The sequence below is a fragment of the Macrotis lagotis genome, chromosome 2, assembly GCF_037893015.1.
Source record: "Macrotis lagotis isolate mMagLag1 chromosome 2, bilby.v1.9.chrom.fasta, whole genome shotgun sequence".
In the NCBI taxonomy this organism is placed as follows: Eukaryota; Metazoa; Chordata; class Mammalia; order Peramelemorphia; family Peramelidae; genus Macrotis; species Macrotis lagotis.
Genome location: NC_133659.1, coordinates 112,942,561 through 113,230,537, shown reverse-complemented (window position 1 = coordinate 113,230,537; position 287,977 = coordinate 112,942,561). Strand labels below are relative to the sequence as shown.

At 37.2% G+C, this 287,977-nt stretch overlaps 3 protein-coding genes and 1 long non-coding RNA gene across 15 annotated transcripts; 1 reads left to right on the top strand and 3 right to left on the bottom strand.

Moving 5' to 3' along the window:
• The first annotated feature begins 69,284 nt into the window (after positions 1-69,284).
• On the top strand, positions 69,285-123,495 carry RD3 (RD3 regulator of GUCY2D). 2 transcript variants are annotated; one of them, XM_074222607.1, is made up of 3 exons: positions 69,285-69,344; positions 116,726-117,034; positions 121,821-123,495. In XM_074222607.1, exons 2-3 carry the CDS (start codon positions 116,739-116,741, stop codon positions 122,116-122,118), a joined length of 594 nt encoding a protein of 197 aa, XP_074078708.1. In that variant the 5' UTR covers positions 69,285-69,344; positions 116,726-116,738; the 3' UTR covers positions 122,119-123,495. The 2 variants fall into 2 exon arrangements, with proteins under 2 accessions (XP_074078708.1, XP_074078709.1); XM_074222608.1 differs by lacking the exon at positions 69,285-69,344 and adding an exon at positions 100,589-100,958.
• Positions 123,496-151,374: 27,879 nt separating this feature from the next.
• LOC141513101 (uncharacterized) lies at positions 151,375-164,450 on the bottom strand. Of its 2 annotated transcripts, none has more exons than XR_012475706.1 (2): positions 164,298-164,450; positions 151,375-164,055 (listed from the first exon to the last, which is right to left on the bottom strand). It is a non-coding gene; the product is annotated as an uncharacterized LOC141513101 (long non-coding RNA). The 2 variants fall into 2 exon arrangements; XR_012475705.1 differs by having other exon boundaries at positions 164,303-164,450.
• Positions 164,451-170,675: 6,225 nt separating this feature from the next.
• Positions 170,676-221,788, bottom strand: TRAF5 (TNF receptor associated factor 5). 7 transcript variants are annotated; one of them, XM_074222602.1, is made up of 12 exons: positions 221,149-221,470; positions 206,473-206,578; positions 189,604-189,828; positions 188,950-189,007; positions 186,262-186,363; positions 184,000-184,164; positions 183,093-183,170; positions 181,167-181,241; positions 177,484-177,576; positions 176,209-176,349; positions 174,682-174,850; positions 170,676-173,823 (listed from the first exon to the last, which is right to left on the bottom strand). In XM_074222602.1, exons 3-12 carry the CDS (start codon positions 189,825-189,827, stop codon positions 173,246-173,248), a joined length of 1,683 nt encoding a protein of 560 aa, XP_074078703.1. In that variant the 5' UTR covers position 189,828; positions 206,473-206,578; positions 221,149-221,470; the 3' UTR covers positions 170,676-173,245. The 7 variants fall into 7 exon arrangements, with proteins under 7 accessions (XP_074078703.1, XP_074078702.1, XP_074078706.1 ...); XM_074222601.1 differs by lacking the exon at positions 221,149-221,470 and adding an exon at positions 207,624-208,248; XM_074222605.1 differs by lacking the exons at positions 206,473-206,578; positions 221,149-221,470 and adding an exon at positions 221,477-221,788.
• Positions 221,789-233,532: 11,744 nt separating this feature from the next.
• Positions 233,533-286,397, bottom strand: RCOR3 (REST corepressor 3). Of its 4 annotated transcripts, none has more exons than XM_074222596.1 (12): positions 286,027-286,397; positions 285,614-285,670; positions 278,156-278,233; positions 272,308-272,360; positions 269,804-269,965; positions 267,870-267,994; positions 264,647-264,725; positions 260,668-260,886; positions 258,934-259,011; positions 253,361-253,418; positions 239,302-239,543; positions 233,533-238,840 (listed from the first exon to the last, which is right to left on the bottom strand). In XM_074222596.1, exons 1-12 carry the CDS (start codon positions 286,217-286,219, stop codon positions 238,496-238,498), a joined length of 1,689 nt encoding a protein of 562 aa, XP_074078697.1. In that variant the 5' UTR covers positions 286,220-286,397; the 3' UTR covers positions 233,533-238,495. The 4 variants fall into 4 exon arrangements, with proteins under 4 accessions (XP_074078697.1, XP_074078698.1, XP_074078699.1 ...); XM_074222597.1 differs by having other exon boundaries at positions 286,030-286,396; XM_074222598.1 differs by lacking the exon at positions 239,302-239,543 and having other exon boundaries at positions 238,516-238,840.
• Between the last annotated feature and the right edge of the window lie 1,580 nt (positions 286,398-287,977).

The window sequence follows — 287,977 nt, the reverse complement described above, 5'->3', positions numbered from 1 at the left end:
GGATGTAGTATTTGAGCCTTAGAAGAGGTAACCATTTGCTAAGGGCATGAAAGATATTCTAAGATTTTCAAGGGAGAGGGTTTTTTTTAGTGATTTAAAGAGGTAGAAATTCCTGAGTGAAAGGGCTTTTCAAACACAACAAGATGAGTATGGAGGCACAAAAATAGAAAAGGAATGGTAGGTAGCATGGTTTACACTCAACAGATTTCAGAAGAACAGGTAGAATCTCCCAAGACTGAAATTCTATAGGGGGAAAAGTCCACCCGAGAAGGCTGATCAGCTCTAAAACCGGGGTTCTTAAACTTGTGTGTGTGTGTGTGTGTGTGTGTGTGTGTTATGCATTCTTTTTCAAAAGGATGCTTTTAAATGCATAAGAAGAAATACATAGAATTTACAAAGAAAACCAGTTTTTAATTGAAATGTAATGTTCAAAATAACATCTTCACTAGACCTCAGTTAAGAATCCCAGCTCTCAAGAATGAAATTCTGGAAAAATCATTTGAAGAGGCATGGAGGCAGAGAGCACACATGAATTCTTTTGCAGTTGATTGCCCCTTCATTAGCTACACTCCTCCCTTCTCCATCTTAATCCCCTGGTGAACCAGTTCAGCTCTATACTGAGTCCCTTCCTCCTTTATCATCTTGACCCACCAAGCCTCAGCCTTGGATTCCTCCCAACATCCACCTCCTACACTACTTCTATACATGTGCTACTTGCCTGGGACCACCACATAATCCCAACTGGGCCCTCGCTGCTGCAAGGCAACTTTACATCTCTTTTATTAATTTGCTGACCCACTTCTACAGTGACTCAAACCTTTTCATCCCTGCTCAAACCTCTGATGGCTCCCCTCCCCCATTTTTTTTTCAGCTGAGAACTTTGCCTGATACTTTAAAGGAAAAAAAAAATGAAACATTCACCTAGACCTCCCTCTTCTTCCCTTCTCCCCGCTCCTCATCCCATATCACCCAGATGCCTTCTGCCACTATCTCCTCCTTCACTCATTCTCACATGAGTGGCCTTTTTCCTTAACCAAGGCAAACGCTTCTACATATACAGGGAATCTCAGATTACCTCCTCACTTATCTTCAGTTTTTCCTTGTCTATTGACATCTTTCCTACTACTTATAAACATACTCAGATTCTCAAAAACCCTCATTTCCATCTTTACTAATCTCCCTTTTATGGCTAAATTCCTTGACAAGACCTCTGCAATAGGTGCTCCTCTTCCTTTGCACTCTTAACAGGTCTGACCTCATTATTCTGCTCCCTCCAAAGTTACCAGTGATTCTTAATTGCCAAATCAAATGACCTTTTGTCAATCCTCATTCTTAACCTCTGCTGCCTTTGACTTTGTAGATCCTCTCTTCTCTCTAGGTTTCCATGATACTTCTCTATCCTGGTTCTCCTGTCTGTCTGACTACTCTTCAATCTCCTTCCCTGGCTCTCCTAATCTTCACACAACTGTCTACCATACATCTCAAACTGGATGTCCTATAGATATCTTAAACTCTGATTGTCTAAAGCTAAACTCACTCACTGTCTCTACCAAACCCTCCCTCCTTCCAAACTTCCCTATTACTGTCAAAGGAACCACTATTCTGCTCACCAAGACTCACAATCTCTAGGTGACATCCACAACTCTCTCTCCCTTTACCCTCATATCCATTCTTTTTTTTTTTTATAAAGATATTCATTTGACCCTCAAAATACACTGGCATACCTGAAATGCTCTCCTTCCCCAACTTTGTTTTCAGACCTTTTTGGCTTCCTTCAGTTCTCAGCTAAAATCTCACCTTCTACAATTCATTTTAATTTTAATGCCTTCTTTCTCTCTCTCTCTGTTGATCATTTCCAATATATCCTGTAACTAGCTTGTTTATACCTATTTCTTTGCTTTTTATCTTCTCATTAGGGTTCCTTGAAAACATAGTCTCACATTTCTTTGTATCTCTAGTACTTATCACATAATAGGTGGTTAATAATAAATGCTTACTGTCTGAGTTATGTGTCAGACATTTGGAGGTAGATAAATTCCAAACATTCCTGCTTCAAAGAAGCTAATATTCTATTTTCTGAATTGATTTTGGAGAACTGTATATAGTTTTAGTCAGATTTTTGTTTATTGTTTTGCAATTGTATTTATTATTTTTTGTGACTTGGTTTCCCTATCTTATTCAGACTGGAAGTACAATTGCACAAAGAAAATATGGGATTTTTGAGTTGTGGATGAAGGGAGATAAGGGGTCTCAATTTTTTCCTTAGGGAGAGTTCATCTAGTGAAGGAGAGAAATGGGTAGCTATCTAATTTTTTTTAAATCAGGGAAGGAGGAAGAGATGGCCTATTATTCACAAGGTCATAACTTGCACTTTGGCGGGGGGGTAGAGGGGAGAGGTGGCTTAAAAATCGTAAGAGAATATCAGAAGTCGACTAGCTTTGGAACCCTCTCTAGTGGGCTAACATTATGGGAGTGTGATGAACGTTGACCCTGAAGCCCGGCAGTTGGTCATCAGTAGATTTTAATGCCTATTACACATGGAGTGGGGAATCAAATCTGGTATGGGTCATTTAATATTTTTAAAAATTGGCCACAGGCTTTTGAGGTTGGCTTTCCTTACAGGTGCTCAAATCAATACAAGTCTACTCAAATGCCATTATTCCACTATTAGAAAACCCAGTATTAGAAGTTTGAGGAGAACACAGCAGCAGGTATATGGACATGGGTCTCCCCTCATTTATCCAAAGTTTTGCATTGCTCTCCAGTTTGGATTTGAATTCAGAGTGTGATCCAACCCTAACTGGATATTCATGTTGGCTTGAAGGAACGAGGCCTGGACAGGACTTGGAAATAGTTGAGAGCATTTCTTCATCCATTATTTCTCAGTGAGCCCACCCTGGTCAGGATTTAATCACAAAGATATTTAAACCAATCCCAGTTCTCTTGTACTTCCACTTCTCAAATCACTAGGTCATGAGAAGCCTCGAATTTGCTCAAAGTCTATGGACTATTGGTTTCTTCATCATCCTAAACATCTGTATGAGAAGATGGAAAAATCGAGTCAAGCCTCTAAATGTTTTGCTCACATGCTACCAAAGCCAAAACTATTTGCATATGACTGAATGAGGAATTAGTGTTGTTGTTTTTTTGTTTTTTTTTTTTGCTTTATTACCTTGGCTGAAATGGATGAGGGCATTGAATAATAAAAAAAAAAAAAACCAAAACTCTTGTTTTTTGCTTGTGGTTATGTGGGCTTAGTGGCATAGGTTTCAGATAGGAACTCACCTTTTTTTCTTTTAACTTTCTTTTCAGGACTGTCTTTCAGAAGATAAAACAGACATTCTCTTCCTTATAGTGCTTCCTGTATCCTCTCCTTCCCCCTTCTAATCCTGTTCACATGAAATTCTTTTTCCCCTCTGCATTGGCTCTTCCCTTATCACCGAGGGCTTGTCCGAACCATATTTCATTACTCATCCATAATATTTATCTGTCCTATATCTCATCCCTTTTAGGTTATCCCTAGCCACATTTTTTCAAGGTATTAGCTAGTGAATCCAATAAATTAGTCTGTGTTAATGAAAGAAAGATGAAAGATATCTCTTAGCTAATGTTGATTTGAGTAGGAGACAACTTCTAAAGGGCAAAGTTCTCTATTTTGTTGATTGATTGGAAATTAAGATGAAAATATCAGGCAAGGGAGAGAATCATCTTTATGTGAAGGTAATTGCTTTTTATCATGGGGAAAAAGTGGATTTGGAGTCAGAAGACCTAGGTTAGAAGTTCCAGCTTCTATCCTGTAGCTTTGGAATCTTGAAAAATTCATTTAATCTGCCTGAGCCTTAGCTTACTTATCTGTAAAATGAGTATAATAATAATAATTGCACCCCTTTACTTACTTGTAAACATATCTCATGACAATGGAAAAAATTTAAAGATTTAACTGTGTATATACACATTTATACCTCCAATAATAATAATAATAATTATACTACCTATCCCCTTAGATGTTATATCAAATGAGATCATGTATGTGAAATCACTTTGTAAAATACAATATACAGGTCAACTTTTTCTAAGATCACTTTTGTGCTGATAACTTTAAGAAGTTGACCCTGAAAAAAATTGATTTATTCTGGTCCCATGGCATCCTTAAAGTAGTCTCCCCTGATTAGTGACTAATCCATCATATCTCTTTGTCATAATGACTAAAGATGGAAGAGACCTTGGAGGCTATCAGGTCTGATCCTCTCATGTGACAAGAGGAAATAGTATGAGAGAAGAGGAGAATCTTAGAATCTCATACATGATGAGTTGCACAGCTAGAATTTCAGTCCAGATTTTAATTCTAAACTCAATTGAGATTAAACTCCACCATTCAGTCTCTCCTCCATAATTCCATAACCTTTGATTTTTGAACAAGATCTTCTCTTCATTTTTTCCCTTCAAGATCCAGCATAAGAATAAAAAAAAATCAGTGAAGAATAAAAAACTTAGAGAGTTGGAAGAAACCTCAGTAGCCCTCTAGTCTAACCTTTTACATTAAATTATAACATATCTGACAAATGGAAAACTTCCAGCAAAGAGAAATCCACTACTGAGAAACTCATTCCACTTTTGCATAGCTTTAATTATTAGAAATATTTTCCTGACACTTCTCTCTTTCATCCATTTCTTCTAATTTCTGGCCTCAGAAGTCAAATCTTTCCAAATGAAAGCTCCTCAAACACTTAACCACAGTTTTTCACATTACTTCTGAGTCTTCTCTTCCTCTGGCTAAATTGGCTCAGTTTGTTCAACATTGGTTGTTCCCATGATATGAACTCAAGGTCCCTCACTATTCTGTATTTCCTTCTTTGAATTTTCTTCAGCTTATCAATATCATCTTAAACTGTGACACGAAGAACTGACATGAACGTAATACTCTAGATGAAGTCCAACAAGGTCAGAGTACAATAGGACTATCACTTCCCTATTCTTGGAAGCTAAGTCTCTAAGTCCAGTCCATGATTGCACTAACTTTTTGACTTCCACATTATATCGCTGACATGTTAAATTGGTAGTACACTAAAATCTCTGAAACTTCTGTCTAACCATGTCTTCTCCTTTTACACTTCTGAGTTATTTTTTTTTAACTCAAATGTAATATTTTGACATTTATTCCTATTGAATTTCACCTTTTGTAGACAGATCTTTCATCTAGAGTAGAGATGCCAAACAATCCACATCTGTCCTGAGTGTGGCCCAAACTAGATTACAATGTAGTTCCTATCTGATGTCAAATAGTGATGTATCAATAAAAAATATATGATCATATATGGTTTTCTAAGTCAATATGCATCTCTCAGGCATCCTTATGTCTGATTTAGCAGCCCTTGTTAACTATTTCAGTTTGACACCACTGAGCTTAGAAGGGCTCTTTAGCAGTTTCCTAGTCCAACTGTTTTAATTTGCAAATTAGGAAATAGGTGCAGAGAGGTTCAAAGACCTGCTCAAAGTCACCACAGAGCAATAATAATTATTATGATGGTAATTTATGTGGAATTAAATCTATTCATAAAGCATTTGTTAAGTGCTTACTTTGTCCCAGATATTGGTCGAAAAGCAGAGAATTAAAAATGCAAACAAGCAGATCAGTCCTTGTCCTATTATAGCCTAAAATGGTACCTGGGGCAGAGTCTAATGTTCTGATAGAGTTGAAGGTCAGAGTGGAAGTGGTTTGTTCTGGAGTTAGTGGCCAAAAGTTCACCAAGATATAGAGATTTATGTTTACAAAGAATTTTTATACAATATATTGTGTTTTACTCATAACTACTCTGTAAAGTAAATAGTATAAATTTAACCACCCTCATATTAAAATTAGGAGACTGAGGTTTAAAGTAGCTAAATGATTTGGTTCCCAACTAGCAAATGGTAGCTATGACTTGAGTCTTCTGACCTCACATCAGTTGTTCTCTCCATGGGAGCACATAATATGGGATGAGAGAAGAGTCTTCATTTGAATCTAAAGAGGTAGTTGGAATGAAGGGAAGGACCCACTATGTTCTATGCACTGTGCTTCAAAAACATCTCATTTGATATTTATATATTTTTTTTGTTTTTGCATGGCAAGGGAGTTAAATGACTTGTCCAAGGTGACACAGCTAGATCATTATTGTCTGAGGCCAGATTTGAACTCAGGTCCTCCTGACTCCAGGACCAGTGCTCTATCTACTGCACCAGCTAGTTCCCCCTATTTATATATTTATTATTATTATTATTATTATGTTAGGTTATTGGAAGGCAAATGGGGTTAAGTGGTTTGCCCAAAGCCACACAGCTAGGTAATTATTAAGTGTCTAAGGTTGGATTTGAACCCAGGTACTCCTGACTCCAAGGCTGGTGCTCTATCCACTGCGCCACCTAGCCACCCCTATATATTATTTGATACAACAATCCTGGGGGGTTGGTGGTTTCATCACCTCCATTTTATAGTTAAGGAAACTGAGTCAGAAAGAAGCTGAGACACTTTTTCAGGGTCACATGGGATCTGGTCTTCCTGACTCCAGGTCCAGTGCTTCATCTTCACCCTGCTGAGTGATTACCCAGCTGATGACCTTTCTAGGTCCTGTTGCTGTCACTGCTTCTTATTCTCTTCTTCCGCAACTTGGGAGTAATTCTCCCTAAATTCCATCTTTTTTATTCTCTTTGGCCCTCAACTATATCAGCCAATGAAGTTTGAACTCCTTTGTTTGATGCCATCTGCTACCATCCTACTTTTATCTCATCTTGTTTCTTTCCATTTACTTTATATTCCAGACAAATGAGATTTCCCTCCATCTCCCTTATAAATAACTTGTACTTCTACTCTGCAGGGCTTTATTTTAATTTTATTTTTTTAGGTTTTTGCAAGGCAAACGGGGTTAAGTGGCTTGCCCAAGGCCACACAGCTAGGCAATTATTAAGTGTCTGAGGTCAGATTTGAACTCAGGTACTCCTGACTCCAGGACTGGTGCTCTAGCCACTGTGCCACCTAGCCGCCCCTCTGCAGGGCTTTATTGCACTGTTCTCTATGATTGAAATGTCCTCCCTTTCTTTGTCTGTTCAACACATCCCCAGCCTTTAAAAACAAGGTCAATCACTTGTACAAAAATATTCATAGCAGCCCTGTTTTGTGGTGGCAAAGAATTAGAAATCAAGTAAATGTCCTTCAATTGGGGAATGGCTTAGCAAACTGTGTATATGTATGTCATGGAACACTATCGTTCTATTAGAAACCAGGAGGGATGAGAATTCAGGGAAGCCTGGAGGGATTTGCATGAACTGATGCTGAGTGAGATGAGCAGAACCAGAAAAACACTGTACACCCTAACAGCAACATGGGAGTGATGTTCAACCTTGAAGGACTCGCTCATTCCATCAGTGCAACAATCAGGAACAATTTTGGGCTGTCTGCAAAGGAGAGTGCCATCTATATCCAGATAAAGAGCCCTAGAGTTTGAACAAAGTTCAAGGACTACTCCCTTTAATTAATTTAGAAAAAACCCCCCAGCTATCTTATGGTCTGATCTTGTTATCTCTTAGACTTTTTGTCTCTTCCTTAAGGATATGATTTCTCTCTCATCACACTCAATTTGGATCAATGTACAACATGAAAACAAAGTAAAGACTGACAGAGTGCTTTCCGTGGGGGTGGGGTGGGGGGAGGGAAGTAAGATTGGGGGGAAATTGTAAAACTCAAATAATATCTTTAATAAAAAAATAATGAAAATGAATCTTCCTGACTCCAGGCCAGGTACTCTTGTCTGTATCACCTAGCTACCTGGAATTTGTTAACACCACTTTTATTTCACACACACACACACACACACACACACACACACTCACTCTCTCTCTCTCTCTCTCTCTCTCTCTCTCTCTCTCAGAAATGCTTAACATAAAATATTCTCTCAAATGCAAATAGACAATTAAACTTAAATGAAATAAGCAGCAGTACTAACTACTGTTATACCCAGCTGGGAGGTTGATATTTTAAAATAGCTAAGCATAAAACTGAAGGGCTGCTAAGTATGCATTTTACATTTCATTTCTATTCTGTACTATCTAAACAACTCCCATTCCAGTCCTGCTGGTAAAATGGGTCAGACTTAGAACTCTTGTTGGTTATCATCTTCTCTAAACATTTACTCTTCCCCTTGCCATCCTTCAAGACCTCAAAGCCTGGACATAACCATCTCAGGACAGATACTTATTTTCCTAAGTTCAGGAAATAATTAAAAGAAAAAAAAGGTGAGCCTAACCTGGGAATTAGGTTTATATAAGCAAGACGTGTGCCTTAGATGGCATCTGTTTGTGGCTACATGGATGCCAGGTGGGAAATAGGGCACTCTACTTCCCAAGTTTCAGGAAATGGCTCAAAATAATCTTAATAGGATTCAAAGCAGGAAAGGATAAGAGATCTCTTTTAAAGTCTCCACCGAGTTATAATCCCTTCTAGGTCCACAGCCAGTAAGGGGGAACCTTGTCATTTCAAAGGATAAGCTTTTAGCCCTGAGTCACACATGGCAAGAAGAAGGTTCCTACACAATCAATCAGAACTAGGAAGAATCACTGAGCCTGGTCCATGGGATAGCCCTCTTGACTGTGTGTATTATTATTATTAGTGCATTACAGTTCAGTGTTTAGGTACCTCTTACTAGGTTTTTTTCCAAATTTGTATCTTCTCTCCTATTTATGGGAATAGACAACTGGTGGATCTGCCTGCCTTGTCTTTCCCCACTCCAATTCATCCACCATTTAGCCATCAAAGTGATTTTCCTAAAGTACAGGTCCTTCCATGTTACCCTCTTACTCAGTAGATTCAGGGGTTCTCTATCACCTCTAGGGGCAAAAACAAAATCTTCTGTCTGGCATATCCTCCCCCATCCTCCCCACCTTTCCAGTCTTCTTCCATTTTGCTCCCACTGTATACTCTTCAATCCAACAACACTGACATGCTTGTTGTTCAAGCAACAAGACAGTATATCTCTTGGCTCCAGGAATTCTCTCTGGTTCTCCCTCATTCCTAGAATATTCCTCCTTATTTCTGACTTCCTAGTTTCTTTCAAGCTCCAATGAAAATCCCATCTTCCAAAAATTGTATGTATTTATTTACCAGTTTGGATTGTGTGCTCCTTGAGGACAAAGAATGTCTTTTGCCTCTTTTTGTAATTCCACAGTACCTGGTATATATTAGGCAATTAATCAATACTCATTTGATTGATAAATTAATAAGTTTATAAAGATTAAAAATATTAACTGACCTAGCACAGAGTTCTGCACTTACAGTAAGCATAAAATAAATGTTTGTTGAACTGATATGGGTAGATAGGAGCTACACAACCTTTTGGGAGAGTTTTTATATACTTGAAAAACAATTGATTCATCCGTAATCAAGCCCAGATAGCTGAGAAGCATCTTCTCCCCAAAATAGCACTTCTCTAATGTTTGGATTTCTTTGAAATCAATATAAATTCTCAGGTCACTATTGGCTAGAAATGAAGCAATCCTAAATAAAAAGAACTTGAGCTTTGTGGGAAAAAAACTTTTTTAGTATTCTGATTAAGTTGTGCACAACCAATGATCTCTTTATACCATAGAGTTCTTAGGATGCAGGACTCCTGAGATGGATGGATTTCCCGAGACTCATTCACTCCAGCTCTTAATCGGCCTTGGCAGCTTCAACTTTGCCATTCAACAAATGAATTTGCTGCAGTCAATGAAAATATTGTTGCCTCAACTCATAGAGCTAGAAACAAACACTTTCAGCATCTGGCACAGGGATTTTCCCAGTGAAATTACCTTTTACAAGCTAAAGTCTTAAGAAAACAAAAAGTAATACACTGGAATCTACCCCTAGCTACTCCCTGCTGAGTTGGCTTTGCCATTGACTGTTCTTGTAATCCAAAAAGCTTTTGCTGGAAAAATTGTGGTCCCTCAACATCAGAAACTTGCGGTTGGACATGATCGCTGGAATGACAAATAAAAGGATGCAATGAGAGGAGAAAAGGCTAAGTAAAGAAGGTGGGGGCCTGACTGTCTTAAGTGAGCAAATAAAAATTAGCCAATTTTTGGATAATCTTCACTGAGAGAGAAAGAAGTAACAATAGATGCTGTGCAAAAAACATAAGCTTTGGAAAACCAGAAAGAGTGATAGAGAAAAAATAATTAAGTCACTTATGTATGATGGTAGGTGAAAGAATGGGGAAAAGAAAGATCTTTCTGCTGGAGCTTAGACTTTCCAAATAAAGCCAATGCCCACAAACAGCCCTGTGTTCCGTTGAAGCTCTGGCCCATGGCCGGATTTAAAGTCAGAGGACTTGGGTTAAAAATCAATGAAATATGGGACAGTGAGGTGGTACAGTGGATAGAGTACCACCTCTAGAGTCCCAAAGACCTGAGTTCAAATCTCAGTCTCAGACCTTAAGAGATGTAACCTTGAGCAAGTTATTCAATCCTAATTGCCTATTAAAAAATAGGAGTATACTAGAGTCCACACAGATAGACTATTGTTAAACTTTCAAAAACATTTATTATTTTATTGATCATTTATATTTAAGAAAGTGTTGGAGGAAATATTAAACTCTAATCTTAAATGTGTATCACACATTAATCCCCAGAGAGATGATAATGAGATGGTGAAATTAGAAAATAATGAAATTCTTTAGCAGCATATCCTTAGTTAAAATTCTAGCTCTCAAGCCCCAGATGTGAGTGCCTTCCCTCTCCAAACTAACATGTTCATTTGAATATATTCTGTATAAACTTCCATACATGTGAAATAGGAGTTGAACAAGGCATATAGAGTTACTTTCTGGTACCCACATATATCTGACCTAGCCTTGTTTCAGAGGTTTTTGGTGCTTTGAGTTGGCTAGGACAGTCTTCATCTTGTCCAATGAGCAGGAGGAGTGATAACTCAGTGGATATGATTGAATTGATATGGTAGATAGAAGCTTTTGGGAGGGGTTTACATACTCAAAAAAACAACTGCTTCATCCTTATTCAGGTTGAGATAACTGAGAAGCATCATTCATCCTCCCAAAGTAGCATTTGTCAAATATTTAGATTTCTTTTAAATCCGTATAAACTCTCTGGGCCACTACTGCCTGGATATATTTTCACTGAATTTACTAGTGGACATTTAAAAGGGAGTAAACCCACCTTCTGTTCTCTCTTCCCTTCCAGCCTGAACTCCTAGGACTGATGCAAACCACTTCCCCCCAAGATATGGAAAATGGGCAGTTTTTATCTTTTCCCTCAGTTGCCATTTAGTAGTTGCCATAGCCTCTAATATGTGTCTTGTCTAAATAAGCCTAAGCCTGGGTTTGGGGCTGCCTCTTTTGTGTTTGTTTTTTCCTGATCTTAGTTGAATGAGTAACTATCCTGAGATGGATATGATCCGTTTTGGAGGTGACCTTGTAAAGTTGTGATGTTCAAAGACCCTAAATTCTTTTGTTCAGATCTTTCTGGTAACAAAGGGAATTGCCTTTGGCAACTACTCTTGGAGGAGATGACCACCATTAAGAGGTTTGCCTCAAACTTGGACACATCCATTTTAGGTTAGGTACTTACAGTAAATTTTGATTAGGCATGAATTTGACCCATATTTTGAGATGACCTCATGAATCCCACTATATCCCACTTCTATTCTACCAACATGCCCCTTCACCCCACAATGGGAACTATTGTAAAAAAAAAACTTGGAGATTTTCTAGAATTTATATGTTCAGAAATGGAAAAATGAAGCTATAATAGACTTCTCTCTTCATTCCCACTAAACCCCTACTATTAAATATAAGTTCTTTGAGGGCAAAGATTATATCTTTCCATTTTTGCAGCCTTCACACCCAGTACTAAGCCTTTTACAAACTAGTCACTCAATAAATATTTGCAGACTAGAAATCAAAGACACATTAAAGATCTGTCTTCCCTTATAGATCTGCAGCTTCCAAAGTATTTCTACACCCTTAACATATGAAACCAAAGAATTTCATTCTTTTCTAATTTCACCATGTCATCATCAATCATATTTCCACCATCAATTCCATTATCATCACTGAGAAGAGAACTATCTTCAAATATTTGAAGGACCACTACATAAAAAGGGATTACATTTGTTTTGCTTGACCTGAGATCATACTATTATTAATAAATATAAATAGGCAGACTTAGATTCTGTGTAAGAAAAATATTCAAATGTAGAAGTAGATGTAGAAGGATGGTTTGGGTGGTTTCCCCTTACTCAAGATTTTTCAGGCAGAGGCAGGTTAACAGCTTAGGCCTATAGCAAAGAAATTCTTGTTCAAATTTTGGGTTATTATTAAATACTAATATGACAATGACTATAGCAGCTACTATGACTAGTTGGGATTTAGATAGGAATTTTTTTTCCTTTTATAGCATGGTGACCTTAAAGTTGGCATCCCTCTGTAAACCTACCAAGAAGTTCTCTTACTCCCCAGATGAAGTACCATCCTTATCACCTTTTGGTCATCATGAGGAGAAAGAAGAGAAAGAAAAGAAAAGCTATAACAGTGCAGAAATTTCAATGACCCTAAGCGGCATCCTGTACCAAAAGCTCATCTTTTCAACTCTCAGAATTCTCCTGAATGAAAGACAGCAGGTCATAGTGGATTTAGAACTAAACTTAGTTAAACCTAGTTCAAGACCTGCCTATGATATAAACTAGCTGAGTGACTGAGCAGACTATCTAACCTCTTCATGTGCCAAGTCAAGTTTTTCTAAGACTATAAGTTGAAATGCACTGGTGAAGGAAGTTTCACAATAGGAGTTTCCTTTGCTGACGAAATCACAGTTGGTTTAAAATTTTTTTTCCCCTGGTTATATAGTATGGTCATTATCTTTCAATAGACTGTAGAATCTCTAAAGGTAGAGATTATTGTGGTTTTGGGCTTTGAATTCCCAGTACTTAGCACATTTTGTCATTGCAGTTGCTTGGACTTTTCAGTTATGTCCAACTCTTTATGAACCTATTTGAGGTTTTCTTGGCAACCACTATAGTGGTTGCCATTTCTATCTCCTGTTCATTTTGCACTTGAGAAAACTGAGGCAAACAGGTTTAAGTGACTTAGCCAGGGTCACATGGATAGTAAGGATCTGAGGCCAGATTTGAACTCAGGAAGAAGAATCTTCTGACTCCAGGCCAGATCCACTGTACTACTTAGGACCTTAATAAAATTTGTTAAATGTAATCAATTTAAAAGTCATGGAATACTGTGGTCTCAGAATAACCATAATTCTAAGTGACCCAAAAGGCAACATAAAAACAAAGAAATAGCCTAAGTAGTGTATAGCATTTTATGCATGAAAAGTTGTATAAAAGACATCTATGACAGTGATTCCTAATTTTTTGTGTGTGTCGTGGACTACCTTAGCAATTAAGTAAAGGATTATTTCTCAGAATCATGTTTTTAAATGAATTAAGTAAAAGACAAGAAAAAGAAACCAAAGGTTTGTGAAAATAAAGATATATATATATATATATTTCCTCATTCAACTTTATGGAACCCCTGAAATCTATACATTTTATCTATCTAACATTTTGTTGGTCTGTAGTTCCCAGGTTAAGAATCCATGACCTGGGGGCAGCTAGGTGCCCCAGTGGATAGAGCACCGACCCTGGAGTCAGGAGTACCTGAGTTCAAATCCGACCTCAGACACTTAATAATTACCTAGCTGTGTGGCCTTGGGCAAGCCAGTTAACCCCATTGCCTTGCAAAAATAAAAATGAAAAAAAAGAATCCATGACCTAGGATGAATATTTTGGAAGGGGAGCTATAGATTATATAACAAGAGGGAGGGTTAACAGGACGGCTGCCATGCAACAGTGTCATTCAAAAAATATTCAAAAAAACTAGAGTTTATTATATTGATCACATGGGTATATACTCTTTGGAGGATTTAAATAAAGATACCAGCAAGCAGTATACAAGATAAAGGAACATGCATATTTTATCAGCTGTACTAATGAAAGAAATATCAAAGCTTGAATATTAAAATGGTGGGTCAAAATTAGGGAAAGGATAACTCCCTATGGACAACTGAGAGAGGAACACAAAGTTAATGGAAAGGAAAATGTGGAAACATTGGAAGGACAATTGTTCTTGATGAAAATAGAAAGAAATGAGAAAGAGATGCTCCTTCTAACACATAATTATTGCATGTACTTTAAGTTGTCTTACCATTGGGAGAATTCCCTTCTGACCTAATTCCTTTGTGACCCATAGCACACATCTGTTTGATTTCTGCCTAAGGTGAAGCTTATGGGTGGCAATAACTGTTCCAAATGGATGTCAAAGCCTTTAAATGACCTCATTGGGCCTATACTGCATTAAACTGAACTAATTAATAATGTTCTAAAACAAAGGTGTTGAAAGAAATCAGAATTGGGAATATTGACTCTTGACTGGACCATATCTAGGGACAGCCACTGGGGTTAACTAATTTGGGATATTAATAGCTTAAAAAGTTCAAACAAGTTTGAATGAATGAGGTGGAAGGGAAAAATCCAACCCCAATACAACTGGGGAAAGAACAATTCACTTTGCTGGGTTAGCAGTTTGGTTTATGGGGCTTTTATCCCCCTCCTCCTCTTGGCAAGGCTAAATCATTAGACTGCATCCAGGCAGCAAAACCAAACACGATTAATTTTTCTTTCCTCTGGAATGAAAATCCAGCTGAGATGGGGGAGGAGAGGAAAGTCTTGAAAGGTGTTTTCACCTTAGCCTGATTCTTATTAGATTGATAGGAATGGATTTGTGCCTCTACCAGCTAGTTATTAAAATCCTCAAGGAATGCAAGGAGAGCAATTTCAGCTGAGGGACCCAGCAGGTGAGGGGGACGATTCATAAATAGATTCTTGTTTGAATTATTCTCACCCGGGTGGAAGGGCAGAGGAAGAGGGGTGCCTGGCTTCCAGCTGTCCCAAGATCACAGCCTAGGCTGCTGAAGAGGGTGGTGGATGGCTAGGAGGACATGTGAGATGGGGTCTTCAGCATGATATAAGGAATTTGGGAAGTCTTGTTGTTATATATATAGGGCACTGGAAAAGAGGCCAGCTGTCAGGGGAAGGGGACAAGGGCATTCCCCTCACAGTGTAAGTTTTTTAAATGCCTGGCTGTATGATCTCTTTTCTGGCTATGCAATAAGCTTCTTGAAGTCAACAGGCTGTTTCACCTTTGCCTTTCTATCTTCAGTATCTAGACTGGTATCTAGCAGGTCCTTAATAAGTAGTTACTGATTGAAGACACTTGTGAGCATTTATATGTTATATGGGTGTGTGTGTGTATGTGTGTGTGATGTTCTTTTTATGTCTCTCATTTCTAATTAACTGGAGTTTTCTGAGGGCAGGGTCCATTGCTCTTTCCTCCGTATCTCTTATTACACATGACCAGGTTAATTCCACCTTGAGGAACCAGGTATCTTAAGTCTTTGGAATTGTCAGATGGAACCACATTAAAGATAGAAATGATTTTATCAATGGGCATAATAGTATATGAATATATATTTATATACATATGTTATATATAAATTACATAAAATATATTATTATGTAATAATATATAATACTACAAGCTTGTTAAACCCTCCTGGCCTTTCTACTCGACTTGCAACTGAAACCTCTATATATTGTCTCCCTTGGCTAGAATGTGAGCTTCTGGAGAGTCTTCAGAATATTTTGCCTTTCTATTTGCTTTGCACAAGGTGAGAACCTTAAAACAATGCTATTTTTTTTGTAAGCAATATGCCCTTATCCTTCAGTGTTTTCACACTTGTGAAATCACAATTCAAATGAACTGCAAGGGTACAAAAGGGCAGTCTGAGATTGAATGGTGTGGAAGGGGGATAAGCAGTCATATTACTTTGCCTGACAAGTGGTAAGACCTTAGAAGCCAATGCTAGGTAGGTATGGCTCAGTCTCAGGTCTCTCTTTTTTTTTTTTTAAAGCAGAATCATAACTAGAAATCCTGGTGCCTACATTGAATTCAATGGGGGAGTAGGGGAGAAGAGAGAAAAAAGATAGCTTTACTGAAGGCTCAGGTAGACCCTAAGAGAAATAATCTGTGGGAGCAATCTTGCTCCTAGAAAAAGTTGGCCTGTCCCTTTATTCTTTTCCCAGTGATCTATGCTAGCTTGTTTTCCTATTCCCTTGTTCTTCCTACCTCCACCTCTCTAAGCTTAACAAGAGTTTGAGCTGGCAACTGATTTCCAGGTACAGAGATGGTCATCTCCAGATCATTTCTGGAGAAGAGGTGGTCCTGGAAGTTGTTGGCATCTTAGGCAAAGCTCTGATCACTCTCCCTAGTTACAGTTTTTTTTAAATAATAATTGGAAGAGATTCCTTCTCTCCAGTCACTGCGGGACTGAAGACTCTATAGGGAGTCCCCATCTTCTAGGTATGAGCTTCTTTTAATTACTTCCACTAATGTCATTGCATCTCAAATCTGGGTTCCTGATCACAGGCTCTAAAGACCTTTGCCAACTACCCACTCTTCATCTACCAGACCTTTTAAAACTCTCCTCAACTTCTTTGTTTTCTATACAACGGATTCCTGTTCCTGATCTCTGCAGATATTATTTCCTAGACTCACACCAATAAGTATTATGCCTGGGGTAAATAGCCTTCACTTTACCTGGAAGTGAGAAGTGACAGACACCTGAGACTACTGTGGGAGGATGGTAGTGTAAAAAAAAGGGTCAGGTAGTAGCAGAGCTCACCTGGCATGTGGCCACTGTGGGTAGGAAGGCACCATCTGTAGCTTTATATTTTAATTGATTATTCTACTAATTAAGTGCTAAGTTCAATTGTTTCTGTGGTGCTAAAAGATTTAAAGTGCTGTTCTCTGCAGACTCCATCACCTGGGGCAAAGCTCCAGCCACCCTATCCTAGTTACACATAAATTATATCGCCATCTGCCCCCACCCCATTATTTATTTATTAATGCCCACTCCCTACTCTCCAAATTTATTAATTTCCTTCCGTGGACAAGGCATTGTCACCCCTAGTATTTATTTATCATACCCACTCCTTACTTTCCAACTGTAAAAAGCATTTATTAATTTCCTTCTGTGTGCAAAGCACTATACTTAGGAGGTTCTGTGGCAAGGAAAATATAATCAAAGATTCAAATTAGATTTTTGAATCAGAAGACCTAGCTGACTGCTGACTCCAATGCAATCTTGCAATCTTGGGTGAGTTTCTCCCTCCTCCTTCCTCCCTTTTGAGTTTTCTTTATCAATAAAATGAGAAAATGGGAGCAGAAGATCTCTGTGATTTCTGTGGTCCTGCCAGCTCTAAGTACAGGTAACATGTCCATCCAAAGATAACTATGAAAGGTTCTCTAAAGAACAACTCTATGATTCTGCAGTTTTTTTATTCTGAATCCTTAAAAGAGAGCATCATATCCTTTGACCACAACTATCTGAAATGTAAAAGATAGTTATCATTCTAGCCCAATATGCCTCTGGTAGATAAAAAAGTGAAGGAGGGGGTAAAAAAAAAAAGAAAGTAAAGGAGTGATCACCTAGCCACATCCTGCCTGCCCCTCCTTCTTCCTCTTTTCTCTCTACACAGTGGATATTGAAATCTCTTTAGACATCATGGACCAGATCCCAGATCAGATGTCTATTTATCTAAACCATGTCCTAGATCAGATGCCTATTTATTCAAACCTAATTTTATTTTCCTCCCCAGAGACTGAGATGGAGATTGGGGACCAAAGGGATTATTGCTCTTCTGTGTGGTGGAAGTTAGTTTATTTGTGATTATACCTTTTGAGGTAATTCTTTTTGTGAAAAGCTAAATGGAACTGGGGTGCAAGGGGTCACCCACTACATTTGTGTGAAACATCATCAGGGGAAGCTGGAACCTGAGAACCTAGATACCCCCTGATCTCCTTAAAGGGTCCTGAAGAACCTTGGGAATACAATGAAATATGATATACCTGGTCTTCAGGTAGTAAGTTTTAGGGGGTGTTAGTCAGGGCAGTCACTGTGTTACATATCCATATTTGACTCAGCCATTCTATGTTGGATGAGTTACCCCATTTATATTACATAAGAAATAGAAGGTACAAATATTGCCCTTAAAGAGCTCTTGGTTCCCTTGGGTCTATACATATAGACAAATACAAAGCATCAATAAAGGCAAATTAATATTCAAATTGAAATACACAAAGTCCCTTCCATGCTAACTCACAAAAACTTTTTAACCCTAGACTCAGAGTCAGACAACCTGAGTTTTAGTACTGCCCTATGACCTTGGGTGGATATCTTAACTTTGCTCAACCTCATTGCCCTTCTTTGTATAATGAGGATGACAGTCTTACAACTACTTCAGCTGGTCATTTTGAGGTTAAGATGAGGTAACAAATAACTACATTCTCTGAAAACTATAGAAATCTAAAAAAAAGTACAAACTCTCAGTATTACTATCCTCATTGTTACTAACAGTACTAATAACATTGGAAATGTATAGGAAAATTTATTTGGAATTGAAACAGAATTCTTAAGCACATGGATTATACAATACATGGAAAGAAATCCAGAGATCAATAAATCATGAATTCTTTCCTCAAAGATTTTTTCAGTCTGGAGAGAAAGTATAGTTTAGAGAGAAAAATACTAGACTTATACACACGTGAAACCAGGGTTCAAATTCCATCTCTGGTGAGTTCTAGCTATGCAACCAACTCTTGGTAAATCATTTAACCTGAATCTCAGTTTCCTTTTGTGCAAAATGTGGTAGGATTGAGCTAACAGGTTTTTTTGAAGATCAAATGAATAATTCAGGGTGTCCAAAAAGTTTTAGTGAGTTTAAAGCTTTTAAGATCAATTAGTTCCACACAGACTTCAGTCCATGTTTCAGGAGGAATATTTTCTGAAATGTGGACCCCAAATGACTTGGGCCCCCAACTCCAAAATAAAACTGGATCACCCAAAGTCAATTTGAGTCTAGATACTCAATGATTAATACGTTAACTTAGGTAAATCCTGAAATAGAATTTTTTAAAACACAAACTATTTAATTAAAACTGAAAAAGAAATAAAAATAAATAGGTAGCTCTAAGATGCAATAGATAGAGCACTGGGCTGAGACAGGAAGACCTAAATTCAAATAATTCAAATTTACTCTCAGAAATTTTCTAGCTGTGTGACTCTGGGGAAATCACTTAACTACTGTCTGCCTCAATTTTCTTGACTGTAATATGTGGATGATAATGACACCAATATCCCAGGATTGTATTGAGACTCAAAGGAGATAATATTTGTAAAAGTGCTTTACACAGTGCATAGAACAGTGTAGGTACTTAATAAATCCTTGGTCCTTCCTTCTTTTCTATTTGCTAAAGAATCAGGATACCAATACTGATGCAGTCAATACTGACAGTATTCCCCTGGTCATGTCACTTAACCTTTCTTTGCCTCAATTTCTTCATATGTAAAATGAAGAGGTCAGACTGGATGGACTCTAAGGCCCATTTCAGCTCTAAATCTGTGAAACTTTGAATAAAAATATTCTCAGAAACCATTCCCCAAACACTCTAAATGGAGTACACTGCTATTCTTCAATTCACCATCAGTTTCTGCTAGCTCACTTCCTCCTAACTTGCTCACCAGATCTGGTACCTTGTCTGATCAGCTTCAGTAATCAGAAGCTCTTGTTTTCCTCTTCATCCCTCCCCTTCACTTTTCTTCTCTCTGAAAACAGAGGGCCATCACCAATTGACCTGACCTATGTCTTGGCCCTGGACTCTGATAACTCTGAAGAAGAGAGTGAGGCTTATGACTTGGCACAGTTCTGCTTCACTCAAATCTGATTCACTTGCAAGTCATCACCCGATGTCATTGTTCCCCTTTGAAAATGAAGAATGAACAACAATTCTTTTGTTTTTGTTTTTTTAGTTTTTTTTTGCAAGGCAATGGGGTTAAGTGGCTTGCCCAAGGCCACACAGCTAGGTAATTATTAAGTGTCTGAGGCCGGATTTGAATTCAAGTACTCCTGATTCCAGGGCCCTGAACAATTCTTAAACCATCTTCTTGCCATGAAGGTATCCCATTGCCACCACTACAGTATCTCATAGGAGCTTGGAATCTGCCTCAACGACTGAGGGCTGGGACCTCTAGGAATCTTATAGAATGAAAATAAGCCTTGTGTTTGGAGTCAGAAGACCCAAGTTTAGATCTGGGCTCTGACACTTTATACCTGTATGACTATGAGCTAGCCTTTTACCTCTCTGGATCTTGGTTTTCTTGTCTCTGAAATAAAGGTTGGAACAGAATATCTCTAAGTTCCCCTTTAGCTTTAAAATCTATGATCCTACGAAATGTAGTTTTTTGGTTGAGCAACATACCGGAAAGTCCAGGCTTCTCCCCATCTGATCCCTGTTACAGTTCCATAAATAATCAGCTATTATTATAGAAGAGATAAGACTGGTATATAAATAAAGTCTTTTTACATAAGAATTTCTTTCCTGGTGGAAACTAATCATTCAAAGGCTAGAATTGATGAGAGCTTGGGAGAGGACAGATCCTCAGGCTTCAGGAGAGAAAATATGCAGTTACACATTCTCTTCGAGTTCCCAAGGGAGAGAAAGACTGTGAAAAAACCAACATGTAGAGGAACCAGGACTTTGATCATATCCCTATCCCTATCCCTATCTTACTGCACTAGAGATTTCTGGGAATTTCCCCTTTGGATGAGAGCTCTCTCTTGAATGAACAGTTTTCTTACTTCCAGTGGGAGAGATCATTCACTCTATAGATTTTTGGTGTCTCATCTATATTCCTTCTCTGGTATCTGTTTATTATTGATTTTTATTAATAGCTTTATTTGTTTTTCAATGTGTGTGTTCTTTTTTTTAGTTGTTTTTTTTTTGCAAGGCAAATGGGATTAAGTGGCTTGCCCAAGGCCACACAGCTAGGTAATTATTAAGTGTCTGAGACCAGATTTGAACCCAGGTACTCCTGACTCCAGGGCCGGTGCTTTATCCACTGCTCCACCTAGCCTCCCCAATATATGTGTTCTTTAACTGACATTAGGGCATTCCTTCCGTATTATGTGATCAGTTTGAACCTAAAATTTATTTTCTCTAGTCTAACAAGTGATCCCCTTTATCCCATGTCCCCCAACAGACTGATCCCACTAACATTTCCATTCCATCAATTACTTTTAATCTCTCTCCATCTATTGACTTCTTCCCTGGCACTTACAAATATGCCCATATTTTCCCCATCTTGAAAAAAATTCTTTCTCGGGTTCTTCCATCCTTGCTATATTCCTATAAGACTTTTCTTCCCTTTGTGGATAATCTTCTTGAAAAGGTCATCTACAATAGGTGCCTCTACTTTCTCTCCTTTCATTCTTTTCTTAAACACTTATAATCTTGTTTCTGACCTGACTATTACCCCTAAGATACTCTTTCCAAAGTTACTTAGTGATCTTAGTTACAAATGCAATGGTCTTTTCTTAACTTTCATCTTCCTTGATCTCTCTGCAATTCTCTTCTCTCAAGGTTTTCAAGACATCCTTCTCTTGATTCTCCTCTGGTCTGATTGCTCTTCTCAGTCTCCTTTGCCAGATCCTCATCTAGCTCACACCCTCTAACTATAAGCGTCACACAGATTGCTGTCTTCGGTTCTCTTCTCTTCTCGGTCTCTACTCCTTCACTAGATGATCTCATCAGCTCCCATCTCCATACTAATGATTCTCTCTGCTGACTTCCAATTTCATACTTTCAACGTGTCCCATAGATATTTTGAACTGGATATATTCAATAAACCATTTTTCAAATTGAACTCATTATTTTCTTCCCCGCCTCCTACCTTTACTGTAATTGTATAAGGCTTCGCACCTCTCAAATCCAATCTGTTGCCAAAGCCTGTTGATTTTACCTTTGTAATACTTCTCAATTATGCCACCTTCTCTCCCCGACTCTGCCACTACCTGGTGCAGGTTCTAATCTCCTCAGATTTGGACTACTGCAATAGCCCATTGAGAGGTCTACCTATCACTTAATCTTTTCCTACCCCAATCTTCAATCGTCACTCAATAAATATTTATAAGTGTCTACTATGTGTCAGACACTACAATAAGCATAGGATTAAAAATACAAGTGAAACCAAAAATAGTACCTGCCTTCAAGAAGCTTACAATCTAATGAAGGAAGGTACACACAAAAAGAAACTGAAGAGGTAAGGGGTGAAAAAAAGTGGGCAGAGGAAAAGTTAACTCTGCCCAGAGTCATAGAGAAGCTCCCTAAAGTCCTAAAACAGTGGAGATTATGGGAAATGGGAATAAGACCTTAAAAGGCCCTGGAGCCCATGGCCTTGTCTTCCAGTCAAGTGGGCCTCCAAAGTGATTCTCCTAAAGATCAAGACCCTTTCACCCCCTAACCCCCTCAATACCAAGGCAGGTCAGCCAGGCTAGGTAGTTAGCCCAAAGGCTATCAAATGGTCACAAGATCCTTTATCCTCATTTTAAAATGTCTCTCAGGGAAGGGACTGCTTCATCCCCTTCCTCTCTGTTCATTCCACCACCACCTAAATCCTGGTTGTATCAACTCATATAATCAGCTCCTTCCCTTGACCCTATTCTCTCCTCTTTATCCCTATTGCCAGATTACTCATCCTAAAACAATTCTTTTATCGTAAGCATGGACAAGGAAGTTTCCTCATCTGCATTATCTCTAAGATCTCTTCAAATATGAACATCCTGTTAGTGTTCTACTCTATTACTCCCTGCTCAAAAGTCTTCAATGGTTCCCTGAGTTTTATCCTATCAAATCAGAAATCCTCTTCTGACTAACAAATCCTATCATCTGCTTATTTAACCTCTTTTACCTTTACTTTTCAGTATGATACTATATTTCCCAAACTTTGATCATCTTTTCCCCAAAACCTCCCCACCTCCAAACTTCCCTATTGTTATCAAGGATACCACCAGTCTCCCAGTCACCTATATGTTTTCTTTACCTTCTCACTATCTCTTACTCCCCATATTTAGTCTATTGTCAATGTCTGTCAATTTTTTTTACGTCTCTCTTATATGCCCTCTTCTATCTTCTGACAGTGTCACCATCATGGTGCAAGCCTTCATCATCACATATCTGGACTACTGCAATAGCCTGCTGATGGATCTATCTGCCTCTCCCCCCCCCCTTTCCCCCATTCCAATTCATCTTCAATTCAGTCACCAAAATGATTTTCTGAAAGTGCAGGTCCTATTTTGTCACTCTTCTCAATAAATTCCCCCTCAGTAAACACTAATGGCTCCCTATCACCTTCAGGATCAAATCTTCTTTTTGGTATTCTAAACCTTTTATAACCTAGCCCTCCCCTGCCACTTTTCATCTTATTACACTTTCCTCCCCAGCAAGTACGCTTCAATCCAGTTACACTAGCCTCCTGGTCGTTCAAGAAACAAGACTCTCCATCTCTCAGCATCTGCCATTTTTCTCTGGCTGTCAATGCCTAGAATGTTCTCCATTCTCTTCTCCACCTACTGACTTCAAGTCCCAACTGAAATTCCATCTTTTTTATAGGAAGCCTTTCCCAATCTCACTTAATTCTAGGGTTTTCCCTTGCTTAATTATTTTTTTAAATTAATTGATTGCTGTTTTTCCAACTGCATGCAAAGATAGTTTTCAACATTCATTTTTTTGGTAAGATTTTTGAGTTCCACATTTTTCTCCCTCTCTTCCTTCCTTCCCCCTTCCCTCAACAATGAATAATCTGATATAAGTTATACATAAATAACTATGTTAAACATTTTCCCATATTAGTCACATTGTGAAATAAGAATCAGAACAAAAGGGAAAGAAAACCATGAGAGGAAAAAACATAAAGCATGAAACATTAAAAAAACTGAAAATAATATGCTTTGGTCTACATTCAGACTCCATGGTTCTTTCTCTGGAATGACATCTTCTATCACAATTCCTTTAGACCTTGTTTTATTATTTCTAATTTACTCTATATATTTCTTTCCCTCCATATTTATTTGCTTGTCATCTCCATTAGATTGCGAGCTCCTTCAAGTCCAGGACTGATTGTTTTAGGTAAATTATCTTTCCAAAGGAAGTGAAAGCTTCTAGAATGACTGGGACCTTACTTTTTCCTTCTGTTTACTTCTTGCCTAGAGTCATCAAGGTTTACTCTGATTTCTTACTATATATGTTATAAAAGTGACTGGGTTTTTGAAGGCTTTGCCTATAACCGGTGCATATTGGAGACCAGATTTGAATGCAGGTTCAACACTGTATCTCTAGAAAAACTCAAAGAAAGATGAATCCTGCTATTACCGTTCCTCAATAACCTAAATTTATGCTTGTATATACAGGTTTTTGCATGTTGTCTCTTCATTTAGAAAGTGAGGAAGCTCCAGTTTCCAAAGTACTAAACAGTAGAGATTGGTGTTGATGAGTAAATAAGTCTCATCTGAAGAAGTTTGGTGCTATTTTCCCACCCAGAATTTCTTTGGATATATTTGGCTCTCTGAACTTTATCCATATATTCTACTGGACTGAAAAGTATGTGCCTAGACCCTGGGAGAAGACAGACATCAAATCAAAGTAAAGCAGATTTCTGAGATATCCCAGAACACAGGCTTTTCCTAGGTCCTTGGGGTGGGATGTGGCTTCTAAGAAACTGGAGTTGTATCTGCAATGTTGATGGGTAGGGGAAACTGAGTCTCTGACTTGAGAGAAAAAGAAAGTAAGAGAAAAGGGGGGTGAATATGGAGGAATTATGGTGGCCCAATGCTGATTTCAAAGTTGGCAAAACTATTTCTGGGCCTACAGAGAGCTTTTAAAAGATCCTCTTCAGAAGATACCTTGACCTTCATTCTAAGAGCCACTAAAAGATAACAAATGGAAGTTAGCCAATCTCAATTAATTGCATTAAGAATGGCAGGTGTTATTAATGGCAACCTTGTGTAATGATCAGCTATGATAGACTTATTCATCTCAGCAGGAGAATAATCAAAGACAATTCTAAAAGGACTTGTGATGGAAAATCCACATCCAGAGGGAACTATGAAGTCTGAATGTAGATCATAGCTTACTATTTTCAGTTTTTAAAATTTGTTTTATATTTTATGGCTTTTTTCCTTTCTATTCTTTTACAACATGATAAATATGGAAATATGTTTAACAGAGTTTTATATATAATCTAAATAGATTGGTTTCTGTCATGGGGAGGGGAGAAAGAAGGGAATCAGGGAGAAAAATGTGAAACTCAAAACTTTACAAAAAAGTGATTGTTGAAAACTATCTTTGCATGTAGTTGGAAAATAAATAGATTTATAAAATAAAAAAAAATAAGGGCAGGTGTTGCATAAAAGTAGAGGGAGATCTGGGTTCAAGTTCTAGCTGTGATACACTCTCCATGTTTCTTTCTTAGTCTCTCTTTTTTTTCTGGTTTCTCTGTGTATCTGTCTTTTATCTCTTCTTAAAGTTTCCATTTCCTTACTCTGAAAAATGGGGAAAGTACTATCTTCCTCATTAATTATTATGTACAAAATGTTTTTATAAATTTTAAAAGGCCACCTAGGGGCAGCTAGGTGGTGCAGTGGATGGAGCACCTGCCCTGGAGTCAGGAGGATCTGAGTTCAAATCCCATCTCAGACCCTTAATAATAATTACCTAGCTGAATGACCTTGGGCAAGTCACTTAACCCCATTACCTTATCAAAAAAAAGGCAATTTATAGAAATGTGCACCATTATTTAAGGCCACTGATGCTTGGTTAGATCATAGCACTTGGATCATCTGCCACCCCCCCTAGTTTTTACACTTGAGGAAACTGAGGCCCCCTAGAAAGGGGGCCTGTTACTACTGTTACTACAGTTCATACCCATAGTAGAAAAAATAGCCCAGTTGGACCTATTATTGAAGACATTTACTTATAAATCAATTGCTCTGACTACCACCCAGTATTTTAAACTGATCTGATGATTGTGGGCTTCCCTGGGAGAACAGGGAGCTGGAAAAGGAAATAAGTGGGCATGGAAGTGTGTTTCCTGGGTGAGTAAAGCCCATGGGTGTCCCCTGAGTGCCTTCCAAAAGAAAACAAAGCAATTATAGATTATCCATTGTTTTATCATCCATTCTATTAATTATTATTTGTGGATAGGAGGAGAAGCTTGGGAGTGTAGAAGAGCTCAGTCATTTATTAATTTTGTAATTCTGGGCAAGTCATTTAATCTCCTCTAGATCCTGTTTCTTCATCTTTAATATGAAGTTAATAGCATCGCCTACTCACAGAAGTGATGCGAGATCAACTGAGTTAAGGTATGTAAAGCATTGCAAACCTTAAAGCCTTATGGAAATATGTCAGCACCACCACCAACAGCAGCATCTTTTGGGTGAGTGGGTGGGTGTCAACTGCGTAGTTTCTGAAAAGATGGAGTTTGTCCCTTTCTTCCCAAAATGGCTGAGTCGACATTGTCAGACACCCGTCTCCCATTCCTGGGACGTTTCCAGCGCTCTTCACTGGTGCCCCTAGCTGGCACTGCCCCTTCAGTCGGCATCCAGGGCATTGCCAGAGCGGACTGGATCCGACCTGCTCTCAGGGGCTCCGTCTGGTCCCACATCTCAGAGGAACCCGGCATCCATAGGGAGCAGGGCAGGTTAGAGGGGAGGGGGCGGGAGAGGATAACAGAGGGGCCAGGACCCCCAGCGGAAAGCCCAGGGGAAGGCGAAGAAGGAGCTGTGGGGGGTGAGGGGAGTTAGTGGTAAGGGAAGGGGAACGGGGTTAGGGTGGAGTGGCCGCCTCGGAAATCCAATGAGAGGGTTGATTCTCAGCTCGCTGCCATGGGGCGAGAGATGCTTGGGGCGAGAGATGCTTGGGGCCAGAGATGCTTGGGGCGAGAGATGCTTGGGGCGAGAGATGCTTGGGGCGAGAGATGCTTGGGGCGAGAGATGCTTGGGGCGAGAGATGCTTGGGGCGAGAGATGCTTGGGGAGAGAGATGCTTGGGGAGAGAGATGCTTGGGGCCAGAGATGCTTGGGGCCAGAGATGCTTGGGGCCAGAGATGCTTGGGGCCAGAGATGCTTGGGGCCAGAGATGCTTGGGGCGAGAGATGCTTGGGGAGAGAGATGCTTGGGGCCAGAGATGCTTGGGGCTCCCCGGGTGGGACCAGCAGGAAGCCAGGGAGGGCGGCCAGGCCACCTGCCAGCCTAACTTCTGCCTTCCTTCCAGGAAGAGGATTCCGGGCACGACTGCCCTTTAAATCAGTGATATCAAGTTGGCCCCAGGGGGAGAGTTAGGTGTGAGGGGCGAGGCATCCCCAACCTGCTGGGAGTGGCTCCCAGGTGCATCTTCGTGCAAAGCCGAGGATTTCTGTTTTCTGACTGCTGTCCGCCCAGTGGGGTGCTGCTGGCAGGGGTGATGAGAAGGGAGGGATCTGAGGCAAAGAGAACGCATTTCCTCTGCGAGTGCAAGTTGGGGAAATGGGGGTTCGGACAGACTGGGACAGAAAGAGTCAGAGGAGAGGGGGGGGAAGGGGGCGAGAGGGACAGAGACAGAGAGACAGAAAGAAACAGGCAGAGAGACAGAGAGGACTTCTCTTCAGTCAGAAGACACAAGATTAGATCTGGATAAGTGATATCTTCAGGTTCCCAGTGTGAAGCCATCTGGGCCATGGACATTTTGTGTGTGTGGGTTTCTTTACTTGCCTTTTTGTCAGATACTATGGCTGAAAATGGAAGGGGAATTGATAAGGCTCTGGGAGGAGTTGTCTCTCTCTCTCTCTCTCTCTCTCTCTCTCTCTCTCTCTCTCTCTCTCTCTCTCTCCCCAAGATCAGAGGAGACATATAATTAGTAATTAGCTGAGCAGAGGACCAGATATCTGTAAGGAGGAAGTGATGGAAGCTATTGGAATAATTGGAGGTGGGGGAGATTAGTCTGCTCAGATGCCTGGAGGTGAAGCGATCTTGTCTGGCAGAGAAAAGTTGGGGCAGGAATTTAAGTTTGGGGAATGGCATAAAAATTCAGGAAGTGGCAGGCTAACCGGCTTAGTTTGCTTACTCTTTCATGGGTATTGATCTTAACCCTTCAACTGAAATATAAACTTTTAGAGGGCAGAACTATATTCTTTATGGCCATTACGTGGGGTATACCTGCAGTTCTGAGTACTTGGTAAGAGCTCAGTAAATACTTTCGCACTTGACCTGGTGCAGGTAGAGGAGCTTCCCAGAAGGCAATGGAACAGGTGTCCCACTTGCTCTTTTGCATAAGGAAAAGGAGTGGCCATGGTCCTAGGTACTGGTCATTTCCTTAGAGACTTGGAAGTGTACATAGGCAGACATCCATTTCTATCATGGTCAGCAGTTCCTCAGCTGAAGCCTTGGAATTTATATTTTTTTAAGAAGGTCATTCCACCCTGATTAGCATTTCCAGACAAACAATTACCAATCCTTGGTTAGTAAAATAATCATGGTAAGCAGACTCCATCTCTCACCTTTCCAATAAAATTATGAGCTGCTCAGTAATTTTTTTTAATCTGGAAAACTGAAGCTCAGATAAGTGCATTGTAATGCCCAAGGGCGCATATTAGATCAGGGCTGGCTATTCAATTCTGGCAATTGTTGCTTTTATATGAGGTTTGATAGATTATTTCTGGATAAGCTATTGCCCTGGGTCCTTTGGGAATGGGGAGAATTCTATTTTAGGGCCCTACCATACCCTTAGGTCTTCCAGGCTTTGAGGAGAAGTAGAGCTACCACTCACCCTTGGAGACCCAGTAGGAGAAATGGATGGTCAGAGGAATTTAGCTTAAACCTAAGTTACCCAATGTTCTCAGTTGTGAAGTTTGTAGTGCCCAAAGGGGGCAGTTTGAAGAGCTTCATTCCTGAAAGGCTTTCGGAGTGGAGAAAAGGATACCTCAACTCAAATTCCCCACTCCCAATCCTGAGTGCCCTCCAGAAGCAATTTGGGCAATGATCAGATAATATCATATGCGTTCAAAATAGGAATGGTGGTGCAAGGGAAAAAGTGCTGAATTTCCAGTCAAAAGTTCTAGGTTCGAGTCATAACTTACTTGGTTCAATTGCTTCATTTTGCAAAGGAGGAATCTGAGGCCAAGAGAAGTAAAGGAGCATGTGGTAGGATGGTCTTACAGGTTCAAAAGTGCCATGGACCTTCAAAAAATATCTAGTCTAACCCCATTTGTTTTACAGATGAGGAAACCAAGGCAAAGAGAACATAAGTGCCTTGCCAAGGTGGCACATAGAGGCAGGGTTTAGATGGAGGTCCTCTGACTATAGAGACAGTACCTCCATTAGTCAATAACTAAGTCCAGCACCTAACCTCATGGCCCTAGAAGTTGTCATGACTATTCAGCAAACTTGAACATCAACATACATTCAGGAAGCATCTCCTAAGGGCAGAACACTAGGAGAGTTGCAGATTCTAAAAGGTCAACTGTTCTGGTGGAATGCATCATTTAATTTAAGCCAATATCCCCTAGAACACCCTTCTTAGGGGCACATTGCATGGCCTTTGAATTTCTTAAGCTTTTACTTCCATCCTTGTAATATAAATTCCCACCCTCAATGCTGATCAGCAAATTCAAGTCTTAAAGAGTTGCCTTGACTTACCCCAGGTTGGTTGTCAGAGGCAGGATTTGAACTGGAGTCCTCCTGACTCCAAGAGAGCCCTTTATGTACATAACTACACTGCTTCTCTGCTTCATCTGTTTCAAATTAAGCTCAAAGTTTTTCCAGGTTTTGCTGCCAGCTTACAGCTCCATAGGAAAGGCTAGGAATGGAGTTGGGCAAAATAATTGCGAATTATTACTTTAATTACCTCCTCATTGGTGGAGGAAAGGCTAGGAATGGGACTAGACAGGTAGAAGAGACAAGTACTAATGAGTTTTAACTTCTCCATATGCCACTCATCTCTGTGGGAGATCAGATGAGGCTTGGAACTGAAAAACTCTATATTCCTGAACTCCAGAGGGACTTGATAGTTATGGGGTATATTATCTTATATGGGAAATGAATGACCAATCATTAGTTAGTCTTCAAAGATTAAAAATCACGAAGTATACATAAGGAGTACCATGAATGAGAGTGAAGTCTCAAGCTCAATGACTGGAAAGTTCCAAAGATTATAAAGTGTTGAGTTTTAGGACACTAGAACTAGTTAGGAGTATCAAGAACTTGGCATCAGGGGTCAGAAATTTCTTGTTGGAGATGAGAAGTTTCACAGGCAAGACTTTGGGGAATAAGACATACCACTATCCAGACTGTTCCACCTCTTCCATCTCTCCCCACCCCAGATGTCTCAGCCCTACAGCCCAATCTCTTAATTTTAAGTGCTGGTAGGGATGACTCTCCACCCTTCTTTCCCAGGTTCCTTGTTCTGTCCTTTTTCCTCACCCCAGCTTTCAAGTTCCTCTTTATTTTTTGAATTCCCTTATTAGAATGTTCTTTAAGAAAAAAGAGTGACTTGCCTAGGGTCACATAGATAGTATATGGCTCCAGGTCATATCTATCCACTGTGCCACCTATCTGACCATACTCAAACTCAATTTATCCAAGACAGAATTCATAATTTTTCTTCCTACATCCATTTCTTCTCCTAATTTCCCTATTTCTATCATTCTTCTACTCATTGGGTTGGAAACTTAGGAATCATCCTCAGTTTTTCCCTCTTAGATCTTAATACCTTTACCCAGTTGCTAGGTGTTGTTGATATCTTTAATACCTGTCTCCCCTCCTCTCATACCGCGACCACCCTAGTCTAGGTCCTTATCACCTAAAGTCTGAAATATTGTCATAGCTTAACTGGTTTTCTTTTATACAATTTCTTCTCTTTCCCTTAATCACTAAAACCAGTAGTCTCCAAACCTTTTTGATTATCATATGTATCAGTAAAACCACAAACCCCTATATATGAGTATACACAATTTAAATGTCAGTAAAGTTGAAGGTTGAAACGGAAATTTACAGTGAAATATTGAGGAAATCTTTTGAGTTATAAATAAAGACATTACATACCTTGGAAATGATTCTGAGTCTTCCAGAAACTCAGTTTTATATGAAAAAGTCAGTAAAGACAATGATCTTGTCCTCAAAATATAGACTGCCTCACTACCTTTGTCTCCAGCTGAAGTAGGGGAAATATTGAACAGAGTTTTGTTTTATAGTTATTAAGCTTTATCCTTTGCACTAACCATGTGTCTCCCCCCCACTCCCTCCATCATGTCCAAGCTATGACATGAGATCAATGAACGTAAAATTTCTTTACCCATCCCTGGCAAGGACTCAGTAAATCCCTGCTCCAGGCTCAAATCAAGCCCCTTTCAACAAAACAACAGATCCCTGTCTTAGCCTGAAATGACCAAGTTTTTGACCTCCTACCCCTCAACCACATACCTCTCATTACTTCATGTCTGCTCTCTCCGCTACCCACCCTCTCTACCTCTCCCTAGATCCTCAGCTCACTCCTCAGTGAACAGTTCCTCTCTCTGCCTTTGGAAGGCAGTCCTTTCCCGGGAGTGTGATTCCTCCACAACTTTGCTCTCTTATCTTGCTGTGATAGTAGCCCACTCTGGAAGAGTGTGACCCCACAAATAACCTTTCAGATTCTTTCCTTCCTCTTTCTTATCAGCCCAGCTTGTGGCTGTTTCTTTATAGTTTACTACTTCTACTGGAACTCACTCTATTGCTGCTTCTCTATAGAACTTAACCTCTGTACTTTTGTAGTTACCATAGAACTTTATGTAGAAACTTGTGAACTTTTGTAGTAAATTATGAACTTTTTTGGTAACCTGTGAATTAAAATTTCTTACCCTCCTGTGTCTAAGAGTTGATGATTTCTTCACTCATAAATGAACTCATATAGATCCTTAAGTCTCCCCCTCCCCGAACCCCTGCTTCCAGCTTCATAAAATTCATTTTTTATAAGAACTTTGGTGAAAGGACTAGGGTGGGCACCATAAGTTAGTATAGAATCCCTCACTGCAGGAAATTATCTCTGAATCAAGAATAACTAAATAGGAGAAGTTTTACCATTCTCACCCTCTGCCAAGGTAAAGTAGAGAACCTAAATGCTGAGTCCTGAGAGTATAACCACAAAGGCTCCTGTCATTCTTAGGTTATTGGGTCTCACCTTTTATGAGATCAGAATATTAGGATTGCTATAACTTTCTAGATGAAAGTTGTTACAATAATCAGCTTTAGGTTCTGCTTGTTGTTACTATTTTCTTTCAGCTAGATTTTATAATGTTTTTCTAGAGAAGAAGCATTCTAGGAATGCGGAATAGATTATGCAGGTGGGGAACTGTTCCTGAGAGAAAGTAATAAAATTACCGTTGAAAATTAACTGTATTGGACTTTGATTTTTGTTGTCCTTCAAGATGCAGAGGTCAGTGCAAACCTTGTAGGGATATGGCTGATCAGACCAAATAGTAGCCTCTACCACAAGTTGGACACAATTGGAGTAGGAGATGTCTCTAAATTTGCACATCTCAAGTTTCTTTGGAACAATTCTGCTTTGCTCAAAGAGCATGGGCCTTCTTTGGGGCAGCTAGGTGGTGCAATGGATAAGAGCACCGGCCCTGGAGTCAGGAGTACCTGAGTTCAAATCCAGCCTCAGACACTTAATAATTGCCTGTGTGACCTTGGGCAAGCCACTTAATCCCATTGGACTAAAAAAAAAGAGCATGGGCCTTCTTTTGATGAGAGCATGCTGGGCAGCCCTGTATCAGTGTCTCCCATATTTCAGAGTTCATCCAAGAGACCTTGAGAGTGTTTTTGAATAGCTTCTATCATGTGAGCACCTGCCTTGTGTTAGTTCTCCATAAAATTGTGAGGGTTTTTTCGGCAAGGCCATGGGGTTAAGTGATTTGCCCAAGATCACACAGCTAAGTAAATATGAAGTGTCTGAGGCTGGATTTGAACTCAGGTCTTTCTGACTCCTGGACCAGTGCTCTATCCATTGCACCACCTAACAGTAGAATTGTTTTTTTAGGTAAGTGTGCATTTGGCACTCAAACAATAGTTTGAATGCTGGCAGTTTGGCTAGAGAAAGGACCTCAGTGTCCCACACCTTATCTTGCCAAGTAATCTTCAGAATCATCCTAAAATAACTCAAGGGGAAGCAATTCAGTTTCCTGGTGTGATATTGGTAGACTATCCAAATTTGACAGAAATTCATTAATGAGGTTAGCACAAAGGCTCTGTAGACCTTCAGTTTGGTAAGCAGCCTATTATCTCTTCTTTCCCACATTTTTCTTCAGAGCCTTCCAAACACTGAGCCAGTTCTAGCATCAAACTCATCATCCATATGTGCAACCCTGGAAAGTAAGGTAAGTGAACTTATTCAAATGTCTCCATTTGCCACAACCAATGGTTTCCTGTATGGATGGTTCAGTATCTGCTGGTGGAGAGTCTTTGCTTTCTTGGTGTTGTTATTTGAAAATTAGCACCAGCAGTGAATAATCAATCCAGAGTTTGCTGCATCTCAGCCTCAGAGGAGAATTAAGTATGAAATCACCTGTGAATAAAAAGTGCTTTAAATACCATCAGAAAAGACTGGTGGTAAAGTTGGGTCAGTGAGAAGTCAACCCATTAGCCCAACAACTTGCATGGCCCCACCAGCAATGTACTGACCATCCGGCAGAGACTGCCTGATCTGGGAGGAGCAAGATCCATGAAACCACCCATCTAGCTAAGATATTGAGGTAGCCAATCCAACCTGATTTCAAGTGACTTGTCTAGCACCAACAATGAACTTCATGAAATAGTTTTGTCCTTTTTTTTTAGGTTTTTGCAAGGCAATGGGTTTAAGTGACTTGCCCAAGGCTACACAGCTAGATAATTATTAAGTGTCGGAGGTTGGATTTGAATTTAGGTACTCCTGACTCCAGGGCCGGTGCTCTATCCACTGCACCACCTAGCCACCCATCTCCTTCATTCTTTTTTTTTTTAAGGTTTTTTTTTTTGCAAGGCAAACGGGGTTAACTGGCTTGCCCAAGGCCACACAGCTAGGTAATTATTAAGTGTCTGAGACCAGATTTGAACCTAGGTACTCCTGACTCCAGGGCTGGTGTTTTATCCACTGAGCCACCTAGCTGCCCCTCCTCTCCTTCATTCTTGAAGAAGACCATGCTGCCAGTCTTCAAACTCTACTGTAAGAATGAAACTCCATTGGACTGTCATTTGGGTGCCAAATGTATACTTACCTAAAAACAATTTTATGGGGAGCAGTTAGGTGTCACATGATAAGCATGTGAATTAAATTTGAGTGAGGGGTGGGCTGTGCTAAGTCACCAGTCTCACTTTCTCCTCCAGAGTCATCTGAGTCCACTGGCCAGATATGGACCAGGATGACTGGAGATGGCCCTGGATGCGAGGCAGTCAGGGTTAAGTCACTTGTCCAGGGACAGTTAATAGGTATCAAGTATCTGAGGTCAGATTCAAACTCCCCTCTTCCTGACTCCAAGGACAGTGCTCTATCTACTGGACCGCCTAGCTGCCCTTATTTCATGAGATAGTTTAAATGGAAAGGCAAGTTAGAGATTAGATGATAGGATTATACAATATTTCCATCATGTTTTTGCAACTCTAAGATAAAATTTCAGTTTTTTGTGGTTTATACTGAAAGAATAAAATCCAGTTCAGACTTTAATGCAAACAATAACTTTGTTCTTTGATAATAAATATGACCTTCCTGTCATCTTCTCTAGCTCATATCTCTATTACCTCTACTCTCCATCTTAGAAGGTCAGCAGCCTTGACTTCAAGAAAACATGATAATAGTTTTTTTTAAAAAGAAAGAAGAGGATTCTAAAATAATTTAGATTATCCACAAGATTTTTTGAATTCATCAAGATCAGGTTACTGTAAGACATTCTAGACAATGCATCTATTTTTGTTAGGCTTATTGTTAGTTGGAAAATGTAAGAGTAGAGCAGATAAACAGATTGTATTGTAGTTCGCAAAAGAGATCTCAAATCCTTGCTTGAAATAGGCAAGTCATTGAATTTGTTTCTACCTCAGATTCTTCAACTATAAAATAAAGCATCTTTATTAGATGACCTCAAAGGTCCCTTCTGAATGTAGCTAGGTGGCTCAGTGGATATTGTACTGAGCCTGGAGTCAGGGAAGACCAAAGTTCAAATCCAGTTTCAGACACTAGCTCTATGACCCTAGATAAGTCACTTAATCCTGTTTGCTTTAATCCATTGGAAAAGAAAATGGCAAATGACTCCAGTATCTTTGTCAAGAAAACCCTATGGACCATATTGTTGTGCTATGGTCCATGGGAGCATGAAGAGTCAGATATGACTGAACAGGATCCTTTCTGGTTCTAAATCCTATGATAATCATAGTTTTTGTGTTAGAAGAGTTAATAACAAGTCTAGAAATAGAATTCAGCTCCTGGTGCTCAGTCTATATTTCTATCACCATCTATCACTAATCCTGGGGTCTTGTCCCTAAAACTACAAGCAGGCACAAGATGAGAACTGACTTCTAGATTTAGGTCAATGATGCTCAGGTAAGAGATTCAAGATATGGAGGCACTAAAAATTCCCCTAGGATTTATATCTGGACCTGTTTAGTGGCAGATTGCCTTTTTTCAGAGTTCCTCAAAATCTAGAATTCCTGTCATTTCATTCTATTCACTAAGGAATTTAGATTATTTCAAGAAAGTCTGAAGTCGGATAACAGGAAGAATTTCCTCAAAATAAAGGTGCCTTGTCATTGAAATGGGTGACCAAGGGATGTTACATTTTTCTTAAAAATCTTTGGAGATAAAAAAAAAGGAAAAAATCTTTAGAGATGGATGTATAATATGAGGTGAGAGAGATTCTGGTATACAGAAGATATGGGAAATATAGCTGTGGATAAAATGGACTTCTTCCCATGTATAGCTAGAATCATTGGACACAATTATGTTATTAACTTCCATTTTCTCCTCCGTAAAATGAGAATATTGAACCAAGAGATCCCTTAAATTTTCTTTTTTCTTTCAGTGAGTAACAGAGTTAAGCCCCTCTTCCCTTCTCAACTTTTTCTCCACCTGTCTCTTGCAAAAGCCTCTAGGAACTTGGCTGTTCCTCATGACTAGAAAGCTTTCCCTCCCCTCATCTCCCTCCTTCTGCATCTTCTACAAGAAACCTTTCTCTGGACTTTACCCGCCCCCCCCCCCACTAGTTTCTTGCCTCTGAGATCACCTCTCAATGACATCTTGTATTTTATATGAATAGAGTTGCTTCCATATTATTTCTCTCATTAGAATCTAAGCTCCTGGAGGACAGAGAGACTATATTTCACTTTCTTTGTTACTCAAGGATTTAGCCTAAGGCAAATAGTGAGCCTTAGGCAAATGCATTGTGGTGATGATGATGATACCTCACTCCTCTCCAAGGGAATATAAATAAAATCCAGGGCAGTATAAATAAAAATTAATGATTAATACTTATATTTAGAATATTATATATCACATTTATGTATTATCATATCAATATTTATGCTATTGTAAATAAATGTTAAATTCAATATGGGACTCTTGACAAATTTTTGTTGAGCAAGGCAGACAAGAAGAGGTAAAAGGTTGATCATCTGCTCCATTCCTTTCATTGCTCCCTCCCCTCTCTCCTCACCTTATTCTCATAGTCTGACTTTCACACTCACTCACATTCATTCTGCCCTGGCCTCCCTCCTAATTCCCACCCCCCACTAGCTCTGCTCTCTGAACCCCATATGACTTTCTTTCCTCTCACAATGCTTTGGAAATACAAAGGCATTTCCTGTCCCTGGGAGAATCTAGGGTTTGGTTCTACTAGCTTCCTCTCCTCAGGGAGGAGAGATCTAGGCCTACTTTGAGACCCAGTTGGAAACCTGTAAAATGTATTCTTTTAATATTCAATAAATACTTAGCTCCTCCTATTTGCAGAACACAGTTCTAAGCATTGGAGAAGAGACAACATTTAAGGTGGAAAAACACAAAGACAGATCAGTATTGTTATAATATAAACACAATTGTACTGTATAATATACAACATTGCACAATAAATGTATGAAGGAGTTGCAAAATAAGATGTGGTACAAGGTCTAAGGGGAAAGAACATTACTTCCCGGAGATAGAGGAGGCTTCATCAAAGAGCTGCCCTTCTAATTGTGTTTTAAAGAATGGGAAAGAATGCAATAGGTGAAGAAAAGGCAAGGAGGATGCTCTGGGACGTGTAGTATTTTTTGTGATGGGGTGTGTGTGTGTGTGTGTGTGTGTGTGTGTGTGTAGAATGGGGGGGAATATAATAGTGAATACCCAAAGTCTTTGTAAAGCTGAAAGCTTTAATAGCCCCTTAGTAAACTTAAATAACATTAAGCTATTAACGCTTTAAACTGTACTCGGGACCCCCTGAAGAAGTTACACGAGATTCTGGAAGGCTTTGAATATCAGTATCTGCAGGATGAGCTTTACTCAGTAAACAAAAGGTTTGTATTACTGAACAGTTTTGAACAGAACTATGACGTGATGGGATTTAAGCAACAGGAAGATTATGCTGAGACTAGTTAGAAAGTTAGATTGGAAGGGGAAGGAAACCAAAGTTGGGAAAACTTTGGGGGGAGGTTGATGCAATATAGTTGAGGTAGATGTCCATGACAACCTTCACCAGGTTGGGTACAATGGAAATAAAGGATAAAGGAGCAGATGTGAGACATATTGTTGAACTGGAATCATGAAGACATGAGGACTTGATATGAGAGTCAAGGTAAGGAAAGAGAAATAATACCAAAGTTTTGAATATGGAAAACTAGGTGAATGGTGTTGGTACCACAACCAGAAATAATGACATCTGCAAAAGATTAGCAGAAAGGTGAATAAGTTGGTTTTGGTCATAGTGAATTGGAGATGCTTAAGGAACATTAGGTGAAAAGATCCAGATGCATAGACAATTGAAAATGCAAGTCTGGAGTTTGAAAGTGAAGTCACAGCTGGACATGCAAATCTGGGAATCACATTTGTAGGGATTAAAACCCCGCATTGTCAAGGGTTAACGTGTTAAGGATTACATAAATCTTGGAGGCATTCAGGTTATGGGGACAGGAACCAAAGAGAAGTCTGTGAAGGAGAACCAGGAGGTGCTCTGAATTCGAAACAAAAAGAGGAAAGGTCTCAAAGACTGATAGGGTCAATTGTGTTAGAGAAAGCAAAGAAGGCAAAGACTAAAAGGCAGCTGAATTTAGCAATAAGGTGACCTTAGAGAGAATAGTTTTCTTTAGGATTTACAAAGCACTTTACAAATATTATTTCAGTGGACTCTTACAACTTCTTACAATCCCTTGGTCTGTTATTTTCATGTTACACTAGCTATGACCCTTGAATTCATTGCTACCTATCCTACATTTTTCCTTTTGCCTTCCAAGACCTGGTGGTCCTTACCTCTGAGGCAGAGGAAAGAGTGAGTATTGAGGAGGGAAGGCATAAGGTATAGACAGTTGTTTCCAAGCAATGTATTAGTGAAAGGGAAGAAAGAGATGGGATGGTAGTTGGATAGGAAAAGAATCAAGTTTAGAAAGGCCTTTTATAATTCTGAGGTTTTAGATCTGAGAATATTAATAATATGAGTAGGAAGGTACCAGCAGAGAAGGAAGGAGAATAATTAAAGAATAGAAGTGGTATCTCTTTTGTGGTATGAGAGAGGAAGCAGAGGACAATGATAATGAAAAATTTTGCATAATGGAGAAGAGAGCTGAGAGAGCTTACACTTAGATGTTCTAAACTAATACTAAGACATCAGCCATAAGAGTGGGGTGGAGATGCTGGTTTGACATAAAAAGAGAGAAAAGAGTTTCGAATAGTCATTGCAGGGAATGAGTTAGGGAGAAGAATAAGCAGGAAAATTGTTTTATTCAATCCACAATAGTGAAAGACCAACTGGAGTTATATAACATAAACGTGGAGCAGGTGAAGTCAATTCAATTTTGTGACTCTTTCTTTTGATGATCAGGAACCTGGGAACAGGACAAAGAAATTAGAGTGGAGGCATCATTCTGAGGTTAGGACCTAGGAAGCAATAAATTCAAGGGTTATAGTTAGAGAAATATGAAAATGGCAGACCATGAGGTCAAGGTTGTGAGAATCATATGAGTAAATATTTGGAAAGTGCTTTTCAAATCCTAAAATGCTTTATAAATACTTGCTATCATCTTTATCATAATCACCATCACCATCATCAATAACTAGCCCACCTACCCCTCCCTGTTTAATTCATGAAAATAGCTTGAGGACCTTTTTCAAATGCTTTGCTAAAATTTGCTAAAACTGAGAGATGGAGGTGATAATCCTGATATAGATACACACACATATATATATTATAATATATTATATATTATTTATATATGTTTATATATTTATATATGGATGTTTATACATATATGTGTATATGAGATATATTTGTATCTATATATATACATCATGCTTTTATTGGATCACATGTGGAATACCAAATTTATTCAATTCTGAATAAATCATTTTAGGAAGTATATTGACAAGCACTTATAGAAGAAGGGAATTAGAGCACTTGAGATGTTATTCAAGAAATGGCACATAGTACAAGATTAACAAATATTTATTGCATTGAATAGATTGAAGGAACTGTGGTTATTTAGCTTGGAGAGGAGATTTAGAGATAGCTATCTTCAAGGATTTGAAAGGTTGCCATCTGGATTAGTAATTACATTCAGTTCCTGCAAGAAAAACTAGAAGCCACATATTAGATTTGTGAAGAGGTATATTGAAGCCTATATAAGGAAAAACTTTATGGTGATTAAGATGGTTAGGGGAAGGTTTAAACTAGAGTATCCACCTTTGATAGGCTGTGATAAAGTGTAGAATAGGATCATGAGACAGGTAGTAAAGTTGTGAAGCAACTCGAAAGAATACCTGGAGAACGACAGATTACTGACAACATGCAAGAAAAGACAGAATTAATAAATTGCAAACTTCAACATAGAAAAGGTCACTGGAAATTTTTGATGGAGTCTGTTCACAGCCCTTTCTGGTTCTATGGATCAGGAGAAGTGGGAAGAGTGATCTAAGTTTGAAAGCAATATGGGGAAATTATGAGAGTCTGGTTTTAGCTGAAATAAGATGAATGGGTGCAGACTTTTTCTGTGGAACTGGTCAGAGAAATGGGTTGGGCCAAATTAAGGGTGAGGCATACATAGTCATAGCCATGAACTGAGTGCGAAGGAGGATTCCTAGGGGAAGGGACCAGTACTAAGGCTTTGTTCAAAGTAATGCTTCACATGGAAGGATTTGCATGAACTGATGCTGAGCGAGATGAGCAGAACCAGAAAAACACCGCACACCCTAACAACAATATGGGAGTGATGATCAAACTTGATGGACTTGCTCATTCTATCAGGAACAACTCTGGGCTATCTGCGATGGAGAATAGCATCTATATCCAGAGAAAGAATTGTAGAGTTTGAACAAAGACCAAAGTCTATTACCTTCAATTTAGGGGGAAAAACCCATTATCTTATTATGTATTTTTTTTTTTCCTTTAAGGATATGATTTTTCTCTCATCACATTCAACTTAGATCAATGTTATAGCGTGGAAACAATGTAAAGACTAACAGAATGCCTTCTGTGATGGGGGAGGGAAGCAAGAATGGGGGGAGGAATTATAAAACTCAAAATAAATAAAATCTTTTTTTAAGAAAAAAAAAAAACAAAGTAATGCTTCAGACCTGGACCCTCAGGTAGCTCTAGGAATCTGGAGACAAACTGCTTCTGGAGACTAAACACTAAAGATGATTGGTCAAACACTAAAGAGATCATAGTCATTCCACTGTGTGTTTGTTTCTGTATAACATGTACCAGGTCTCTTCCATTGATCAACCTTTCTATTGTTTTTACTCAATATTAAGTTATTTTTCATGATTATGACCTTGTAGCCATTACCAGATCGAGATCTGGTATTGCTAGTCCTCCTTCCTTGCAGTTTGGTTTTTTTAATTATTTTCTTTCATAATCTCTATTTTTTGTTTCTTCAGATTAGTCTTGTTATTTTTTTTCCTAGCTCTCTAAAGTAATACTTTCTTAGTTAGATTGGTTTAGTACTGAATTAGTAAGCTAATTTAGTAAATTAATTGTCATTTTAAAAAGTATTGACATGTCCTACTTATAAGCAATTATTACTTTTCTATTTATTTAGATCAATCTATGTAAAGATTATTTTGTAATTCTGATTATATTATTACTCTATTTCTTGACAGGTAGATTCTCAGTTAATTTAGCCATTTCTAGGTATTTTAAATTTTCTAGCTTTTCTGGTGGTTTTTGTTGATATATATATATATATATATATATACATATATATACATATACTGGTAATTTGTATAAGGTCTATTTCATATTCTGCAACTTTACTGAAGTTGTTAATTGATTTGGGGTTTTCTTTTTAGAATATGTATAAGAGGTTTTTCTTGATCGCTGGGAAAGCCTAAGGTTCTTACTCTACCAGCTTCTTTTATTTTTTTAGAAGTGACCATTCTTGGTCTCTTGTCATTTCTTTCTCATCTAAACTTAATGACTAAATGGGCATTGCCTCAGTCAAATTGTGATCTAGCAAGGTCTCCCACTGCATCCAGGGTCATCTCCAGTCGTCCTAATCTATATCTGACCAATCCAGATGACTCCAGAAAAGAGAGTGAGCCTGGTGACTTTGCAGCAACCCTTCACTCAAATCCAATTGACTGGCATGCCATGGTATCATCTTGTTGATGTCATGTCTTCTTTGAGAACAAAGGACAAACATCAGCCAATTCACCATAGTTAATCAATGCCTGGAAATTCATTTGTTGAGCATGAACTGAAACCAGTATTAATTCAGACTTCCTGAACACAGATTACACTCTAGTATCAAGGGAGGTTCTCAGAAAGGAATGTATTATCAGAAGAATGACTAAGATGAGGAAAATTCAGTGCAAACCCTTCTCCACTTTGAGGAAAACTGCTCTATATACATCATTTTCATATAAGAATTTATCATGTGCCTACTATGCGGCACACATATTTCTGGGAGCTGGGGATATATGGAAGACCCAATATCTTTGTTATTTCTGAGACAGTTGCTCCAGTCCTTTATACCCAAATCATGGTAAAGTACATTCTCTACTCATCCTTTATTGCTCAGGAGAGTAAATTTCCTTTGTACCTTCAATTATTTGTAAAGTAAGTTTTTGGGGAAGGGATAATTAAAATATATTGTTAAATTTAATAAACTCTTTTTGTCCTTTTCCACTTTTCCTTCCTCCCACAGTGGGGGTGGGGAGAAAAACAAAGCCCTTTTAACTAATAAGCATAATCAATCAAAAAAATTTCCATATTGGCCTTGTCCTTAAAAGTGACTCATTCTGCATATTGAGTCTCTCACCTCTTTATCTTGAGGTGGGTAACACGTTGGTGGTTTGCTCCTCCAACTTCTAAAAATTGCATATTACATAGGACTCAAAAGACAAAGAAACAGTAGCAAATTGGTTAACATAATAATACATTTTCCAAATAAGGCACATAGATAAATTAAAATGTACTTCTTAAGATACCAGAAACTAATTGGAACTTTCAAATATCAAGGAAGTTTCCTGGGGTTTCCCAAGGTTAATAAAGTAGTCTGATCCCTGAACAATACTTATCCAGTTTCTTGTCATGAAAGACCAGAATTCAAACTATTAAATAATTAATAATCTTTCTTACAATTCAGTACTTAATAATTTTACCTAAAAATAGTCATTGATAATTTTACCTCTACATTTTTGTCATAGGACCTCTGGCATCATGTTTGATCAATGCATTGATTAGACTTCTTAAATCTTTCAAAATTGTTCATTATTACCATATTGCTATTATGGCATAAATTGTTTTTTTCTGGTTCCACTCACTTCATTCTGTATCAGCACACACTGGTCTTCCCAGGTTTCTCTGAAAGTTTTATAATCCTTATAGGACAATAGAATTCCATTGCAATGGAATTCCATGCATAGAGCCTTGAACCAAAAGTCAGGAAACCAGGAGTTGAAATCTGGCCTCAATCACTTAGTAATTATTTGACAAAGCACTTAATTTATGTTTACCTCAGTTTTTTTAATTTGTAAACTGGGTCTTCTAATGATTTTTGAGGTTTGTTATACAGATTCAATGAGTTGATAGTTATCTATTTAGCCTAGTGCCTTAATAAATGCTTGTTTTCCCTTCTTTCAAATAGCATAATTTTCCCTGATGGTTGGCACCATCTTTACAGCTACCAAGAAAGCTACTATAAATGTTGTGTATAGATGGGTCCTTCTCTTTTCTTTGATCGCTAAGGCTAGTAATGGTATTGTTGGGACAGTGGTTAAAAACAGTTTAGTGACTTTGGAGGCTTGGTTCTAAATTACTTTCCAGAATGGTTGGACCATTTCATAGCTTCCTCAAAAGTGCATTAGTATGTTTGTTTTCTCAAAGCCCCATGGAAAACATTTTTATTTTTTATTTTTTTATTGATCTTTTATTGTTCCAATTATATGAGAGCTTTTCAACATTCATCCACGTGCATATTTATAAGTTACATATTTTTTCTACCACTCTCCCTTCCCATTCCCCTTTCTTCAGTGGTGAATAATCTAGCAAAAGTTGTACATGTACATTTGTGCTTAATATGTTTATATATTAATTATTCTGTGTATGAGGAATTAGGACTAAGGGAAAAGAAAGAAAACTATGGGATGTGAAGGAAAAACATAAGAGAAGTTTTAAAAAAATGAACATAGTATCCATTCAGATTCTATATTTTGGGTTTTTTTTTTTAACCTCTGGATGTGGATGACATTGTCCACAATAGATCTCCCAGGATTGTCCTAGAACTCTGAACCTTGAGAGGTTGGTCAACTCATAATGTTGTTATTAATATGTACAATATACTCTTTGTTCTGCTCCCTTTGCTCAGCATCATTTTGTATGATTCTTTCCATGCTTCTCTAGCGTGCCACCAATCATGGGTTTTTTTTTGTTTGTTTGTTTGTTTGCTTTTAGCGTTTTGCAAGGCAGTGGGGTTAAGTGGCTTGCCCAAGGCCACACAGCTAGGTAATTATTAAGTGTCTGAGGCTGGATTTGAACTCAGGTACTCCTAACTCCAGGGCCAGTGCTGTATTCACTGCACCACCTAGCTGCCCCCATTCATGGTTTCTTATACAACAATAGTATTCCATAACGTTTATATGCTATAACTTGTTCAGCTATTCCCCAATTAATGAACATCCCCTCAATTTCCAATTCTTTACTACTACTGAAAGAACTGCTATAAATATTTTGGGACATGTGGGACTGTTCCCATTTTTTATGATTTCTTTGGATGTAGGTCTAGTCTTGGTATTGCTAGGTCAAAGGATATAATCAATTTTATTGCTTTTTGAGCATAGTTCCATATTGCTTTCCAGAATGGTTGGATCAGTTCACAACTCCACCGACAATGCATTTTGTTCCAATCCTCTCACAACCTCTCCAACATTGATCATTTTCACTTTTAGTTATCTTAGCCAATCTGATAGGTGTGAGCTAATAGTTATTTTAATCTGCTTTTCTATAATCACTAATTATTTGGAGCATTTTTTAATATGATTATATATAGTTTTAATTTCTTCATTTGAAAACTGCCTATTCATATCCTTTGACCATTTTTCAATTGAAGAATGATTTCTAAGCTTATAAATGTCATTCAATTCTCCATATATTTTAGAAATGAGACATTTAACAGAATTCCTAGCTGTGAAAATAGTTTCCCAGCTTTTTTGTTTTCCTTCTAATCTTGGCTGCATTAATTTTTTTAGTGCAAAACCTTTTTTCAGTTTAATATAGTCAAAGTCATCCATTTTGCAATTTATAACATAATCTATTACTTATTTGGTCATAATTTCTCCCCTTTCTATAAATCCGACAGACAAGAGTGCTTCTTGATCTATTATTTGGTCTATGGTCTATATCCTATTCCCATTTTTACCTTATTTTGTATAGAGTGTGAGATGTAGGCTTCTATACTTCCATACTATTTTCTAGTTTTCCTAGCAGTTTTTGTTGAACAGTGAGTTCCTATCCCAGAAGCTAATGTCTTTGTGTTTGTCAAACAACAGATTACTTTAGACATTTACTACTTTCTTTTGCACCTATCCTAATCCACTGATCCATCACTCTGCTTCTTAACCAGTACCAAGCAGTTTAGATGACTGTCACTTTATAGTATAGTTTAGATCTGGTAGAGCTCAACCACCTTCCTTTGTATTTTTTTTCCCTTGATATTTTTGACCTTGTTGCTCCAGATGAATTTTATTATAATTTTTCCTAGCTCTGTAAAATAGGGTTTTGGTACTTTGATATAGCACTGAATAAATAATTTAATTGGTTAGATTTGTCATTTTTATTATATTAACTTGGCCTAACCATGAGCAATTGATGCTTTTCCAATAGTTTAGAGCTGACTATTTTTTGTGAAAAGTATTTTGTAATTGTGTTCATGCAGTTTATGGGTTTGTCTTGGGGGGGGGGTTTGTCTACACTTACTTTAAATGGAATTTCTCTTTCTATCTGTTGCCCTTGGGCTTTGTTGTTTATATGTAGAAATGCCAATGGAAATATGTGGGTTTATTTTATATCCTGCTACTTTGTTGAAGTTATTGTTTCAGGTAGCTTTTTCAGTCGATGGAAAACATTTTTAATAGGTCCTCATACCCCTAGGGTGGTAGTAAGTATTGTAAATGAGAAAAACTTCAGAGGGAGAGCTGAAGGCTGAGGGCTCTGAGCATCCATGTTGCTAGTTTTGTCCACATTGGCACTCATGAATATGCTTCCTCTCACATCTGTCCCCCATGTTTGGTTCAAATTTGTGACATCTCAGTTTGATAAAGAAACCACCCCAAGGAGGCAGTCAACCAGTACTGATGGCTTCCATACTGACCACCATCTTGCTGAAAATATCTAAGCCCTGAATGGAGTTTCTCCAACCAGCAGTTGGGTTTTGAGGGACAGTCAGAATGGGTAGAAAGAAGGAGGGCTTCATACAAACCAGATTTGTAAAACTCCCAACAGCTGTTTAGTGGTTGGTGGTTAAGTTTTAAAGACAATTTTGTGGGAGTTGTGGGCAGTGATAAAAGTATGATAAAGGTCTGTAGATATTTTTGAGTGAAGGACAAGAATAAACAAGAGATGTAGAAGTTTTAAAAACCAAATACAACAAAAATACATAAATGTTCATATTGAATAAGTTATCTCGCTTTAGCAAAAATATTATTAATTCTTTGAAAAAGTGAAAAATTGAATACCACTATTGAGATTTGTATTTGATGCAATTAGAGAGGACCCTAACTCTCTTTTATTTCTTTTATCTCTAGAGGTTAATAAAAGTGTCTGGCACATAGTAGGTATTTAATATTATTGTGACCGACTAAATAAATGACCTGTAACAATGATTATGCATTTATTTACTGTGTTAGCACTTTGGTTTTTTGTCTTTTTGTTTTTTGCAAGGCAATGGGGTTAATTGACTTGCCCAAGGTCACACAGCTAAGTAAGTATTATGTGTTTGAGGTCAGATTTGAAGTCAAGTCCTCCTGACTCCAGGGCCGGTGCTCTATCCACTGGGCCACCTCACTGCCTCAGCACTTTGTAACAATATATCTAATTTACAATCCATAGCTATAAACATTTCCCACCATTAAAATTCTCACATGCAAATAAACTTAAATGCTAATGTTGTGCTATTTGCAGCTCATTTGTATCCTTTAAATTGAACACTGAATGGGACCTTGAAGAACATACTTTCTAATATTATTATCTTGGGTGAGAAACTGAAAACCAGAGAAGAAAAGAAGCTCCTTGAATAATGACTGCATGGAAAATGCGTATGATTTCTCTCGTGTCTCTCTGCTCTCGTCTTCCATCTCCTTCTTTCCAGCCACCCACCTCCTTCTCCTACCCCTGTGGTGTTGAGGTGGCAAAGTCCAGTCTGGGAAAACAACCTGGTGCTGGTCTGCTGGGGTGGAGGGCGGGCAGTGGGATCTCTGAATCAGGGCAGGATTGGAACTAGCTCTGGTCATGAGCTCTTGGGGGAAGGGGGGAAAAAGAAAGGGGAAGGGGAGAGGGGAGGAGCTCCCAGACCCCTTGGCCTATGATTTGGACCCCAGCAAGGAAGGAAGTTGGTGAGACGTGGTTCCTCTGATTTAATGAATCCTTGTGAAGTTTTGTTTCCTGCTCAACTCTGGATTTTGACATCAAAAGCTTTTCCTTTCCAGCTGCTCTGCTCTTGTCCTTCCCCACCCCAATCCTCTTCTTTCCTCTTCTGTCTCTATTTATGTTGGGGACATTCAGCAGGAGGGAGAGGCTGAATGATGCTCCACCTTCCCTACAGCCTTTTAAAGACTTAAATTTGTTTTGACCAGGGGGAGGAGGAGGGGGTTGGGAGATTATACCTGCCCTAGTCACAATTCTCCATTCTAAAGTTTCCTTATAAATTAGATTGGTCCTCAGTTTTGCCACAGAACAGATTTGGGGAGATAAGAACCCGTTTCCTGGCTGGCCTTCAGTTCTGCTACAGGATTGATTAGGGAGACAAGATCCACACCTAAGCCCTGGTCAGCCGGAAGGGAAAGGCAACCCCAGAAGAGAGTGGAGGGACAGCAACTTGAGGCAAGGGAGGACCAGGAGTCATGTGTCCATCCTGGGCTTTTAAAAAAGTGATATGGTGAAGTGCATCTCTATGCTGGGCCTGGACTCAGGAAGACCCGAGTTCAATTTTGACTTCTCATTAGCTGTGGGAATCTTAGCAGTCACTTCAGCTCTTTCTGATTCAATTTCCTCAACTGTAAAAAGGGATAATCACACCTACCTCCCAGAGTTATATTGATGTTGAAAAAAGTAAATATTTAGGCGCTTTTAAAAAAATGTTTATTTCTTTCTTACTACCTCAATGAAGCCAAGTCAAGAACTCATGTCTCTAGATTTCCAGTCCAAGCTTTTTTTTTTTGACCTTGACATTGGAATGGGGAATTCTTCTAGCAAAGAAAACCAGCAATTGTTTTGCAATTTATAGTCTTAGAAAATTGCCTCAGGTATTCAGAGAATAAATGATTAGCCCAGAGTTGCTTTGCCACTTTGTGGCAATCAGGCCTTGAACTCAGGACCCTCTGATTCCCTCACTGACTTTCTCTACACTATTCTCCACTGCTTCTCTCCATCTACTGTATAATCTTGGTTCCTATTTTCCTCTTAGCAATCACTATTAAGTACTATTACTGTTAATCTATTACTATATAAACTAGCAATAACAATCTTGATAGTACCTTATATTTGTATTGCTTGTTTCATTTTCAGTTTTTGTATCTATTACCCAGGATCCCTCTCTCCTCTCTTCCAGCCTGTCTGCCCCCTCTTGGCACTTACCCTATGGTTCACCCTCCTGTGGGTGGGGAATATACACTCCCCTTCCTATACCTGGAAACACCTGCCTTCCCCACCCCTAGGAAAGGACCCAGCACCACCTGGGTGGAGAATGAATGAGGAATGACTCATGGTTTCCTGATGTCACCCACACTCTTAAGGAGGGATAGTACAACCTTCTAGACAAGTTCAGGGCCGGCAGAGAGAATAGGACAAGGAGTGGCCTGCACTTGCCAGTAGACTCCTTCCAAAGGTGAAGAGTCATATGTGTACAGTTCACAGAGGCAGGGGAAAAGGCTACAGGCCTCCCTCTAGCCTAAGATTTCTTTTCTTTTCTTTCTTTTTTTTTTTTTTTAGATTTTGCAAGGCAATGGGGTTAAGTGGCTTGCCCAAGGCCACACAGCTGGTCATTATTAAGTGTCTGAGGCTGGATTTGAACTCAGGTACTCCTGACTCCAGGGCTGGTGCTTTATCCACTGCACCACCTAGCTGCCCCTAGCCTAAGATTTCTTAACTTCAGATACATTACATATGTGAATGGATTACTGAAGTTCTTTGGACCTGAATAGAAAAAAAACGCATTTTTATTTCAATATAATTGCTTTCTTTTGTCATTCTATGCAGTTTATTTTCTACATTCAAAATTATTATTTTGAATAGTCCACAGATTTCACAAGGAATGAAGATTTCCTAGTGCTCAGTATATGGAGAAAGAGAGAGAGAGAGAGAGAGAGAGAGAGAGAGAGAGAGAGAGAGAGAGAGAGAGATTTCAAAAAAAGATTCAGAACCCTTATTTTAGTTCAAATCTCAGCCTTGCCCCTACTCCTGTCTAAAGTCAGAGGAAAGGAGCTCATGGAGGGAGAAATTCATCAGGCCAAGGAGCTCAGGTAAAGGAGTGTGGATCAGGAGCTAGGGAAGGTTGCCCTGACATGGCAAATAGAGAAATGTTTTACATGACTTCACATGTATAATTGATAACATATCACTTGCCTTTTCAGTCAAGAGACAATTTGACTGAATTTTTTAAATGCATATTTAAAATACCATTTAAAAATTAAAAATAAAAAATTAAATTGTCTTGAGCTTATCCATCCTCCAGCAGAGGCTGGGCCAGGAGATGGTGATTAGACCCTAGACCCTAAAAACCAGTATTTCCTATACTCAGGAGTGGCTGGGTATACCCTTAGAGGCTAGACACCCTAACAGGAGCTAAGCACAAGGAGAGAAGCAAGGCACAAGGACTGGGGCTAGGGACACCCCTATCCTATGGACAAGAAGTTCTCCTGGGGTTGAATACATTGATTAAGCCTGAATACAGACAAAGGCTGAATAAGGGAATATATTTGGGCAGCCACATAACCCTGTCTTCTCCACAACTAGATACACAAAAGTTTTTCTAAAAAACATATTCCAGGGATGTTTCCCCATAGGACAAAGTGCCATCCTAATATGTTTTCTAATTTTGGAATGTGGAAAACAATATTAAAAAGCTTCTGCTTTGTAAAGCTCTGAAAAACTGGAGAGAACAATTCAGACTGGTTTAAAAGACTTGGGCTGACATTTACTATCCCATCCTTCTGAAAATAGGGGCAAGCCAACCTGGGGTGAGGCTGTCTCAAATGTCCTCTGAAAATAAAGAACAACCAGCAAATTAATGAATTTTCAAGTTTTCTCCTTTCTTTCAAAAGATTTCTCTATTGAACAAAAGTCTTTTGGCCAGATTAGATATTATTTGTAACTGAAAATGTTAACTGGTAACTTTGCTTCAGGACACTCTTGGGAAAAGCAAGCATTGTTTCATTTTCTAATAATCTGTAATTCAGGTAAAAAGTTTAAGTGGACTAACAAATAGCAATTATCCTGGTAACTCTTTGAGGGTCATCTAGTTGAAGCATTGGCTATTGCAGTCCTTTTATTGAACACTTGATACTTGCCAGATCCTGCTCTAAAAGTTGGGGGTGCTCACAGTCTAATGGAAGAGAAAACATGATAACTGATTTATGCTCAAGATAAAGGAAGGATAAATTTGAAATAACCAATGAGGGAAAGGCATTACATTAAGGGAAGGTCTTATATGGTTAAATATCATTACTAGCATAATCTTTTACAGCTTAATTTTTGATCTGAGATCTGTTAATTTTCTATTTCTTACATCACCATAGTATTCCATGTATCACCACCTCAATCCTCTGTTTCCCAAACGCCATCTCTTATGATAAATAGTATTTTTAAGAGAGAAAATTTTGGGGGTGGCTAGGCGTCACAGTGGATAGAGCACCGGCCCTGGAGTCAGGATTCCCTGAGTTCAAATATGGCCTCAGACACTTAATAGTTACCTAGCTGTATGGCCTTGGGCAAGTCACTTAACTCCATTGCCTTGCAAAAAACTGAGAGAGAGAGAGAGAGAGAGAGAGAGAGAGAGAGAGAGAGAGAGAGAGAGAGAGAGAGAGAGAATTCTTTTAGCACAATTGATACTTTTAAAAAGTTTGAAATGATGCAACCTGTAACACTTGCAGAACTCTCATTTCTATCAAGAAGTAGGTTGGGAGTATCTTCCCTCTCTTCATTCGAGTCCCATGTGATCTTTATAGTTTTCTTTCATTTAATTTTGATTTTTTGGTGTCATGTCTATTTACATGATTGTAGGTACTAAGTATATTGCTATCTTGGCTCTACTTACTTCTCTCTGCATCAGTTCATATAAAGCTTTCCAAGGTTTTTTGTATTCCTCATATGCATCGTTTTTCACAGGAGAGTACTATTCCATTACATTCAAGTACACAATTTGTTTAGCCATTTCCCAAAAGAAGGGGATCTACTTTGTTTCTAGTTCTTTGCTATTACAAAAACGTTGCCATAAATATTTTGGAGTGTACTTTTTTCTTATTGATGGTTTCCTTGGGGTATAGAGTTAATTTTTTAAAATGAAATTTTATGAATATATATCTTGTTTTTACATCCTCTCTCTATTCCTCCCTCTCCTCTCCAGAAAGTTTAACAAAGTGAGTTTTATTTAAAATTTTGTCCTATCTACCTTCTGCTCCCAACCATACAGAAACACCAATATGCCTGTGTCCCAGGGTGAAAACTTTTTTTGGGATAAGCTAATGTGAAGAAATTTCAGAAAGATTTCATGAAACAGAAGGAAAAATGGACTTCTAATGAATGCTCTCTATTTCTGTGAAAAGACCAGAGGAGAAGAATAGAAACACAAGAGCCAAAAGAAATCTAGAAATCATAAATTTATTTGAGTAAGCTGTATGATGATATATTTTCTAATTATGGTGACAGTAAAGAAGTGTTCTTTAGAACTTTACAATCTACAAAGGGTATGAAGTGTAATTAAATAAGAATAACACAGGATGGGGGGGGTGATTCTGCTCCAAAGGTTTATAAAGGGAAAAGAGAAAGGAGTGTAAAAAAGGTAGACTAAGAGGATGGGAGGGTGGTTAAAAAAAATGTGGAGCTCATAAATTTGCAAATGGAAAAAAAAAGAATAGACTAATATAGAAAGAAGGAAGAAGGGAATGGAACTTGCTCTTTCTCATCACTGGGGGGAAATGAGAATAAGAGCATACAAACATTGAGAAAAGAGTAGGGGAATATCAAATTAATCTCACTTCTATATGAAATGAATAAAAGAGATCTGTGACACATAATTTGGGGTAGATATATATCAAATTCAACACAGGAAAGATTTCCTCTAGTAGAATGGGCAAATGAGAACAATTTGTTCCAAAAATATTGTTCCATTGGCCATGAAAGTGGCTGAAGCTGGGTCCTATGGAGTACTTTGAATTTGGTCAGATATGAAAGAAAAAGGTCATCCACTGCATCCTGGATCATCTCTAATCTTCTTCTTCTTCTTCTTCTTCTTCTTTTCTCTCTCTCTCTCTCTCTCTCTCTCTCTCTCTCTCTCTCTCTCTCTCTCTCTCTCTCTCTCTCTCTCCTCTTTTATTTTTTTTGGAGGCAATCAGAAATAAGTGAGTGCCCAGCATCATGTAGGTGGTAATTATCTAAGGTAAGCATCAGGTCCTTCTTACTTCAAGGCTATGCTCTATCCACTGTGCCACCTAAGCATCAGTCTTCTTGACTTTTGTCTTGCCACTGGACAGTGATGACTCTGGAAGAGGGATAGAGGATGGTGGCTTTAAACAACTCTGTCTCACTTAAATCCAATTCAACCATGAGTCAAGACATCACCTGGGATGTCATTGGTCCTCTTTTCAAAGGATGAACCAACAATAATGTTTCTTACTATCTCAAGGAGTTATTGATTTCTGTTAGCTCTAGTTTAATTTTCAGGAAGTCCCTTTTGGGGCAAAGTTTACCATTTTTTCTTTTAAACTATCTATCCTCCATCAAATTCTTTCCTTTAGAACTTTTTATTTCACTTTTTATCTTCTGTTTCATCTTTTCTGGATATTCACATAGTCTTTAGAAACCTTTTTTTCCCCTGAGTTACTACTTGCAATTATTATAGAATGACTGTCTCCTTTTTTGGGTAGAGATATCTAGATTTATAATACAGAATGAAGCTTCCTTCCTTCTTTCTTCCCTTCCATCCTGCTTTCCAGTCTTCTTGTACAAACTGACTAATATGGAAATATTTTACATGATTGCACATGTATAGCCTATATTGGATTATTTACCATCTCAGGGAGGAGGAGAGGGAAGGAAAAAAGAGAAACCTGAAAAAAGTGTTAAAAATTATTTTAACATGTAAATGGGGGAACATAAATATTATTTTTAAAAAATTCATTTAAAAGAATTCTACCTCCTGAGACTAAAATAGAACAAATCACTTAACCTCAGTTTCTTCATCTATAAAATGAGGAGAAGGAAATGGCAAATCGCTCTAGTACCTTTGCCAAGAAAACCCCAAATGGGGTCACAAAGAGTCAGACATAACTGAAAGCATATTCTAAAGTCCCTAAAGTCCTCTTAATCTAGAGGAATCTACTAAGAGTTCCTTTCTATGATTGGCTTCCTTTTGTATCTTGCCCTGATCATATTGGTCATACCTTTTACATAGTCTTCATTATACTATCAGAAAAGCTTGTATCTTAATCACCCTAGGTCCTTATAGGAGGCCCAAATCTCTGTCTCTACCCTGTTGGGAGAATTTCTTGATTCAGAGATCCTCCCATCCTTGTGGAAAGTATTTCCTCTTATGGATCTGTCTGACCAGAGGTCAATAAATCAAGAGGCAAAAGTAGAAGATAAAAAGTTTAATTACCTTCAGCAGGTGGATCAGTTGCTGGGTGGCTTCAAATCAGAGGTTGATATGCACATTGATAAGGTTTAAACACTTTGTCAGGCAGCAAAAGGAACCTCTTAGGCATGGCTGCTCAATTCCTTTCTTGATTTGGGAGATGGACTAATAGGTATAGAATGTCAGGTGATTTGGAGAGGAGAATGCTATGTCCTTGGTGCATGACAAGATCAGAATTGTTTTTCTGATGAGGATTTTCCTGTTAATTTTATCATATCACCTTAACAGGAAACTTTAACTAAATTTCATTAAAATGCCTAAGGATACAACCCTGGAGGTTACATTTTTTTGACCACTAAAGTCAAAGTGGGGAGAAAAGATGGTTCCCTTACATTCTCCACTTACAGGTTTTATCCATTTCTTCCACAGGTCCAAATATAACTGTCTCCTTAGGCTGGAAGACATGGTCAAGTGAGAATGGAATCTACTGTGGCTGACTCACAATGAGGGGAAAAATAGCTCAATGTGAAGTCAAAGGTTATAGTGAGTAACAGTAATAATATAATAACAATACAGTTCACAAAACAGTCTCTTCTTAGCATCTTGTGAAATTGTGCAACCACGATGATCCCTATTTTGGAGTCTAATTGGTTTGTCTACCATCTTCCAGTAAGGGAGTTGAAGTGTGAGACAGAGGAGATAAAGAGCTGATCTTAGAACTAAAAGTTGTTGTTTGGTCATTTTAGTCATATCCAACTCTCTTCTGTGTCCCAATTTGGGGTTTTCTTGGCAAAGATACCAGAAAGGCTTGACATTTCCTTCTTCAGTTCATTTTCTAGTTGAGGAAACTAAAGCAAAAAGGATTAAATGACTTATCCAGGACCCCAAAGTAGTAAGAGTTTGAGGCCAAATTTGAACTCAGGAAAATGAGGCCTGACACTGACCACTCTACCATATGGTTGCCCCTTAGAACCAGAAGACCAGGGTTCAAATTCTGCCAATGATGCATACTGACAGTACGACTCTGGTTAAATTATTTTACCTATCTGTCCTTTAAGTAACTCTCCAAAGTTTAAAAGAAGGTTCCAGACTTCATTGGTAAATGGAGTTCCCTATCTCAGTAAATTCATAGGTTCTCTGTTGCCATAACAATCAAAGGACATTTATTAAGTACCTAATCGATGGCAGGCATGATGTAAATACTGAGAATAACTATAGAAGCAGAAAAAAAGAGTACTTGCTCTCAAAGAGTTTAGGGTTAAGTAACTTTCCCAGGGTCACACAGCTAGTGTGTCCAAGTTCAAATTTGAACTCAGTTCCTCCTGACTCCAAGGTCTGTGCTCTATAGACTGTGCCACCAACTATCCTGAGTTTCTATGCTAATGGGAAAAGCCATATAAAATCATGTCCTGCTCCAAAATTCCCCATAAATCTTGGTAAAATATAATTTTATTTTCCTCTAGCTTAAGTTAGATACATAAATACTAGTATGGTTCAAACTCTAGGTTTCATCCCCCAAATATAATTAGTTTTGTTCTTCACTTTGATGGAAAGAACACTGATCTGAAAACCAGGAAACCTGGAGGTAAGTCCTGGATTGACTACTTATTTTCTGAGCCACTGTGGTCAAGTCCCTTAACTTGTAGTCTCAGTTTCCTCACCTGTAAAATGGGAGTAACAGGAAGAGAGACAGAGGATGATGACAATATTTGAAATTGCTTATTATGTGTATATGCTGTGATAAACAATGCAGATACAAAACTAAGAGGGTGCCTACTCTCAAGGTGCTTATGTGCTATCAGAGCAGGGGTGAGAGACCTTTTTTTGGCCAAGGGTCATTTGGATATTTAAAACATTATTTGTGGGCTATATTTGGTTAAATATTTAATTAATTTACCCCTGCAAAAGGCTCTTAGATTTATTGAATTTTGAGTCCTATCTGCAGCTGCCTTGGCAACCCCAGACCAATAGGATTGAGGCCAGAGGTTCTCTGCCCCTGAACTAGAGGAAGACTATATATAAAGGGGAGGCAGGGGAGGTAGAAGGGAAAGATAGTAACTCCACAGGGGACAGGTAGCTGGTATGGGGACAGGGCAAGCCCGAGGATGAACTGGAAGGCATAGCTGAGCCCTCTCTAGATTGATGTGGAGTGAGCAGTATGTGCCCCCCCTTGTAAGGCAATGGGGTTAAGTGACTTGTCCAAGGTCACACAGCTAAGTAAATATCAAGTGTCTGAGACTGGATTTGAACTCAGGTCCTCCTGTCTCCAGACCAGTGCTTTATCCTAGCTTTCTCCTGGGCTGGGTCTTCTCAAGGTAGACATGCAGTGAGTGGTATGGCTGGGCCTTCTCAAGATATGGTGGTTCCATATAAATGAGAATACTATTCGCTAGCTGCACAACTCTCAGTAAATTGCTTAACCCCTCCAAATCTGTTTTCTGATTTGTAAAATGAGAATATTCTTCCCCACTGACCCCGCTGGACTGTTGTAAAGAAAAGTGTTATAGACACAGAAACAGCTATCAATATTTCCTGGCCATTGATTAAACAATTGATATCAAACCAGCTATCGAGGCAGCATAGGATGGCAGAACAAATGTTGAATTTGCGATCCAGTTACTCTGGGCTTTCCCAGCCCTGACAATCATCACCTGTGTGATTACAGGTCAGTCCCTTAATCTCTTAAATCTGTTTTCTTAACTGTATATGGGGAGACTATCTATGCCACAAGATTATTTCTAGAAAAGTACTTTCTACATCTTAAAGTACCATAGAAAATAGAGCTAATATTATAATTTAGAGCATAATTGGGGGGGGTCAGAGATAAAGGATGAATGACTTAGTCCCAAATCTCTGACTATGCTAGGGAATACAAAAAGTCAGTTATTCAGTCAATAAACATTTTAAAGTGCCTACTATGTGTAACCATTCTGCTAAGCAAAAGACAATAATTATTCTTGGGGGCCTTACTTTATGACTAGGGAGGCAACAGACAACAACAATGTACAAACAAGTGATATCCAGGATCCAGTGGAGTCTAAATTTAAATTCTAAGAGGGAAACAGCACATAAATGACTAGGTTCATAATATAATATATTATCAAGTAGGTAATTTTAGAGGGGAAGGAAGTGGTAGCTGGAAGGATCAAGGAAAGTCTCCTGCAGGTAGAATTTAAGCTGAGCCTTAGAAGAAGCCAGGGAAACTGAGGCAGAGTATTCAGGGTATAGGGGCAAGTACAAAGATATGGAGGGTGGAGTTTGAGGAGTAGAGGGGGTTGGACCACCACTTAAATGGAGAAGAATAAAGTATAAGATTGGAAAGGTAGGAAGGGTCAGGATATGAAGAGGCTGAAATGTCAAATAGAACTATTCATATCTATTCCAGAGGACACTGAAATATATTAGGGTCATAGAGAAAGAGGATGGAAACATGTTCAGACCCACGATTTAGGGGAAAAATGTCATTTGAATGGAGGACAGACTTGAGTGGGGAGAGAATTACAGCAAGGAGACTAATTAGAAGCCTATTAAAAGAATCCAGGTGAGAGGTGATTTGGATCTAAATCACAATGGTGTTTATTGTGAAGGTAGAAATAAGATTTAACAACTAATGGATTATGTGAAGTGAATGAAAGTGTGCAGAGGTTGAAGCCTAGTGACTAAGGAGGATGGTGGTGCCCTTTACAAAAATAGAGAAGTTAGAAAGAGAAAGCGGGTTTGGAAGGGGAAAGGTAATGAATTCTATTTTTCATTCAAGATGCCTATGGGGCATCCAAAAAGCAATTGTCTGTGGGACAAATGGAAAGAGACTAAGGACAGATATCCAGATCTGGGATCTATCTGCAAAGAGACGATAACAGAATCTATAGAATCAATGGGATAACTAAATGAGAGCATATTAAAGAAAGGAAAAAGCTGATAGTATATATATATATATATATATATATATATATATATATATATGTAAAATCTTTTTATAGGGAGCTGGAGCATCTTTTTATTATTGCTGTCTTTTCTTACAAAGAAGGGATAGTATCTAGTTTTGACGGATATCTGTAGTCCTGTCTTCTGGGCTCCCCATTTCTGCAGATTCAGATTATCTTTCCTTCACTTTCATTAAGTATTTTATAAAATTTGAAATTCTAAATGAATGTGAATTGCTTTTCTCTGTTCACCTGTAGCTTGGAAAGCAGGGGTGCAGTTACTGAAGAGCTCAAGGGACAAGAGTCACTTCCCCCCTTCCACCGCATTTTCAATTTCTTCCATCCTTTCAGCTCCTCCTGCCCTCGGGATCCTTTTCTCTCCATCCTTCCCCCAACTCCTGGTTCCTCTTTCCTGTCACCCTCTGCTTTAGATATTCCAGTAGGGAAATTTGGAATTTCCTGAAATCTATGCTCTATCTAAAATGAACCCTTTGCCAGTCCCTATACACTACCTGAATATTCCTGTCCTTCCCTGCACCATTGCTTTTCTTTCCTGGAATGACTCTTCCTCATCTGTCTAATGAAATTCTACCCATTCTTGAAAAATTAACTCTACACTGTCTTTCACTTATGATTTCATTTGTCCCTTATTTTTAAAAAATGTTATTTTATTTTTTCCAAGTACGTGCAAAGATAGTTTTCAACATTCATCTTGTTCTAAGTTTCTGAGTTCCACTTTTGACTACCTCCTTCCCTTCCCTTCCCTTCCCTTCCCTTCCCTTCCCTTCCCTTCCCTTCCCTTCCCTTCCCTTCCCTTCCCTTCCCTTCCCTTCCCTTCCCTCCCCCTCCCCACAGCAGCCAGTCATCTCATAAAGCTTATACATGTATAATCATGTTTAACAATTTCCATATTATCATTTGATCCTTATAACTTTTGGAAGGAGACTGAATGAGTATCATCGCCATCCCCTTACCACCTTCAAGTTTTTTCTAAGGCACAAAGTTGCCTGAAGGACTTGTCCAGTCCCAGTCTAGACGAGAACTCAGGTCTCTTAATTTGTTACAATCTCCCATTCTTTCCATTATGCCACACCATCATCATTCTTATCTTTAGGATGGCAATTAGATGGCTCACTAGACTTGGAGACTTCTGTGGGACTGATTGTCCAGTGTTTTGCAGTGGGGTTTTGAAGAGCTTGCTGTCACCCAAGGAAGAATTAAGTAAAATCATCTCTGTCTTCAAATCCTGAAGCTAGGTAGCATAAGAGATGTCCAGCCTAGACAGTGAACTAGATGTGTGATCCTGGGTGAGTCATTTAACCTCCATTTGCCTCAGTTTCTTCATCTATAAAAAGGGGATAACAATAGTCTCCAACTTCCAGAGTTGTGAGGGCAAAAACGAGATAATATTTGTAAATCAACTTGGAAATATCATAGAGCTTTAGATCCAGAAGGCATGGGGATCCTGAGACTCAGACAGGTAAAAATCACTTTTCCCAAGTCACACAGGCAGTTAAGGGACAAAACAGGGATTTGAAACTAGATCCCTGACTCTATTTATGATGCTTGAGGGTCCAGGGGTTACAATATGACAGGGGAGGAAGAAAAGTAGAAAAAGAAATTACAGGTGAAACTTTCCACCTCATTGGCTCCCAGACTGTAGAGGCATGTGTTGAGGGCTGGTATCATCCAATGGAAGCAAAGGTTAATGGGTTTCCTTTATCATTTGGGCAGCAGCCACGGCAGCAGCCACAGCAGCATCACGTGGCACCTCTCCAGCCAGACACCAGCCTCCTCTTTTCCATCCCCCCCAGCACCAGCCAGTGGTTTCTGTGCCAACCAGAGGTGACGTTAAAATGAAACTGCAAAGACACAGCATGTAGAGCTATGATCTTTGACCCATGGACAGATTGGCTATGGCTCTGGGGTGAAGGCTGGGTTAATGTTGACTAAAATAAGGGCAAAAGGAAGGGGAAAGGAAGGGAGAAATCAAGGGAAAAGAGACAAAGTTACTGGGGGTTGGAGAAAGGGCTGCTTCTTCCACCACAGGTATGAAGGTGAAAGATTATTCAGGGAAATTTCATGGCATTCCCAGAGACATCCCAATACAGCCACTTGTTCTGTTCTCATCTAAAAGACCCAGGAATGATTAGATCCTCTATCCAACTACATTATATGACTTTAGTGGTGCTTAAGTGTCCTGCTTCTTGAGATGCCTGAATTTGGCCATTAGAGAGCCATTCCTTTGCTTAATCTTTATTACCATTAAAAATAATTACAAATACTGAAGGGAAGGGACAGGAGGACTTGATACCCATCCTTTATGATGTATTGTACTCATCCCCAGGAACTCTTACTAATTTCTTGATGCTGATTTTGGTCATCCTGTTTGGGGACTGAAGGTGGGAAGGAGATGGTGGTAATGATGATTTCAAAACTGGGAATTTCTTGCACAAGAGTATTTAAGGTTAGTGACCATAATGTGGGTTATGAACCCAAAGGGCCAGAGGGACATCTGGAGTGGAAACTGAACTGGGATCAAAATCAAATCCAAGGGGCCTATCTAGGCTGTAGAAGTTAGACTAAGGTCATCAGCAGGAGATTGCATTTAACAAAGAGTCCTTTCAATCTGCCCTCATCCAGCTTCCTAAGGTTTATGCACCATTTTATGCTGGGTTTGCACACCTGCCCAGCCTTCCTGCCCCTTTCTGAATTCATCCCAGCTGGATAGCCCCACCCTGCGCAGGGGAATTCATTGCCTCCCTTAGTATTGTAGAAGAAATGAAGACAAGCTCCTTAAAGTGACAGATGGGGAGGGAGGGGAAGAATATGAGGATATGGGAATCTGGCAGGGTGGAAGAGAAAGGGAGGCCGCTGAAGTGGGGGTATAAGGGGGATAGCTGAAAATGAAATTTGTCTGGGTAAAGAATTGTAAGAACTGGAAGAGATTGTAAAGAAAGTCCCCACTCGGTGGATCCAGTTTCTTGTAGGGAATCAGATTATCTGCCAATTTTACTCAAGGGAACATAGTTGCTTAATTTCTTTATCTGAGAACCTAAAAAATATCATCCCTTCCCAAATCTGATTCATGTCTTAAGCCATGTGATTGCTAGCTGAGTTCCCTAGACAAAGATCCACTCTACCCTTATTCCAAATTTCCTGTCCTGCCTTCTACAGCTTCTGCCAACATATTTGGGGATTCTAGCACCATCACTCTCCACCCTTTTAATATACTTTTTAACCACCACACCTTTTCCACCCCACCCCCCCCAAACGGGAAGACTAAAATAAGCAACAAGAAATTAGTTAAGAGATCCCAGGGTAGGGGCAGCTAGGTGGTGAAGTGGATAAAAGCACCGGCCCTGGAATCAGGAGTACCTGGGTTCAAATCCGGTCTCAGACACTTATTAATTACCTAGTTGTGTGGCCTTGGGCAAGCCACTTAACCCCATTTGCCTTGCAAAAAACCTAAAAAAAAAAAAGAGGTCCCAGGGCTAAATACAATAAATCATAAAGGATGAATAACAAGCTCTCCTGTCCCTTCCTTTTAATATGCTTTTCTAGAGTTTGTTCAAGAAGGAAAAGGGTAAATTAAATTAGGAACTGTTACAAGAGGGGGAACAGGTCATAAAGAAAATAAATTTTCCTAGGATAAACAGCGTAATGACAATTTTCAGCCCAATCAAGATTCTCCAATTGTCTGGCAACACACCCAAGTGAACAATTTACCAGAGATCTCCACTCCCCCACCCCATCCCCAAAACAAAAACAAAAGACAAATTTGGGATTGGCCCAGATGGACTAAACTTATTTGTAGGTTTGCATTATCTAAAAATAATTCTCAGCCAATCAGTCCATTTCCTGCTGATTTTGGGAGCTGTTCTTAGTTCAGATAAACTTTCCTTTTAACATTCTTCATGACCAGTCTGTGTTAGTAGCTTCACCCTTGGCATGGCCTGGCCCTCTCACTGGCGACTAGTAATTTAGTCATTTTTAATCCTCTGGATCTCCTAGGCTTCCTCTTCAGTCTCAGGTTAGTCACAAAACTCTTATTTTCTTCTGTCTTTACTCTCAAGTGGGAATTGCTAGGTGGTCATGTGAAGATGGTGAATGAGAGCTAGGTTCAAAAGCCAATATAGATGAATTTAGCCTAGGTGGCCATGGATAAATCATTTGATTCTCTAAGTTTCAATCCTCTATCATCTGTAAAAAGAATACTTATCCCATTTTTTAGGAGTGTTAAGGAAAGTGCTATACAAGTTCTAAAATATAATATGAGCTTTTGTTGTTAAGATGGTGATTTAGGAAGAGGAGGATAAGATCATGGAAAGAATAATGAATTTGGAGTTAGAGAATTTGGATTCAAATTCCATCTTTGTTACTTACTCTGTGACTTGGGACACAGTGCTCCACTGGTGCTCAGTTTCTCATCTATGAAAGAAGAGGATTGGACTAGATAGCTGATGGATTGGTTTTTTTCCCAACTCTAAATCTGTGATCCTGTCACTAAACCTAGATCTAAAGTATCTCTTCAAACCTAAATCTAGGAACTAATGATGATGTTACTGATATTAATAATAATTGGGCAGTTAGGTGGCACTCTGGATAGAGCATGGGATCAGAAGGATTCATCTTCCTGAATTCAAATCTAGGCTGTAGAAGTTAGACTAAGGTCATCAGCAGGAGATTGCATTTAACAAAGAGTCCTTTCAATCTGCCCTCATCCAGCTTCTTAAGGTTTATGCACCATTTTATGCTGGGTTTGCACACCTGCCCAGCCTTCCTGCCCCTTTCTGAATAGGTACTTATTATTCGTGGTGTCCTGGGCAAGTCACTTTACCCTCTTTGCCTCAGTTTCCTCATCTGTAAAATGAGCTGGAGAAGGAAACCACAAATCTCTCCAGTATCTTTACCAAGAAACCCTCAAAATGAGGTAAAAAAGAGTCAAACACAACTGAAAGAACTGAACAACCCTCTCTATTTCAGTTTGACCGTGCACTGGGTCAAGCCTGGGATGCTGTGCCACTAGGGTCAAGAAAAGGGAGGGTGGAAGAGGGTGGTGTACAGTCCAGAACTGGTATGAACCTGGTCAACCTACTTTGCTCTATGGGAGGATCAGGGTAAAGGAACCTGCCTAAGAATAGGGGTGACTCAGCACACAGTTCAGAATAACAAAAGTTGGGCTTTGGAAAGTGAAGTGGACTTCCTGATTCTTGTCCCTGATGCCCTCCCATAACCTTGAGGAGTTCTCCTTGCATAGGGGCCACAGGAAAGGGATGGAATGGGACCCAGCCTCTCAGAGGCATTCTACCCTCCCCAACTACCAGTTCACCTTGTTCTGTGACTGATGAATCATTAATAGGTCCTCTACTAGAGGAGGAAATCTAAGCAATGAAGAAGGCTTCCCTCCCAGCCTCTCTTAGGAATTAAAATTCCTTTCAGGTTTGGGGAGAATTCTTGTCCCCCCCCCCAACTCCCTAAACTTCATAAAACTGCTACAGACTCCAAAATATGCATACTTTGTTCCTTAGAACATCGATGCTGTTAAATAGGGGCTCTTGAGGGATAACATAGAAACAGCTAAATTAGCATTACCATTATCTTTATCCAAAAGTATTTATGGAGTTTCATCTTATATGGGGTACAGGGCTTGACCCCTATTCAGAGAAACTACATTAACCTGACACCTAACAATACCACTCCTATCCATCATCCCTTCAAGGTCTAGATCTATGATTTTTTTGATGATATGCCTAGAGGTATGAACTTCATATCAGAAAGACCAGACCTAAAGTGGGGATGATAATAGTACCTACCTCCAAGGTTATTGTGAAGATAACAATCATAAAGTGCTTTGCAAACATTAAAGTGCTAGGAAATTCTAATTATTATTATTTGCTGTTCTTTAGTCATTTCAGCCATGTTCAACTCTTTGTGACCCCATTTGGGGGTTTTCTTGGCAATGGTGTTGGCATGCTTTGCCATTTCCTTCTTTGGTTCATTTTACATATGAGAAAACTGAGACAAACAGTTGTGACTTGCCCATGATCACCCAGATAATATGAGTCTAAGACCAGATTTGAATTCGGGCAGATGAAACTTTCTGATTCCATGCTCTATCCAGAGTGCCACATAGCTGCCCAATTATTATTATTATTATCATTAATCATTAGTTCATATATTTAAAGCTGGAAGAGAGCCTACCAATCTAGGAGATCTAGTAATAGGATCATAGACTTAAAGCTAAAAAAAACCCAACTAACCCATAAACCATAAACCATCTAGTCTAACCTTCTTGTTTCATACATGAGGAACTGAGGACCAGTGGAGGTGACTTTGCCCCAAGTCAGATAGATAGTAAGTAACAAAGATGGGATTTGAATTCAGATTCTCTAACTCCCAAGCCAGTATTCTTTTCATGATTTCATGTTCCTCCTTTTCATCACCACCCTAACAACAGCAACTCATATTTATATGTTTTAGGACTTACAAAGCACTTTCCTCAACAATTCTGCAAGATTGAGATAAGTATTTTTTTTAACAGATGAGAAAGGACTAAAACTCAGAAAGCTTAATAATTTGTTCATAGTCACATAGGCTAAACTTGTCTATATTGGCTTTTAAATCCAGGTCTCATTCACCATCTTCATCAGCACCATCATCATCATGCTATCTTTTTCTTCCTCTGTTATCATTAACAAATACTGATTAGAATTTGCACAGTCCACACCAAGACTTAGAAGTATGTTGAGATTAGACCAGTTAACCTCATAACTTGTTATAATTGTGGGTGATCTCTACTCTTCTTTATCACAATACCCTCTCTTTTTCCTCTCCTTACATTCCTACTTCTGCAAGTGTGTGTGTGTGTGTGTGTGTGTGTGTGTGTGTGTGCGCAGTCAGGTCCTGATTAGTGTGAATAATGAATCCTTTGAAGTGGCTCCATGCATTTGAATTCATACTATTCCAAGTTATGATTATGGTAAAATATGGTAATTGGGTCTAGCCCAACTGAAATATGCAGTGTGAATTCAAATACTGGTACTACTTCAGAGGATTCATTATTCACATTCATAGGGATCTAGGTTTAATACATGGACATGTAATAAATATACATACATATATTTGTACAGATATGTATGTACAATATACATGTGATGTCTATATGTATTATATATAATTTTACCCTCCAAGATTCTTTGGTACTCTGAAACATTGGGAGTCTCTTTTGTTTGCCATTGGTTCAAGCCTTAACTGGCTATTTTCCTCATTTTGGGGGGCCCAATCATTAGTAGCCCAGTTTCATTTAGCATTAGAGTAACTTTTACAAAGAAATATTTACTTCAAAGATATTTAAATATGCATGATTATACACATCTAGATATATATGTGCAAATATGAATGTATGTTATATAAATATATATGTAACCATGAATATATAAATATAAGCATATATATATATATATACACACACTCTGGAGTACTGTGTCCTATTAATGACATAAGAAATGAATGCAAAGTCAATTCTAGGGCCACATGGCTTTTTTAGGGAAAGCCTTTTGGAGGAAGTAGTTAAGAGGGATGGATGATTATTGATGCCATTTTCCTTCAAAGCAAGTGGTTTGGTTTGGCATTGTAGTACTTCGAGTCTTCAGCAGAGGGCATTGTCACTACTACTACTACGACGACTACTCAGAATAAAGGCACTGGACATTCTTCATTCTCTGGGACCCTGTAAAACAGAGAGAATGACTTCTAGCATACCCATTCCATTCCCTTTCCACAGGGGGTAGTTTTGAAAAGCAAATACAATGAAAGAAGAGAGAGATTCATTAGGGCTTGAATTTATTAAGAGATTTGTGAAATGTAAGTAGTGAGCAGATAGAATGAAGAAGAGGAGAAACTTTAGTTAAAGCCTAATATGTGCTAGACCTTTTACAAATATCTCATTTGATAGATAGGACAAGTATTATCCTCATTTTACAGATGAGGAAACAGGATGATGGCTTGCCCAAAGTAACAATTATAAGTAAATGGAAGAGAATCCAGGTCTTCTAATTCCACATTCAAAATCTTGAGTTTCTTCTGAGGTCAGACATATGGAGCTATGCAAATCCCACTTGATCTCATAAAACTTATCCTAAAATCCTTTCAAATAATAATGACTAGCATTTATATAAAGTTTTCAAATTTAGCAAGGTCTTTTACAGCTCTTACTTATTCTTAAAACAACCTGTAAAGGCAAGAACTATTTACTATTATATTGTAGCTAGTTGACCCAGTGGATAGAATCCTGGATCTAGAATAGACCTGAATTTAAAACCAGCCTCTGACATAGCTGAGTCACCTTGGGCAAATCTAAAATTTTAACCTCTTTCACCTCAGTTTCCTTATCTGTAAAATGGGATGATAACAGTACCTATCTCCCTGAGTTGTTATGAGGATTTAGTGAGATAATTGTAAGCACTTAGCATAGTAATGTTAGCTATGATTATTATAATGATTATCCTTATTTTGCAGATAAGGAAACTGAGACAGAGATTGACTTGCCAAGGTCATACAACCAGCAAATGTGGGAGGTGAAATTTGAAAGAACTCTTAAGCTCAGTTCTATTTCTGTTACTCTATTTTGTTTCCCTCCTAATGAGAAAATTCATCTCATCATTAGAAATGTACTTAGGGGTAGCTAGGTGGCACAGTGGATAGAGTGCAGGCCCTGGAGTCAGGAGTACCTGAGTTCAAATCTGGCCTCGGACACTTAATAATTACCTAGCTGTGTGGCCTTGGACAAGCCACTTAACTCCATTGCCTTGCAAAACCTAAAAAAAAAAAATGTATTTAATACAACAAGTTTGCCTCCTGACCACTGATATGTCCATGGTGTTTCACTTGTGTGGGTTTCCATGACATCACAATGCCCATATACCTATATACTCATTCACTCCATAAAGAACTTCTTCTAGAGGGCAGAGGCCAGGAGAATTGTGAAAGGTTTCTTTGATTCCATTTGTCCTTGGATCAAATTTTCAAGAAGTCCTGGGTAAGGCTTCAGAGTTTGGAGGTGAAAAGTATTTAGAAAACATAAAATCATAAATATAGGACTGTATTTTTGACTCTGAAGCTTTGTGAGACATTACTAAAGGACTTGGGGGGAGCACACTATGAAAGAGGACAAAAGGAAAGGCAGTGGAAAGATGTATTCTTCAGACCTCCAATCCTGCTCCCTTGGTGATTTTCCTGACCTCTTAAATCTACCACCCCTCTTGCAGCCCCCCAGGAAAATTGCCATAGGTCTCCAAGCCAAAGGAACTGTGGCATTGGTGGGAAGGAGAGAACCCTGCTCCAGCAGAAAGAGATAATTCACAACTCCGGTTTATAGAGAGTATTTGTTGTTGAGTTATCCATCATGTAAGACTCATTGTGACTCCCTTTAGAGTTTTTTCAGCTATAGTGGTTTGCCATTTCCTTCTCTGGCTCATTCTGAAGATGAGAAAATGGAGGTAAACAGGATTAAGTGACTTGTCCTGGGTCATACAGCTATTTAAGGCTGTATTTGACCTCAAACTTTCCTTACTCTAAGCCTAATGCTTTATCCAAAAGAACCACCTCACAGCCTCCAATTTTTTCTTTTTTTAAAATTTTCTTTCTTTGCTTTATTTCCCTCTGCTCTCTTGAACCTTGTACATAGTCACTCTCTTCCTCTGGTACCAGCTTTTGTCTTTTTTCTTGGTTCTTTGACTTGTCTCATCAACCACTTTATTTCTGGCTTGCTCCTTCTGACATTTGGATGAATGGCTTAGTCTTTTCAATATTGTGTTCTTGGGTACTACATCAGCTTTGGCCTCCTCCACGTATGCTCCTTTTCATGTCTTAGGAAAGGGCATTTTTTTTTTTGCCACATCATTGTTCCTGAGATACAAACTTTTTTCCTAGTACCTTGATTACCAGGTCCTGCCCATTTTATTTTTTAAGTCTAGTTGCTGAAGTCTTCCCTTAATTTGACTTTCAACTACTTTCATTAATGGACCATGACTTCTCACAAGGACTCAGTTATAATGAAACTCTAACAAACCGTGAACAATTAAGCAAAGGAATGGTTAAAATATTTTCCAAAAAGCTGGAAAGTCTTTGGAGAATGATATACACATTGGTCAAAATAATCTTAGGGAGATTTAACATTGTAAGACTTATAAATTCCGTTTAACATGATGACCCTCTATGACCAGAAGAGAGATACAGTCTCCAGTTTTCAAAGAAAATTAACACCACATTATTAGGAACTTCCACCTAATTTAAGGAAAACAAAATGAAGACAATGAGGGAGACTGGAAACTAAGAAGATGGTTTGATGGTATCAGGAACATTTAGCCAGGAAAAGGGAAAACATAAAGATGTCATAATGGCCTGATCTAAAGGGGTTGTCATGAAAGAAGAGGGAAGGGGTTGAATTTGAGAGATGTGGAGGTAGAAATGACAAGATTTTTCAATAAAGTGAATATGTGGGGTGAGAGAGATCATGCCAAGGTTTCAAACCTGGGAGCCTGGAAGGATAGTGCTAGCACCCATGTCAAAAATGGGGTTGTCCTATGGAAGAGGAAATAAACTTAGTTTACTTATTAGAAGTCAGAACCCAAAACAATGGGGATAAATTGTAGAGAAAAAAGATAAAGGATGAGTATAAGGAAAAACTTTCTAGAATTTAGAGCCACCTTGGAAGGTAGTGAGTTCCTCTTCCCTGGAAGCTTTCATGTCAATGAAGAATGGCCAATAATCCAAATTTCTATTTTAACTAGGTGACTCTGTAGAGGTCATCTATAGCTATGGTGGTTTTCCATTTCCTTTTTTAGCTCATTTTGAAGATGAGAAAATAGAGGCAAAAAGGACTGAGTGATTTTCCCTGGCTGTATTTGACTACAGAGGGAATTTTTTTAAAAATGGGTAGGATTATAGAATCTTTGAGGAACTAGAAATGTAATCTTCTGAATGAGGCTTGAAGTACCTGAGTACTGAACTTGAGGTCAACAAGGATTGAATTTGAATCCTGCTTCAAATACTTAACTGAGTGATGTTGGACAGGTTTCCCTTTCAATTAATCTCTCTAGGTCTCAGTTGCCTCAACTGTGAAATGGGAATAGCAGTAGCACCTAATTAATATAGTTGTGTTGCTTATCAAATGTGATACTACACAAAGCACTTTGCAAACCTTAAAATTCCATATATTAACTGTCATATATCTTTATCATCATCATCATTATCATCTATGCCGATTCTGATATCTTTGATTTGCTGTGTCTATACTTCTATACTTCAACAAGAGTTTGGAAACCAGCTATATAAGAGACTTTTTTGGGGGGAGAGGGCAGGAATTAGGGATTGGGAAGAAATGACTACAGGGTGGAGGTAGATTCCATCATATAGACTTCTTTCCCAGTTTAAACTTTTGGTTCCACAACTGGACACTAGATGTCGCTGCTGCTCCCATTTAAAAATGGCATCTGGACCAAATCTCTGGATCCCCCTAGGACTGAGAGTAGAAATAAAAATGCTCCTTCCAGTCTCATCAGTCCTTCTTGGCCTCTGCCAACCACCCAGTTATCTTAGAGTTGGAAACAACACCAGCTTGACATCATAGACCTGTGATGTCTGACTTGGGGAGTGGGGAGTGGGGAGAAATAAATTTGGGCAGAATATTCCAGCATCTCCCAGAGCATTGGATCCCACCTAAGTTTGGAATGGGAAAAGGTGAGAAATAAACAATTGGTTCTTGGAAGTTTCTAAATACCAGTTTTCCTTTAAAATGTCTAAAAAATAACAAGTCTAGGATCTCCCTGTCATGGACAAAATGTCCAGACTTGGATTATTTGTGATTTCCTTTCTTTTTCATTCTTCTTCATTCCCTGAAAAAGATGAGTGATGCAGTCTATCCCAGAATTGTCTCTTTCCATTTTTTCAAGTTTAGAAAATAAGCATTTGTTGGGATCATCAAGATTTGGAATGAAAGATTTTTTTTTAAATGACCTTCCACTAGGATTAATGTGACAGGAAAAGTAAGGTCAACTTTTTAAACTTTCTTTGGACATGTATGCAAATATCTGCCCTTCTGTCAATATTGCTTGTGAAAAGTTTGTTATGAAATAATAATGTTATGAAATTGTTATGAAATTTTCAGATTTTATAACAATGGAAAAATGCACAAAAAGTGGAAAATGAATATTATGTAATTATAATAATTAGGCTTGGACCTAACAACATGCACAAGTGGGAAACTGTCAGGCTTAAATGAAATGCAGCTTAGTTTTGCCACGCTTCTACCCTCCCCCACACACACCTTTTTTTTTTTTTCATTCTTTGTTATAAGGAGTAAAGAAGGTAAGAAAGGATATATTCAGGCAAGTGCTGGAACCATGTTGAACCAGCCCATGAGAGCCAATTGTTAAATTTTCAGTGTTAACATTTAATCTTTGGAAATTGGTAAACACTATGCAATAGGGCTTAATTTATTTTTTCCATTGCTCTAGAATTAAAGTCTAGAATAAAGTAGTTTAAATGTAAAAGTGAACATTTTTTTCCTGAATAGCTGGTTATACATTTACCAACACCATCCTAATATATTGTGAATGAAAATGATAGAAAAACAATTATCAATAAAAATCTTTTTAAAAATTAAACATTCTTGGGGCAGCTAGGTGGCGCAGTGGATAGAGCACCAGCCCTGGAGTCAAGAGTACCTGAGTTCAAATGTGGCCTCAGACACTTAATAATTACCTAGCTGTGTGGCCTTGGGCAAGCCACTTAACCCCATTGCCTTGCAAAAACCTAAATAAATAAACAAAAAAACAAATAGATGGATAGATAAATAAATAAATAAATAAATGGATAGATAAGTAAATAAATAAATGAATAAATGAACAGACAAACAAACGAATGAATGAATCAATGACTAACTAAATAAATAAATGAAACATTCTCTAGGGCATGTTCAGGGAGGTCTAGTACCCCTATTTGAGGGCTTGCCGAGCCTTTTTCAATGCTACTCATCCATCTTTGGTGTCTTCCTTTCATTTAACTCTCACATGTGGCTCCAAGAAGTTGGAGCATGTACAGAGTTCTCACTTTGGTAAAAGCATCTCTACAAGCAGTTAAACCAAGTTGAGGGTATCTGATAGATGTCAGACCCTTCAGTGAGTTAGGGGGGTGACTATCCTAAGCATGTGAAGACTTCCCTTGATAGAATGGGCAATGGAGACCGATTTGTTCCAATGGCCCTGCAAGTAGCTGAAGCAGGTGTATAAGGGCTTAGAGCTTGGTCAGATATCGCAGAAGCCAAGGCCATCACAGTTGTCTTGACTTTGGATCTACCACTGGACTTGGATGACTCGGAAGAGAGATTGAGGCTGACAGCTTTGTGCAGCTCTGCCTCTCAAATCCATTTCATGTTCAAGTCAAGACATCACCCAAGATATTATTGGTCCTCTTGAAAAACAAAGGATGAACAACAACATGTGCTGCTACCCAGGAGACAAAGACTTGAATGGAGTATCATATTAGTTCATACTTGTTCCAACTTAATAATTTGGCATGTAATTCTTTGAATTCATTCATATTGAATAATAAATAATACAGATTGTGGCCCTTGTTGTTCCCTTGTGCACTTCAGTTAAATTAAGGAGCAATAGAAGTAAGAAAAAAAACAAGCAGATACTCAGATTATTTGGTAAATACACTATAATTTAAGAATCTAATCATATTTTGGTTTCAGAAAAGGATGAGGAGGTAGAGAGGGAAAAGAAGGAGGTTTGTTCCATCTACAAGTTAACCAGAAAATTCACAATTCTTTTCTCCCATCATCCTCTGAGTATTAGAAACAAAAGGACCAAGTGGGCCCCTAGTCCTGAAGTGACTCAGCTACAAAATCTCTATTTACTATCTCCACTTCTGCTCCCTGTTCCTTCCTCCTAATGGGGTATTAAGCCTGTTTTCTGAAACCCCAAGAGAGCTGCATTCATCCCAATGACATATGGTATCCCACAAAACAAATTTTCTTAATCCCTGATCAAGCTGAAGAGATTCTAGGAATCAGCATAATGAAAAGTTCAATGAGATTGGGGAATGCGTATGTATTTGGGATTTGGAGGGGAGAAGGAGGAATGAGGAAGATCCAGGGATAGTTGCAAGCTTATTTCAAGGTTTCAGAATCATAGAATCAGAGTACTGAAAGACTACTCATTTAGAAAATCACACATACACACAAACACACAAATTTTGGGGATTAAAAGAAACTCTATCAGCCACCTACTTCAACCACACACCCAGTGCCAGAATCCATTCTATAATATTTTCTGCTAAGCCAACACTTTCATAAATTAGGAAACTGAGACCCATGAATACAGTCTTATTAGAACTGAAAAACAATTTTATTTTTATCTAATCCAATCTCCTACTCAATCTTACTATAGATCCACTCCCTTCATTTTTTAAAAAAATAGATGATGCAACTGAATGAAGTGAGGAAATTTCAAGTCTGTTGACCCATGGTGGGGCTGTATAACCCCATCAGTATTAACCTCTATTACTCATGACAAGGGTGATAGATATCTAGGTGTGTTGCTATCCTAGATCATTGCATGACTCAAAGTGCTGTCCTTCATCATGGCTCTAATACTGTCAACATGTCAGTATGGTTTGTGACTTTAGATAGCCCTTCACTGTTTTGTATCCAAAAGCTTTGCTCACCCACAGCCTCCTGCCTACCCCACATTGTGACTCCCAAGATGGGAGTTTTTCATTGCTTGTCTATCTGCAATTTAATGATATTGTTCAACAACTCCTTAAATATATCTTTTCAGCACTTCATTTTGGGTCACTATATTTCAACTCCCCCCCCTTTGGCTCCTTCCACCTTAGTTGGTAGTGCTATGGATAGAGCAAGATTCAGGATTCAGGAAGACTTGAATTCCAAGTTGACTTCTGACCCCTTCTAGCCATGTTACCTTGTACAAATCACTTAATCTCAGTTTCCTCAACTGTTAAAAATTAATAGCTAGATGGTGCAATAGATGAAGGACTAGCTTTGGAATCAGAAAGATTCATCTTCATGATTGTGACCCTGAACAGGTCTTAACCTCAGTTTCCTCATCTGTCAAATGAGTTGGAGAAGGAAATGACAAACCTACTCCAGTATCTTTGCTAAGATCAGAAAGTCTCAAAAACTAGAACAAAAAGGTGCCAAATAAATACCTCAGAGGATTGTTGTGAGGAATACATGAGATAATATTTGTAAAAGGGGCTTAATGCCTAACTCATAGTAGAAGACATCCAAATCCTTTTTCCTTTCTTTCCAGCTCCCCTTCTATATTTGAATTCTTCAGTTCTCTATCATCTTATTCTCATCTATTTTTCATATCTGTCTCAGTAGAAACATGAGTTAAACATGTATCTTTCGAATGCTTTTTTTCCCCCGTTTGTTCAATAATATCCAATTCTTTGTGCCCTTATTTAGGGTTTTCTAGGTGAAGATAGTGAAGTGGTTTGCCATTTCCTTCTCCAACTTATTTTACAGATGAAAAGGCAAGCAAGGTTAAATGACTTAACCAGAGTCACATGGCTAATAAGTGTCTGAGGCTGGATTTGAACTCAGGAAGAGGAGTCTTCCTGACTTCAGGTCTAGCAGTTCCTCCACTGGGTCACCTAGCTGCCTGGAAGAACAGTATAGTGAAAAGACACTGAACAGATTATTTAGCTGTCTAAGCCTCAGTTTGCTCATCTATAAAATGATGCTCTCTAAGATCCCTTCCAACACCATGAAGAGTGAAATCATGTGTAAGGACCAGTTCCCAGGCACATTGTATTGTCTGGAGCAGAGCACATGGAGATAAGGGGAGGGCACTAAAGTTCTTGAAAGGATGGCAGCAATATCAGGAAAGGTCTTTTAAATTTTATTAATTATTTTAGTTAATTTTATCAAAATTTTCTTTTTGAAATTTATTTTCTTAATTTATCAGGTATTTATTTTTTCTTCTTCCTACATATCTTTAACATTCTATGCTAACCTCCCCACTGGGGGAAAAATATAATGAACAATGGAAACCATTGTAAAAATAGGCATACTTGAGAAAAACAAATTCTCACACTTGTTCAGTTGTGTCTGACTCTTCATGATCCTATGGACCATAGCTTAACAATGCTTGTCCATGGAGTTTTGTTGGCAAAGATTCTGGAGTTGCTTGGTTAACCATTTCCTTTTCCAGTAGATTAAGGTAAATAGAAGTTAAGTGACTTGCTCAGGATAACAGAGCTGGTAAGTGTATTAGGCTGGATCTGAACTCAGCTCTTCCTGACTCTGGACCCAGTGCTCTATTCAATGAACCACTTAACTGCATCTTATTCTGCATCTTGTATCCATCACTACTCTGTCTGAGTCAGATAGTATGCATCTTCCTCATGAGTCCTCTGGAATCCTGGCTGGTCACTGTATTGATCAGGGTTCTTAAATCTTCAGATTCTTACATCTTTTCTTGTCCTTTGAAGGAGGTAACACTTGAATTAATCCTTGAAAGTGAGCCAGAAATTCCAAGAGATGGTAGAGGATAAGGTCTGAGAACATTCCAGGCTGGGAAATAGCCTAGACAAAGGTATAGTAGATATTGCAAATGTTACTTTTCCCATTTTACAGATGAGGCTGCTGTTCAGAGAAGTGACTTGTTCAGGGTCATACAGCTAGTATTAGCAAAGCCAGAAATCAAATCAAGGTCTTCTGTCTCCAAGACCAAGTGCTCTTTCTACTATCTCTTGCCAAACCTATGTCCTTCATTCTCCAAGAAGGACATGATATGAAGCAAATTGGATTTAAGTGGGGTTACTTAAGTGGGGGCTGTGCAAAGAAACCAGCCTTACTTCTCAAGAGAAATTTCTCTCTCTCTCTCTCTCTCTCTCTCTCTCTCTCTCTCTCTCTCCATTTATTCTTTTTCTTTCCCCTCTTCTTCCCACCACTTAAATCCAGTTCACTTGCATGTCATGCATCATCTCCCTGATGTTACAGTCTTCTTCAAGAATGAAGAACAAGTACTAACCACAACTATTATAACAAGCCTAGGGGTGACTAGGTGGCTAGTGGATAGAGCACTGGCCCTGGATTCAGGAGGACTTGAGTTAAAATTCGACCTCAGGCATTTAATAATTACCTAGCTATGTGCCCTTGGGCAAGTCACTTAACCCCATTTGCGAAAAGCAAAAAAACAAAAACAAAAAAACAAGCCTATTCTCCCAACCTTTACCTTTCAATCCCAAAAGGTTAAATGATTTTCTGAAGCACCACTTACTCTTTCTCTGCTCACAAAATAGATGCCAACGTTCTATCCTTTCAATTATGTGTACTTTTAAAACTTGTATCAATAGATGGGTCTTTTGATGCCACCTTCTTGTGGCATCTGCTCACCCTTCTTATTTCACTTGCTTGACCCTGGTCCTGCCCTCATCCATTGCTGTTCCACATTGCCAGCAAATTGAAACAGTGAGTGAGTCTTCTTCAGGGGGTCTACATACAACCTGAACAGCTGGGAGGAGTCTGGGGGGGGTGATTCCTAGAGAGGGGAAAGAACAGGGGCAAGAGGCCTGGTGGGCATGGATGAGAGAATTCCAATTGATCAGAGGCCAGGGTACATAATATGCCCCACCATGCCAACATCAGAGGCCACCTTGAGGGTGGTACCTCAGAAAAAGGAGGTTAGGCTGATCTTACTCTTCATATCAAATGGATCTCCCTGGCTTCAGGGCTGATTTCACCATGACTTCCTCCCACCAGCTGGTGACCTGAATTCTTTTACTACTTCAGGGGTTTTAACCTCTTTGTGTGTCATGGACTCCTTTAGTAAAATGGAGAAATTTATGGATCCCTTCTCAGAATAATGTAAAATAAATATAGGACCTTGTTACTTCATGGATGGATTATCACAATAACCTCCTCATTGTCTCTAGTTTCACCTCTCCTCCAAACTATTCCACACATTGCTACTAAATTAATCTTCCTAGAACAGCTTACATTTTTGTCCTTTATTCTTCTATCTTCTGATAATGTCCCCTTTCCTAAAGAAAAATTCTATATTCTTTAGCCTGGCATCCAAAGTTCTCCATGATCTCTCCTAATTAGTTCTCAATGAAATGAGATGAGCAACTACCAATGAATGAGCAACTATCATGTACCAGACTTTGTCCCAGATCCTGAGTTTACAAGTACAAAGAATAAAGTAATACCTATTTGCAATGACTTTATATGTTAATGGAGAAGACAAGTATATTTTAAAGTATGTGCATTATAAATATAAAGTTAACAAATCCAAGTATCATAGTAATTATATTTGTTAGTTTATGTGGGAGGATATTATTAACTGGGGAAATCAGAAAAGACTGTAAGTGGAAGACAGAGTTTGAACCCAAAGAAGAGAAGATTCTATGAAGTGGAAGTTAGGAGGGTTTGCATCAAGCCAGGCAAAGTGGGATGGCCAGTGCCAAGTCGCGTAAATGGCAGATGGAGGGTTGTTAGTGAGGAACAGAGAGGATAGGTTGGCAAGACTGTCGAATTTAAGAGGAGGGATGGGATCCCATTAATCCAATTAGATGTGAAAGATAAATTGGATCCAGGTTAAGAAAGGTTTTTAAAAGTTAAATAGAGAGGGGTTATAGTGTTTATACTAGAGGCAATAGGAAACCAGTGGAGTTGAATGAGTAGGGGAGAAACATGACTGGATCTGTGTTTAAGAAAAATAGATTCGATCATGTCACACTATAACCCTCTACAAACTATCCCAACTGGTCAGATGAGTACTTGTGTACAGAACACAGCAAAATGTGTTCCTGCCTATCTTTGTCTCTATCTGGAATGTCAGGGAGGCTTCAAGAAGCATCATCATTTCTTATAATGGGAATAGAGGTTCTATGAGAAAAATTTGATGCTTACAATCCTCAAGCTTTCTTGATCTTAGGGTCTCTTTCTACTATTAAAAATTATTAGGGGGAGGCTAGGTTGTGCAGTGGATAGAGCACTGGCCCTGGAGTCAGGAGTACCTGAGTTCAAATCCGGTCTCAGACACATAATAATTACCTAGCTGTGTGACCTTGGGAAAGTCACTTAACCCCATTGCCTTGCAAAAAAAATTATTGAGGATCCCAGAGAGCTTTTGCTTATGTGGCTTTTATCTATTGATATTTATCATATTGAAATTAAAATAACAATAAGACCATTACACATCAACAAAATTTTCTTTTTAAAATTTAATTTATTTTATTCTTTATTTAAGAAATAAAATAAACATTTCATAATATAGTGGAATAGAAAAAAAAGATAATTGCTTAGGAAACTACAAATACATCATGTACAACTTGGCTTTTCCTTTTAAATATATAATAAAGTTGTCATGTAATTTTATTTTTAAATAATTTTTTTATTTTAAACTTAAATACAAAATGAAAAAAGAAAAAAAAGACAAAAGACATTGCTATGCACATTAGTACATAGCAGACCATAAGAGAGTTCAATATAATATATTCAATATAAAACAATAAATTTCCATTTCAAGAAAACCTATATAATAAGTACTATACCTACATAACATATTTTCATGAAAAAATAACTATTTTCCAAAATTAAAAAAATGGTGAGAAAATATTTTTCTTTGCCTTTATAGATCTTTTTAGTATTTGCCTTAATAGAAGTCAGCTCTAAGTTCTTATAGCTAATTTTACATTCATTATTTTGAAATGTGTTCTTTTGGTTTACATAAAAAATGACCTCACATAGGTAGTTTGGAAAAGAGAGAAGTATTATAATAAGCAAATAACGTTTTAGAATTATTATGGAAATAATTTTGAGGTTATAGACCCCCTGAATGGGACTTAGAGAGGTCTAAAGTCCATACTTGGGGAACTGCTGCTCTAAGAGGTTAAATATGATATGATATATATCAATAATGTTTATTAAAAACAGTAATTTTTAATAAATAAACTGAATTGCTCTAAGTTTATTTCTAAATTCCCCAACCTTTATTTTTTCCAAAAGTATTATTGTTGTTGCTCAGTCCATCAGCTGAGTTTGACTCTTTATGACCCCAAGGACCATGATACACCAGTACTATCCATGGGGTTTCTTGCAAAGATACTGGAGTAGTATACCATTTCCTTCTCCAGTTGATTACAGGGTTCAAGGATATTACATAGACATAAACCCTGAGTCTGGGATGATTTTAATCCCCCAAATATTCTTCTATCAAATTTCTTTGAGCAATGCTGGTCTAAGTTGTTGAAGAGTCTTGACCTCTTTCTTGCTCCCAAGATGAATCAGAAACTGTTGGAGGTCTGTTTGTAGTGGATAGAGTACTGGGTCTGGAGTTAGGAATATCCATTTCCTTAGTTCAAATTTATCCTCAGACACTTACTAGCTTGTGTGAGCCTGGGCAAGTCACTCCACTCTGTTTGCCTCACTTTCCTCATCTGTAAAAGGAGATGGAGAGGGAATTGACAAATCACTTAAGTATTTTTGCCAAGAAAACCTCAAATAGGGTTACAAAGAGTTGGACATGACTGAAAAATCACAACAACAAAAGCACTTGCTATATTTCAGATGTGCTAAGTGCTGGTGATTTAAAATGAGGCAAAGAATATTTCCTGTCTTCAAGGAGTTCACAATCTAATGGAGGAGATAAAAAATGAATAAGTACAAAGGAGCTACATATAAGATTAATAAGAAATAATAAAAGGAGGGCACGAGAGGTAAGAGGGGTTAGGAAAGGGCATTTTAGGTGAGAGATGAAGGGAGCCAGGGCAACTACAGGTAAAGATGAGGAGAGAGAATATTCCATGCATGAAGGACAGCCAGAGAAAATTCCAGAGCTGTGAGATGGAGTATCTTTTTGGTAGAATGGCAAGGAGGTCAGTTCAGTGGATTGAATAGCACATGGCTGAATTTTTTAGCTCTTTATAAACCCAGATCCCAGTACAGCGGCTTATCCATAGTAGTTCATTTCTGCTTGACTCCACTCCACCTCTCCAGGATTATCTAACACCAGTCCTTCAGAGTTTATGCTTTAGCCCCTCTAGATTACATTCTATCTCCATAGAATGATAGATCTAGAGTTAGAAGAGACCTCAGAGTCTGTTTTATCTCCCTCATTTTATAGAAAAAGAAACTGAGATCCATAGAGATTAAGTGACTTGCCCAATATCTCTTGGTAGTAAATATCTGAAAGAGAATTTGAACCCAGATCCTACAACTCCAGAGCCTTTTCCACTGTACCACAGACTCCCTACCCATCATCCTACTCTCATCAGACTTTTATTTCTACTGGTATTTGGAATAGATTCTCCCTTCTTCAAGGACCAATTGAGATACCATCACAAAGCTTTTACTAAATCCCACCTATCTAGGATTTCTCCTTCAACTTTCTCATAGCATTCTGCCCTTGTCAAAATCTACCTTATATTAATATATACTTGTGTCCATGCTGTAATCCTCTCCCACTAGACTATAAGCTCCTTGAGGGCAGCTTTGAATCTCTTTAGGGCAGGAATAGAAATTCTGGTTTTTTGTCTCTGTAACCCCATCACTTGATATAGGAACCTTGCATTTGGTAAATGTTTATGCAGAGTTTATCAAAGTTACTTGAATTGAATTGGCATAAAATTAATATGTTCTATGGTTACTACTGCTGATGACAGATGAGATGACTCAACATTCACAAAACAGCATGTTACCAAGTGCAAAAGCATTTAGGGCAAACTATGTAAATGCCGAGGAAGATATAAGCCAGGGAGCAGCCATTGTCAGAGGATATCAAATAATCCAGAAGAATCTGATGAGCTCCTACATTGTGCTAAGCTCTGAGGATACAAAGGAAGGCAAAAAAAAAAAATAGCCCCTACTCTCCTAAATTTGTACCTTCTTATTGTGCCAGTGATGCTGGTCTTCTGATTGTTTCACAAGTAAGACAATTCATCTCTTGACTTTGGATACTGCCCCTGGCTGTCCCCTATACCTGGAATGTTCTCCCTCCTCCATAGCTCTGATTATTGACCTCCCCAGCTTCCTCTTTAAATTTTTTTTTTTTTTTTGCTGGAGGCAATCAGAACTAAATGACTTAACCTGGTCACACAGGTAGTAAAAATGTCTGAGACTGGATTTGACTCCAGGGTCAGTCTTCTATCCATTGCACCACTCCCAGCTTCCTTTAAATCCCAACTGGAATCCCATATTTTACTGGAAACCTTCCCAATGCCTCAATTCTAATGCCTTTCCTCTATTAATGATTTCTTATTTATGCTGGATATATTTGTATATATTTGCTTGCAAATTACATTGTAAGCTCCTTGAGGGCAGAGGCTCTTTTGCCTCATTTTGTACCCCTAGTGACAAGCACAGTAAATGTTGGTCCTTAAAAAAATGTTTGTTTGATTGATTAATGTTTCCACTAATCCAAAATTCCATGTTTGGTTCTGGAGAGTACAGAGATTGAGAAGAAAGTGGAGAGAGATTCAGGAGAACTTCAGGGAGAAGATAATACCTGAACTGAGTCTTGAAGGAAGATGAGTTTAGGAAAAGCTAGCAATCCAATTTGCCTGAAACATTCACAAGATTAGACTGTGGTCCTTGTGGCCAGGACTGTCTGATGCCTTGTTGGGTTTCCCTAGAACTTAGCACAGTGCTTTCCATAGAGCAGCTGCTTAATTAGTGTTTATTGATTGGCTGACTGAAAGAAGGGAAGGATAGATTTATAGATCACTCAATATGACACCAAAATTAGTTCTCTAATAAAAGTAGCTCGATAATGATGAAAAACAGAAAGAATAAAAGACCCTAAGAGGTCATTCTTTGTGCAGTGGATCATACCTCACCATTTTCCCAGCCTCCTTCCTCTCTATTTTCTCCAGTTTATAATGCCTCATCTAATGACAAAACCCTTGAGATAGCAGTGGGTTGCACACTAAATTTGGAGTCAGGATTTGAATCCTAGATTTTGCCACATGCATGACCCTGGTCACATTGTTGAACTTCTCTGTGCCCCAGTCTATGCCTCAGTTTCCTTTTCTGTAAAAGGAGGAGGTGGGTGGGACTCATGGACTTCAAACTCCCTTCTAGTACACATCTTTTATGGTTGTATCAGTTAAGTTGGTGACAGAGAACTAATTCCTTGGCACACTGGAAGAGGGAATTTCTAGGAGACTACATTAGTTAATATTTTACATTCCCCCTACCTCTAGGATTCATATGATTAAGAGCCCCTATCCCAATCAATGACCAAATCCTTCTTCCATCTCTTTGAAGAAATCACCCAAAAGAGGGAGAAGGAGAAGAGGTCACTGTCAAGTTCCTTCTCTTAGCTAATGTTCCTCCCTTTCCCCCTTTTTATTGGGGTTATTAGAAAACCTTATCCTGGAGAGAAGCTGTTTGGCTAAATCCATTTGATGATTAGATGAACCTGATCAATGATGTAGAGGTCTTTAAAACTGGCAGAGGTCAGAATAACCAAAACTGCTCTATCAACAAATATTTTTGTTCTAGGGAAGGTGATCAGGTTAATAGGAATGTCAAGGACAGCCTTGAAAAAGAAAGGACAAAGAAGCTTCAGGGGAGGGTCTTGATGAGTTGCTTGGGTTAGCTGTTGTTTTTATTTAGAGTTGTGATTTTATTGGTAAGGCAACAATCAGTGAGAGAATTCCTACCAATGCAGACTTGTACATGTTCTGTGATTTATAGTCTTAGAAAACACCTAGAGGGCACTGAAAGGCTTTGACTTGTCTGGGTTCACACAGCCAATATATTTCCAATGTAGGACTTGAATTTAGGCCTTCCTGACTCCAAGATTTGTGCTCTTTTTTCAGGGTGGAAATGATAGTTCATAGAAAAATTTTTAAAGACTATGTTTTCTAAATTAATTCTTTTAATTAACAAAATTTGATTTTCTCTATCCATGGAAAATGAAAAACAAAACTCATAACAAATTATTGTTGCTGTTTAGTCATTTCAGTCATATATGACTCTTCATGATACCTTTTGGGGTTTCCTTGGCAAAGATACTGAAATGGTTTGGGCAAGTCATTGAATCCTGATTGCCTTGTATCCAGGGCCATCTCCAGTCATCCTGATCCATATATGGCCATTGGACCAGATGACTCTGGAAGAGAAAGTGAGGTTGGTGACAGCACAGTCTTTCTCACTCAAATCTAATTCATGTGCTTGTCATGGCATCAACTCCATGATGTTGTGATTTCTTTGAAGATGAAGAACAAATATTATTCATTGTAATAGATATGCATAAACAAAGTAAAATCTTGCATTAGCCATTTCCAAAAATATATCTTTCATTCTGCATCTTGAGTCCATCTCTTCTGTCAGGAAATGGATGGCATGACTTATCTAGATTTGTATTTGGTCATTGCATTGATCTGAATTCTTTGTCTTTCAGAACTATTTGACTTTATAATGTTATCTTCTAAATTATTCTCTTAGTTCTGCTCACTTCATTCTCCATTATTTTATATGACTTCCCAGGTTTCTTTGAAACCAAGCTCTTCATTACTTGTAGTGCAATAGAATCCATTACCTCCCTATGCCATAATTTGATAGGCACCTCCTTATTTTCCACTTCTTTGCCACTACCAAAAGACCAGCTCCCTCTCCACTCAATCACAACGACTCTCAAGAGGGAAGGAGGGAGGGTGGTTATTGTTACTCCCATTTTTTTTCAAGCCAGACACAAAGAGGTTAATTGACTTTCTCAAGACCACATAGCTCATAAGTAACAGGAGACAGAGATTCAACCCTAGTCTTCTGACACTGAGTCCAGTGCTTCTCCCTCCACCCAGACTATACCACATTGTTTATGGTCATGTTATAGAAACTTAATAAAAACTCACTGATTTCCCATTCTTTCTAATGGGGTACAGCCAACTCAATAGATTGGCCTAATCTGCTATCCAGGAGTTGTGGGCATGGTTGTTTAGTTGGTGACAGAGAGAGCCCTAGCAGGAAGATGATCCTAGCTAATGAGGTTGCCTGAGGGATGCCTCCTACTACCTGTTTCCCTGCTTAGACTAGAACTCAAGGGAATTGGGGAGGGCACTCAGATGCGCTTACTGAGCAATTCAAGTAGAATGACTTTTCCTTAGATTTGCCCAGAAATTGTGAATCCTGCAAAAACACTTGCTGGTTGCAGGTGTCCTGGTGATAAGAACAAGAATTAAATTAGCCTTACAGACTATTAAAGCTATCTATCTAAGGTCTCCCTTCCTTATCCCCTTGGGGAGGGAATGTGTGTGGGGGGGGGGGGAAGTGATGTGAGATCTAAGTGATGGGGTTGGCAAGGTTTGGGGCAAACTAACAAAGTTTCCTGTCATGGAATTAAATCCCAATGTGAAAAATCTTTGACTCTAGGTGATCCTTTCTGTAGCCTTCAGGATAAGGCTTCTTTTGGGCCAAGAAAGGCTATGAGTATGAGAATGAGGGGTGGAATATTTCAGGTCCCTCTATTCTCAATTTTTCCTAGGACACAGTGTCTGGATTTCTCTCCTTTCTCTATTTTATATTATACCTATTAGTGCACTTTCATGATCTCATCCCTACAGTTAATTTCTTAGCAATCCTTGTAATCTACCAGCCAAAGAAAACAGGGGAAACTAGTCAGGATAATCATGGCCTTCTCTTTTTTTTTTTTTAAGGTTTCTTGCAAGGCAAATGGGGTTAAGTGGTTTGCCCAAGGCCACGCAGCTAGGTAATTATTAAGTGTCTGAAACGGGATTTGAACCCAGGTACTCCTGACTCCAGGGCCAGTGCTTTATCCACTGCACCACCTAGCTGCCCCCAGATTCATTTTATTTTTTTTTAGATTTTTTTTCTTCTTCAAGACAATGGGGTTAAGTGGCTTGCCCAAGGCCACATGGCTAGGTAATTATTAAGTGTTTGAGGTCGGATTTGAACCCAGGTACTCCTGACTCCAAGGCCAGTGCTCTATCCACTGCGCCACCTAGCCGCCCCATGGCCTTCTCTAAAATAGAAGCAAGGCTGTGATAATAGTCAAAAGCAAAATCAGCCAGGGCATAAGTAGAATGTGATGTTCAAACCTCAAGAGTCCAGGACTTGAAGAAGAGACATAATTGAGGGCCAAACTAATATAATGGAAAGTGACGATATTTTTGACAATGTATTTGTCTGGATCTCTTATTCTTTGTAAATAAGATGGGGGAGATGAGGACTGAATGCTCATCTACTCAGTGGGGTTTTAATTGTTTAACCAAGAAGGTTAATTAATGGTTAGCGACCTAAAAAGAGACTTTTAGATTAGGCCCTGTTTCTGTTCAATAGTTTTTATGAACAACTTATTTTTTTAAAAAGAATATTTTTTAATTTCATGAAAAATAATTTTTAATATTTGTTTTAAAATTTTTGAGTTCTAAATTCTCTCTCTCCCCATTCCCTAGGAGAGCAAGCAATTTGATATAAAGTATAATGTGTACTCTTGAAAAGTACATTTCTATATTAGTCATGTTGTGAAAGAAAACAAAACAACACAAAAAAAGTAAAAAGTAGTATACTTCAATTTGTTTTCAGACTCCATTAATTCATTCTAGGAAGTTGGATAACATTTTTCATCACATTGTTGTTGTTCAGTCATTTTCAGTTATGTCCAACTCTTTGAGATTCCTTTTGGAGTTTTCTTGATGAAGACACTGGAGTGGTTTGCCATTTCCTTCTCCAGTTCATTTTGAGGCGAAAAAGGGTTAAATGAATTGTTTACTAGCTCACCATAGTTAGTAAGTGTCAATTTAAACTCATGAAGATAAGTCTTCCTGATTTCAGTCCCAGCAGTGTCTCCACTACACCTCCTGGATACCTATTTTTTATCATAAATTCTTTGGATCATTGTATTGCTGAGAATAGCTAAGTCATTCACAATCCATCCTTATGCAATGTTGCTATTACTGTGTTCAATGTTCTCCTGGTTCTGCTCACTTCATTTTGTATCAATTCATATAAAACTTCCCAAGTTTTTATGAAAATATCCTGAGCAATTTATTCTTAAGGCCATAAGATTGTAGAGTTAGAGCTAGAAGGGACCTCAGAAGCCTTAAAGTTCAACTGGTTCATTTTATAGATGAAGAAACTAAAATTGAGAAAGGTTAAATGACTTGTCCATGATCAAATAGCTAGTATGAGGCAAAATTTAACCTCAATTCTTCTTTTTCCAAAACCAGGACTCGATCACTGTATTATCCAATTACCTCTAAAACTTATTCATATACATGGCATGTCATTTATTATCCAGGGGATACAGTGCTGGGAGGGATCATTAATATGTTAAATGATATCAGGATCAAAAATGATTTCCACAAGTTGTGATGGTGGACTGAATGTAATCATGGAAAAATTAAAAGTGATAAACACTAAGCCAAGTACTTAAGCTCAAAATACCAAATCCACCAGTACAGGATGGAGGAAAATATGACTTGCTAACCACTGATGTAAATGAAGACCTTGTGAGTCTAGTTGGCTACAGGCTTGCTATGAGTCAAATATGTTTCCAGTGTTATGTGGCAATGAGAGAGAGAGACAGAGAGACAGAGAGACAGTAAGAGACAGAGACAGAGAGGGAATGAGGGACAGAAAAGAGGGGGGAAAGAGGGAAGAGATCATCTCAGATTCCTGGCAATTTCCCTTCTTCTTCCTCCATATCTAGATTGGGAGAACAACAGCAGTGTAAAACCACAAACCCCTTAGGGATTATAAAAGATGTAGACCCAACTTGAGGTGAGGCTGGTAACTAATGGAACTTATAATCTTGGATGACTTGAATAGTCCCACTTAACTTAAAGGGCACAAAATGGGGGAACATCAGTCACTAGCTGATATGGGAAATATTTCTCTGATTGGGAAATAGATCCCCTAACCACATTTGAATTTTTGTTGTTTTTGTCATGAATCATGTTTAGATGTGGAAAGGACTTCAGATGTCATCTCTTCCAACCCCCTCATTTTACAACTAAGGAAACCCTGCCCTAAAGCAACCAAGTCCTCCCTTTATCATGGAGTCTTTGATGAGTACTTTCTTTCATGTGGCTGGATGGGGTCAGAAAAAAGGTTCAAGGGAAGAACTAATACTCCTCAGAGGTAGCACCATGACCTTCCTACAGGTTAGGAATGATCTTAAGTTCTGTTGTTAGGATTGTTAACTCTGCTGGGAAGAGTTTAATTCAATTTAATTCAAATTAAAAAGGAATTTCTTGGACTTCTTCTTGGGCAAAAACAGTGATGAGCTTCCCTAGCGATCTCCAGAGGACATCTTCAAGTTGAGACTAGTGAATGTCTCATAGAAGAATTCTGTAAAACACTACAAGAGGGTATTGGAGGAGAGTGCCATTTAAATTGGACTGTGGCTGTAGTCATCAAGGACATGAGAGTGGCAATGCAAGGACAGGCAGTGAGGAGGTGGCACTAAGCAAGCCTTAGTGCTTAACCCTTCATGATCAGAGATGAGGTTCATCTCTGCCTCACCTGCTACCTCCCATTCCACATCCCTGCTTGCCGAGATCCAAGTATAAAGAGAAATCTTCCTGCTGGTCAGGGACTCAAGAGTATAAGACTAAATATGGGAATTTGTAGGACTTGGGGGTACTTGGAAATTGCTTTCATGTTCTTTAAATGTTTCTTTCCCACAAATAAATCTTCACTTTTATTTATTGTTGGGAACCATTGTAAATTATTATTATTATTATCATTGCCTGGTGCCTTTGAGCATCAGAAGGTTGTTTGGCTAAGTACCATTGGAGTGGGAGTGGGTTAGAGATTGGAAAGGCACTGTTGCTTTGGTGAATAAATGGAGCACTTGGAGATCTTGATGGAGTACTTGTCTCCTGCCCCTCCAAGGCTCACCTGGGAAAGACTGAGAGAGTACAGAAGTGGGACTCTACATATTGGTGCCCAAATAGGGACTAAACATATGCCTGTTATCTGAGTAAAGTCCGGAAGAAGGACAGCAGATACAACAAAAGAACCAGGGCAACATCCCAGAGCGGAGGACTCTGGAGAAAGTAATAAGTTGATTTGTTACTTAGGGGGCTGATTTTAAACAAAGAGGAACCAGAGAAAGTGAGAAAACAATTAAAGTATTTAACATCAAGGAGTCAGCAGAAAGTAGAGTCTCCAAGGCAGTGCCCCAAGGGATGAAGCTTCTTGCTCAGCAGGAGTCAGCACCAGAGCCGTGAACAGGTTGCAGAGGGCCTGCTCGCTGTTCGTTTTGGCCCTGGCTGCCTGCCTGATCATGCTGCGTGCTCTGGGTGTGACCTGGGCCCCTGGACCTGCCACCGGCTGCAGAAACCTCTCTTCGCTGATGCCTAGGACAAATACAATGAGTTTCATTTGCCAGCCTGCAGCGGGCTGCGACTCAACCCTTGCTCAGGCAGCAGAGGCCTGTGAATGGAACACTAGTTGTGCTTCCTGTGTTGAGAGCAAAAGTGTCACCTGCTGTTGGACAGTTTGTTATGGTGATGGCCACTGTTCACAAGGGCAGCGACTCCAGGGTGTACAGGTGTTAACCTTAGGTGATCTCAAATGCTCTCTCTCATTCTCTGCCTTCCCACCCTCTGCAGAGGGAGGGGGGAGGGAGAAGGGAAATCCTCCTTTTTGGAACTTCAAAACTCAAGCTTATGTCTCAAATGGAATGCAAGCTTCACTACAAGGACAAGACCCCTCCAAAAAACTTATTTTATTATTTTTTTTGCAAGGCAAATGGGGTTAAGTGGCTTGCCCAAGGCCACACAGCTAGGTAATTATTAAGTGTCTGAGACCGGATTTGAACCCAGGTACTCCTGACTCCAGGGCCGGTACTTTATCCACTGTGCCACCTAGCCGCCCCACTAAAAAACTTATTTTAGAAATCAAGGGACCCCCATGACTTTTTCCTGGTTCGGGGGTGGGTGGGCAAGGACTATGTTTTTCTTAGGCTATTGATTGGAAAGCTTTGTGGTTCAATTAGTTAAGAGAAAAGGGGAAGAAAATTTTTTTTTTCTAGGATTGGGAAATTCGGATTTTGTCTTTCAAATGAAGTCTGTGCCTATGGTTTATATTTCTGTTAGCCAGTCTTGATTGGTTATGTGTGTATGTGTGTATTTGAACATCTATAGGGCATTTTACATATCTCCACTGTCTTGGAGAGGTGGGAGAATGTTTCTGTATTCTGAGATCTGGTACCAGCCAAGGGTATCAACCTCAACTTGGTAAATATGATACAAGAGAATTGTTTTCTGTGTTTGTGTTAGTGTCTAAACTCCTGTGTGTGTGTATGTGTAATTCAGATCTGGAATAGTTAAATGTTGCCTGAGTTAAAAGTTACTCCTTTTAGTTTGAATTTTGAATTTGATTGCTTTGAAAGATTTTTTTGTTGGCAAAAGAAAAACTTTGTAATTTTGTCTGTTTTTAAGTTGGGGATAAAATGTATTTCAAGGAATTATGGGAATATTGGTTTTACTATTGTTTAATTGACATTTGTTTGTACTATTTTTGAACTTTTGTTTACAGTATATGTGGCATTCATTATGTAATAATTTTAATTTAATATTTATTCTCATTTTGTACAAATAATGTTTTTTTACATTAATAAAATATTCTTGTTTAAGAGTAAACAAAATACCCCTCCCCCCATAAATATGGACTTGCTTGAGCAATAAAGTAAAGGGGAGAGGGAAAAAATTAAAATTAAAAAAATAATAGTAATAATTGTAGGTATGGTCAGGTGGCACAATGGACGGAGCACCAGCCCTGGAGCCACGAGCACCTGAGCCCACATCTGGCCCCGTACACCCAACAATCACCCAGCCATGTGACATGCAAACCACCCAAACCCCACTGCCCTGCAAAAACCAAAAAAAAAAAAAAAAGGAAAAAAAAGACCCAAAATAAAATAAAATAGTAATAATAGTAGGGGTGGCTGGGTGGCAGACAGAGCATTGGCCCTTGAGCCAGGAGCACCCGGGTCCAAATCCAGCCTCAGACACCCAACAATCACCCTGCTATGTGGCCCCAGGCAGGCCACCCAGCCCCATTTGCCCTGCACCCCCACCAAATAATAATAAAAAATGTGCTTGAGTCTTTGTTCCAACACCAACAACTCTGTCGCGGGTGGATCACATTCTTTATGATAAGCCCATGGCAAAAGTTAGTTCCATATTTTTCCACCATTGCCATTGCTGATCACAACTCCCTCCTTTCTTATTTCTCCACTACCATGTACTATATTTTCTCTCTCCTTTCACTCTGACTCTGCTGTACGGTAGCTGAGTGGTGCAGCAGACAGATCCCTGGTTCTACCCCCATACCACCCCTTAGGCCCAGCATCCACCTGGCCCTATGGTCTCGGAGAGGCTTTCCAGTCTCAGTCCCTTGCAAAAAGTAAAAAAGAAAATGTGTTATATCTGACCACTCCCCCCATCCTCTCCTCCATCGCTCACATCCCCCCTTCCCCCTGGTCCCCTCCTTCTTCTTACTCCAGATGTCTATACCCCATTGAGTATATATGCTGTTTCCTCTCCTAACTGCCTCTGATGAAAGCAAAGATTCCCTCATTCCTCCTTCCCTTCCCCCTTCCATATCATTGCAATAGATCACTGTAATAAAGAAAAATCTTATTATATGAAATATCTTGGCCTATTCCCCCCTCTCCTTTTTCTTTCTCCCATTACATTTCCCTTTTTTCTATTGACTTCATTTTTACACCATATTTCATTTTCAAATTCAGCTTTCTCCTGTGCTTCAACTATAAAAGCTCCTTCTACCTGCTCTATTGACTGAGAAGGTTCATATGAGTATTATCAGTGTCATTTTTCTATGCAGGAATACATGCAGTTCATCATCATTAAGTCCCTCATATTATCCTCTTCCAATCCCTATGCTTCACTCGAGTCCTGTATCTGAAGATCAAACCTTCTGTTCAACTCTGGGCATTCCAACAGGAACATTTGAAATTCCCCTGGTTCATTGAAAGTCCATCTTTTTATGTAATAATTTTATTTCAAAAACAAGAAGGGGGATATGTTGGGAACCATTGTAAATTATTATTATTATCATCACCTGGTGCCTTTGAGCATCAGAAGGTTGTTTGGATAAGTACCACCGGAGTGGAAGTGGATTAGAGACTGGAAAGGTATTTAGGCATTGTTGCTTTGGTGAATAAATGGAGACCTTGGAGATCTTGATGGAGTACTTGTCTCCTCTATAATCCTTGTGTTCTGCCCCTCTAAGGCTCACCTGGGGAAGATAGAGAGAGTCCAGGACTCAACAATATATGATGGACTTAGTTCTTCCAAATCGAAAGCCTTGCTACACACACACACACACACACACACACACACTCTCTTAACATTTTTGCCAATGACTTTGTATAAACTCTTATCATTCAATGAACATCTAGTAAGCATCTGTTCTATACAGAGTACTGTGCTGGGTTAATGATGGTAACAAAATTTAGATTAAAATTGACTCCTTTCATGGAATCTGCAGTTTGGAAAGGCTGTAAGATTAAATATACAACTATAATACACAAAGACTACAGCAAATAGGTAGTGTGGAGGAGTGGTTAGGAAGCCGACCTTGAAACCTAGAAAATCTCATTTCAAGTGTCTCTTCTAAAACATATTGGCTATGCAATCTTGAACAAGTAACTCCCCCTCCTGGTGCTCTAGGCAAGTCTTTAAAATTATAAATTGCAGAGAAAGTACTTTTCTTCATTGGTAGAGAACATTTCATCAACTGGGTATTCCTTATAACAATCAAATCATAAGCTCAGTCCCTATTCTCATGAGTGTTACTTATGTTGATATTTCCATTGCTCTATGATTCCACTGATTTGAAGTATTTTTTAATAATGGAGATGGAAACCCATCTGTGCCTATTTACCCTCTCTGACTTCCATTCATTTCTCCCACAAATCCATAAAAATAGAGAGTGGTCCATAAAATACCCTGTGGGCCTTCATCTTATTATCCTGACATTGTATAGATGCCAGTCAAAGATACAGGCTGTCTATTGGTTTTTCGGCTCCTGCTACTTTACTAACCCATCATTTTTAGCAGAACTATACTTCTTTAGTGGCATCCTTTACCCATATATTCTGTATACAGCGTAGTCTGCATGATAGGCAGTTTTCAGTTATTTTTTACTTCCTTTGTTATGGGTAGAACAAACTCTTTTGAGCAATTATCTTTCTCATTTAGAAAAATGACATTCTAGGGCTTGATGCAATTAGCACAATGTCATCTGAAAACAGAAACATCTGGAGTTTAAGAGCATTAGTGAGTTGCAAAATTATGTACTTGCAGAAGAAAGTCAGAAATAATTCCTTTAAAATATTGTACTGATGAGAGGGAGGAGTGGTTTGTAGGGTTTATGGAGTGTTCTATTTAGATAGCATATTTTAAATGACTTACATTCATTAAAATGAAAGATGAACATAAGATATTATGATTTTATTCCAAGTAAGATAAAAGATAGTCTTCAAGAAGGTTCCACAAGAAAATGGGGATGGGAGAGAATGTTCATTTGAAAAAAAATTGGGAGAGAGTGATTGAGGTCCAGGAATTTTCCATTAGGCTGTAAGTATGAAAAGCATGGGTGGTTTTGCCATACAGTACAAATAGATAATAGTATACTTATAAAATTTACAGATGACAGGAAACTGTCATATGGTCCTGCTCCTCAGTGGAATTGTATCAAGAGCAGAAGGACAAGAACTATGATTCTGCTTCACTCCCTCGTATCCTAGAACAGGCAGGAAGAGATAATGGTAAAATTTTGGAAAAATGTAGTTCAATATCTGGAGCTAAGCAAACCATATTATTGGCTTATAACACTGGTATCCTAAAAACACTGAGCATTTTGACTTTAAAGGACCTTATAACTACAAATCACCCTACCTTGCTGATTAGACATATTTCTAAATGGAAGTGGGGAGGTGGTGCCATGAATCAAACTGAGTTAAATGTTGTACCTTGGTTGTGTTTCCTTCCTATGCCATGGCTAAGTAAACCTCCTTTTGTCAATGGTTAGATGACCTATAGATATCTTATTTTGTTCCAATTCTGAATCTGCAGCCTATTAAATTTGGCATGAATCCTTGTGGCAAGGGTCTTTCTGGTGGTATTTGGAGAGCCCTTTCAATAAAAAGTGAAAGGAGGGCGGCTAGGTGGCGCAGTGGACAAAGCACCGGCCCTGGAGTCAGGAGTACCTGGGTTCAAATTTGGTCTCAAACACTTAATAATGACCTAGCTGTGTGCCCTTGGACAAGCCACTTAACCCCAATGCCTTGCAAAAACTAAAAAAAAAAAAGGTGAAAGGAGAGGGAGGTGAATCACGATGTTGAGTGAGAGGAAGCAACTGAATCTAATTTTCCACTGTCCTTTTTCTGAATGAACTATAAAGGTGGGGTCAAACTCAACTAAAAATAGATTCCTGAAGGCTATATATTGACTTAGAAAACCACAAATTAACATTATCTGTGCTGTATACATTTTTTAAATTTTGTTAAGTTTCCCCATTACATTTTAATCTGTCTCAATTGTACTCAGAAGTTTAGTAGAAGATCTTGAAGCCCTCAAGTCACAAGGTGGACACCTCCGAGTTAGAAAATGCATAGGACTGGATTCTAATTGGGAAACTCAAGAACAAATTATGTTGTTTGGTCATTTCAGTCATGCCTGACTCTTCACAACCCCATTTAGGATTTTCTTGGTAAAGCTTGGAAAAAAGCAGCATAAAACCTTACTAAGAAAATAACTTTTTGAAAATTAATATTAGTTAAATGGAAGCTAATGACTCCATGAAACACCAAGAGATAATAAAACAAAGTTAAAAGTCTGAAAAATGGAAAAATGTGAAATATCTCACAGAAAAACAACTGACTTGGAAAACAGATCAAGGAGAAATAATTTAAGAATCATTGGACTATCTGAAAGTTATGGACAAAAAAAGAATATATGCACTATATTTCAAGAAATTCCAAAAGAAAACTGCCTAGGTATAGATGTAGGAAGATAGCTATAAATACAAGCAATATATAGGTGTGTGTGTATATATATATATATATATATATATATATATATATATATATATATATATACACACACACACACACCTGTACATATCTGTATTTTGATGTGTGTGCTTATACACACCCTAGTCAATTTCCTTGTGGGGGTTATTTTCTCCTTTGGTCTCTATGATTTCATTCTTTGTCAAATATATAATTAGATAATCATAGATATAATAAAATATTATAGATCTAAACAGATAAATATCTACAAATAAATATCTGAAAAATAACTATATATCTGCTATATATCTATGAACATCTTGTTCATGCATATTATTAATATACATCACTCAATGGACCTCATAGAATTAATTACCTGTGTCACATTGGTCAAGTTATTTAACTTCCCTGAGCCTCAATATCCTCATCTAGCAAATAAAGGGTTTCTGTGACCCCTTCCAGCTCAAAATCTTCAAGCCTATGAGCCCAAAATCTTTCCTTTCTTAGTTCTCTTTTTGTTTGATGATTAGTGTACTCTGTTTAGGTGTGGTTAACTAGAAAGAAGACCTTTTGCTTTTTCTTCTCTTCACCTAAAAACCGCAGGTGATCTTAGGTTGCACCAGGAGAAGCATCATATCTAGAACAAGGTGATGATGATGCCACTTGACTCAAAGGGTCATAGAACTAGAACTGGAAAGGTCCTTTTGTCAAAAGGATTCTAGTTCAACACCCTCATTTTATAGATGAGGAAATTGCTCTGCTCTGGTCAGACCAGATTTGGAGTATCGTATTCAGCTTTGCTCAAACCATTTTACGAAAAGCATAGAGAAGTAGGAGATTAACGAAGAAGGTGAAGGGACTCAAATTCATGCACTAGGAGAATAGTCTGAAGGAATTGGAGATATTTATCTTGGAAAAACAAGACTTAGGAGGAATATGAAAGTTATCTTTAAGTATATAAAAAGTTATCAGGTGGAAAAGAGACCAAGTTTGTCCTGCTTGGTCCCAGAAAGTCAGATAGTGAACAATGGCTAGAAGGTGAAAAGAGGCAGATTTATTTAATTCTGAGGCAAAGAAAAACTTCCCAACAATTAGATGTCACCCACATAATTCTGGGGACTTTGTCATAACTCTCACTTATATGAATCAGTCAGATCCTCCAGAGTAAAGTTCCATTTTCCTTTAAGGGTCTAGAGATACATTTGGAAATATGAGATTCTCTCATGCTTTCAACTCAAGCCTCTATTCCAGTGCATTCTTCCTAATATATGCTAATTATCTCTTCATTATAATCTAACTAGTTCCATTTAATATCTCCTCTATCTATTGATATAATTGATTAGCATTACAGCATCATTTAACCAATTTAAGTCAATTAGTTCTTCTAGAGGGATATAACATATATACAGAGAGAGAGAGAGAGAAGATACTGAAAGTAGAACAAAATATCTCTTCTCTCCACACTCAACACTCTGATGCATACTTTTCCCTACACTACCTCTATCTTTGAGGAGAGCAGACTCAAATTTAAAATAGTTGCTATAAGCATACACCCCTACCAAAGCCACTTCTGAATGCAGTACAGCCAAATAACCAGTTGCTCCATTTTAGCTGCCTTTGTTGCACTGCTATCAATCACTCAATAAAACATGTACTACGTTCCAAACATGGGGAGGGAATGCATTCCATCCATGGAAGAGAGCCAATACAAAAACACAGGAGAGGGAAATAGAATGTCATATATAAAGAACAGGAAGAAGGTCAGGATGGGTGGGCAACAAGGGTGTCTGGAAGGAAGTAATCTAAAATAAAACTGGAAAAGTAACTTGGATCCAGGTGGTGAAAAGCTTTAACTTCTACGACACAGAGCAGTTATAGTCGATTTTGAATAAAGAGGGAGGCAACCACTGGAGTGCTAGGGATATAAAAAGAAGTAAAAGACAGTTCCTGCCCTCATAGAGCTTACAATTTAATCATAAAAATATCTAAATCTAATTGACCCATGCTATTTGGGTCAAGCAGGTGACTCAAGGTTTTACATCTCACTGAGTTTGGCTTCTTGAAACTCTAGTGTGGGTCCTCAGGCAACTCAATCTCAACATTCAAACTCATTAGATTAAAGCCTAATCCTTTCCATCTCTAATATTTCTTTACTTAAGGGAGGAACAAAAAGGCACAATAGGATAGAAGCAGAAATATGCTAATAAATGATAACAACTGATTCTCTGTAAAAATATATACATAGTTTACTTTTCGGTTTAATCTGCATTAGTAACATCTTCATCATTTCTTAACTCTAAACAATCAACAAAAAATAGATTAAGCTTTGATTTATAGTGTTTGCCAATTTTTGAGATGTAGATATCCCCTGGAATGGCTATTTCAGCAGTACAGGCTGCCACCTCACTGGAGATCTCCAAGTAGAAACTGGATGACCATTTGTCAAGGATATTTTAGGGAATATTTTTGTTGAGGTGAGGATTAGAATAGATGGCTTTTAGTTCTGAGATTCTGTGACTACTGACAATGAATAGTTCATTTTTTACTGAGGAAAGGAAATATTAGAATTCTGAGGAAGAAATCTGAGGGCTGGGTGCATGTGAATAAGATCTTTTCAAATATGGACATCCAGGTGGGGTCAAAGATTATAAATTCAGAACTGGAATGGAGCTTGGAAGTTTCATTTTATAGATTCAAATAAACAAAAAACCCAAGACCTAGAGAGATTCAGTGATTTGCCTAAATTCATGCAAGAAGTGAATCCTGGTCTTTTGTCTCCAAATCGTATGGTTTAGTAACTTCATAACAAATGGATAATGTTTTGTATCAAAATCCATTTTTCTTAAAATCTTCTCTTCCTCCCAAATGATTTGGGAAAAGCCAGCCCATAAAGATGTTTCTGTGGTGACATCTGGCTAGAGGCTATTCTCTCCCTTTATCTCCCTCCCTCTGCTGCCTCTCCCTCTCTATCATAGTGTTTTAAATCTTGCCACCCTCCCCTTTCTCCATCTCTCCCTTCTTCTCACTCTCTAACTTCACATCACCAATTTATTCATCAAACACCATCTGTGCAGTAGTGTTTGGGCCTCATTTGTGTCTCTGCAATGGATGCATTGTAGAATATTTAACCACAGATCAACGATTTTCATTGATGCCTACTGGGGAGTGAAAAACCCAACTTCCTCTCCTGGTGCAAATTCTCACTCAGTTAGGGTAATCACAAAGCCCCCTGCAGGCAAATGAATCAAAAATAAATTTGCCATCAATGCAGACATTAAACCCTCCCTGAACAACTGTTCAGAGAAGGCCAGATAAAAAAGCAGGGAGGATCTAAGACTCCTTTCCCTCTCTCCTGAAGAGTTCATAGAAAAACTGGGGACTGGGAAAGATGAGAGCATTGACATTAGTGTTGTTCTCTGAACCCTTGCCCTTAGTCTCCTGACACCAATCAGTTCCATTTTAGAAATATGGGGGCCAATTGATTCAATCAATCTATCAATACAGGAATTTGTTTCTGTCATTAATAACAATCATAGAGAGTCACACTCTACCTTAGATTTAAAACTTTCTGATAGCTTAAAACACTTTATCAATATCTATAGAGGCAGGGAGGGAAGAGCTACCACTAGGGAGTCACACCGTTGGAAAGGAAGGCACTAAATGGCTCAGTATCTTACAGTACCACAGCTTAGGTCCAGAAGTCTCACCAAAAAGTCCCAAGACCTAACATTAGAAAGGCTAGAATTGGAACCAAATAAAGGTCCAAACTTTGTTAGAATATTCAATTGTTGGGGTTGCTAAATGGTACAGTGGATAGAGCACCAGTCCTGGAGTCAGGAGGAGCTGAGTTCAATTCTGATCTCAGACACATAATTACCTAGCTGTGTGACCTTGGGCAAGTCACTTAACCCCATTGCCTTTCAACACACACACACACACACACACACACACACACACACACACACACACACACACACACGAATATTCGATTGTTTCCCCAGTGTCCCTGGAGCCATAACAGGAGGCCCTCTATAGCATCATCCATATCCCTGACACTACTCTCCCATAAAGGTGTGTGTGTGTGTATTTGTGTGTGTGTGTGTATTTGTGTGTGTGAGTGTGTGTGTGTGTGTGTGTGTGTGTGTGTGTGTGTAGGATTCCTCCTCATCCCCCTCGGGATCCAAAGATAATCTGCAGAGGTCAATTCAGTAACTATTTATAAAGAATCTAGTAAGTGCAAGGATACAAAGCAAGAAGAAAGCACTCTCTGCCCTCAAGGAGATTACTAGGGTATTCAACAGCCACACACAAATTGATTTTTTCCAAAAGGCAAATCTGACCCTATCACTCCTCTGCTCAATACACTGCAGTGGCTGCCTCCCTTTGACCTCCAAAATCAACTATAAACTGTTTGGTAGTTAAAACCTTTCATCACCTAGATCCAACCCATTTTTCCAGTTTTGTTATAGATTACCTCCTTCCAGACACACTTGGTGTACACCCACTCTGACCTTCTTCCTGTTCTTCATATATGACATTCCATTTCTCTCTCCTGTGTCTTTGTACTGGCTCTCTTATAGGGCTGGAATGCATTCTCTCCTCACCTCTGTCTCTCATAATCCCTAGTTTCCACAAAAGCTCAGCAAAAGCATTTACAGGGGACTTTTCCTGAACCTTCCTCTCTAGTTCCTACAGCCTCTTTCTTCAAATTACATTAAACCTAATATATATGGATGTATGTGTAGGTGTTTGTAGATGGATTGATATAGATTTGATATGTACATATATTCATATACTTAGATGAGTGAAAAGAAGCCTGGTGTAGAAATCAAAGATTCAAGTTCAAATTTGCCTTTGGTACATAGTAACTGTGATCCTGCGCAAGTCACTTAAAGTCTCAGAGATCTAGCTTTATTTGCTAAGACTATAATTTGCAGAGAAGATAGTCAATTCTGTACTAATAGAGGGAATTTCCTCATCTAGAAGCATCTATGATCATTGAAATCACAAGTTGTCTTTATCCTTAGCCTTATGTATGTCAAATATATATATATATATAAAGATCCATATATATAATATATATGGATATGTATATATATATATATATGTGTGTGTGTGTGTGTATTCACATTGTTACCCTTAATTAGATTGTAAGCTCCTTAAGGGCAGGGACTATTTTTTACTATTGTGTTTTTTTTCAGGGTTTAGCACTGGTAAACAGTAGGCATTTAATTCATGCTCTATAGCATTGGTTTCCTAGTCCTTGCTATATATATATACTACATCCATTCTAAAGATAATAATGATAAAACAATAAAAATTATATTTATATGTATACGATGCATCAGGAAACAGGGAATTTGGGTTTTCGTACCCACAATTGTTATGTGATTTGGGATAAGTTTTCAAATTCTCTATGTCTCAGACCTTCATTATCAAATGAGGAGAAAATATTTTACCTGTCTGAAAGCAGGAGCCTGGATTGTCTTGTACCTTGAGCCCCATTGCAACTCTAAAAGCTGAAATTCTACAATTACAAAAACATTCTGTGATGAGCAAAAATGATTATTCTAGACAAGGAGCATCTTAGGAATTCAGATAGGAGAGAGATTACCATGGGTAGGAATCCAAAAAAGACTTTAGTAAAGGGGGAAGGGACTTGTGGTTTCTCTGAAGGATGGATTGGACTAAGTGAGTTGGGGGGGGTAAATACTGAGAAGCAATGTATATACAGTCACATAGGTGGAAACACATCATCCAACCACACACCTGTCTCAGGTGTGAGGGAGAAGTATATGTAGCAGAGAGTGCTAGATCTGAGTTCCAATATCTCTTCTTTTAATGATGAATTTTTAAGAATTGATATTTTATTTTATTTTTCCAAGTACATGCTATGGAAGCTTTTCTATATTCATCCTCTTGCATATTTATAAGTTACACATTTTTTACCACCCAGCCTTCACATCTCCCTTCCCTTGGTGGCGAACAGTCTGGTAAAAGTTGTACATGTACATCTGTATTTAACATATTTACATACTAGTCATTTTATGTATAAGAAATTAGGATTAAGGGAAAAGAAAGAAAACCATGAGATAGGATCAGGAGCAATATTAAGAGACACTTTTAAAAAATATATCCTATTGGACATAGAATACATTCATATTCTGTGTGTGTGTGTGTGTAGCGGGGTAGGGGTGGGGGGGCTCTGTCCTCTGGATGGGAATGACATTGTCCCTAACAAGTCTCCCAGGGCTGTCTTAGGTCTCTGAATTGCTGACAGCAGCTGCATCCATCAAGGCTGATCAACTCACAATGCTGTTGTTAATGTGTACCATGTTCTCTTGGTTCTGCTCCCTTTGGTCAGCATCACTTCATGTAATTCTTCTTATGCTTCTCTAAAGTCCAACCGGAACAATAGTCTGAGTTCCAACCACTCACTATCTGTGTGAAGAAGAACCTTCCCCTCCAGGACTCACTTTTCTCACTGATAAGGATGATTTTGGGCTAGATGATCTCTAAAGAATTCTCCAGCTTTGGATTTGTGACCATGTGGTTAGGATAACTTTCATAAAAATCATAAATTCTGGACAGAACCTTAGAGATAATACAACCCCCTCAATTTATAGGTGAAGAAATGAAGGCACAGAAAAGTTGTAGGATCCTAAGTACATCAATCTATAACTGGAAGAAAACTCAAAAAAATTTTAGTCCAATCCCCTCATTTTATAGATGGAGGTGATTTACCCAAAGGTAAATCTTGAAGATGTCAGAGCAAGGATTCAAATCCAGAATTTCTGATTTTACTTGTTCTAGTTAAACTGTTGGTTGGGAACATTTGGATAGTGCTTGTTTATAGATTATTATCTTCTCTCAGAGGGAGCATGTGAAGACATGTGACCTTTGTGCGGCTGTTTCAGGCATCCAAATCTCTATAACCCATTCTGGAGCATTTTTAGCAAAGATACTGGAGTGGTTTGCCATTTCCTTCTCCAGTTCATTTTACAGATGAGGAAATTGAGGCAAACAGGGTTAAGTGACTTTCCCAGGATCACACAGGTAATAAGTGTCTGAGGCTGGATTTTAATTCAGGAAGATGAGTCTTCCTGACTCTAGGTCCAGCACTCCATCCACTGCTACACTTATTTGATCCCTCTTGTCAGCATCAAATAAGGAGAGACATTTAGGACTTGAAAATAATGAATTTGGTTAGGAGCTTAAAGGAAGTATTGTCAGTGAGAACTTTGTTATAGATTGCCCCTCAATGAGTACATCCTCACTGGGTGAGGGAGTTCAGAAAGACTGACTTAGATAGTGATGGAAGCCGGAAGGAACTAAAGAATGCAATCCAGAGACTTAAGATCCGTAAGTGTAGACCAACTCTTTTTAGCTAGCTGGCAGAGTGGATAGAATGCCTGGCCTGGAGTCAGGAAGACTCATGTTTCTGAGTTAAACCTGGCTCAGATATTTATTAGCCAACTCCAGATAAGTCACTTAACCTTGTTTGCCTCAGTTTCCTCATCTGTAAAATGAGCTGGAGAAGAAAATGGCAAACCATTCTAGGACCTTTGCCAAGAAAACCCCAAATGGGGTCACAAAGAGTCAGACATGACTGAAATAATTGAACAACCACTGTCTGAGGGGATAATAGTTATCTCACCATTAGGGTAAGGGTTGCTCTGAGATTTCCCTCCTTCCATTTCCTACTTGTTTTCTGTTCTGTCTTCTCAGTCTCTGCCTCAGTTAGTCTTTTCCTCCTATCTCTCTGGATTATAGTTCTCAAAGCTAAATAGGCTTAGGTGTGTCTCCATGGTAACTGAGCATCACAAGCTGGGATGTGGCCAGCAGTTCATTAGGGAGAAACTGTGAGTCAAATCTCCCAGGACTCTTCTGGAGAACGGGAACCAGACAATCAGACAGACAGACAAAGAAACACAGTCACAGCCCTGCTACTTGGGACTCACTTCTACCCATCCTTTTGTTTCCTTTCAGGAGGAGAGAGAGAGAGAGAGAGAGAGAGAGAGAGAGAGAGAGAGAGAGGAAAAACAGCCAACAGGAGCAGAGAGGGAAGGAAGAAGCTTAGTTAAAAGATTAATTTAGCAAGCCACAATCCCGCCACCTATCCCCACCTCTCCCCACATACACTAATTCATCCTTCCCTACTGTCTTATGGCTTCACAATACCTTCTTGCCTTTTCTTGAAAGAAACCAGACAATACCCTCTTCACAACTGGAAATAGAAAGTGGCACATTCTCTCTGCCCAGAAGGTGCCAGCTATTGCAGCCAACTTCAGAAACTCAGGTAAGAAGTCTGCCCACTTAGACATCTATGCCCAGAAAAACACTTTGGGTAATCAGAGTAGAATAAGTATATGGGGGAAACAAAAGTTAGCATCTCATTTGAAGCAGTTCTGGGGCAGGCTTCAAGTATCAGACACTAATTTTTTTTGTTACCTTCCTTTCTAGGAGGCACTGGTGCCTCCTTAATGGTATGTTTGATGAGAGTTGGGAGAAAGCAATTTAGTTGGGAACTCCTGTCAAAACATCTATAAATACAGGCTATTTGTGGTCCAGGTAAACTTTAGAAAAAATGTTCACTTTGATTAATTTCAGAGATGTGTTGGAACAAGCTTGAATAGATTTTCTAGAGGAGACTGTTAAATTTTCAGTGTATTTATATCTCAAAAATTAGCAAATGTTACAAATCAAGGGTTTGGTTTATTGTTTTGTTGAAAATAATGTAGATTAAACTTAAAGGTGTGTCTGGTAGATTTTGTTTTTTTCCAAAAACCAGTTGTTAAATATTTACCACCACAATGAATTAATTCAAGTACTTGACTGGGAGCCCTGAATCATGTGTCATTAAAATTGTGTTGAGTCAGATTTTTGCCATTTAGGGCCAACAAAGCCAGATTGAAGGTTATTCAATAATCTCAATTGTCCCTTTACTTGGCTTTCACGGAGATGGATTAGACACAGAGAAAAGAAAAGAGGTGACCAAGAGTCATTGTGGATAGAGTTCTGGTTGTGGAAACAGAGAGACCTAAGTTTAAATCTTGTCTCATAAATTTATTAGTTGTGGGACCCTGGGGGATTCACTCTCAGCCTCAGTTTCCTCATTTGTAAACTGAAGGGGTTGGACTTGATGGCCTGCTGAGGTCCCTTCCATCTTTAAATCTATGTCCTATGAAAAAATCCTATGAAAAGAGACACATCAGTTCTTGTGAGCAGCTCAGGGCTGTTTGTCGATAATGGGGGAAGCAAGGCATTATAAATTGAGATTGGATGCTCGTTCTTGTCCAATTCTTGGGACCATAAAGCCACAGTATGGTTACTTTATATTTGCATTGAAGGCAGGGGTGCTTTGAGAGATATTGGAGCCATGGTGGTGCTTTGGCATCACAACGTAGAGTCAAAGTGGTCAGGAAATCTGAGCTACAACTCTGGTTATGGAGGAGCTTCCCCATGTGGCATCCCCTCTAATCCAATCCAGTAAGTATTTTTCAAATGCCTACTATATGCAAAGCACTTTGCTTCCAATTGAGAATACAAAGACAAAATAAGGTCCCCTTCTTCAAGAAACTTATTCTATCCTCTCCAAGATAATATCATTCCAGTTACCTGGCTATACTATTGCTATTTGTAGATGAAGCCTCCCTGCAATCTTCTGGCTTAGTGATCAATCTATTCTTTCTTATATATTATAAGGCGAAAGATATCTGCCTCCCACTCCAAAACCTCTGCCATTAGTGGTCACTTTCCCTTCATTCAAAAGTGTCTATAAGCTTTGGTGAGTTTGAGGAGGCCAGGTAGATCAGATCCTTTTTTAGAAACTATTGGAAAGGTCTCTTCTCAGCCTACTTCCCTACATTAAAAAAAATCAGTAGAAACTCTTTCATGTAGTTAACCAGATCTATGAATCAGTCCCACACTTTGTACTGAATGCAGAACCCTGTCCTGGACAAAAAGGGGTTAATCAGAAATTGAAAGAGACATTGGGAATTCTCTTATGACGTTCCCATCTAATGGAGGAGATAAAAAAGAATAATGGTAATAATTCCTATCTAGATAATCTTTTAAGATCACCAAGAACTTTTTCATGACAACCTTGGAAGGGAGGTAGTCAAGTATTATTATCCTCATTTTACAGAAAAAGAAAACTGAGGCATTGAGAAAAGAAGTAAGTTTCTTATAATCACAAAATTGATGTCAGAGTTGAGATTTGAACCTGAATTTAGATCAGGCTTCTTCTCTGACTTTCAATGTCTCGATGCAGTAGGGATTGAATAAATGTCTGTTGAAGTCTAGCTCTCTTATTTATAAGTCAGTGTTAATAAAGGGGAAGCAGAAAGGATTGATCCTTATGCAATCTAGTCATATTTGCAAAAATAAAAAGTTATTTACTGGCTTGGTCTGTACTTCTGGCCCAGAATACCATTTAATAAAGGTGAGTTCTTGGTCCCAAAGAGGCAGGATCACAGCTATGGATAGCTCCGTATGATTTCTACCCAAGACCAGCTGCACAAGTCAATGGGTGTGCTTTGTTGATAGTGACAGGAGCACCCTTCTTCTTGCACAGAAAATAAAACTTGGCTATTATTGTCATCCCTGTGATTTCCCTTGTTCCCTGCCCTGACTTTTAATAACCCTGTAACCGAAGAGAAATGAAAACACTCAAATTCCATCTTGCCCTTGAGGCAGGTATCTGATTTTTCTTACTTATCTAATGAGCCACAGCTGGTAGCATTGTCTCTTGGGGTTTGTGAAGTGAAGGAACCATCCTTCTCCTCAGAGATATTTAGAAAGAAGTAGAATAGAAGGTTTGGTGTGTGAGGGAGGATACAGGCAATGGAAAATCAAGTATGGAAGGGAGCAGATAGGGAATGGAAAAGGAGACAGAAGGGAGCAGAGAAGAGAAAGGGAGAGGAGAGGAGCAAGGTATAAGACTTTGAGAAAGTACATTCTCTCTGTTTTGTTTTGTCTGTAAAATGGGGAGGTTAGACCTTAGAGGATTCTTTTTTTTTTTTGTGGTACAATGGTAGGACTTGCCAAAGGTCACACAGTATCAGGTGTCTGAGGCTGAAGTTGAACTGAAGTCCTCCTTACTCCAGGGCTGGTGCTCTATCCACTGCCCCCTCAGAGGATTCTTCTAATCCTAAATCCTCGATGGTATGAATGGAACCGAAGGCATGGCCTATGAGAGTGGTTATTCTTTCATAGATAATAGGAAAAAATTATCAGTAGTTTTTCTCCTGACAATTCGCACATAATCTCTCCTTTTGCATGGAAAACCACCAAGGAACTAAATAAAGTTCCACTTCAACCCTGCTAAGGCCTCCTTGACTTGTGAAAGTGGATGAGGAGACCTAGGGAGCATGAGGATCAACAAAGGGCAGATGACAGATTCATTGATCTAGCCGGGAATTACATCTCTCTTTAGGCAGCTAGGCGACACAGTGGATAGGACTATGGACCTGGAGGCAGAAAACTCTGATTTCAAATCCTGCCTCACTCGTGAAACTCTGGATAACCATTTAGCCTCTGTCTGCCTCAGTTCCCTCAATTATAAATTGAAGACAATAATAGCATTTACTTCACGGATTTGTTGTGAGAATCAAATGAGGTTTTATTTGTAAAACTCTTAGCACAAAGTAGGTGCTTAATAAATATTCCCTACCTCACCAACTCCCCTAAAATAGAATTCAAGGGTAGGCAATATAAGACAGATGCAAAAGAGTTGTGTGGGTCACCTTTAGTGCTAATATTTTTCACTTTATAAAGAAAAAATCTTATATTGATATGCTTGTTTGTATTTATACTCCATCTTGGGAACTTCCCCATACCTATTGAAGATGGCACCATCCTAACAGTCACCCAGATTTGCAACCTCAGAATCTTCAGCTTTTAAATTCCCCTCTTCTCACCCCTGAACCCAAACAATTACCAATTCTTTCATTTCTTTCTCCACATTGCCCGCCTTTCTTCCCTTCTCTCCACAAACACAATCACCACCCTAGTTCAAATGATCATCTCTTCTTTCTTGATACAGGGCAATAGCTACCTAATCTGGTGACAATCTTTTCCTCCTCCAATAAACTCGTACACAACTGCTAATGTGTGTTCCTAAATCATGGATCTGATTATGTCATTAAATAAATTTCAGTCACTTCTCATTGCCCCTGGGGTGAATATAAACTCCTCTGATTTAGAATCCTTTATGACCTTTCTCTAACCTACCTTTTATAATATATCACTTTCTTTCACACACCCTAAGGTCCTGACAAGCTGCCTTCATCCTCACACAAGATATTTCATATCCCTTTATACCTTTTGCATGAGACTATCTCTCATCTCTGGAATATCAATCCTCCTTATCCTTCTCTTACAGTGTGCAAATTCAAATAGAAACAGGGAACCCCTTGCACATTGGCTTAGAAAACCAAATATTAAAATTATCTATGTTTTGTTGCATTTTTATTTATTTTCTTCAATATTTTTCAATTACAATTTAATCTGGTTCAGACCACACTCAGAAACGTTGTGGGTCACATTCAGGTCATAGTCCATGTGCTCCACACCTCTGTCTTTTAAAGTCCCCGATTTCATTCAAAATTCAGCTTGGACTTCCTACTTTTACATAAGACCTTCTTGATTCTACTGTGAAATTATAATTATATTTTGACTTTTATTTTTTATCTCCATCTTTTAGAGCAATGTCACACAATAAGAGTTTAATAAATACTTGACTTGATTTTTTTAAATCTATTCCTACATGTACATATATCCTCAGCCCCTACAGAATCTAAGTTTCTTAAAGAACTGTTTTTTGTTTTATGTTATATGCAATTTTTGTTTTATGTTCTTGTGACCTAGCACCTAATAGACTATTGATCTATTCTTAAAAGACATATGAATAAGAAGAGATCAGTGTTATTTTTAAGTGTATAGTGGTTTCATTGTGAATTGATTTACTATGATAGATGAAGCTCCTCTCAGCTGTTCAGAGATGTAGGATAACCCTGGGAGACCTGTTATGGACAATGCCGTCCACATCCAGACTGGAAAAAACAACAGCAACAAAAACCCCACAGAATCTGAATGAATACTATGTTCACTTTTTAAAAAACTTATCTTACATTTTTCCTTCCTATCTCATGGTTTTCTTTCTTTTCCCTTGGTCCTAATTCCTCATACACAAAATGACTGATATGTAGGCATGTTGAGCATGGGAGTACATGTACAACTTTTACCAGACTATTCATCTTTGGTGCGGGTGGAGGGTGGAAAGGGAAGATGATGAAAAATATGTAACTTAAGAATATGCAGGTGAATGAATGTTGAAAGGTTTTCATGATGTGTCGAGAAAATAAAAATAAAATATCCAAAAAAATTATATGGTGATTTCTATACAGTCAAACATTTTGTTCCTGGATCATTTATTTAGCTTTTGTAATTGGCTGTACAAACTGGATAATATGGCACTGTATACAGGGAATGGTAAGCCATTTGGGGGCTTGCATGAACCAGGGAGTTTGGGAAGATGAATCCTAAAATATGGTAAATAGGAGTCAATTGACAGAGGCGACTTAGAAATGTTAGATTGAGAAATTAAGATTCAGTGTTGGGGGAAGGCATCTCCAGGCATCTTGATCCATATCTGGTCACTGGACCCAGTGCACAGCCCTACCTCACTTAAATCCAACTCACTTGTAAGTCATGGCATCAGCCCCTGTTGTCATGGTCCTCTTAGAGAACAAAGGACAAACAACTACAACAAACTATTAGGGTCAATAATCAACAAATGCTGCCAGAAGTGGAATAGGTTGCCTGGGGGTGGGGCTACTCTCCCCCTCTCAGGAGATCTTCCTGCAAAAGCTGGATGATCATTCATTGGAATTTTGGTAAATGGGGACTCTTGATTAGGTACTAGTAAGGCTAGTTGATTGATTGATTGTTCAATTATTTTAATATGTAATTCTCTAATGTTGAGTCACTCAAATGGCCATTGTGGGTTTTTGTGCAAGGGAAAGAAAAGGAGTAATTGTGACTTTAAGGAGGTGATTCTCCCTGCCATATGTAGGAGAACTGGTATTTATTAGGCTATATCTCTCCATCAAGATACCTGTCCTAGGGGTGGCTAGGTGATGCAGTGGATAGAGCACTGGCCTTGGAGTACCTGGGTTCAAATTCAGCCTCAGACACTTAATAATTACCTAGCTGTGTGGCCTTGGGCAAGCCACTTAACCCCATTGCCTTGCAAAAGCTAAAAAAAAAATACCTGTCCCATTCCTTCCCACATTCAACAAAGACAATTACAGAAGGACAGTCTCAGACATAATCATGATACAACTTTACCTACACAGTTCATATACACATATTTTCCTGTTTTTTAAACATAAAACGCTTTGTGATTGTTGTTATTATTTCCATTGTATCTAAGTCTTTGTGCCCCATTTTCGGTTTTCTTGACAAAGATACTAGAGTGGTTTGCCATTTGTTTCACCAGCTCATTTCACAGATAAGGAAACTGAGGCAAACAAAGTTAAGTGAATTGGCCAGGGTTATACAGCTAGCAGGTATCTGTATTTGAATTCACAAAGATCAGTCTTCCTGACTGCAGGACATATCCTCTGATATGCCATTTTTGTTACTGCTTTCAACCCACACTTACTTAAAGGCTTTGGAAAATCCAGCGACTATAATCCTAGGAACTGGAACATTTGTTTGCCAAGGTAAAGTAAACCTCTCACTCTTCTGGAGTCTTCCCTGCCTGCCAGCTGTCTTTCCCACTCCTCACCCCCATCTTCCCTCTCTTCCTCTTAAGAACATAATCAGACCTGCCCTGAGCCTCTCAGGGCAAACAGAGAATTAAAGACAGAAATAGCCCCAACAGGAATCCTACCTCTGTCAAGGTTCTCAGACCCTGGAGGGAAAGGTCTAGAGAGGGGCAGGGATGATTACAAAACATCCCTTAACCCCACCCCAGGTAAAAGTTCAACCTTTCAGGGGGCTAATCACACTGTACCCAGAGAGCAAAGGAGCAATGGTCAAAGGGCTGGATCTGAAAGTTAAAAAAAAAAACATACAGGTTCAAATCCCAGAATTTCCACTTAACACTTCTATGATCTTGGGCAAAATACTTGCCTCTCAGGGCCTGTACCTTCATTTATTCAATGAAAGTGGTTTATATAAATATATCTATATACACAAACACATACATATCCATCTACATACATATATACACATATTTATGTTATGTTTTCTGGTCCCTTCCAACTATTAATTGAGAATGATCTTACAAGTGATTGTAACAAACCATGTTTCTGATCTAATTTTGTCAAGAAAAGCCAGTTCCACCAAGTCATTCAAATTTGATTGAAAAGATGGCTCTCCTAAGTGACCAGGTGTCCATGGGAGATGGGCACCTAGCATCCAGCTTCAGGGACGAGCTCAACTCTGTTAGAGACTAGCCCAGTTCAAGTAGGAACTGTAGAGTTGCTTAGTCTTTGTTATCTCCAACCATCTTTTCTGTAACCTCCCTTTTTGAGTAGCCCACTACCACTCACTAGTAAGAGACTGATAACTTCTAGTTGAAAGGGTTCCTCTTGTTCTGAAGAAAATAACTGCTACACGAATTTACACCCAGGTGTCAATGACTTGATAATTTTCCTTACCCATTTGAGTTTTACCATTTTTGGCAAGGGGATAAAAAAAGGGCAAAGAATGGTTATGGCCTACTTTTTTAAAATTTGGACTTGTAATTACACCTGTGTAAAGGTCTTGTTTTACATTTTTTAAAAAATTTAATCATAGGGGCGGCTAGGTGGCGCAGTGGATAAAGTACTGGCCCTGGAGTACCTGGGTTCAAATCCAGTCTCAGACACTTAATAATTACCTAGTTGTGTGGCCTTGGGCAAGCCACTTAACCCCATTTTCCTTGAAAAAAAACTTTAAAAAATTTAATCATAAACCAGAAAATCACCAGTAAATATTAATTTTTCATAGACAAAAAGGCCACAAAATGAAGATGGCATACAAAATTCTAAATCCCCTGAGACAACTTGTTACTTTTAATATATACATTAAATTTAATTTGTTATCACCAACATTTACTAAGCTTGTCTGTCCCCCTCTAATGTCTTGACTCCTTTGTATTATTTTTAATCTTTCATTGGCAGTATTTTCTTTCTTCTTTCTTTCCCTTCCTTTTTCTTACACTCCCCTCTCTAACCTCCTACTCTTCCCACCATCTCTTCCTACCCTAACTCCTCAAGCCCAAACAAAAGCCCTTTGTTAAGAAAGCATTTTAGTTTTAGATAATTGCCTGGGAATCCTGAAAGAATAAATAGCCTGACTTTGATCACTCAGCTAAGGAGAGTCTGAGGCAATACTTGAATTCTGGCCTTCTAATCTGTGGAGAAAGTCAACCATCAACAAGGTTGAGTTTAAGGGGTAGTTAGGTGGTGTGGTGGATAGAGCATTGGCTCTGAAGTCAGGAGAACCTGAGTTTAAATCCTGCCTTGGACGCTTAATAATTGCCTAGCCATGTGACCTTGGGCAAGTCACTTAACCCCATTGCCTTGCAAAACAAAAACAAGGCTGAATTTATTCAGTAACATCATTGAAATAAATGTGAACTTTGTTGGGCAACTGATATTCAATTTTACATGCAAGTTGTTTTTTCTTTTCTTTTTTTCCCTTTTAAGTTGTTTTTTTCAAAGCAAAGTTTAAGAACTTTGGGAAAACAGTTCCACAATTTTCCCTAATGTCTAAAATTCATTCTCACTGCTCATTCACTACAACTTAGTCGGCTTCATTTTTTTCATGTGCTGCTGCTCTCTCTCTCTCTCTCTCTCTCTCTCTCTCTCTGTATACACTTGTTCATTTAATATGCATGACAAAAGACTCTCTGTGGGAGCTAAAGCCCCTTTCCTCTCATTATCCTTATTATAAATACTGAAGTGTTTTTATAATAATAACCTTTCAGAAGCTTGAATCCTTTAATTAATCTGTCTGTCTACAATCTTATGCTTTCCAGGTTAATGAATTTTCATCATCTCATAACCTAATATCTTGGTGGCTGGAAGAAAAGAACAAAAACTTTTAACTCTCCCCAAATATTATACACAATAAGAGTAACTCTTGCCTGTCTGGTGTTAAAGTAACCAAGCTATAATTGTCTTTTAGATTTACTGATTGAAGTATCCTAAGAAGTCACTCCTTATGTGCCAGCCCTATAGGGTCTATTGCTAACATACAGATTTGGTGGTGTTGCAGATGACACTTTTTATAGAGAATAAAGTGGAGAGAAGAAAAGGTATGGTAGGAAGAGCATTGAATTTTGAATCAGAGACCCTGGTTTTGAATTCCAACTCTGCTCTTTACTGTCTGTATGACTTTGGGCAACTCACTTCTTGTTTCTGGATTTCCCTTGTCTCATGTGTAGAAACAAAGAGGCTGGACCAGGTAAACCTCCAACTTCTCTTCTGGCTTCAAATCTATATTGCTCTGTGAAGAGGAAGCAGAGAGAGTTCTTTGTTTTTGTTTTTTAATAAATAAAGTTCATGAATCAAAAGGAAGATGGGAAGCAAAAGGATAGAGACTAAGTGAGAGCCTCACTTAGATATTTGTTTGAAGCTGTATATGGGAAGAGGAAAGACTAGTTTAGAGAGTTTAGAGACTAGATGGCATTTGGGGTTCAAACTTTGGACAGATCACTTAATTTTTCTGAGTCTCAATTTCTTATTTGTAAAAATTATGGCACTGAACATTAGATGATGTCTAAGGAATTTTAATTCCTACCTACAATATTTGATGACCAAGATGTATCAAACTTCCAAAACATCAAAAATCTATGGTTTTATCTCTGATTACTCCTTCCATCAATGCTGATTGCAATCCTTTAATAATTAAGCATGTGGTCTTTGAGAAGTGTTGCTCACTAAACAATGGACTGCACAGAGTGTGCTATGGAGGGTCTAATGAGAGAAGCCCATATTAAGAGAAATGAAAAGGAAAGGCTAGAGATAGAAATAGAATACCCATCCCTTCAGTGGTGGCTGCTGAAAGCTCTCTAAATAGTAGTTAAAAGGCAAGAACCTCCCTCCCATCTGATATACTTCCTTATTTAGTTCTAAGTCTCACTGCTAATTCTTCTGAAGAATTCTGCTCTGTTGTTCTTAGGTCACCTCTCTCTGCCCTCTGTTACCATAGAGCCTGAAAATAAACATATTTATAAACCCCACCAGTCCAAAAATATGTCATCTAGGGTGATAGAAGCAAAGATGTTGCTGCTGCTCCAATATGTACCAAAAAAAAGGCTTTCTCCTGGAATTTAATGATTTAGTCCATTCTTCAGTGGTTATGTTCTCCCTAGGAGCTCTCTATATACTTCAGGGCCTGAACAGTTCATTAGCCACATATGAAGCCAGCAAGTCCTTTTCATGGGAATGAGCATGAGTAGGAAGAACAAAGCAAATTTCTTTATGTTCAAGTGATATTCTATTTCCAGTGCCAAACTCTACAGCCAATTAAAGGATGCTGTCTTTTCAGTGTAAGCCTTTCAGGGATGAATCATAAAGATGGCCCTAAAGTTCCATTGTGGTTGAAGGAAGAGGAAGAGAATATCTATGAGTACTCCAAGGAATAGTACCTTTAGATCACTTCACCTATGCTAAATATTCCTCATAAAAAAAAATTAAAAAGAGAGGAAAAAAACCTTTTTGATTAGAACTAACTCAATCAGGGGAAAAGTCTGATGTTATTTGTAGTGTTCCAAATGTAGTCTACCACATCTGTAAATAAGAAATGGTACTGCTTCTTCTATCTCTGTTCAGGACAAACTTGATCCTTACAGTATTGTGATTTCTATTTTAGTTGTTTTGTAGTTGTTTTCTCCATTTGCATTGCTATGGTCACTGGTTATTACCTCTCCAGATAAGAGGTTCTGAAACTATGAACTTCTCAGAATGATATTTTAAATGCATAAAATAAAATGCATAGACATCCAAAGAAAATAAATTATATTGCAATATTATCAAATATTTATAAAACAAGTTCCCAAACCCTAAATTAAGAATCTCTGCTCTAGAGACTAAGCATCTTTTCTTCTTATGATTTCTATTAATAAATGAGCTCTTATTAAGTATCTACTATGTGCTCAGTCTTTCACAATCTCCTATTTCATTGCTGAAAGTCCAACATTCTATTACTAATTTGATGCTCAATGATATGAATTGATATTGGGCTCACTGTTAGTTGTTCCTGGAAACTAGCAGTGTTTTATTTTGTGTCTTTTGTAAATCATAGGGTGCCGTATACATGTGAGTGGTAATGATTGCTATTATTAATCAGTACTTAAAGGATGCATAATTTCACTAAAGTGGATTCTTCTTCCACCAATGCAGTTTGCAAATCCTTCTTTCCCATAGCAAGGAATGTTCTTTTAATTGAATTGATTTTGTCACTTGTCATACCTGAGTGTTTATGAGAAAGGTAGGAGGCAAAGAGGTATGCTTTTTCTCTTACAACTTAGCTCCTTCCCCATCAAAAGATGAGTAAGTCTGGCTTACAAGTCAACCTAATAGTGAGAAGCCTGCTCAGCAGGACATAACTCTCTAGGAGCCATACATAGAACTATAATTTACATTAAAACCAAACTCTTGGTTAAATACACAGGAAAGAACAGGAGGAATTTTCAGAAGGGAAAGTTGGGAAGCCAGGAGGAAGAGATGTGATGAGAGAGAGTTCCAAGCATCAGGAAAAACCAATGAAAACATATGGAGTGAGGGAATCAGCTGTGTGAAAGGAACTGCAAGGATTACAAAGTATAAGAGGAATAGAAAGTATAAGAAGACTGAAAAGGAAAGGTGGAAGGTTTTGTAAGCCAAAAAGAGAATTTTATATCCAACTTTAGAATCAAGAGAATTACTGACTTTGATTCTGGAAGCAAGAAGAGTGGCAAAGTCAGACTTGCACTTGAGGAAGATCAGTTTGGCAGCTGAATGGAACATGGGTCAGGGTGGGGAGAGAGTTGAGGTAGGCAGTCCAGACAGCAGGCTGGCTCAATAGTGTAGACATAAGGTGATGAGGACTTGCATCAGTATGGTGACAGGGTCAAGGGGAGAAGGGGGCTTGTGCACAAATGAGACATGTGAGGAAGGTAGAAATGACAAGATTTGATAATTGATTAGCTAATGGACATGAGAAAGTTAAGAGTCAGAGAAAGTTAGGTGGACTGAAGTTAGGAAATCTGTTTACAATTCTAATGCCACCTTTGTGACAATAAGCAAGTCTCTCAACATCTTTGGGTCCCATTTTTCACATCTGTAAAAATGGGGGTAATAATATTTCCACTGCTTACCAAGAAGGGATATTGATGTGAACCAAAAAGCATTATATAAATGTGAGCTACTATTTTTAATTATATAAAAGCCCTCTCTTCTTAGGAACATTAGATATAAGACATTCCCCTAGGTTTTCAGATTGAACCAGCCAAAGTCCCTGAGAACTATCTATACTCCATGAGGATGGGAACTTGGAACACCCATACTGTCATACCTAACATAAGTACACTGTGGCAATGATCACTTTTAATTTCTCTTGTATACAGTCTCCCCTACTCTGTATTCTGCCTCCATAATAGGGTAGTAGACTGCCAAATAACCAGCAATACCACAGGGGCAGTCTATGTTCATTATTCAGTGAATAGTAACATCATCACCTCCCTTTTCCTATGGAATTTCCTGCATATATTCTTCACCAAAGGCAATGCCTACATACAGCTCCCCTTTCCTACAACATAGCATGTTATAATTGTCTATTTAAAAAAAACAGACAATAAGTTATTTTTAAAAACAAAAAAAATTGTTTCTAAACTAATCCCAGTGTTGGGTAATCAGTTCACCAGTCAATACTAAACCCAAATATCCCCTTTGTACATGGAAACCTCAATGTTTTTTTCTGAGGCAGATAGCACCTTGAATAAGGCATATTGACTCAGTTTTCTAAGTGGAAACTCTGTCTAGATAAGAGTCTGAATCAACTATTTTTCCCATGATTCAGGCAACTTACCACATGGTCATTAAGAAAGCTGAAATTCCCATACTCAAAATAATTGGACACAGAGGGGTCATCTTGGCTGTCTTAGCAACCTGATCCATCATTCAGGGATCGATGCAAATTTACCAGAAAATGACCATAGGTCTAGATGTGACCAGAGGCAAGGATGATTTGTTGGTATCATTATTGTTGCTTTTTTAATTTTTTATTTTTTGGCAAGGACTAATTTCTTTCTACTTCATTCATTGACAGAGGATCCTCTGGCTTCCTTCTAATCCTATTATTTTCCTGTTGGTGGAGCAGAAAGATGGAATTGAATTCCCTGAGGCCAGGTGGCACTGACAGCCAGAAATAACTTGTTTGGTTCCCTGAGGGAGATGGGGAAGGTGGGCAAAGGCAAATCACTAGGTACAAACTATTTCTGCAAGTGCTGAAGGTAATGGATTGCAGGAATAGTCACCAGAGCTGTGGGGATTAATTAATCAAGTTTTCTCAAACAAAGAGTTATGCAGGAACAGAGGAGTCACAGGATAATCTAGGAGCTGTAGATCACCTAATTCAAACCATACCTAAATAGGAATCCTCCTTACAATATCTTTGACAAATGGTGATCTAGCCCCTACCTGATAGTAGCTGGAAGGGACCTTAATTTTAATCTAAGTCCCTTAACTTAAAAAACTAAAACCTAGAGTGTTTTCATAATCATATGTGGCATTTATATGAATTTGCAAAATGTTTTACATACATTATCTGATCTGATCTTCACAACAACCCTGAGAGATACATGTTACCATTAATCTCATTTTACAGATGAGGAAACTGAGGTTGAGAAATTAAAAAGCTTGCTTAAGATTGCACAACTAATCAGTGTCCAAGGCAAAATTCTAACCCAGGTCTTCCTGTCTCCACATTCAGCACTAGTCCCAAATTGTGACATTAGTACCAAGATCAAACAGTTTGCTCATAAGAAGTTAAGTCCTAGGTTCTCTGACTCCACCTTCATTATTCTTCCCACTATCTATAGTCTCTCTCATTATAGTTAACATGTAACACCCGAAAGCTAGAATCCTTGGTTCCCTCAGCTTTCAGTCCAATGACCTATCCTTAGGTTATGCTCTCAAGAAAATTCATGAGAATGTTATTATCCTAAATAAGGGGGAATAGAATATTCTTCTTTATTACTTACAAGAGGAGTCTATCCTTTGATTTCAGGGCATCAGACTCCCTTTCCTTCTATACTTTGACTGCTGCTCTCATCTCTGATGACCTTCCTAAGAAGAAAGGCCCCAGGGACCTCTGTTAGTAATTATCTTTCTCTAGAACTCTCCACTGAAAACAACAGTTGTAATTAGGGGAGAAAGGTAGCAGGGCAAGAGAATAGGCAGCTTGTTGGTCTTCTCAGCATCCAGTGGCTGGTTTCGTGGGGAGCAGAGTGGAGTAAGTTACTTAGGGGACTGGGGAAAACAGGCAAGAATGTTTTTCTTTGCCAGGAAATAAGGGATCTGTCTGTGCCTCTGGCACACACCTTGTTTTTGAAAGAGAGTATAGCCTTTGGGGAATCATATCCTTCCTGCCTACCATTATGACATCTCAAGGAACTACTAGTGCTTCTTTTTATGGGGTTGGTTGGACTAATTAGCAGACATTCAATTGGAAATGTGTAAATAGCAGATGGAGGATGGAGACATAGACCAGAGCTAAGAAGAAAGATTAGGACTATAAATTAAAAGACTTGTAGGTTTAAAACTGAAAAGGACCTTTGAAAAATGATTGAGTTTAATCTTATTTTGAAAACTGAGGCCAAGGGAGATTAGGTGATTTGTCAAATGTCAAATTAGTATTAAATGTCAGAGGTAAATTTGAACTCTGACTTGAAAACCAATCATCTTTTGGTTATAACATACTGGAAGTCATTTGTATAGTGATGATAGTTGAACTCATGGCAAATTTTCCTAAGTTTCCCATGTAGCAAACATGGGTTAAGACATGATGGAGACTGCCAACTTTTCTCATGTCTTCCTATAGTCTTTTCCTTCAGCAGTCTGAAATGGGATATTGATCTCCTATCTTCTCTCTTGAAGATGGAAACCGTAAGTACCTAGAAAAACTAGGTGCTTGAAGAAGGTCTCCAGAGAATGAAGTCTCACACTTTCATGAACCTTCATGCAGGGGTGGGACATTGCTCTCACCAATGAGGAGAGTGAACCACACTAATGGATTGTGAAAGTGAGGTTACATAAATGTATACATATTATATATATATATATACATACAATATATAAACTTTTTTTGTTGTTTTTTGCAAGGCAATGGGGTTACGTGACTTGCCTAAGGTTATATAGCTAGGTAATTGTTGTCTGAATACAGATTTGAACTTAGGTCCTCCTGACTCCAAGGGCAGTGCTTAATCTACCTAGCTATAATAATAACTTGAAAGTATTTTTAAGATTTGCAAAGAACGGGGCAGCTAGGTGGCGCAGTGGATAGAGCACTGGCCTTGGACTCAGGAGAACCTGAGTTCAAATCCAACTTCAGACACTTAATAATTACCTAGCCGTGGGGCCTTGGGCAAGCCACTTAACCCCATTGCCTTGCAAAAAAAACTAAAAAAAAAAAAAAGATTTGCAAAGAACTTTACAAATACCTCATTTTATTCTCAAAACATCCCTGAGAGATAGTTGTAATTATCATCTCCATTTTTACGGTTGAGGAACTGAGGCAGATGAGGTTAAATGACTTTCCTAAGGTCATACAACTAATAAATGTCTGAGATCACATTTGAACTCTTATCTCCCTGACTTCTAGTTCAGTTGTCTATCTAATGCATCACCAATCTGTCCTAATTTTGCATCCTTAGATTGTTTAACTTATAGAAATATACAATCAAAGTAGGACAGCACAGTTCTAACTAACTATATCCTACCACAAAGAAGCACAGTGCTGGTTGGGGAGACCATCTTCTGACTCACATGCCTTTCTATTCCTTGTCCTTGCCCCCCTTGCATCTAGCAACACAGACATCATGTCCCTGGTTCCATGGTTCCGATGGAATGAGACCCCTCACAAGTTGACTCCCAGAAGTCCAGCGGAAATGATGCTTGAGACTTTGATGATGGAACTGGCTTGGCAGATAAAGGAAGCTGAGAAACAGCATCGGGAAAGGGAGAATGAATACCGGAAGATCCGTACTGGGGTTGACTATAGTTGGCTAGCAAGTCCACCTAGGAATGCCTATGACCTTAGCCCTGGGGAGCGACTTCAGTTGGAGGATGCCTGCACTAAAATCCACCCTTCTTACTGTGGACCCATGATCCTCAGGTAAGGATATTATAAGAACTGACTGTGAATAAAGAAAGTAGGCAGCTGCAGATCAAGGTAGCAAAGATCTTGAGTTAAAAGGACCTTGGAGGACATCCAGCACTGTTCTTTCATTATCCACATAGAGAGAGTTTAAGTGACCAAACACATATAGGTAATAAGGGGAACCAAAGGGATTTGAACCCAAGCTTTCTGACTCTAAATTCAGAACTCTTTGCCCTGTATTGCAGAGATCATGTTACATGATCTGAGGAATGTAGATAGTCCTCTTCCCATCCCATTAAGAAAAATCTCTCTCATAGTTGAGAAAGAGGAAACAGTATAGTAATAATAGAACATTTCTCTGGCTGGTCAAGTGGAAACAACAGGATTCCATTTAATATGATTGTAAGTGGTTTGGAGAAACATAGAGAAAGGGAAAAGGAGTTCAGGAAGATGAACAGTGGTATAGACCAGCTGACAAGACCATCTAGAAATGTCTGTGATCTTAGCTGGGGTGAGAGGTGGAGGCAAGGAAGACTATGTGCCCTCTAGTATGGTTAGGAAATGATCTGCTTGAAAATGGTCGTGGACAAGATAAGGCTCACCTCTCAGATTTTAGGGTTCCAGGGGAAGGAAAGGGATGGAAAAAGGAAGGGAAAGGAAGGGGATTGTACAATAGAAAATTCAGAATGTGGTGGAAAAAGGATGAGGAGAATGGCCAGCATATGATTGGTTTGGCTTGGCAATGACTAGTTAGATACATGTCTGGAACAGAAAGAGAATAGCACTAGCTATGTTTCAGTATAAGTCAAATACAAAGTTATACACCAAGGGAGGACTTATCCCTAGTATGCAGCCTCATAGCTTCTGAGTTAAAGCTCTCTATCCAGGAAATGGAACTCAGAATTTTTTTTAATTGTTCCTTCGAGTTGTGGTCTTTATATATTGTTATGACAACCAGCTAGTTAAATGTGGTGACCTCATTAGAAAATAAATAGTTGTATTTTCCTGTCCACACAAGATTCATCAACCTATTGGTCTAACCCTTACTTCTTGTTGTTGTTCTTCATTTCTCCTTTTGAAGAGGACCAATGGCATCACAGAGCAATGTCTTAACTATGAGTGATCCTTATTTACTATCATGTTTGAAACACTGTTCCAAAAGTTCAAACCAGGAGCATGCCACCATTTTGTCATGCTGCAAAGAGTCTTCAGAGTGGTCAATATTGACCCAGAAACAGACAGATAATAAATCATTCCAAACTCCAGATAATGGGCACTTCAGAATTCCTCAGGTGATCTCTGCTGTAGCCTGTGGAGCCCATTGGCTGTCATGAAAAGACAGGTGAAAGGGGCCCAGCACATCTTTCCTCAAAGAACCTGCTTGTCTTCCCACAATTATATATGGTGGGATTGCCAGCTATAGAAGTAAGCAACTCCCAGACCAAGAAGTGGTAATAAATGGCGGTGCGTGAAAAATTTTTCCTTTATCAAAACAGGATTCATGGGGACATAGAGTTTGGGGAAGAGTTATTAGAAACAATTTTTTTAAAAAAGTACTTATTATATCATTGGATAAAATACTGGCAAATCCATATCTAGAAAAAACAGGTGTCATTTTTTGTGAGTGAACCAAAACAAAGACATGAAAGAGATGGAACATTTCTAGAAAAGGTCAAAGAGCATATATGGTGCTGCATGCAAACAAACAGTTCTGTTATTCTTCAAAATTATGAGCTGAAATGATTGAGGTGTATAGAATCATGAAGGGTATGGTGAAAGGGAACAAGGATTTATCTCTCAAACTGTTCTTCTAGTACCAGTAGTTTGAGAGAGCTAAACTGGGAGCATCTTTTTTTTTTAGGTTTTTGCAAGGCAAATGGGGTTAAGTGGCTTGCCCAAAGGCCACACAACTAGGTAATTATTAAGTGTCTGAGACCAGATTTGAACCCAGGTACTCCTAACTCCAGGGCCAGTGCTTTATCCACTGTGCCACCTAGCCGCTCCAACTGGAAGCATCTTAAAGGATATTCTAGTTCAAATTGAAAAGGAAAGAAAAAGAAGGGAAGGAAAGGGATGGAAAAGGAAAGAAAAGGAAGGAGATTGTACAATAGGAGACATGCTCTCTGTGCAGGATCCACATTTGATTTCTGGCTTCAGTTCTAACCAGTTATATGATTGTGAAGAAGACATTAAATTCTTAAAACTTCAGTTCATTGTAAATAAAATAAAGACAATATTTTCATAATCTATTTTATAAGGTTGATATAAGATAAGTGCTATCAAAATCTAAGCTATTTTCATTGCAAAGGGCTAGTCCTGATTGGATTATGTGATGTCCAGCCAAAAGGAGGTACAGATCCACCTCTCTCTCCATCACTGCCTTGGTCTACCATCCAACACGCAAAAGAGTAAATAATAGCAAAATTAGTTGTTTCTTATATAGTATTTTGAGATTTACAAAGTACTTCAGAATATTATACCATTGAAGCAAATTCTTCTTAAAATAATGTTGATAACTCAGTTTTATATCTCAATTTATGGTTTGCAAAGTATTTCCCCTCATAATAACCTCAGGAGGAAAGTTGTGCTACTAAGTACCTCCATTCTACTGATGAATAAATACAACTCAAAGAGGTTATGAGGCTACACAGCTAGGGTCAAGGTTCTAATAACCCCATGTCTAACCTTCCTCTAATTACATCATACATATTCTTCCTAAGCACTGATCCTAAAATCTTCCATTTTTCTCCCTAATTTTTCAAAAGCATCTTTAGTAGGGGTTTATAAAAACTTCCACCAAGAAATATTTTGTGTACCCCTTCTTAGTGTATGCATCCTGTACACTTCAATATGTTCTCCAAATAGTCTGCTTCTGGTGGTGTGAGTTCTCCTTCTACCAGTACAGAATATAAGATGATCTCTAGAAATTTCTGTGGTTGAGAAATCCCCACCCCCTTCCATCTTTGTTCGGCCTGACAATGAACTTTTAGGAACTTGGCTTGAATCCTCAGAATCTAGAACCCATTCATAGAGCTTTCCAGTTCCAGGCTCTGCTGAAGCTTATGGTCCATGGGCATAGTCTTTAATGATGCAGGATCCCTTCCAGGTCAGGGTGAGACCTTAGAGATGAACTTCAATGGGGCTATCATGCTTACCTTGCTCATCCACACACACACACACACACACACACACACACACACACACACACACACAAACATATACACATAAACAGACATATATATATATGTATATATATATATATACTCATTTTGTATGATTGTAGATTTTGATGAGACCTCAGAAATCGTCTAGTCCAACTCCATCTGTTTTTAAAATTAAATTAGACCTTTTTCTTTTTTTTTTTTTTTTGCAAGGCAATGGGGTTAAGTGGCTTGCCCAAGGCCACATAGCTAGGTAATTATTTAAAATGAAATTAAAAGTTTCAATTTAGTTTTTTATTTTCTCTCCCTGATACCCCAATAACTTAAAACAAAAGGGACCAATGTCCTTATTTTAAGGATGAAAAACCACTTATCCAGAGAAATTAAGTGACTTTCTCAAGGTCTCTAAAGACAATATGTGGGAGAGGCTAGGTGGCAGTGGATAAAGCACCAGCCCTGAAGTCAGGAGTACCTGAGTGAAAATCCGGCCTCGGACACTTAATAATTACCTGGCTGTGTGGCCTTGGGCAAGTCACTTAACTCCATTTGCCTTGCAAAAACCTAAAAAAAAGAGAGAGAGAAGACAATAGGTGGAAGAAACAGAAATTGGACTCAGTTCCAAATTCAGCTTTCTTTTTATGCCCTATTGAGATTTTATTGAGTCAATCTGTCCTTCCATTTTAGTGTCCTCCTCTTAAGACTCCAGGGCCAGAGGTCAGAGACTATGCATTTTCTCAATGCACAATAACAAAAAGAATCATGCTGACTGTGCTATCCAAGAGCAAAGATGAAGCAGGATAGAAGTACCTCTTATTGTAGTAAGAGAAATTAGAAAATGGGATGATTCTTATCTCACCTCAGAAAGTGAATCATAATAATTTAATTTATATATAACATGATAGTTATGTTTTTTAATAAAACAAGAGTGTTCCATAATGTACACATACCACAGTTTGTTCAGCCATTCCCCAATTGATGGACATTCACTCAATTTCCAATTCTTTGCCACCACAAACAGGGCTGCTATGAATATTTTTGTACAAGTGATGTTTTTACCCTTTTTCATGATCTCTTCAGGGTACCTACCCAGTAGTGGTCTTGCTGGATCAAAGGGTATGTACATTTTTGTTGCCCTTTGGGTGTAATTCCAAGTTGTTCTCCAGAAAGGTTGGATGAGTTCACAGCTCTACCAACAATGTATTAGTGTCCCAGATTTCCCCCAGTGGTCCTTTTAATAGCAAGTAGATGTCCAACCTTCATTAGGAGTCCTCCAGTAATGAAGAATCCATTACCTCTCAAGACACCACATTTCATTAATTATTAATACGTTTCCTTACATCAAACTAAAATCTGCCTCTGCAATTTCCATCCTTTGCTCCTAGTGCACTTAGACCAAGAAGTTTAAACTCTCCCTTGTATGACATCCTTTCACTATGCTAGCACACAAAAACACACACATACACACACACACACACACACACACACACAGAACCTTTAATAGAAACTGGGATTTGAGCTCCCTCAAAGAAGTGGTCAAAGAATGGCCTTAGTAGCAAGAGATAAAATATATGTTATGAAAACTGTATAAAGTTAAACCTTAAACAATATATCCTGCCCTCCATCTCTTGCTCTTCTCCTAGGTTTCGGCAGCTCATTGCTGAGTATGAACCAGAAGTCCATGAGGTATCCCAGCTCTTCCGCTCAGTCCTCCAGGAAGTGCTGGAGAAGATGAAGGAAGAGGAGGCCGTCAGGAAGCTGACCAAGCAGTGGAACACTCGGTCCCGGGGCAGCCTCTCCCTGACCACCTTTAGGACCCGTTCCCGTATCTCCCCATTTTCCAGTGACATCAGGACCATCTCAGAAGATGTGGAGCGGGATGTCCATCCTGCTCCCAGGGTCTGGAGTATGCCTGAATTCCAAATACAAAAAGACCAATAACTAATAAAAAGGAGTTGGAATCCTAGGAATGACTTTGTTAGCCAGGTTTCAACCACAGATGCCACTTTTTTTTTTCCTCCCAAGCACTTTTTACCTACCCCAGTTTTTCAGGCTCTCCTTATCCCATTTCTGAAACTCTGAAACACCAATAGAAGTAAGGAACCATTGAGTAAATAAATGATAAAGGTCATTTGGTGTTTAGGGACTTATTTACACAGGACTAAGTCTGTCACCCACTGAACAGTCAGAGTGTAAGAAACAGACAAGACTGAAAGACCCCTATATTGCATGAATCTTTAAAAGACTTCGTAGGGGCAGCTCTGTGGTGCAATGGTCCTGGAGTCAGGAAGACCTGAGTTCAAATTTGGCCTCAGATCCTTAATCCTGATGGCTTTGCCAAAATTAAAAATAAAAAACATTGTAGCCAGGGTTAGGATTATTTGGCATAATCCCAGGAAACCAGGACTAGGGAACAGTATCTGAGACTTTAGGTCACTGTTATTGTAGCTTTCCCTAGAAATAAATAAATAAAATTTAAAAAGACCAAATGGAGGAGTCTCCTACCTCAGACTTCATTAGCAACAAATATAAATGGGTATACAAATGTTCCCAGTCCCTATTCCTATCTCTAAGAGAAAAGGGATCACTTTGCCTTCCTGCTGAGACCTCTAATACCAGAGTTATGGAGTTTAATTATTTCTTCATCCTTCTCTGTTGACTTTTGCTGTTGAGGGGTGCCAGTTCAATCATTTTTATTCTTTGCAATTTCTTTTCTTTTTTTAAGCTAAACAAGTCAGAGTTGGTTGAAACCTTAGAGTGAGCTAGCTAGTCCAAACCCTTCATTTTATAGATGAGGGAAATAGGCCTGGTGAGGTTAAGAATCCTTCTATCTTATCCTGACAGGCTGTTCTTCATGGGCCATTTGGCAATTCCTCAGTTCCTGAGCCCTTTAGCTGTGGGCTATGACAGAGCAGGACCCAAAGGCCATTCACCCTCTATCACTCAAGTCCCCTTCTCCCTCAACAAAACATTTAAGAACCTAGCATCTTACTGGAGCAGGTTTCCTCAAATCCTTTGATTGACATCTTGCCAGACAGAACGACAGACAGAACCCAGGATATAACCAATTCTCAGAAGGCCTATTAGAAAAGTAGAGCTTATAGATTGCAAGGGACTATAAAGATCATCTAGTTCAAATCCTGTCCCTCACTTTTAAATTTCAAAAAGTGTTTCATTGAATTGTTTGCCTTTTAAAAACACAATCACTTCAAAATAAATTCAACCACCTCCTCAAAAGCTGTTTTAATAAAGTGACTGAGACTTCAGCTTTTAAACAATCTGCATCTAGAGACAGACCATCACCTCTTTACACCAAGGAAGGAGGCACATTCTAACATCGGTCATCAGGAATCATCCATTGATCATTGCATTTGATCTAAATTCTGTTGTCTTTTAATATTGTTTTCATTTATATCATTGTAGTAATTATGTACATTGTTTTCCTGTTCTTTGTTTTGCTTCAGTTCATAAAGTCTTACCATGTTTCTATGAATTCTTTTTTATTTGTCATCCCTACAATTTCATCCTTGGTGAAAAAACTCCCTTTACTAATGCAGATCAGCAATTCATCTGTAATTGAGAATCTTTGGAAACTCTCTCAAAAGTTAAGAGACTTGCCTGCAGTCATACAACCATTAAATGTCCTCCTGACTCCAAAGCTAGCCAGCTATGATCCTCTGCTACATCAAACAGCCTCTTTTTCCTTACTGCCCAATAATAATGCACCTCATGCATATACCACAGTTTGTTCAGTCATTCCTTAAACAAACCTACTTTGTTTCCAGTTTTTTAACCACTACAAGAAGTGGCACCTTAGATATTCTAATCTAGACCTTTCTTTCTATCATTGACATCCATGGCATACAAGATCAATAGTGACTCCCTGAGCATGATCAGTTTAGCAACTTTTCTCATAAAATCGCCTTATTTTCCATACTATCCAACCCTCATTTTACAGTTGAGGAATCTAAGACCTAGAGAGAAGTGAATTTATCAAGTTGGCACAGTATTGGCATAGTGTACTGGACCCGGATCAGGAAGACTCATCTTCATGAGTTCAACTATAATCTTAGACATTACTAGCTGAGTGATCCTGAGCAAGTAACCTTCATTTTCCACATCTGAAAAATGAGATGGAGAAGGAGACTGAAAACTACTCCAGTAACTTTGCCAAGACAACCCCAAATGGGGTCACAAAGAATAGTATATAACTGAAAAATGACTGAACTGAACTAATACTAAGTAACAGATCTGGAATTTCTTTGATTCCAAAGCTAGTTTTCTTTTCACCATTCCACATATCTTCTGTATGATCTGTAGGAGAATTATCCACTTTGGGGATGCTCAGTAGCGAAATCTTTGATCTAAGGCAAATGACTGGTGAACTATCAGCACAATCAAGATCTATCTTTTTCTATTTGTCTACTTGGTCAAAAATGCAAATTAAACATGTCGGTTTGAGCAAAGATACAGTAGGAGGAGGAAGATTAATCTAGAAGTGGGGAAGGAGTCATAGATAAAGCATTCCAAAGTCAAGTAGAAATGGTTTGGGGGTTATCCTGTTTAATAGTATGGATAATTGAAAATCCAGTTAAATTGCCTATCTGGATCTGAATAATTGCTGAATAATCCCTACCCTTTGCTTGCACAGACATAGGCAGGGATGTTTGTACCTGTCTGATAGTCTGACCTCCTTCCTTTCAGTTACTTAAGAATATATTCTCACCTTAGGGAGAATGATTTCCATTTTTCAATTCTGTAGCAACTTTGTGGAGGGAGAATGATATTATCAAGCACAGAAATGGATTCTTTCCACAGCCTGGAAGGTTCTATGGAGGCACACCGCCAGGGAACATTTCCCTAAGGGAGACATACAATACCATGAAATGTATTCAAGCTTTCATCAGGATTCAGTGAGGAAAATCACAAGTGAAACTTTTCTTGTTTTATCCTCAAGTAAGGGATTGATGATAAGAGATTTTAGGCTCTAGGTGGAAAGGATATGTATTCAAAACATAGCTGAAAATAAAGTGAAGATTCAGAATAAGAGATTTAATAACTGGTTCTCTCCCAGGGGAACTACACATGATAAACTTTTAAGTTTAATCTGAATTATTGACATTTTCTCTATCAATCAGTAAACATTTAAAAAGCCCCAGACTGGGAGGGCTGGGTGTACAAAAAGAAGCAAAAATAGTCCCTGCCTTCAAGGAGCTTGCAATCTAATGGAAGAGGCAACATGCAAACAAATTTTTATAAAGCCAGCCACCTACAAGATAAATAGAAAATAATTAAAAGAAGGAAGGCACTGGAATTACAAGGATTTAGGGAAGACTTTCTACAGAAGGTGGAATTTTAACTGGTTTTTAAAGGTAGTCAGAGCAGAAGAGGAAGAGTATTCTAGGGTCTCAGGATAATTGGAGAAAATGCTCATAGCCAAGAGAACAGCCAGGAGACCAGTGTCATTGAATCCAAGAGTATGTATTGGGGGGGTAGGCTGTAAGATTAGAAAGGTAAGAAGGACCTAGGTTATGATGGACTTTTAATACCAAAAAGAAAATACAGAATTTTTCTGAATGACATATTTGGACCCATGTTTTAGGACAACCTTTTCAGTGGGGAGTGGGGAGAATGGTTTGGAGTGGGGAAAGACTTCGTGGGGGGAGCTGATTAGGAATGAAGTGATGAGGTCCTGAACTTGAATGGTGGCAAAGTCAGAAGAGAGAAGGGGGCATATTTGAAAGATGTTAAAAGAGGAAATTGGCAACAACTTGAATATGAAGTGAGAGAGATTGTGAGGAATCCAGGAGGACTCCTGGGCAGTATACCTGAAGTGCAGAGGAGATGATATTGCCCTCTATTTTAATAGGAAAAGTAGAAGGAGGAAAGATAATGAGTTTATTATTGAGATTAATGAGCTCAAGGCATCTACTGGATGTTCAAGTTGTTCTAACAGTTCAAGAACACAGTTCAAGAAGTCTGAAAGCAGTTGGAGATGCAAAGTTGAAAGTCAACAGAAAGATTGGAACACTTTCTTACAGTATTCTAGAATCGATATTCAACAAAATCAAGTCCTTGATTTGTAACATTTGTTGATTTTCAAGATGTTAATACTCACATTGAAAATTTGATAATCAATTCATATATGAGGTAAGATCTGGCAGCAATACCCCTGTATGTTTAAGAAATAGAGGGATTTGGAAAAGAAACAGTTGTGCCCCATTCTAAGAAAAAACTGTGGCATAAACTCTGTACTTTCCTACAAACATTTTTCAAAAGCCTATGCTACCTTAGGATCCATAGGGATAAAAAAAAGACTTAAATGAAATAGCCCCCTCCCCATGAGGAGCTTGTATTCTTTAATAGAAAATAACATGGATACATTGAGATTTCTGTCATGTTTAACTCTTTATGACCTCATTTGTGGTTTTCTTGGCAAAGACTGGAGTGGTTTTCCATTTCCTTCATTGGTTTGTTTTACAGATGAGGAAAGTAGGGCAAACAGTGACTTGCCCAGGTTCACACAGTGTGGTCATATTTAAACTCAGGAAGATGAGTTTTCTTGACTTCAGGCCCAGTACTCTATCCACTATGCTATCTAATTGCCTTTATTTAGGTATATATGAAATAAATAGAAGGTAATTTAAGAGGACCACTTATATCTGGGGGAGATTAGGTAAGAGGTGTAGTTCAAGTTGATCTGTGTTTAAGAAATAGAGGTGAAGAGTAAAGGCATACTAGAAATGGTGGACAGCCTTTGCAAAGGTTCAGAGATGGGATACGAATGTGCTATTTAGCAAGACCACTTGTTAAATAGACATAAAAGGGGGTGATTCCTTGTATCATAAAAAAGTCTCATTACACATGTTTTAGTACATTTAAAATAAAAGGAAATTTATATACTTTTTCAGAAACTTTCTGTTTTAAAAAGTGAGGTAGACATGCCTAGAGAATCAGAGGATTCTTAAACAAAAACAGAATTGGAAAAGACAGCTAGACAACCATTCCACCTCTACACAGAAAAATCTGCCAACATTTATTGTCACCAAGTACATAGATACCCTACTTAGTGACAGTGACCTTTAAGTCAGAGAGGACAAACTTATACCTTAAGACTTTCAAAGGAAAGCATCCACAATGTCTCATGTAAACAACCAAGGCAAGAAGGGCTTATCTAAGAATAATAGGCAGAATTTATCAGTATCATTGACTCTAAGGTCACAATGATTATTTTCTTTATTATGATTATTAGTAAACTTGATCAGAGCGCCCCCATGTGTCCTTGCATTATAAGATTATTTAGAAATTTTAGATCTTTCAAAGGACACAGCAGCACCTTTAATCACAGCATCCACTCAATTTATACTGTCCTTCTAAATTACTTTGAGGTTGTTCATGGGTTATTTATGGAATTCTGGCCTAGGAAGTCAATGTTGAAGCCTAGAGATGGTTTGATACAATGGAATGAGACCTAGATTTAGAGAGAGGTCCTGAGTTTGAATACTTCTCTACTTATTATTGTTTGGGCAAATTTGTACAAGTCATGTATTCGATCTAGATCTCAATATCTTTATCTATGTAATAAGGGGGATGGACTTGATGGCTTCTGAGGGCCCTTTCCATTCTAAATCCACAGTCATAATTTAGAATGGAAAGGGCCCTCAATGTTGCCAATTAATTCTTTTATTTCCTATCCTGAGTAAACACAGGAAGGAAGGAAGGAAGGAAGGAAGGAAGGAAGGAAGGAAGGAAGGAAGGAAGGAAGGAAGGAAGGAAGGAAGGAAGGAAGGAAGGAAGGAAGGAAGGAAGGAAGGAAGGAAGGAAGGAAGGAAGGAAGGAAGGAAGGGAGGGAGGGAGGGAGGGAGAAAAGGAGAGAGGGAGACAGGGAGGAAGAAAGCAAAACTTTATTAAGCATACGCTGTAGGCTAAGCCCTGAACCAAGTCCTTTAAAATATTATCTCATTTGATACTAACAATAACCCTAGAAGTTATCCCCTTTTATAGTTGAGAAAACTGATCCTTTTTCCTTTGGTTTTTAGTAGAAGTTTTTATTATTATATTTAGAATAGACTAGTTAGATATAATTTAATTTTAGATGATTCAATTTTAGTGTTAACAGAGAGAATAAATAATTTCATTGTCCTCCCCTCCCTTCCCACTCACCCTCTGTTATAATCAATTTTCAACTATGTCCTATTTTGTTTAGTTGTTTCAGCCAAGTCCAACTCTTTGTGACCCCATTTGGAGTTCTCTTGACAAAATATTGAAGTAATTTGCCATTTCATTTTTTCCCTCATTTCACAGAGGAGGAAACCAAGGCAAACAGAATCTCTCAGCTAGGAAACTTCTGAGATTTGAACTCAGGAAGATGAATTTTCCTGACTCCACTCCTGGTACTCTCTCTACTGTATCACCTAGCTGCTATTGGAAAAATATTTTAATCCTAGGGGTTTTCCTTTTTTCCATTTAGTTGCTTTTCCATTCACCAAACTATGGTCAGAGAACAAAACATAAAGCTCAAACAGTGCATCCTAAAACCAAATAGGATTGAATTTTTAACCATGAAGTATTTATAGTATAGTGCAAAAAGAACTAGACATGGGAGCAAAAGCTGAAGTCCAGAACCCAACCTAGACAGTTACTATATTTCTGAGGCTATTTACTCATTTATAACAGAGCCAATATTTGTACTTTCTGCTTCAAAGTTGTGGTGGGGGGGGGGAAGCCTTAATAAACTCGATGAACACTGTAAATGTAAATCCTTATTATTGTTCTCCCATTCATTGTTGAGGATCATTTAAAATTGAGAACTACATCTTGGTATGTCATGTTACCTTTCAGCTTAACCTATTCCAGATTAATTAAACCTCATTCCTTTAACCTTTCCTCAAAAGCCTAGTTTCTTAAATCTTTTCTCATTTTCTTGGTTCTCTTTGGGACCTTCTATAAAGTCTCTGTCATTATGAACAGATTTCTAATAAAGGTCAGATGAATTTATTTCCCCTCCAAAAGTAGTTTGCATGTAATTGAATGGCTTTTGATTACCTGTTTATTACACAATTATTTATCATCTTTACTCATTGGTGTTCAGATGGTGTGCTGGATTGCTCTCTGTGAAGATTACTGCAAATAACCCATTAATATGACTGCTCAGACTACAGTATTTTGCAGACAAAGGAAATCTGGGGTATTTATTACAAACCCTCCTCCCTGGGTGAGATTATGCACTTTTCTGCTCCTTCACTGCAATATCTACTCATTCCATACCTTGTCTTGTAGACTGGTCATCACTCAAGTGGTAGGTTTTCTAATGACAAGGCAAAGGCTAAGACTCTCTGAAGAACATGTTGCCTCTCCGCAATGATACTCCACCTGTCATAGAACATTCTTCATGCTCCAAAACTCTATTTCCTCAACTGAGTTTGTTCTAGCCACAACTAGTTATGGTTCCGATTCTCTTATTCATGTACAATTTCAGCCACATATAGTTCTTGACCAACAAAAAAGGATAAGTGTTTATTTATTTTGCTTCTTCTTCGTAACAGGATCATCAAATTTTTAGAACTGGAAGAGACTTCAAGATCATCTAAACTCACTCATTCCTCAAATTAAGAAACCGAAACCCAGAGTGTTTAAGTGACTTGTCTAAAGTCAAATGAGTAATTCAATATAAGTTCTTCTAACACTAAATTTAGTCCTTTGCCTACTGCACTGTACTTCCCCTTCCCCCAATTCTCATAGGAATACCTCAGTAGTGGTATTTGCAGTATCCAAAAAATGCAAACTTTAATGCCTCCATAAAAGTTTTTTTTCTGCATTCTAAAGATGTTTTCCTAAAGAGATACTGCCTGACCCCTTGGTCTACAATTCCCAGAGCCTTCATACCTCACCTTATCTATCCCTTTGATGTTTGCAACCATCTAATTCTCAGCAAAAATCAAACCATCTCAAGGCAAAGGGGAAGGAAAACACAGACAACTACCTTTTCTTCTCTCATTCTATACTGCTTAGATGTCATTTACTTCTTCCTCTGGCTTAGATATCATTTTCAGTTGTTATAGTCCCACTGAAACTGGATGCCAACCAATAAAAATGAAAATCCAAATGGCTTTGTTTGTTGATTTGAGCTGTGGCAGACTACTGATGAATAATGCACACAGGCTCATTGCCTACTGACAGATGTCCTGAGTCCCCATTTCCCCAAATGACAGGAGGGTTAGGAAAGGGCATGTATAATTTTGGCAGCTGAGGAAGAGACTGCAACCCAGATTGGTGGAAAGATGTCACCTCTGAGCAGTACTATTAGCTCCTGATCCAGTTAATGCGGAATTGAAGGGGACTGGGGGTAGGTGGGAGGGGGAAGATGTGAAGAAAGACTTTTCAATCAACAAATCATGTGAGCACCTATCAAGTGCAGAGATCAGTACTAGGAAGCAAGGGAAAATTATATTCTTTTTTGGAACACAAAAAAGTAGACTGTCTCTTGTACCTCCCACATACCTTCTGGAACCCCCTCTAATCTAATTCTCAGGGGACAGGATTGAGTTTAATAAATACCATAAAATAGTGACTTAGCATCATTCAATCTTTTGACCCTTTGCTTTAGACCTTTAGAAGGTGGAACACCAAAGAATTTGTTGCTCAGTTTTGCCCCTGCCAACCACCAAAAAAAATTGTTAAAGCTCTTCCCTATCCTCATCACAAGTTGGCATTTCTCTCCTTTTAAAACCTGGCTAAATGTTGTTATCCAGTCATTTTTCAGTTAGGAATGAATTTTTTGTGACCCCATTTGGGATTTTCTTGGCAAAAATACTAAAATGACCTGTCATTTCCTTCTCCAGTTCATTTCACAGATAAGGAAACTGAGGCAAATAAGATTAAGTGACTTGCCCAGGATCACATAGATAGCAGTTGTCTGAGGCTGGATTTGAATTGAGTTCTTCCTGACTCCAAGTCTAGTGCTCCATCCACTCCTGCAAATGTAATAAATAAATAATATAGGTGCTTAATATTTACTGACTTGGAGTAGATAGGTTGCCCAGTAGATAGAGCACTGGCCCTGGAGTCAGGAGGAGCTGAGTTCAAATCCAGCCTCAGACATTTAATAATTACCTGTCTACCTTGGGTAACCCCATTGCTTTGCCAAAAAAAAAAAAACCCAACAACAACAAAAAAGGAGAAAAATATATTTATTGAATTGAATCTATCCATGTCCTTTAGGGGCATGTGGTTTTTTTATTATCTTTTATTATTGTTCTCCCAAGTGTTAGTAACCTCAGCAGCAATTGTATATGGCATTTGAAGGTTTAGAAAGTGCCTTCCCAGGGGTGGCTAGGTGGTGCAGTGGATAAAGCACTGGCCCTGGAGTCAGGAGTACCTGGGTTCAAATCCGGTCTCAGACATTTAATGATTACCTAGCCATGTGGCCTTGGGCAAGCCATTTAACCCCATTTGCCTTGCAAAAAAAACTCTAAAAAAAAAAAAAAGAAAGTGCCTTCCCTCTGCTTTAGACACTGACATAACCAGGTCTACCCATGTGAAGGCTCTCCCCTTGATCTGGGAGAGGCAAAGTGCTAGGTAATGAAAGTACTTCAGAGAGACCATGAAGACTGCAAAGAAGTTCTATAATTGGTTCTAGTCTGCTAACTATGTGGTTGGGAAGAACTTTTTTGAGTTGGTTGAAGGACCAGAAGTGGAAGATCTTTCAAAAGGCCTCCACTGGTTTCCTTTATTTTTCACCTGTCTTTCCTTGGTTAGACTGATATGCTGATGGTATCAGACAAGGGTTGTCCGCTGTAAGAGGAAAAGCTTTCTCTACTCTTAGGTTGACTTAGATCCTATAAAAACAAGTCTTGGGCCTTCACCTTGCCATTCACTCCATTTCATTTTGATCTGATGAGTTTTAAAATGTACGAAAGTAAGCTTCTTGTAGTTTGAGAATCTAAATCTATTCCAGGTTTTGTACGTCTGGAGTGATATAGTTGTGATGAGGATACATTTGTGGTTATGCTACATCTTGATATAAAATTGGTAGGACCCATAATATTCAGAAACTATGCTAAATGATTTCTAGAGATCAAGGTGGAGGGGAGGCCACGTGGTGCAGTGGATAGAGCACCAGCCCTGGAGTCAGGAGTACCTGAGTTCAAATCCAACCTCAGATAATAATTAGCTAGCTTGGGCAAGCCACTTAATCCCAGCAAAAACCTAAAAAAAAAAGAGATCAAGGTGGAATAGGGGAGAGTATGTTCTTGAAATATTGGGGGAGAATTATTTGTACATTTGTTCTTACTATATCTTTGAAGTAAATATCCTAAAAGCTATTTAATATTGTGGCAAAAATGGAACTGGAACACAAGTCCCTGGTAGCTGATAGTGAGAAAATGCAACTGGTCAGGGCTTTAGCTGATGGCTTCAAAGATGGTCCAAATACCTCAGGGTACCCTCCTGGAACCCAGAGTGGGAGATGCAGCAGTCTGATTCTGGGATAGTGGGCTCAGAGTGTATTTGCTACATCAGCAATAATCCCATGAGATTGGTAATGAAAATATTATTATCTTTATTTTATAGATGAGAAAACTAGCTCAAAGAGTCTAAATAATTTGCTCTTCATGGTCACATAGCTAGCAAATTTAAGATAGAAACACATGCACAAGACTGATGAAATGTAGAAAGAAAAGACTAAATGGCTCTCATTATTATCTTTTATAATCAAGTCCTGGCTTCCAAGCAAGGGATTATTTTAGCTTATTCCATTCCTATGTTTTCCTTCCTTCTTTCTTGGCATGGATCTTGATGTTTATGTTTTGTTGTGTGATAAGCATTTAACAAATGTTTGTGAATTAATTAAATAATGAATACATACACCAAGTTCCATCTGCCCTGCCCTTCTAAGCTCAGCTCCTGACTTTCAAAGGTCACAGAATGTTAGAATTCAGAGGAACCTGGGAGATCATTAGTCAGACCCATTCACTGGCAGATGAAACAGAGAGATCAGATAGCTTTCTCAAGGTAGGTGGTGGCAGATGGCCAGTTAGTGACAGTTGAGGTTAAAAGTTAGGTCTTCTGATTCCCAGTCATCATAGTACATGCCCATTTCTCAGGGAGGCAAAATCTCATTTAAATTAGTAAGTGATGAACCATCACATGAAAAACACAAACAGGATCCTGATTAGTTTCTCAATTGCTAGTCTTTATTGACTGACAAAAGACCAAGTTTTCTGGCATTTTCTTTGTGAGACTATAAAATAAGTAGATTGGGGTGGCTAGGTGGCACAGTGGATAGAGCACTGGCCTTGGAGTCAGGAGTACTTGAGTTCAAATCTGGCCTCAGACACTTAATTATTACCTAGCCGTGTGGCCTTGGGCAAGCCACTTAACCCCATTGCCTTGAAAAAAAAATCTAAAATAAGGAGATTGATTTCCATAAACCACACAAGAAATCCAGGTTCATTTCTTTAGTGTCACATTTTGTCTATAAAATAATGCAAATATTTTATCAAAGCAATTTACTCCATTTGCCTTAGACAGGCGGTGTCAAATTCAAATAGATCCCTGATTTGCTACATATTGACTTAAGAAACTACAAATTTATTAGCTTTGTCGTATTTTTATTTATTTTATTAAACATTTCGCAATTACATTTTAATCTGATTCAACCTTCAGCAATTAGGTCCTAAGTTCGACATCTTTACTTTAGACATATTAGTCAAATAATTTTCTTCAAAATGAGAGTAATGTAAACTTTAAGTGTACAGCTATCCAATTAGAAAAGTCCTATGTGGATTCATTTTTCATTAAGGTATGAAGAAGCTTTCTACTTCTCCTACAACTGAGATTTGAATAAAAGTGTTTTCTTCTAATAAAACACAATGGACTTAACTCTTTTTTTTTTTTGGCAAGGCAGTAGGGTTAAAGTGACTTGCCCAAGGTCATACAGTTAAGTTATTATTAAGTATCTGAGATCACATTTGATCTCAGGTCCTCTGACTCCAGGGTCAGTGTTCTATCCACAGGGCCACCTAGCTTTCTCTAAACCAAGACTTAACAATTAATAATTAAATTAATTTAAGATTGTCTTTGACCATCTGTTTTCCCTTTTTTCAAATTCTCCTTTTCCACTTTGGGGAATAGGAAATCATCTCCTTTTTATATTCTTTTTTAAAATTAAATTAATCTTTTGTACCATTCTAAGTCCCAAACTGTCTCCCTCCTTTTCTCCCCAACCCCACATTAGAGAAGGCCACCATTACACACACACACACACACACCGTAGTATTTATCTTCTATTTATTGATTCTATTTATCAGTTCTTCCTCTGGAAATACATAGCATCTTCCTTCATAGGTCTTTTGTAGCTGATTTGAGTATTTATAACACTCAGAATATCGTAGTTGTTTACAGTTATTTTTGAAAAACATTGCTGTAACTGTATTCTCTTGGTTCTGCTAATTTCTTTATTGTTTCATATTAAGTTTTTAAATGTTTTTCTAAAATCAAGCTGCTCAAAATTTATCAATACAATAGCATTCTAAAGCAATTTTTTACCTCAAGTTGTTTAGCCATTCCCCATCTGATGGGCATTCCCTCAATTTCTAGTTCTTTGCTACCACAAAGAAAACTATTTTAAATAGTTTAGAATTACATTGGTTCTCTTTTTTCCTGATCACCTTGATAAAAAGACTTAATGGTGGTATTATTGTTGGGTTTAAAGGTATACACGGTTTTAAAACTTTTTGGGCATAATTTCGGTCAAACATTTCAAAATGGTTGAATCAATTCACAGTTCCACTAATAACACATTAGTGTTCCATTTTTCCCATATCCTTTTTTAACATGTCATTTTTTTCTCTTTTATCAGTTTAGCCAACCTGATAGAGTGAGATGATATCTCAAAGTTGTTTTAATTGCAGTTCTCTAATCAATAATGATCAGAGCTTTTGAAAATATGACTACAATATAGATTTGATTTCTTCATCCAAAAACTGCTAATTTATCTTCTTTGATATTTATCATCTGAGGAATGACTCATATTCTGATAATTTGACAAAATTCTCCATAGGTTTGAGGTATGAAATCTTTCTCTCAGAAAATATCTGTAAAAATCCCCCCCCAATTTTCTGCTTTTCTTATTATCTTGTCTACAAACCCTTTTTAATTTAATGTAATCAAAAATTATCCATTTTACATTTCATAATACTCTCTATCTCTTGTTTATCCATAAATTCTTCCCTAACCATACCTCTGATAAGGTCATACGGTCCATATTTTTCTAATGTAATATCTTTATGTCTAGGTTATGTATTCATTTTGGTCTTATCTTGGTGTAAGTGGTGTAAGATATTGGTCTATATCCAATTTCGTCCAGACTGCTTTCCAGTTTCCTCAAGAATTTCTACCATTAGTTGTATATTCTTATATAGTTGGCTATCTCCCTCACTCTCCTTCCTTTAAAGATTCTTGTCTTTGTAATATTTTTACTAGGGCAATGGTGAGGTCAATGAGTGCCTAGTCCTTACAGAATGAATAATATGCTACTACTAATCCACATGGACGCTTGGTCAGCTTTCTGGAAATGTTAAATGGGGATACTTTTCCCTCCTTGCTTCAGGTATCTTCCTTGTTCACTTACTGTGAATTGTGGTGGGTGAGGAAAGCACTACTGTGGGATGCCAGGTCATTCAAAAGTATAGAATTCTTTCTCCACCTCAGCAACTATGTAACTATGCATACATGGAACCATTGTTTATTTTGTCTATTTATTCTTTCCAAATTTTAGGTGAATCCAAGATATACCATATTTCTCCAAAAAAAGAGAAACTCATTCAATATCAACACATAGAAGTAAACTTTGTGCTAGGAATATTTGTGGTAATCACTTTAACTTTAAGAACACTCTCCTGAAAACTGATTAGGTTTATTGAGGGGATTGCATGTCCAACTTTGAAGGGAACATTTTTGTATTTCTGTCCTTTGTATAATTATTTACTTTCTCAGCATCCTTGATACTAATTAGTTTACCGATATTTGGGGGGACATATTGGATGAGGACTTGTGTTTGATAGTATTAGAAACTCCTAATCCTTTAGAGTTATCTTTGAAAACCTTAGAGGGGAAGTGGTAACCATGCACTGGGGATTGAGCCTGCTGGTGTGATTGAATTGGAAGAATAAACGTCAGAAGCAATACTGTACACATACTTAAATACAAACATATATACATACATATATTCCATTTCATTCTGACAAGTTTCATACTTTACCCAAGTAATGCTTTAATCAAAATTCAATAAACTTGACCAAACACTATTCACATGGTTAATATTTAAAGTATGAAGTCATGACAAAATTGAAAGATGTAACGTTCTTTTAAAAATAACATCATGCTTTGGTCCACATGTTAGTTAAAACTGTTCTTTCTTTTTAAATCACTGTTAGGAGAAAGGCTTGATGGCACAGATAAAAGGCTAGCTTCCAAAATGACGCTGATGGAAAAACAAAAGGCAACAATAAACATAAATAATAAAATATGTTGTGCTCTCTCCTCAATCAAAAGAAAAGAAAAAGGGGGATTGTAATATTTTAATTAGCCTTAAAATATCACAAAAAGTACTTTGAATGGATTTTAATTCTTGATTTCTAAATTATATTATGATCACTTGAAGAGACCATGGTGCATCATTCTACAATGATGCATTTTAATTTCCTGACAAAAAGATAAATGTTCTTTTGTAACCAAAGATGTTTTTATTGCTTGAGTAAATTAAAAAATAGAAAAAGTGTGTCCTCTACTGGTATATTTGAAAATTTCACCACTTCTCACAAAAGAAATGCTTTTCCTTTTGACATAACAACTGGAAGTCCAAGGTATGGATAGGAAAACTACACTGGATTCACATTTCTATATTGCTATAATTTCAGTTTGACAAAGCTAAAGAAACTAAATTTTCCAGCTAAAGAAACTAAACCTTTAGACTGACAGAGTGCTGTCTGGGGTGGGGGAAGCAAGACTGGGGGGAAATTGTAAAACTCAAATATCTTTAATAAAAATAAATTTAAATAAATAAAAATAAATTTAATAAATTTATTGTAATATATTATGGAAATAATTATTTTGTTCCATAAATTAAGACCTTTTTTTAAAAAAAGAAACTTGTAAGGAAACAATCTAGAGAGGAGAAAGCATTATTCAACTGATTGTCATGATATACTATCTCATTGACAATGGATTATGGACAGAAATTCCAAAGTTTACAGTCTCTTATTATCACTTCTAACAGATCTAATGGAAATTTCTTATAATGTCAGATTTATATATGTGAGCAGATATGATCCAAATAAGTACTCATCCAAATATCTAAATAATCATCCAAAAGTCTACGAATAGATATTTAGTCCAAAAGTACAAGAGGCAACACAAGTTTTAAGTTAGAGATGTCCCAAGTCTTAGAAGCTACTTTTCTGCTATCTCAATGCAGGATACAGTATAAATATCTTTTTTTTCAGTTCTATATTCTCTCCCTCCTTTTACTTCCTCCCCTCATCTGCCCTGTGCTAATATCTTTATAGTTCCAGGACATTTTTGGTTACTAAGATGTACACAGTGGAAAACTCCTGCAAGTAACATGATATTGGCTTGTGCTTTAAAGAAAAACAGTATATTGAATAAATGAAACTTCTGTTCCATTTCTATAGGTGAAAAATAAGTCTTATGAAAAGAGTTGTTATTTGAGTTACATTTTTATTTTCCCTGACAGTCATTACATCTAAACTTTAAAAATCAGTTCATATGGTAACAAAGAATGAGAAATTGTGGGAATCCCCCAAAATTAAGGAATGGCTGAAAAATTTGTGGCATATGAATATAATGCAATACCATTTTGCTATAAGAAATTATGAGCAGGCAGATTTTAGAAAAACTTGGAAAGACTTACATTAACTGATACTGAGTGAAATGAGCAGGACCAGAAGAACATTGTACATGATAACAGCAACATTGTATGAAGATCAACTATGATAAAATTTTCTCTTCTCAGAAATCCAATGATTCAAGATAATTCCAAAAGAGTTGTGATGAAAATGCTAACCACAACCAGAGAAAGTACTACAGAATCTGAATGCAAATCAAAGTATACTAATTTTCTTTTTTTTTCCTGTTTTTTTTCTTTCTGGAGGTTTTCCCTTTTTGTTATGATTCTTCTTTCACAACATGAATAATGTGGAAATATGTTTAATATGATTCTATGTAATAACCTATATCAGATTGAATAAGTGAAGCTTCTGTCCCATTTCTTTAGTAGCAGTAGTAGACTGCTTGCTATTTTGGGGAGGAGAGAAGAAAGGGAGGAAGAAAGAAAAATTTGGAGCTCAAAAGCTAACAAAAATGTTGAAAACTATCTTTACATGTAATTAAAAAAAATAAAATGCTATTAGGTGCAAAAAAAACCCCAACAAGCCCCAAATGTTAAATGTAAAATAATCAATTTACAAAGTAATATTACTGAACATAATGTCTTATTCTCAATATCAAAGTTTATTCTAGGTTGTATCTTTAAAGAACATAGAGCATAGTGGAAAGGACACTGAAGCTGAGGTCTGTAGGCTTGAGTAACATTCTTGGTTCTGACTTTCATATGGTTAAGGGCAAGTCACTGGATTCCATTAAGCCTCAGTTTTTTCTCATTTATAAAAAGAGGATAATGATATTTAGATTACCTAAACTTTAAATTACTATATAAATATTATTCTCAAACCACATAAATATTTATTTTTAAAAACTATATAAATGTTATTTTAAAAACTCAAAACATTTTATCAGACTCCCTGAAGGCAAAAACTGACTCCAAGATAACATTTCTTCATGTCCACAGCATTTGGCACAGTGCCTGGTCTTTGTTGGCTGTACCATCCAGTTAATAGTAGAGTTGGTTCATCAGAATTCTAAAGCCCTATGAATAAAATAGGGACTTTTTGTTTTGATAAAATAACCTAGAGAAGAGAGTGTCATCAATTTCCATCTAATACGAATTGGATCTTACTTCTAATGATAAATACTAATTTTTAAAAAACTAAAACAGAATACCTGGATTGTAGTAAGCATTTAATAAATGCTAGTTGACTGAGAGTCATTAGTCCTAAGAATCACTCATTCTAAGAATAATTTTAAAATCTATATGGTGAAAAATTAAATTAGACGTAGCTAACTTCAGTTACAGAAACTTGATTCATTCACTCATTTATGAAAAATAAGATTTTATTGAGGATGGATAAAGGGACTCCATTGAAATCCTATTCTCGTGTCTCATACAATATGGGGAACCTTGAATTCTTAACAAATATGATGAAGGAATCTAAGATACATTAGAATCTATCCAGCTGGAAAGGTCTGGTGACAGACTGTATATCTGTTATCTAATAACCATGTTAGATAAGCTTCCAGTGGCCCATTACCAGATTGGTTTCAGGGTGATGGATCAATCAATCAATTAATCAACCAATCAATAAATTCATTTATCTATCTATCTAGATATTTATTGGGGGGGTTTTGTTTGCCACAGAAGCTCTCAAATACCTACTTCTAAGTCATAGAGAAGTCACAAACTGGATCAGCAGAGAGGAAAGACATTTCTGAAGTACTTAAAGGAGAATAAAAATGAACACCCACAAGAAAAAATTATTCTAAATTTCACATACTGGTAAATCTTGGGTGCTCATCCTGAAGGCTGTTTTACTTATTCAGCAATTTCCATATTTGAAATGCTTCAAATCAGTCAATCCAAAATACATAAATTAATGAGCACTTGAAATTTGGTACAGAAAAAAGCATTTTCAGATATAGCCATTATGAACATTTGTTGTGCTAGTCTTTACAATTGGTTGTATTTTTTTTTACTTGGGGGAGGAGATGGGAAGAGTAAGGAAGGTAAGAATAAGCATGCCAAAAAGGAAAACAGAAAAAGAGGGTCATAAAAACTTTTTTAATGCACAGAAAAGCATAGAGCAGTCCACTGCTCCATCTACTACTAGAAAGAATCAGATAAGTAGGAAAACTTTGATTTTTTGAAAATAAGGTTTTTATTGATGTTTTGGTTCTTGAAAAATCACCATAATTTCCCCCTTCCTCTTTCCAGAGATCTAGACCATATAACAATAACATTTTTTTTAAAAGAAAATAAGAGAAAAAAACTGAAAATATGTTCAATGTCCAACACCTGTAAACCTTCCACCTCTGCAAAGGAGTGTGTTGAGAATGTCTTTTTATGTTTTCTTTCAAGTCACGTTTGTTCTTTATACTTTTACAAAGTTAACTTTCAATTTGTGTGTGTGTGTAGTTGTCTTTTCCACTTATATTATTGTACATTGAGTGTTACTTCACTCTGTATCAGATAGTGTAAATCTTTCCATGATCCTCTGATTCATATTAGTCATTTCCTAAAGCACTGTAATATTCCATTACATTAATGTACCAGTTTATCCAACCATTCCCCATATGATAGGCATCTACTTTATTTTCAATTCTTTGCTATTACAAACTGTGATGCTATAAATATTTTGGTGTATAATGGGACTTTTTCTTACTGTCCTTCTTGGGGTGTAAGCCCATGGAATCTCTGAGCCAGAGTATGATCATTTTAATAACTTTATTCACATAATTTCAAATTCCTTTCCAAAATGATAATACTTATTTTTAGCTCACCAATAATGCACCATTGTGCCTATCTACCCACATTTCCTCCAATATCAATTCTTCCTATTTTGCTCATTTTTGCTCAATTGTCAAGGTATGAAGTAAAATTTCAGTATTGTTTTTATTTGCATTTCTTTTATTATTGATAATTTAGAGCAATCTTTGATTTGGTTGTTAATTGTTTGCAGTTCTTTTGAGCTGTTTGTTCATTTCCTCTGACCACTTATCTATTGAGGATTGATTTTATTAATGTTTGTAGGAGTGTGATTTTTTTAACCTGAAGACTGCTTTAGCTTCATCTCATAAATTTTGGTATGTTGTTTCATCATTTTCATTTTTTCATATAATTATTATTTCTATGAATCAAGATTTTACTTTTTTTGTTTGTTTTTTTACAGGGCAATGGGTTTAAGTAAATTGCCCAAGGTCACAGAGCTAGGTAATTATTCAGTGTCTGAGGTCAAATTTGAACTCAGGTCCTCCTGACTCCAGGGCCAGTGCTCTATCCACTGCACCACCTAGCTGCCCTCAAGATTTTCCTCTTAACACCAATGCTTTTTAGTGAGTAGGATCCCAAATAATATTCTCACCAGTTTGCTTGACCCACTCATAATTTAGGTTTTCATTATTAAGATTCCATTTGGATCTGTCTTTTATTTGGATTCTCTGAATTTATAATCATTTTTATTTATTTTATTGTGCTATGATCAGCAAAGGTATTTACAGTAATCCCTTCCCCCCCCCCCCCCAGTCTGAGGTGGTAGTGGTGGTAGAGAGAAGTAAACCCCATACATTGGGGGGATACATTTGCATATTTGTGGTTCTACCTTTTGAAGTAAATATTCCTTTGCAAAAGCTTATCTGTTGTTAGTGACCAAATGGAAACAATGGACTGCTCTACAATTGGGGAAATACCATCAGAGAAGATTGGAGCCATTTGCAAAAAAGCCTAGATACTTTCCCAATCCCTAGAGAACTGGAATACTAGAGAACTCTGGGAGGAGAGGTGAAATATAAGCCATCTGGGTTCTCAAGTAGTGATGGACAGGATAGTCAGTGTTACGGATATTTGTGATAAATATAAATATAATATATATATATATATATATATATATATGAGTTAGAAGGAAGACCCAAAGGTTCCAGTAGGCTCTTCTAATAACAGTAGGCTTTTAATAAATGTTTTTAACTGATTGCTAAACATATTATCCTAGCTCTGAATGTTAACTTTCTAATCACATAAGTATCTGGATTTTTGCCAGCCTTTCAAACATTTGTTTCTAAATAAGATTCAATCAGTTTAAAATTTTTTTAAAGTATTTTCTACTAAAGTAGTAGAAAAACTACTTGGGCCCATTAAATACTTTCTGGATAACTGACTGAACTGGCTACCAAACAAAATTAAATTAATTACAGACATTATGTTACCCTGGTAAATAAAAATATATTGAAAAGAAGCAGTCTTTCTATTCCCCTGCTGAAAATTATTACTCACAGTGAAAAAGAGTATAAGTAGCTATTTGAAAAACTGAATTACAGTATTGCTTTCATTTTTCCATAATTGCACTCATGCTTAGCAAGTTCAATGTTCAGAACTTATTGTGGGAAAAAAAAATCTGTCCTTTCTCCTTGAGTGCTATACTCTATCACATTCATCAACTAAGAGTTGTCCAACACACTTACCACTGTCACAACGTGTCAAATCAGTAACATTATCTGATGCTTTTGACCATGGTCCAATAAATTAGGGCAGGAGAGCCTTTTAGGAAACATTCATTCAGATGATTTCTTTTGTATAATTTGAGGATTTAACAAATCTACTGAAATAAGACTCTCCTCAGCCTTGCAGATAGTACAGCTCATAACTATTGATGTCTGTTTCAATATTGTCTTTGCATAGGTTACAAGTTAAATCGACAAAGATTATTAAGCATCTATTATATGCTGAGCATTATACTAATAATGGAGTGACACAAAGCCAAAAAATAATGACTTCTCTTAAAGTAGCTCTCAATCTAATGGGGCCAAGTTCACCCACTGCATCCTGGGCATTGCCAGTTGTCTTGACTGTTGTCTTGCCATTGTATCTTAAAAACTCTGGAGGAGAGGGTAAGGCTAATAAGTCTGTGCAGTTCTGCCTCCTTTAACCCAATTCAGAGGCAGCTAGGTGGTGTAGTAAATAGAGGAACTGAGTTCAAGTCAGACCTCAGATACCTAACACGTACTAGCTGTGTGATCCTGGACAAGTCACTTAACCCCGAATGCCTCACCAAAAAAAATTAAATTAAAATTTAAAAAATAAACCCAAGTCAAAGCATAATACACTTGAGCAGCTGACCAGTCATTCTACTGCCATTCTACCACTATCTGCTGTCTTTCTGTAATCAAGCTGTTCTCATTTCCCCAGTGGGGACTGCTACTATTTGTAAAGCTAACTTCTTCTGAATGGCTTATCCAAGGCTGTCAATCTTATGTAGCAGAGGAAACAAGAGGAGTTAGGGGGTGATGACTGGCTCTGGCTAGAATAGACTCCATGGAGGATGCCTGGGGTGGGACCCCTTGGTCCCTGGGACCAAGGACCATCTGGAGCTGGAGACCCTCAAGTGACATATTTGTCCTAGTTCTTTTCAATGGGTAACATTGTGTTAGGGCTTAGTATCAAAAGATTTTTTTTAATATTTATTTATTCTCTTTTTGTACAAATAATGTTTTTTATACATTAATAAAATATTCTTGTTTAAGAGTAAACAGAATACCCCTCCCCCCCACAAAATATAGACTTGCTTGAGCAATAATGTAAAGGGGAGAGAAAAAAATTAAAATTAAAAAAATAATAGCAATAATTGTAGGTATAGCCAGGTGGCACAATGGATGGAGCACCAGCCCTGGAGCCAGAAGTACCCAAACCCATATCTGGCCCCATACACCCAACAATCACCCAGCCGTGTGACATGCAAGCCACCCCCAACCCCATTGCCCTGCAAAAACCAAAAAAAGAAAAAAAAGACCCCAAATAAAATAAAACAGTAATAATAGTAGGGGTGGCTGGAAGGTGGACAGAGCATTGGCCCTTGAGCCAGGAGCACCCAGGTCCAAATCCAGCCTCAGACACCCAACAATCACCCTATGTGGCCCCAGGCAGGCCACCCAGCCTCATTTGCCCTACACCCTCCCCAAATAATAATAAAAAACGTGCTTGAGTCTTTGTTCCAACACCAACAACTCTGTCGTGGGTGGGTCACATTCTTTATGGTAAATCCATGGCAAAAGTTACTTCCATATTTTTCCACCGTTGCCACTAATCGCAACTCCCTCCTTTCGTATTTCTCCACTACCATGTACTATATTTTCTCTCTCCTTTCACTCTGACTCTGCTGTAGGGTAGCTGAGTGGCACAGCAGACAGATCCCTGGTCCTGGGGCCAAGAGGCCCCGAGCCCCCCACCCCCACCCCTTAGGCCCAGCATCCACCTGGCCCTGTGGTCCCAGACAGGCCTTGCAAGAAGTAAAAAGGAAAATGTGTTATATCTGACCACTCTCCCCGCCATGGTCCATCCTCTCCTCCATAACTCACATCACCCCCCCTTCCCCCTGTCCCCCTCTCTCCTTCTTACTCCAGATGCCTATACCCCATTGAGTATATATGCTGTTTCCTCTCCTAGCCACCTCTAATGAGAGCAAAGATTCCCTCATTCCCCCTTGCCTTCTCCCCTTCCATATCATTGCAATAACTCAGTGTAATAAAGAATAATCTTATTATATGAGATATCTTGGCCTATTCCCCCCCTCTCCTTTTTTCTTTCTCCCATCACATTTCCCTTTTTTCTATTGACTCCATTTCTACACCGTATTTTATTTTCAAATTCAGCTTCCTCCTGTGCTTCAACTATAAAAGCTCCCTCTACCTGCTCTATTAACTGAGAAGGTTCATATGAGTATTATCAGTGTCATTTTTCTATGCAGGAATACATGCAGTTCATCATCATTAAGTCCCTCATATTTCCCCCCTCTCCTCCAATCTCCATGCTTCACCTGAGTCCTGTATCTGAAGATCAAACCTTCTGTTGAGCTCTGGCCATTCCAACAGGAACATTTGAAATTCCTCTGGTTCATTGAAAGTCCATCTTTTTCCCTGGAAGAGGACATTCAGTTTTGCTGGGTAGTTGATTTTTGGTTGCATTCTAAGCTCTTTTGCCTTCCGGTATATTATATTCCAAGCCCTATGAGCTTTTAATGGAGTTGCTGCTAAGTCCTGTGTGATCCTGACTGCAGCTCCATGATATTTGAACTGTGTTCTTCTGGCTGCTTGTAATATTTTCTCTTTGACTTGGGAGTTCTGGAACTTGGCTATAATATTCCTAGGGGTTGGATTTTTGGGATCTCTTTCTCGGGGGGATCGGTGGATTCTCTCCATTTCTATTTTGCCCTCTGCTTCTAGAATATCAGGGCAATTTTCCTGTAGTAATTCTTTGAAAATGATGTCAAGGCTCTTTTCCTGATCATGACTTTCAGGTATTACAATAATTTTTAAATTATCTTTCCTAAGTCTGTTTTCCATATCAGTTGCTTTTTCAATGAGATGTTTCACATTTTCTTCTAATTTTTCATTTTTTGGGTTTTGAAGTAATGAGTCCTGATTTCTCATAAATTCATCAGTCTCCCTGAATTCTATTCTTTGTCTGAAGGATTTGTTTTCCTCAGAGAGCTCTCTTTTTCCATCTGGCCAATTTTGCTTTTTAAAGCATTCTTCTCAATAACTTTTTGAACTGTCTTATCCATTTGACCTAGGCTGGTTTTTAGCATGCTCTTTTCTTCAGCATTTTTTTGGATTTCCTTGACTAGGCTGCTGACTTCATTTTCATGTTTTTTCCTGCATCTCTCTCCTTTCTTTTCCCAGTTTTTCTTCTAACTCCCTCATTTGATTTTCAAAGTCTTTTTTGAGCTCTGTCATAGCTTGAGCCCAATTTCTGTTTTTTTCTTGGAGTCTTTAGATGCAGGAGCTTGTGCTTCCTCATTTTCAGACTGAGTATTTTGATTCTTCTTAGGCTCATATGCAAAATATTTCTCAATGGTCTTATTTCTCTGCTTGCTCATTTTCCCAGCCTGAGCCTGGTTTTGGGGTGTTTCCTGAGCTTTTGGGACACTCCCACAAGGGTCTCAGTGTGTGAGGATCTGTCCTCCCTCCAGGTCTGTGAATGACCATATGCACCCCCCTCTGCCACGGGGCTGAGGTGCCCCACCTGATTTTTCTATGGCGGGGCCTAGACCACGATCAGGATCTGAATGTGTTCAGAGCCCCAGAGTCCTGTTCCAGGGGCAGAGGACAGAGCTCTGCAGTCTCTCTCTCTCTCTCTCTTCACTCCCCTCCCTAGGTTCAATGGGCTCATGCCCTGGGGGCTCCTGCTTACCGACTCTGCCTGCTTCTGTTCCTGGATCTGGGCTGCAGTGGCCAAGCTGCTCGCTGTGTGCCCTGAGGGCTGGGCTTCCTGTGCTCGCTCTGGCAGGGGTCCCCCACTGTTCCCTCAATCCCTCAATTTGCACCTGGTGCTCCCTGGGGCATAGGTCAGGAAAATCCCTCACTGCTGTGAGCATGGAGGCTGAAATTCTTTCGCTCTGGTAGGCCACCCCTCTGGCAGGCTGTCCCTCCAACCTCAGGGAGCAGAGCCTTTCTGCTCTTTTCCAGGTTACCTTGAGTAGGAGAACTGCCTCCCTCACTGGGTCCCTCTGTGGGTTCTGTCTCTCGAAAGTAGTTAGAGTCCTTAGTTTCGAAGTTTTATGAGAGAGCGCATAAGAGATGTTCCTCTCTAGTCGCCATCTTGGCTCTGCCAAGAGATTTGTCACTTTGGAATTTTAACCTGATTTCTCCCCAGTCTGGGTGAGAGAGGGGCAGTTCTGTGCCACAGGCTACAGAACATGATTCTGAATTGGTGGAGAGAATGGTGCCTTGAAGCTATATGCTTACATGAGGGTTATTAGTGCTAGACCTTTGGGGTAGTTCTTTAAGAGGGCACAGCCAAGGGTCTACCACTCATGGGAGACCGAACAAAGAGCAGAGTTGACCAGTCAGCCACTAGCCAGAAGAGTATTTTGGAGAAGGACTGGAACCCATCATCACCACCATGGACCCAGTCACCTCCCTTTATGCCCTGAATTGCTTGGACCCATTTGCTCCACACAGCCTGTGGTACTCTCTCACTTGGGTGCAGAAGACCCCCCCCCCAGATATGCCAAGTTATCTTTACCATGTCACTTTTTAAAAATTTTATTTTTATCTATTTGTACATGTATTTTCCAAGTTACAAAGTTTCCCTCCACCCTTCCTTCCCACCCCACCCCCCTCAGTTGGGACCAGTCAGATTAGCATTTTACATACATATTTTGTTAAACATATTCACAAATTAGTAGTTTTGGGCATGAGGTATTAAGATTAAGGGAAATAGATACTATAAGAGAAAATTTTTATAAAGTGTTCATCAGATTCAGTAGGGGTGGTTTTTTTTTCTGTTTTTGTTTTGTTTTGTTTTTCTTGCTCTGGTTGCAGATAATATAGTCCATAATCTGTCAAATATGGTTGCCCTAGCTCTCTGGACTGCTAAGAGGGGTTGCTTCCATCGAGGTTGTTCATCTCATAATGTTCACGTGTACATTGTTCTCTTGGTTCTACTCCTTTTGCTCAGCATCAGATCCCATAAGCCATTCCATACTTCCCTAGAGTCTGACCATTTATTGTTTCTTATAGAACAATAATATTCCATATTAATCATGTACCATAATTTTTTTAACCATTCCCCAATTGATGGGCATCCCCTCAATTTCCAATTCTTTACCACTACAAAAAGGGCTACTATGAATATTTTGGAACATGTAGGACTTTTTCCATTTTTTTACGGATATAGTTCTAGAATTGGAGTTGCTGGGTCAAAGGGTATGAACAGTTTTATTGCTCTTTGGGCATAGCTCCATATTGCTCTCCAAAAAAATTGGATCCATTCACAACTCCACCAACAATACATCAATGTCCCAGTCCTCCCACAGCCTCTCTAATGTTGAATCATATTCCATTTTTCTCATCTAGGGTAATAGGTGTGAGATGATAGCTCATTGTTGTTTTAATTTGCCTTTCTCTAATCAATAGTGATTTGCAGCATTTTTTCATGTGCTTATATATAGCTTTAATTTCATTTGAAAACTATCTGTTTATATCCTTTGACCAATTTATCAATTGGGGAATGACTTACAGCCTTATAAATCTGATGCAATTCTCTATATATTTTAGAAATGAGACCTTCATCAGAACTCCTGGTTGTGAAGATTGTTTCTCAGCTTTTTGCTTTTCTTTTAATTTTGGTAGCATTGATTTTATTAGCATAAAACCTTTTTAATTTAATATAGTCAAAATCATTCATTTTGCAGTTTATAATGGGTTCTAATTCTTGTTTGGTCATAAATTTATCCTTTTTCCATAGATTAGGTAGTTGGAATATTTTTGGTCTATTAATTTTTCTATGATATTGCTCTTTATGACTAAATCCTGTGCCCATTTTAACCTTATTTTGGTATAGGGTGTGAGATGTGGATATATGCCTCGTTTTTGCCATACTATTTTCCAGTTTTCCCGACAATTTTTGTCAGATAGTGAGTTCTTATCCCAGAGGCGGATGTCTTTGGGTTTGTCAAATAGTAGATTGCGTAGTTGTTTACTGCATTTTCTTTTGAACCTATCCTAATTCACTGATCCATTACTCTATCTCTTAACCAGTACCAGGCAGTTTTGATGACTGCCACTTTATAGTATAGTTTTAGATCTGATAGAGCTAGGCCACCTTCCTTTACATTTATTTTCACCAGTTTCCTTGCTATTCTTGCCCTTTTGTTACACCAGATGAATTGTGTTATTATTTTTTCCCAGCTCAGTAAAGTATTTATTTGGTAGTTTGATTGGTATGGCACTGAATTAGTAATTTAATTTGGGTAGAATTGTCATTTTTTATTATATTAGCTAGACCTAACCATGAGCATTTGACATTTTTCCAATTATTGAGAACTGACTTTATTTGGGTGAGGAGAGCTTTATAACTGTGTTCATACAATTTCTGGGTTTGTCTTGGGAGGTAGAATCCCAAGTATTTAATGTTTATGTACAGTTATTTTTAAATGGAATTTCTCCTCCTAGCTCTTGTTCTTGGGCTTTGTTGTTCATATATAGAAATGCTAATAATTTATGTGGGTTTATTTTATAACCTGTAACTGTTGAATTTGTTAATTGTTTCAAGGAGTTATTTAGATAATTTTCTCAAGTTCTCGAAGTATACCATCATATCACCTGCAGAGTGAAAGTTTTGCTTCCTCATTGTCTATTCTGATTCCTTCAATTTCTTTTTCTTCTCTTATTGCTACTGCTAGCTTTTCTACTGAATAGTAATGGTGATAGTGAGCATCCTGGTTTCACCCCTGACTTTATTGGAAATGCTCCCAGTTTATTCCTATTAAATATAATATTTGTTGATGGTTTTAGATAGATACTATTTATTGTTTTAAGGAAAACTCCATTTATTCCTATACTCTCTAGTGTTTTTTTTTTAGGTTTTTGCAAGGCAAATGGGGTTAAGTGGCTTGCCCAAGGCCACACAGCTAGGTAATTATTAAGTGTCTGAGACCGGATTTGAACCCTGGTACTCCTGACTCCAGGGCCGGTGCTTTATCCACTGCGCCACCTAGCTGCCCCTCCCTAGTGTTTTAAGAAAGATTTTATTTTCAGTTTTAACATTTTCCCCCAATCTTGCTCCCCCCCAAAGAAGGCAGTCTGTTAGTCCTTACATTGTTTCCATGGTATAGACTGATCTAAGTTGAATGTGATGAAAAAGATATCATATCCTTAAGGAAGCAAAATTACATAAGATAATGAGTTTTTTCCCCTAAATTAAAAGTAATAGTCTTTGGTCTTTGTTCAAACTCCACAATTCTTTCTCTGGATACAGATGGTATTCTCCATCTCAGATAGCCCAAAATTGTCCCTGATTGTTGCACTGATGGAATGAGCAAGTCCATCAAGGTTGATCATCATCCCTATGTTGCTGTTAGGGTGTACAATGTTTTTCTGGTTCTGCTCATCTCGTTCAACATCAGTTTCATGCAAATCTTTCCAGGCTTCCCTGAATTCCCATCCCTCCTGGTTTCTAATAGAATAGCGTTCCATCACACACACACACACACACATACATATTATATCACAGTTTGTTAAGCCATTCCCCAACTGAAGGACATTCACTTAATTTCCAATTCTTTGCCACTAGTATAGGGCTATTATGAATATTTTTGTACAAGTGATGGCACCCTTTTTCATAAACTCTTCAGGGTATAGACTCAGTTGTGGTAATGCTGGAACAAAGGGTATGGCACATTTTTGTTGCCTCTCTAGTGTTTTTAATAAGAATGGATGTTGTATTTATCAAAGGCTCTTCCAGCATCTATTGAGATAACCATATGGTTTCTGTTGTTTTTACTGTTGAAATGTTTAATTATGAGTGTTTTCCTAATGTTGAACCAACCTCACCTGCCTTGTATAAATTCAACCTGATCATGATCCTGGTAATAACTTGTCGTAGTCTCATTGCTAAAATTTTAAGATTTTTGCATCAATATTCATTAAGAAGATTGGTCTAGAATTTTCTTTGTTTTGGTTCTTCCTGGTTTAGGTATCAGCACCATATTGATGTCATAAAAGTAATTTGGTAGAACTCCTTCCTCTCCTATTTTTTAAAAATAGTTTATGTAAAATGGGAATTAATTGTTCCTTAAATGTTTGGTAGAATTCACTTGTAAATCCATCTGGATCTAGCGACTTTTTCTTAAGGAGTTTATTGATGATTTCTTCAATTTCTTTTTCCAAAATAGGGTTAAGTAATTCATTTCCTCTTCTGTTAATCTAGGCAGTTTGTATTTTTGTAAATATTCATCCATTTCACTCAAGTTGTCCAATTTATTGGCATACAGTTTGGCAAAGTTACTCCCAATTATCTCTTTAATTTCCTCATTTCTTTTTTCCATTTTTCTTCTTCCTCATTTCTTTTGTTTTTAAAATTCTTTTTAAGCTCTTCAATGAGCTTTTGTATTTGAGTACAATTTATAGACTATTTTGATACTTCTTCTGTGAGTGATGTTTCACAGCTTTCTTCTTCAGACATGGCATTGTTGTCATCTTTGTAAAGTCAATTTCTATAGTGAATGCTCTTTTAGCTTTTTTGTTCATTTTTGTTGTTGTAGTTCTGCTCCTGGGGTATATGGAGTATAGATCCAAGCTTTTATTTTTGCTGGGGCCTGATCCCTGGCTTGTTGTTGGTTAAGATGTTGCCTATGATGGGGCAGCTAGGTGCCCCAGTGGATAGAGCACCGGTCCTGGAGTCAGGAGTACCTGAGTTCAAATGCAGCCTCAGACACTTAATAATTACCTAGCTGTGTGGCCCTGGGCAAGCCACTTAACCCCATTTGCCTTTCAAAAACCTAAAAAAAATAAATGTTGCCTATGCAGTCCAGGCCAAGCTTGCCTTTGCAGGTTTTTTTCCCCCCACCTTTATGTCCAAGTTCTGACTTAACAGAAGACCTAGTCCTGTCTTTTACCCTGTTCCTGACCCAGTCCAGTCTTCTACCCAGGCATTTCTGGGTTCAAACTTTGTATAATGTTGGGATCCTCCCTGCCGGCTTGCTATCCAGATGCTGAGACTTCTGTTATTATTAAGCTGTTGGGACCTGGATTGAACTGTGGCTAAAAGCCTCTTGCTGCCCCTGCCCTTGCCTCCTGGACTTTTCTTCCTCTTTTCCCCCAAAGAGACAGACCTTCATTGAAGATCCTCTATGATGGCTGAAGTTGAAAACTTCTTTGAATCTTCTCTTTTTCTCTGTGGGACCTATAGTGTGTCAGAGTAGAGGCTTCATGTATCTTAGGTAAGGAAAGGCTCTGGGAGCTTATTAGTTTTGTGCCACCATCTTGACTCTGCCCCATTACTGTGTCACTTTATTGAGACTTTTTTGACATTCACTTGTGAATCTTATGTGTTAACTCCCTCTTCCTTTTTTGTGAAGTCTAGTAGGTGAATGATGAAATGACTGAGGAAGCAAATGTTCAAGTTTCCAAGTATAATGATTTATTAAGCAATGCATGGAAATTGCATAGCAAATTGGGACCAGAACTCCATAGCTTGGGACTGGATTCTGAATATAGGGGTTGATAAGACTTTTATATATGAAAAAAATTAATCATGTATAACTAATTAACAAAAAACAATTTAGCAGGATGCAAAATTAAGTAATCTGATTTCTAACTAGAGGAAAAGATAAAAGACTTTCCAAGTTGAGAGGCAGGAAAATGCAATACCCAAAAATCAGAAGAGGTGTCCTAACTCCTCCCAAGAGTCTGTTCTCAGTCAAAGGAACATAGAAACAATATCTGATTGATCAGGAGGATCAAACCAGTTTTCAGAAAAGATATAGGGGTTGCTTGAGAATACAATTGTGACCTGGCATCAATCTTCAGATCAGACTGAGTTTCTAGGCAGCATATTCTAGATCCTTGGTTAAGAGTCTCTAAGTAGGGTGGTCCAACTATGTCAGGGCTAGGTTCAAGCAATGCAAAAAGATCTCCCAATTCCCATATGGGAATAAAGTTTTCTCACTTTAGAAAGAAACTGAACCAACCCCATATGAACAGAAAGGAACTAAGCTAGTTTCATAATTGAGTCATAAATTAAAGCCAGCTGTTTTACTCAATTCCAACTACTATTTGCTCTTCTAATCCCCTCAAATTCCTCAGAAGTAAATAAAATCTGTCCTCTACCTGTTTTACACTGCACTGAGTACCTTTCAACTCCCTCTTTTGGGAGACCCTAGTATGAGACAAATCTAGAATTTAAGAGATTTTTTTTTTTTGTCAGAAGCTCAGAGGAGATACTTGGTAAGAGTCAGAGATCATGAGAACAGGAGTCTGAATCCTTTCTTGAATCCTTTGAATCTAGTCTTTTTGTGGGTCCAGAGCTAAAGGAAGAGATAAAAAAATCCAGGGTGGTTGTGTTGTTACTCGGGTAAATATATCTATTAGGTGGAAGTTATTTTTCTGTGAGATTTTTGGACCATGAAACAGACATTTTAGAACAGACCTCTTCCCTCATGCTTTTTATTTGTTGCAGAAAATAATTCCTTACAATGTAGGAATAACATAAATGCAGTATTTTATGAAACCCTGAGGTTTCTTGTATCTCCTAGCAAATATTTATTTTAAAGGTACTTAAACCTAGTAGAATAGTCAGAATCTACTTTGCAGATCTCTTTTCCTAGAAAACAAATTGATAAAACTAAGTGCCAGGGACATGAGGGTTGGGCATACAAATACTAGCAAAATTAGTCCCTGCCCTCAAGGAGCTTACATTCTAATGATGGACATAACACATAAAAGGGAGCTGAAAATGGGAAGTAGTTAAGACAGTCATAAATTTAGTTGGATTTGAAAAAATCATTCTGATGAAGAAGTTTCCTCAAATAGAGGATCCAGGGAAAATGTGTAATACAGTAATAATAGTTGATCAATATGTAGATTTCAATTATTTGCTGACTTGATTCTTGCCCTTTCTACCATTTGGTCATATGCCAATATTAATTTCAAATGACCATAGGCTAGATGGCATCCCAATCATATTATTTAGAATATCCTCTTACAATAAATTACAAATTAATAAATTAATTTGAAAATGTTTATGCTGTATTTTCTAAGTTCCATCAATCTTAATTTTCAAACATGAATCACCAGTTTTATAAATCTTTTGACATCTAAAATCGCAAGTATTCTTAATTAGGCAAGAATTTTATATTTATAAACACATTTGGAAGTATAATGAGGTTTGAATGTTTTTAAGTCCTTCCATGTTTTAATGATTATTTATAGTTTAAGAAATAATTTTATTAATATTTTAAACAGAGACTTTCTTTTAATTAATCTGACTTTTCTCCCTCTTCCACAATGAACAAATGAAAAATGAAAACTAAAAACCTTAACACATAGCTGCATAACTTAGAAAAATAAATACCCATATTGGCCATGTTCAGAAATGTATAACTGTCTTCATTTTAAATTCATCTGAATTTCTCTGCAAAAATGTAAGTAGTGTTCTTTATCATTTTATTATTACATGGACCTGAGTCCTATAGCATTTCAAAGTTGATGATCTGTATAGTTGCTATATTAATTGTTCTTCTAATTCTCTTTATTCTGCTTCATAGTTCATAGAGGTCTCCCCAATTTTCTCTAAAACTGTCATTTCATATGGCACAATAATACTCTATTACATTCATGCACAATTTATTTAACCATTCCCTAATAAGAAGATACTCCTTATGTTTCTAGTTCTTAGCTACCAAGAAAAGAGTCACTATCAATATTTTTGTACATCTAAGTAATTTTTCTTTTTCTTTGTTCCTTTCAAAGTAAGGGCCCAATAGAGAAATAGCTGAGTAAAAATGTTTAATAATTTTGGAACATAGTTCTAAATTGCTTTCCAGAATTCCTAGACCACTTCACAGCTCTACCAAGATTGCACTAGTGTGTCTATTTGCCTGCACCCCTCCAATATTTGTCATTTTCCTCTTTTGTAATCTTTATCAGTCTGATTGATGTGAGGTGGAACTTCAAAGTTACCTTAATTTGCATTTCTCTAGCTATTAGTATGCTAAAATTATATCCTCTTCTGATCCCCCCTCAGACCCTACTCCAACCTCCTTATCCCTCCCTTCTAGCCAGCATAGTAAGCTTAGAAGCAGCCAATAAAGTAACAAGAGCAGGAAGTAAGCTAGCAAAGGGGAACCAAGTCATGCAAAAAATATCCCCAGAATCAAAGGAGCAGAATTTGCAAATTGTCTCATATATTAACTTAAAATTATATTCCAGTAAACGTTCTAAATCAGGAAGTCATCTAAGCTTTGCCGTCAAGATCTTTTGGTCCTATTATCAGACAACTTCTAGAACATCTGCTGCAAGACCTGCAGCACACCAAATGTTTCTAATTTTTGAGATGATATGGTATTCTAACTTTAATATTTTACTGACAGCTTTGAGAAGATTTGAATGTGTTAATGAACTAACCCTCAGGTGGCATAGTTAGAGCTACTCTCTTCCCATAAAAAAACAAACAAAAAAGATGACATGTCAGGGCAGCTAGGTAGCAGAGCAATGGCCCTGAAGTCACAAAGACCTGAGTTCAAATTCTGCCTCAGACACTTAATACTTACCTAGGTATGTCACAACCCCATTGCCTTGCAAAAACAAAAGAAAACAAAACAAAACTGATGACACCTCAAACCTTTGCCTGTCTGTTCCTCCCCTTGGTCCTCTTCCAACTTCTTTGAGTCTATGCTGCTGAATGCTCCCAATTCTAATTCATGGTTACGTGAGTAATGATTCTGTTTTCCCCATTTTTTCCAGCCTTTCTCCATCACCTTATCCTTGACCCAGTGTCTCTGTACCCCTTCTAGGCTTATCTCTGATCTTTCTATTCCCATTTGCTCCCATACCCTGTGGCTTATTAAAATGTGAAGCTTTGGAGCAGCTAGATGGCACAGTGCATAGAGCACAGACCCTGGAGTCAGGAGAACCTGAGTTCAAGTCCGGCCTCAGACACTTAATAATTGCCTAGCTGTGTGACCTTGGGCAAGTCACTTAACCCCACTGCCTTAAAATAAGAATAAATTTTTTAAAATGTGAAACTTTACTTCCTACTGCCATGATCATGGTCTTTCTCTGTGAGAACCCATAAAACTAGGGGTGCCTGCCCCACTTCACATTTTGATAAATTAGCAACTCATTAATTGCTTAGAGCATTTCTACATGGTTGTTGATAGCTTGGATTTCTTCCTTGGAAAACTGCCTTGTTTATATTCTTTGACCATTTATCTACTGGGAAATAGGTAAGTCAAAAAATCTGAATGCATTTCTTATATACCTATATATGAGACCTTTATCAAAAAAGAAAACTTGCTACAAAGATTTTTTTCCATTTACCTTGTCCCTATTTTTTTAAATGACATTAGATGTGTTCATGTAAAACCTTTACAATTTATTTAGACAAATTTGTCCACTTTTTCCTTGTTTGATCCTCTTTTGCTTATATATCTAGCTATAAAGATATATAGGTATGTATATTTATTAACTTTTCTCTAGCCATATATCTGAAAATTTCTTACCACTCTATTTGTGATCCATTTTCTTTCTAGGTTCTGTATCCATTTGAAGCTTATCTTGATATATGGTAAGGGGTGCTGGTTTAAACCTAATTTGTTCCAGACTATTGTCAAGTTTTCTAGCAATTTTTGTCAAATAACCAGCTTTTCACCCAGTAACTATGATCTTTGAGTTTATTGAATCGTTATTGTGTTTGCTTCTGTATATTGCTAATGTCCCATTGACTGCAACTTAAAAAAATCAGTACCAAATTATTATAATGACTACTTTGTAGTATAGTTGCCCTCCTCCCATTTTTCCTCTATTACTCTGAGATTATTGAGCTTTTCTTCCTCCATATAAATACTGGGGTTTTTTCTAGTTCTATAAAATATTACTTTGAGAGTTTGGTACAGCACTAAAGAGTAATTTAATTTAGGTAGCATTCCTATTTTTATTATATTGGTTCAACTTATTTTTTTTAGTTGTTTTTTTTTTTGCAAGGCAATGAGGTTAAATGGCTTGCCCAAGGCCACACAGCTAGGTCATTATTAAATGTCTGAGGCCGCATTTGAACCCAGGTACTCCTGACTCCAGGGTCGGTGCTCTATCCACTGCACCACCTAGCTGCCCTTCAGCTTACTTATGAATACTTAATATTTCTCCCGCTATTTAGATTGTCTTTATTTCTACAAATTAATAGTTGATTTCATATAGTTTTTGACTGAATCATGGTAAATACGCTTCCAAATATTTTGTGGCTTTTGTAATTATTTTGAACTGAGTTGTCCTTTTTAGCTCTTCCTACTAATTTTGTTGGTTATGAATACTAATGATTCATTTTTTTATATCTTATAACTGTGCTGAAGTTATTTAAACTGATTTTTAACTAACATTCTAATGATCTGTAAGGACACAATTATATCATCTGCACTTATTCTATATCTGTATTTATTCTATCAATTTGTTTTTCTTAACCTATATAGCTAGTATTTCATTTAGTTTTTCTAAATAAACTTTTATGATTAAAAACATTTGGTTGGAGTGGCTAAGTGGCATAGTGGATAAAGCACCAGCCCTGGAGTCAGGAGTACCTGGGTTCAAATCCAGTCTCAGACATTTAATAATGACCTAGCTGTGTGGCCTTGGGCAAGCCACTTTACCCCGTTTGCCTTGCAAAAACCTAAAAACAAATAAATAAATAAACAAACAAACATTTGGTCTTTGGTCATTAAACATTCCAAAGTTGAATGTAAAAGACACATCAATAATTGAAGATTTCTGGGTGTGTAGTATTCTCTTGCCAAATATTCCAGGGAGTGATATACCAAGTCTCTGCATGTTTCTTGTAAGCTGCTACCTGGTCTTTGCTAAATATGATAAACAACAAACATGTTTGTTGTTTACTATATATGATATATATAGAGAGAGAAATGAAAACATTCACATGAAGTGATAAAATATTGAAGTAATCAGAACCAGAAAAATAATATATACAAGGACAGTGTCAGAGTAAATGGAAAGAACCACCACAAAATAATAAAAGTTGAATGTTGTGAAATTTTAAAGAACAAGCTTGGCTCCAAAGAAACTACTCCTTTTTATCAGGATTCATAGGTGTTGAAACAGATTTTTAAAACTATGATATTGGTTTTTACTGAATTTTGTTCTCTTCTTCCTCTTTCTTTTTTGAAATGTTATTTGTTATAAAGGATGGGTCTGTGTGAAGGTGAGAGAAAAGATATAAGGGTATAGGTGGTATAAAAACAAAAGGTATTGAGAAGGAAGAGCCAAGATGGTAGACAATAGGAAGAAATTCATTGGGTTCCCCTTTCCCCTTTTGACTCTCCCCCTACCAAAAAAATTTGACATTCACATCTAGAAAACTCACCAGAAAATATTCTAATGGGAAAATTCAAGAAAAAGACATTCTTTTAGCCTAGATCAGCATTGGGAGCTAGGTCTGCTGATATTTGGGATAGATTCTGGCCACTAGTCCTCTATGAAGAGCACTTCAGCACAAGGAAGGGCTAGATAACTAGGCCAGAGGAAGTCCTTTGGTGATAGGGATGCTCAAGATACAAACTCAGAAGAAGAAACTATCTATGAGCAAAGTCTCAAAGATGAACACAATTGGGCCACAAACTCAAGAGAAATCCTGAAAGAAAACAAGTGATTAAAAAAAAAAACTTTATAAATGAAAGGAGAGTGTTAAAGGAAAAAATAATGGAAAAGAAATGAGAGCTACAGAAGAAAGATGGAAATGGCAATCAACAGCTTGGCAAGGAGCTGTGAACTCATCCAAGCTTTCTGGAGAGCAATTTGGAATTACACACAAAGGGCAACAAAAATGTACATACCCTTTGATCCAGCAATACCATTACTGGGTCTGTGTCCTGAAGAGATGATGAAAAAGGGTAAAAACATCACTTGTACAAAAATATTCATAACAGCCCTGTTTGTGGTGGCAAAGAATTGGAAATTAAGTGAATATCTTTCAATTGGGGAATGGCTTAACAAATTGTGGTATATGTATGTGATGGTACACTATTGTTCTATTAGAAACCAGGAGGGATGGGAATTCAGGAAAGCCTGGAAGGATTTGCATGAACTGATGCTGAGTGAGATGAGCAGAACCAGAAGAATACTGTACACCCTAACAGCAACTTGGGGGGGTGATGGTCAACCTTAATGTACTTGCTCATTCCATCACTGCAACAATCAGGCACAATTTGGGGATATCTGCGGTGAGAATGCCATCTGTATCCAGAGAAAGAATTGTGGAGTGTGAACAAAGACCAAAGATTATTACCTTTAATTAAAAAAAAATTATCTTATTATGTAATTTTGCTATTTCTTAAACTTTGTTTCTTCCTTAAGGATGTGATATCTCTCTCATCACATTCAACTTAGATCAATGTATACCATGGAAACAATGTAAAGACTAACAGACTGTCCTCTATGGGGGGTGGGAAGCAAGATTAAGGGAAAAATTGTAAAATTCAAAATAAATAAAATCTTTCTTAAAAAATAGTTTGGCAGGGGCAGCTAGGTGGCGCAGTGGATAAAGCATCGGCCCTGGAGTCAGGAATACCTGGGTTCAAATCTGGCCTCAGACACTTAATAATTAGCTAGCTGTGTGACCTTGGGCAAGCCACTTAACCCCATTTGCCTTGCAAAAAAAACAAAAAAAAAAACCTTAAAAAGAATAGTTTGGCAAAAGAGGCAAAATAAAACCAAAAAGCTTTTCCTATATTTAAAAAAATTCCAATTCCCTGAAAATTAGAAATGGACCAAATTGAAACCAATGGCTCCAAGAGATAACAAGAAATAGTAAAACAAAGTCAAAAGAATGGGGAAAATGAGGAAAATAAAAGACATTTCATCACAAAAACACCTGACTTGGAAAACAGATCTAAGAGAAAAAGAAATTTAAGAATCACTTGATTTTTTGAAAACCAGAGCCTAAAAATCATATTTCAAGAAATCTTCGAAGAAAACCATTTAGATCTCTTAGAACTAGAGGACGAGGTAGAAATAGAAAAAAAAAAAATCCACTTATCTCCTGAAAGAAACCTCCAAGTGAACTTCCAGGAACATTCTTTCATATTCTGTAATTCCTATTTATATGTATAAGAGGATACTTCCAACACTAAAATTAAGCCACAGATTCCATCCAATGTCCCTTTTTTCCCTACTACTTTATTCTTAACCTACTTGTTAAGTTCAGAATGAAAAGAAAGAAGAACCAAGGATCACCTCCCAAGCAGTATGAGGCATTAGAATATCCTGGTAAACTAACAGTTAATAGATAGCATATATATAACCCTAAAATTTACAAATCACTTTCTATAATGTTATCTCGTATTATCCCATGTGTATGGTTAATACATAGGACATAAGATTTTCCATGGTAAGAGCCTTATAGTTTAGCTACAGAGAATTACTGACCTTCAATTTACCTCTGGTATACAGAGTACCACTGACCCCCAATTCACCCCCTATGTACAGGGAAGGGAGATGAGCAGGATTGGTCTCATGCACATATTTAAAACAACTTGGGTATTTAAAAGAACCGCTGTACATCCCTGACTAGTCCCTGGCCACTCTAAAGGCTGTACTTAATGAACATTGCCTATCTCTTCAGAAACTAGCGATTCCTGAAGGTAAACACCATAATTCTTGGGGTTCGGGGAGGGGTGGCTCCCTCCTCAGACAACCTGGAAAATTTTGGTTTTATTCCACAAAAAAACTGGCAAGAAGCCTTCTTTGTTCTCAAGCTATATAAGATTTAATTAGACCCTCATCTAATTGGAGTTTCACCCATGCAGAGGACCCTCTGCCTGGGGCTTTCCCAATTGGAAATCTGAAGGCTGTACCCCAGGACTCCCCAGTCACTGCTGATTCAGATGCTGAAGCTCCCCGGATTGGTGATGTTTTTTCTTAATATCTATTTTATGTAGGCTTTACTCTTCTTTTTATTATATGGGACTTACTGTTACTTTTGCTGTAAAACTGATTTATTTTCACCCATTTTATAATCACTTTATTACATATACTCTTTTTAGTTTTGTTGGTGTGAACTTGTCATTTTGTAGGAGTGAATCGAAACCAAAACTCCTTAATCTAACACCATGTCCAAATGTGAAACAGTCTATGTTTGACCTCATTGAAAGTCTACAAACTAGAGACTGGGTACTACTTATGTCATACTGGATATTCTGTTCAGGTTGGACTAGATAACTTTTGAAGTCCCTTCTAAATTAAAATTCTATGATTCTACATATTTTAACCTTATCAAAATACAAAAGACTTATCTCTTGTTCTCTCCTCCTTAGATGCAGCCCGTGTCATATGAGTAATTGCAAAGCTATAATGGAAACAATATGTATATATATTAACAAAATGGCAAACATCTTTATGGCAGATGAGACTGAATAGGGCACCCTTGTTTTCCAAATGACTCTGGTTGAAATAGAATTGACAAACTTTAGTACTCTCCTAATTCCAATAACTAAAAGAACCTGACTTAAGACTTACCTTGGTGATCTAAGGGCTTTTTGTTTATGAATGCTTTGCTGTCACCACTTTGTGAAAAAACCATCCATTTAATCCTCCTAGTCCTTTCAAATATTGTTGTTTCTATCACCAAAGTCTTGAAACTGCAGTCAATACTCATTGTTTCTATTTCTTCATTACCCATACATTCTTTAAGATAACATAAACTGGCTTCTGCCCATGTCTATCTACTTACATTGCTCTTCAAAGTCACCACAAAATCCAATGACATCATTCATTTCTCATTCTCCTTGATCTCCTCTGATCTGAAATGACTGACTCAGATATCCTCATCTGATTATGAGTGATTAACCTTTCTTTGAAATTCTTTTTTTTTTACTTTCAAAATATCACTCATACTGATTTTCTTGATTGGGGTTTTCCCTTATACAATCTGTTGATCTTTCTCATTCTTTCATTGGCCCCCCTTTTATTGTAATGATTTTCTAAATATGATCTGCACAATCTTTCCTCTAGAGAGAGCATGTGCTCACATGACCAGTTTTTACCCTTCCTTGATGGACATCTCCATCCCTGATGTACCCTTGTATCCAGTTCTGTTTCCAATTGCCTGCTAAACATTTCTGTTTGTATGTCTTGCTATTTTTTTAAGTGAGAACGAATTAGTCATCTTTACTCAAAAATCAGCTCCAGACTTTAAAGTTTCTATCAGTAATACCATATTTTCCCTAGTCAGCTAGATTCAATATCTTGGAATCATTTTTGATTTAAGTCAAAAATTACTCAATCCTGTCAACTCTTCCAAAACTAAGTTCATCCTTTCCCTTTATTCAAGTCTTTTTCCCACCTAAAACTTGAATCAAGTGCCTTATTGGTTTTGCTCCTCCTTCCTGTCTCTCCTCAACCCAATTCTTCCTAAAGATAAATTAATCTTAAACTATTGCTCTGCTTGTGCTAATCTTACTCCAAAAACCTTCACTTACTTCTGGTTACCCTTAGAGTTCTGTCATTCAAAGGCCTTCAAAAAATTGTCTCCAGCACTGTATCACTAATTTTATTTTCCCATTTCTCTCCTACATGAGCCCTATGTTCTGACCAAATCAATCCCACCATTATTTTCATTCCACACCAATATGCATTTCCTTCTTAGGAACTCTGCTTCATCCCTCAATCAGAAGCCCCTTCCCTTCAATTTTTCCTTGCTTTCTAGCATGGTTCCTTCCTCTGTGCTTAAGTCCAAGCTATTCTTCCAAATGAAAGAGATCTAACATCTTTGGTAAAACCAGCCCTACCTGCTCAGATCACAGAAATCTCTCACTTCTGAATTGCAGAATTACATGCAATGCAATGGTATGTATTACCTTACATAACTATTTTTTATGCATGTGTTCTCAGTCCTCTGGTATATTTTAAATTAAGATAGGTACCATGCATCTAGTAGCCCCTGACATCTTGAACATTTGTTTTTTGGGGGTTTTTTTTTTAGGTTTTTTGCAAGGCAAACGGGGTTAAATGGCTTGCCCAAGGCCACACAGCTAGGTAATTATTAAGTGTCTGAGACCAGATTTGAACCCAGGTACTCCTGACTCCAGGGCCAGTGCTTTATCCACTATGCCACCTAGCCGCTCCTTGAACATTTGTTGATGCAATGATTTGCTCAATTTTTGTAACTTATTGAATACAGAGCACTCTGAATGGCTATTGTCCAGATATGATATATTGTCAGAGCAAGAACCCAGACATTTCATATGGATAATGAGTTGGACTCAATACTGAACAAGAGGAACAAGAGGCAATTGTTGATATACTACACAGACCTTTGAATGATTCCATTTTTTTTCCCTCAGAAAAAAAAGGTCTTTAAGTATTTTAAAGTTGCAGGCTACTCAAAGAGTAATGGAGGGCCTGGACATGAATGAAAAAATTACAATATCTTCATTAATGATTTGAATAAAGATCTGCTTGAACTGATTTGTAGATGTCACAAAGTAAAGAGGGTTGTATCCAGGACACTGGATTACAAAGTCAGTATTAAAAGTGATTCTGTTGGGCAAGCCACTTAACCCCAATGCCTTGCAAAAAACCTAAAAAGTGATCCTGGCAAATCTAAATTGTTAGGTTTTCTTAAACACTAGACCAATCTATTGATAAGAAATTTAGGAGTCATATTTAAGGCCTCATTTCCTTTATCTGTAAAATAAAGGGTATATGTGGGGCTGGGACAAGATCTCTAAGATTCCTTGCAACTTGGAAATTGCAAGATTCAAAAAAGATCCACGCTAGGAGATTGAGACAAAGAAACTGGGAGAATAAGGATGTGTGGACTGAACGTTGGATTGGAACTCTGTAAAAAGGAGCATCCATGGGGGTTGACAGCTGGAGCCCAATGCTCCTTAAAGAGAGTCTCATGCTCTCTCTACAACCTTGGGAAGGGGGGAAGAGGATGTGGTGGTGTCTGCGTGTGTGGGCAAGCCTCACTTTGAACACTCCCAAACCGAAGCTGGTGAACATTAAGCAACTTTCCCAGTCCCAGGTCTCTGGGAGGGAGGGACAAGGAGATCACTGGGGCATCTATTTATTTAATTTTTTTTTAATTTAATTTATTTTTTAGGTGTTTTTGCTGGGAAGGGGGGTTAAGTGGATTGCCCAAGGCCACACAGGTAGGTCGTTATTAAGTGTCTGGGGTCAAATTTGACTCCAGGTCCGGCGCTCTACCCACTGCGCCACCCAGCCGCCCCTGGGGCATCTCTAGGCCTCACAACCGCCTCCTTTGGCGGGAATCCTAAAGAGAGCCCAGGGAGCCCGAGCAGTCAGGTGTCGCACCTCTTCCGCGGCTCATGGTCCCCAATAACATGTACTTTCATCTCCTGCCATCCCAGGGAAGCCGTCTCCCCGGTTTCCGATGAAACTGGGGCGAGTCTTTGTGATTTATCGGGTCCTTATGAATTTAATTGCTGCGGTGGGATTCGTAGTGACCTAAGGGGGGGAGGGAAGAAGCAACCAGTGAGCGCCCACTCCATGCTGTTCGACGCCGGGAAAAGGCCCGGGGGAGCGGGGCGCCGGCCGGGGTCCCGGGGAGGGAAGCGGGAGGAATGTTAAAAGGCGGCGGCCCCGCGGAGGGGGAGGGGGAAGGGGAGGGGGAGGGGGGAGGAGGAGGAGGAGGAGGAGGAGGAGGAGGAGGAGGAGGAGGAGGAGGAGGAGGAGGAGGAGCGCCGCACCTCACCTACTTTTCTCCCATCCAGACTAAGCCGAAGTGCGAAGAAGCGGAAGGAGACGTACAAAACCTGAGCGACGCCGGAAGCTGCGGCAGGCGGGCGCGCGCGGGAGGGGGAGGGAGGGCGGAAGCGCAGCTCTCCTCCGGAGACTGACCGGAAGGACGCGTCATTCCCCCCCCACCCCCGGGTTCCGACCGAGTCAGGGCTGGGGAGAAGGGACAGAAACCGGAGCGGAAGCGGAAGTCAAGACCGATCGTTTTCCGATCTCTTTACGCTCCCGGGCTGCCTCGCGGCTGCTCGGGGAACGCTCTGCGCCTGCTCCGAGGGGGGGGCGGGGGGGCGTGCCGGTCGCGTGCGCGCGCCTGTCCCGGGGGGCGCCGCCCCTGGCAGGCCGCCTTCACTCTGGTCCTTGTTCGGGGTCGGCGTTTAACGCCTGCTCTGGGCCAGGCGCCGCGCTTGGAACAAGATATCCAAAAAAAAGAGAGAAAAAAGACAGGCCGTGCTGTGGGGGGAGACCCCAAGCACCGTAAACGTGACGGAGAGGAGATAATTAGCAGAGGGAGAGCGCGGGGGCTGCGGGGGGCTCCCACCGGCTGGGAGTCACCGAAGTTAGCGGGCCGGCGCCGGGGGCTGCACCCGGAATGAGGAGGCCGGGGCATGGCCACCCCGAGCCTACCTGGGGTTTGAGGGGGAAGAACACGGATCGAGCCCCTCCTGTGTGGAGTTGTGTACCAAGCTCCACAGAAGATGCCAAGATGAGAGAAGGCACATGGCTCATGTGACGGCTTCTCCGGGGCATTCGCCCAGGCCTAGGCAGCTTCAGGGAGAAGGTGGCAGCCGAGTGATTGAACAAGCGAGGAAGAAGGAAAAGTAATTCAGAAAGAACGAGGGATATTCAGAATAGTTCTCAGTTTGATACAGAAAGATGTGGTAGAGTAGTGGAAAATAAAGCTGGGAAACCAGCATGACGCCTAAGTGGCACCCAAGAGGGTGTTGAACCAGGCAAAATGACTGAACTTTATCCAGCATGTGGCGCCCAGAATTCTTATTGCTGACCTGACTAAATCTTGGCATAAGGAAGATTAGCTTGGTAACAGTATGAAGGACCAAATGGGACTTCTGGACTGCCAAAACACAGGTTTCTGATAATGAATGGCCAGTTTTAGGGTGATTGCAATGGAAAACAGGAGAGAATCGTTGGAAGGGATATTACAGTAGAGGGAGTGACTTAGTGATTTAGTAACTAGTTGAATATGAACTGAAATAGAGGGAAGAGTCAGATATAACCAAAGTTTCAAACATGAGTTTCTCATGGGGTTTCAAACAGGTTTTTCTGAATTTTCCCCTTTCATTCTTTTTTTAGGCTGCAATAATAATCCATTTGAGTCATTTGTTCAGTCACTCCCCGAATGATAGGCACTCCCTTTATTTCCAGTTTTTTTTTTGTTCTAACAAAAAGATCCTATTGTGAATTCCTTTTTCTTTTACATATGGCTCTTTTTAGACTCTTTGGATTAAATATTTAAATTTCAATAGCTTTTCAGTAGTTGGTATTACTGACAGTGAAGTCAGAAAGAAGTGCTCCTCTCTGTTGGTAATATATTCTTCCTTTCCTCTACCTTATGAAATCCTTAGCTCCTCTTACAGACCTTCCCTAAAGAGTTTTCCTTCTTGATATGAATATGCATTATTTTGCATAAACTTGTTTATGTCCTTCCTATAGAATGCAAGCTTCTTGAAGGCAAGGACTGCCCCACTTGTCCTTTGTATTCTCAGTATCTAGCACAGAAAATGGCACTTAATAGGTTCTTTTAGTTTGTACTGGACCCAAATGACTCTGGAGGAGAAATCCGTTGGTGACTTTAGCACAGAGTCCCCCTCACTCAAATCCAATTCATGTTTATCATGGCATCACCTCCCTGATGTCATGGTTGTTACAAATGGCTCTTGAATACACTTAGTCCAGAGTGATTAAAATGCATTTCGTTAAGATAGCTTAATAAATGGTACATCTCTCTCAGGGTGGGAGAAGGGTGAGGAATCTCAGAAGTGGAAGGTCTTTTATGGACTTTGAAAAGCTTTGTTCCTGCCCTTCATGTCAATCATTGGCTGGAGTTACAATCTAGTTGTTTCTCCCACCCTGCTCACCATACTAATGAGCAAGACAGCTACCTCCCCCAGCATGCAGAAAGGAAAGGTCTGAGAAGGTCAAAGACCCCAAGTTATCTCATCAGTTTTTGATGAGATTGAGGCTAAATCTTTTATCTTAACTCAGTACCTGCCCATAGACAACAATATAGGCAAAACCCCAGTCTTTGTAATTGTAACAATTCTCTCTTCATATTTCTCATCATGGTCTTCTTCAAAAATGAAGGACAAACATTTATTATGAACTTAAAATGATGAATATCAATATTTTTTATTGATTAAAAATAATTTAATATGAAACTGAATCTTTTATGTAGAGCTTTGGATTTTAAAAGTATTTATTAAAATAATTTAACATGATGGTAGCAGATGTGCCATGTTTAGCTATACCCTATACTCTGAGTTTCCTTCTGCTCTCTTGAATTTCATTAATATTCTTTTCTTCCTTTTTTAAAAAATGGAATAATTACCAATACTCCCCATTCCCTTCCCCTAACTCTTCATAAAAAAACCCTGCTTGAAACAAAATAAGTAAAATGATCAAACAGCAAAAAATTTTACACATTGACCATTTGCTATTGAAAGTGCATCTCATTTTACACTTCTAGTCCCTCTCTATCAAGAAATGGGAATTGTGCTGGTGAAGTCCTCTCAAGTGTTAAAGAAGCATTTATATTAAGAAAACCCTGCATTCCAAGGAACCCAGGATATTCTGCTTTTGCAATAAGACTGTTTTGCTAACTGAGGCATTAGCCATGGGAGTCGTACTTTTTCTAGTCAAAACCATATGAAGGTCATTAGGAACTCTAAACTATGAGGGTCCAGTAGTAGTCATCCCACCATCTAGTGAGATAACATATTTTGAAAACATTACATTCCTCTCTTTGTGTCTGTTGCTGGGGTAGATTTCTGTGAATAGACTGTACCCCCTGAAATGCAGCCAATGGGCTAAAAGGGAAGGGGGGGTTGGGGAGGAATTGCAATTAAAATCTTTATAAACCATACTTTTGAACATGGCTCTTTGAGGGACACTTTTTTTAATTAAAGATTTTATTTATTTTGAGTTTTACAATTTTTCCCCAATCTCACTCCCCCCACCCCCCAGAAAGCAATTTGTCAGTCGAGGGACACTATCTTGGTGTGCCTGGGAGTCCTCCCTTTTCTCAAAAAAAGGAAATAAAGACTTTCCTTTGCTCAGACTAGTCTCTGAAAATTTTAATTAGTATATTTTTACATACTATATATGTAGGAATATAAATATATATATTTATTATGTACTATATACACACAGGAATCATGTTTTTCCATTAATTTTCTAGAATTCCAGTTAGTCCTTGCACTTAGTCTTTCAGTTTTTCAGTTGTTTTCCTTTACAAGCTCTAATTGTATAAATTAATCTTCTGTTTCTATAACTTTATTATATATCATTTCATAGAGGCCTTCCCAGGTTTCTCTGAATCCCTTTCACCCTTTTTTAGGATACAATAATATTTCATTTGAATCATTTCTTCAGTCACTCTCCAAGTGATGGACACTCCCTTTATTTCCAGATTTGTTTTTGCTCTAACAAAAAGTTCCTATTATGAATGTTTTTTACATATGACTCCCCCCCTTCTTTTGTCTCATTGGTACTAATTTTGTTTACATTATTGTAGCATGGTGTATATTTTTCTAGTAGTTTTTGTTCACTTGGCTCTCCCTCTCCATGCAAACTTATCTTGTGTTTTTCTCTGCATTGTTCATTCTCCCTTATCTACTATAACAATATTTCATTACATTCATATGCTGCATCTTCTTTAGTTATTCCCTAACTGATGAGAAGCCACCTTATTTTCATTTTTTTGTTACTGTAAAAAATACTGCAAATATTTGGTGCTACTGTCCTCCATGTATCTTGCATTCTATCTAAGTAGGACTAGTCACTGTCCCTTGCTAACTGTTAATTACTAAGCCTTTATTAAGTGTTTACTATGTGTCAGCGAGTGTACTTAAGAGCTGGGGATAAAAAAAAAGACAAACCAGTATTTGTCCTCTCAATTCACAATCTAATGGACAACTTCATGGTCACATGTCCTGAGATTTACTACCTCTGTTCCTTTGCTCATTCCTCTATTATGCCTGTAATATTATCTGCTCCCTTTGGTTTTCCACCCATTCTTTAAAGCTCATTCCAGACACCACCTCTTTTGGGAAGGCTTCTCTGAACCTATTAGTAATGACCTTTTCATAAAACTTTTCCTATATTTCTCTTATATACTTATTATTTTTTAGTACTGTTTTTGTTTGCATATTATTCAGTTCTCAATTCAGCTTGGTTAACAGTAAGTGCCTATTCACTGCAAAGCACTGGGGAATATAAAAAAGAGATAAGAGTTTATGCCCTCAAGCAGTTTATAATATAAAGGACAACTATCCATGAAAAAAATATACATACAAAGCAAGCTATATGCAAGATAAATAGAAAATAATTAACAGAGGGAAAGCACTGGAATTAAGAGGGGTTGAGGAAGGCTTCCTGTTTGAAGATGGGATTTTAATCAGGATTTAAAGGAAGCCAGAAAGGTCAGTAGTCCGCGCAGAGGAGGGAAGAGTATTCCCAGCATGGAAGACAACCAGAGAAAATGCTGGAACCAAGAAATGGGAGTGTCTTGTTTAGGGAACATCCCGGAAGCACTGGATTGAAAAGTGCCTTTTGGGGATTAGGGTAGGAGGGGGTTGAGTTGTAAAGGGATTTGAATATCAAACAAATTATCTTGGTTTCGCCTAGAGGCAATAAGAAGTCACTAGAGTTTATTGAATATCAGGCTGTATTATATTGGTGACTATCTTTCCTAAAGTTTCTCTATTATCCAGAACCTATCACAGCACTTTGAACATAGTGGTGTTATTTAATAAATGCTTAATTGGTCTGAGTTCATAAAATTATCTATCAGAAAGTTGTGAAATGACTCACTGTATTAGGGAAGAAGAGAGAAAACTTGGAATTCAAAATTTTAAAAAAACGAATATTAAAAATTATCTCTATAATTGGAAATCAAGTAAATGTCCTTCAATTGGGGAATGACTTAACAAACAGTGATTATATATGTATTTATGTCATAGAACACTATTGTTCTATTAGAAACCAGGAGGGATGGGAATTCAGGGAAGCCTGGAGGGATTTGCATGGATTGATGCTGAGTGAGATGAGCAGAACCAGAAAAACACTGTACACCCTAACAGCAACATGGGGGCGACAATCAACTTTGACTCCCTCATTCCATCAGTGCAACAATCAGGGACAATTTGGGACTCTGCAATGGTGAACTGTGGAATTTGAACAAAGGCCAAGGACTATTACCTTAAATTTAGGGAAAAAAAACTGATATCTTATTGTCTGATCTTGCTATCTCTTATACTTTATGTTTTTTTCCTTATTAAGGATGTGATTTCTCTCTCATCACATTCAATTTGGATCAATGTATACCATGGAAACAATGTAAAGACTGACTAATTGCCTTCTGTGGGGGATGAGAGAGAGAAGTAAGATTAGGGGGAAATTTTGTAAAATTCAAAATAAATAAAATCTTTAATTAAAAAAAATTGTCTTGGGGCGGCTAGGTGGCATAGTGGATAAAGCACGGGTCTTGGAGTCAGGAGTACTTGGGTTCAAATCCAGTCTCAGACGCTTAATAATTACCTAGCTATGTGGCCTTGGGCAAGCCACTTAACCCCATTTGCCTTGCAAAAAAAAAACTAAATAAAAAAATTGTCTTTACGTGTAATTGGAAAAAGTAAAATATTATTTAAAAAAGAAAGTTGTGAATATTGTTATGTGAAATTTTAGCTGATTCTCGTATGCTACCAAATCTGGGGATCATTTGGAAAGGAGACAAACTTGACTACATGGATTCTTAACTATATTTCTGTAACCCACCCTCATGAATGATAATACCTTGTAATTTTATAATGTGTGTCTATTTCTTTAAGTTACTTAAGTTCTCAATGTATCAGTTTCCTCATCTGTAAAATGAAGCTGTTGGACTAGATGGTTTCTGAAGTTCCTTTTAACCCTATATAGCTTTGATTTCTGTGAACATTAGTGAAGACAAACAGTAAATACTTTTTAAAACCATTTTTAAAAATACTAATTTTTAAAAATATTTTTAAAATATTACTATTTAAAAATTTAAAAATAGCTTTAAAAGATTAAAAGTAAGTGTTCATAACTTGAATGAATAAAAATAAGTCTCACTAGATTATTTTAAAAACACCAGTCACCTTTATTTCATCAACAAAATGATATCTTCTAACCACAATTATTTTTATATCTTAATTATTGATTAATGGTGGTTTGAACCAATAAACCAATCAGCTCAAAAGTTAGACTTTTTATACATAGTTTGATGAAAATAAGAACTTTGTCAAACACTTAGGATTTACACTAAACTCATTAAAACATTTTCATGACCCTTCAGAACAGACAAATGTGGCTTAAAAAATGTGATTAAAAAACACTGAAAAATCATCATAAATAATTGTAGCCACCTGGGCTTAATATGAATTAAAAAAATAATAAAATGCTTTCAATGTCTGTCTGAGAGCATCTGTTCACATTATAAATCTGCAAAACACAACACAATATACCAGAAGTTACAGAGGGAATCTTCAGTGAAAGGCTGTTGTTTCCATATGTCTTTATAAATAGTTTGACCCTTCTGAAAACTGCTTTACAACTATTTTCAACATCTTAATATTTTATGGGAAATGTATGGTTTCCATCAGTCTCAAAAGAGACTTACACAGTTGGCTTTTTTTTAAGTTGATACTGCAGTTATTATTTAGTAGGCCATTATTACCCTTATATCATTGAGTAATTTACTTTCTAATATGAAGAAACAATATTGTCCTTTGCATGCATTTGCAAAAACAAACTGATTTTTAAATAACATAAGAAAATATTGCATATGACAACAGAGTTACAGGAAACATTGCATTCAACAGAATGCCATTCTTTAGGGGCAGCTAGGTGGCACAGTGGATAAAGCCCGGCCCTGGAGTCAGGAGTACCTGGGTTCAAATCTGGTCAGACACTTAATAATTACCTAGCTGTGTGGCCTTGGGCAAGCCAATTAACTCCATTTGCCTTGCAAAAAAACCCTAAAAAAACAAAACAGAATGCCATTCTTTGGCAAAAGGAATAAATACTCTTTCCATTATAAACAGAATTGTATTTATTCTTAGAACTAAACATGTGAATGAGAACCTTTAACTTTTCCATTCTTCACAAAATTCCTGTCAATAATATGTCAGAAATAATTAAAGATGATGCAATTAAGTTTTATGCATTCCTATTATTCCTATTTTCATATAATAACAACTGACATCTATATTGGATTTCAAAGTGTGCCAAATACATTTTATTTCCACCTCCTAACCTATGAGGTAGGTACTGCAGAGAAAAATAAAGCTCATAAAAATGAAATGATTTGCCCATGGTCACAAAGCTAATAAGTTTTAAGAGTTGGAATTTGAACCCAGATTTTCCTGACCCAAAGTTCAGTAAAATATACATTATCCCACACTTTGAATTCCATAGTCCTCACAAAAAAATGCATCACTTTTTGAAATCAGTATTTACTAATTGTATTATATTAAAAATCAGTTTCAATGCCCAAATGAAGTTGATCTTCTACTTTAAAGCCCTTTTGCAATCTCCTCATTCTATTTTCCTCAACAATACTCAAAGGGATCTATGATCTCATCTAATGAAGTGCACAATCTGTCCATGCCTTATCATCCTGGGATATGATATGCCTGTCCATGTCTAAGATTCCCATAAAGAATCCACACAAAATGCAGGGGAATTTTCCTAGCCTTCTCTCAATAATGTGATGATACCAATGGAGCTCAATAACTGCCCATTGATTATCCCTAGTTTTGTCACATGGCTAGACATTATCTTCACTCTTTTCTTCATACATACAAAATTCTACCTATCTCCCAAGTAATTCAGTTGGGAGTTTCAAAGTGTTTCTCACCCTACTAATTTGTAGATTCTTAACCTCCAACTAAAGGGAATAATAAAAACCCCTTTCCTTTTATAGAAGCTAAATATTAGCTGAACAAACCTCCCTATCACCCTATTTTTGTGCCTTTCAGCATCTTTCTGCTCCACTATGGGAAGGAAGAACAAATGTTCAATTCATTTACCTTTCTTCAAGTAGGATTTTTACTACCATGCTTACAGATTACTGAAGAGCTTCATAAAACTTTTAATAGAGCTCAAATAATCATATGATTAAAACATCGCCCCAAAGGGTCTGGTCCTAGTTGGCTATCTTAGACCTATACTAAAATTAATTATTTACAAAATGAGAATAACTTGTCATGAAAGGTATTTCTTGAGTTGGAAAGTCAGGTCTAGAGTCATAGTTTTATATTATCATCATCATTAGTAACACCATTAACAAACCTATTGAGAAGCACTTTTGTAAGTGCTAAAGACACAAAAGTTCCTGCCCTCAAGAAACCCACCATCTAATTGAAGAGAAAGGCTTATATATCAAAAGATATATAATAATATGAAAGGGAATAGGGTGAGTGTACTAACAATCAAAATGAGGAATACATTTAGCCTATAGATAAGAAAAGACAAGCTAAAACTTTGGCATCATTATATAGCTTTAAAATATTAAGACAAAAAATCTAAACACATTTTAGTAATGGGTTGAAATTCAGTTCACTCTGGCAATTAATTCTGACCATCAATATTGTGAATTCAAGAGCTTCTCTCATCTTAGCAACAGTGAATCAGGATACTTTTACAGGTCTTCAAGGTCAGATAAATCTACAACCACCTTCATAAATAGTGTATCTTCTTTGATGTAGGTGTTCTTGGGATTCTCCAAAGTAGAATGTGCCACAAAACGAGGACAGCCAGATGCAATATTCATTTCTCCATCAGGTCTTTTAAAGCTACTGCTATTGGGGTCAGCTTTGAAGATCTCTGTAATGTGGTTCTTTTTTCCACTCTGGTCCAAAAGCATCATGGTAACCCTCTGCTTAAAAGGCCACTGCAGCAATGAGTCGAATTCTCCCTTCATCACCACAAAATACAGTGATAAATGTGTCCCTTTTCCTGAACCATCCCCATTTAAGTAGGCTCTTGCACACAGTCGGTAGCCACAGCGGCTGGTATAAAAAGGTTGGCTGAATATGGACACTGTGCGTCCTTCTGTTGCTTCTCTTTTTTTCATCTTGTAGTCCATCACTTTCCATATCAATTTGCCATTATAACAAGTACCCTCTAACATTTTAAATCGCTCTTCATTTTTATTCAGCTGGGCTTTATGGACATTAATGTGGGCATCATGTCTGTTAGTTTGGCCTTCCAAAGTGACTACAAAGAAAAGAGAGTGCCAAATTTCCCCTTAGACAAAGCTGCCATAAGAATTCATCCAAAATGTAGTTGAAATCTAACACAATGAACATGAACTCTATGTATACAAAGACCAAAACCAGATGATTTGAATTGTTATTTTTCAATGACTCACTTGCCCAACAAGTTATTAAAAATAAATAAAAACAAAATTCCCAAACAAAACAAAAAGTCTCTGCTTTTTCTCTGTGTTACAGAAAGCTGGGGATTGAGAGGACTGTGCTCAAGACTCAATCAGTACAACTTGAATAGGGTGTTCAAAGATTTGGATAAAAAGTTCAAGGCAATCATTTTTTTTATCCTTTATATTGGCAACTGCCACCTACCATCCACTTTATTCCCTCATTTCTGACTCCCGTTTCTACATCCATTGCCTTCTCTAGACCAGTGGAAGCTAATTATAGAGATCTTACTTTTTATAATATTATCCAGTTTCATGCACACCAGATGCAATACATTTTTTATGTTTTGCTTTAATCATAGTTAGGGACAGTAGTTTTTGATTTGTCTTGTCTGGATTATTTTTAATTGTTTCTGATAATAACAACTTGAATTTTGCACTGTGCTTAACATATATATTATTATCTCATTTGATCCTTACAATTACCTTAAGAGGCAATTGCTATTACTATCCTCATTTTACAATAAACGAAATTGAGGCTGAGAGAAGATAAACCTAGTCTAAGTCAAGAGTCAAATGTGCATCTTTCTGGCATTCTTATCTATTCTGCCACCTATCTACCTCTGTTTCATAAACTCAAAGTAATTTGGCCCTAGTTTCCAAAACAACCAAAAGCAATAAATAAAACATCAACATACCCAGTCTCTGGTCATAGGTTTCCAGTAGAGTGATCTTCTGCTTTATAGTTTCAATTGTATTCATCAGAGGTCTTAGATCAAATTTATTTTGCTGCTGGTTTGCCACCTCTAATAACTCCCTTACTTGTGTTTCCAACCAAGCAGATTTATCAATGTGACTGGCAAGAACCTTCAAGTGTAATATGGTTCATAAAATTTGAAAGAGAGAGGAAAAAAAGAGAATTTCAGTCAATATTCCAGGTTTATTCCATTTCCTTGGATAGGTTTACTGCCATCACCTATATTCCACAAAAATATTCTTTTCTATAAAATAGCTCACATATATAGCACACATACATATAGTAAAGTTTGTTCTTTACATCAATTCTAAGGGTTAATAGAAATAGTCCAATTTGTGGAGGAGGTAATTCAGGAACAAAGATTAAATTGCTTTCCCATAGGATAAAGGTTAGCAAATGTTTGAGCTTGAACTCAAATCTAGCACCTTTTTCATTATACCATTTACCTTGTGTATAGTAATTTAGTTTTATATGTAAACCATTTTATTTAATCTTCAAAAATATACAGTGTCTTACCATGATTCATCGATATTCATGATTTTTCAAAGTAACCCTCACTCTTCCTTCCCTCCCACTCCAATTGCATACTTCCATTCTATTCATAACAGTGCTAGGAATAGATAGAATCCAAAACAAATGGATCACAGTATTTAGAGTTAAAAGATACATTGCAAAGAAGGGTGAGCTCTACAAATAAATCATGTTTTTTTCTTGTTGATTTTCTAGATTTAAGAAAGTCTTAATAATGCAGATTAAACTTAAAAGTGTATGTAAGTACTTTTTAAAATATTTTTCAGAAAGCTCTGTTGATAAAAATTTAGTAGTACACCTCTCTGTCTCTCTATATATTTGCTTGAGCTCAGCTTCAATAGAAAATTCAGAGAATGAAGTCATTACTAGTCTGAGGGCTTGAGGGCTTATTAACAAATAATACTAATTTGCACTTAAATTACACTTTAAGGTTTGCAAAGTGCTTCCCTTCTATTGCCATCAATTAAGCCTCACAATAGCTTTGCTTTGAGATCATGTAGTCCAAAATCTTTTTTTTTTTTTTGTGGAAGAAACTATAACCCAATTGTGTTCTTTCTTACCTAGTTAGGTATATGAGCTATACTCCATGGAAGCAGTCCTTTCTGCTTAAACTACATTTGGACATATATGTAAGCCAACTTCTTAAATATTTTCAAATATATGATAAATTCAGTAGACAGTGGGAATCCGTTAATAATTCATTGACATTTGTGAACTGTAAAATGTCATTTTAGCTTTACTTTAGGAATTTTAGAAAGACTATAGCATTTTCAAAGGAATTAATTTCACTTTATTGACTGTACAACATAAAACTACATATCCTTGCAGTGACTCTGGGAATAAGAGAATATTATTGGTCCAATAGATCATAATAGTTATTATCACACTTTGTAGGCAAATGAGAGGAAAAACAAATTTTGAAAGGATAGAAACTCACCTGAGTACTTGCCAGCAAATTACCATTTTTGCCAAATAGCTGTACAAACTGCCTAAACTCCTTTTCAAATTTCTTCACAGTTTCATTTAACTGTTGAATTTTGTTTTCTTTTAATTCTAAGTTCTTGTGGAGGTCAGAAATCTAATAAAAGAAATTAGAATAATGAAAAAAATCAAGCCATTTAAAATGTTTAAGTTAAAATAAATAATATAAAGTAATAGTGGAAAAAAAGGCAATTTTGCAGTGTTTCCTAAAATTTTATAAGATCTTTTTCTAAAATTTAAGACAATGATATTGAAACGTAGTACCTCTAGTAGCAATAACCGTTAATCCAAGAATTATAAGACTGGTATTAAATTCATTCATTCTATATTTGTCTAGGGAATAACTACTACATAAAATTGCCACATTAGATGCTATATAGAATATAAAAGCACAAGACAAAAGCCTAAATTCTCAAGAATGTTTATAATCTAGATAAGGAGATAAGGCATGCAAAAATAATAAAACCTTATATTTGTATAGCATTATATTTTATAAGCACTTTCAAATAAATTTCATTCGATCTTTTCAACTTTCTGAAGTAGGCAGAATATTATTTGTTATCTCTATTTTAGTGATAGAAAAACTGAGACTTAAGAGAGGCTAAATTATTGTCCAAGTGCATGCAGGTAGGTGGTAATAAAGCTGAACCTTGACACCAGATCTTTTCATTGTAAGCCAGTGGTTTTTCCCCATTATCCTACAAAGTACACAAAGTAATAAGAAAAACTTACAAAGCAGCTCATTTTATGCCATATGATCAGCAGTTTGTTTCTAATCTATTGTTCATTGCCTGATTTAATTCAGGTCCTAGTTAATTTTGTGGGGAGTTAACATGGGTAGTTTGAGGCTTTATCAAATAATACTAAGCTTACTCAAGATGGAAAAATTCTGTCTCTTCCTACAGTTAGAGAAAGATGTGGTCCTCGACTTGATTTTGGTAAATGACATCCCCTGGACCTGAAACAGAACTAAACCTGGTTAATCAGGTCATGTACATATCCAGCAGTAGATTTTTCAAGGGGAAAAACTCAAAACCTAACAAAAACCCTGCTCATAATTCCTTTGCTGTCCTTGTTGGCAGTTTTTTAAAAAAAATATAAACAATTACTTCACAGAAAAACACGTTTCCAGTTATCTTGTTTTGATGTACAGCAAAATACAAATATTTAAGGATTTTTAGAAAAAAGGTAAATCCTAATTTGTATCTTAAATTTACATTTTAAAGTTTACCTGTTCTTCTAATTTGGAATTCTTTTCTAAAACCAGGAGCATGTGTTCTCTCAAGGCAGAATTCTCATGTTCCTTAAGATTTATCCTTTTGTCCTTAAGAGAAAAAAAATGAAGAGAAAAAAGCAGTCAATAAGCCTCAGAAATTGGAAAATAGGGACATTTTTCATTAAGGATAGTCTTAATGCCTTTGCTCACTTGCAGAGTTTGTTTATTCATTTGCTTTAAGGCAAGATCCTCTTCTAATTTCAGGATATATGAAAAAATCTGAAATTTTTTTAAGAATGGAGAGGCACTATAAAAAACTCTACATATTCTTTGATCCAGCAATACCACTACTAGATCTGTCTCCCAAACAGATCATAAAAAAAGAGGAAAAGGCCCAAATGTACAAAAATATTTGTAGCAGCTCTTTTGGTAGTGGAAAAGAATTGAAAATTGAGGGGACACCCATCCATTAGGAATGGTGGACAAACTGTGGTATATGAATGTCATAGAATACTATTATTCTGTAAGACATCATGAGCAGGTTGGATTTCAGAAACCCTCGAAAGACTTACACGAATTGATGCTGAATGAAGTGAGTAAAACCAGAAGAACATTGTACATCTCAACAGCAACAATGTGATTATCAACTATAATAAACTTAGTTCTTTCCAGTAGTACATTGATCAAAGAAAATTCTAAAAGCCTGGTAATGAATGGAAAATGCCATCCACATCCAGAGAAAAAAACTGGAGTCTGAATGCAGACCAAAGCATACTATTTTCACTTTTTAAAAATTAGGTTTTTTTTCTTTCTCATGCTTTCCCCCCCTTTTGTTCTGATTCTTCTTTTACAATATGACTAATTTGGAAATATGTTAACTTGATTGTACATGTATATATAACTTATTTAAGAGTACTCTCTGTCATAGGGAGAGGAGAGGGGAAGGAAGAGGGGGAGGTAGAAAAATGTGGAACTCAATCTTACAGAAAATGAATGCTGAAAACTCTTTACATATAATTGGAAAAAATAAAATTAAAAAAAGAATGGGGAACACTGTTCAGTAATTTAAGGATGACAACAGCTGCAAGATCTCCAAGGATTGATGAGGTAGATCCCCAAGAATTATCAAATGGGAAATCATCCAATTGGAATCAGAGAAAAAAAGAGATGAGCACTGGTAGTTTTATAATACTGGGGAACTGGAACATCCATTTGTGGATGTTGTAACAGCAGAGAACATCCCAGGACTTGTTATCTATTTTTGGTAGTTTATATGACTATAAGTATAGATAGAATCGAAAAAAGTATTGCCAAAGATTATAGTATCTTGTTAAATTACATCAGCAATACTAGAAGTATTTTTAATCTTTGCTACTCACTGAAGGCAAGAGATATATCAACATAATAGGACATAAACAACTGGTTAAGAATATCATGTCTGAAAATGTGATTTGCATTTTGATTTGCATTTCTGGATTGTGGCTGAAAATAATGATGATGTTTTTCCTTTGTTCTCAAAGAAGACTATGACATCAGGGTGGTGATGCCATGACAAACACATGAATTGGATTTGAGTGGGGGGGGGGGCTGTGCTAAATCACTAATCTCACTTTCTCCTCCAGAGTCATCTGGATCCAGTGGCCAGATATGAATCAGGACAACTTGAGATGGCCCTGGATGTGAGACAATCAGGGTGAAGTGACTTGTCCAAGGTCACACAGCTAGTGAGTTCCAAATGCCAGAGAATAGATTCCCATTTTCCTGATTCTATCTAGCTGAAAATATAGACACAATAGAGAGGTGCTACTATATAAGGGGACAAATAACTATTGAAATTCCCAGATATTCATAGGAAACAAAGAGAAAAGGAGTCAAGGATAAAATGAATGGCTTCAAATATCCAAATATTGCAACAAGCAAGATGAACAATAGGTCCCAATGCAAAGGAGCAAATCTGATCTCAAAGGTATCAATAAGACTTTTTGAGCTGAATAAACATTATTGTAATATAGATCTGGATGAATGCAGCAAATTCAAAAGAAAAAAGATAGCTGAAAGATGATATGGGAAGTATTGTTTACTAAGGAGGTAACCTGCAATGAGATCCAAAAGTCAGAGAGGAAAAAATGGTGAGATTGTTTGGGTGAAGTTCAATGGAGACATATATAAAAGCAGTTTTATTATATGAATATACTATAGACCATATGGATAGAAAGAAGTAGTAGATGAGTTTAGTAAACAGATCACAAGCCTGGAACAGAGACAGGCAATTGTGATGAGGATTTCTTGGTGAAGATATTAGAGTGATTTGCCATTTCCTTCTCTGGTGGATTAATGCAGACAGAAGTTAAATGATTTTCTCAGGGTCAAACACCTAGTAATTGTCTAAGGAGGAATTTGAACTTAAGTCCTGATTGCAGGCTCAGTGCTCTAGCCACCGTAACACCTAACTGCTTCAATTATCCAAATATTTTTATTAATAAAGGAGAAGGGAAGGAGAGGGGGAGGGTGCAATTCTATAGCTGACTCTCATCAACAGAAGGAAAGTGACTACAGAAGATCAAAATAGGATCAATAGGTAGCTGCAAAGAAACAAATTTAGGCTTCCTATAACTTGAAGGTATCCAAAGGTGACTGGACTGCCTCAGGAAGTGTGAGTTCCCCCTCATTGAAAATCTTCAGGTCAATGCCAGGTAACCACTTGTGAGACATGCTGTTTAGTAAGGACTCTTTAGTTCATGGATTAGACTAAATCATTATTAAAGTCTCTTATAACTTTGAAATTCTGTGAATTCACTATAATATGTGACAATCTCAAAAGACAAAGGTAGGCTCTCTAAAGGGGAAGATAAAAAGATTTGATCATTAATGGAATGTCTAAGGATTTTTCCTTTTCACTGAGGTCACAAGCCTTTTGTACCTCATATAGCTACACTGAACTCAACATTATCTCTAAAAATTTATCTACTTTGTGGATTAGATCTATTAAATTTGTACCAAGGACCTGAGCAATTTATTCATTAATTACCTGATGTGTACAAAACACACCTGATTTTTTTATTTCAGCCCAACTTAACTATTACAAAAAAAAACAAATTTCCAATCCAAAGGGAATGATTTTATAGTTTTTCTGTGTGATTACTACTTCTAATCAGGATACAAAACTGAGAGTAACTATAACTTAGAGATAAAACAAACATAATATTTGTACTCAGACCTCAAATAAATTAGTCATTCTCAGTCATTCTGTTTTAGAGCATTTTTCAAAGAGGATTTTCTGAAATTGTTTTCATCACAACCAGAGGTTGAGGGTTGTATTCAGGGACAATTTTTTAAAGACAGTAGGCACTGATACCTAAGGTTTCCAGTTACTAGGTTTCAAAGATTCTTTTGGACAAATTGAATCTTTTTATTGTCTACATGATTTTGTAATGGAAATTATTTCAAGAAAAATTATACTGCACACATGGGAATCAATTTATTGTAAGAAACTCAAGAAATTCCAGGAGAATTGGAGTCAAAGCTGTGAATGACTATCACTGCTATATTCCCAGAACTTCAGGAGATTATTCTGGACCCTAAATGGAAGCCTCAGTTTTTAGATTGCATGCAAAAATACCATCAAGGACTGTGAAATAAATTGCATAGTTTTAGAAGGTGGCAGAGAGAGCCAAATTAAAAAGTATTAATTTCCATACCTTTACAGGACAACCATAATGCTTATAGGGGCATTCTTGTTCTACCTCAGGACACACAGTAATATGTTCACCAACCTGTGAATATGAAGAATTCCAAGCTATAATAATACATTACTGATTCGACTCCAATGAATCACTCAACAAGCATTATTAAGTTATGATGGATCAGGCTCTCACTCCATGCTGGAAATACAAAGAAATGCAAAAACCAGTTCCTGCCTTCAAGGAGCTTTACACACAGTGGCATACTTTTATGGTTAATTATTTCTATTCAGCAAATAGAAAGAAAGAAAGATATAATCTAAATACAGATAGATAAATATAAATTGATTTAAGTGGGCCTAGACTACTAACAACTAGGGTAGTATCCAATTGTCAACAGGCCTGTACTAGCTGGTAGGACTTACATGAGCTATTGACACTGCTTTTGAGAATTCAAGATCTTCTCAATGTCATTATGATTATAATTATAATCATACCTATAACTATAACCCATACCTATAACTATAACCCATACCTATAACTATAACCCATACCTATAACTATAACCCATACCTATAACAAAATATAGTATATGTTAAGAGCCCTTTGGGTGGCACATATTCTATAGGAATTCGAAGATCATTTGGTTACATGGAAGAGTTTAATGAAGTAGGTAAGACTTGAACTAGGTCTTAATGAAGGTTGAATTTTGATGTGGTATGGTGATGGGGATAAAAGCACCAATCAATCAATTACTTAAGTACAAAGTGCCAGATCTTCTGCTGGATAGTGAAATCAAGGGCAATATCATGAACAGCTATCCAGAAAATTCAAGGAATTGAGGAAATGGGTACAGTTACAGGATACATTTAGGATTTTTTTTTTAGGTTTTTGCAAGGCAAATGGGGTTAAGTGGATTGCCCAAGGCCACACAGCTAGGTAATTATTAAGTGCCTGAGACCGGATTTGAACCCAGTTACTCCTGACTCCAAGGCCGGTGCTTTATCCACTACGCCACCTAGCCACCCAGCATTTAGGATTTCTAAGAGTGTGTGTGTGTGTGTGTGTGTGTGTGTGTGTGTGTGTGTGTGTGTGTATTTATTTTTTGTGAAGCCATGGGGCTAAGTGACTTGCCCAAGGTCACATAGCTAGGTAATTATTATGTGTTTGAGACCGGATTTGTACTTAGGTCCTCCTGACTCCAGGGCCTGTGCTCTATATACTGCACCACCTAACTGCCCTTAGACATTTATTTTTAATATAAATAGTCTTCTAGTGATGTTTTATGGTCATGAGTCATATCATATCACAGTGTCAGAAGAATCAAAGTTGCCAGTCATCCAAAGAGCAATGGAGAAATGCATGATGCAATGAAGTCTTCAATATATGAAGAACTAAATGCAGGAAAGTCAATATAACAGATGTCATCAGAAAGGTGTATGGCAGGATAAGGAGTTGAGTCAGGGATAACCAACAAAGACAGTTTGGGTCCAGTGTCGAGAGGAATTGAGGAAGGACTTTGCCCAATGAGTCAACTACCATGGAAGATTTAGGGGAGTAAAAAGACAGAATTTACAGAGGAGAAGATAGTATAAATGGGTTAAAACAATGAAGTAACCCCCCCCATTGATGAAATCATATTCATAGAAATATGGAAATAGATACCCTTAAAAATTAGGGAGGCAAAGATTGGCCAGTAGGGGGAAAAGGAAGAGACAGATATTTGGATGAATGACAGGAAGAAAAAAAAGCTGATGCTTAAGCTTGCAAGGGTAAGACTATGATGAAAAAAAATACTTAGGACTACAGAAGGGAGGAAAATCACAGAGAAGTGGGAAGACTAGTCCCAACAATTAAATTATATCTCTAGGACCATCAACTCTACAATACTGAAAACTGCTAAAAGTTTTTAGCAAATGTACTCAAATGACTAATTTACAATACCTTAGTTCTTGGAATAATCTGTAAACAATTATTGGGACAAGATACAGGGTAGTCAGGGCAAAATTTTTCCTTGTGATTCTGAAAAACAAAATAGGTGATGAAAGGAAAACAAAATATGTAAAGGCTGTCTTTTATTTTTAGTAGAGGTTAGAAAGAGAAGTCTCATTGTGTGTGGTATTTAAAAATTTCTAATTTTCTTTTCTATAGTGGAAACTCTTGAAAATCAGAGAGTATTTGCTGTGGTCTTTTCTGAAGGTTCTGAAATAAAAATTAATAACAATAGTATTTTATACTTTTGCTAAATATTAAATCAACATTGATTCAAAACAATCTGATGATCCAGGAAAAGGTATGATTCCCAAATATTTTATGATTTTAAAATTAGAATTATTGGCTCAGTGATGGACAGCACAATGCCAAGGGGTATCAAACTTTAGGAAATGGTTAAGTGAGGGTTCCCATTTTGGGAGGTGATAATTGTTTTCAGCCACACTGCCACCATGATGCAGAGGAACACATCAATGAAAATGTTTTGGAAAGTTCATCTGAAAAAGACCCATTTCTATTGCAATTTGGTAGCTGAAACCTTATATAGTACATTCAAAAATTTTAACAGCTCATTGCTATTTATGTCACATTACCCATAACCACGGATATATGCCTCTGCTTCTTAAGTGAATTAGAACTGAAATACGTCTGTCCAAAGAAAGAACATCTTTTTGTTACCAGGAGCAAACTGAGGAGTTTATATTAGAAGTCTTTCTATATTTTGCAATCTTTTGATTCTATAGAACAGCTGTATAACCCAAAAAAGGATAGATTTTTAAAGTCAGAAATTTTGGGTTTAGCAATGTGTTCTTTGTGTAGTATCTATTCTTTTACAATTATTCAGATTATTCAGTCTTACCTGTAAATTGATTACCACTATTTCCTTTTGGCAATATGGACATGTTTCCTCTCGAAACTGACAATACAAGTCCAGGTGATCTTTCAAATCTTTTCGAAGGACTCTTTCCTGACAGCACTCATTAGAACATTGCACAGATTGAAATAAACACTGTAGAAGGTGATCCTAAAACACATACAAATATGACTATATTTTCAATTAATTAGCATCAATATAGAGAGAAAACACACAAGGATCATCCTAGTGGGGGGAAAAGAACAAAAGTATTTAAGCCCTTGCACTGGGTACTGTGCTAAGCACTTCACCAATATTATCTCACTTTATCCTCACAACAACCCTGTGAGAAGGTGTTCTTTTTAACTTTAATTTTATAGTTGAGGAAATTGAGACAAATTAAATTACACAGTCTGAATTTGAACTCAGGTTTTTGGGTTTTTTTTTTTAACTCTAGATTCAGCCCTCTATTCATTGTTCTCTCTAGTTCTATAAAAAGAACTACTTGAAGTCATATGGGAAATAACAGTCTGATGAAATTATATGCTACCTCTGTGTTTGGACCTGCCACCTCTAATTCTATCATTTTTAAAGTCAAAAGCCATTTCTGCTAAAAAAAAAAGGTAAATAGTGGGAAGAAGGAGAAAGAGGAGCTACTTTGGCAGAAAATGTAAAAACTGTCTTTGGAGAATTAGAGGAGAAAATTAGAGAATTAGGAAAGAAGAGGAAAGTAAAGATATATAATTTACATCTAAATATTTTTCAATTAATATCTGTTGGTACTAAGAAATATACTAGGTGCTAGGGAGGAAGATATTTTTCAAAAGCATAGGGGAAGAGTTCTTAATCAAATTTGTTATCAGATTTGAAAATTTTTGTTGTTGTTCAGTTGTTTCTGACTCTCTAACCACATTTGGGGTTTTCTTGGCAAAGATACTAGATACTTCTTCAGCTCACTTTACAGATGAGAAAATTGAGGCAAACGGGATTAGGTGACTTGCCTAACAAACCAAGACTGGATCAAAGTTTTGGTGGATGTTGGCATAACTATCATCTTCCTTATATACCTTACAAGAATTTTTCTAGGTAATCCTGTGAGTAGGATTAAAAGCTGTTTTGGGGGGCAGCTAGGTGGTGTAGTGAATAGAGCACTGGCCCTGGAGTCAGGAGTACCTGAGTTCAAATCCAGTTTTAGACACTTAATAGTTACCTAGCTGTGTGGCCTTGGGCAAGCCACTTAACCCCATTGCCTTGCAAAAAAAAAACAAACCTAAAAAAAATAAAAAAATAAAAGTTGTTTCTTTGTCAACATTATATCTCAAGACATTAAATGGCTTGCTTTCTTTTTCCTTAGTTGATCTTGCTGGGAGAGGCATTCATTGGGACAATAATGATTTGTAATTGTCATCATATCTAGAAGTTTTTAAAAATGATAAATATCTAATTATTAATTTAGTAGATAGTTCTAACTAATGAGGAGATGACATAGTGCTAGTCTTGGAGTCAGGAAGATTCATTTTCCTGAATTCAAATCTGACCTTAGGCATTTACTAGCTGTGTGATCCTGGGCAAGTCACTTTACTCTGTTTACCTCAATTTCCTTATCTGTAAGTCAAATTGGAGAAGCAAATGGACAATCACTCTAGCATTTCTGTCAAGAAAAACTCAAATGGAGTCGAGTTGGACATGACTGAAAAATGACTAAACAATTATAACAATAGAACTAAGAAATGAATCTTATGAATGAAACATGGGGAAGACATGTGTCTGAGGAAAAGAAAAGTTTCAACCATCTCCTAGCAGTTTGCTAAATGTTAGAGACACTAATATTATTACTTATTTACTCTGTGCATGTACCGGATGTAGACCTGCCAAAATAAAACCATTACATCTTCTGCTTGAGGTTTCTATTCAACAGAATGTCTCCTCAGCTAAATGGAAAAGTGAAATCGAGTGACAGCTTGAAGTGAAACCTCCAAGAGAAACTTACTTTGGGCTCCCCCACCCCACAAACCCAACCACCCACACCCACACACCAAATGCACCATTTCCTCCATTTGTACTTTATGCAAATCCTTCCCTTATAATGGCCTTTCTTTAATAAACATACCAACTCTCTCAGTCTACTTGAGTATTATCTTCAGCTATAGAAAGCTCATAGAAAGAACAAAGACTCTTATAGAACATCTGTTACTGTGTTGGGGGGCCCCATAGGATTTTAAAGATAGAACCTTAATGTGAGTTAAAGGCAGATTATCTCAGACTCACCTGGTATCGCCCCAGAATCATCTTGGCAGCACAGCAAGGAGCATTTTTGCAAAACACCTGTAAGTTGAGGACTTCTCGTTTGCAGCAATTATCTTTAAACACCTGAAAGAAAAGCGGGCTGTGTGTGTGTGTGTGTGTGTGTGTGTAGGCTAATGAAGACAATAATTTAGCCATCAGACACTTCAAAGGAGAAGGGATATAAGCTAAATCCATAGATGGAAACTTCCAGTCAGAGGTTTGAAAACTAATTGAACAGGAACATTTTTCTTTCCTTGAAAGGAAAACTCTGACTCATCACAAAACTGAAAAAAATCTATCACAGACACATTGCTCTGATGGAGCTTTTATTGTAGAAGCTGGGTAACCCTATGCCCAGAGATCTGTTACATGAGGAACCTAGTTGTGAACTTGACCTCAAAATCTCACAGGAGGTGGGGCTGTGGGTGAAGTGATATTTCCTGTCTAAGAGCCCTTTACCTTACTCACATATATGAGCATCTACTAGTGCTTAGGGCAGCATCAAGACTTTAGAAAGCAATTTTTGTAGGACAAAGGTAGAAAGTCTTTTAACTCTCCTTTCTGTCAATCCAAACTCCTTTCTCTGTTCAATACTTTACTCAACTTATTCAGGGAGGTCTCCCAGATGAACTACCTTGCCTAACAAATCAGCATCCCTGAATACACGTACTTAAGTTAGACTATATTAATTTTGCTATGTTGCCTTTCAATGTCCTTCCATAAGACTTAAACCACAGGGGAACATTAACCAAAATTCTTTGCTACCTCTGCACAAAATTCAGTACAATGCTTCTTGAACTTCATATTTCTACATATTTCTAATTCTTTGAGAATGTTTTCAGATCAAAGAATGAAACCCCTTTCGGCTTCAATCCTCCCATTTTCTACAAACAACATATATGTCCTACTAGGTTCTCTAAGAGTTTAGTAGGTTACTTTGTCTGTGCTTCCCCAGTAGCTGCTTTACAAAACTGGGGAAAAAATAGGTATGGGTTGAAGGATTGGATGTCTAAGTGTAATTATAATAATAATAAAATAATAATAATGAGTTTTTCAAAACCAAATTATTGGTAAAAAGGTTGATTTCTTTAGATCAATATTCAGCTTTCATTTTATGTGAACTGGATGTTGGAAGACTAGTCAAGAAAGAGATAACAGAAAGCATTTTTATAAAGATGATCAACTTAATAGGATGGTCTCCATGGAAATTTAAGGTTTTTCCTATTGTTATATATACTCTGTCTCCTTCCCTTAATTGCTGTATAAGTATTCTGATCTCCCTCAGTTTGGTGTGATCATTATCATAATGGCTTCCAACTATGCTTAATGGTAAATCCCAGGGACTTCACATCTAACCTATATTTTCTGTCATTTATTTTAATTCTATATTTTTTAAGGTTTACAGTTTTTGAGTCTCTGAGAAACAATGAACTCAACCAAATGCAGATCCAAAGGAAGACAAAATAAAATTTCAGTATTTATAAACCAAATTATACTGCAAAATTAGCTGTATTTAGGGATTAACAATCCAGTTACTGCACATAGGAATGGCAATGAGGTGGAGAAAGAATGCCAATTGTTTGAAAATCTTATACTACAGTGGAATCTGGAAGTCTTTTACATATTCATTTACTAACACATATTTACATAAACATCCACACATAAACATATATCCATCTCTGGTACAGCATAGCATCATATAAAGGGCAACAGAACAGGACTCAGAAAACAAAATTCTAGATCTGATTCTACCACATTCAATGGTTGCATGTCTTTGAGCCAATCACTGAATCCCTAGGATCTATAAAAATGAAGGAATTGGATGAAATGAGTCCTAAGATAACATTGAGCTCTAAAATCTGGTGGAAATTCCTTACTTCTGTGCTGTGTGACTTCCCCCTAGATTGTATTATCTGTATTCCTTAATGTTACAGTTATTCTACTGATCTACAAGGAAAGTCATTTTAGATCTGATGGGAAGAGGGAAGAAAGTTCTGGGACCTGGATCAGTGCTCACTTATGGAGAGATTTAATCACAAATTTTATTGTATTGATGGTGACAGTCATCTTAATTATACCCCTTATTTTACTGAAAAGGACACTGGGAGGAGCCAAGAAGAGGAACTGTCTTGCTCAGGGTTGCATAGGTAATAAATGACTGATTCAAGTCTTTTGACTCCTTGTAACAACCATCAATACAATAAAATCATGATAATTATACTTAGTGCATGACTTCACTGTATTGGGGTGGGGGGCATGGAGTAAGTAAGGGAGGTATGATGACAATACTGCATTCCTTGACCTACTTTTGTTAGCAATAGCAGAATTTCCATCTCTAGGAAGTAATAGTGTACATGTCTTCTAGGGTAGGGGTGGAGGGCAGACTGTGAGTGTATATGGGTCAGTTTAGTATGTTCAGTGAACTGCAATACATCTCGGTGCTCTGACCTGTTGTTAAGAGTTGAGGGACTTGAGTCGCTTGAAAGACATAATAAAAATAAATGACATTGAAGGGAACTTGGATATTAAGAAAGTCTTTGCCTCCCAATCTTTTGTCCCAAACTCTAAAGCACATGTTATCTAATTGGCTAATTTTTGAATGACTGAATAAAACTGAGACCATGATAATCAATCAGTCAATCAATAAATATCAAAGCACTGCCCACTTACCTCCTGGGGTTTGATAATCTCTTTATCCACAGGACAGATGGACACTGCATTTAATTCTCTAGAATCAAAAAAAGAAAAAAGAAAAAAGCTAATAGTATTTATTTTCCTATTGGGTAAATAGTCATATGCCAAACATAAAAGCATCATTCTGAATTTCCCCATTTCTAGCCCTAAAGAAGGCAACAATTTGGTCCTCAGAGTCCAGGAAGAGAGGAAAATTCACCAAAATGCTATGATCCAAACCAAGAAGAGATTTGGTAACCAGAAACCAACAACTTCTTTGCTTACAAAAGTTAATTCATGTTAAAACCATCCTTATCATAGTTTTATACTTTGAGTACAGAAAGGAGAATTCTGAGGAGCAAGAACTTTTGTCCCTATATATACTCCATTCCTGGCCAACTCTCCACAAATTTGCATTTTGTGAACTAAAGGTGAAACCCCCATTTTAAGACAGTAAAATATATGCAAATTCACTCATAAATACAAAAAATACTTAAGTCCCGGAAGAAGTGTTCTGGAAAAATTCCCCATTTTGTTTTAGACAACTGAATATTGGCGAATATCTATGGCTAAAGTTTGGGTCTAAGAAATTCCTTCATGATTGTATCTGGTCCTTGAATAAGTCAACTCATGTCACAGATCTTCTCCTACCTCAAGGATAGGATACAGTTTTCACAGAATCGGTGTCCACAGCCAGTCTGATGCGGGTTGTGAAGCACAGAATGGCATGATGCACATTTATATCGTTCTTCTAATTGTTCCACAAATTGGTACTCTGTGTTGGGTTCAAAGTCTAAGGATATGTAGTTACTGGAATTCTGGGGGAGGAAGTTGCTGGAGGCACTCCCCTGTTCTTCGGTGGTTGAGGATGCCATGCTGAGGGAAGAAAAAGACCTAGATATCAACACCAAAAGAAATCAAGTCATTTTTCCAATTTTTTTTATAATGCTATATTTACCCTTTCTCATTAGGGTCTCTTTGTACATCAAACTGTTTAAAACTCAGGAGGCTAGGGACTACTAATAGTCATAATGAAGACAGCAGACATTATTTAAATAAATGAACCATGAGATAAACACTAGAATTACCACCTTCAGCAGCAGGAAACCTAGTAGGTCACACATGGAGAAGCACTGTCACTGGCCACATGCAGGGTCCTTTTCATTGTTTACTACATCCATGTTGAACACCCCAATGTCAAAGTAATCCATAAGAACAGAGACAGAAACATAAACTTGCTAAAGAGAGAGCTGAGATTTCCAGGTTACCCAACCTTAAAGATATTAATTCTGTTCAGTTCTTCCTTGAAAAATTAAAGCTTGTTGAGGAATCATTAGGGCAAAATGAATATTAAAAAAGTGTGGACCATTTGATCAATGTCTCTGCTCCCCATGAGTAGGCACAGCAGTTCTTGTAAGTTTTTTTTAAATGTTTTCCCAGTTAGATGTAAAAACAATTCTTAATATTCATTTTTAAAACTTACAAATTCTCTCTTTTCCTTCCTCCCATCAAGAAGCCAATTCAATATAGGCCAGACATGTGTAGTCATGCAAAATATTTCTATATTAGTCATGTTGTGAAAGAAAACATAAAAAAACCTCAAGAAAAACAGAGAAAGTAAAAAAAAAGTGTGCTTAAATCCATATTTATACACCATCAGTTCTTTCTCTGGGGATAGGTAGCATTATTCATCACAAGTCTTTCAAAGTTATTTTTGATTGTTTCAGAAAACCATGCTGGTGATTATTGATGGCTGATGTTTGGGTGCCAGAAACACTTTCCTGACTGATTCTGGTCCCTAGCTAACTCAGCTCAGGTCACAGACCTTCTCCTATATAGTGCATTTGACTTTGCATAAGTCCACACATGTCTTTCCAGGTTTCTCTGAGAGCATCCTGCTAATCACACACGGAGGAACACCACAACACAATAGTATTCCATTATAAACACATGCCACAATTTGTTCAGCCATTCCCTAATTGATGGACGTTACCTCAATTTCCAATTCTTTGCCACCAAAAAAAGAGCTTCTATAAATAATTTTGCACATATATGTACTTTTCCTCTTTTCAGTTATTACAGGTTTTACAGCAAACTCTTCTACCACCAATGTTACAATTGCTTTTGACTAAGTTATCAACTACTAGTCAAAAAATTATTAAGTCTGCAAGTCTGGATGATGATGATGGTGATTATATGGAATGAAAAGCATGTCCATATAATAAAAATCTTAATAAATTTTTTAAAATTCTTGATTCTGTAGATGAATAATAGTGGTAGGGATGAAGACAAAAATCAGAAACATATTAGTTTGGATTATTACACTAAAATCTAGAAAAGTTTTTGTGTAGGTTTAGGTTGGTTTGCTTAGATTTTATTTATTTATTTGTCCTAGTGGAAAGAGTATTTTAATACAAATTAATGTAAAATTTTTATTTATCAATAGACTTTATTATTTTTAATTTATTATTTTTATTAATAAAATGTGTGGTTGTAATTACATAGAACATGACATTATTACATGCTAAAATACTCTTTCTTTTTTGAAAAATAAGAGTGATAAAAAGAATACTATGCATTGTGAATGCATGTATTTTTTAAAGCAATGTCATCTGAACTGGTTATTGACTATCACTAGAAAAATACAGTAATAATAATAATAGTAGTAATAATAATAAGCATTGGTAAAGTACTTTATATTTCACTTTATCTTTAACACCACTCCTGTGTAAGATAGGTGCTATTTTTGCCCCAAATTTACCATTGAGGAAACTGAGCTAATAAATGACTGAAACTGTATTTGAACTTAGGTCTTCCTAACTTCAAGCCCAGCATATAAACAGGCGGACAAATAAAACATTTTATTTCACAATATTCTATCAAAGAAATAATCAAATGTATTAAAAGGAGGTAATTTATAAAAATGGATCATATTTATACATTGGTTTAATGCTTTAATTCTGTTATTTGGCTTTTGTTGATATTTTGTTCAATTGTGTCAACTCTCTGTGATTCTATGTACCATAGTAGGCCCTTCTATCCTCTATTCTCTCAAAGACCAAGTTCATCTTCATTGTTTCCATTATGCTAACTATTCATCTTATCCTCTGTCATCCCTTTTTTCTTTTGCCTTCAATTTTTCAGAACATCAAGGTATTTTCCAGTGAGTCCCTTCTAATTATGTAGCCAAAGTATTTAAGCTTCAGCTTTGGTATTTGCCCTTCTAGTGAATCGCCTAAATTAATTTCCTTAAATATTGATTTGACCTCCTTTCTGTTCAAGAGACTCTGAAAAAGTCTTCTCCATCACCACAATTTGCAAGTGTCAATTCTGGATGCTCAGCTTTCCTTATTGTCCAACTCTCACAGTCATATATTGCTACTGGGAAAAAAAACATAGCTTTGATCTATGGACATTTGTCCACAAGGTGACATTTTTTTCCAGATTTGTCAAAGCTTTCCTTCCAAGGAGTAAGCATCTTTTAATTTCATGACTGTAGTGATCTTTGAGACGGAGAATGTAAAATCTGACACAACTTGCATTTCTTCTCCCTCTAACTGCCAGTAAATAATGGGACCAGTCACTAAGATCTTAGGGGTTTTTGTTTGTTTGTTTTTTTAGGTTTTTGCAAGGCAAATGGGGTTAAGTGGCTTGCCCAAGGTCACACAGCTAGTAATTATTAAGTGTCTGAGACTGGATTTGAACCCAGGTACTCCTGACTCCAGGGCCGGTGCTTTATCCACTACGCCACCTAGCTGCCCCAGTTTTTTTATATTAAATTTCCAATCAGCATTTATATTCTCCTCCTTCACCATTATCAAAGACTTCTTAATTCCTCTTCACTTTCTGCCATCAGAGTGGTCTTGTCTGCATATCTGAAATTGATGATTAAGGTGACATCATATAGCATTGTCTTACTCCTTTTCCTTTAGCTAAAACTTTTTAACTTATTTTTTGATAGATATTTTATTTTTTCATGAAATTTTCATTATATTTCATGAAAGTTTTTCAACATTCATCCACATTTATGTTACACAATTTACTTCCACCCTTCTTTTCCACCCCCTCCCCTCAGCAGCAAACAGTTGAGTGAACATTGTAAATGTACAATTAGTGTTTAACATGTTTACATATTAGTTATTTTAGGTATAAGGAATTAGGACTAAGGGAAAAGAAAGAAAACTATGGGATAGAAAGGAAAAATTTAAGAGAAATTTTTAAAAAGTGAACATAGTGCTCATTCAAATTCTGGGGGTTTTATGTTTCCATCCAGATGTGGAAGGTATTGTCCATAACAAGTCTCCCAGAGTTGTCCTAGTCTCTGAATTGCTAAGAGAAACTGTATCCATCAACCTATTAACTTATCATAGCTGTGCAACTTGACCATGTAATGCTTTAAAAAGACTTCTCTGAGTTTTGATGATTCATTTGAACATAATGATGTAGGAGTATTCTCTTCCCTGATCACAATGTACAGTGTGAATTGAGGTCAGAGGAATTATGGGTTCCACCTCTATCTTTCCCTCACAACATAAATATATTGCCCCCCACACACACATACTCCATTCACAGTTATACTAATGCAAAATACAAGAACATGTGCATGTGCGTATATAAGTATATAGTGTTTACTCAATTATTCTAAGAGGAATCAATATGAATAAATTTGAAAATGTGAATGAATAAAGCATTTATTAAGCTCTTAAATTTACATGACACTGTAAGCACTGGGGGAAAAATTGAAAAGACAGTCTCTGCCCTCACAGAGCTCACACTGGAATGGGAGAGATAATACATATGGAATATTTCAGCTGCAGGTCTAATAGTTTTTCTATCTGCCTCTGCTTAAATATCTCCACTGACTCTCAATAATGTCAAACATTCAAGAAATTTCCACAATCTGGGATCACTTTATTTTTTTTTCAGGCACATCATCTCAATCCCTTATACATATTTTTATTTTTCCAGTGAAATGCAATAATTTCTGCCACATATCTGGGCCTCTGAGTGAGAAAAGAGCTTTGTAAACCTAAATCACAACATTAAATGAAAGCCATGATTAACTTATACCATTGCCTAAGGTTGGAATGTCTTTTTCTTTTTCATCTTTGAGAAGTTTATTTCAAACGTTACCACCTCAAAAGTCTTTCCTCATCCCTGGATCGGTAACAACTTTCTTCAAAAGTTTTGAAAACAAGTACTTAAGTTTTGTGCCTCTCCAATGTAGTTCATGTATTACTAGGTATTGTATTATTTCTCTGTCTTATCCCTGTGTTCATTGTAAGCTCCATGAAGTCAGGGACCACAATGAAACTTAGTTATCTGATGCAGTCTAAACTTTTCCACCAAAATAATAAGGATTTATATATGTGTAATGTATACATGGATATGAGAATAGAAACATATTCACTTCCTACCTTATAGATTTATTGTGGGAAGAGTGTTTTGCAAACCTTCAAGCCCTGTATAACAGCAAGTTATTACTCTAGATTGGGGGGACTGTTATGCTGGGGATCCGTGAACTTGTATTTTTTTTTTTGCAAGGCAGTGGGGTTAAGTGACTTGCTAAAGGCCACACAGCTAGGTAATTATTAAGTGTTTGAGGCCAGATTTGAACTCAAGTACTCTTGACTCCAGGGTTGGTGCTCTATCCACTGGGGCACCTAGCTGCCCCCAGTTTGGTTTTTTTTTTGGCAAGGCAATGGGTTAAATGATTTGTTCAAGGTCACACAGCTAGGTAATTATGAGGTTGGATTTGAATTCAAGTCCTACTGACTTCAGCGCTGGTGCTCTATCCTCTAGCTGTGAACTTATTTTTAAAAACTTTTTTGATACCTATATTTCAGTATGCTTTATTTCTTCTGTAATATTATATCTTGTATACATTTAAAAACAATATTATGGGAAAGAGTTCATTGGCTTTACCAGACTGCCAGAGAGGACCATCACACACACACACACACACACACACACACACACACACACACACACATGTTAAAAATTCATAATATAACTAAATAATCTACAACAATGATAATTCTTAGAATTGATAATTGAGTTCTTGAATGGGCATCATGGTACTTACTATATGACTTCAGATTCCTAGAAACTGGATTGAAATCCAGCTTGTTATTAACTTAACCTTATGGGCTCTCATTTCTTTTTTTTTTGGTTCGAAGAGGGAATTGGCCTAGATAATCTTTAAGGTTCCTTTCAACTCTAAATCTATGATCCTATTAAATATTACATCATGAAAGGCTATTTCCCCTCCTTTGCAGAGATGGAGTTTCCATGAGTGTGAAATACTGCATATGATGCCAGATTTTTTCCATTGTATTAAGTGGTTTTGCCGAATTGTTTTTCTTGGCTTTCTTTTTTACTTTAAAAAAATGTTATATGGGATAGCTCTCTGATAGTGTAAGGAAGGATGTACAGAAAGAAATCTAGGAAATGTAAAACCAAAAGATAATCATAATTTTTGTAAAAGGAGACAATTATGTTAAGTATTGGGAGATTCAAAGACAATATAACCCAATGCAAATTAATGTGCTCAAAGCCTTGTCTTAGCATGTTTTATTGGTGGTTTCAAGGAATTTTCTTGGAATTGTACTCACTACAAAAGGCCTGCCTCTTGTATCATGCCCTCTACCAAGAATCCACACCCAAAGGGAACTGGCACATACTTTGGATTTATGAATTCAACACCAGATAAGCACCTGAGAAATCTCCCTGCCTAGGGAAGGGAGAGTTTGTGGTTAAGAATAGGGCACTGTAGTTTTTAAAAAGGGCAAACCTGGAAATCCCCTACAAACCAGTTTCATCAAGAATACTCCTCTAAGAGTGTTCCCATGAAACTGGAATGAAAAGATTGCTTCACCTTCAGCTTCTCCTCAGCTGCTGGGACAGACAGATGGATTCACTCAAAAGCATCCAATGCTTGATGGTAGACTAGGTGCTGGGAAAGCATCTAGCACCTGTTAGAAATATATGACTGCTGTGATGGGGCAGCTAGGTGGCGCAGTGGATAAAGCACCTGCCCTGGAGTCAGGAGTACCTGGGTTCAAATCTGGTCTCAGACACTTAATAATGACCTAGCTGTGTGGCCTTGGGCAAACCACTTAACCCCATTTCCATTAGTCTAATATATACCCAATATATGCTTACCCAACCCAATGAGCAACTATTCAGTAAGCACTTAATATGTTGGAATACTGCTCTAGACACTGGGGGAAACAGAAAATTATTAGAGAAATAGTGTTTTAACCTTTTGGATCTTATAATGATGTTAAGGAGGGACATAACATCTAAGTTCCCTCAATGCAACATTCAGAATACATGCAATATGAATTACCATGAACATTTAGACTTTTGCAACAGAGGATCAGGGAAATGGAGAGGGGGGTGGTTAGAGCTACTCTTTCAGACAATAAAGGAGTAGGATCCCATGAACTTAAATTCTATTGTGGGAAATCAGTCCAGGAGGAGGAAACTTTGAAGAATGAAATTCTAAAACACAAAGAAAAACAAACCATTGAGGAGGAAAAAGAGGGGATGGGCTGGGGACAGGATGTCTGAAAATCATGAATGCACATGGGACTTGCAGACTAACATATTTTAAAATATAGGTACAAAACATTTTTTAAAAAAGGTTAGATAAAAGAGAATGAATACAATAGCATGAGCTTATTCTTTAAGATTATTATAAATACCTGTTAGCTACAAAGGGCATATGAAAGAAGATGCTATCTACATCCAGAAAAAGAAATGATAAATAAAATAATGTTTAGAATTGTTTTTATACACACACACACACACACACACACACACATATATATATATAATATACACACACACACATATACACATAAACAAATGTCTAATAATAGCCATCTCTGGGCGAGAGAATAAAAGGATAAAAGTTACATGGTAACTTTGCTATATATTTTAAAGGAATAGCAAATAGTATATAATAAGCTTTCAGTTTCATATACAATTATTTTTTTTCTATTCTACTATGTTATGGTTTATTTTATTTCCTAAGCTCAAAATAAATAAATTTTTAAAAAATAAAGAAGATAATCATGCTAAAAAAAATAGTTGCAAGAGTGTAAAAACTCAGAATGGGCTGTGGTTGTAGAATAAAATTAATTACAAAGAAATTACAAATAAATCACCAGTGGAGAAAGATAAAGTTATTCAACTTTTCTTTTATTTCCATTTTTTCCATAAAGGAATTGACCTTTGAACTTTAAAAATCAGAACAAAATAACTAATAAGCTGAAACCCAAGATAGGTTAGGTGGATAAAGAAGTACTTAGCTAGGGGGCAGCCAGGTGGCAGCTAGGTGGTGCAGTGGATAAAGCACCGGCCCTGGAGTCAGGAGTACCTGGGTTCAAATCCGGTCTCAGACACTTAATAATTGCCTAGCCATGTGGCCTTGGGCAAGCCAATTAACCCCATTGCCTTGTAAAAAACCTAAAAAAAATGTTTAAAAAAAAAAGAAGTACTTACCTGCATTCCATGATTTTGAAGCATTGACTTAAATATGAGGGTATGGTACCATATTAAATGACAGAATGAGAATCTTTAAAGGGCATGACAGTCTAAGGATGGTAGACTGAATCTACTAGAATGCGATTTCATGAAAAAAATCTTATATTTAGGTTTAAAAAAGTAAACCTTTCAAATACAAGATGGGGAAGTCTGACTAAAGAATTCACATAAAAAAATCAGACTTTTTACAAAAGCTAAAATGAACTTGAAATGCATCAAGAGTCATTGCATAGGGCAGCAATAGTCCTACTGTATTTTCCCTTATCACATCTTACCTGGAGTGCTGTGTTCAGCCTTGGATAATACATTTTACCAAAGACTACCTGAACTAGTTGAAATGAAAGGAAATTAGAGACATTCATATTTTAAATTTAAAGAAATAAAAAACTTCCTAGCAATAAACATTAATCAAAGGGGGATTGGACTGCTTTGAAAGGTAGTAAATTCTTTCTCATTGGAGGTCTTTAAGCAAAGGCTTGTTGGACAGATGTTAGAAATGATTCAATGATGCATGTCAATTCTGAGATTCTGTGAAGGAGAAAAAGTATAGGGCAGACAGACAGAAGAACTAAGTTAAAGTCAAAAAGGGAAAAAAATAGGATCCCCCCATCATAAAATATTAGAGTTAGAAGAGATCTAAGAGATTTCAAAGTCATTCATTCAACATTGAGCCATGCTATGTGATACACCCTAAAGGAGATATAGGGATAAATAAGACACAATTTAGTCCCCTTATAGATGAGGAAAATGAGGCTCAGTAAAGATAAATGTTGTGTCCATTGTCACAAAGCTCCTACATGTCAAAGCTCAGTCAAAATCCAGATCTTAGTTCATAGCTTTTCCCCCCCAGAGCATGTTGTCTCAGACTCAGTGTTTGAAATTTTCCATACTTTTTCCCTCTCTGAGGAAATGAGGAAAAAATGCAATGGACAATATTAAGTGTCAAGAAAAAAAAATCTGCTTTCTTCTTATGATGGACTCTTCAATCTAGTGACATTCCAGGAATAAGACACTCCATCTCTTGACTCTGGACATTTTCTCTGGATGTTCTTAGTGCCTAGAATGCCCTCCTTCTTCCACTCCAATTACTGATCTCCCTAGTTTCTTGTAAGTCTCAACTTAAAATCCCACTTTCTTTAGGGAGTTTTCCTTAATTGCAGGACCTTCCCTTATTTATCTTCTATTTACTCAGTATATAGCTCACTTTGTGTGTATATATATATATATATATATATATATATATATATATATAATATATATTTGTTTGCATATTGTCTCACCAATTAGATTTTAAGCTCCTTGGGTAGGGACAGTGCAACCCCAGCATCTGGCAGATGACTATTTGTAAATGTTACTGATTAATTGACTACTTTCCAGCTCCTTAATGATAGTCATTCTCTTTCATAATCCTCTCCCTATTTTCTCTATATCTCTTTTAAAACAAAAACAAATTAAAAAATAAGAAAAACAAAAAAAACAAAAACAAATTGTTGGGCAAAAATAATAACAGAATAGGGAGAGCTTTAAGGCTAAAAATACATTTCTCTTATAAACTTATGAGATCAGTAGTATATTATTTATATAAATAATTATCATTATTATTGTAATGATAAAGATTATTGTCACATTTTACAAATGAGATAATTGATGCCTAGAAAGGTTGTGATCTTTTCAATGTCACAAAGTAGTGGGGGCTTGGAATCTGACTCATATCTTTTGACTGTGAATTCAGTGTTCTATTATACTGATATATATCATACTGTTTCATCTATGGCATATTTAGAATTATAGATTTAGAGGAAGCAAAAGTCTTTGAGGTCATCTGGTCCAGTCCAATTAGTTTGTTAAAGAACAAACTGAGGCTCAGAGAGATGAAGTGATTTGTCCAATGTCACACAGATAATAAATACTTGAGTCAAAATTTGAACTCAATTTCTCTGATTCTAAATCTGTCAACTTTTCTAGTATATTTCCATTAAAACATTTTATTTATAGATCTTAGTGTTATCATTTTAAAATTATATAATCTATAGTGCTTACTGATGTTCAAAATTATTTGGATTTTTAACTCTCTCCCCTTGCCAAACATATGCTTGGTTATTTCCATCTGACATCTATATCCATTTATTCATCTCTCCTTCCATACATTCATTTGATATGGTGAGCATTTATTGTGTGCAGATACCAGCAGTAGATGCTATATTGTAAAACTAAAGGAAAGGATGCTTCACAGCCTAGCTGTAGAACATAATCATGCAAACAAAAAAATGAAGTAAAATTACCAATAGACCCTAGTTTCTCCAGCAAGAAAGGATGACATAATAGGTCACTGAGTGTATTCAGTTTTAAAAGGACACTGAATTCCTCATTCCTACACTACCTGAAAATTTTCATTTCCCTTTGTCAAGTTATCTGAAATTAAACCACAGAGATTGCTTTTAAAAAGTAAGTATATCCTAAGAGGGATGGGGAAGCTATGAGTGATTCATAATTTACTATGAATTTTGCCACATGGCAGCCATTGACACAGAGTGCAGGAGAGCTCTGAGAAAGATGACATGCATGGGGGATGCTTTCAGCATCCAGATGGTGTAAGGAGGGCAGTGACTGTCATGGGGACCTCAGAGGTCATCTAATCTGACACATATCTGAACATTTGAAATCCCTCTGTCATACCCCCTAGCTGTGGTCATTAAGCATCTGCTTCAAGCCCTCTGATGAAAAGGAACTCATTACTCCTTAAGGCAATCAGCCTCTCAGAAACTTCCACTCACTACTTTTAATTCTTCATGCCTGGGTCAGGCAAAGTAGGCTTCATTTATTCCTTCTTTCATGAGACAGTGAGATGGCATAGTGGCTAGTGTCTTAGTTGGGATTTAAACTCAGGTCTTGGAATGCTATATTTGGAGTGATCAGATCCTGCTTCAGACATGTAGTAGCTGTGTGACCCTAGGCAAATCATCTAACCTCTGCCTGTCTTAGTTTCCTTATCTGTAAAAGGAGGCTAATAAAAGCAACTATTTCTCAGAGTTATGAGGATCAAATATAAGCATGAAAACAATTTTTCAAACTTTAAACTATTATACAAATGTTAGCTATTTCTATTATTAGCAACTATCATATGAAAACTCTGATACTTGAATACAACTAGCAAATCTTCTTAGATCTCTTCTCTTGACTAAATATCCGTCCGCCTCCCCCCACCCCCCGCTCGGTTCTGATTCTGATTCTGATTCACCAGCAATAAGGAGGGCAATATCTTTCCTCGGGGCAGTCTGAGTGGTACCTAGTGAGCTCTCTTCATTGGGGGCCCTTGGAAGGAAATGGAGAGGTGCCACAAGGATGAAGTTGCCCATAGAGCTCCAATCTCTCTTTTCTCTTCTCAAACCAAATCTAGCTGGCCATCTGTTTCAACCCATTAGACTAAAGCTCCATTGCCATAATTGCCTCTGGTAGACTACAGATCATCTAGCTTCTTAATAGACATTTCTACTGGTTTCTCAGCCATTCCTCAACAACATTTAAAATAGCCAAAATTATCTCTGTCCACATCAATCATGCCTAATGACTTGTGATACTGTTGAATGTTCCAAGTTGATAACTGACTCTACACTTCCTGTCTTTTCTCAGTGCTGATAAGAATAAATGGCAATCCTCATTATTTTACTCATTTAACAAACACTTATTCTATACTTAATCCTGCGCAATGACATGTGATAGGTTCTGGAAGGGCTATCATATAGATAAACAAGGCACAATTCAGCCTTCTTATTTTATATTCACACTTTTAATCAGAATAGGACACCAAGGGGCGGCTAGATGGCACAGTGGATAAAGCACTGGCCCTGGAGTCAGGAGTACCTGGGTTCAAATCCGGTCTCAGACACTTAATAATTACCTAGCTGTGTGGCCTTGGGCAAGCCACTTATCCAGCCCACTTTCTACTGTACCATATTATCTTCCTGTAAACTCTCTTCAATTGCACACTGTCTTATGATCTGGAAAAAGGGAACTACTCAAAATAAAGGAAGCAAACTGATATGCGTTACTCACTATGCAACCAGATCACTGAAAACTGAAGCATCTCCCGTAGTCCTAGAACACAAGCTAGGACCAGGACAGATGGCTCCTTGTCTTTTCATCTTGATTTCAAATACTTTGGGTCTAGGACAGAAGAATCTACTGATCTATCATAAAAATTAGAATTTTGGAATTTCAAGCAGGGGAAGTAAAAACAATCCTATGACCAAGAACTTCAGGACAACTTAGCCAACTGATAACTAACTGCTCCAAATCAGAATGAGTGTGGCTATCCATTGTACTCTCCCTGACCCAGTTATTTATCTTGTTAAGGACAGGGCAGAGAACCTTTCCCATTTGTCTACTGGTTGATCCTGTAGACATCTAAGTAAAGGTCCCCATTAAGGTACAGTTCTACTTTGTGTTCTATTAGTCATTGCTCCAGAAGATCCTTATGGATCCTAAACTAAAACTGTCAGTTCATGGTTAAGAAAGGTGGCACAGTGGATAGAGCACTGCGTTGGATTCAGGAGGATGGGGGTTTGAATTCGGCCTCAGACCCTTGCCACTTACCAGCTGTGTGACCTTGGGCAAGTCACTTAACCCTGATTGCCCTGAGTCCAGGGTCACTCCAGTTATCCTGATTCATAGTGGCCAATGGACCCAGATAGTTCTAGAGGAGAAAGTGAGACTGGTGACTTAGCACAGCACCCCTCACTCAAATCCAGCTCACGTGCTTATCATTGCATTACCTCCCTGATGTCATGGTCTTCTTAGAAAATGAAGGACAAAACATTATTAAGAAAAACTATTCTCGGGGCGGCTAGGTGGTGCAGTGGATAGAGCACCGGCCCTGGAGTCAGGAGTACCTGAGTTCAAATCCGACCTCAGAAACTTAATAATTACCTAGTTGTGTGGCCTTGGGCAAGCCACTTAACCCCATTTGCCTTGCAAAAACCTTAAAAAAAAAGATAGATCCACTGCAGATGGTAACCAATTCTTCAAAAGCAAAAGAATAGAAGGGAAAAGGAAGTAACTATTTCAATAGAATCTGGAAGTGGTAGAAAAAACTATTCTCCTGATGAAGAAACTAGAAATGTTAATACTTGGGGGTACTGGGAGAGATATGAATCTAAAAAATATATGTATAAGCTTTCCTGGGGCCTCCAAAGTGTATCAGTTCACAAAAGTTCACAACTACTGAATCCTTCACAGGACATCATCAGAGATAAAGGCCCCTCCTAGTGATTTGAAACTTTTCTCATCTGTGGGTATTGTGGATAAGGCAAGACTTGTTGTTTTTAGGAAAGTAAATATAGGGGCAACTAGGTGGTGCAGTGGAGCACCGGCCCTGGAGTCAGGAGTACCTGAGTTCAAATCCAACCTCAGACACTTAATAATTACCTAGCTGTGTGGCCTTGGGCAAGCCACTTAACCCCATTTGCCTTGCAAAAAAAAGTAAATATAAAGAGGACATAAAACATCTGGTCTAGGGACAAATAGAAGATACCATTTCAGACACAGGTTAGATAGTATAAATGCTGTGTGCTATCATTTGAATTATATGAAGCACCTCTCATATTAAACAATTAATGAACATGCTTTACCATCATCTTTGAGGCCAAAGAGAGAAATTAACTATGTCTTGACAGCATGCACATCTCTTGCATGGATGGCATACAAATTCATATAGTTGATATGAGCTATTGGCAAAATTCTATGAACACCATTGTACCAGTTTAGTCAATAGCAATCAATTTACAAAACATTTATTATATACTAGACACTGTACTAAGAACCAGGTATAAAAAAAAGCAAAATACAGAAGAGCTGAAGTTCTTAGAACAGAGGTTGAAACCTCTAAAGGTGGAGGATGTCTTGTCATAATATCTGATTATATAAACCTGCCCAATTATTGTGATTGTGCTACTGCTGAATCACAGAATGTGAAACTTATCATTATCATCCTTCATCCTACCATAGTGTCCTGAGAATTTGCAATAGCTAGACAGCTATTTTTTCAGTATTTAAAGGTACTTCAGCCCAGCTACCTTCCAGATCTATGCTGATTCTCAAGACTCAATGGAAATAATTACCTCCGCTACATAAATTGACTATACTTCATGATCTGTCACATTTTATCCCTGTTCATTCTTTTCCCAGAAACTGGGAAACATACACAGTGAAACAGAACTATCTGTCCTGTCACTGGTCATTTAGGCTATCATCAAGGCATGGTAGCATCATGTCAAAAAAAGTGCAATGTCCTGGGGTAGCTAAGTGGTGTAGTGGATAGAGTACCAGCCCTGGAGTCAAGAGAACTTGAGTTCAAATCCAGCCTCAGACACTTAATAATTGCCTAGCTGTGTGAGCTTGTACAAGTCATTTAACCCCATTGCCTTAAATACAATTTTTTAAAGTGCAACATTCAGAAGTGGTCTAGGATGACCCGTGAAATCTCAAGCATCCAAGTCAGTCCAAAAGCTCATTCAAAGACATCTCCATTCCTTCAGATTTCACACTAATTTCTAGACCTCCCTTACAACTAATGCAACATTTAGGAAACCATCTTCTGCTAGAAGAGTTGAAAGCCCCCAATCAGATTTACAAACTATCCTAGAGGGTGTTGTGATCAACAGACCCCCAGAAAACCCCTTTAAGTTGGAAACCAAAATTAGTTCTCTACACAAAACCTCAGACCAGCAGACCAAAACAGGTCCTTTCCAATTGCACAGAAATCAAGTCTAGTGGCCTTCCCACTCAAGTTACCCAGAATGACACAGATCCAACTAATCTTTTAATTAATCAAAAAGCAAGTATTTTTAAGTGTCTATTATGTACCCGATTCTGTCTTTCACTGATCACTGTTCCAAAAGGGCCCAAAAGAACAAATATTCACTTTGTCTTCCAATAGTCTATTCATTGATGGCTATTATTAAATGAACTTATGTAAGAAAAATGTTTTGTAAACTACAAAGCATTACATATATGTGAACTATTATTAAGAGAAGTTCATGATCAAGGAAATACTAGTCTTCTAAAAGCAGCTAAGGCAACTCCAATAAGCCATAGATTACAAAGGATTATTAAGCAACATCTCACCAAGATGACTGCCTGAATGTAGTCTGCCCATTTCCCTCATCACACCCATCAGAAAAATGGTCAAGATTCAATGAGAAACAAAAATAAAGAACTTCTTCAAGTCAACAGCCCACAGGCATATGAAAGAGGGCTGCCCCCAAAGCAGTGCCAATGTGAGTAAATAAACCTACAGCCTTGCAACATGACCAGAGAAGGGCCAAAAACACATGTAGACCCCAGGATACTTTGCTTAGATAAGAGCAGAAACTTTTCAACTCCATAAAGCCCCAGGGCACCTATAGTGAGACCTTTGGAAACTGCATAGGTTCTAATAATCCAAGTATTCGGGGCTGCTAGGTGGCATAGTGGATAAAGCACCGGCCCTGAAGTCAGGAGTACCTGGGTTCAGATCCGGTCTCAGACACTTAATAAACCTAGCTGTGTGGCTTTGGGCAAGCCACTTAACCCCATTTGGCTTGCAAAAACCTAAAAAAAAAAAAAATAATCCAGGTATTCAAGACTGAGATGCCATAAGAAACGCTGAACATTAAAGATCCTGAGGATTAACCCTGAGAAGTAGTCAGTGCGGGAACTCAAGGAACTTGGGGCAAGATTAACCAGGGTCGGGGTGCCTAGGTGCCGCAGTGGATAGAACACTGGCCCTGAAGTCAGGAGTACCTGAGTTCAAATCCAACCTCAGACACTTAACAATAACCTAGCTATGTGGTCTTGGGCGAGCCACTTAACCCCATTTGCCTTGCAAAAACCTAAAAAAAAAAAAAGATTAACTAGGGTCAAGGCCAAGTGGGGCCAATACTAGACAGTACCAACCAACTTATCCAAAACTATAACAGATCCCAGTGTTAAAACAAAACCTCAATTCAGGAAATAAAGCTGAAGAAATCAAAGAAAACACCAACCAGTATTAAAAATATTACAAATCTGGAAATCTCCTCCTAAACAGGAGAGAATATCTCTGAAATAACTTCAAATAGTTGATACAATGGAAAAACAGTATTTTCCACAAAGGTTAAATGATTACCTGGAAGAAATAAGGCAAGAAATTTGGAATAAAAGCTCCCGAGGAAAAGAATCAGTAAGGAAAATAGTTTAGAAGAGAAAGTGGTAAACTTTGCTCAAGTAATCAACATTGTGAAAACTAGAATAGATCAAATACAAATCAATAAAATAGTTAGAAATTTTAGAATAAAATAAAAAAACTGAAAAAAGATAAGCTATCTGATATTTAAAAATTTACTGCAAACAAGTCAAGAGATAATTTAAAAATCATTGAATTCCCTGAAAACCATAAGAAAGATCTTGATCTAAATGTTTCTTTTTTATGTGAATTTTTAAAAATCTATTTTTTATTTTGAAAAAACTTATCATATGCATGGCAAAACTTAATAATAGAAAACAATAACTTTTAATTTCAAGAAAGCTTATATTATTAAATATTACACATTATATAATATTGTTCATTATATTCAAAATTAAACATCTTTGCTTTCTTGTAGGTTTTCTTCTGTTCTGTTGTGCACTGTTCATTTTTTTTCCTACTACCTCCACCAGGTAAGTTTTAATTAAACATGGTTATATAAATACACACATTTACACATACATATATATGATATACTATACAAACACACAAAACAGATAGATACACATATGCATACATATTAATAGATATATATTTGGTTTTTGTCCATCTCCCATTTTTATAACATTTTCTGAAAGAAACAACTCCTCCTTATTCCTCTATTCTACTTCTACTCATCACCTTGCCCTCCTAATAAACTACCCTGGGCTTATATAGTTCAATAAATAATAAAGAAATGGTTATAGCCGTAGTGACAGGAAACTCACTTAGTACTCACTCAATGCTCCCAAACTACTTTGTGATTTCCATCTTTAACATCTCCACAGTCCAAAGTCCACAGAAACTTCTAGAAGAGGAAAAGATGTCCAGGACCTACCAGGTGGCAAGGGTTAGAATGACATTTAAAAAGATGTCCCCTGATTCCTAAATTATAGGCATACTGAGCAACTTGGGTCAGGTACTAGACTATGTTTTAACTATTTTCCTTGATTTTGGAGCTGTGTTAATTCTTTTCTAAACCTCTCTTTTTTGGATATGCTGTTTCAGTGTCAGAATACAGTTATAGTTAGACTATGGGAATATTATGTTCTCTGGGAAGATCCTGGAAGACTTATCAAAGCTTTCCAAGCTATTCTACTGAATGGTTCCTGTTCACACTGATAAACCAAGCAAATTATTCAGATAAATCACATAGAAAAAGACCTTAGCAGGTAGTAAGCAGATTAGCAGAAAGCAAGTACAAAGAGTTATTTGCAATCAATACTTTGTAGCAATAGAAGGGTAGAGAAATAAAGACTAGAAGGCATCAAAATAAACAATTTAATTCATAATTTTAGCAGAACCATATAATTAAGTAGCCAATAAAAGAATATAAACTTTATTTCAATTCTGAGAGGACTTATAATAAGGGACAGATCAATTTGAGTAGAATTAGTCACAGAAAACCTCCCACAAGAGGTGATGTTTGAACACGTTCTGAAGGAAGGGAAAGGCATGTACTGTTGGCTCAGAGGAAAGTTACTACAGGCAGAAATAAAAGGACTGGAATGAGTATAACATTTCTAAAGGAGAGAAAATTAAAAAGCTTGGCTGAAATAGGGGCATCTATTTTGAGGAGTAGCAAGAGATTAGGTTATAAGAAAAGTAGGCAATGAGGAGAAAATGAATTGAAAAATCACCTTGAATTCTAGACTGATTCTGGACTTTGTCTTTTATTCCCTAGTACTTTTCCTTTAACTTGCTGCTACTGATTTTCACTTTTTTTTTTGCAATAAATCATTTCTTTCTGTCTGCAAGTCAATTTAATCCAAATGGAGTATTAAGTTACAGAAATGGAATTCCTAGAACCAAGACAGTCTGTCTAGCCAAGAAACAGGAACCAACTATACTTTCAGAATCCACCTGCCCACATACATACCTGGGAAAGGTCCAAATGTCATGGCATCTTCATGAAATGAAGCCAAGAAGATCAAGTGCTCATCTCCTGTTACTCTCCTTCTTGATCACCCCTGCCTCTATCCAAAGCTCTGTTCCAACCTAAGCAATCTACTTCCTTTGCCCCTAACTTGATCTTTTTCATTCTCTTCTTTAGACATTCCTTTGCCACTACTTTGGAATGTCAAAATCTTTTGCATGACTAACCCATGTTTCCCTTTTCTATTTACCAATATTTACCAACTAAATGCAAAAACTGTGGCAATAAAGACAAATGCCTCCTTCAAAACAATAATCAATCCCCATTCATTGGTAACATAAAAGATTTTGTTTTATTCCTGCAGAAATAACCAGAATAACTCCATCAAATTTTGACCCTTCAAGTCTATATCTTCTTATCACTTAGCTATCATAGACTATCAGAGCTAGAAGAAACCATAGACAAGTCATCACCAAGTATTCTTAATTGTACACCTAAATAAATAAAAAAGATTTGGTACATCCACAATTTATGCATATTTATTATGTATATACTACATTATATTATAAGTTATATTACATACATTTGGAAAGCATAACACAATTCAATGTATATATTTCATACAATATATAATTTGAAAACATACATGAAATAAAAATTTAAAAGAATGATATAAAGATGAAATGAACACATTTTAAAATAAATTTCCTATTTTGTTTTATTTATTAAAGGATACAAATAACTTTTGGCTATCACTAAAATAATAATTAAGCACGTTCTAATAATATTGATAACACCAACATGATTGAATATACTTCATCATTTTAGAAAATTGTGACGTTAACTCTGTGAATACAGCAATGCAAGGTGTTATTTTAATTCGGTATCTGATTTTAATGGCTGTCCCAGTTTAAAAAGAGGCAATGTTCTATAGTGGATAGAAAACCAGTTACAGCAAGGAAGACTTGATGCATACTGGGTATGTTTCTGGGCAAGTTATTTAAACTTTCAGGGCTCTGAGATTATAAATTGATCAGGTGTTCAATCAGGTGTGCACCTGCATTGGTAGATGGAATTTATTCACCTGGAAGTACCCTATGTTAATGAAATTTCAGGTCTGGTTCCTATTATGCCTGAGAAAGATAATTCACATAAGATATATCCATCCATATGAAAGGAGGACATCATTGGCTGCTCTTAGTTTTTAAGTACTCATTTTTCAATCCCATCTATGAGTAATACTTGAAAGAAAGATAATGTTTTTATTAAGATTAAGCCAGTAGATTTTCTTAGTCCATAATGTCAACCATAAGGTGGGTTTTTTAAAAAATAAAACCAAACTTATTAGCAAGTTGGATAAAGTTCAATGAAATTCTTCAATTGAAAGACTTTTTCAAGAATTAAAATTTTGGTTCTAACTTTTTTAAAAGCATGTAGATATTGGTTGAATATATCTAACTCACTTTTAGAAACAAAAACTTTTAGATGTATTGCTAACTGCAATTGTTTCATCTTATCATTAGCTAATTTCTGTCAAGGCGTAAGTCATATTCACTTAGGATGAGGGTCATGGTGGATATAAGTCTATATTTCAAATGACCATCTTAATAATTTCTTTTTAATTTGACTGGCACCTTGTCAGATTTGTTTATATTTCCATTGTCTTTACCTTACAATGTGATTAATAGAGTTCATATGAAGAATCAGAGAATTGCCAGCTCTCCCATTTATTTTGCTGATCCCTTTTGCTCACATAAATAGCAATATTTTCAATCCACAATTTCTTAGTAAAATTATTTTTAAGCTACTTGTTCATTTTTTGAAGATTAGCTTATTAAAACTAGATAATCTTCAGACTCACTAACTTGGCATATATTAATTTTAATATTTTTCAGTACATTCAAAGCAAACATACAAGTGAGTGTGCTATTGTTAAACCCTGAACCATGTGGAACTCTTATTCTTCCCTAGAGAAAACACAAAAATTGTACATGATACATGACTATCTGGTACACAGACTGAGTGAAGGAGCCAGTGTCAATACATATATTAAATTAAAAAACCTTAATTTAAAAAATGTCTTTAGATGAAGCAGCAAGGGAGGGGAGAGAAAGAAGTATATACCAAGTGAATCAAATCACCACCACCATTTTGACCAACATTTTCTCTCAGATCCTGATGGAGATAGCCCAGACCCTGGGAATAGCATTGAGGATACCAGGGCCCCTTAGACCATTGAATTCAAGAGAAATTATTGTGGTGAGGATCCACCTTTCTCATCACTGCCAGCAACAATGTTATGCAACCAACAGGCAGATGGGAACAAGAACCCTGGGAATAGCTGCCCCCTTAGACCACCAGTCCTTCCAAAGCAACTCCTCTGGAGAAAGAGTCAGTTTTCTGCACAAACTGCCTCACATAGGGCAGGTCAATCAGCCTAACTGAAGCAGCAAGACATCCTGAGGATGAGACAGGAGGCACCATTGGCCAGACAAGTCAAGCCATCACCACCATTTTGGCCACCATCTCTCTTCAGTCCCCAATGGAGACAGACTAAGATCCTGTACCCAAGAGCATTGGAAAGAGAAGTGCCCTCAGCCATTATCTGATGAAACACCCCTTGTCAAGATGTATCCCGATAGCGGCTCTTACAGTAGCTTCAGCCCCAGCGAATGAAGTTCCAGAAATTAAAGTTCTTGTCACCAAAGTCTCATCATTGTCAAACAAATTCAACATCAGGAAATGATATGATTTTATCAGTGAAAGTGACAATGAAGAAGCATTAACATTTGCTTTGCCACTGTACCCTCAAGCTATAGGACTTTTCTATCTGTATTGCAGCTGATACCTTCTCTATTTCTGGTCTCTCTCATTAGAATGTGGTTTCTTAGAGAGAAGACACTAGTTTTTCTGTTTGTATCTCCAGTATTTAACATAATGCTTTGCCCATATTAAGCATTTTAAATGTTTTTCTATCTCCTCTTTCCTCTCTCTTGTTCCTCTTCCTTTTCTTTGTTTTCCCCTTCTTCTCTTTACCTCCACTCACCTTCTCTCTCTCCACCTCCTCTTTCTCTCCCCTTCCTCCCTATTGCCTCTTTCTCTCCTTTTCCCAGAGCTCAAGTCCGTCACCAACTGCTTTCTCGCTAGATATCCAAAGGTATCACAAACTTAACATAACCAAAACAGAATTCATGATCTTTTCCCCAAAACTTACCCCTTTCTCCCAATTTTCCAATTTCTGTCAAGGGCACAATCATCTTTTCAGACATCAAAGTTTCTAACCTCAAGGTCATCCTTGACTCTTCATCTTCACTCACCCCATATAAACAATGAATTGTCAGGCCATGATAAGTCTATGTCTTCAATACCTCTTTCATCCATCCATTCCCTCCTATTCAGGCCCTCATCCATCACACTTTACACGAACCATTAAAATTGTTTTCCCTGCTTCAAGCTCTTCTCACTTTCTCACTCAATTCCAAACTGATATTCCTAAAATACCATGTCATTCACTCCAAAAAACTCCAATTGCCTCCCCATTGACTCTAGAATAAAATTGCCATGTCTGACATTTCAAGTCCTTTACAATATGGCTCTAGTCCACACTTTCAGGTTTATTGCACATTACTATTCTACTAATTATTCCCCATACCTCACATCCTATCTCCTGTATCCTTTACACGGGTTGTTTCTCCATATCTGAAATCTACTGTCTCACTTACCCTCAACCTCTTAAAATCTCCAATTTTCTCCAAAGCTCAAATGATACTTCCTACACGTAGTCTTTCCCAATCTGATCTTTCTAGTTCCTTCTGCCCCTGCCATTTTAAGTACTTTGCCTATCCTCTGTATATTTTTGTGTCTGCTTTGATGTGGATATGTGTTTTCCCCCATTAGAGTATAAGCATCTTGAGGACAAGGGCTGTTTCATTTTTGACTTTGTACCTAGTTTAGAAACTGGCAGGAAATAGAAGGCTCTTAATAAATGCTTGCTGATTGACTGAGGAATGGATGGATTTTGCTAAACCACAAAAACTCTTGTTACCAAATGAAAATTAGTATTAGAGGCAGTTGGAGAACAAAGGTATCTATATGTAAAGTTATTGAACCCAGACAGGACTTCTACCTAGACCTCATTAAGAAGATGACATTTGTGAAATATCTAACCTTGAGCCTTAATAAATTACAGTCAGCATCCTAGGGAAATAGTTCCTCTGCTTAGAACCATTCTAGGAGCAACTTTGAATGAATGAAATAATGAAAAAAATTATTGGACATTTACAATATGGCAAGCACTGTCTTACTTTTCAATGACTTAAAAATTTTCACTTATGCCTGAACCCATGGTCTTGTACCTTTGGGCCTTCCCTCAAGCCCTGATCCATCTTGATTTCCTGAATTCAGAGAAGCTATAATTAACCTTTTATCATCAGTTTCTTGCTACAGCCATAACCACTTTGTTTGGAAACCCATTTCCAGCAAACACTCCCTTTTTCCTCTTCTACCTCTTGTTTCCATATTCCAAAATATAAGAATTCAGAATAACATTGAATCAGGTGATTGGAAGGGAACATAAAAAATAAATGTATCTAATCCCAGACAAATGGAGCTTAAACTTTTGATTAAGTCCTTAACTAAAGTTGCTCAGGACTACCATGGTCCATATTCTTCTCGAAGATGGAAGACCCACATCAAAATATCTGGTTCCATTATAGCCCCAGATGAATAGCAGCTCTGCTCTTTGAATATCTCAGTCAGTTTGGGCATTGGCCAACCTGTTCTCCCTGTATTGATTTCATTCATCCAATTTTCCAATTCTTGAGTCACTCTTGGACAATTAGGAAGCCTTGAAGTGAAATGCTGAGTTTTCTGGATGTCCTCTTCCTAGTAACTACCTAGATAAATAATTTTCCTTATTTACCCACCCTACCACCCCACTTGACCAAGACACATACAAGGAAATCTAAGTGATGAAATAAAAAATATCTACCCTCACTTCAAACAAAAATCAGAATTCAAGTCACCCCCTAGTTTATAAGACAGACCTTTCTTTACAAGATTTGATCATCAGGGTCCATTGCTTATCTATCCTCTTTCTGTATTTCCTATCTCAGCCAGATGTCATCAATCAATTTTCCCACTTACATAGTCTGGGTCAGTTCTTCCAGAACAGGTTGGTGGATCTACTTTCTGATTAGCTATAATCCTTTTCCTTCACTTTCTGCAGATTCTCTGAGATGATTTAAACAAATTTGTTATTTACCTATTTTTAACATTCTTTTAAAAAAATTTTGAGTTCCAAATTCCCTCCCTCCTTTCCCTTTCCCCCACCCATGAGAAGATAAGAAATGTGATAACAACTGTACATGTGAAATCATGCAAAACAGTTCCATATTAGCTATGTTGAGGAAAAAAAAGAAAGTAAAATTATGCTTCAATCTACACTCACATTCCATCAGTTTTTTCTCTGGAAGTGGATAGCATTTTTTTATTCACAGCTGATCATCATACAATATTGCTGTTATTGTATGCAATATTCTTCTGGTTCTGCTCACTTCACTTTGCAATAATTCATTATAAGTCTTCCCAGGTTTTTCTGAAAAAATCCTTTTCATCATTTCTGTAGCACAATTGTATTCCATCATAATTATATTCCATTGCTTGTTCAATCATTCCCCAAATGATAGACATCCCTTTGATTTCTAATTCTTTGCCACTATAAAAAAAAGTTGCTATAAATATTTTTCTACAGAGATCCTTTTCAATCTCCTTGATCTCTTTGGAATATAGACCTAGTATTGACATTTCTAGGTCAAAGATTATGCAGTTTTATAGTCTTTTGGCCATAGTTCCAAAATGTTCTCCGAAAGTTTGAACCAGTTCACAACTCTACCAATAATACATTAGTTAGTGTTCCAATTTTCCCACATCTCTTGCAGCATTTTTCGTTTTCTTTTTTTGCTCTGTTAGTCAATCTAACAGATATGAGGTGATGTCTCAGGGTTGTTTTAATTTACATTTCTCTAATCAATAGAGATTTAGAGTATTTTTCATATGACTATAGATAACTTTTATTTCTTCTTCTGAAAACTGCCTGTTCATATCCTTTGACCAAATATGAGATGGGGAATGACTCATAATCTTAAACATTTGACTCATTTCTCTATTTATGTGAGAAATAGGGCCTTTATCAGAAAAACTTACTGTAAAATTTTCCTTCCTGCTTTCCTTCTAATCTTGAGTGCACTGGTTTTGTTTGTGAAACCCTTTTCTAATGTAATATAATCAAAATTATTCATTTTTACCTCCTGTGGTACTCTCTATCTCATGTCACAAATTCTTTCCTTTTAAATAGTTTTTTTTTTAATTTAGGGCAATGGGGATAAAGTGACTTGCCCAAGGTCACTAAACTAGGCAATTATTAAGTTTCTGAGGTTGGATTTGAACTCAGGTCCTCCTGACTCCAGAGTCAGTGCTCTATCCACTGTACCACCTAGCTGCCCCCACAAATTCTTTCTTTATCCATAGATCTAACAGGTAAAATTTCCCATGCTTTCCTTATTTGCTATCACCCTTTATAGCTAAATCACGAATCCATGATTACATTTATATAGTTGTCAAATGCTGGTCTTTACCTACTTTCTGCCAAACTGTTTTCCAGTTTTCTCAGTAGTTTTTCTCAGATAGTGAATTCTTGTTCAAAAGCTTAGATCTTTGAGTTATCAACTGCTATATCAATTTCTAGATTACTATCGTCATTTAAAACTGTGTACTATGTACCTAATCTATTCACCACTCTATTAGCCAGTACACAATTATTTTCATGATTACTTCTTTGTACACACAATTGAAATCTTCTTCATTTTATATGATATTCTTGACCATTTGGGAATTTTGTTTCTTATTTTTACTGAAATAAGTTTTTGGAAGTTTGATTGGTATGGCACCGAATAAGTAAATTAATTTAGGTAGAATTGTTATTTTTTAAATATTGACTCAATCATAAGTGATTAATAATTTTGTAACTGTTTAGATCTGCCATTGTGTTCTTGGGTTCAATGGTGTTCATATAGTTTGTGGGTTTGTCTTGGCAGGAAGACTCTCAAGTATCAACTACAGTTATTTTAAGTGGAATTTCTCTTTCTATGTTTTCCTCCTAGATTTTGCTGTTAAAATATATATATATATACATATATGTATATATATATATAAATGCTGATGACTTATTTGTTTGATATCCTGTTACTTTGCTAAAGATAATTATTTCAACTAGTTTATTTGATTCTTTAGGATTCTCTAAGTATACTATCATAATGTCTGTAAAGAGTAATAGTTTTGTCACCTCATTCTCTATTCTAATTCTTCAGTTTATTTTTCTTGTCTTATTATATATAGCTACAACATCTTAGTTTTTCAGACTTTCTCCTGACTTTCTCTTGTTCACTTTTTTTTCTGACTCCTATTAATTATGCTTACTCTTCTCCATCTTCTCCATTAAAATGTTCACTCCTTTAAGAGCAAGGTCTATTTTTCACTTTTTTTTTTTGGTATTACAAGGGTTTGGCGCAGTCCCTGATACTTAGTATGTATTTAATAAATGTCTGTTGATTGACAAGGGCCCTTGGCATGTGGGCACCTGTCACCCTGACTGTGAGCCCTAGCAGAGTTTCAAGACTTATTAGGGATGCTAAGTCCTCTGAGTAAACATTATTCCTATAGGAGCTAACATATAATGACACTTAAATCACAGGTATTTCTACTGAAATATGTTCCAGATTCTTGGAAATTGTGCAAAATGAAGGTATAATTCCAAAGATGGGTTTACTGATAGGCAAGAAAGGGTGAAATAGGATCAGAGGTCATAGAGTTCTAACCATTCATTTTACAGTTAAAAAACTGAGGCCCACAGAGACTCAATGCTTTGTCCAAGGTTATACAGGCAGCATCAAGTGTAGGATTTAAGCCTACATTTTCTAACTCTCCAAAACAGAAGTACCAATCTTCTGGCAAAATAGAATCCAACTCCTGTAGAAACCAAGGTATTCATCCAAAGCTGTATTTTCCAACTAAAACTACACTTTGAGTCAGTAAAATATCTCAGTTCTATACCTATGGTAACTCCACCCTGCTCAGCCTCAATCCAGATATTCTTTTAGATCCATGAATAAGGAACAAGGACCCAAGAAAGAGAGAACATGAATTCAAAAGGAGAAAACAGAGGGACTCATCGGGTGCTAGATAGACTGGGAGCAGGTAGGGACCTCAGAGATCATCAAGCACTAACCCTTTATTTTACAGAGGACACTGAGGCCCAGAGACATTGAAGGATAAAACTGACATTTATAGTATGTTTTAACATTTGCAAAGAACTTTTCATTTTGGACCAGATCTAGGATTTCTTTGATATAGAGAAATCAACTCCCCCTACCATCATGAATTAGCACCTTCTTTACAACTGACAGTTTTAGTTTAGGGGTGCTGACCGCTTAAATCTCATAGTATGAACTCAGGGTTCCCAGACTGAGAATGACTCTTGTATCTACTACACTAATAGAACTAAACTCAATTAGAAACCACAATGCCCAAACTATACTTAATGTTCTCTGCTCCTGCATACTGATTTAGAAACCCATACCTAAACATTATCTATCTCCTATTATATTTTTATTTTGTTTTTTGCAAGACAATGGGGTTAAGTGACTTGTCAAAGGTCACATAACAAAGTAATTATTAATTGTCTAATGCTAGATTTGAACTCAGGTCCTCCTGACTCTAGGGCCAGTGCTCTATTCACTGTGCCACCTAGCTACCTGCTCCTCTTGTATTTTGTTAAACGTTCCTCAATTGCATTTTTTTTGTTTTTTTTTCAAAGCAATGGGGTTAAGTGGCTTGCCCAAGGCCACACGGCTAGGTAATTATTAAGTGTCTGAGGTTGGATTTGAACCCAGGTACTCCTGACTCCAAGCCTCAATTGCATTTTAATTAGGTTCTGTCACCCTTGGGAGTGCAGTTGGCCTGAGGCCTTTAATGTTTGACTCCTTTGTACCATAACTAGAATTTTATATAAACTTTCCCAATTTGAGTTTCCTCCTCCTTCCAGCCCCACTCCAAAGGGGAAACTAAAAGGATTACTATCCCCATTAACCATTTGAAGCCAGGGATTCTTGAGTTCAAGTCCAGGACTCCATACAATATGAGTTGCCCAAAGTCACCAAAGTAGCAGGTGGAAGAGGTATGGTTTAAACTGGGTTCCTGTTCTACCCTATTTACCTTCAGTTTCCTCATCTGGAAAAGGAGCTAGGAAAGGAAATGTCAAACCACTTTGGTATCTTTGCCAAGAAAATCCCAGATGGGGTCATAAAGAATCAGACCCGACTGAAACGAATGAGCAAAATATAGCATTTACCATGTGCCAGATATCGAGTATTATCTCATTTAATCATCACAGTAATCCCATTTTACAATAAGGAAAACTGAGGCAAAAAAAAGAGGTTAAATGACCTGCCCAAGAGTCATACAACCTGTAAGTATCTGAGGCTGGATTTGAATACAGATCATACCCAGGACTCTATTCACTGGTTTTTGAAGTTTTTACATTTTAAATAACTGCCTTTTGTAGTACAAGCTTTTCTGAGTAGTAAAAATTTGCTGGTTACAGTTGATGAGTGCATGATTAGGAATTGGTAGTTTAAGGCAGAATTGGTAGTCTAAGACACTGAGAACTGAGGCTGGGTGTTGGTTTTTACCTCTATTTTATACAGGTTCTATAATTAAATAAGTCACTTTAACCACTAAGTGCTTCAGCTTTTCTGTAAAATCTGGGTGCAGTGAGAGACAGATAAATTTGATGGAGGATAGGTTGTAGCTAGAGCACCAGTATCATAAAAAGACACTCTCTCTAGCTAGCAATTTACAGGAGGTAATCTGTCACTCACGGAGGCTTCGCACTTTTCTGTCAGCAATGCTTCCCTGTTACTGTATTCCATGTGGATCTGCTACAGCCTTCAGACATATTTAATTTACATCAATTCTCTCCCTAGCCTTGTGGATTGGTTGCCTCTGTCTGCTTTGACTCTGGCAGTTCTTTTGTTTACTCTCTTGAATCTCCGTTTAAACCATTTCTTTCCCCCCAAGATATGTTTAACTTCTAATTCATCTCAATGGTTTGCTCTCCTGCTTCTGGGATGTGCCTTTCCTAATCCATAAGGGAGCACAGGGTAAAGTTGGACTACATTTAAAATGTGCAAGTATGCTGAAAGGGGGATGGGTTAAGGAAGAAAAACATCATTGCTCTACAGCAAAGACTATTTCTAATTACTTCAAAGATGCCCTGCTATAGTAGAGATAACATCTAGTGCCTGGCCAAATTATGTCTCTGACAATCCACCAATCCCTTACTTCAGTGGTCAAAGAGCTTAGAGTTGGTATGCAGTTCCCTAATACTCAGTAAATTATTTATTTACCTTGTAATATCCCAGAGTCCTTTACTCTCAATATCATGAAGTGAGAAAGAGGCAAGAACCAAATCTCCTCCTCCTCTGAATCCCTGCCACTCAGCCTATGCCTCAGAACCCACTGGACATCACACCGATATCTGTTCAGAGTTGGCCAGTGATTACTATCTATTCTTCCAACTATATAGGCAATTTTTAAACCTGAAAGAACTATAAGAAATTATGGTGTCTGCAGTGGTTTTCATCTTGGGTGGTTTGTAAACCCTTCAGAAGGTGGGGACAGTGAGGGCCCAAGTTATTCTGAGGGGGCCATGAATTAATAAAGGATGTCCAGCATTAGAATTTTGACTTTATATATATAGTTTGAATAAACAATATATGTCTTGCAGAGAATATATGAACATTTTTCAAATATGTATAGCTTTCTTGTGGTTAATAAAAACATAAATAGCTTTTATTATTGCATACTTTTAAACTGGGGTATTAATAGAATTACTATTATTATGTGTGAGTGAGAAATTTTTGAGGTTAAAATTTTTTGAAGTTCTACATTTTTTAATTAGTATTAATTTTTCTCCCCTCCATTCAATTTATTGAACTTCCCTTTTTTGAATTCTGACCCAGTCTGGGGGACTTGATCTTGTTCAGTTGTTTGATTCAGAATCCGAGTTTCTTTTTTTCAGTAATGCTAAGAAAACTGGCATCCTATATTTCTTCATATTGCTGGCTCACACTTTTAATAAAAATCACAATGACTGGTAATTTTCAATAGTGAGTATTTGAATAATAAATATAAATTTTTCTCTTTCTAGTTCTCTGAAAGAAGAGTTGGAGGAAATAGAGAAAGAATCACTAGTGGGTAGGCTTTTGGATTTATGACTATTCTTATTTCTCCTAGCACCAAAAAGCTAGGTTGCTTGTGTACTGAAAGGTACAAAAGCTTACTAAAATATGGTAAGATGAAAACTGTCAGGATTAGTAGGAATAAATGATTTCATGTGCAAAAAAAATGAGAACAAGGAAATGGGTTCAGTTTCCCCTAGAAAGAAAGTTTGGACAATTCCAACATCTAGAACTTCAAATATAAGTAAAAAAAGGGAGCAAAAGCATAAAAATTAAAACTTACAGAAGGGGTGAAGGAGGTCTATGAATGATAAAGTAAACATTGTGGCTTTGGGAAATGGTAGAAACTGCCATTTTGCACATTGTATAAAATTAACATTTAATTTTGATAGTAATAAATATAATATGTTAATAATAAATACGTTATTGACCTTTTTAAACTACAAGCACACAGGATAAAAGTGTAGCTAAATATTTTATCTTCAAGGATCTGTTAACATTATAGTTTTGGAAGCAGTTAGTTGGCCCATTACATAGAACTTTGGGTTTTGTGTCAGGAAGAGCCGAGTTCAAATCCAAGGTCAGACACTAGCTCTTGTGACATTGGGAAAGTTGCTTTACCTCTCAGTTTCTGTCAATTGTAAAAGGAAGATAGTAACAGCTACCTTGCAATGTTGATGTGAGGGCCAAATGAGATCTTATTTGTAAGATAGTAGGAACTATACATTTGCTTATTCCCGAAAGGAAAATAAAAGTATTCCAAGAAAATGACTTCCCCACTTTTCATTTTGTTTGTGAGGACTTGGTACAAAATCAAATACGGCAAATTTAAGTTACACCCTAGATTTTCTCCAAAGGTCAAAACTTTCCACAACCTGGTTCTACCTCTGCCTCTCCAACCTTATTTCAAACGACTCTCCTTCAAATACACCCTGCGATCTGGTCAAAGTTACCGATTTGCCGGCCGTTATGTCGGCAGTACATGATATTGCATCTCTAGCCTCCACACCTTTGCATATACTGCCCCTATGTCTGGAATGTGTTCCCTTCCTCATTTCTGGCTCCTAGAATTCCTAACTTCTTTCAGAACACTGTGTCACCTCCCGGTTCCTGCCCCACATCCCACACACAGTCTATATTTCTTGAAGTTACTTTGTATTACTTTTCAGGACACAAGTCCTATGTCTCAGGAGAATGCAAGCTGCTTTAGACGAGGAACTTTTAGTTTTTGTTTGTTACAAGCCTTACATACAGGAGGTGTTTAATAAGTGTTTGTTGCCCCGAACAATGATGTATTGGTTGTAATCCTGGTCACAGAGCCAAAGAGATCTGGCTCATACTACTGGGATTGAGGATTGTGTAACCTTGAGAAATCCATTCTATGCTTCAGGGTCTTGATTTGCAGAAAGAAGATAGCATTAGCTCCTCCTGCCTTTTGGGATGTTACAAAGAGTAAATGAGGACTTCATGCACAGAAGTAAAGACTCTTACCAAATGCCTTGGGGCAGAATCCAGGCATTTCACCGCAGTGCCCCACCCCCCCGACCCAAGGTCTTCCCAGAACCAACCTAAGCCGCTACTAATTCCACTTTGTTCACCTACTCTTTCTAGCCAGACTTCGGAATGCCCCGCCCTCCCTTGGAATCTGTCCCCTCACCCCTACCCCAGCCCAGGGCTGGCACCCTAGCTAAGACCCTGGGAAACCACTTAGCCCAACCCTCCTCTGCTATCGCCGCGCCCCCACTCCCGTCCTCTGCTCCGCGGACCCCAGGAATCCAAGCTCTCGGCTCTCCCCACCCCACTAATGTTGTCCCCCCCCGTCCAGGCCACTAAGGGGTGGTCCGGGGGGTCTCGTTCCCTTTCCTCCCGAACCTTCTTGCCTTGACTGAGGAGTCCTCGCCTCTCTCTCCGACTCTGGGGAAGAGACTCCTTCCACTGCCTCTCCGCGAAGTGGAGGGAATGGAAAACTTCCTGCTCCGTCTTCGGGAGGGCCGGGGCTAGTCCCGCTCCCGGGCAGGCTCCGCCGGGCCCGGCCCCGGGAGAGGAGACGGGGAGCGGTGGTCCTCAGTCCCGGCCCGTCCTGGGGCGCCCCACAACTCCGTCTGCTCTTGGCAGGAGAGAGGAAGTGGTTCCCCCCAATTCGCAGCGCTTTCGGTTTCAGAGTGGCGAGACCTCCGCCTCCCCTCACCCCCTCCCCAAACTCCCCACTAGCCCCCGGGGCACTTCCCTACCTCGGTCCTGGCGTTGCCTCGGGGGCTCACGTTAACTTGGTCCTGTCGGAGTCCAGAGCGTTCCCGGGCACCCAGGCTGGGGCCCCGCCATGCACTTACCTCGGGGATGCAGCCCTAACCTGCCCCCCAAGATCTAGAGAGGAGTGAATCAACGGGAGGTGGCCCAGTCCCCAAAAGTACGCCCGAGGGGTGGGGGTGGGTGGGAGGAAAGTGGGGGGGCAGATGGGAAGGAGGTGGCGCGGGCACTAGACAAAGAGGAGAGCGATGGGGTGGAGCAGCAGCCGGCCGAGGTAACGGAGGCCAAGGCTCTCCTCTCCGGCTCTCTCACCTCCTCCTCTCTCACCTCCTCCGCGCCCGAGCGGCTGCTGGTGACAGGAACACAAGCTGGCCCGCGGGGATGCAGTTCAGGGGCTGCTTAAGCAGTGGGAACATCTTCCGCTAGAGCCACGGGTCCCTCCCCCCGAAAATTAGACTATCTCAAACCTTCCCAGTCAATCAGCAACAATAGCAGGCTCCACAATGGGCTCTAAACCCTAGCACTCCAAATCCGGGCTAAGATGACCTACTTGTCCCTTCCGACATCCCTTCCTGGCCCCTGGTCCTGCCCTTTCGTGCCTCAGGATATTTGCCAACCCCTTTACCCATTCTGTCTTCAAGAGTCAGTTCAGTTGCTACGTCTTCCTTGGAGGTTTCACCTGACTCCACTGACTAGAAGTTATTCCAGCTTCCTCTTGCCACTGTTTTACCTGCCCTAGAGAGAACATTCATTCAATTTATGCAGTTTTCATATATACATATATTTATATATATATGGATGTGTATACATATATATGATTTTTTTTCTCTAGATTGAATACATATGTATATAAAAATATGTACATATTTCCATTCGTAAATTCTTGAGTCGTTTCAGTCACTCTGACTCTTTCTGACTTTCTGTGACTCCATTTGGGATTTTCTTAGCAAAGATACCGTAGTGGTTTGCCATTTGCTTCTCCAGTTCATTTTACCGATGAGGAACTGAGATAAAGAAAGTTAAATGACTTGACCAGGGTCACATGAGTGTGGATTTGATACTGTATTTTAATTGTGCATATATCACTTCCCTCTAATAAAATCTAACAGCTCCATTGATTTAGGAGAAATTGCATAATTTATCATCCTTGGAGCTGCTTTTTCAATTACTTTTGTTCTTGAGATTTTGGGGGTTTTTTTCTGCCATTGTTCTCATGTCGGCTATTATTGGTTATATACTCAGTCTATGTATTAACCCACCACAAACCTTTCCATTTCCTTTTTTTGGACACTTTGTAATTTTGATTCTTTGGAGGTTGTGATGTTCCATAATTTGGAGTCATGCCAAAAATATTATGAGAACTCCAAAAGATTTGTAATTTCATTAGTATGGTCTAATAGAGATGTTTTTATGAGTTCTGATTTAAAAAATAATTGCCCAATAGTTATTCTCCTAGTGAAAAACTTCCTAATCTTAGTTGGACTGGTCCTTAAATAGAATTACATAGGGTTTTGATCCTAGACCCTCTTCTTTTCTCCCTCTATTTTACTTCTGTTGGTGATCTCATCAATTCCCATGTATTTAATTGCCATTTCTATGCTGATGATTGTCAGATCTACTTACCCATCCTAAACCTTCAGTCTCACATCTCTAACCACTTGTTGGACATCTCAAAGCAGGTATGTTAAACTCAACATGCTCAAAATGGAACTCAACTTCCCCCAACTCCAACCCTCTCCTCTTCTTAACTTGTATTTTACTGATTAGATTATCACTATCCTCTCAACTATGCAGGCTTATCACCTAAATGTCTTCCTTGACTGTTCACTTTCTCTCATCCCTCATATACAATTTACTATCAAGGTTTGCCAACTTTACCCTTGTAATGTCTTCCATATTTGTCCCTTTTTCTCCTCCGATGCCACCATATCCTAGTTAAGGCCTTCATCACCTCACACCTTGACTATTACTTGACAGTTGGTCTCCCTGGTCTTACTCCAGTCCATTTTCCACTCAGCTATCAAAATGATTTTTCTAAAGCTTAGGTCTAACTAAATCACTTCCCTATTCAGTTAATTCCGGTGACCATCACCCTCAGAATCAAATATAAATTCTTTTGAGTGGTGTCCAAAGCTCTTCATAACCTGGACCCATCCCATCTTTCCATCTTATGCCCCTTCCTCTCATAAATTCCACCTCTTTTTTTGTGTGTGTGTGCGTTCTTAGGTTTTTGCAAGGCAAACAGGCTTAAGTGGCTTGCCCAAGGCCACACAGCTAGGTAATTGTTAAGTGTCTGAGACCGGATTTGAACCCAGGTACTCCTGACTCCAGGGCCAGTGCTCTATCCACCATGCTCTATCCATCCATCCACAGCCACTCCTAAATTCCACCTCTTATCCTTATACCTGGACATTTCATTTAATTTCCTTGGGTCTCTGGTTCATCTATAAGATGAGGGAGTTGTTTTTGCTGTGTAGTTCTCTCTGATCTGTGATCTACACAGCAAGAGCCAGAACTCGGATGAGGTAGCCTGGACAGAGGAACCAGCAAACTCATCAAACCTGATTGAGAAATTTGCCTTCCCGAGAGAAAATTCATGGGTAATGAATGCACTTGTCATTTGGGGCAGATCCTAGTGGCAGTGCAAAACTCAGACAAGATGGTGGAAAGAAGAAAAGTCAAAGGAAATGACTTAGCTGACTCTAAGGCTTGGACTCTATCTCTGCCTCTTGGATTTGGGGAAGAAAAGGTAGGGACCATAGCCAGCAAGACTTGAATTCAGGTCTTACCTAGAGATTAACATGTTCAGTCTAGCATCCCCAAAGTTAGGGTGATAGGTAGATAGATATATGATAGCCATAGATAGATAAATAAATAGATAGATAGATAGATAGATAGATAGTTAGATAGATAGATAGATAGATAGACAGATAGATGCTTGCATTCAAATTTGTTGAGCACTTATATCCCAAACATTGTATTGAGTACTGATATATACCAGTATAAACTCCAAATGGATAAATGACTTAGACATAATGGATGACTAAAAACAAATGAGAGGATCAAAGGAAAAAAAAATCTTTCAGATCTATGAATGTAAAGAGTTTATGATCAAGTAAAGTATAGAAATCACAGAAGAAAAAATGTTTGATGCAAACAAGATCTGTGAAGCTAAAATTAGAAAAGAAGCTAAAAACTAAAAACAAAACTAGATTCTCTGATAAAAGTCCCCTTTCTAAGACATATAGGAAGTTGATTCAAATTTATAGGAATATCCCCAATCAATAAATTGTCAAAAAATATAATCAGACAGTTTTCAGAGAAAGAAATACAATCTATCAATAGCCAAATGAAAAGATGCTCCGAATTACTGATAATTAGCAAAACATAAATGGCAGAGGTAGAGAGTAAAATGCATTTTGAGAGCACAGCAATTAAGATGTCAGAGGGAACTTAAAACCATGTTATGTGAAGCTTGCTTAGAGGAGGTTGGAAAGATATTTAGTCTGGAGAAGAGACTTTTGGGAAGACATGACAATTATTTTCAAGACTTGTTTTTAGCTCCAGAGAGCAATAAGTAAAGCAAGCAAAGATAGCAAATTTCAATTTTTTCTTATAGATAAAACCTCCTAACAAGTTAAGTTGATTCCAAAGTAGAAGAACTGTGGTGGAGGGAATTTCTATTCAGTTATGTATTAGAATAAATGACCGCTTTTGTCTCTTCTAACCGTGAAGTTTCAAAAGTCTATGAAATTGTGAGGTTAAGTGACTTGTCTAAGGTCACACAGGTAATAAAGAAGCCAAGATTAGAACCCAGTGTATTAGGAATCTTGATCCTACTAATTTGTTGTGTGCAAAAGATGATATTAAACTCTAAGGGAGATGGGGGAGGGAAGGGATAAAAAGATGAATAAGCATCTTACAATCAAGGAAGGGATACAAAACAACATCCCAAAATACTATAGCATAAATTAAAATGTAAGATGATGATTATTAGTACTAGTCATCAGGCAAGTTTTCCAAGGGCCATAACTTTTTAGCTGAGTTGCTAAAATATTATGTAAGCTGTAAAATTACATTGAGATTTATTATTATTTCAAATGCAATTAGTCCAGCAAACTAAATTTGCTTCCAGAAGAAATGACAGAATTAGGGTTGAACATTCCCTTTTTACCCCCAAATAGAAGGGTTAAATAACGAGGACATTTCAATTCAATAATCTACTATGGTCTAGGAACTGTACTAAGTACTGGGGTTACAAAAAAGAGGTAAAATACAGTTCCTGCCCTCAAGGAGCTCTATTTGGGAAGGTAAAATGCAAATAAATATATAAGAATAAACTATAAATAAGCTATATAAACTATATTTAGTATAAATAAGATATAATTAATAGAGGGAAAGCTCTGGAGTTGAGAGAGTTAGGGAAGGTTTCCTGTAGAAGAATTTTAGTTGAGACTTGGACTGTTTAGCTCATCCAAGGTCATGGGTAATACCTTTTAGCTTAGTGAAAGGATTTCCCCACCCCACCCCCACCGCACCCCCAAGAAACAGTTCTTTAAAGCCAAAGAGTATGCCTTTGATCACAAGGGAACCATACTAGAAAAAGTTCATGGATCATTTTTCTTCCTGGGAAAAAAATTTTTAATGGAGTCTCTATTAATGGTTGACCAGGGACAACTGATTCATGGGACAGCCATGTCTGGCCTCTAAGGACAAAAAGAGGTAAAAGACAGTTCCTGAGAGAGGAACTCAATTTTGTCAGAGGTTCAAGGAGCTTGCTACCATGACAGACTGAAGAGAAAAAGGTACATCTGTTCCAATATTAATAGCAAATGGTATTTCATGGTCAATTAAACTCTTTATGCACTTTGTGAGGTATGTTGCATAAATATTAATTTCTTTTCATAAATGAGAAAATTATGACCCACAGAGGAGAGAATTTAGTATAATTTAAATGAGCATTTTTAAAATACCAACTACTTGTCAGGCCTTATGTGTATGTGTGTTCCACTTTAACACTATACCTCATGTTGAATACTCTTGTCCTTCCCCCGAGTTGTTAATGCCTTTCTCTATATTTTCTCCTGTCCCCCCCATCCAATCACTTTGCATCCATCTTTCTTTCTTTCTTTCTTTCTCTTTCTTTCTTTCTTTCTTTCTTTCTTTCTTTCTTTCTTTCTTTCTTTCTTTCTTTCTTTCTCTCTTTCTTTCTTCTCTCTCTCTCTCTCTCTCTCTCTCTCTCTCTCTCTCTCTCTCTCTCTCTCTCTCTCTCTCTCTCTCTCTCTCTCTCCTTCCTCTTTCTCTGTGTTGTCCCTCTATCCTCAAGGTTCTATTTTTCCCAACCCCTTTCCCCACAAAACCTGCTTTAATTGCCTGTGAGTCATCCAACTGGGTAGAAAAGGTTTTGTTGTGTCTTAAAAAATCGACACAGGCTTAATTTCAGAACCCTGAAATTTTCTAAAACAAAATGAACATGCTGGGTAGATATGGGTCCTGTCCATTTTGACAGCTTTCTAAATGAAATTATGTGTGCCATCAGTACTTGGAGAAATACTCTTCCAGAGTCATCATGAAACAATAAAATAAAGATTTTTTTTTATTATTTGACCTTTGTATTCACTAACTAAACCAAATGTTCATAGAATTTTCCCATAAACTGGAGGGTGATTTTCTACCCCTTTCCCTCTGATCTCAGAGTATCCTGTGCTACGCTTGCTTTTAATTCTTAATTCTCAGAATACTTTGGAGCTACTTCCTCAAATGGATTTGTGATCTCATCCTATGGGTATTTCCTTCAATAATGCAGATCACCAAACCAAGAAATTTTTATTTGATCCCAAGTACAATAGTGAACCACTGTACTCTCTGAATAGGGTGAGTGACATGGCCTGATCTATGCTTTAAAAATATCACTTTTTTTGCATGTGGTTTTGGTTTAATTTGGTTTAATTTTTTTCTGAGCTTCAACACTAGAAAAAAAGATCATTTTGATATACACAACAAAATAAAAAGAATCTTGCATATAAAATGGTGAATTTTCATTTCATATTGCTTACCCTTTTCAAAAAGTGGATAATAAATTCCATACATCACTTTCAAAACTGCCCTGATTATGCCTCCCTCTGAATTTTCTTATGTTCTATTAAAAGAAATTTCAATTGCCCCCCCCCTCTTGGCATCACTATTGCTAATCAATTTTCCTGCTTTCTTAAAAAGAAAAAGAAAAACTACAACAAACCCTTGTGTAAGTAAATATAGGTAGAATGAATCCACACACAATCTTTGTCCAAAAATGTATGTCTCATTTATTCACCTTGTGTCCATCACTTCTCATTTCAGAGACTGAGTAACTTAACTCAGAAATCTATAGCTGATCATTGCTTTGATCAGAGCTCTTAAATCTTTCAAGTTATTTTTCCTTAAAATGTTATATTGTTGTATAATTTTGTTTTGGTTTTCCTCATTTCACAGTTTTAGCTCATACTATGCAGAAGTCTTTAAAACTAACCTTCTTGTCATCTCTTATGGTGCAATAATATGTCATTATCTTTTCTATCCTGTTTCTTAACTGATGGTCACCCCTTTAGATTCTAGTTCTTTTCTTTTCTTTTTTTCCCTCTTTTAATCCCCCTTTCACAATCAGGAAATTTGTTTTGCTTATTTGTTTATTCCCTTCCCAGTATCAAACGGTTTCCCTTCTCTCTCATCCGTGCTTGTTTCCCTGTGTTCGATTTGATTGTATTTATACACCAAACTCTGTGTGATTTTGTGTGTGTGTGTGTGTGTGTGTGTGTGTGTATGTATTTTCAGCCCTTTTTTGATCCATTTCATTTTTCACATTCAATGTTTTTTACTCTCAGTTCCAAATATTTTCCCTCCCTCTTCCCTTCCCCCACCCATTGAGAAAGCAAAAAAAATACAATACTCATTACAGATAAGAAGTCAAAAGAAACATGTATAATCACATTAAAAAAAAGAAATAGAAAAAGGAAAAAACTTCATTCCGTAACCTGAATCCATCAGTTTTCTGTGATAGATCATTGTATTGATCAAAGTTACTAAATATTCTACAGTTGATTAACTTTAAAGTATTGCTGTTATTCTCCAAATTCTTCTACTTTTGCCTACTTTGCTTTACATCAGTTTATATATCTTCCTAATCTTTTGAAACTATTCCTTTCATCATTTCTTATAGCACAATAGTATTTGATCATAACTAGTTCAGTCAGTCCCCCTTTCAAACATCTTGAACTAAATGTCTAGTAGGAATCTTAAACTCAATGGATACAAAACTTTAACCTCATTATCTTACCCCCTAAACCTTTCCTGCATCTACCTTCCCCCATTACTTTCTTTTCTTTTTCTTTTTTTTGTTTTTAACTGGCAAGGCAGTGCGGTTAAGTGGCTTGCCCAAGGCCACACAGCTAGGTCATTATTGAGTGTCTGAGGTCGGATTTGAACTCAGGTCCTCCTGACTCCAGGGCCGGTGCTCTATCCACTGCGCCACCTAGCCGCCCCACATACTATGTTTTTAATCAACATGGTAATCTCAGCAGAAATTGTGAAGCTGGGAAGAGGTGGTGGGTTTTGGGGGAAAGATAATAATTTGCTGATTAAAATATCTATGAAAAAGAATGATTCCTCATTAGATAGGCTCTAAAGATATTAACAGGAATTTCACAAGAAAAAATTCAAACAATTAAAATCATATTTTTAAATGGTACAAATAATTAATAATCAGGTAAATGCAAATTAAAAAAACTCTCACCCATCAGATTGGCGAAGATGAGAAAAAGGGAAAATTTTAATTATTGTTCAGGTGATCTTTTTTAGGGAATATTGGGTTTAGCTGCATCCTTACACATACAACTTTGCCAGAACTTCAGCTTCACTATTGCCTGACAATAGTTATGGTTCAGGTTGTAGCTATTTGGAGGAGAAATTTTCAGTATAACTTGCTTATTTATTCTCAGCTTCACCCAGTTCTCTAGTAACTTACTTCTGGGTTCTTCATTGGAACCTTACATAGGATCAAAGATTTAGAGTTGGAAGGGCTAAAATCCCTCATTTTACAGATGAGGAAACTATAAAATGAGGTCAAGTAACTTGCCCAAGGTCACATAGATAGTATGTGGAAGTCAAAGAATTTGATCTTTGTCCTCTTCTGTCAAATCCATTGTTCCTTATACCCATTCAGCTGGTCCTGAATTGTAGAGTATTTCCTGCTCATCCAAGATCCTTAAGATCTCTTACTATAAAATCTATGCTTGGACTATTGTAGTGGTTCCACATGAAGCTAATTGATTCCCAAAGTATAATCTATTGGGGCAGCTAGGTGGCACAGTGGATAGAGCACCGGCCCTGGAGTCAGGAGTACCTGAGTTCAAATCCGGTCTCAGACACTCAATAATGACCTAGCTGTGTGGTCTTGGACAAGTCACTTAACCCCATTGCCTAGCAAAAACTAAAAAAAACAAACAAACAACAAAGTAGAATCTATTTATCCAAAGCCAGAATTGCCCTTTGGCTTGCCTTGATGTACATACAAATCAAAAAAGACTCTTCTTATGCTTACTTTTGTAATTGGAAACATGGAATGAACAGGATGAGAATGTCCAGAAGCTCTCTCAGCATGGCTACATGTTCAAGATTGGAAATTCAAAATAAAATTATTTTTGGCTTTGCTCAGAGTCTAAATAAATTTTTCTAAATGTTGATGTCCAGTGGAGTATTTTAAACCCCAGTTGGGGTATTTTAAACACATAAATACACACACACACACACACACACACACACACACACACAATATGAGTTTATTTTGGTCCAGTCCATTCCCCCCCCCCCATTGGTATTTATACTCTTTACTAAAAAAGTTTTGGAAATATATTTTATTTCTTGATGTTTTTTTACAAATAAATATCTGGATTTTCTGATATTACTTGGCAGCATATTGGACATGTATAGTAAATGGGTGAGAAGAATCAAGGATGACATTGGATTGTGAGCCTGGGTGATTTGGAGAATAGTAGTGCCCTCAAGAAATGCAGAAGAGGGGGGTGGCTAGGTGGCATAATGGATAAAGCACTGGCCCTGGAGTCAGGAGTACCTGGGTTCAAATCCGGTCTCAGACACTTAATGATTACCTAGCTGTGTGGCCTTGGGCAAGCCACTTAACCCCATTTACCTTGCAAAAAACCTAAAAGAAAAAAAAGAAATTCGAAAGAGGGGAGGATTTGGAGGGAAAGAAAATTCTATTTTAGACATAATGAGTTTGAAATACTTATGGAACATCCATTTAAATTCATCTTTTTTTGTTTGCATCATGACATGGTTAAGAAATAGGAAATGGGGGCAGCTAGGTGGCACAGTGGATAGAGCATTGGCCTTGGAGTCAGGAGTACCTGGGTTCAAATCCAACCTCAGACACCTAATAATTACCTAGCTGTGTGGCCTTGGGCAAGCCACTTAACCCCATTGCCTTGAAAAATCTAAAACAAAAAATAGGAAATAGTTGGAGAATACTATGGAAAATATTTGGAATCCAGATTTGGTTTTTACAAGATTATGTGTGAATGCTTTGTTGTATAAGAGGAAAATTGTTATGAGTCTAATCTGCACACAGCACAGAGAAGTTTTGTGTTACAGGACATGGACAACAAAAACCTATTTGAGACAGTTTTTTCAAGCTTGGAAATAGGAGGGAGTGAATCAATTATCACCAGTTATTATGAACCCAGGAAAGAGTCTTTTTTTAAAGGAAGGCAGATATTACCAGGGACAAATGCTGCTCCTTTGAATGTGCAGTCTATCTGGAACTTCTGGTCAATGCAATTTATTGCTCTGGAGGGGTGATTTAGCAAAATAATTAGGATCTTCTTTAAGCTTAGAAAGTCAGTTATATCTGGTGAATAGCACTATTCAATGACTTTATGATCTATAGGTATTATAAAACTTCCCATACCATAATTTAAAGCAAAATACCAAGGTATCACCAAAACCTCTGGGTTAGTCTATTCATTTAGCCTTTGGGTGCTTGAATATAAAGACAGGAAAAAGGAAAACCATAAACACTCCTGAAACTATGTCATTCTCAAAGAATAACAACATGTAAAGAGGTAACTAAATACAACACAAAATAAATATCAAGTAATTGAGGAGAAGAATTTTAGTTTGGAAAGATGGATCTTGAGACAGCTATGGGACACATACAGATCTCTAGAAGAAGGGGTAGCTAGGTAGTGCAGTGGATAAAGGACTGGCCTTGGAGTCAGGAGGACCAGTGTTCGAATCTGACCTCAGACACTTGGCACTTACTAGCTGTATGACCTTGGACAAGTCACTAAACTCTTATTGTCTCACAACCAGGTCCATCTCCAGTTGTCTTGTTTCACATCTAGCCACTGAAGCCAGATGACTCTGTAAGAGAAAGTGAGGCTGGTAACTTAGTACAGCTCCCCCTAACTCAAATTCAATTCATGTGCTTGTAATGCCATAACAAGGCATTACCTCCCTGATGTCACTGTCTTCTTCCAGAATGAAGGATGTTATATTATCTAGAACAGAATTCTGAGGGACTAGAGTTCAGGGGAGAGATAAGAACTGGATTATGCAATTGGGCATTGTTTGCATGGATGGCTAGGTGGTACTAAGGACAGAGTGCTGGGCCTGGAGTTAGGAAGACATCTTTCTGCATTTAAATCTGGCCTAACTTATTAGTTGTGTCACCCTCTGCTAGTCACTTAACTGTTTGCCTCAGTTTCTTCACTTGTAAAATGAGCTGGAGAAGGAAATGGAAAACCACTTCAGTATCTTTACCAAGAAAACTTCAAAATGGGGTCAAAAGAATCAGACAAGACTGAAATTCTTATACAGTAATATTTTTTGCATAAAGAAGATAATTGAATCTTTTGGAGCTAGTAAGAGCAGAAAGAGGGTGATTAGAAAAAAAAGGGTGCTAAGTATAAACTCCTTATCAAATACTCAAACAAAGATGGTGGGATATGGAGATGATCCTGCAAAGAAGACTTAAAAGTATCTAATAGATAGGATAACTAAGAGATAGAAGTACCATGAAAGCTTAAGGGAAGGAGAAAGTATCCAGAGGATGAGGGTGAAAAAGGAAATTGGATTTTGCAATAAAGAGTTCATTGATGATTTTGGATTGAGTATTTCAATTAAGTGGTAAGGTTAGAAACCATCAGAAAGGATTATTGAGAAGTGACTGGCTTCGGACAATTTTTTCTATGAGTTTGCCTATGAGAAGAAAGACATAGGGTAATAACTTAAAGAGATGGTAAAATTGAGGAAAGGTTTTTTTAAAAGATGAGAAAGATTTGATCATATTTACAGATGGGACAGAAGCCATTGAGTAAAGACTAGAAATTAGACTCCTAAAGGAGGTGGGAGAAGATAGGATCAGGGGTACAAGTAGAGGATGGTTGGCTTTAGAAAAGAAAAAGACAATCCTATTCTTCCAGGACTGGAATTTGTTCATTCTTCAAAACTGAAAGAAGAATGAAACAGCACTAAGGTGATTTGAAGGGCAGAATTAGGGAGCTGCTCACAATAGATGATCCTAATTTTTTTTTCCCCAGTCAAGAATGAAATTGGGACATCTGCTGAGAGGGAAAGAGAAGGAGGTAAAGGTAATTTGAGGAGAAATTATTTTAAAACAGATGTTGTGCTCAGTTATCCTTAAAATGATTGTTATATATTTCCAAAGCAGTAAGATTAAATCAAGTGAGGGCTGGTGGGGGGGAATTGTTTTCCTTTGGGTACTTTTTCTCAAAAGAATGATCATACTAGTTTCCTATAAACTGTATAAGAATGCCTGGCTCTGCCTTCCCTAGCTCCATTTTTATCTGTTTCATTTTTCTTATTCATTTTTTTTGACAAGGCAATGTGGTTAAGTGACTTGCCCAAGGTCACCCAGCTAGGTAATTATGAAGTATCTGAGGTTGGATTTGAACTCAGATCCTCCTGATCAGGGCTGGTGCTCAATCCACCTTGCTACCTAGCTTCTCCTTTCTTATTCGTTTTTAAAGCCCAAATTAATAACTTCATGCACACTTGTTCTATTGTATATTTTAGTTACTTGAAAAACATGCCTCACCTTCCAAGTAGATTGTAAAATTTGAGGTCAGGGACCTGTCTTATCTTATCATTCCAATGTTTACATAGTACATTGAACAAAATTGGTGCTCAATATATGTGCAGAACAAATGAGGGCAACAGCAGTAGCATCTTATTCCACCAGTACAGAAATTATTAGTGATGTTTACCTCTTGGATTATTTGCCTACATTTTCTTTTATCTTTTTTTTTTTTTTAGGTTTTTGCAAGGCAAACGGGGTTAAGTGGCTTGCCCAAGGCCACAGTTAGGTAATTATTAAGTGTCCGAGGTTGGATTTGCACTCAGGTACTCCTGACTCAAGGGCCGGTGCTCTACCTACTTCACCACCTAGCTGCCCCTCTTTTATCATATCTTTTCAAGGACACAATGAACCACATTTCTTTGACTGGGACATTTGTCCAAGTTTTTCCTTGAGGCCACAATACTCAAATGGTCCTTTCCAATCTTTCCTTATCTGGTCTTCTTCCTTACAATCCAATCCAGATCTATCCTTAAAACTTCCACTTTGACTTTCCCTTAAACTATGGTCCTTCATCTCCTCTGTTGTCTATCCTTTTCACAAACTCCTAGAAAAAAGCTATCTGCACCTCACCTTTACTCATTTCTGAACCCCTGACTATCTTCACCACTCAACTGAAATTGCTCTGCACAATTTCTTTTGAAGCATTTACCCCAATGATTTATTAGAGCTTTTTCTTGGTCTTCCTCCTTGATTCTTTGAAGAATTTGATTTTGTAATTGTTCCCTCCTCCTGGATACTCTCTCCTTCCTAGGTTTCCATGACTCACTGTCCTTTCCTAGTTCTCTTTTCAGTCTCCTTTTCAGCATCATCATCCATTTCCTATGTGTGGACGTACCCTAAGACTGTCCTGCATTCCCTTCTCTTTTTTGCTCGTTTAGGGAACTCTCTTCCCTTAGTATATGACTCACATGTCCAACTTTCATTTCTCTCCTGAATACCAGTTCTATGTCCCCAAGGATCATCTCCTATGGGATTTCTCCCCAGATCTAATTGATAGTGCTCTACCCCCCACCCCAGTTACTTTGTAGTCACTCATTTGTATACATTACCCATAGTAGACTGTAAGCTCCAAAGGGCAGTAGTTGATTTTGAATCTCCAGTCCTTAGCACACTTTCTGGTACAAGTTGCTGTTCCATAATTTCATGTCCAACTCTTCGTGATTACATTGGAGATTTTCTTGGCAAGGATACTGGAATGGTTTTCCATTTCTTTCTCCAGCTCATTTTACAGATAAGGAACTGAGGCAAACAGGGTGAAGTGACTTGTCCAAGGTCACACAGCTAGCTAGCTAGTGAAGTCAGATTTAAATTCAGGGAGATGAGTTCCACACTCTGCACTATGGTGCCACCTAGCAGCCTGGTCTGTCCATTTGGTGATTCCACATTTGACCATCTCTTGTATGGCATCACCTCGATGCATCACCTTACACTTTTTCCTATTTGGTCTCCCTGGACATCCTCTACTCAGTTATCAAAGGGATCTTAAGAGAAGGTTGGATCCCAAACTCCTCCCCATTCCATTCAATAAACTCCAATATCTCCCTGCTATCCCCAGAATCAAATATAGTGCCTTTGAAATCCTTTCATAACCTGGCTCCTCTACCTTTCCAGGCTTCTTACACCTGGCTCCAATACAACATTCCATCTAAGATTTTTCACCAGCAGTTTTCCCCTCTACCTCCTGACTTCCTTCAAATCCCATTGAAAATCTTGCCTTCTGGGAGAAATCTTTTTTAAGTGCCCCCAGAATGCTAACATCTTCTGATTATCTCCAATTTACCCAGAATATATATTTACATGTTATCTTCAATAAATTGAGCTTCTTAAGGGCAGGTAGTTTTTGCTTTCTTTGCATTCCCAGAGCTCAGCACTATGTCTGACACAGAGCAGGCACTTAATAAATACTTATTGATTTGGCTTAGAAAACTAAATGTATCAAGGTAAAAAATGTAATGTATTATCTACTTTCTGGTGGCCCAATGTGACACAAAGGTACCACCAGTACCTCCTGGCATTTGGCAAACAGTAGGTGCTTAACAAAAGCTTTAACAAGCGTTGTTGGAACAAATTAAAAGACATACAGATTAAACCCAACAAAAGAATGGCACATAGATGTTAGAGCAATGAATTCCCTCTTTAAAGTAAAAATCAGATTATCCCCCCCCACCTAAAATTTAAGATTCTGGGTACTCCAGCAAAAATGTCTGTGTTTGTCAGAAGTCATACTGATCAGAGAAATTCGTGTTTCCAGGTTTTTGGTTTTTTTTTCTCCCATCAACTCCAATATTTTATTATAAGCCTCATGACATTAGTTTGGTAGGGCCCTGCTTATAAATAATAATGAAGACACCAATACCACATTCTCTTAGTTTGCTGTTCTCTTAACCTTGATTGTTCAACCTGATTTCAAAGTCTGTTTTTGCAGTTTTGTATTTGCCAGCTTTATAAATAAAAAAAAAATTCAGTTTCCTCATACAATCACATTGAGGATAAAACATGCAGAATATAGAATCTGTGACATTTATTAGCGGTGTCAATATGTCATTCATTTATTATTTTAAATAAGTTGAAAAATACTTTGGTAATTTCTTAGAAGTTACCAAAGTTATATAGCTTTCAAAATGCTTGACCCTGAAATAAACAAAAATTTAATTTTAGATAGCTCTAAATCTTTCCTCAATATAAAGTTCACAGTAAAAAGGTCCTAATTTGCTCACATGTTAAATTATATAAAAATAGAAGACACAGACTTCTTTAAAATTTTAATCCTTTGATTAAGCAGCAAGCATATCACTCTTTTAGGCCAAACACTGCTTAAACCAAAAAAAAAAAAAAAAGAAAAGAAAGAAAAAGAAAAAAAAGGAGATGGGAGTGGGGAAAGACGTGCAAAGTATTTACATAATATGCAAAGCACACGATAAAAAGACATTTCACTATATACATTGTCATGTTACTACTGAAGCTAAGATTTCCCTATATGTGCTCTAAATGTATGCAAATCAAATTATAGCATATCCCTCAGATACAGCACCTTGGCCCAAGTCTGGGAAAGAACAGATTTTTTTAACTGAATCACAAAGTACTAAGAAGCTTGATAGATGCTGGTGTCGACCAACTTTACTGACACACTTCACATACTGTATACTGAAGTTCTATTGACGAGACAAGACAAAAAAAGGTTGCAAAGATATAGTGCGCACATTTGTGAGTCAATCTAATACTTAACAAAAATACTTTAGATGCCTTCCTTTAAGACACTGTAACTGTCTCCAACTTATGTTCAAAATGCTCTAAGTGGATTCTTTTAAGTTAAAAATTTGAAGCACAGATTTCATCTGGTTCTATTAGAAGATCAAGACTTATATGTAGTTGTTCCAATATAGTCGAAAACTGGTACTACTAGTTTTTGAGAAAACTGTCTAAATTTACTTTGAAGGCCCATGTTGAAGGCAGCAGTACCACTTTAGCACTGAAACCAATCAGGAAAATTGAAATTGGTTTCAAGGCATTGGAGAACCCAATAAGGATAATTTTCCAATGTCAGGAAAAATCAACTCTCTATAACGTAAGTAAGGGTTATTAGGAATTGTTTTTGAATCTGCTAAAGAAATTATGCTATGAGAATGCATCTAAGGCTAAAAATTAGAAATTGAACCTTAAAATCCACAACAATAAGCATCCAAGTAGCCTATCTCTTTTTATCATGTCATGATTCCAACAGTGAACTTAAAAATTTCTGTATCAAAACTGTGATTGCTGAAACATTATCTCTCATTGCACGGTGCTACAGAGCTCTCATTAGGTGCTTGATAATTACATAGTGTAAGGAAGAGTTACATATAGTGGTGCCTTAACAAAAGGGCTCATAGCACATCTATTTTAGTTAACAGCACAATTGATGAACATACATTCAATATACTTTTAGATAGTATATATCAGATTAATTTTTAAACAAATAATTTTGATGATTAAGTCCTAGACAAAACTCATGAGTTGCAAGAACACTCACAAATGTATCCAAATAACACATTAGAGACTCATCAATAAAATATTAAAGATAAAATGAAATGAGAGGGAGGCAATTTTTTGCTCAGAAAACCCAAATTCTGAAAGGATAACATTTCATAGCCACCACCTTCACATAATTGATAAATAATACTCTCTTCTATAGCTTCCAAATAGTAATTGTTACATGCAACTTATTGGTTTAAAGCATGTAGCATTTAACAATCTAGAAAAGAAGTTTTCTTAAAATAATTCAGTTTGAAAGGAATTAAACAAAGACACTATTCTTTAACAGATTATATCCTCATTCTTAAATGAAAAGTAAAAGGAATCACTCCAATACTGATAGTAAGCTCTCTTACTAAGGATGATGGGCCATGAAGAATTCAACTTTGTATTAAGACCCAACATCGCTTAAGAGGGATAAATTCAATACATTCTTTGTGGCTTCATGTAATTGCTTTGCAATTGATTAAATTGCTTTCTTTCAAAGGAATGCATAGATATATACATATAGACATACATACACATATATCCTAAATTTCCATTAGAAAGAATGCAATGTTTTTTGGAGGAAAAAAAGGGTCAAGCTGATGCATTTTCTTAAAGGTGCATTGAATTGTACTATTTTTAATAGAACATTTGCCAAAAACTGAAATGCAGGCTATTTATTCTTTCACTCCTAACATAGGAAAATACTTTTTTAAAAAAATTAAATCGAAGAAGCAAACAAAAAAGCCAAACTCCATGTTAATTTCAAAGTCTATGGAGTTTTCACAATTCCTAAATAGACATATTCTTGTACTATGAACTTTGAATATAAAGAGGTTGGAATATAAAGAACTTCAGTAAAATAAATACAGTAAAAATCAAACAACCTTGGTGCACAGAACACAATCTTTTTTTCCCCTTTTGTGGGATACTTCCTTGAACAAATATTCATAGAAAAAAGGGATAATTGGAGGCTTCAAGTTGTGTAATATTTTAGTCTGGTGCACTAAAAAATTTTGTTGATGTTCATTGTAACATATCATTGACTTTCAGCCTCCCTTTGAAACTTCCCACTTCAAAATCTAGAAAGGTTTGCCCCTTCCTCACTTTTTCAACTGCCAGACAACACTGGCATACTGATGGGATTAGAAGTTACTGCAGCTCTGTCCAATTTAATTTCCTTAATGCATTGAAGATTGTGAGTCTGTCTGAATTCCAATCAATGATGGTGGCTGTTGGCCACCAACTGTCGACAAAACTGGTCTTGGGTTTAGACGGGGAGGCATTGAATTAGCAGGGCGAATGAGAGGTGGGGGAGGCTGATTGAGAGTTGGTCGAGGTTGAATGAACCGGGCCTGCTGCTGGAGTGGTGGAGGCTGCCGATGGAGAGCTGGGGCGGCAGGAAGTGTTGGGCGAAGCAGTGGTGGAGGCTGGTTCAGAGTGGCAATGGGGGCTGCTGGAGTTGGAGTGGAAGCTGGGGCAGGAGGTGATGGGCCCAGAGGCTGGGTGGCTTGAATAGTCTGTACCTACAGGAAATGAAAAAGGAAACAAATACCTTTATGAGATGCCCATGCCTACAGAGCTTAATAAAATATAGTTTGGATTGTCACAGAAAATACAAAAAACAAAACAAAACATAATACCTGCATTTGTTGGAAGCGCAAGTTTTATGTATTTATTTTTAAAATAAAACAAAAACAAAAACAAAAACAATGAAGCTATCAGGCAAGCATCTTTATTAGTAAACAGTTTTAACAGAGGAAATAAAAAATAAGACTATGAAAGAACAATACACTCTCCAATCTTCCAGAAGCAGCTCTCTGCATGACATTATGACTCAACAGTCACAAGAAACATACCACTGAGTAAGTGTATTGTCAACCTTTCATGCTCATTTGCCAGTCCCCTGATAAATTAACCTTATGGTACACCACACGAAATGCTATTCCTCAACTCATATTAGCTCGGTTCTCATAGACAAACACACCTCCTCTTCTTCATCAGTGCTCTTTCCTGAGGGCCCATTAGAAGCACTTTTTGTCTCCTCCCCTAAGGTAGAAGCATCACCATTAGAAGCCTGGGTTCCTTGTTCTGCTTCCCACTCCTGCAATACCTCCTCTAAGTTAAATCGACGCCTGTAGTTTACAAAGAAGTTCTTCACTTGGCCAACAGTCTTGTTGCCAATTACATCTGCAATAGCTTGAAAATCTTTACCATATTTGCGGACACCTGGAAGGCAAAGTAAATAATACACCTGTGAAGGAACAATCAATAAGGAAAGCTTTGTGTACTATACATCATGCACACATACAAGATACCAGTGTTGATAAATTCTCATTTGTTAAGCCAGGGTCACAGGATAAAAATTTCTGTTACTAACTTTGAGCCAGCCACTTGCCTTAGACTAAACATTTATAACTTACCAGTTTTAAAATATTCAGCGTTTTATTTAATCCTCTCCCTTGAGCAGTCCATTTGCTGTGAAACCCTGAATTCTTTGCTCCATCATCAATGCCACATTCACCCCCCCAAAAAATAATCTGGGCAGTTGGCTACATCTAAGCAACACTGAATAGGAGTAAGTTACTTCTTACCTAAAAGACCTGAATGGTTAGCCTGAGTTTTCTTCCCAGGAAATAATTTATGTTTTCACTTTACTGCTATTTTGCACACTAATGTATGCTTGCACCATTATGAGGGAATAAAAAGGTGCCAGAATTTAGATGTAAAATGCAAAGGTTTATTATTATAATAAGAAAACATTTATTAAATAATTGTTGGAATGTTAGGAACAATGTTAAAAACCACAATCTTGAAAGTAAGATTTTAAAATATTCAAGCAATTAAGGTATAAAATTTAAGATAGTAATTTTGACTACTGCTTAGATGTTGATCTCTGCAATTATACATGAGAGTGCTATCAATAGAATATTTTAAAAAATATGCTGCTATATATGTATATGGTGAAGTTATTTTCCAATATGGAAGTTTTATATGACAAGGGATAATACAATTAAAATTTATACATTTATGAATCCATTATTTTTGCCTGGTTCTGATATTTTCTAGCATTATCTATTACTAATGAACTTTATCTTTTAAAAATAAGTTCACAGAACCAGGAGAACATAATTCAGAGTAACAGCAATATTGTTCGATGAAGAACTAACTGTGAATGACTTTGCTATTTTCAGTAATACAATGATCCAAGACAATTCCAAAGGACTAATGATGAAGTATGTGTTCATCTTCAGAGAAAGAGCTGATATTGTTTGAATATAGACTGAAGCATGAATATTTTTCACTCTTTCGCTTTTTTCTTTTATTCAAGTCTTCTTGTCCATCATGACTAATATGGACATGTTATATTTAATCACACAGCATAACCTATATCTGTACAACTGTCTTAGGCAGGGAGGAACAGAATTTAGAACTCAAAACTTTAAATAAAAATAATTTCACTGTCTTTTTTTAAGTTTTAAAAATTGGTATCCCCCCATTTACATATCAAGCCAATTTTTAGTATTTATTTTTACAAGACTTTGAATTTCAATTTTTTTCTCCCTCCCTGCCTGCCTCTTCTGAAAATGGTAGGGAATTTGATGTGTTCTACATGTGCTATCATGTAAAACATACTTCTATATTAGTCATAGTTTGCAAGAAACAAATGAAAAGAAAAAACACAAAAGAATAAAATAAAAAAAATGCTTTGATCTGCATTCAGAGTCCATCACATCTTTATCTGAATGTATATATAGCATTTTCCTTCATGAGTCCTTTGTACTTGTCTTGGATCATTGAGTTGCTGAGAAGAGCTGAGTCATTCATAGTTGATCATCGCACAATGTTGCTGATACTGTATACAATGTTTTCTTGGTTCTGTTCCTTTCACTTTGCATCAGTTTATAGAAGTCTTTCCAGATAGTTCTGAAGTTGGTCTGTTCTTTATTTAAGAAACGGGCTGCTATAAATATTTTTGCACATGTAGGTCCTCCCCCCCCCCTTTTTATTATTATCTCTTTGGGATACAGAACTAACATCACTATATCATTTAAAGATGAAAGTAACATGAAGAAGGGTATTTAGTTCAAGTTAGGAAAAAAATTCAGATATTTTGGTCTCTTCACTTGGTAGCCACATTCATAGTAGCCAGAACTTTAGTAATAAAAGAGACAAGAATGAAAGCAATAAAAATCAAGTTATATGAGCTTATTAATCCAACACAAGCAAAAATTAGCCTTAAGTGAAAAATAAAATGGTTTATTATTTATTATAGAAAAAGAATAAAATAAGCTCTTGTGTGTGTTCAAAAGTTTAGTTGTGTCTGACTATGTGATCCTGTGATCATATTGTCAATGAGATTTTCTTGGCAAAGACTGGAGTGTTTGCCAGTTCCTTCTCCAGTGGATTAAGGCAAACAGAGGTCTAGTGACTTGCCTAGGATCACAAAACCAACTCAGATCTTTCTTACTCTACATCCAGTGCTCTATCCACCAAGCCAGCTCCTTATCAAAGCTCTTAATAGCATAAGTACCACACCAATGCTAATTGAAAGCACTGGAACTTATGGCTTTAAGCATTTTGTTACTGTAAATGTCATATGTGTGTGTGTATACACACATATATTATATACATCATACATATACACACACTATATATATGTATGTAAATACAACAATATAGTTTAAGGTTTGAGAACTATAAATGGAAACAGAGGAATGCATGGGCATTTATATAATCAAAAATTGTTATTTTTGACATTGTTTAAAATTTTGATAAAATATATTTAAATTGTCTTTACTTCCAACAAATGATTTATGTTAGAATCCCATGACAGGTATGGGTCTGGTATAATGTAGTCTTGTAAGTGTTTTATTCAGTGATAAAATCATGGAGTACATGTACTACACTTATGTATATGTGTGTTGCTACTATTGAACGGCCATGCAAAGCATTTCTTTCTTTTTTTTTTAAGTTTTTTTTTGCAAGGCAATGGGGTTAAGTGGCTTGCCCAAGGCCACACAGCCAGGTAATTATTAAGTGTCTGAGGCTGGATTTGAACTCAGGTACTCCTGACTCCAAGGCCAGTGCTCTATCCACTGTGCCACCTAGCCATCCCTAAACCATTTATTTCTTAAAATGATTGATGGTTTTTATTCTCACATCACAATTTATAAATCTATTTCTCTCCCTCCCTCGGATAATTTTCCACAACCAGATCTTCTCTTCACCAACTTTTACAAAGAAAGCAGGTGCATTTTCTAATTTCTTCAAAGGACTTCTTTGATAAAGGCCATGTATTAGTGTCACTTTTACAAATAAAAGTGAAGGTATAAACAAAAAGTGGCTACCCAGTAGAAGCTAGTTATGTTTTGCTACAATTATAGCATTATGCTGCTAGGTAATCCTAACCTTACAATAGCTGGAAGACCAAGATTTCCTGTTAACAGAATACACTATTTTCAGAATTTCAAGAACTAAAATCAAGACTCTGTATTTCAAATACTGTTTCATGAATTCAGGATTATAACCAAGGTCTGTTCACTCTTAGCCAGATAGTACTATTATAATGCCAACTATTCATACACAAACCCAAATTTGAGTATACACCACAAAGTCAAATTTTACTATATTATTGGTTAAACTTTTTGATTTCTTTCCCTCTAAACTTCAAGCTTTCAAAATCCAAACAGAGTTGCTTTTTCAGTAGTTCCTAGATCTACATGGTATCTTATGAGTATGGATGAATGAGAGGGGGATCAAGTTCCCTAGGCACAAGGTTAAGAGTTTGTATAATTTCCTTCCCCTCCTACAACAGATTAGTCTCTCCCCACTTTCATGGGAAATTCCAATAATCTGTCAGTTTTTCTAAATGCCTCATATGGCTAAGTTTGTAGTGATTAGTACAACATTTGTTGACTATCTTTTAGCAAAAGAAAAAAATGGGTCAAATAAACTTCTTATGCAAGGTTTTCTTTCACAGTCTCTGCTAAATCATAAATGAACTAACTAAAATGAAGAGGATTCTAAATTACTTCACAGTTAAATTACTTCGGTAGCAGGTTTTATTCACAAAATGAAACCGAACTCTGATCTTACTAAATTTAGAGCAAATCTGAAGATTCCATGTCCAACAAATGTTTAAGTGGGATCAGATTATAAAATACTTCTAATCAATGAACCTCACATATTTTGTAGAGCAATCTTCTTTTCCTGACTGCTTCTTGCTGTTCCACTTCTTTTAGGAAAGGCCATTGCTCTGATGTAGAATATAACCATTATTGTCTCCACCAATGGCATAGAAATTCTTTGAGCAACTTGCCAGAGTCTAGCTGTATCTGGGGTAAAGGGTTCACCCCTTACTGTCAAAATATTGATTAGAAAGAATACGACCTATATTATCATTCTCAGGAAAAAGGGCTGAAAAAACTGTCTTAATTAACATATGAATAAAACTTAGGTCAGTTAACTTCCCACTCATAGGACAAACAGATATACTACCAATAACCATTGGAAAAAATGTACAGAACATTAAAATAATTATAAGCACGTCAAGGATTAAAGAATCAAAATTTCTAAAAATTGCCTGAAAGCTATAAGAAAATAGTCTATTAATCTGTTTTCCCTCTTTTAGGTTAAAAAAAAAAACTCCCTTTGGTGTGATGAGAGGATGAAGTTTGTTAAAGCTGAAGAAACCTCTACATTTTTTATGCTAATGCTAACCAACAGGATATCATTAACCAATAAAATCATAGTATGAATTACTTAAGATGAAAAATATCCCTTGCCCTAACAAAGTAGCTCAAAATGTGTACTTTAAGTTCTTAAATATTTTGTTTTGGTCCAGGCTGGTGGTGAAGAAACTCTTTCTTGCACTGCAGTTAGAATGATTTTTACTAGTTAAAATCTTAAATAGTTGCCTTGGGATACCAAATGATTATATGACTTGCCCAGGTTCACCCAGCCAATAGCTGCCAGAAACAGGTATTGAATACAAGCTGTTTGGACAAGCCTCTTTACATTCTTTACCTTGCTGCCTTTTATAAGATCATATTGTTGGTGGTCATCATCCTTCATTCTTGAAAAGGATCAATGACATTATGAAGGTGATAACTCAACTTCTATGTGAATTGAATGTGAGTGGAGCAGAACTGTGTAAAGTGGTCTTTGCTAAAATTATATACATATAACATAGATATGCAGAGATACACACACACATAAATGGGTAGGGAGAGAGAGACAGAGTCTATGAATGCAATTAAGTTTGGCTGGTTTAAAATATTTTTTTTCATTATGGCACTTGTCCAACTTTGAAAAGCATGGGGGTTTTTACTGTTTGACAAGTCTGAAAATTTCCTTTTCCTTCTTCTCCCTTGCCTAGTGTCAGGCACAGAACAATCACTTGGCAATTCTGGGGATGCAATCCAGCGGAAATGTGAATTCCACTGTGGACAGATGAAAAATACATTCCCCTCCTCTACTCCTTCCTTCCATGAATCTTCCCTATTTCTTTCCTGAGCCTCCCTATTCTGCCTAGGCTGGAAGTGTCATAGCCACACATGCATTCTATCTTAATAGGGACTGGCACAAAAGCTTTCAGCGGCTCCACTCTTCTGAGCTGGGTCAGTGTCTTCCCAAATTTCTCAAGAAGCCCAGTGGCTCTTCCAGAGGCTCACTAAATCAGTGGCAGACTTAGTCTAAGACACTCATTCAGAAGCTCAGAAGTATCAAACTCAAGTCTTAATTACCTCTGCAGCAGGGACTACAAGTGTTACAACTACACTTGGCTTTAAAACTTCAAGAAAGGAAAAAGGAAGATATAAACTACAGGACAGTTGTTCCTTCTTTGTTGTTAATAAATATTTAAAAATGTATGCATGAGAGATTTTTCATCCCCTTTAAGTTTTTGCTCCCTGGTAGCATATCCCCAGAGATAGTGGGTCTTGAAATTGTCAATACTGATTATTCCAATTTCTACAATGATGTCTGCTTTATGAAAAATAAAATGACATTTTATCCTGAGTTTTAACCTTTCCCATATTCTATTATAACACTTCCAAGGATCTTTATCCTCTTTTTAAAAGTTTTTTTGAATCAAGAGAGAGAGGATAATGTAGCACAGCAGAAAAAGGCCAGGATTTGGGAGAGTCAGAAGACTGGTGTGGCATCCTTGCTGATTTTGGGCAAGTCATTTTCCCATCTTGAGTTTCCTTTCCTTATTTCAAAATTGAATGGGTTGGCGAAGATACTGAGGTCATTTTCAAGTCCTTAATCTGATGCCCCTAAGAAACATGTGCAAAAGCATTAGCTGTACAGAGATTTTCCATATTATGCTTAGTCTTGTGATCTACCTCAGGCAAGTCTGCAAACTCTTCATATAGTTGCGCCTTTCTGACTCTCTTCTGTTGTTTCATATATTGTTCCTAAATCTCTCTCTCACCTCCATCAAAGATGTCTGTTTCTGCATGTACTGAATTTGTGTGTGTGTGTGTGTGTGTGTGTGTGTATTTTAGGCAACAGTACTGTAGGGTTCAAGGTCACAGTAATTACAAAGGAAAACAAACTGCTAGATCTGAGACAACTCCCTCAAAAAATCACATAAGGAAGAATCAAAGGCAGCAAAAGGTAACATTTACAACAAAGTCATTTACTTCTGGAACAGAGAGTTGGCTACTTTGCATTATGTATTTGAACAGGACATACAGGAGAGAAAATATTAAAAATTAATAGTGATATCTTAATGGAATAGGAAAATGTTGGTGTTCAATTTCAAGTTAAACTACAAACAAAAATATTAGCTGGGGAGGAGAGTCTCTCAAGAGAAAGACAGGTATGTTTATTTGGATGCTCTCCAATTTCAGGATGAATAACAGATGACATGGAAGGAAGAGGCTAACTAAGAGTCAGTCTTCAGAAATACCACTGAGCTAAGTGCTTACCCACAGGCAAGTGGGTTTTTTTTGCATGGGTTTCTTCTATCTCATTTCTTTAGTAAGTTAAAATAACCAGTGAACAATAGGATTTAGAGCCTGGCTGGACTTAAGAGCTTAAATTTATGTTATATTTTAATGTTTTTTTTTTCCTTTTCAGGATTAATGTTTTATAACATCACTGAAGAGAACACTTATTTTATGGAAATAAAAAAATAAAGCTATACTTCAATTTACATTATTTCAGAGATTCCAACTTAGTTTAGAATGAGAAAGTATATAAATGTTTTATTATTCAAATATAAATTTTAACCCAAAATTTGAGCTTTGTACAACTGAACAAAACAGACTTGCTGGGAGAAATATTTCATTTTCTAACTATTACAGGAATAGCAGCTTTGTGTTTCAGAAAAAATTTAACATACAGGTTCTACAGGCTGGTCTTTTATTACCATTACAGGCTGGGGAGTATCTAGTCTATTATACCATTACTGAATTTTCCACCTTTAAGATTCTACATTTCGTTATTGATAATGACTAGCAAATACTGTTAGTATCTTAGGCATATTGTTTTATGTTCATTTCAACCTTTAAATTTATTATAACCATAAAATATAATTAAAGAAATATTCTTGAGTTTCTAGATTTGTTTCTGAAATTGGGGGAAAGAGAAATGAAAAAATTATAAATGGGCAGCAATTTGCTTTGACTTTATTTGTGCAAAATCTTTAAAAATTTTAACACTGAATTTACTATTTTATTTAATTCTATAAAATATTATTTTGGTAATTTGATAGACACCACACCAAATCTGTCTCCAAAGCCTCAATTTTAGGAAAGCTACAATGTTAATAAGCTAAAAAGAGTGTATCCAATTAAGGAAGATTAAAATGGTGAAGGGATTCTTAGACCATAACATAAGACCAGGAAAGAAAACCAGAGAAACAAAGATATCTGTAGGGTTGTTGTTGTGCTTCGATTCAAAGGTCAGAATCAAGAGCAATGACTGAAACTTTAGGGAGGCAGATTTTAGTTCAATGTATGAAAAAGCTGACAAACCAAGAGAGTTGTCTATAAATGGAAAGAGTTATCTGGTAAAGTAAGCCAGGCTTCTTCTTTGCTAGTGGTCTTTAAGCAAAAACTAGATGACCATTTGGTAAGTATATTAGAGGACTTTATTCAGCTATCATCTATACTGGGAGGATTTTCTAAATGATTACCTACTATATGTAAAAAGCTAACTTAACTACTGATATTTATAAATGGGAGAAACATTTTCACATATCTATAGGAGTAAATGGGTAGAGCCACTTAATTCTTACTTAATTTTTTGGACTGGAAAATGACAACCAAAATGATTAATAGGGAATGGCTACCCAAGATGAATAAGAAGATAGTAATTTGTTCCCTTCAAGACTTTCAGTCACTTGATCCAGATGAAGATCACATCTTTGAGAATTGAACAAGTGGAAGATATGATGGCTAAACCACTCAAATATTTAAAAAAATCACAGAAAAGAAGGAAAGATTGAAGATGGACAAATGTCCACATTTTCAAGAAAGAGAACAGAAGGTGAGTCAATGAACATGATTTTTCCTGAAATTTTTGGAAAAATTACAGAACAAATCACTAAAGAGAACATTGGTGAATATCTAGAGAGGGAAGGAGTGATTATACAAAAAGTCACCGAGTTTTCATCAAGAATAGGCCATGCCATTCTATCTTCATTTCTCTTTGTGTATGGATTACAGATTGAGGGGAATGTTGTGCAGATAGTTTAGCTGGATCAATGATTCTCAAACTTGTTGGCCTCAAGATTCCTTTATATGCTAAGAATCATGCTTTCAACCCCCACCCAAAAGAACTTGTTTATATGGGTTTATCTTTCCATATCTGCCATATTAGAAATTAAAATATCTTATTAAGAGAATAGTTTTGACCTCAAGGACCATCTGAAAACACCTTAAGAGATGCCCTGGGGGTCCTTGGAGAACCATTGACCTAGATTATAGAATTTAGATTTAGATATGAAAGAGACTTCAGAGGTCATAGAGAACAACCTCTTCAATTTGTAGATAAGGAAAAGTGAGGCCCAGAATAGTTAAGTGACTCGCCCAAGGTTACCCAGGTTAGAAGCAGCAGAGCCAGGATCTGAACCTAGACACAATGACTCCAATTCTATCACGGGGTCTTTCCAAAGTTTTTTGACAAAGAACCTCATTATTCTGGTGAAGAGGATAAGGGATGTGGTCTCTAGGATAATAAAATTAAAGTGACTCAGAACTGGTTGGAGGGCTTAAATCAAACAGCAATTATTAGTGGTTCTACATAAATGTGACAGGACATCTCCCATGAAACTCCAGGGATCTGTGTAGTTTACCATTTTCATCAATGATTCAGATAAAGGGATAGGTGGTATGCTTGATAAATTTGCAGATAACACTAAACTGGGAGGAAGTTAACATACTGAATGACAAACATCAATATCCAAAAGGATCTCAACAGGTTAGAGTATTAGACTAAATTAAAATACGAAAAGGGTGAATGTAAACGAAGTCTTGTTTCTGAGCATTAAAAAGTAATCAATATTACAATACAAGATGGGGGAAGCATGGTTAGAAACTATGTCAGCCAAAAAAATTATGCAATTTCGGGCTGCATTAAGAGAGGCATAGTTTCTAGGAATACAGAAATAATGGTCCCATTGCACTCTGCAGTTTAAGGAGGACATTGATAAACTGGAAAATGTCTACATAGCTGCCACCAGAATGATGAAGGGCCTTGAGTTCATTTTCATATAAGGAATGGTTGAAGGAAATAGGCATGTTTAGCCTGGAGGGGAAAAAAAAAGTTATGGGGAGTTGGATGACAGCTAGCTGTCTTTGGGGCTGTCTGGTGATGGATGAATTAGTTCTTCTGGTGGAAGGTACAAGGAGGTCAATTTCTTAATGATTAGAGTCATCCAAAGTAGAAGGGCTAATTCAAAATGTGGACAGTTCCCTCTCTCTGAAGGTCTTCATGGAAAGGCTGAATCCATGACAGTCAAGAGTCCTTTGGTGTGTGGGTTGGATTAGATGGCTGCTGAGGTCTCTGGTGACTCTGAAATTCTCTGATTCAGTCACTGAGTTAGGAAGACCTGGGTTCAAGCACTGCTTCTAACTACTAAAGCTTTTTGAATCTGAGCAAGTTACTTAAGCACCTAGTGTCACCTGCAACTTAAAAGTCTCTAAGATACATTTAAGAAATATAAGCTTGCTTTGTGTATGAGGACTTGTAAGGATGGGCATAAATACACAAATTCATCTCCTCTCCCTCATCTTTCATCTCTTAAGACAAAGAATTAACTACAGAAAAATTTTATCTGTTTTTAAATGTCTACAATTTAAGAGCTGTAAAAAGAATGCTAACTTTTGATGTTGTATGACTATCAATTTTGAGATAGTTACAAGTTATAAGCAAGGATTAAGTCAACAATTACAGGAAATATCTTTCTATTCTATTATTCTTAGATTTAATGCTTAAAAGAGCAAATGCCAAGTGGTATTTTCTAAAGAAGTCTTGTTAATGTTAATAACAATCTAATGAAGCCTCTTAATATCAATAATAAACTATATAATCAGTTCTTAATAATCTTCATTAAGAAGTTATGTAATGAATAAACCAAAAATGTATATCTGGCTTTAGAATACATTTTAATAATGGTATTTAAATATGGGTGGTGGATCACCTAGGGATTATATTCCAAACAAGGTCATATAGTTAAATGGGAAGCACCTATCTTGGGAAAGTTGTCTGGATTGTCCCCATTATATCTCCTTCCTTTTTCTGGCTCCACATAAGGACTTTTTGGTCCTTTCTGGTTTCACCTCAGGACATTTTTAAGCTGGAGAGAAACTGTATCATGGCTAAGGCAGACATAAAATATTAAAATAAATGTGCTTGTCTTCTCCATAAATTTTCTAAATAGCTGGCTCACAGTTTTTTTGGGGGGGATGAGAAAGATAATTTCACATTTTAGTTTAAGAGGTATGGACTTGGAGCAGCTAGTTGGCACAGTGGATAGAGCACCGGCCCTGGAGTCAGGAGTACCTGAGTTCAAATATGACCTCAGACACTTAATAATTACTTAGCTGTGTGGCCTTGGGCAAGTCACTTAACCCCATTTGCCTTGCAAAAAAACTAAAAAAAATTTAAAAAAAGGTATGGGCTTTTAGTTTATATGGAGAAAACAAACTATATGCAAGTAATATCAAAACTATTATATTCTAATATTACAAGATGATCATTGTAGTTATTTTTTTTACAATTTTTGCAAGGCAAATGGGGTTAAAGTGACTTGCCCAAGGCCACACAGCTAGGTAATTATTAGGTGTCTGAGGCCATATTTGAACTCAGGTACTCCTGACTCCAGGGCTGGTGTTCTATCCACTGCGCCACGTAGCCGCCCCCAATCATTGTAGTTATTTTTGAGCCAGATTATAAAGAGTAATTTATTATACTTCCATGAAAAATAGCTTCCAAATTTTGGTTCAGTTTGTGTTATCATGAAAAATAATAATAGGTTAAATTATTTTCATTCCTTAAGAAATAGCTTCTGTCTCTCCTAAGAAAATAAAATTAAGACATATTTAAGGCCTAGGACATGACTTCATAGATTGAAAAAATTATTTTGAAGAGAGCTATATAGAATAAAGCTTTATTTTTGATTCTAGAATAACCTATTCTCCTGGTTATTAATACAGAAAGATAACTTCAAGATTCATTAATATCTGTTGCCCTTTCATAGATGTTAACAGTAGATGGTACACTCTACACACGAAAACATTCACACTAGTTATATCTTATCATTACACACATAAGAACTAGGTACAGGTGACACTATTATTAGATAAGACAATTAGAATAAGATTCTTGTGGATTGCATGGATGTTTTAGGTATTTGGGAAGGAAGAGAAAAAAAAATGTCATTTTTGTCTGACTCCCAAACTCCTATTCAACACACAGTTAGTCCACATGCTGTTTTACATGATTTGCAAGGAAATACAAAACCTTAATTAAGAGCATTCACAACCTTTAGCAAACTGCTATTATACTTTAGAGTCACTTAAAAGCTGAAATTAAAGGGATTCAAAGTGTTTATAAAGTACTAAAGATAATAATAAAAATTATAACTAATATTCCTATGATGTTTTAAGGTTTGCAAAGCACTTCACACATTATCTCAAGTAATTTTCACAACAACCCAATGAGGTGACTATATGACCAATAATCTGTTCATCTGAAGTGACTTCTCATTGTGTGAATCTTTCATTATTTGAACTTTAAGACTTATGTCCAGGGCCACACTTGAATTCGCATTTTCCCATGCTGCCATAGCATCCACTGGCTCAGCTCTGAGCAAGAGTCAGGACTATGTGCAAATTTAAGTAGATACTATCATAAATAGGATGTGGCAAAAGATTTCAAAAAGTATTATCAGAATTTGATTTTTAGAGTGAAATGTCAGCACTGAGCTAAGGGCTCTTATCCACTTCCTTCTTAATCAGGGAATAGATCTTTACTGATCTTTAAGTAAATGAATTCTAAGGACTCAGGATTCAATTCTTAGAAACTTTAAATTATGTTGGGGAAAAAACCCAAGTTTTACATAAATAACAGTATCTATTCAAAATCAATTTCTTTGTTAAATTAAGATATCATCATGACTTGAAATCAAGATAACCACTGTAAATGGCTTATTTAAGATGAATGACCAAATTCCAAACAAAACAAAACACATATGCAACAACTGCTTAACATGTGCTTGGATTTATCTAAAAGAAGCCTAAAAATTTTGGAAGGTGACTGTATGACTTTTATTTGTATGACTTATTTAACATGATAACTTCTGTGGTTTTCTTATGTGCCACTGTATGTGAGAAACATACTGGGGTCAGCAGCCTGAATTTGGACTAGGAACAACTGCAGTTCACAAATATAGAAACCAGTTCCAACTTTGACTGGGTAGGGATGAAAGGCATTCTTGGGAAATCCTTCCACATCAACCAAGGTCTCAAAGATAGTAGTTCAAGTTATTTTTGGCTAAGAATGAGCTGGGTGGGTCAGTGGAGTGGCTGATAACTTCATGTGACAGATTCCCATTGTGTCACCACACTGGCCTATTCCAACTCTCCCTAATCCAAGGTCAGGGTCATCAGACAGTTAGTGTTCAATTACTTTATTTTAAAATCTGAGAAATATTTGCACAAACATTTTCCATATTGGATTCTCTAATAAATCTTAGGAAATACTAAAAGATGGGCCCATAGGCTGTCAATGCCAGAGATGTGTGTGTTGATACAAAGAGAATTCTTTCTATGTAGGAAACTAGGTAAAATTATGATTAGACAATTCCATTCCCCTAAATTAGATTTGGATAAAACCCTATAGTTAGACTATCTTATTGACATGCACAATCACTAAACAACAATTTAAGAAAAATTTACATTGAAACTGTAAAGATAACAACTCCTAATTTATCAGTGATTAGTAAGAATATAAAAGGACTCATGAAATAATTTTAAATGATTCTTTAACAGTTATCTTCCTTAGGGAACTTAAAATTATGATATGGATTTTAAAAATCAGTTTACAAATAACTTCTTAGAAATACATCTACTGAATAATATTATGTAATAAACATTTTTGTTTCTATATTATATTACTTAGTTTATAAAATGGAGAAAAACTAACATGTAAATAAATCAGAGAAACAAGCAAAATACAGCAGTTATGAACTTATGTATTTTCACTGTATGTTTTTAAAGAATGAATGCAAAATGAATGAACTCAGTTGTAGGGGTGAAGAAGCAGGGGACAGGACCTCTGAAGGCCTTGCCCCTGGCTGTCTCAGAGTTTGATTTATAGACTGTGGGCAGAAAGTGTGCTCCATACTCTTCAGAACAAAAAGAGGCCCAGAGGCACATCCAGAAGTAGACTAGAGAAACTGCATAATACCAACACAAGAGCCCCTCTTTGATGCATTCTAAAGGAAGGGAAGAATTGTGGTAGTTATCTTTCATGCCAAATTAAAGAAAGTAATTATTAATAACAATAACTGCTTATCTTCAATATACCTTGCACTGCTAGGAGCTGCTCCTCTGTGGTCCAACGGGCATTAATTTTCTGATTTGACTACAAAATTAAAGAGAAGTTTCCTAATGAGGACATGAAGAAAGACATTTCCAAAGTGCTTATTTTTAACTTTTCACTTGTATCATAGACATAAGATATCTGTAAATCTAGATTTTTAAGATATTTCTTATAAAAGTAGTTAAAATACTATCTAAATTAACTTTTACCCACCCTGCTAGTAAAATGTGCTAATTTGAGGATTCCAAGTCAATATTTGTGCAGTGGTAACTGACATTAAAGCTTGAGAAAATCTACTAGGTTACCCTACTACTAGTTTTCCATTATGTAATTCAGATATTCTTTTTAATCTAATTTTAAAATATCTCAAGAGGCAGTACTTTCTTTAGTCTTATCAAGTGTCAATTTCTATATCAAATAGGTTTTCCTGATATTTATCCTAATCTTATTTCCTGAAGGTAAATGACCTAATGTCCCACATAGTCAAGTCCTACAAACCAGATTTAATAATGGGACTATGGACAAGTAAAAACTTAAACCTCTTAAATTTTAAAATTATTTCTTTAATTTTAGGATTTGTCACACATTGCACAAGTTTAAGAACAGATATATATTTTAAGTTAGCAAACATTTTTGAATGACTTCTTTATGATTTCACAAATATATTTCACCTTAAATTTAACTGTGGCCTCAGCAATATAATAGATAACTAAATTAGTGAATGCCTCTTGACAATTAAAATAACTTTAGTGTTCTACACCAGGGCAGAGAAGAGGACAAATGGGAAGTACTGAGAACTTCTAAGATCAAGAGTGGTCCTGTGCTGTACCACTGTCTAGTCATTCTTTCCCAAAGAAGAATGAGAAACATTCTCTGAACAAAGTAGTTGGGTAGGGTTCATAATCCTTTATCACCTCCTGCATAGCACCAGGAGCCTCTGGAGTGAGTAAGCTGGGTCCATGCCAGCTTTTTCATTATGAACATAGAGTAGTAGAATTCTGGTAGGTATAGTCTTTTGGAAGAAGTAATTTTTACAATTCTATATAGTAATAGTAAGGGTAGGGGAAACAGAGGAGAGAAGAAGAGAAAAAAATAAGAAAGTGGAGGGGAAAAAAAGGCTTGTGGGAAAAGAGTAAAATCTCCAAAAAAGAGCCAGAGGATTGATTTTGGTCAGAAGAGCAAAAGGAGTAGAAATCAAATCATGTTGTATGGTAAGAGTCATTAGGTTCAAGGCTTAGAGATTAGGATTCAGAAGAATAGAAAAGACAAGAGGCAGAATGTAGAAAAGGACAGACGAAAGGAAGGTAAGAGATGTAGCAGTAGTTAAAGTGATAGGAAGAAAAACCAGGGAGAGAAAAAGGAAGAAAATTAAATGGGGGAGAGGGAAAAATAGAAAGGTTGGGGGAAAACTTAGAAGGTGGTATAACTGCACCAGTTAAAAGGAGAGTGGCAAGAATAAAATGGGAGCTAATGTAGTACTACTTAGGAGCAGGAATAGTAAATCAAGGGAAGACAAGACGACTAGGGAAGAAGGGAGAATGGTCAAGTAGAAAAGTGACAAATGATATACAAAATAACCAGAGGCATCCTGGAAGTTAAGAATAAACACATATTAAGAGTTATATAGTTTTGAAATTTAATTCAAAATAATACAATGGGCACAATTTTTCCACCCTGAAAATGAATAGCATTTTTATCCTTAGCTTGATATTCCCATCGGAGTAAGCTCTTAAATAATGAATCATACTTTGAAATACTAGTATTTTAAAAAAAAATTATGATTTCAGTGATATGAGGAAACTGACTCTACCAATGCAAGTTGGCATCTTTTATGTAACTTAAGACTTTTTCAGAGTTACCTGAGCACTGAGAAGTTGGGTAACTTACCCAAAGTCATATAATCAGGATGTATCAAACATAGGACTTGAATCCACATCTTCCTGGCTTTAAGGCCAGTTCTCTATCCATCATACCATAGTATCTCTCAAAATTTTTTCAACAAAACATATTTTTCATCGAAAGTTTCTATGATAGTTCTATAAAATTTACTTTCTCTGTCCTTATCACCTCACACCCCAAACCAGTTTGCCTTTACTTATTCTGTCTGTGGTATCACCATTTCCCTAAATCTACCAGTATGATATTCTGATCATCATTAAGCTTCTTCCTCTTTCTTTTTCATCAGCTTTTAGATTCAAATCTGTTAACAAAGCTAGTAAAATTCAGTAGCTGACATTCCTTTAAGTCAGACAACATTTTTTTTTCTTTTTATCCACACACCTCGCTACCTGACTTTCAGCAACTCACCATCTCTGTCTGCCTATAATAACTCTCTAGGACATATTTTCTCAGTTATAGAAAGGTTGTGGTCTTCTCAAGCAGAGCGAGTTAACAGACTATGAGCTCCCCATGCTGGTAAAATCTCAAATCCTCATTCCCAAATAATCACATTTCTAACACCTAGCACAGGGCCATATGCATGGCAGGCACTTAATATCTATTGAAGTTAAAATCTTATTTATTTTCCCCTTTAAATGCCTTTTTTATTCTTTATTCTACATTGCTATCTTGGATCCATGACATCAACAATGATAACAAACACTTATATAGCTTATTATATGCCCCCCCCATAACACTGAAATAGAGAGCATTAAATATCGTAAAAATAGTAAGGATTAGAAAAGTTTTATGCCCAAGGTTGAACAGCTAAAAAAGTGTTATTTTAATCTTCTTAAAACATTCCTTTAGTGAGGTTATTCCCTTTGTTCACAAAACTATTTACTCCCTATTTTAATTGATTTTCACTGCCTGCTTCTCATGGTCCTCTAAAATTCGGCCTTCTGTTCCTCTCAAACTTTAATTCCTTTTGCTCTCTAAGATAGTAGACCCTTTGATCATCTGGGCTCATCTACTTCATGTTTGCCTTTTGTTTCTAATCTTATCCTAACCTTTCAAAGCACAACTCAGATGCTATCTTTTAATCAAAGCCTTCATCACTTAACTGCCAGCTCTAAGTTGACACGGTGTCTTGTTCCCATGGAGCTTCCACTGAAAGACCACTGGGTGGTGCAGTGGATAAAACCCTGGACCTGAAGTCAGGAAGCTCAAACACTTACTAGCTGGGGCAAGTCACTTTACCTCTCAATGCCTTAATTTCCTTATATGTAAAGTGGAGATAATAATGCCTACTCTTCTACTCTTTTTTTCTCTGAGCAGGGTTTTTGTGAGCATCAAATGAGATAATAATTATAAAGTGCTTAGCATAGTGTCTGGCATATGGTAAGCACTATGTATTAGCTGTTGTTATTAACTTCACCATTATGTGGCTATGTGACATTGGACAAATTAGTCTTTTTTTTTAAAGCAACAGGAAAAATTTTATGTCATATATTAAATTAACCTTATTAAATATTCTGAATATTTTCTTTTGGATCACCTAAGATTTGTGAATCCATTCCAAAGTAACATTCAAACATCACATTGTGATGAGTTATCAATATTAACATTCCTACTGCTTCATTTTGTCCGATTATAGGACAAAAAAAGTCAACTCCAAACCTCAACATGAACAAAACCCCAAAATAATAGAAGTTAGGTTAACTTCTGAATATTACAAATCATGTTAATTTAAATTATTACATTAAAATGTGATATTACAGATATTTCAATGACTAATCTTTTATTTCTGGAATAAAAAAGAATTCTGGTATGATGGCAGAAGCACTAATGCATGCATTCATTGATAGTGGTAAGCTACCAAAATTTATATAGCACTTACATTATCAGTCAAGTGATTTTTACGTAGGTCTCAAGATCCAGAAATACATGTAAAATTATCTGAAACAATAGCTATATGACAAATCACTTAATTTAAGCCTCCATTTTCTTTCCTCTAAAATGGTGATGTTGTCTTTTGCTTCTCCTGTCTCACAGGATTGTTTTGTGAGACTCAAAGAAAGTAACATATGGGAAAGTCACTTTCAATGCAAAGAGCCACACAAACACTGCATCATTATCTATCTATCTATCTATCTATCTATCTATATATATATATATATATATATATATATATATATATATATATATATATATCTCACTGCTATCAAGATCAAATGTTGCTAGAGTAATCTGTCAAATTTTAGAGTTTGGAATGAGATATTAGCCTTAAACAGAAAAATCAAACAAGCAGCCTATGGCTGCTTTTCTGGCAACTGATGTAAGTAAAACCTTTCCTCACAACAACTCAAGAGACACTAGGGTGGAATGGAGAAAGCTGACCTTAGCACTGGGAAGTCCTGGGTTCAAGTCTAACTTCTGACAGTACTGACTGGATGACTGGGAAAATCACTCTACTTGCTGTCTATAAAATTCTTAAGTGGCAGAAGTGGATGGCCTTTGTTGGTAGAGATTCCAATACCAAAGAAATCATAGATCTGGTGCATAAAAAAAATCTCAAGACCATTCCTTCCTGAATTAGTCTGATGGGACACAATTTTGAAACACTGAATCTTACAATTCTCATTCAAATACTTAAATTATTGTTCTCTATCTTTGTAATACTCTTGAGTCTAGAAAAATCTTATTAGAATAAGATGAACAAGCATATAAATTTCAAGTGCACAGGAGTCTCTAAAAGGCTCAGGAATTCTGTTCTCTCTAGAAAGATTATGACAAAAAGCATTCACACTTCTATTTTACAAAATGAAAAAATTTCATTTAAACAATGTTTTTGCTAAAAAAAAAAAAAAGAATCTAGGCTTCAGAAAGGAATTAAGGGACTAAATATTCAAACTACAAACTAATTTTAGCTCTAGTATCTCTATGCTGTGCCCCTAAAAAATGTGGCTTCACACATTAAAATTTTCCTTTACAGATATCCAAAGGAAGGAAAAACAGCAAAAATACCAAGTACATAATCAGAGCATGCAAAATAACTAAAAACTTTCTTCCCCCACTTCACCACACTAGGGTTCTTTTCTCTTTTTTTATGTTACAAAATCATGTAAGTGGGGAAGAATTAGGCAGATGATGAAGTGCCAAGAAAACAATATTTGTGTTCCTTATGCCCTCCTAGTTCCACATTTCTCCTTCCAATTACGTCTCTTTTTGTTGCTATTTTCCCTTTTGACTTCTTAGATGATAAGAAAAAAGGGGGGGATAGGGAAGGATGCTAGTCAAGTATGGTCCAATTAAAAGGGAGGTTTGTCTCATTTTAAATCAGAGGAACCTTTTTTTTTTCTGCCAAATGTCATTTGGATATTTATAACATCATCCAACTGCTAATTTTTGGTCAAATATTTAATTCACCCCTAAAAAGGTCCTAGATTTATTGATTTCCAAGTCCCACCTGCGGTTGATGTGGCAGCGCGAGACCAAATCATCCATGGGCACGTTGCCTGAATTTATTTTAAGTGAATATCCACATTCTATGACTCCGAAGATGAAATATTGATTTTGATAAAAATCAATATTTCAAAATATCCATAGCCTATTAAATGCTAACCTAGGTATGTGACACTATATTAATGATATCTTCCTTTTTTTTTAATTAACATACCTCAGGAGGCTTGAATTCTTCAATTCCCCCTTCCATTTTCTGTTTAAGTGCACTGTTTACTTGCTTAGCATTCTGAACCTTAAATACAAAAAAACAAATGAATTGGCTAGTTTACACTTAGCTGAACATTTGAGCACCCAAAAAGTGAAAGGACTATACAAATCATGTTTGGACTCCTGATCTCTGCCATATGTGAATTTCTTTGGAGGGGAAACAAAACCTAAGGCAAAATTATACCTATACTGCATCACATTCAGCTGATAAATCTATTGTTCCTTATTCACAACTGTGACGAACAAACATGGAGTTATTTTTCCAGCAGTGAAGATGACTTTTTTGTTGTGTTTTTTTTTGCAAGGCAGTAGGGTTAAGAGACTTGCCCAAGGTCAAACAGCTAGGTAATTAGTGTCGGAGGCCGGATTTGAAGTTCAGTCCTCCTGACTCCAGGGCCTCTGCTCTACCCACTGTTATCACCTTGTTGCCCCTTGAAGATGAATTTTTGCTGTCCATTCATACTCTCATCTCAACAGATGAATTATTTTTTTCAAGAAATTAATTTGAAACAGTTTTCTTTCTTTGCAAAAGTCAAAAGAAACAGAAATGGCAACATTACATTTGCTATCAGACATGGTTAATTTATTAATTACTTCTGATGAGCTATTTTGTTTATTTTCCTTTAAAATTTTATTATAAGACAGAGTTATCCAACCTTACTTTTAAAAGTTTTTATTGAAACAACAGACAATATATTTTCATTCACTATTTTAGTGAGAGCTCTATGGAAATTCAGCTTAGCTCACTAAAGCATTAAAATTGTACTGCGGGAAGCATGCAGACTATGGGCCACATTTTGGACTACCCTGGTTATAAGGATTGGCTTCACTGGATAGGAAAAAACTTAGGAACAAAAAGGATAAAAATAAAATAAGTAAATAAAACTAAAATAGAAATGTATTTAGAAATGGACAAACAAAAGCAAAAAGTTTTCCATAATGTGGATAAGTGGTTGAATGTGTGGCAAGTCTAAAAAGACAAAATAAAAGGCAACAATATAGGTCTATATGTAATCAAGAACTGATTTCACACTCATAAAAGGGAAGGATGTGACTTATTCAGAATAGTAAAACCAAAAAATTTAAATCACATATTTAGATTGAGAATCCATTTTGGGGAATTGTTATTTAGTTATGAAAAAGGATGGCATTTCTCTAATTCACAATAAATCAGGAACAGAAGTCAATTTCAATGCAGGTTGAACATGTATCCATTACTGAATATAATCAGTGAATATACACTGAAATTGGCTTCTATTCCTGACACTATGGAGACTGGGACAATGTTATTAGAAGGGAACTAGCCTGAGATTTTTAAAGTATTAAAGTGTCATGAATTAAAATGTAGTTACAAACAAAAGGATAGTTCAGAGTTGGCTTTATTTTAATTTGAAATATTTTATTTAAGATATTTAACAGAAAAAAAGGCAGAAGAATTTTAACTAAGGCAAAGTGATTTCTAAAAACATTTATAGTAAAAGACTTAAACATTTTCAGTAAAAACAGTATCAGGTTAAACAAATTTATTTGCCTAAAGCATGTAAGTTTGAAAACTTACAAAATAAAGTGCAATTTATTATTGATATAGTCACTAAAGCTTACGTATCATGCTCAAAAATTTTGATAAAAGGTATTAGTCAAACTGATTTGCAATAAAAATAAAATAGACATCATGAACTACCTGGCGTTTTAGAGAGATTAACTCCATATCGAGCTGTCTGAGAATTGTGTTGGCTGCATTGGGACTACAAGAAACTGCGACCACATCTTCCTGAGTCAGATACATGCCCTTAGGTGGACGGCACTTCGAACGCTGAGAATGGTGACGGTGCTGTAAACTCTGATACTCTCTCCTCCCCAGGCCAATCTTGCTAGTTTGGACAGGTTGCTCAGCATTACCCTAAATTTAAAAAATGGAAAAGAAAAAGGAAAAAAAAAAAGAATGAATTTGTACTGGTAGATAGGTATCTATTTTCCTTAGTTGCTCTAAGTACATTTTAACAAACAAAAAACCAGCCTTAAACATCTGTATTATATCCATGGCCCCTAGCAAAAATCTGTTCATCCCTATAAAAACTGTAATCTGTTTTAGAACTAGATTATCAATATCCTATATCAATTAAGATTATTCCATTTAATATCTGACTATATATATGTGTATATATATATATATATATATATATATATATATATATATATATATGTAGTATTCACCCAATAGCAGAAACACTCAACTCCTTTTTGACTAATTTATTTAATCTAATTCTCACTGTTGCCTCATCTCATAAAACTTACACTTTAGTAAGACAGAGGCAGGAAGAGAAAAAGAAACATACATAAATACTTAACAATAAGAGAATACAAAAGTACAAAATGAAAGTTGTAACCAAAATGCTATAAAACTTTTGAAAAAGGAATAATCATTTCTGACTTGAAATTCAGAAAATTCACAGGTTTTATGGAAGAGTTGACAATTTGGCTGGGTCTTAAAAAAAATACAAAGAACTGGATAGAAAGAATGGGAAGAGAGTATTCCAGATAAAAGAATCTATGTGTACAAAGCAGGAAGAAGGAAAAGAATAAGAATTTATGGAGACTGAAATATTCAAGGATTTAGTGAGGACCTGGGAATGGTGAGAAGTCTAATTTGGAGCATGCATTATGTAAAAGAACTATAGTCAGAATCCAGATATTATGGAAGGTTGGAATCAAACAACAGAAAGCCTAGAAGGACCTTATTCTATAGGCAACAAGAAGCCAGAGTTATTGAAGGCTTCTAAGCAGGAGACTGCAGTGCTCAACATTTTGCTTTAAGAGAATTAATCTCAGTGGCGTATAGAGAAGGAGAAGAAGGAATACAGAGGTAGGGATAAAAGACTATCACAACAGGCCAAGTAAGTAATTAAGGCCTGAATTAGAATTTTAGCAGTAGAATCAGAGGAAAGGAGCAGATGCAAGAGACACTGTCTAAGTAGAATCATGATTTGACAACTCATTGGATGTGGAGAGTGAGGGAGAAATCAAGGATTTCTGTCTTGAGTCCGAGTAACAGGAAATTATCACTAAAAATATGGAAGTCAAGAGGTTAATAAGGTTTTAGACAAAGGATTAAAGATGACGAATTCAAGTTCTGATACAATGAATTTGAATTCTCAGTACAATGCCTTGAATACAGAAGGTACTCAACAAAAATCTGAATTTTTAAATGTATATTTAATTCTTTCTTTTATCAAGTATTGATTTGCTGAGTGAAGAGTATATATTTCCTTACTGTTGCAAAACTAAATAAACAAAAATTTATTCAGGTTTTTAACTTAGGAAGTTTAAAAAAATTCACATCTATAGGGAAATTATCAAGTTATCATCTAAAAGAATGGAGGCAGGTCTCACAGAACACTTGATTCATTTTAAGCCTCTTGCAAATCTGGCAATAGGAAAAATTTGATTTAATATAGTCTTATACTAAATATTTCACTGGAAGATGCTTTAGGATTTGGGGCACCATTCAAAGATAATTTACAATGAAAAAAATTTAGGTGCTAAGATTGTCATAGTATACATAATTTAGACCTAGGCAGTTTAATAAGTAATGAAACTATAATAATATCAAGTCCTGACTATAAAGAAGCAAGTTTCAGATTATCTGAGCAAATCTAGTTGGAGTATTCTATCATACAACTGACCATGTTATCAACCCCCAAAATATCTCAAATATCAGTAGCAGTTTACATTTACACAATGCTTTCAAAAAGTTCTTTCCTTATACATCCTTTAGTGAAGGTAGTAGAAGTATTATTCATATTTTACAACTTGAAAAAATCAACTCAGAGAAGTTGATTTGCCCACTGTCACAGAGGTAGTGGCAGAGAAGGGATATGAAGCTTTTGATTCAGAATCCAATTTTTTTTGATTTAACACTAATATTTTAATGTAAAAAAATAACTAAAAATACATAAAGACAGCCATATAGATGTTTGATTCTTGTGCCAAGGATCATCAGGTATCTTTCCCTCACCTACTGTCTTCTCTTCCTGTGACCCTTTCTAAGACCCCAAACAGACAAAAAAGCTCAATGCCAAATGAACACTGTAGTTTTTGTTTGTTTGGTTTTTTTTTTGGTAAGGCAATGGGGTTAAGTGGCTTGCCCAAGGCCACACAGCTAGGTAATTATTAAGTGTCTGAGGCTGGATTTGAACTCAGGTACTTCCTGACTCCAAGGCCAGTGTTCGATACACTGCACCACCTAGCTGGCCCCTAAGTTTTTTTTTTTTTTTTTTTTAGATTTTTCAAGGCAATGGGGTTAAGTGGCTTGCCCAAGGCCACACGGCCAGGTAATTACTAAGTGTCTGGAGTCAGACTTGAACCCAGGTACTCTTGACTCCAAGGCCGGTGCTCTATCCACTGTGCCACCTAGCCGCCCCCCAAATGAACACTGTAGCAGGTCGTTAATACTGACTGGGAAATAAGGTTTCATTTAGAAAATTTTTCTAAATTTTATTTATGTTTAAAAGAGGTCTTACTTATTTTAACCTTTTTTTGCTGGAAACTTTTGAAAATACACTTTTCTTCTAAACTATTTAGTCTATTCTTGATGATCAAATCATTATCATCATGAATACCCCAGTGATATATGCAATGTTTCAAGTGATGTCTTCAAGGACTACTTGAAGTATATGAGCTTAATTGTTCCTTCACCAAATTGTCACAACAATGATTTTTTGCATTTTTTCTTTTTGTCCTTTTATTGTCACTTGGCACTTTTCATTGTAGTATCTGTTTCTAGGAGATATCATTTTCTAATCTCTTGTTATTAGGAAATAACTAACAATTGCCACTGACAGATAGCTAAGTTGGTTAAATCTATAGCTTTATCTTCATACATAATGCTAAGTTGAATAGGTTCTGCCTTGAGGAAGGGTACAATCCTTTTCCTCAGGTGTAAACCTTGTTAACAAGGTTTTTCCATTTACTTACTTATGTTCTGGTTGGCTGAAATTGGTAGAAGTCTTACCATTAGGTAAGTATTACTTTATCATGTTTAAAAACAAACTCCAAGTGTGTACAGGGGATAATTACATGACTCAGTGCATATATAGTGCCAGGCTTGGAGAGAGGATTCATCCTTCTGAGTTCAAATCTATCTCAGACACTTACTGGCTTGTGACCCTGGGCAAGTCACTTCAATCTCTTTGCCTTAGTTTGATCATCTGTCAGGAGAAGGAAATGTCAAAGCATTTCAGTATATTTGCTAAGGAAACCCCAAATGGGATCACAAAGAGTTGGACATGATTAAAAAAAAACTAAACAAAAAAACACTTACACAGTTTTGGATAGAGAAGGAACACAAGGGATCATCTAATCTTACCTTCATTTTGTAGATGTGGAATTTATAGCCCAGATAATCTCACTGATTTTCCCAAGATCACATGATTAGTCAGTAGAGATGTAGGACTACAATCCAGTTATGTGATTTGTTACTTCCCAATCAGAAAAAAAAGAGAGTCCCTTTCTTTAAGCTGTTATTCATAACCATTTAAAAAACATAAAGCTTTATTTATATTATATGTTTTAAAGCGAAGTTTTTCTTAAGATGAAACTCTAGTCTTGGTGCAGAAGTACAGCACATTTTAATATATTCTGTGACCAATCAACATCATTACCTCTTTTTTGGCTTCTTTTTTGGGATCATAATCACTATCATTCCCATCCATCGGGTGTGCTTCTTCCACATCATCATCACTGAGGACAAACATCAAAATTAGTAAACCTGACCCTTTCCCTCTACTTCAAAAATTTTAACAGTGTTTACTGATTTACAATTTTTATCAGGTGCTAGTTGTTATTTAGTACAACAAGGGCTACCCTTTCCTTTCAAAACTGCATGTAGTAGATGATATGACCAAGTTTTTCTTTCTTAGGCTTACATCACTGTAGCTTAATTAGGTGGATCAATTATTGTAATACATTCACTATATCAATGAACTTATTGAGAGAGCACTAAACTTATTATTCTTACCATATCTGCTGGTTATTCTGATGCTTCATCATAATACGGAGGTAACCTCAAGATCTTGAGGCCATAAACTAAATGTATAAAACCCTAGCTGGGTCTACCATTATGGAAAGGCTTCAACTGGTCCTGGCAATAAATGGCCTACTTTAGATGGATCAATCAAGCTAACTACAAACAGACTCATCATTAGAATCCATTTGATGGTGGATTCTTTGGCCATGGTAATACATGAAACAAATATATATATAAAATGACCCACGGTTGTAGCTTCCATTATGCATGATTTTTGACAATGAAAGAAAAGAGGGAAGAGAATGCCAAAAGTTACAGATTTTAGACTATCTATAAATAATAACTTGGCTGTTGTTACTCTAAATGTGAGATACTTATCCATAAACTGACAAACAGACATGCTGCTGAAGGAAATGAAATATATCTATCTTGAAAATGTCACTAAATAAAAACAAGAAGAAGTTATACGTAAATGCAAAGATATCTCACAGACTCTTTGAGGAAGCAAATGAAGAATTTAATTGATTTAATTGTGCAACTAAGGACAAGAAAAATAATTCTATATGACATTTAAAAAAATCTCATATTGCTGTCTTCATAATAAGAATTTGCAAGACTACCACAAAAATCTCTATGGTTTACTTGATAATACCTGTTGATAAGGATGAAAAAGTAGAGAAAGTCTAAAAAATATTGGTTAAGATTCTACAAATTAAATCAACATGTCCTTTAATACTTACATTAAAACATAAACATTGAGAGTAAAAAGAAACTTGGATAACAATAGTAGTAAGAAGTTTAAACTTTAAGCAATTAAAAGTTCATAGACTATACAGAATTTTCATGTCTACATATGAGTGCTTCCTTTGAGATAAGAGATGAGATACTAACCATGGCAAGCATTAAGTAATAAAAATGAGACAGGAAACAACTGGTTAGAAACCATAAAATGGTTATAAACTAGGGAGTAATTTCTTAACCAATTATATACTCCCAGACCATCAAATTCTTACTATTAGAGCAAAGCTCAAAAACAGTATTTTATTAATACTAAGTTATGATAATTCCAACCTGTCATAAAGAAGATAATGACATAAAAAATGGGAAATGGCCAAAAAGAACAAATATTAACACTAACATTTCCTGAGGAAGCTTAATTAATATAAAATCAATCACTACAAGAAAATCTAGAGGCTATAAGCCATCTCAATCAGCAAATATTTGATTTTGTCAGCATTCTGCCAATGATAATGCCAGACAATGCAAAACAAATTTTTGTATATAATATTGTCCTATAATAGGTCCTTTAAAGGAGGAGGATGCAAGGTTATGAGCAGTGTCACATCATAAAGAGTAAGAAGTGGAAGAAAATATAAGTGTAAAGAAAGCCTTGTGAGAAACCTAAGTAAACAAATCATCCTTAAGACATTTAAAGATGAAATCAGAAGAAAAATACAAAGAGAAGAAAAACAGACATGATGTAATAATTTTTTTAAATAACCAAGATTCTTTTTTATCTTCCCTATCAAGGAGTCAACCCAATGACTCTAATATCAGATATACCAGATCTATGTGAGAAAGTAGAAATGGCATTAAAAACTAAGATGAGAATGTCAGCCGGATTAGCCTAACTATAATTATAAAAGTTCTGTGCTAGAACTAACAATTTTGAGAGTATTAGAGGTTCAATTCTCAAGATGGGGGAGGAATTTCTACAAGTCTGAAAAATTCTTGGACTTTCTTGATATCTCAAAAAGGTGACCAACTAACAACTACTACTGATCCATACTGCCAATATTCCCATTCTCTACAACTTTTTCCTGAGTATTTAGAAATGCTAAGGATGCCTTTGATGAAACATTTAAGGAGAGAACAGGCAATTTTTTCCAGAATAGTAGTCTTCAGCAGATACACAACTGAACAAAAAAATACCAAGAATAATCCTGCTATTGGTTGTCTATTTTAAAAAGAATTTGTTTCAACAGAGAAAAATGTCACTTTCAAGGCTCTTCTCAAGAAAAGAGCTTCTGTGCATATGTCAAAGTCATATAATATTCCTTGAAAAATGTAAGACATGATTTCATTCAATAATTCTGATTAATCCTATTAAGCAAAGCATCAATTAAGGATACACTCCTGCCAAAGGTGTAAGCAACTGCCAAAGACAATTTCTGATGCAAAATCAAAAGGGAAGAGTTTCTAAATGATACTGTGTTGAATGCCTCCAGTCAGACAATGTGGAGATTCCTAAATGAAATTCATGATCTAAGAGTTTGGTGTAATTATCAAGAATGGAAAAAACAAGTAGATAAAGACTTCCAATTGTTTTGTGAACTAGACCATATTGCTGTTGTAAAGGTCATTTTTTTTTTTAACATCAATATTCTTGCAGTTATTCTGTGTGACTATGAACTAAGGAATACCACACTGTCTGTAGAATTAAGGCTGAAGATCATCCAAATATCAATGGAGACACATCATAAAAGTGAATAGGCCACAAAACATTATCAAAGAAAAGCTGCTTGAGAAGCAGTAGAAAAGATGTCATCAGCAGGGTAGAGGACTGAAAAAAGAAATGGGTCAGTCATGTGGGAAGAACAGTTCACATGCTTCACTGGTATTTACACAATTTCAAGGGAATTTGAGCAAGATCCCCAGAACATTTATTGGACATCCTGGAGACAAGTTTTGAAAAGAATGAGAGGGCATGGGTAAGTTGTCTTTACCATGGAGAGTATCCCCAAGAATAAGATCAGATTTATATGAGAAATTTTTTACTTTAAAGCAATTTTTTTCTGTCTTAAGCAATTAATCCATTAAGTCTAAACAATGTACAAATGTTAGAACATTAAACTTACCTGTCACCCTGATTATGTCTGTTGGCTAATTTTCGAGCCTGGCGATCCATCAAACTTGTACGAGATCGAGTTTTTTTCCAAGAATAGTAATATTTTACAAGGCTTGCGATAGTCTTATCTGGAAGCTAAAATAATGTGAGTTATTAATCAGTGCAGACTGAATTTGATATTAATACCTTCAGTAGCAACTTTAAGATATTTTCCAGTAACAGCAAAAATTGGTACAATGGTATTAATTAATTTGATGGTGTTAAGGTAAACTTAAACACTTGATAATAAAGTCCAGAAACCATGAATATGACTAGCTTTAGACTTGACACTCCTTATGTAACATGACTAACTTTACATATAGTAGGAATATATATAATGAATGCCCTCTCTCCTGAACTCTGCCTGGTAGAAATCCCTGGCTTCCTTCAAGACCCAGCTCAAGTGTCATATCCTCTAGGAAAATTTTTCTGGTATTAACTGCTAATGACTTGCCCATTGAGGCTCCTTTTCATTTACTTTGTGTAATTATCTCTTATGTACAATTACTTGCATATTATCAGTTTTTGCTTTTTCTTTACATTCTCAGTACTCAGCACAGTGCCTGGCATGTTGTATCCAACTCTTTGAAACTCTGTTTTGGGGTTTTCTTGGCAAAGATATTGGAGTAGTTTGCCATGAGGAAACTGAGGCACACAGGGTTAAGTGGCTTGCCCAGAGTCACATAGATACTAAGTGTCTTAGGTTGGATTTGAACTTAGGAAGTTGAGTTTTCCTGACTCCAGGCCTGACATTCTATTCACTGTACCTCACTGCTCCCTGGCACATTTTAAATACCAATGAATTCTTGGGATAGAATAACTGAATGAATGTGACAAAATATCTTTGTTCACTTTGCACACTGAAGACTGATATAGCAAGGATAGCATAAACACCATAATCCCAAGATGGTTTGAATGAAATGATGATGGGATTGAATGCTTTCAAAAGTTTTTAAAAATTCTTTTCAAAGCAAGAAAACAAGTTATTTATGCCAGTTTTATTTAAATGATAGATCTACAAACTGGTCCCAATTACCAAATGTACAACAGCTTTCATTGATATGTACTATGAAAAGACTATTAGGCAAGACCTAAGGGACCTGACTATAAGAAGACTATCATCCATTACCAATGCCCTTTTTCAGATTGAAATGCTAATAAACTAGTAACAGACATTCTATTACAATTTTCCAATTACTCAACTTTGGAAGTATGTCCTGAAGAGACTTATTAATCTCACACTATCTTGGCTGAAATATTTTACTAAAAAACCCAAGATATCAGTCAATTCACATATAATACTTTTTCATTTTTATTTTTTATTTTTTTAGGTTTTTGCCAGGCAATGGGGTTAAGTGACTCGCCCAAGGCCACAACAGCTAGGTAATTTTTAAGTGTCTGAGGCCAGATTTGAACTCAAGTACTCCTCACTCCAGGGCTGGTGCTCTATCCACTGTGCCACCTAGCTGCCCATAATACTTTTTTTTTTTAAGGAAAAAAATACCTATAAATTTTTTAATGTGGTTTCAAATCTAGAAGAATTTCAAAACAGAAACAAAGGTACTAGTAATTATAAACAATCCAATATTTATTTACTATTACTAAATGTTTTCTTGGACTTACTTAAAGATAAATGTAAGAAAATTGTTGGCTACCTGCAACAATTAATGAAGCTGAGAAAGATGAAATGATGGTTTTTAGGATTTTATGCCACAGAGCAGTAGCAGAAACTTTCAAGTTTTTATAGAGAGGAAAACTCTAGTAATTAAACTACTGTTCAAGAAAATAAAATTCAATGTGTAACCAACCATTATAAGCAATCATGGTGAAGTCATGAATAAAAAAACTTTATATTTTAAGATGTCACAAGTACTAATCACAGTAAAATGAAAAATGTCACCTTACCATTTGCTGAATTCTGTGGAAACTCTTCCCATGAAAACTAAATGCTTGTTCAAAGAGGACTTTATCTTCCACGGTCCACTCATCAGGGAAGGGAGTGAAATTAGGGAGATCAGCAAGGGACTTCTCAATGTTATGTTTATGCCAGAATAACATGCCAAGTGCCTTTGAAGAGAAATCATCCCTTTTTGGTTTTAGCTGACATGTCATATCACACTTTAGAAAGTTAAACACAAATTAAGTTAAAATACTAAGGGTCCGACTTCAACTGAAAAACAAAAAAGAAATTAATAGTTTTAGGGTTTTTTTTAAAATCTGGGGTGCCTATATATTACAGCTCATATGGTTTTTATAGGCCTGCAAAAAAAAACTCCAGGCCTCAGCACAGTGGGTGTCTTATATACCATATGTGCTGCAATTACTAGGCAAACAGTGAGTTGAGGATATATTATTTACACAATTAAAAATTAGAGTTTTAGGCTAAAAAAACTAGACATTAATTCTACTTTAGTTTCCCTTTAATGTTTGTGAATATTGTTAATTTGGAAAAATAAAAAATGAAGAAAATAGATATTAAAAGAAAACATTTAAATAAATGAAAGAAACTCAACACCACACCACCAGCCACAGTATAAAAATAGAACAGCAAGGTAGGGATTCAGTAAGGAAAGATTTCAGTTACAACTTTTTAAAAGCACTCCAAGATCAAAAAGTCCCAATAAGTAAGAATGAATTGAGTAAACTTTTAAACAATTTTCAGGATTTGTTGTTTTAAATTTTTTAAAGTTCTTATTTTAATATAAAACATTAGTTATGACTTCCAGTTGATCATATAAAATTTTTCATAGTGCTTTGTCCATGAAAGGACAAAAAGAGGGAGGTTCCATTTTAATGTTTAAGTTAAAATTGCTTTACTCACTGTTTTACTATAACCCTTTGGAAGCTTGAAATGGAAAACTTCCCTTGCCAACACTTTCCCCCTCTACTGTAGGCCTCATGTGTTTTTGAGGAGCTGCTTCTGAGCACTGCATAGCTGGCCCTGATCTTATTGAAAGAGCAATGAAATATAGTTTGGAAAGAAACACAAAAACCAGACATATCAACTTTATGGGCAGTTAAGTTTGAGAAGTTGCATTTCTGAAGCTTAGTAATATTCCTTCAAAATAAAATAAGTTACTTAAAATCACGTGGCTATTTTTTTCTAAAGTTGTACTTCTCAAACAGTACTTCAATAAGTGGTTCAAAAGCCAATAGCTAGAGAATTACATATTTTTAAAAGTTTTCAATAAAAAATAATTGAACATATATGCTATATATATATTATGCTGACTATAGTTACATATTACCTGAGAAATCTCTATTTAAATGGTTATGAAGTTACAATGATTTTACAGTGTCACTGTCTATATAACCAATTCCTAATATTTCAGAGGTTAATTAAAGCAATTTATGGGTAATCCTTTCTTGCTTCTCTTTTCCATTTAAATAATGTTTTATTATGCAAAGGAAGAATAGGGGAGAAGGTTTCTTAAAAGAAGCAAATTTTACTACCTGTTAGTAACTGTTAAAAGATATGTTGGAAAAGGAAGTTGAGCCCTGGTAGAAGTAAGGTTAAAAATCTTTAGTGATAATTTATCTTTTTTTCCTTTCTCCTCTCATAACAGAAAATCAAAAGTAGACTTGGATTAATTTTTAATGTTTACTGAGTGCACATAAACATTTTAGCTGTTATTTTTAAGATATCTAATACTAAAAGTTGTTTGCTATATATCGCAGCAAGTTTTAAAAAAGTAAAGAATCAAGCTTTTTTTTTTTTAAAAAAAATTAAGTCAAAATTAGTTCCAAAGTACTCATGATGAAAAATCCTAACCATCTTCAGGGAAAGAACGGATGGAATCTGAGTGAAGATTGAAACATACTATTTTTACTTATTTTTTCTTTTGGTCTGTTTCTTCTTTTACAACATGACTCATGGAAATATATCTTACAAGACCACATGTATATAATCTATATCAAATTGCTTACTTAGGACAGTAAGGGTGAGGGAAGGAAAAAATTTGGAACTTAAAATTTAAAAAAATTAAAGCTAAAATCTGTATGTGCAATTAGAAAAAGTAAAATACTGTTTTAAAAAATTAAGTCAAAGTATAAAAGAAGGAAATACTAAATCCTAGCTACATATTAATATAGATATTTTTAAAAAGAATGATGGATACATCCAAAGAGACCTACTTTACCTAAGTACAGATCAAGACATCTCATTTCATTCAGAATTCTCTTTATGCTAAAAATGACATATGACAACTCTCAGCAACTTATTGTGCTATACTTGAACACAGAATAGTATTAAAAAATAAAAGATGATTTTAAAAAGAGCTCAAATCTTTGTTATGGGTGATTAACTTTCAAAGTAGAAAACTGAATATTAATTTTTTTTAAAAAAAAACATGTACTTGAAATATCTATAGGTCATATACATACTTAGAAAAATTCTGAAATTTACATACCTGTTCAACATTGTAGCCATGTTTTTCTTTTGCAATTGCAATATATTCATCCACTACAACAACAAAAAGAAAAATATCAAACCCCCCCCAAAACGAAAATCCAAACCCAGCAGAATTACTACATATGACAATGGAGCCTGATTTTTTACCCCCACCCCAAGCAATTTATATTCTAGGCATAAAGGTAACATGAACCATCTTTTATAAATAAGGAGATGTTTTTATTTAAAAAGGGTTAGGAGAGTTCATTAAAAATTATATTCCAGTATCTATGAATGTATAAAAGACATTTCATCTAGTTATTTTTTTATTTTTATTTGTATTTATGTCTAGATATACTTATAAGTATGTCTAAAAACACTAACTTGCAATAAAGCATTCTTTTTAATACAGCAAATACATGATGGCCATTTTCTTTTGATTTTCAGCTGCAGTCTCTTTAGTGCCTATTGCTGTTTTTAATTATTTCTTAGATGTGTTGGCCTAAAGCCTTTGCTGAAAAGTCATCCCACTCTGATCAATTCACACCTCACTAGTCTGCTATTTTCTGGTCCATAAGCATGCCATAATGTTTGAAGCTGCACTTAAATAGTTCCTCAATACCTTTCCTCTGCTTTCTTGTTCTCTCTATTCCCACTTCAACCACTATTTGAGAAACTGATCCAGTATTTTATTTTCATTCATTTTCTACTCAAATTTAAGAGTTGTGTTCATATGAGCACAGTTTCAATGGCAATGTTCCAGGTGTTGCTGCTGTTTAACATTCAGGATTAAGTGAAACTTTCCATGATGCCAGATTGCATTGATCTCTTCCTTCTGTAAGGACTATACCTCAAAAACAAATACCCAATGTGTTACCTTATTCTCTAATTGGTTGCAAGGCAAATTTTAGTGTTTCATTAGGAATATGTAATACTGTTTCTTCACTCAAATTCTACTGTGATACTATACTATGGTATAGAGGTGACCCTGGTTCAGGCCAGCAAAGACAAGATCTGGATAGGCACTCCTATAATATTAAGGGTTCAGCACATTCATTCACTTCATCAAAAAACTTCTTTATTTTCTAAGAGCTAACCTAAGCTCAAAAGTTTGGAGAGGCTTCACCAAACCAGTCATCAAATTATGAATTTTTTCATCCATAGCATTTCTCAAAGATTATCCACTAATATGTAGATGTTATGATACATTTCTTGCTTTATATATATATTCAGCTTTATGTTAAAAATTATATATTCTTAAAAAACACCTATGTTAACTTTATAGTACTGTGCTTTCTCTCTGCTCATTACCCTTGGTTCCAAAGTGTGAGGCTTCCTACCTACCTTCCACCTCAAAATGCATGTGCGCACGCGCGCACACGCACACACACGCGCACACACACACACACACACACACATTCCACATGTACACCAAAAACTATTCAAATGAAAGCAGAACAGCTAAGGACAGGGGTTTGGCTAGAGACATCCAGACAGGAGAAAGGACATAAAAAGGACATAAACAGAAGTAGATGGTTCTGCTCTGCCTACTTACCCTTGTGTCTGGTTATACTGCCCTTTCCCACTTTTGTATGTGCTGGGATTCCATTTGTTACCCTGTCTTTCAACCATCTACTTCTGTTTATGTCCTTTTCTGGCCTCAAGTGTCTACCCACATGTTCTTTTTCTTTTAGTTCTGGCCAGGCCCCCAAGTGGCTGGCCATGTTTCTCCTTCTTCTACTCCATTCTTCTCTGGCCCTGGGATCATGTGCCAACTTCCATCCTGGGCTTGCAACCCATTCCTACTATTTCTCTCCTTTCCTCTCCCCTATCTGCAGGCCCATTCATATCATACAAAAATTCATTAACTAAAAATTTATTTAATACTAAATTAGTATTAATTTATTAAGTGGAACAGTCCACTTATGTAAAGTGAGAACTGTTTGTATATATCAGTGGAAAGAGTTCAAATACATGAAATGAAAGTTCCATGAAGTATATGTTGCAAGGAGACCTTATCTACCACTGTTTCATGTGATGCATGCCTTGCCCTTCACCTAGACCATAGGCCCCTTGGAAACAGAAACTATATATTGTGTCTTTAGAATTTACAGTTCAGAATACTGGACATATAAGAACTTCATGATCAATAAAAATTTATTGAATGGTGTGATGTCCATGGTAGTTTCCATAGCTTGCAGTCCTATAAAAAAGGTCTTAAGCTTGGTATGGAGCTTGAATTCACATCATTAGCATACATAGACTTTCTAGAACTGGTATTCTTATTTTGTTAATGCATCATTATATAAGCTTCTGCCATACTCCTCTGTTGCAGATATAAATCTCTGGCCTTCTGTAGACCTTCTCTGGTCCAAGCTAGTATATGATCTCAAAACTGTTATTATTATTGGTTTACTGCCCCAGTCCAACTCTATAAAATCACAAATGAAACCTTATCTCTTTTCCCATATGTATTTTAAAAATATAGTTTTCAAGTCATGCATAGCAATTCTTCAACTACTAAAATCTTTTATGGTATTTTTTTATACCCTGAGTTAGACAAATGGTATCATCAGAAGTTTGACGGTTAGGTAACAATTTTGGGGTTTTAGCTTCTTTGACGGGAAAAAACACAAAAACTGGCTCAGTCCTGAGCATCCCCTTTATACCTCTATAGTATAAGAGGTAGAAAGGGGTGGGGTGGGGTGGTAAAATGTGCTATAACACATTCATGCAATCCTCGGAGAAACAGTAAACATTATACTTTTGCTATGCTTAAGAGGTGACTTTATTTTAATAGCCAATAAGTTTATGGAACTGAGGCATATTCATTTTAACATTTTCACTGTAAGTAAAATCCAAATTTGCAAAAAAGTTGCAAGTAAATAAAATAATGGTTTAAAAGTTCTCAGCAGCATAAAAGAAGAAATTGATTTCATTGTTTACTTAGAATCTGTATGAAATATCAATTCAAGGGACAATGAGACATCTCACCTTTCAGGATTCACAATGAACATGAACAAAAGATACCAACAAAAAGACAAATGTAATTTATCTGCATGTATCTATAGAAGATAATGTGTCAAGAAATCTTATGAAGAAATATACAAAATCTTTAAAGCTAAATGAAGAAATTAATGTTCCTTCAAAACTAAGTGACAACTTAATAATCAGTGACTTCAATGAAACAACTTGTAGGAGTTTAGAAAATGTAGTTTCAAATTAAGAAATGAAAGAAGCTAAATTAGGCTTGCAGACTACTTTGAAGTCTTGCACCAATATATCACAAATACTTGTTTTCCTTGGGAGCTAGCTAGGGTTGACTACTCTATTAAAGAATTAATTTGCCTGTATCATAAGAGATATGTGAATTCAACAGTCCATCTCTGTACACTTAGCTCAAAATTGGTAAAAGGCAATGGTAAATACCAAATCAGAATAAAGGATAAAGACAGGTTAAAATACATGTATAATTATAGCAGCTTCATTCCTCCTAACAACTAAAAAATGAGAATTAATATGCTCTTTACTTATGTCTAACACCATTCTTAAAGAATTGTAACCAACTGCCACAATGGAAAAACAAAAATAATCTAGAAAATCTGAGCCAATTTCTTGATTTCCTCACCAAATGTAGAGATATGGCACTTGAAAATCACACTAATTTAAAGTACAAGCTCATCTGCAAATCATTACAGAAGAGGAAATGAAGAAGATAAAATAAAAACAAATATCTGAGAAACAAACCAAACATGAAGACAAATTGGTATAAAATCTAGCTAAAGATGACTGAGAGCATTCACAGATGAAATAAGTGAAAAAAATTAATTCTAGACAGAACAGACTTTTCAGCATGCTTATAGTGATGTTTTTTAGTAACTTAGGACAAAATAACTCTCTTTGGATCTTACCATCTCAGTACCTAATATATGATGATGAAGTGGCAATGGATAGGTTTTGTCTGGTTCCAGCTAGCATATGATCTCATCTGAAGGTTCTTTTTGAACTCACATTAAAATGATACAAGACTGACAGATTCAACAATGGAAATAATCTCCCCCAACAATTTGTTTTGTACTTTTATCAAGCAAGTTGTACAGCAGAGAGGTGTGCTCACCATTTTCAGATATGACATGTGCACACTGTCAAGTGCAAAAGGATTTCCTAGGATTTTGCAAATGTTTCCATTTGTAGGTGATATTGTATTATTTGCATTGAGTCTCCAAACCTTCTAATACCCTCTCAATGAACTCCAAAGCATTAAAAAAGAGATAAAGCATCTCTGTCAGAAAAAACAAGAGAGATCATATATTGCCTAGATTTTGAGATAATAGCTAAAAGTGGATGGGTAGCCTATTTAATTGATTTTTGCAGTATATATGCATCTTGGACAAACCATAGAGTATAGGCTACGAGTTGGGTTTAGAAGTGGAGGGAAGTGTTCATTATTTTTCTGGAGACGGGACACAAACTATCTTAAAAACTATACTTACAAGTAGTCAAAAACACAATGGATAGCTATAAAAGGAGTCATAATAGGTGGCATGTAGTTAATTACTACCTACATAGGAAAAGTGATATACAAGTCAGAAAAGATCTTTTTTTATGATTACAAAAGACTGAAAATGAGAGACAAAAGATGAACAACAGAGTTGTATGTAATATGCCCAAGATATTTTTAAAAAAGACCAGATGAAGGTTTTTGTAGTTTAAGTGGATCCTCTTAGAGTATTTATGAAGATTTATAGACAAGACTCAGAATGAGAAAACAAAGAAGCACTAATCTGCTTCAATGAAAAGTATGCTCAAAGCAATGAAATCATGGTATCAAAGAATAGTCATATGCCTATTTCCAGGTAGTCCAGAAGAATGTACCTATGAAAAACCATATTTAAATAGAGGACACACTACTAACTTTGATAGGGTCAATTACATCATTCCAGAATAAGAACATCCTTGGGATACTGGAGGACTCTAAAGCAAGACAAAATAACTATCAGAACCTCGATCGATGATTTTGATCAACACTTTTACAAAAATTCAATGGAAAAAAGTGATGAAAAGCAAAGAATAATGTCTGTTATACCACACTGTGGTCTCAAGTCTCTCTATAAATCAGGGAATATTAAAATAGAGCTAAAATTTTATCAATTTTAGAGCTAATTAATTGCTTAAGTGGTATTCAGAAATGACCTTTTGGTAGTAAATTCCACTTCCTTACTTTTTATCTTGGAGAACAGTAAAGGCCATGAGTTCTTTCAGTGTTATGTAATTTATTTATTAGGGAAAAGTCATTGTAGATAATTACACAGCATCTCCTTCCTCAATTAAAAAAATTCTAGCAACAACATAGTCAGGTCATAGAGTTTCAACACCCTAATATATGTGAAGAAAAAAATAACAATCTGTTCTAATTCCTTATATGACCAATTCTTTGGCTCCAAATATGAGCTATATTTTGACAAGTAGATAATATTGTCAATAAGTCTGTATCATAATATTGAGAAGAGAATAGGATTCATATAGTGGCTATTATTTGCTGGACACTCTATTGAGTGCTTTATAAATATTACCTCATTTGATTCTCACAATGCTGCAAGGCAGAAATTAATTAAGCCATTTTATATTAACAGGGGTCATGTAACTTGTCCAGAGTTACACAACTTGAATGTGTCTTGAGGATGGATTTGAACTCAGGTTTTACTGAGTCCCAGACCAGTGCTTTATTCACTGTGCCACTACTAATTAACTCAACACAATTGCTTACATTATATGATATATAAATGTTTTCAAAATATTTTACATGTTACCTCATTGGCTAGATTATTTTATGTACAAAGACCCACAAAATTTAGATTCTGACTTACATTTGGCATCTGGAATGCTATGATATGGAGACCAGACAAGCATTCCTCCATTGTCTTTATCTGTGTACTTTGTAGCACCTGGAATGCAAATAAATCATTTTGAGTTCCACAGATCCCATTAACATTTTTAAAAAGAGTGAAAAAACTAAGTTTTACTTCCACTTTAGTCAAGTATGGACAAAAGAACAGAACAGTAAGTTTAAGAAGAGAAAGTTACATACTAAATATATAACAATAATAACCTTATGAGGGAATCTTTAGAGTGATGAATTTTCCATAAAACTAAAACTCCATAAAACTAAAACTTACCCCTTTAAGTATATAAAAACCTTTTAAAACCATTTTTTGCTAAAAAGAATTTCCAAAATAAATGATACATATTTTCACCTTCTTAAATAGTTTGTACTTTTTTTAAGTCAGGTTCATTATGTATATAATATTTGGTATTTACATATCTATTTCTTCATTAGAATGAATGCCATATTCAAGGGTAGGAACTATTTGTTAGTACCCAGCAAAATACTTGGCACATATTTAATACTTAAAAATGTTTATTTATTGATTATTCTATTACACTGTGCTATAAGGATGATGCTTTCTGTAATTTTGAACTGTAGATTATCGTTAATGTCCTCTACACCAAATGGGCTCTCAAATTACTGAATCCTAGTTTTTGTAATTTTTTTCTCGTTTGTTTACTTCTTGATAGAGGAATACCACTAACTCATTCTTTTGATTTCCATTATTATATGCTTAGGATGGAACAGTGCACCTAATTTGCTACTTTTATTATGGCATATGGGAGCTAAAAAGTCAAAAAACCAAACTTGTTAGAATTGTAAATAAGTAAAAGAATACTTCAAAGATCTGCAAAAGTCATCAGTAAGCATATGAACTCACTCCCCCCCATTCTCACTTGTCACATAGGTCAATATGCTGAAGGTCAAGAAGACCTGAATGTAAATCTTGCTACAGACACCAGTTGTGTGACCATGATTAAGTAACTTAACCTCTCTGTATCTCAGCTTCCTCATCTAAAAAATGAGGCTACTGAATTCAATGGCTTTGAAGGTCCTTTCCAGATCTAAATGTATGATTCTATGATTCCTAGAATGTTTCAAATAGGTAAAAGATTTTATATGAGTTTCTAACACTACCATTTTATTAAGAACTATTATTCCCAGAATATAATGTTACAGAATCTTTGATGATGAAAAATTTAAAAACTACCCCAAGTAATGAATTAAAAATTCTTCTAAAGTTAATAGCTGATATTTATATAATGCTTTAAAGGTTACAAAATATTTACATATACTATCTCATTTTATTCTCATGATAATCCTGTGAGGTAGGAAATATATTTATCATTGCTGAATTATTTTATAGGTAAAGGAATACATTCATAAAGATTAAGTGATTTGTCCATGGTATCCCAGCTAGAAGCATCACAAGCAGGATTCAAATCCAGATTTCTTCTTGTTCTAGTACTCTAGTATATCATGCTGACTACTGACAGGGGATTTGGAAGTATAATTGACATAAATGTCCAAGTTGTAACATGCATGGAATAATAAAATCTTCCACAGTGGGATGTAAAAAAAATTCTTAGAAAAAAAGTTCTATCCCAATAGAATGTACCTATTACTTAAAGCATTTCCACTTCTCTACCCCTTTTCCCAAAAGTGGCATTTCAATATCTGTCACTGATTATTTTGAAGTGTTGCCACAAATGCTATGGGTAAATTTTACATAGCTGCACAGTTATAGTGTGACTAAATATGAAACGAATTGTTACAAAGTATAGCAATAATAACATATAAGGAAAAATTCAGAGAGGAGAAAATTGTCAAATTACTATAGATCTACACCTAAATATTTCAATGGCTTTGACGGTCCTTTCTGGCTCTAAATCTATGATTCTATGATTGCTAGAATGTTTCAAATAGGTAAACAATTTTATGTACGTTGGTAACTCTACATTTTATTAATTATTATTATTCTTCCCAGAATATAGTGTTGTAGAATCTTTAATGATGAAAAATTTAAAAACTACCCCAAATAGTTTTTGGAAAATAAATGGCTTTTAATGCAAAAAAAGTCTCCATTATAATTTATGCCAAAATTTTAAAAGGTTGCTCTCTGACCTTAAGAAAAACAAAGCAACTCTGTGGTTTAGGAAGAAGCAGGGCTTTTTTTTGTTAATTACTCAACGCAAAAGTTTTAAAGTATTTCAGGAATTTAAAAGTCAATCAATAAATGCTTGATTAATAATCTCATAAATAAAATCTAGTTTTCAACTACATTTCTGTCAAAATGAGTTAGAAAACTTTAATCAAATATACTGTTGCTCTGTCTCTGTGATTTCAGTAAACTTTTAAGACCTGAAGGTATGACTAAGATCTTTTGCACAATGAACTGGAATTCTAAAGAAATGAGTTAAATATTATTTAATAGCAGAATAACATAAAATCTTAAAAGAAACATTACACATTCAAATGTAGTTTTCTATCGCATTTACTACTCTACTCTAAATAGTCCAAAAAAATCTGAAATAGAAGTATCCTCATTAAATTTCTCTTCATAAACAGATATATGCTGGTTTATTATTACAGGTTGTAAGAATGATGACAGTTTTCCCTGCAAATTCTTACCATTGTAATTAAGGGTCTGATCCAACAGAAACTGGCATCCACAGCAGCTGTTCCACTGAAGCACGACAAGCTTCTTCAGCTCTACAGCTGTGAGGACTAATAGCTATTCTAATATGGAAAAATCCCATTTAGTAGCAGCGGAATGCCTAATTAGACATTTCATATTGTCCTTTGCCCAGCCCCAAGTCAGACTCCACAGTTTTCAATTGCTTCATGTGGCAACCAAGTCAAGAAGATGATATTGATGTTCTCAGGCATTCTACTAAGTTTATTCAAGAATGTTCTTTAGTAATTTTACTTCTCAATAAAGGTTCTTTTCTCCTTATTGGTCAATTGAGGAAAAAAGTGATGAGACTATGACCCCAAAAGTATGAAGCTCACCCTGACCGACCTCAAGAAAGTGAGAATGGATAGGAGAAATGACCTTTTGCCTTTTCTGTCTACTCTCAGACCACATTTCTCTCCTAGAAAACAGTACAAAAACAAAACAAAAACATAAAACTAGTATGCAGAACTAAAAATTCAATATACTTGTCCCATGAGAAGCCCACAAGGTTTTCTCACTCCCTCTTCCAAGGAGCTAAAATCCATTTGAAAAATAAGAGGCCCTAAACCAGGAGTGGGGAACCTTTTTTCTGTCAAGGGCCATTTGGATATTTATAATATCATTCGCCTGCTATATTTGGTCAAAGATTTAGTTAATTCACCTCTAAAAACTCCGAGATTTATTGAATTTTGAGTCCCACCTGTGGTTGCTGTGGTAGCCTGACCAAACAGGGCATTCTGCCTCCCCCCGCTCTAAACCCAGGGTTTGTTTGGTTTTGACTTCTAACTTTACATTAACTGATTTACAGAAAAAGCTTATAAAGCCAGTGCCCAGTTAAACTAATGCTAAATGGCAGGCAGCTAGGTGGTGCAGTGGATAGGGCATTGGCCCTGGAATCAAGAGGAACTGAGTTCAAATTTGGCCTCAAGACACTCTATAATTTCCTAACCCTGGGCAAGTCACTTAACCCCATTGTCTTGCAAAAACTAAACTAATGATAAATGAGTATGAATCATCCATAATATGTAAGAAGAGATACTACTCTATATCTTCTGACTAAATACAAAATTAAGTAATTTTTCAAACATCATCATGAAATATATAGATTTCTGAAAAACCCAATGTAAATTAATATAAAAAAAAGAAAATTTCTCATATTTCAGTTCCTACTAAAAAATTTTAAGGTCCACTTAACCACATTTGGTGAGGCAGTTATGATAGTAGCAAACTGACATTTACATAGTGACCAAATTTAAAAATTTGGAAACATCTCATTTAAGCCTAACAATAATCCTGTGAAGTAGGTATTCCAGATATCATCATACTCATTTTACATTTGAGGAAAAGACAGTAGATTGTTCATGATTACTTATCACAAATAAATTTGTGTCAGTAGCAGCATCTGAGCCCAAACCTTCCTAAACTCAGGTGCACTGTTCCGTCCTAAGCATATAATAATGGAAATCAAAAGAATGAGTTAGTGGTATTCCTCTATCAAGTAAAATGAAAACCTCTCCTAATCCCTAAGATTTTGTTTTCTGAACATATACTCGAAATGTAGACATGAACAGGATATTAAACCAAAAAGACTTATATAGTGATAATTTCCTAAGAGTTCTCTACATACCTAGTGCACACACACACACACACAATGAAAAATCTGTCCAAATTGAAAAAGAATCAAAATAGAAGCTATTTGAAAGGAAAAAAAAATCAGAAACTCAGCTAATTATGAAGGCTATAGTTGTAGTTACTTTTTTACTAAAGTTATCTCTATAATTTCTCCTTCATCATTTTATTAAAACCTTAATCCTTCTCATTACTTCTAACTATACAAACTTTCATCCTGCTCTTTTCTCTTAAATATTTTTATTCATCATTTTTTTCCATTTCAGATCTCATCTTTCAATCCTCCCAACTCTTGCTAAAAACCATATAGCTTCTGATTCAAGCAATTATGTTAAGATTTCAAAAAGTCAGCCCCAAATGATTTGCTAAGATATGAACATGAGCAAATATCACCATCCTGATTTCAACAAGAATATTTTAAGTAGCTTCTAAGTGAAGGAGCCAGGACTATCATTAAGAGGAGTAACTTCTAAATGCTAACTAGTAAGATATATTCATTCTATTTTTATTAAAAATATGCTGTAATTTTGACTTCATTATGTTGAGTTGATGAAGTATAGTTGAATAAAAACATAGTACTTACTAGAGTAAAATTAGGTGATAAGACTATGTTCAAACAGCATTTGACAGTACCTGTCAAAATCGAAGAGACATGGCAGGTGCCTGATAATTCATCTTTAGGTGACAGTTGACCTCATATAAATTTTAATGTTGGCCTGATTACCACCTTAACATTCTTCATATAGGAGCATTAAGAGAGATAGGGAAATAAACTGTATAGAATTTAAATAACAGAGCTCTAAGTACATTTATTCTCTACACCAAAGGAGTCAACACCAATTAAAATCTATAGAATGAAGAAAACAGAAACAGATCTGGTGATTTAAACAGCAAAAATAACAATTTAGTGACTCATCATAAATTCTTGTTCAAGACTATCAAAAAGTGGGATTTCCAAATAAGACTATTAAAAATCACCTACAATTCTGTAATTGTCTTCCAAAAAAATACAACCGCAACAAATATGTACCCTCAAATAAAATGTAGTTAAAATTTCTTTTTTTTCTATTTAAAAAAATTATAGTTAATCAGTCCTTTGGCATAAAGTGTGGTTTTCAAAGAGATGACACCTCACCAACCTGATCATTAAGGAGAATAGAATTATTTAGGTGGGTTTACAAGTAAAAACCTACTGGTTAACAGATATCCACATAAAAGAATGATTCTGGTTTCAGGGGATAAAATACCTTAAAGAAAACCTCTTCATCAACTCAAAAGGAAGCAGAAATTATTAAAATCTACTAAATTTGTAAAGGGAGGCAGACAAATTCTCTTAATTCTCCAATGTCTCTGACAAACAAAACATGTGAAGTATTCCTAGAGGTTACAAACTGGACTTTATCTGGTAGTAATGTTAAATGGACAGCTACCAGTTGCACAGATTACAGTAAAGAAGCCTACACTTTCACCAAGCACTTAATATGGCTCCAGGAGACTTACCACAGATGATATATATTTGTCTATTTGTAGATCAAATAGTATTTAATAGTTCTGTGTCACTTAAATGACAATAGAAATGAAGACAGTACTCTAGTTCAACTATTTCTGCAGTGGTACATGGAAATTATACAACTTTTCATTATGGTTTTTCTGTTACACTAAAGTAATCTCTTTTTCTATTTACTTTGGAAAAAACTGAGTGACCTTCAATGACCTTATCAATTTAAATGGGAGATAAATCAATTTGTACCGACCTAGTTCAGGAAGAGGTTAGGGAATGTATGTGGTAGGAGGAGGTACAGAACAACTATAAAGACTGACCTGAACATCCTTCTTATTTAGATGCATCAAGTAAAATATATTATTTCATCAAGAAGTGAAAAGTTGTATAGAAAGAAAAGATCTTAAAAGGATGCCATCCTGTCTCAAAACAAGTTAAAAGCAGTGGGTTAAGAAGAAAAGTGTGTGTGTGGGGGACTGTAATTAAATGACCTTTTAATAATCTGTCCTCAGCCTTAAAACTACAGGGGGCTGAGAGAAAAAATTTGATCCCCATCAAGAGGCTCCCACAAGGGAGTCTCCACATGAAGAACTCTCATCCAATCCCCTTCCCAGCTGACACCCCGTGACCACCATGGAGCTTATTTGGAGAAAAGTAGACTGGGAGCCCGAAAGCTGGGGCTGGCAAAGGGCGCTAGAACCTGGCTGCTCACTAAGAAAATGTCTCCTTGGCAGCTGCAGCCACCGTCCTGTGGTCTGACTTCCTAGGGCTGACTAGCAGACTAGGTGTGCCTCTGGCGTCTCCCCACCCCCTTTTCCCCTCCTCTTAAAGAGTCTGCAGAGGCGCCTCTACCGAGGCTACTCCACCTTGCAAAAAAAAAAAAAAAAGCCCAGCCAGTCCAGGCAGCCTAGGCAGCCCAGCCAGGCCAGCTAGCCCAGCTAGCCCAGATAGCCCAGATAGCCCAGCCAGGCCAGGCAGCCCAGCTAGCCCAGCCAGGCCAGGCAGCCCAGCTAGCCCAGATAGCCCAGCCAGGCCAGGCAGCCCAGCTAGCCCAGCCAGGCCAGGCAGCCCAGGCTCCGGGCTGGCCTCCCGCCTCAGCGGGGTGACAGTAGCCAGGCAGTAATTCACCGCCCTTGCAGAGCACATCCCTTTCATAGCCGGGAGCGGGTCATTAAACAAGAAAGAGCTGTATTTTTTCTTCTCCCCCCCCCTACACTAAGCCCTCACACTCTTTCTGATTTTCGGCTCCTCCTCCCCAAGGCGTTATTGGGGGGGGGTGGCTGCAACACCCCCCTTTTCCCCACAAATTCGGATGCTTCTCTGCGGGGGAAAGATGTTGCTGCTTCCTCTGTGCCAGAGCCGCTCGGGCTCCTTGGGTGGAGCAGGGATCCTTCAAGTGGCCTCGGGGGGAACCATGATAACCTTGCCAGGCGCAGCTCGCACACCCCTCTACCTAGGAGCCCGGGGTGCCACGGCCCCTCCCGCCCGTCCCCACCCTCCCACCACACGGACGCCCCCTCCCACTCCCACTCCCGCTTCTCGCCTATTCCATCCCAAAGTCAATCTAACAGGAATAAAAAAAAAGCCAAGATTTTTTTTTTTAAAAAAAGAGAAAATAGCGAGATATTTACCAGGATCGAATTCCGGGATCCGAGCTTGGTATTCGACGCCGACTCTCATCCCAACATCTGCAGGGCGAGACAAAAATCAGTAAAATGTTCTTTAAAAAGAAAAAAGGGGGAAAAGCGCTGAATCAAAAAATTAAAATTGTGGAAGACTGGAAAGAAGGAATGCGGCGGGTGGGAAAAATTAACTCCGAGCCCCCCCCCCCCGGGAAATCAATGCAAATGAGGGGACCTGGGGTGGGGGGGAGGAGCGGAGGAGGGGTCGCGCGGGCGCTGCGGCGGCGGCTGCACTGCACCGGGAGTTCGAGGCTACCGCAGCGCCCGGGCTCCGAGGGGAGGGGAGGAGGGGGAGGGGAGGGGAGGGCGGAAGGGGGAGGGGAGGGGGCGCGGGAGGGCCGCGGGGAGGAGTTCGAGGCTACCACCGTGCTCGTCGTCGCTGCTGCAGCCGCTCTCGGGCTCCGAGGAGTGCAGCCCGCCGTTGGTGGAGGTGGAGGCGGCGCCGCCGCTGCCGCCGCCGCCGCCGCCGCCGCCGGCCGGGCTCTTGGCGCCGCCGCCGCCGGCCGCGCGGCTCTTCCCCAGGAACTCGGGCCCTTTCTCCATCATGCCGGGCATGGTAGAGGGGGGGAGAGGGGGGCGCCCGGGAGAAGGGGGGGAGAGGGCTCCAGAGGGAGGGAGGCGGGGGGCGGGGAGGAGGAGGAGGAGGAGGAAGGAGCCGGAGGAGGAGGGGAGGAGGAGGAGGAGGAGGGCGCTAATGGGGAGCCGCCATCACCGGCCCGGCCCGGCGGCAGCGCAGTCGCCCCTCGGCGCCCCGCCCCCGCCCCGCCTCCCCGCGCCGCCCCGCCCCGGGCCCCGCCCTCCGCCGCGCCGCGGCCCGTATCACTCCGCCCCGCGGGGAGGATCCGGCGGCGGGGGGAGGGGAGGGCGCGGGGCCGCGCCGGGCCGCCCCGGAGCCCCTGCATGGAGAGGGAGGCGCGCCGGGGGCTCGCGGCGGGGGCGGAAGGAGGGAGGCGGCGGCCCCGCAGGCTGGAGACGGGGCGGAGGAGGAGGCCCGGGGCCGGGCCGGGGCCCGCTCCGCCGCCCGCGCCCCCGAGCCTGTGGCCGCCGCCGCAGCGGGGGGCGGGGGAGGCGCGATGCCCCAGCCGGGCCCCCCGGGAGGCCCTCCCGCCCCCTCCCCTCCCCCTGCCTCCTTTATTTTGTCCTTTCACCGCGGAGTGACGGAGAGAAAGGGGCGGGCCTGCCAGGGGTCCCCGAGCCGGGTGGGGGCAGCCCCGGGCCCAGAGAGGGGACCCCTCCGGGAGGCGCCTGGATGCGCCAAGTGGAGGAAGAAGTTAGAGCGGGCGAGCGGCGGCGTGGGAGAGCGCGTCACGGCGCGCCCCGCCCGTGGGCAGCGTAGGTGAGCCCGGGGCATTGACTCCCTAGCAAACTCAGTGGAATCGGGATAATTTATAAAGGAGGTTTTAGTTTTTTTACCCTAATAGAAGTGTTTTGAATTCTGATGGGAAGTACCCCTTTTTCCATTCAGAAAACCCAAATCGGCGCAAGAAGATGTTTATTAAGCACCTGCTAAACGTGGGAGGTTCTAAGGTTAGGGAAGATACAAAGATTCAATACATCAAGGATAAGTTGTAGGCACTTCCCAATCTGGAACTGAAGATACAAAGAAAAAGGAAAGCGATTCTTATACTCCTGAAGTAGCTTTTTACCGGAAATCAGACATCGCTTCTGATTTCATGCAGAAGACTTAAGGGACCTAAACTATTAATACACAGTGCTGTGTGATAGAGTGCTGAATATATTAGGCATAAAACTGTGTTACGAAAAGAAGAAAAGTTATTTAGGTTTTGTAGAGAATATAATTAAGCTAAGTCTTCAAAGATGGATAGGTCAGCAGTGAAGTGGTACAGGATCTCACAGCTAAAAAAAGTGCTGTGACACAGCTTGTCCGGTCTTGCTGGACTGGGCACACCCCACAGCCTTTGTCTGCAGACAAAACAGAACAGGTGCTCTCATGCTGATTCCATACACATAAGGTTTCCAAGTGTCTTACTGTGCCATCCCTAAGTATATATGCCACAAAAAGACTCAAAGTGGCTAACAATTCTGATTCCATACAAGTTTTGCATCACAAGAGTCTCTAATTGCTTTATGGCAAGGGACTCTAAATTTGTACTAACTCAACAATAAATATTTATTGACCATTATATCTATCATTTTGTCTGTTTTATCCAGTGAGACCTAAAATTACATTCAAGTAAATATTAAGTACTAACATGGAAGGCAGTGTGCCATAAGGAATTTATAGTTTAGGAAGAGAGAGAAGACAATCCCTGAACTACAATAGAAGAAGAATGCATTAAGTGTTACATGAGA

Bases quoted from the DNA above. Each gene is read 5' to 3' on its own strand.
- RD3 (XM_074222607.1), top strand. From the start codon at position 116,739: ATGTCCCTGGTTCCATGGTTCCGATGGAATGAGACCCCTCACAAGTTG. The intron at 117,035-121,820 runs GTAAGGATATTA...CTCTTCTCCTAG, and splicing joins TGTGGACCCATGATCCTCAG to GTTTCGGCAGCTCATTGCTG.
- TRAF5 (XM_074222605.1), bottom strand. From the start codon at position 189,827: ATGGCATCCTCAACCACCGAAGAACAGGGGAGTGCCTCCAGCAACTTC. The intron at 186,364-188,949 runs GTAAGTGGGCAG...CTTTTCTTTCAG, and splicing joins AGATTATCAAACCCCAGGAG to GTGTTTAAAGATAATTGCTG. The intron at 173,824-174,681 runs GTATGTTGATGT...TTTTCTTTGTAG, and splicing joins AACCTATGACCAGAGACTGG to TCACTTTGGAAGGCCAAACT.
- RCOR3 (XM_074222596.1), bottom strand. From the start codon at position 286,219: ATGCCCGGCATGATGGAGAAAGGGCCCGAGTTCCTGGGGAAGAGCCGC. The intron at 272,361-278,155 runs GTAAGTCAGAAT...TTGTTGTTGTAG, and splicing joins TAGCATTCCAGATGCCAAAT to TGGATGAATATATTGCAATT. The intron at 267,995-269,803 runs GTAAGGTGACAT...ACATTATTTTAG, and splicing joins TCCACAGAATTCAGCAAATG to CTTCCAGATAAGACTATCGC.